Source organism: Spermophilus citellus (genome assembly GCF_964194105.1).
Source record: "Spermophilus citellus genome assembly, chromosome: X".
Lineage (NCBI taxonomy): Eukaryota > Metazoa > Chordata > Mammalia > Rodentia > Sciuridae > Spermophilus > Spermophilus citellus.
The window spans coordinates 75,805,356-76,053,636 of NC_138190.1; the positions used below are offsets into that span (position 1 = coordinate 75,805,356).

General features: G+C 36.3%; 3 protein-coding genes and 1 pseudogene across 5 annotated transcripts; 1 reads left to right on the plus strand and 3 right to left on the minus strand.

The window, feature by feature from the left end:
- Positions 1 to 10,736: 10,736 nt before the first annotated feature.
- LOC308639590 (protein shisa-1-like) lies at positions 10,737 to 16,481 on the minus strand. The gene is made up of 2 exons (XM_081277812.1): positions 16,045 to 16,481; positions 10,737 to 13,187 (listed from the first exon to the last, which is right to left on the minus strand). The coding sequence occupies exons 1-2, from the start codon at positions 16,343 to 16,345 to the stop codon at positions 12,748 to 12,750; spliced, it is 741 nt and encodes a 246-aa protein (XP_081133938.1). The 5' UTR covers positions 16,346 to 16,481; the 3' UTR covers positions 10,737 to 12,747.
- A 12,376-nt stretch (positions 16,482 to 28,857) lies between these two features.
- On the minus strand, positions 28,858 to 31,812 carry LOC308638760 (protein-L-isoaspartate O-methyltransferase domain-containing protein 1-like; annotated as a pseudogene). Its single transcript has 2 exons — positions 31,468 to 31,812; positions 28,858 to 30,953 (listed from the first exon to the last, which is right to left on the minus strand). The product of its transcript is annotated as a protein-L-isoaspartate O-methyltransferase domain-containing protein 1-like (transcript).
- Positions 31,813 to 113,198: 81,386 nt separating this feature from the next.
- On the minus strand, positions 113,199 to 113,660 carry LOC308639450 (profilin-2-like; the record flags this gene model as incomplete). Its single annotated transcript, XM_081277695.1, has 1 exon — positions 113,199 to 113,660. One exon carries the CDS (start codon positions 113,658 to 113,660, stop codon positions 113,199 to 113,201), a length of 462 nt encoding a protein of 153 aa, XP_081133821.1.
- Positions 113,661 to 119,192: 5,532 nt separating this feature from the next.
- On the plus strand, positions 119,193 to 220,315 carry MTMR8 (myotubularin related protein 8). 2 transcript variants are annotated; one of them, XM_081277811.1, is made up of 15 exons: positions 119,200 to 119,328; positions 149,123 to 149,201; positions 150,936 to 151,058; positions 154,341 to 154,503; positions 162,890 to 163,047; positions 166,021 to 166,149; positions 167,284 to 167,418; positions 170,679 to 170,811; positions 172,087 to 172,196; positions 178,586 to 178,711; positions 180,381 to 180,430; positions 183,928 to 184,128; positions 186,707 to 186,835; positions 211,247 to 211,373; positions 213,806 to 220,315. In XM_081277811.1, exons 4-15 carry the CDS (start codon positions 154,389 to 154,391, stop codon positions 214,346 to 214,348), a joined length of 1,956 nt encoding a protein of 651 aa, XP_081133937.1. In that variant the 5' UTR covers positions 119,200 to 119,328; positions 149,123 to 149,201; positions 150,936 to 151,058; positions 154,341 to 154,388; the 3' UTR covers positions 214,349 to 220,315. The 2 variants fall into 2 exon arrangements, with proteins under 2 accessions (XP_081133936.1, XP_081133937.1); XM_081277810.1 differs by lacking the exon at positions 149,123 to 149,201 and having other exon boundaries at positions 119,193 to 119,328.
- Positions 220,316 to 248,281: the final 27,966 nt, after the last annotated feature.

Consider the following 248,281-nt stretch of genomic DNA (forward strand, 5'->3'; position numbering starts at 1 on the left):
CCCAGGAGGCAGTAGTCTCCCCACTTTTTGTGACAAGTGAAATCTCTGAGACCATATCCCAGCAGCCTGAACTGTGTGGTCATTATGATCCCAACCTCTGGTGTCTCCCATAACCTTGACTAAGGGACTTGAGAGATGATATTGTGGAAGATATATTTAGAGATTATTAATAGACCACATCCGGAGCTAGCTTCCTTGTTAATACTCAAAGCTACTAGTGTGTTCTATTACTCATCCTGCAACAACACAAAGCATCTTGCCTTGAACTCTAAGTACCCTATTGGCCTTTGCAGTTGTATAAATAATTCAGATGCAAAATCACTTAACACCACATTATGTGTTATTCCTGTGGTAACAGTTCCTGGATATCTTTCTAATTGATTTTGAACAGCACATATTCTCAAAGTAGTGCCATCATAATGGAATCCACAGTTTAGATTTTGGAATCTGCAAGGAAATTTTTTTCTGTGTAACTTTCTACAATCTCATCCATGCTTATTGGATCTGAAATCCTCTACACATTTTCTGGGGCATCCAATATTCTGTATTTTTCTATTTTGTTGATATTATTTGTAAAAGCCCAAGATTTACAAACAGCCTTTAAATTGGAAACTGTTTCTTTGGTTTCTAAGATGTGAGGTATTAAAGCAGAATTTTGAACCATTTTAAATGTTAGAGTCAATGCAGTCAAGCAGCATTATTGTAGGACTTGTTTGGAATTCCATATACCAGATGATGCCACAACTCCATCTAAGAAATTCCCTGAATTTTTTTGACAAGGGAGAAGGCTGGGTGGAAAACTTAATGCCCTCAGCAAAGATTGTTGATAATTGATGACTCTGGCAAAAAATGCCCATTAAAGATCATCAAATCCCCAATCGTGGGGCAGGGCAAACTTTTGTTAACAGTTTCAGACTGAATGAATATTTTCTATATATGTATATATATGTAATGTTTACTTTACTAGAAAGTTTGACTAATTTGGAATTTAAGTAAGCATTTTGACCAGTTAACTGAGAGTAAACATTTTTTTTCAATTACAAGATACAAGTAGTTTATTTACTTTAAAATTTTTATTAACACATATTAATTACACATATTAATGGGATTCACTGTGATATTTCCATACACGCATATAGTGTGCACCTTTTATCCACTCCCACAACACACACACAACCTTCTCAACCTCTGGTAATGACTATTCTGCATTCAAGTCAACTTTTTAATCTTCTACATATGAGAAAATTTGGTACTTGTCTTTCTATATATAACTTATTTCACTTAACATAATGTCTTCTGGTTCTACCCATTTAACAGCAAGTGACAAGATTTCATAATTTTAATGTCTGAATAGTATTACATTACACTGTGTGTGTCCATGTGTATATACATATGTGTATATACATACACAAACATATATATGTATGTACACACTTATATATATTTCTCTCTCTCTCTCTCTCTCTCTCTCTCTCTCTCTCTCTCTCTCTCTCTCTTAATGGACACTTAGGTTGTTTCCACTTCTTGGCTATTGTGAATAGTGCTACAAGGAATACTGGAGTGCACATGTCTCTTCAACATAATAAATTCACTTTCTTTGAATATATACCTAGAAGAGGAATTGTTGGATCATATAGTAGATTTATATGCCATTTTTAAAGGAATCTTCATACTATCAAGCAATACTAACAACAAACATTGTATAAGAGTTCCATTTTCTTCACATCCTTATCAGCATTTGCTATTGTTTTCTTTTTGATAATAGTCATTCTAATCGGGGTGAGTTGATGTCTCCTTGTGTTTTTGTTTGCATTTCCCTGATGGACATTGATGTTGACCATTTTTTCACAAATTTGTTGCCCATTTGAATTTCTTCTTTTGAGGAAAAGCTATTCAGAATATTAGCCCATTTTTAATTAGATTATTTTATTGTTTTTTTTAGTTCCTTATAAACTTTGGGTATCAATCCTTTGGCAGATTAATAATTTTCAATCTTGTTCTCATTCTATATGTTACTCATTCACAGCACTGATTATTTCCTTTGTTGTGCAGAAACTTTTTAGTTTGATATAATAATCCCTTTTGTCTAGTTTTGTTTTTGTTACATGTGTTTTTGAGTTCTAATCCAAAAAACTATTGCCCATACTGGTGTCTTGAAGTGCTTTCCTGATATTTTTTCCTAATAGTTTCATGATTGAGGTCTTAAATTTAGGTCTTTGGTCCACTTTGAGTTATTTGTTGTAAAGGGTAAAAAATATTTTCATTTTTTTAAAAATTTTGCTAATGATAATAATAATGATGGTGGTGATGTAGCAATAATGGGAAGAACATATAATACTAGAGAACAAAGTAACTAACAGCAATTCTCAAATATGCTATCCCACCCCTGAAATCTATTAAAAAGCACCCTTTTATGTATACCAATTCTTAAAATTTATATAATGTATTTTACGGATTCACAATGCTATTTGTTAATTTATGCCTCTTAATATTGAGTATTGGGGGCTGGGGTTGTGGCTCAGTGGTACAGTATTTGCCTAGCATGCACGAGGCACTGGGTTCTATCCTCAGCACCACATAAATGTAAAATAAAAATATTGTGTCCACCTAAAACTAAAAATAAATATTAAAAAAATACTGATTTAAAAAAATATTGAGTATTGGTTTCTTCTTTTTAAAATTTTATGCTGAGGTAAAACAGCATAAAATTTACTGTCTGTTGTGGTTTAGATGTGGTTTCCCCCAAAAGCTCACATGTGAGACAATGCAAGAAAGTTCTGAGGAGAAATGGTTGGGTTGTGAGAGTTTTAACCCAATCAGTGAATTAAACCTCTGATAGAGATTAACAGAGTGGTATCTGAAGTAGTAGGGTGTGGCTAGAGGAGGTGGGAATTGGGGGGTGTGACTTTGGGGTATATATTTGTATCTGGTGAGTGAAGCCTCTTTCTCTGCTTTCTTATCACCATGTCAATTGTTTCCCTCTGCCACACTCCTCTGCCATGGTGTTCTGCCTCACCTCGAGCCCTGATGAATGCAACCAGCCTTCCATGGAATAAGACCTCTGAAACTCTGAGCCCTCAAATAAATTTTCCTCCTCTACAATTGTTCTGGTCGGGTCCTTTAGTCACAGTGGCAAAATAGCTGACTAAATCACTATCTTACCAATTTTTAAATGTATAGTTCAATAGCTTTAAGTACATTCACATTGTTGTTCAACTAATTTTCAGAATTGTTTTCATCATTGCAAAAGTGTAACTCTAAACACATTAACAAATTTCTTCCTTTCCCCAGTCCATGACAATCACTATTCTATTTTCTATGTCTATGATTTTGACAGCACTAGGTATAACATATAAGAGGAATTTGTCCTTTGTTATTATCTTATGTCAATTAGCATATTGTCTTCAAGGTTCATCCAGGTTGTAGCATATGTCAGAGGTCTTTCCTTTTTAAGACTGAATAATATTCCCTTGTGTAGATATACCATATTTTGTTTATATATTCATTACTTTATAGGCACTTGGGTTGTTTCAAACTTTTGGCTATTATGAATAGTTCTGCTCATCAGGTATATGATTTACAAATATTTTCTTACATTCCATAGGTTGCTTTTTCATTCTGTTGGTAGTTCCCTTCAATGCAAAAAAAAAAAAAATTTGATTTTGACATTGTCCAAGAAAAGCAATTATTTTAAATCAGAATCTGTCCAGGCTGGATTTAATTATTCAAAAAGAAGAAAATGAGTTTATCCAGATTATTCTTGAGTAGAATTCTGTCTTCATATCTGGAAAAGTATGGCATTTAGGGAATCTAAGAAGCAGAAAAAGAGGGAGATTTTAATAATGGTTCTTTATTACCTATGAAATCTTCTAAGGTAGCTGTACATTTATTTATGTATCCTATACCACAGACATTAAACACTCAAGAAATTAACAAATGTTAGAAATGAACCACAGCACCTCCTTGGTAACAACCTAAGGTGAATTAGTGACCAATGTACAAACCTGTAACCAAATGTTTTCATCCAGTGCATAAGTTCTCATTCAGGTAACCAGGATTAGCTAGCCAAGATCATCTGTTGGGCCATTGTAGGATTCAGGAGAATGTAAAGCACCATAAAACGGTCTGTATGCTTTTATATATATATATTTCTCTAAGTAGAAAGACCTTTTATCAGATTTTCAGAGATGCCTGTCTATGATCCAAAATGTGTCAACAAGTTATTGTTGTATGGTTTTGTGAAAGAATTATGTGGAAGTATATCCATCATTACCTCTGGCAAACATTGGCATAAGTAGACATAATTAAATTGGAACTCATTGTTTCATCCACTATCAAACTTTCAAAATACAAAAGAGTATTTAGAAGCTTAATCCAAAATTAGGATATTCCAGTAGAGTGCCTTATTTTTAGTATTTAAACAACCTCTAATTTTTCCATTGGCTATTTCTTACTCATAGAATTGTACCATTTTAATATTTTATAAGAGTGACAATGCTAATTAATATAGCAAGTGTTAAAGACTAGAGATTGCTTTTTTTATTTTTAAATTTAAGACAGGGTCTTGTTAAAATGCTGAGGCTGGTTTTGAACTTCCAATCCTCCTGCCTCAGCCTCTTGAGCCACTGGGATTACAAACATGTATCAGCACACCAAGCATAACAATTGATATTGAAATGAAACATCTTTACTCAAAATGCATAGAAACCACTATTTTTGATAATAGTGTTCCTCCAATTTTTCCTTGCTCCTATATGTGACTTATGTAACCCATGGCCTTTTTTATTCAGCCCTTATTCTCTTTTTCTCACAGTAGCAATCTTTTAGAGCCCCACATGCTGAGGCTTCTCTCAGCTGCCCCATTTACAGAACTCATATAAACTAATCTAACTTGTTTAAATGGGGTTGACCTAATTATGAACCAATTCTCTTGGACCTTCTCACTTTGTTCCACCCTTTCCCTTCCCCATCTTGCTACAGCTCAACATTTTTGGCTTGATATTCCTATTCTAAACCATAAGTTGTCTCTTAAATTTGGACACAGAAACTGATTTTGGCTTTCCTGGTTTTGACTTTTAGAATTCCCTAAGACATTTACCTTTGGCTCTTCCTGTTCTTGGTCCTATCAAATAACTACTCCACACAGATCACTGAGAGCCATTCCCTAGTATTAGCCCTCTAACTGGTATTCCTGCCAGATTTCCCTTGGCTCCTTTTCAGAAAAACAATCAAACATGACTGAGTTTCTCCCCAGGGCTTCCATTCCTTACCACTGACCAGATGCATTGCCTAGTATTCCTCTCTTTCCTAAAACTGGTGCTTAAGTTGAACCTCTGTCTTGATACCTTGCCAGTTACTGGCAGCATCCATTCTCCAAGGTCTCAGTCCTGCCTCAATTCTCTGATCCCTAGATAGAACATTGCTAAAGATAGATTGATCTATTTATGACTAGCCTAAAATTTGCTGGATTGACTCCTTACTGATGTGTTCTACCTCTCTAATTGTATATGGAGAGAACTACTGCTTCCAAAACAAGTATTGAGATAACGGAGACCCATTTATACCATATATTAAGTGACTCTTCCTTACAGGATGGTTTTTAGTAAATAGGCCACTGTCTTCAGGTTTTGGTCTCATTCTACCCTACTGATTCTTCACATCAGTGAGTGGGTGTCCACAATCACCATCCAAATTTCTCATGTCCCAGCATGCATGTCTTTCCTATGTGAATTTTTTATAGATGTATGAAAGACTCAGTCTTCCCTATGTGTTAAACTTTATTCTTAGAGCTTTCCAGTTAGATGAATTATTTCCTTTCTCTAGCCTTATAGATTTCATCATAATGCTTATTTGCAAACTCACTTTGTTCAGACTTAAAACTCCTGACTCTTTGCCAAGCTTGACCAGTCAAGTTTTGGGGAAAGATCCGAAAGGAGAGACTGGCTACACCCAACATTATAAAAGCTTCATACTTGGGGCACAAGCAACTCCGTTTTCCTTCTGCCAGACATCATCTAGTAAAAGGATAATGATGGGAATATTCAACTAAGTAGATCTTAAGGCCTGACTTACAATTAGCAGGCTATCTCTAAAAAAATATTCATGAATAAGGTCATCAGATTTTTTTCTTTTCATCTTCTAAAACTTTTAGTCTAGCATAGTATAGTCACATTATTGCCTTGGGACCCATAAGCTGTGGATTTGAATTCCAGCTTTGACCATGGGATATTTGTTTAAAATCATTTTTCCATTTCTAGATTGTAATTTTTATTTGGAAAATTGGAGGAAAAAAGTTTATATTAGATCTGTGTTGATACATTCATCCCTGTTTGTCCAGGACTTTCATGGCTTTAAAGTAAAAGTCTCACTTCCTGGGAACTTCCTCAGTCCCAGTCGAACTGGATGGTTGGACAGCCTAACTAGATCAGTCTTTTCCAAATACTACTATATACCAATAGATGATCATAGAAAAAGAGTTCCAGAATGAAACAAACTTTGAAAAATTCTGCCTAAACAGAAGAACTGAAGAACTTTAAGCATTGTGAATCTCAGTGAGTCTAGTATACAGCACTTACCAATATGATTCAACCATAGAACTTCTTTCCCCAAGAGTATCTTAGAAGACTGTGATTCAATGGAATATACATTGAAAAACGTTGACTTAGGTCATAAGATTGGTTACAGTTGATAAACCAATGTTTAATGATAGCAATGTTTAAGGTTAGGAATGTTTAATGAAACCAATGTTTAAGGGTAGCAATATATAAGGACTTCCACACAAACTTGTAGCATATATGGGCAGCTTGAATACTGACCAGCCCTTTTAAATATTTTGGAGAAGATACTTGTGGTTCAAAGAATCTATATTTGAACACAGAGTTCATTTGAATCAGAATTTGTGTCATCCAAAAATTGATTTTATCAGAAGAGTGGGAAAAAAACACTGAGATATTAAGTCTGGGTGGTAGGATTCTGTTGACTAGTATTTATTTTTGTATACTTTTTTATATTTTCCAAACTCTCAAAAATAAAAATGTTTTATATTTATATTGACCCAAAGAAGTTAGTACAGAAGCTTTATTCTGCAAATCTAGACATTTTCTTCAGAATCCTTTAGAATTACCTCTGACTTGATTTGCGCCATCTCTGCTGAAAAGGAATATGGTATAGTGGTTAAAAAACACAGATTCTTGGCTGGGCATGGTGGCACATGCCTGCAATCCCAGTGACTCAGGAGACTGAGGCAGTAGGATCTTGTGTTCAAAGCCAGCCTCAGTAACTTAATGAGGCCCTAAGCAACTCAGCAAGACCCTGTCCCTAAATAAAATACAAAAAGGGCTGAGGATGTGGCTCAGTGGTTGAGTGCCTCTGGGTTCAATCCCTGGTAACAAAACAAACAAACAAAACAAACAAAAAAAGCAGATTTTGGATTCAGTGGTTGAGTGCCTCTGGGTTTGATCCCTGGTAACAAAACAAACAAACGAACAAAAAAGATTTTGGATTCAGATCTGTATATGCTTCAGTCAAACTAGCCTTTTAGAATCTTGATATCTTCATTTACAAAATGTTGAAAAATTAAAAGAGATAATATATGTAAAGTACTTAGCCAAATGCCTGGCATGTAGTAAGCACTCTGTAAATAATATCTAGGTTATTGTTGTTGTTATTTGTTTTGTGGCACTAGGGATCAAAACCAGAGCCTCAAACATGCTAGGCAATCACTCTGTCACTGAGCTAGTCCCCTGCCCAATTGCACAATTAGCATTTCTACTCTTATGATTGCTGTTATTATTCTTCCAGAGACTAGAAAGATCATGGCCTATAAAGCAGAAAACTTTGCATTTACTCCTCTCTTTAGCACTGCTGAACTGTGTGACTCTGGGCCTGATACTTTCCTTCTCTGGGAATTTGTGAAGTGATGTGATACTGTAGGTAAAATGTTAATTTAGTATTCAAAAGCTTATAGTCCTAGCTCTGGCACTAGCTGGCAATTATGATTAGGGGTATGTCATTGTTCTTTTTATACCTGTTTCCCATCTTATAAAATGGGTACTGGAAAGATGATTGGATATTTTCTAAATATATTTCTAACTATAATGGTCTACAAACAAAGGGGGTTAATTATCCCCATCTCTTTTTGTATCAGTCTATTTTGAGGACTCACTGAACACTTATTTTTTTCATTTTGCAGTCATATATTAGCCAGTTAATAAATACTGCCATCCTTTATAGATAAAGATGATATCCCATAATCTGTAATACTTGTCATAAACATTCTTAAGTGTTCCTAGGAACTGAAGTGTGTGTTTACTGTTGTTATTTTTTTAGTTTTTGGTTGTTATTTGTTTGTTGCTATTAAAAATAGTGCTGGAGGGGCTGGGATTGTGTCTCAGTGGTAGAGCGCTCTCCTAGCATGTGTGAGGCCCTGGGTTCAGTCCTCAGCACCACACATCATTAGCAGAGATTCCAGTAAAAGCCCCTGGGATAGAGAGGTATGAGACCAAAATCAAGAAACTTCATTCTTAAGTACCTTAGTATCATAGTGTCCAGTGATCCAGTCCACTTGGCTAAATTCTGCTCCTTACATTAGGACAGATATATGTAAAGGAGGAAGGTATCTCAGTATAAAAATACCCCAGGCAATGATTGACTAATACTACCAACTCAATCTCCAGTTTTATTCTCAGATGGGTTGGGTGGGGTGGGAGTTAGTGATATGGAAGTCAGATGGGAAAGGAGGGAGGGGATCACTGAACTGTTTTCAGTTTGAACTCATGAGAAGGCACAGTTCAGAATGTACCTAGGTCCTGAATCTCTGATCAACTAAATTCTAGGCTCTGACTAAACAGTAGCCTTTCACATTCTATAAATAAGACTAAGATAATGAGAACAAAGTATCTTTAGATTGTCAAGACTAATATTCAAGCAAGGGATTATTAAACAAAATAAAAAAAGTTTCTCATTATGTACAGTAGAAAATAAAATTAACTGGAGGTTAGGAAACTCTGAGATCCTGCTCCAACTCTGTTCCTAATACATTATGACTGTTTTCCTTACTTGGACTCAGTTTCTTTATCTATAAAAGAAGGGATATATTAACTCTGTTCTCTAGCCTGCCTAGTCCATGTGGCAAATATCATTATAGCCTATACAGAGGATATTGTGCAGAAGCAATAGCAATGCTGGGGACCATTCTCAGGGATTTGGTTCTGTCTTCCAACTTCTCTTCCTTTGATTCTTTTTTTTTTTTTAAGAATCTGTCTATGACAAGGAAGCACAGCTTTCTTTCTTTTTTTTTAAAGAGAGAGTGAGAGAGAATTTTTAATATTTATTTTTTAGTTTTCGGCGGACACAACATCTTTGTTTGTATGTGGTGCTGAGGAACCAACCCGGGCCGCACGCATACCAGGCGAGCACGCTACTGCTTGAGCCACATCCCCAGCCCCTCTTCCTTTGATTCTTAAGAATTTACTTCACTCAACTCCTCAAATTCTCTTTTGGAACAAGACAGGCTGCGTAGATGAATGAATGAATTCAGTCACTTCTCAGGCACATCACTTCCCTGTCTCCATGACTGAGAGGTAAAGCAATTTGATTCTAGGATCAACAAGGGCTGGATTATCACACTGAGATCTAAAGCTTATAGGAAGAGGTTACATGATAAGAACAACCTAGGCTTGGGAATCCAAGTGTTAGGGTCAGAAAGGACTTATCTTGCAGACATGGCAGCAACATCAATTGAGGTCAGAATGAAGTGTTCAAGGGATGAATTCAAGAAGCTGGAAAAATCAGAAAAACCTGAGGACTTGTAGATAAGTGTGGAATGCCATAGGGGGACAAATCTAGGAGAATGTAGAAAAAGCAAAAGATCGAGAGTTCAGGTAACTATGGGCAAGTCAGTGATCTTCCTTGTGTTTGATGACTGTTTATGAAATGGGAATTCATAATACCTACTCTGTCTCTGGTGGGAGAGGATACTTATTTTGAGAATCAAAGTAAATAGTATGTTTAACAGCTTCATGAATTGTAACTGCAACTGTGAAACTAAACAAGATAATTTTAAAAGTGTCACTGAAAATGATAGTAGTAGCAGAAGTATGGGATTGTGGAATAAGAGACAACTGGAGTTATAATGGAGTGAGCACACAAAGGTGAACCTGCCAAATAAAATATGGAATATACAGCTTTAATTTCTAATAAACATTGGATGCTTTTGGAGTATGTTACAAATACTACATGGAATATACCTGTATAGGTTTAGCTTATCTGAAATTCAGATTTAATGTAGCCTCTGCACTTAATTTGTTACATCTGGCAACCCTACACCAAATCTTACCCTTGTCATTTTGGACAGTTTTTTTTTTTTTAAATTCAACCCAACCTCAGGTAATGCCACCAATCTCCCATGCTGACCCAAAGGATCAAAGAAAGTAATGAATATGAAAGTGAGGCATTACATAATAACAAGGTATTTTTTCATTGCACTCTATTTTCTGTTCCTCTTATACCAAGAAAATGCTCACTACAATCATACTTTTATTTTTAATCTGGTACTTAAATCACTCTATATACAGTTGAAACATGAAAAATGAAAGATTACTATGATAGGCCAGATAATGACCTCATTTCCTTATCTTCAGTATTAGTGACTCTATTACCTTATGTGTCAAAGAGAGTTTTCAGATCTGATTAAATTAAAGCTCTTGAAATTGGGATCTATGGGTAGGCCTGATGCAATCCCAGACCTTATAAGTGGGAGATAGGCAAAGTCAGAATAAGAAAAGAAACTGAAGTGATGACAGAAGTGGAGACTGAAATGATGCACTTAAAGATGGAGGAAGGGCTTACAAGCTAATGGATACAGGTAACCAACCACTAGAAGCTACAAAACGCAAATAAATGGAATCCTCCACACCAGATGGTCCAGGACAGATCAGCCATGATGACACCTTCAGTACAGTCCAGTAAATCTAATTTTGAACTCTGACCTCCAAAACTATCAGATAATAAGTTTGCTTCATTTTTAAGTAACTGATTTTATAGTAATTTCTTATAGAAGCTATAGGAAATGAATACATTTGCCTCAAAACTGTATCTAAGACAGATCAGATCTAGCCTAAGACTCTCAGCCCAAACTGCACATTACATCATATAAAGAATTTTAAAGAAAATCCAAATATAGTCTTAACCACTCTGATTTACTCAGTCTGCATTAGTCTCCCTCTGTATTTTTTCAAGTTTGCCAGTAAGCCAGGCATAAGATGCTAACAGCTAACATCTGTGATCCCAGCATCTCAGGAGGCTGAGACAGGAGGATTGCAAGTTCAAAGCCAGCCTTAGCAAAAGTGAGACCCTGCCTCTAAATAAAATACAAAATAGGGCTGGGGATTTGGCTCAGTGGTCGAGTGCCCCTGAGTTCAAACCCCAGTACTCCCCACACACACACACAAAAAATGTTTGTCAGTGATTCTAGCATGCATTTGGGATTAAACACTTTCATAGATAAAGCTAGAAAGGATCATCACTATTTATGTCATCCATCTTCCTCTTTTGACTAGAGGAGAAACTAAGGCCCAGAGGGAGGAAGTGACTTGCAGAAATCACAAAGAAAGCTGATAGTTAAGTCAATCACAAGCAAGGGATAATGAGAATTTATGAACATTGACAGCAGCTCCACACTGGTGGTATGCAAATAAGCATGAAATGCGAATGAGAAGAACATTAGTTTTATTTCCTATAAATTCAACCTCTTTAGCAACCTTTCTAATTATTCTAAAAATTTGATCCATATTAAACCAGTAATCACTCTGGGGTCCCTGAGATCACCAATCCTGGCTTCAGTGGTTTCAGGGTGAGAAGAATATATTCCTGAGTTAATTATAAATAACTCTCTCCATCTGATTGGTGCTTGAGGGAGTTGTTTATTAGCAATTGTAAAAACACTTGAATATTAAACCATTTAGATTACTCTGGGGAAGATCTTTGTATTTACCTCTGGCAAAGTATTTTGTATTAATTATATTTCAGAGGTCAGACCATCTATTAGTACCAGAAGGCTTTATCTCTTAAGGAAAGGACAATGGATCCTTTCCCACCGCTTTTAAAATTCACAGCCTACAGTCCTGTTCTAGAAATCTTGCTTTGTCTTGTGAAATGCAGGTACAGTCACCATTGACCTCTAGCTGTCTTTAGAGTTCTCCCTTCAATATTGGTCTGAAAAATAAGATATATATGCATATATGCATGTATTTAATGCTGACAGTTAAAGTTCCATTGCTCCCAGAGTGAGCTGAATCCTTAAACTCCCTCATCTGTCTTGTTGGAGGCAGGGCTCCAGATGAAAGTTTAAATGGCTAACACTGCAGTGAACACTATTCAGAACAAATGAAATCCTCTTCTTACCCATTTCCCTTAGCATATAAACACTTTTAATGCATTTAGAAACCTTAAGATCACATGGAAACTTATGAGAACATTCCCACTGTAGAAATAATTTGCCCAAATTATCAGCTAAATTATACTGTTTCTAAGTGAAGTCCCGTGTCTTTATGAAAAAGCAATGGCAGCAGCCATAGAGTGATTCTATTAAAAAAAAAACAAGACAGAAGACACTTGTCCATCTGAAAGGCAAGCCAAGTTTTTAGAAAACAGAAAATCAACTTCAAGGTCCAGGACTGATTTGAGATTTGTTTTGGATTTGCTTGATTATTCTATAAACAATGAGCCTCTGAATACAGCAAGGGGTTCTCAAGTAGTGCCTGTGGGATGTGGACCAGAGGCTGGTCCATAAGAAATTGTGCCACTCAGTAGGGGAGTAGGTGGTAGAACAATAGCTGTACTTGTAGTTAGAGATGGTATCTGGGAAGACTCAAGCAGGGGCCAGTGAAAAGGCCTTGTGACTGCCTTGGGGATGGTACGGATGGTACTCTCTGGGTATTCTTGGGTGGTGAAAGGCAGGGCTGGACCAGCATCAGGTTTGGGGCGGAGCAGTGGGCTTCCTGAGATGTTTCTCCTGTGAGTGGGAGTAGAGCTCAGCACAGTAACTTCAGGGTTTTGAGGTGCAGTGCAAAGTTCATCTCTTCTCTGAGACCGAAGGCAACGGAAGCAAGCAACACCAGCGAGGATTCCCAATAGGATGAAAGTGACAAAGGTGCCACTCACAATGACTAAGGGCAGGTAGATGGATCCTAGGATGAAGAGAAGAAAGAAAAAATTGGTAGTTACAGGTTTCTGGGACTATTGCCACCTGTACAGGAGAGGGAAGACATAACTTTGCCAATACCCAGAGCATGTTCTAATGCAAACACCTTTCTTCCAGAGCTTGTGCCAAATTTCTCCAGGAAAGAAGACAAGTCCACAGAAGGCCTTGTGAGTCAAGAGAAATGAATTTTGGCATAGATAGGCATGAGGTAATAAGTATGTTTAGGAAAAAGTATTCCAAATGATTTTTATGGACCAGTAAATTATGACTTACCAGTTATCATCCAGGCAAAGATGCAAAAAGAGGTGTCATCTACTGAAGGAATTTGTATTGCTTTCCTAAAGAGAAAACACTGTACACAGCCTTTCTTAGGAAGGATATCACATAACAAAAGGCAGTAGTACCTCCTTTGAAAGACAATATGTTAAGTGGAAAGAATGTTTGAAATTAGCAGCTACAAGACCTGGGGCTTACTTATTGGCTAAACTACTAATAAATGATGTGGACCTATAGACAAACCAATTAAAATCTCTAGGTTACAGATGCTTTGTTAATAAAATTTGGATAACATCTACTTCATAGCTTTGTCTAAATGGAAGGAGCTAAGGCATGTGAAACATTTGTAAACTTTAAAGTGCTATGAAAAGGTAGGGGATTTCCCCCTCCATCTTTGGAATACTTGAGATGAGGTTTTCTTTTCTAAGAATAGTGACAAAGAGAGAAAAAGGAGAGCAAGTTTTCCATGAAGGACAGAGCAAAATTTCAGGTCATCTAAATATAATAACCCAATTTTTCATTACATTATTTTTCCCAATCTATCTAGATTTTGATCTTTTCCTTTAAATAAAATGAAAATAAAAGGTTATCTTATTGCATAAAAATTGTGCTGACTGAACCTTCAAATAACATGTTCAAGAGATATGTAATTGGACAGTTGGAGGTCTTGAGAAAAGCAATGAAAATCAAGAAGTGGCTAGAATGGACTGCCAAGACAAAGAACATACCTAGCAAATGAGGACTCTGGTCTAGAAAAATGGGGGTTGTAATAAATAGAGTGAGATCAAAATTCTGAAACTTACTGAGTATCTGGAAGGGACAAGGGCTTATTTCGTTTTAGAGTATGGAACTTCTGACACTCAGAGATATTTATTTAAAACCACTATGTGGAGGTATGTGTGGCAGTCTTATATATTAACTTATAACTCACTTTGTTCTAAGAAATTGTGTAGCAACTAAGATTTGGGGGTATCATTTCCTGTAACAGGTAATGAGTTCTCCAGGGATGAGGCTCAAAGTTGAGGTTTGAACTTGGGAAGGATCTCTAGGTCTCTGTAGCCCATATGCCTGAGCTTTACAGAGCTCAGCTTAGCAGGAAGTTTGTGGTAGACCCTCAGGGACACAAGTAGACAAAAGAGGCATTATCACATATATTTAAAATATGAATGCACTAGGCATAATGCCTATTGTCTCCTTCAATCCTCACCCATCCAGCAAGGCAGGGTTTTTAGACTTGTTTTATTTATTTATTTTTTTAAAGAGAGAGTGAGAGAGAGAGAGAGAGAGGGAGAATTTTAATATTTATTTTTTAGTTCTCGGCGGACACAACATCTTTGTGGTGCTGAGGATCGAACCGGGGTGAGGCTCATGCCAGGCGAGCGCGCTACCTCTTGAGCCACATCCCCAGCCCTAGACTTGTTTTATACAAGGACACAGTTGGTTGTGGTCCAGTTACTCCTGGGCCTTCTGAACTTTAATATTCTTGGTTGCTATAAGCCCTAAGATCTGGGGACTTGTACGGTGAAACCAGTAAACAGAGGACATTATGGGTTGGAAGAAATCTAACACTGAGCCCCGTGGTGCTTCCCTGTGTAGTTAATTTACCTGATTAAGGCCATTCTAGGCCCCCCAAAATGCTGAGCTTCCAAGTCAGCCGTGGGGTTCAGGACTGGAAAAAATGCTTTGCATTCATCTTAAGATTTCCAAGCTATTTTGGAGCTGGCAGGACAAACAGGAGTGTGCACAGCAGGGAGGGGACCCCAGGGTAGGTTCACAAGAAATGTTATCCTAAAAATTGTTTTAAAGGCAGAAGTGCCAGGCAACCCTTTTCTCCCATGTCTTGTTCCTGTTATAATTCTCACAACCCTCCCTTCCCTGACAGATTCTTGAGAGGAAAAGAGACAAGGGCAAAATTTTTCAACATTAGGTCTCTGCTTGCTGGCATAGTGTAGATACTAAATAAGTATTCATTGAATAAACAAATGAGTCACATTATCTGTCCCACCTATCTGAGACCAATCAGTAAGGTGCCATAGTGACTGAGGGGAATTTCATAAATAACTGTTTCCCCTAACCAGGGAGTCTAAGCCTTCCCAAATAGGGCAGGTGAGTATGAACTGTGGAAGTTTTCTAAAGCTTTTCCTGACAAGCACTGAAATTTGAAAGCAAATTATGAAGCAAACGATTCTAGAGTCTGATTTCCCCATGTAGGCCAAGGTTGTATTGCTGGATTCATGACCACCCTGAAGCCCACTTCACTCAGGTATAAAAGGTTTCTTGTATTTCATAGGAATTATCTGATCCCTTGTATTTCCTCCCAAACTGATGAAAACATCAAGTTCATGAGGAAGCAGGTTCTAGAAGCAAAGACTTGACCTAAAGTCATGCAATTAGGATGTGGTAAACTCCAGTTTTCTCAAGATTCCAATACAGATCACTTGATTCTCAATCCACCATGTTATATACCTTGAATTCCTCTGATACAGATATGTGAACCCAGCAGAAAGGGAACATCTCATTCCCCACCAGTTTCAATTCCCCCTACCACCCCTTGGCCCTGAGATTACCTTCTGGAGGTGGGAGCATAGCCTCTTTGGGGTCCCAGGTAATGTCCTCTGGACACTGTCCCTGATCCAGTCGAGCTGTAAGGGTAGCACAGCAATAGCGTAGAGAACAGGTTCCACAGCAGAAGGTAGCAGTGGGTTTATCATATCCCTCCGGGCATAGGAAGCCTCCATGCAATAGCCCTGTGCTGTCCATCCAGTGGTGACAGAACTCTCCTTGAGACTTAGCACTTCTGAGCATAGCCAGCAATAGGACACTGGCTCCAAGTAGCAGCCCCATGCCTGACCACTGAGGCCTCCCCATGGTGTATTATCCTTCCCAGACAGGTGCGTTTGGTCTCCCAACACTGCCCTGCCACACTAGCTACAGCTTGTGTTTTTCTTGTTAAAGCTCAGGGCAAGTCTCAGGTGGCTCCTTCCTGAGAGGCCTAAGATATTCATTTTGCTCTTTGCTGTGATTCACCCCCACCCCTGCAGCCACCTGCTGCCTCTAGCCGGAAACTCAGAGGCTGGGTTTCTGCCCACTGCCTTCCCTCCCTCCTCCCTCCCTTTCCTGACTGTTTTGCTATTATTTTCCTATCAGTGCAGGCTAGTGGGTTGTGTATGGGTTTATGTGAGAATTTCTAGGGATACAACTGTTGATACCAGAGACGCAAATATTTTAACATGAGATCTATATTGCTTATTGAAATTTACTGTCAAAAATCTACAAAATGAGGAATTTCAGTAGATGGAATTTCAAATGTTATATGATTTGGGTGTTCATTAGCACTAAAATACACAGTAACAAAAATCCCTGCCCTCTGCGGCAGGCGGCGGGGTGGCCAGATAGCTGTATCGTGGTTCCCTACGCCGCCGCGGTGCCACAACCTGCGCAGCGCCACCGCCGTGGGCCAGGGAGTTGCCCGCCCGAAGCTGAGCGCCCATAAGGAGATGCAGGACCTTGGGAAGGAAGGTGACTGAACCCACTCATGGTGTGATCACTGGCCAGGACAACCAGCCAGTTTCTGCAGCCCCTTTGAGATCCAGAGAGGCCAAGAAGGACGTGGCCTGGCTTGGCCTGTGTGCCTGTGGAGTGCCATCGCCCATCTCCCCTTGCCTGGGGACTTGCTGGGACAAGTTACTTCTGCTCACAGAGAGAGGTTCAAGTGTTAACACCAAGAACATAAGGACTTATGGCTGAAGTTTCAGAATTTCACCTGGAACAATAACTGAAGTTTTAAGCCAAAAGTGTTAAAGTGCATTAAAAGATTTGCTTCATGTGCAAAAAAAAAAAAAAAAAAAAAAAAAAAAAATCCCTGCCTATTCCTTCAGGGTCCCCCAATTCTGCTCCTCTCTTCTTTGTCTTAACATCTGAGGCTCTCTCCCTTCAGACTCCCTCATCTGTCTCTTCAGATTCCTTCCTGACTCCACTAAAATTACTTCTGGGCTCTTGCCTTTATACAAACTTCACCCCAAGTGCAAGTGTGCTGTGCACACACACCCCTTAATCCTTATCAGCTCATTTTAAATATTAATGCTTGTTGAGTATCTTAACACTGTACTACCTTAATGATACAATTGACCTCAGTTTTTCTTAATTTTGTCAGCACCCAAGTGGATCTTTCTTTAAGGGCCAGAAGTGCTTATTTTGATCTTTGCTGGGAAATTAAAACTGTCTGTTCTTCCACCTATTGCCCGAAGCAGAACTACATCAATTTTTCCTTCAGATATTCAACATCTATAATAATACATTCAAATGACTAGTGTTTGAAGTTTATACTACAACTTCATTTAAACTATATTTTGCAATCTATAGAACCCTTTTGAGGTACATGAACAGATGAGAAAATTAAATTAAGAGAAATTATAGCCTGCTCAGACTTATACAGGCAGAAGTAACAGAGACTGGACTCATGCAGACCTGATAGATAAAAAAAAAAAAAAGAAAGAAAGAAAGAAAGAAAAGAAAGTTCATAAGTTCATAAGTCAATCCAAATACATATGGGAATTTAGTATATAATAAAAGTGGTATTTCAAGTTATTGGGGGAAAATGGAATAATCAAGAAATGATATTGGGATAACTGAGTAAGTATCCATAAAAATAAAACTTGGGCTGGGGATGTGGCTCAAGTGGTAGCACACTTGCCTGGCATGCGCGGGGTGCTGGGTTCAATCCTCAGCGCCACATAAAAATAAAATAAAGATGTTGTGTCCTCTGAGAACTAAAAAATAAATATTGAAAATTTCAAAAAAATGATAAAACTATATCTTCTGCATATCTTACATCAAAATAATTTCCATATGGATCAATGATTTAAGTGCAAAATTAGGTATTATAAAAGAAAATATTAGATACATTATTAAAAATCTTTCTAACAATGACACATCACTAAAAATACACAGGAAAAAAGAATGTTAAATTTGACTACATTAAAGTCAGATTTTCTGCTTGGCAACAGAAGGTAAAAATGAATGAAGATAAGTTTTCTTAAATCTCTGTATTACTTTTTTCTGTCCCTTCATGAATTGTGGTTTATTTTGTTGAAAACATGTATTATTGTAGAACTATTCTAATAAATGAAATTTGTGTTGGGAATAAAAATTTTTGCTCACATGAAATACAGCAAAGTTACAAAAAAAAATGGAACAATAAACATTTGTAATTCTAATCCCAAAATACTGATTTCTTTATTATTTAAGAAGCTCCTATGAGTCAATATAAATAAGATGAAAACCTCAGTGATAAAATTGGCAAAATATATGATAGAGAAGTTAATAAAAAAGAAATACAAGTGGCTTTTAAATATGGGAAGGCTGCTTATAACTTCACTCATGGTAAGAGGAAAGCAAAATCAAACTGAGCTATAACATTTTTCACCTGTCACATTGACATAAATAAAAAGCACTGCATAGCAGGATGTAAAGAAACAGGCATTCTGACACATTATGAATGTTGACAACATCCTCTATGATGAGCACTGAGTATTTATGAAAATTTTAAATGTGCATAACTCAGCAATTCCACTTGGAATTTATCTTAGAAATAAACTTGCATGTGTATAAAATGTGGATATTAATTGCAATGTTGTTTGTAAACAATCTACATGTCTATTGGGGACTTGTTAAATAAATTGTTAAATCTAAATGATACAACACTATATGCAGCCATTGACAGTATTAGATGTGCTGATCCAGAATAATTTAAATTTAAAAACTAAGATGCAGAACAGCATGTACAAGCATGCCACCATCTGTGTGTAGATTCAAGAAGCTCATAAAAATAATTGCCTCCAGGAACATGAATTTGGTGGCTCAAAAATAGCAAAAGGGAGGGGAAATTTCTCTTCACTGTGTAGGTTTTTGTAACTTAAAATTTGTTATTGGTATTTATTACCTATTAAAAATATGAACATAATATAGAGATGTCTTACCAGAAAACTGAAAGTTTTCTTCCCTCTACTCTGTAATGATTCTCTCAACTTCCACTTCACTCATTCCTACCAACTGGCTGAATTTGTACTTTAAATTGAAATTCTCTCTCTCTCTCTCTCTCTCTCTCTCTCTCTCTCACTCACACACACACACACACACACACACACACACACACACACACACACACAAAGACACATACTTCCCTAGCATGTGTGAGGCACTGGTTCAATCCTTAGCACCACATAAAAAAATAAACAAGTAAAGCCATGCTATTCATCTACAAACATATTTTTAAAAAGATATTTATGTTATGAATCCCACTAACCCAGAATTATACTCTATATCCTGTCTGTATTTTCCTTTCAACTCTCATCAGGGGGACCTGTATTTTCTTAATATATGGTGTTGCCAGTCAGTATTTACATCATTTTCTTTCTGTGTGTTCCTTTCAGCAAGTAAAGAGAGCAGTAGGCAGAAACAGTGCCTCTTTAATGTATCTACCTCTCTCAAGATAGCAGAAAGAGTCCAGACTTAGGGATTACAAGCTATGGCAAGCCCTTTCACCTCCCTGGCCATCAAGGGCCTGATGAACTGAGGTTTCTGTATAAACAGATACATTGAAAAAGCCCAATCTGCAGGGGGACCCAGGATGTGAGAGGAAGGGAGACAAAAAGGAAGAACTGGGGAATAAAGTTGAGCAAATTATGGTATGTGCATGTGTAAATATATCACAATGCATTCCAATTTTATATATAATTATAATGCACCAATTAAAATAAATAGATGAAAGCCAAGTAGAATAGAGAAAGGGGATCAGAGAGAGGAAGAAAGGGAGGGGAGGGAATAGCAAGGGGATTCAAATGGAAAAAACTATGCTATATGCATTTATGAATATGTCAAAATGAACTCCACTACAATGTACAACTACAATGCACTAAAACTTTGTTAAAAATCTCACCCTGCTGATTTGTTGAACACCTACTCCGCCAAGTACTCCACATACATTATCTTTTTCACCTCTAAAGAATTATATAAAATTAGTGCCATTGCCTCCACTTTTGACATGAGGCAAAGAGGTTCAGAGAGACAGTTTGTGACCACATGACTGAGATCACATTGTTAGGTCATAGCACCCATATAGTATTAGTCAGATCTGCCTGACTCACAGTCAAAAGTATTTTTCTCTATACTTCAACCTTTAAAACTTCACTCCACAGGCACCCTGAGAGGGTAGGGTCATTCTTGAACCCTGCTAATTCTAGGTCCCATACAGTATTCTGCCATTTTTCTACAGAGACCCAGCTGACAAGTTCGTTCCAATTTCTTCATATAGCTACCCTGTCTTCTCCTGCTGATTTGGGGCAACCTCAGAAGCCTATAAGAAAAATGACCCAGCCTCTTTACTTCCTAAGCTTCATTCTTCATGAGTTAAATAAAATTAGTCATACAAATATTCTGCCTACCACATGCGATCTTGTGAAATCCCTTAACAAAATTTTGGGGAAACTGATTTGGAAATTGTTAAGCAATCGTCTTTTACTAGGGCTTCTTATGCCTTTTCCTATCACCTCCCTCTGGGAAAATGTGCATTATACTTGTCCTCCCTCTGCTGGCCTGGAAGCAGCATAGCTTACAACCCTTTCAGGATGCGGAGGGACTTATTAGAACTCTTTTACTTATATTGACAAAGAAGTATACAGGCCTTTGGCAGTGAATATTCTCCTTAGCAGTTGCCAAGTACTGGCTGAGGCAATGGCACTGTGCTAGCCATTGTCATAAGGGAAAAAAGGATACTATTTCTGTAAATATTCCTTTGCAAAGGCCATTCTAACTTGCTCAAATACTGATTTCTTATGCAAATCTAACAAAAAATGGAACCATCTCCCAAAACTGCTGACAAGATCATTCTTTTTGTTTTTTCGTGTAGCCAGCAAAATATGCCTTTGGGACAAAATGTTCAAACATCACTTTCAAGAAATATGCAGCATCTTCTCATTTCAATGGCTTTGCATTTATATGGGACACCCTTCTCGGAGTAATTTCTGGGTTAATTGTGCCTTACAAAGAGCTTAAGACGCACATAATGAGAAACCAGCCTCTACCTCAGAGCAAAGCCTGTCCAAGGAAGGGGGCATGACCCTTGTCCTTGGAAAGACCCACAGAGCACTCCTAGGCACATACCCACCCTGCTGAGTTGTTTATCTACAAATAACAGGAGAGATCTGCAGCACCAGGTGTCCCTGACTCAGTCAGGCTAGGTGAGGACCCATAGCAACCACCAATCGGCATGAGACAGGGAAAATATCTGGGATGCCAGATGACCCCCTAGTAGTTTATGGTGGTTGATAGCATGTTGGCAAACCATGTAGTGCAGCACATACTCCCCTCGTGGCTTAAACCCATCAGTTCAAACGAATCCCCCTCTGGTACTAACCAATCACCCCTACCCAACTTGTTCCAGCCAGTGAACGTGCTACTCATGTTTTAGACTTGTTTTATGATTTTCCTGTGGTGTGTGGTGATTGGCTAAGAGATGCTAAGATGTATGTGGGGGTCCCTGCCTTCTCCAAAGAGTGTATAAAACTGCTGCAAACACTGGGCTCAGGGCCTCTCAGCGTCACCAGTTGCTTTGTGCACGTGGAGGTTGGAGCTAGCTCGCAATAAACACCTCTTTGCTGCTTACATTGATCTTGGTCTCTGGTGGTCTTTTGGGGGTCCCTCTTTCAAGCATAATAATAACAACTAAAATGCGTTCAGAGACTACAGAATGTTCAATGTCCCCAACCATAATTTTCTGTTATATATTTGTCCCATCTCATCCCAGCTTTGTCTACTGATCTCTAAAAGAGTTGCCCAAATGTACATCTACACGAGATGGGGTCCCATTGCCATAATAGAGATTGAGTTTCTGTGACCGTCTTCCAAACTGTAATGAACAATGCATGTGAGATCAGGAATAAGAGAAAAACATGTAATAGTGTGAACCATATGAAATTGTAATTTTAACCCATAAAAATTACAATTTTTAAAATGTTTTCTTAGTTGTAGATGGACACAATACCTTTATTTTATTTATTTATTTTTACATGGTGCTGAGAATTGAACCCAGTGCCTCACACATGCTAGGCAAGCACTCTACCACTGAGCTACAACCCCAGCCCCTCAAAAATGACAATTTCTTATGATTCAAACAATTGCAAAGTAACACACATCTTGAAACAAAGATTAGCTTTTCACACTTGTTGTTGCTATTAGCATACCCTTCATTTATGTAAGATGTTATGTGGAAGCCATACATGAACAAGGAACAAACCGTACATGAAAAGAGGAACTGCTTTTTATCATCACAAGTAATCAGGTGAGGGAACCTAGAACCCCATCTTCCTGGCCTCCCTTCAATCCTGACAGTCCATGAGGCATCCCTGTAGAAAACTAGATGTTTCTGGAATATACTTCACAAAATACTACTTTGGATGATAATTTGAAAACTTATTATGCTGTTCACACACCACATGCAGGGTGTTCAGAGGAGTCAGAAACAACTGAGAATTCTAATTTCAGGGAAAACTTTCTAAAGGAAGTAAAACTTGAGCATAACATGAAGGATAAGGACAATTTAGATAACTTGAGCGGATAGGACCATCCAGGTAGTAGCTTAAGCATATGCATGGAGACTAGAATTAAATATGGGCAAGTATGCCATGGGGAGGAGATGGCCTTTATGGGAAGACTGCAGTCCAGCTAGGGGCAGTGGCACATGCCTGTAATCCCAGCAGCTTGGGAGGCTGAGACAGGAGTATTACAAATCCAAAGCCAGTCTCAGCAATGGTGAGGTGCTAAGCAACTCAGTGAGACCCTGTCTGTAAATAAAATACAAAATAGGGCTGGGGATATGGCTAAGTGGTTGAGTGCCCTTGAGTTCAATCCCCAGCACGCTCCCCCCCGCCAAAAAAGGGTGTAGTCTATTATAGCAATTGTGCTTAGGAGAGCCCTACAGGTTTCTTGCAGGTACATTTATTTGAAGGTAACATGGTTAATGTTACAGGTTATGGACCAGGCTGCCTGGGGTTGAATCCCAGCTTCAAATGCTTGCTAGTTTATGACTTAAAGCAAGCAACTTAACTTTTTGAGCCCTAGTTTTCTCCTTTGAAAATAATGGGGATAGGCTGAGGTTGTAGCTCAGTGGCAGAGGGCTTGCCTAGCACATGTGAGGCACTGGGTTCCATCCTCGACACCACATAAAAATAAATAAAATAAAGATATTATGTCCATCTACAACAAAATATTTTTAAAATGGGGATAATAACTGTTCAACCTCATAGGGTTGTTGTGAGGATTATTTAATTACTGAATACATGTTAACTGTTAGCTCAATTTCAGCCACAGATTATTGTCAGCTGTTATTAAAAAAAAGATCTAGTATGGGCTGGGGTTGTGTGGTTCAGTGATAGAGCACTTGCCTGACATGTGTGAGGCACTGGGTTTGATTCTTAGCACCACATATAAACAAGCAAATAAATAGAGGTCCATCAATAATTAATACAAATATTTTTAAAAGGATCTCATATGCAGATTCTAGGTCCTTCACCTCTGCTTCAACCAAGGGAGTTCTGTTTTTTGTTCATTTTTATGTTTATTGGTCTTTCACATGAAATCTTTGTATGAAAATTTGTTATGCTTTTATGAAATTATTCAAAAATAATTGGTATAATAGAAAGAGAACAGATTTGTAGTTCAGAAGATCTAGGTTGTACTACCAACTTCACTATTTATTAGTTCTGTAACTTTAGGCAGGCAATTAACTTCACCTCTCTGAGCTTTAGTAACCAAACTTTGAAAATGGGGATATTAACAGCTTACTTTATAGGGTAATTGCAAGTAATTTAAGTAAAGTGCCTGTCACATACTAAGAGTGCAATAAATGAAAGCTATAGTTTTTTTAAAGAGAGAGAGAATTTTAATATTTATTTATTTATTAGTTTTCAGTGGACACAACATCTTTGTTTGTATATGGTGCTGAGGATCAAACCTGGGTCACATGCATGCCAGGCGTGAGCACGCTACTGCTTGAGCCACATCACCAGCTCCTGGAAGTTATAGTTTTGATGATGGAGTTGAATGACTGAGCACTGATCTAGACAGAAGTCAGAAAACCTGGCTTCTAGTCACTGTTTGAAGTATTGATTCTTTTTTCTTTATTGTCTTCCACTAGAGCAAGGCTTCTTCTCATCACCTTCTTGATATGGTCTCTGCCTACCTTTTCTCCTTTATCTTCTAATCTCTCTGTCACTTCCCTTCATCCTCACTGGTCTTCTGGCTGTTCTCCAAGCACCCAAACTTATTTATGGTTCCCAAATCATTTCCCTAAACATTTTCTAAAAGACCTACCACTCCTGTCCCTTTTATCACTTTATCTTCTTACCTTGTTTCTTCATGATAATTACCACCAGCTGACATATATTTCCTTGATATACAGTCAAGGACCTAGTTTAATTGTTCACTAATGTAAACTCCAATGCCTAGTACATTGCTTGGCAATAATAGATACCCCAGTTCCTGAAATTTATCTCTGCCCCTCAAATGTAGATCTATTTGGGCAGTGGTTTTCACAGGGTTCTTGGCTCTACTTATTTTCTTGATTTAAGCTCTCTCCATTGTTTCAGTGAGAAATTCTGTCCTCTAGCACCAAGTTATGCATAGACTGATCTTCCTGAAGACTAATATCAGAATAAGTCTTTCCGGTGACAGATGAGAGATATAATTACCTTGATTCTAAAGAGGTAGAGTCAGGCTGAATGAGAAAATAATAAAAAAAAAGTGCATTTTAGGTGGTATCTGCTTTTTGCTGAATCATGGAAAATATTCCTTCTTTCCCCCCCACATTAGCCATAACAATATTCACTCATTCCAATTGTGTATCCATTTTCCAATATGTTACTGAACACTTTATATTATTAATATTTTTACCAAACTGCTGGTAAAAATATTCTCTTTTTAAATTTGCATTTCCTTGATTATACTAATGATATTTAATAATAATCTGCAATTTTATAATTTATTTTATATGCCACTATAAGTACTTGTCTGTGAATAATCTTGTCATATTCTTTGCCATTTTTTCTATTGAATAGTCTCTTTTTATTGATTTGTATGGTTTATTGATGCATTTTAGGTGTGAATGTTTTGTCTATTATGTTTTGCATATTTTCTCCTAGAATTTGACTTACCTTTTAACATTATTTATTAATATTTTCCCATGCAATAATATCTTGCTTCAAAGTGGTCATATTTACCAACATTTTCTTTAAGATTTTAGTTTTTCTATGTCTCTTTAAAACAGTTCATTCTCCATATCCATAAGCACATGGACCTGTACTTTTTTCTAATCATTTTAATAATTTTGTTTGTGGTGGTTATATCTTTAATATAAATATAACATATTTTTGGAAAGTGTGGCATAGAAAATAAGGATTATTTTTCCTAAATCAGTGGCCAATTGTCCAAAAATATTGGTTGACTGATTTATTCTGTTATGCTCGAATTCAGGACCCCCAAAAGACCACCAGAGACCAAAATTGATGTAAGCAGCAAAGAGGTGTTTATTGCAAGCTAGCTGGGTCCTCCACGCGCACACAGCAACTAGTGATGCTGAGAGGCCCCTAGCCCAGGGTTTGCAGCAGTTGTATACACTCTTTGGGGAAGGCACGGACCCCACATACATCATAGCATCTCTTAGGGAAAATCATCACACACCTCGGGAAAATCATAAAACAACTCTAAAACAAGATTAGCACGTTCACTGGTGTGAACAAGTTGGGTAAGTGTGATTGGCTAGTGCAAGCAGGGGATTCCTTTGAACTGATTGGTTTAAGCCACGAGGGGTTTATGTGCTGAACTATATGGTTTCCCAAAATGTTATCAACCACCATAAACTACTGGGAGGGTCATCTTGCATCCCAGTATTTTCGCTGTCTCATGTTGATTGGTGGCTGCTAGGGGGTTGCTATGGGTCCCCACCTAGCCTGACTGAGTCAGGGACACCTGGTGCTGCAGATCTTTCCTGTTATTTGTAGATAAACAACTCAGCATGGTGAGTATATGCCTAGGAGTGCTCTGTGGGTCTTTCCAAGGACAAGGGTCATGACCCCTTACTTAGACAGGCTTTGTTCTGAGGTAGAGGATGGTTTTTCAATTCATTTTTCACTCATTTGAAATGCCACTTTATCTTGTACTAAATACCTACATATATATGGGTCAGTTTCTGGATTCTAGGTTCTATTCTGTTTCATTTATGTGTTTTTCTTTTTCTTTTCATTTTTACAAATACTATACTCTTTTTATCACTATAGACTTATTACATGCTTTGATATCTGATAAGTTTCTTTATTCTTTTTAAAAATTATCTTGGCTATTCTTTCATATTTAATATGTGACAAAATTTAGATTAATCTTGTAGAGTCTCTTTAAAAAGCCCTATTTTATTGGAATATGTACTTGGATTTGGATTGTACTGAGTGTATAAACTAGGTTGGGAGGAATTAACATTTTTATGATTTTGAATCTGCTAATAAGAGTAATATAACTGGCCATGATTTGGTCTTCTTAAAAGTCTTTGAATAAAGTTATACTTTTCACCATAAAGGTCACGTAAATCTTTGGTACCTGGTTAATTTCCATTATCATTGTAGTGATAACTTTTCAAAAAAATTATACTTTCAAACTGTTTATTTCTGATATATAGAAATGCAATGGACTTGTACATATTGATAATGCGAGCAGCCACATTGATAAATTTTTAATTACTATAATTTTTTTCTTTAGATTATTTTGAGTTTTTATCATAGACAAACATTGTTTATGAATAATTTTTATTGTATTCCAATTCTTAGTTTCCTCTCTGTGTCTGTGTGTCTCTCCATCTCTATCTGTTTGTCTGTCCCTCTCTCTGTCTCTCTCTACCTTATTGTACTGGCTAAAACCTTTTGAAGAGCACTAAATAATAGTGGTGATGACAGAAAGTGTTGAAGAATAATGAACCTTTGTATTTCCTTCCTGACTTTGAAAGAAATGAGTCTTATGTTTTACTCTTAAGTATGATATCTATTATACAATTGGTAGAAACATTTTATCAGTTTAAAGTGGCTCTCATCTGTGGTGGAGATTGCTAATTTTGTTTGCCCAACATCCAGTGTCCCCTTCTTCCTTATTAACAGAACTCCAATTTGTTGAGGGTAGAAATGTACTCAAATTAAAAAAAAAAATTCTATATCTTCCCTTGCAGTTAATTATGGTCATGTAACAGAGTACTAATCAAGGAAATGTAAACAAAATTATGTACTAGAGCTTTGTGGAAAGCTCTTAAAGTTTTTGTGTTTTTAAAAATTTTCATATTTTATTTCTACCTCTTTATTTAAAGTCAACGATAAAAGTCATACCTGTAAAATAAATGCATTTAAGAACACAAAAGATACAGTTCAATGACAAAAAAATAAGCAGTGATCATGAAAATCTACTATATATTTTGCTAAGGTCAACAGAATGAAAGACAATATGAAATGTCCATCTTCAAATATATCCTTAACAAAAATTTTACCAAATGGGTAAGAGCATCAACCAAAAAAATGTGTAGTTTTACGCATCTGGCATCAGGTCAAATAACAACAATTTTTTAAAAAATGGGAGTGGGGAATTAGACAAGATGAAAACTCTTCCTAGGTTTTCTAGATAAAAATATGTGGGTACCAGGAATTCATGATTAAACTTCTGAAACAACTCAAGAATTAAATGAATATTTGTAACAGATAACAAAAGCATAAAACTGATTTTTTTCTTAGAAATGAGATGGGGAATTTCTTAATAAAAGTTTAATAATTATCTAAGAAAAAAATTAGAGTCCCCCATTCCATTTCCCAGCCATGAGTATAAAACAAATACCTTCCAAGAAATTTTCTTTCACATTACTAAAATGATTGGGGGCCATTTCGTGTCTAGATCATTTCAAACAATTGCTTGTTATTGTTTTTGTGGTTCTGAGCACAGAACCCAGGGCTTCACACATTCTAGTCAAGGGGTCCACCACTGAGTTAGGTACCCACCCCAAACAAGTGTTTTAGATATGTGGAATTACTAGAGCTGAGATTTTTGAAACAATATTTGAATCTTAGTAAAGAGATAACAGTCTTTCACTATACAATGATTTGAGTTTCCATAAGAAAATCTGAGCAACTGTTTTAATATGATGCTGGTGGTAATAAATGGTAATTTCAAATTTTTCCCTTTAAAAAATACATGATCCATGTTAACACTAAGTAGTAAATATGTTACATTGTACATTTTAAAAAGGAATGAGTGTTTCCAAGCCTTAAGAGGAAAAAAAAATCCTAATAACGGCATTAATTACCTGTTTTGTCACTGATACACTATGTAGCTTAAGTATGCAACATTAAGCAAAAATGAATATATATTTTTACCAAAGAAACAGAAAAATATGGGAAGAAGTTGAATGCACATGGTGTAGGTCCCAAAGATTACACTATGATTCTGAACCAGATTATTAACGCAAATGTGTCTACATACAAGTTCTGTGAATATTTCTTACACTAGAAAGATCCAAAGCAAATGTAGGCAAGTTTATCCCTATCTTGTAAAGTTAAATATACAGATAGGCTAGAAGTCCCATTTGCTAAAGTGCATCAGCTGACCACATCTGCTCTGGCCCTGCTATTCGGAGCTATCTGAGAAAGTGGTGATCATTCGTGCTTATTTATTCACTCTTTTCTCTATGCTATTATAGTCAGAGAGGATGATAGATTTAAAAAAAAAAAGACAAATACTTTGTACAGTGAACTACAGAAAAACAATCCTAAATATACTACCTTTGAAAATTCTGAGTTAAGATAACCTCATTATTTTTAAATACTGAAAATGTAAAGGGTCCATACAAATTGAGTTGTATTAAGTATATACTTTCTACTTTAATATTCACTTGCTGTGCTCTTAAAATCTCTATAAGAGAAGCAGGTATTTCCCCATGTCTTTTGGCAATAAATTTAAAAGTAAAAGCTGCAGGGCTGTAAAATTTCATGAAATTTGTGGGTTTTTTAAAGCTGAATTACTCAATATCTTGTATTATTATTGCACTCATATATTGCCCAGAACATATCTACAGCAACTCAGCAACAGTGATTGCAACAAAAGTAAGGTAAATAGGTCTACAAAGCATTTGATTTCCTTATTAGATAAGAAAGTTTTCATAAAGGAAATGCAAACAACAGCAATTCAAATCAGATTATATATGCTTAACAATTACTTATATAAAATTAAATCTAACCCTCACCTCTACAAATCTGTAGGGAATCAGAAAAGGACTTATATTACACAAAGTCTTGACTATTGCTGCATTCCTCTTTGAAATCACTGAGTTAAAACAGCATTTTCCCAAGATTTAAAGAAAAATAGATTTTATTAAAGAGTTTCTTTTTCATCACTGAATACATCATCTTTGTTACTAAGAGAAACAAGTTATATTTTTTCCACTATGATTCACTCTGATGAAACAAATAATTCTCTTTCTTTTAACTCCTAATAAACACTACATTTTCAAGACTAAAGGAATCATCAGTAGGCATTCTTTTTGATATAAGTTATTTGTCTCTAAAATATGTCAAGTAAGCTTTCAAAGACTCAGGGAGGGGCAGCTTCATGATTTTTTCCCTCAGTAAATTCTGTGGTGGCTCCTCTGGCTTCATGGCTTCATTATGATCTTTCTCATCTTTTCTTTGTTATCTTCTTCCATTTTTTCATCCTCCTCGCTGTCTAAAGGCTGAGGAATGAGCTGATTACCCACAAACACATAAGTGTTGATTCTCTGTTTAACTCGCTTTCTTTTCCTCTTAGGTGGAGCCCTTTGAGGAATCCCCTTGGCCTGCATCTCATCATTTATGAAATTTCTAAGTGTGCGCCGAATGTAAATACAAGCCAAGTCCTGTAGATTCCTGACAGCACAAGGAGGGAGTCCCACAGAATCTGGTTTGCCATTATCATTCTTACTTGGTTGTACAAGTGGAGCAAATGAAACAGCAAGAATATTTTTACTTTCCCAAGTATTTTGTCCAGTTCACATAATCTGTGTTAACTGATCCTCTATAGGCATAACTTGTATGCCTCCAATTTTTAGTAATATTTTCATGTAATTTTCATGGTCTTTCTGAACTCCAGCTCCACAATAAATTCGATCATACTGATTACTGTCAGATGCTATCTGGAGGCAATTACCAACCACAAATGCAGGTTCACAGAACTCAAATTTATCAAAGCTATCACTAGTTTTGATGAAGCTCTCCAGTTTTTCCTTGGCATATTCCACCACATCTGAATGAAGCTCAATCCCATGATTTATTCCAAAAGGACCTAAAATTAAGCCCACCATTGTACTTAAATATCCGGTTCCACTTCCCAGGTTAAGAAAAGATAATCCTGGTTGAAGTTTCAATGCTTCCATTGAAAGACCCCAGCCCCATAACCTAAGGCCCGATTATGAAAAGTAGAAAGTATGCAGTAAACAGGTGAGCTCACCACATGACCTGTTAGAAAGGGCACCCTGCCCACATCACAGGACATGCTTGAGCAAACTGGGATCATAAGCGGGAAAAGGGAGGAAACAAAATGTAAACCTATGAGATTAATGAGTTTTTCGGGAACCTATAGTGAAAAACAAGTTTATCATAGTGAAAAACAAGTTTATCATAGTGAAAAACAAGTTTACCCTTTAAGTGACATGTATGCTGGATTCAAAAACACCTGTTATTGTGCTAGGTGGAAAACAACTCCTTTTTCCCTATAAAAGATCTGTACCCCAAAGCCCGGTGTGCCAGTTCACCAAAGCTTCGGCTGAGGTTTTGCTGTGCACCGGCAGGCGCCTGTGTATTAATAAACTTGCCTCTTGCTTTTGCAGCCAGTGTGACACTAGTTCTCTTTTGGATGGGGGATTTGAGGGTCTGGGGGTCTTTCACCATAACTTCAGAATAAATGCAAGGTGCTGACAAGTGTATGTTTCCATGCTTCCAGGCTAAGTCTTTGTAAGCATTGTCTCTGTAGCCTTCCAAATAGTAATCTCCACGATCAATTGCTCTGAAGGCTTGCTCCACTCTTTCAGTAAGGATATACTGAGCTTCTTTAAGGTTATCAATTAAGTCATCATTATCTTCCCCAGCACTCACAGCTCCTCCCATGATAATATTCAAATCAAATCATAAATTTAAAAATGTAATAAGATCAGTAGAAATGGTTTACAATAATGTAGTGTGGTTTGTTTTCTTTTTAATACTGCACTTGATTTCCAAAAATAAACTGATCCTGTGGCGGTGGTCAATCTGGCCAGCCACAGCGGCGCGGGAGCCAGGGAGTAGGACTCTGCAAGCTCCCAGGCCCCAGGCGGCCGCCACCGCCACCACCACCACAACAACACCGCCGCCACCGCCACCGCCGCCGGCAGGGCGGGAGATGGGGGGGGCGGACCTGCGCCAGGGGTAGCAGGACTGTCCTGGCCTCCAGTACCGCCAGAGAGTTGGGCATGCGCGGAAAGCCCTAGGAGAGAGTTTTTGTGGTTTTTGTATGTATGTATGCATTTGTGTGCTAGCTGTGTTTGGAGGAGGAAAATAAACTCAGAAGACACATTTAATTTTGCCTTTGTATTTTGTTTCTTTTGTCTCCCCCAAATGTGGAAGGAATTACTAGAGCATCTGCAGCCATCTCATATCCCCACCATAAAAGAAAAACAGAAACAAAAAACCAAAAACAGAGATCTAAGTTAGCTGGCATCCTAAGTAAGCTGCCTATCTTGGAGCTCCTTGTTATGATGAAAGAAGAAAAGTGTTACCAGGTGGCACTGTTGCTAAACAAAAGAAGCTAGACTATATCGTTTGCTGTTTCATAGATACTCAGATTCAATTTGATAGAAAAACAGGTCTAATCAAAGCCAGCTTTGAGGGAAGATAGAAGAAACTTTTTTTTCAAACATTCCATCTTGGAATCTCTAAGCCTGAGAAGTCTTTTAAAAGAGAAGAGGTAGCAAAGTGAGACAAAAGGCAGGAAATATATATATGCAGATTTAGTTTGCCTAGGAAGGATAGGCCCACCCAGCAGAAAATCTCCATTATCAGCTTGCTTGGCATCTCCCAGGTTGGGGGGGCAGCCCTTCAGCCTTCAGGTTCAGCATGAGGTAGTTCAGAGAGACCCCAACTGCAGTCTGTTCAACAAGGCTCTCTCTTATTTAAAGCCATTGTTATTTGAATTTTCTCTTATACAGAACTAAATACAATTCCAAAATGATATTCCCTTTTATCCTAATATCCCAAGGTTATTTTTAATGGTCACTCTCTTAAAATAGGTAATGTTAGTTGGGAGTGAAGCTCAGTGGAAGAATGCATTCCTGCAAAAAGAAAAACTAAAGCTTTCACATTGTTCAAAATTTGAAAGTTAGAAAAGGTTTCATGAGAAAGGAATAAGATTATGGGGCTAGGGATATAGCTCAGTTGGTAGAGTGCTTGCCTTGTATGCACAAAGCCCTGGGTTCAATCCCCAGCACCAAAAAAAAAAAAAAAAAAAAAAAAAAAAAAGATTATGTAATGGAAGTTCTCTTCATGCAACACTGTGAGTGAGAAAAGCCAGAGGGCAACAAAGGAGAAGCTGTATTCACAGGAGAGAAAAAGAGGAGGAACTCTGGAATTAATAAAAATTAATAAAATGATGGGAAATCTAAAAGAGCACAGAGAAGGAGAAAGGTAACCTAGAGAAAACTATAAAGCAATTTTCAACATTAGCTGGTAGCTGGTCCCACTCTCTGTGAAAAATAGCAAGACAAGCATGAGTGTTTGTTTGTTTTGATTTGTTTTATTTTGTTGTGGTGGCAGTTAGGTCTGAAAACACCAAGACCTAGGCTGGTAAATTGCTGGGTTGCTGTAATACCACCTCTAGCGCAAAATTCAGTGATTTGATAGCTTCCCCCACTTTCAGAGACATTGTTAGGATACTCCATGATTTGGACATTTGCCCCATCCTGGGTATACAGGATATACAGACTGAGGGCCTCTGGAGGAGTGTGTACCCTCCTGGTCTCTATAAACTACTGAACTTTAAACAACAAGAAGGGCTTGTAAACCAAGTTTGATGGCATTTGGTGGCGCATGCCTCTAATCCCAGTTAGAAGACATTTGTGACTTTTTTTTTTTTATTTTGTTATTTTTTTTCTTATTTTGAGCCTGCTTTACTTTTTTTTATTCTTTAAAATATTTTTCTCTTTTCCTCTTTCTCATTATTCAATTTTTAAAAAATATTTTTCTTCTTTCTTTTTTCCCTTTTTGCTTTCCTCCTCTTATACTTTTTATAAATTTTACTTTTATAACTTTTTACATATTATTTTGCCATTTTCTACTGTCATTGGTGATATTGTGATAATTTTAATTGGTTATTTTTTTATGTTGTTGTTGTTGTTATTTCTGTTTGATTTCTTTATTCTGAGAAGGGTAGGGATTGAGTCCAATACCTTTAACACGTTGGGTGGGTGCTTTGCCACCGAATTATACCCTTTAGCCCAGTTGAGAGGAACTGCTGTTTATTCCATCCATAACCTAGTCTTTAGTACACACTTCAATTTAAAGAATAGGGGAAACAAAAGCCCCCAGTTTATGATCAGGGACTAGGGCTACAGAAGGCCTGAAGTCCCACTCCTGGACAACACCCCACCTTAGCGATAACAGTGAAAAATAGTTCAACTCTTGTGGACACTAAAGCCAGAATTAGACAGGCAGACAGTATAGGTAGGTAAATCTAGTCAGGGCAGATCTAGGAGGCCAATTTTGAGTTAGTCCAGGAAGTTGGGGACTGTCCCTGAGAGAGTGACAGGTTAATTCCTTCAGAGCCCTTCCTTCACCATTATTAAGAACAGGTCCCAGCTGTAATCTGTTGCTAAGGTAATTTATCCCAGGAATTGCCCCTCTCTTCCGGGGAGCTATAAGGTTGTTAATTAATGTGTCCTTGGCTGCTCCATCCTGCCCTTCCCCCTTCAGCCCACCTGTTCCCCATCTTTTGGCCATCCCGCTGAGCATTTCCTAGGCCTAGCCAAATGCCTAGTCTTGTAAGCAGGAAGGAGTATGATAATGGGAAGAGGGCAGGAGAACAAAGGAAGCCTAGGACGTGTGAAAAAGGGCAGAACACCTGCTTCTTGGATACCAACTATCCCTATTCTCCCTCTGCAGAGAAGTCTTTTAAAATAAACCCTGCTTTAAATGCTTGCCTCTGCGTGTTTCTCTAATGTTCAAAATTCAATATGTGAGGGAGCAGAACTCATAACCAGTAGTATCAACACCACATCAACTAGTAACTTCAATACAGGTTACTTCCATACCTTTTCAGATTGCACATTGCTGCCAAGACTGGAGAAGTAACCACAGAGAGTATACCACACATGCTCCACTATCTACAACACACTTGCCTGAACTGACAAAGGTACTCCACGCCTGTAACACCAACAGAAAAAGTGGGTCCCTTAGGCCAAGACTCACTAATCTCAGCTAAAGAAGTCACAAGGAAACTACACTATGAATTCCACTTGGAATCAATCACAACCCTACACAACAAACTGATATCCCAAGGGTACGTTAGGAAAGATGCTCTCTAGACCCTAACATAAAAATGGAAGAGATATTCATCTCAACTAATGCAGAAATCTCAGCATAGAAACACAAGAAATATGAAAAAAGGCATGTAACTTCTCCAAAGGTTTATAGCTCTCTAGTAACCCAATCCGAAGATATTAGAGTAGATGACATGCTGTACAAAGAATTCAAAAGATTTATTTTTTAAAAAAATGATGAATTATGTCAGTGAGGATACAAATAAACAATGGAATGAATTAGGAGAGATGATGGAGAATATAAAAGAGCAATTTGATAAAAAGATAAGAGATTCTGAAAAAGGATCAAGCAGATATAAAAAGAAATTGTGTAAATAAAAAGCTCAACAAGTTAAAAAGAAAACTCTGTTGAAAGCCAATTGTTAATAGACTAGATCATAGAGAAGAAAGAATATCAGGTATTGAAGAAAAGATTGATCAGTTATCACATTCAGAGAGTAGTAAGAAAAAAATAAGAAGTATATAAGATCTATTGGAAACCATTAAACAGCAAGCATACAGATAATCAGAATAGACAAGTGAGCTGAGCTACAGGATAAAGGTGTACAAAATCTATTCCATGAAATAAAACCTCAAATTTTCCCAAATCTTGGGAATGAAATGTATAACTGGGTATAAGAGAAACTATATCTATAGAAACATAAAGGCCTAGATGTCGTGAAATGATGCATTTCCAACTCTAAAGAGAATATAACTCCCAACCTGGATTACTATATCTAGCAAAGTATTCCTTCGGAAATGAAGCAGAAATAAAGACCTTACAAGATTAGCATAAACTAAGGGAATTCATGACCACTAAACCTGCATTACATGAGATACTTAAAGAAACCATACACACAAAATGTTAAGCAATATAAACACAATCATGAAAGTAGATAAAGTTCAGAAAGAATCAAACTTTAATAAGTCAATATGATATCAAATCACTAACATGGATAAGGAAAAAGAAGCAAACATATTCAAAACTTCCAGAAGAAAACAAACAAACAAAAATGGCACCAACTAGAATGTACATTTAAATAATAATTATTAGCATAAATGGACTTAATTTTTTAACTAAAAAAATGCAGAATGGTTGATTGGATTAAAAATAAGGCCTTACAATTTGCTGCCTGAAAGAAACTCACTTCACAATGATATACACAATCTGAAAGTGAAAGAATGAAAAATGATATTCCAAGGAAATGGAATCAGGAATCAATCCAGAGTAGTTGTACACAAGTCTTACAAAGGAGACTTCAAATCAAAATTAGTCAGAAGAGACAAAGACTGATTTTTAAGAAGTAGAGTTTTATGAATGTTAATATAGCTACTCTGCTTTTGGATAGAAAGAACAATTAATCAAAGAAAATGTGTTTATAAATATATGTGTACTGAACATCAGAGAATCCAGTTTTATAAAACAAAAACTACAGGACATTAAGAGAGAGATAAACTTCCAAATAATAATGGTGAGTGACTTCAATATCCCCATATGACAGATAGATCATCCAAACAAAAAGCAAAGAAATATCAAAGCCAAATTATTCAATACATCAAGTGGATTCCATAGGCATCTTCAGAATATTTCACTGAATAGTTGCAGAATACAAATTCTTTTTATCAGCAGATGGAATTTTTTTTCCAAAATACATTACAGTTTAGGACCAAAAGCAAGTCTTGACAAATAAAAATTTTGAAATAATTCCTTACACATTGTCAGATCACAATGAAATGAAACTAGAAATAAACAGCAAGAGAAACAACAAAAACTATACTAGTATATGGATACTAAACAATACTTCTTTGAAAGAATGGTGGGTCGTTTAAAAAATCTGTGGGAGGATTAAAAAAAAATTCTAGAGTCAAAAAGAACATGGAAAAAAACATACCAGGACTGATAGGATACAGCAAGTACACAGCAAAAGCATTATTGTAGGATGTTTACAGCTATGAGTTCCTATGTTAGAGAGAGAGAGAGACGATCCCAAATAAATAAGTGAATGATTCATCTAAAAGTCTTAGAAAATAAGAGCAAACCAAAACCAAAATCAGAAGAAGAAAATAAGTAAAAATATCATCAGAAGAGAAACGAATGAAATAGGCACTTAAAAATAGAAAGGATTGATGAAATAAAGAGTTGATTCTTTGAAAAGAAAAACGAAATTCACAAACTTTTAGCTAAACTAATTAAAAGAAAGACAGAGAAGACCCAAGAAAATAGAAGCAGATGTGGAAAAGAGATTTTTAAAATAGATGCCAGTGAAAAACCATAGGATTCTTAGAGAATATTTTGAAAAATTATATGCTAATAAATTGAAAAATCTAGCAGAAGTGGACAAATTCTTAGATATATATGACTTAGATACACATGAGTTAGATACATATTTAACAAAAAGTTGAAGAAAGAGGATATAAATACATAGATAGGTAAATAACAAGTAACAAATTGAAGAAGTATTAAATAGTCTTCCAACAAAGAAAAGTCCAGGAGTGGACAGATTCACTGCTGAGATTTATCAGACATTTAAAGAAAAACTGATACCAATACCACTCAAACTATTACATAACAAAGGCAGTTAGAGCTCTTCAAACTTATACAAAGAAGCTACAACAAATACTGAAAAAAGAAAACTACAGGCCAATATCCTTGTTGTATGTTGTATCCTACATACAACAACCCTCAAAAAATACTTGAAAATAAATTTCAACAACAGATTAAAAAAATATAACCAACCTGGCTTCATTCCAGGGATGCAAGGATGCTTCAACATACATAAATCAATAAATGTAAAACAGCATGTATATAGAATTGAGGATAAAATTCTCATGATTATCTAAATAGATGCACAAGAAACTTAGATAAAAATCCAGCATTGTTAAGTGAAATAAGCCACTCCCCCAAAACCAAAGGCCAGATGTTCTCTCTGATATGTGGATTCGAACACACAATGGAGGCAGGGATAATAGAAGTTGAATTAGATAAAGGGGAATAAAGGGAAGAGAGAGGATGGGAATAGGATGGACAGAATAAATCAGACATAACTTTCCTATGTTCATATATGAATACACGAACAGTTTAACTCCACATCATGTACAACCACAAGAATAGGAAGTTATACTCAATGTATGTATAATATTTCAAAATACATTCTATTGTTATGTATAGCCAAAAAGAACAAAAAAAGCAGCATTGCTTCATGAAAAAAGCCCTGAACAAATTAATTACAAAAGGTTCATAACTCAACATAATAATGGCTATGTATGACAAAATCATAGCCAATATAGCAGAGGGGTGGGAGGGGAAGGAAGGGGGCATGAGGTTAGAAATGATGGTGGAATGTGATGGACATCATTATCCAAAGAAAATGTGTGAAGACATGAATTGTTGTGAATATAATTTGTATACAACCAGAGATATGAAAATTTGTGCTTTATATTTGCAATATGAATTGTAATGCATTCTGCTATCATATATAAAGAAAAAAAGGAATGCATTTTCTCTAAGATCAGGAATAATAATAAGTTTCCACTCTTGCCACTCTTATTCAATATATTACTAGAAATTTTAGCACAAACAATTTGGCCAGAGAAAAATATAGTTATACAAATTGAAAAGACAAGTCAAATTACCCTGGTTTGTAGATGATATGGTTCCATACTTAGAAAATCCAAAAGACTCCACAAAAAGACTTAGATCTGATAAATTCAGCAAAGTAGCTTTTCTATACACCAATAATGAATTTACTGAGAAACAAATCATGGAAATAATCCCATTGACAAAATAAAATAAAATACCTTCAAAATAAATAAAATACCTAGGAATATTCCTAATTAAGGAAGTGTAAGAATTCTACATTTAAAATTATGGGGCACTGAAGAAAGAAATTTGAGTAGACACTAGAAGATGGAAAGAATTCCCATGTTCATGGATTTGGAGAATCAATATTGTTAAAATAGCAATACTACCAGAGGTAATCTACAGACTCAATGCAATACCCATAAAATAACAATGACATTTTGCATAGAAGTAGAAAAAAATCTATAAAGCATTAATTTAAAAAAACTACCAAAAAATAGGAGGAAGACAGTAGATTAGACAAAAGGGAATAGAGGGAGGGAGGAAGAGAGGGAAAGGGAAGTATTGGGAACTGAAATGGAGCAAATTATATTCCATGAATGTCAAAATGAACTCCAATATTAAGTATAAATACAATGTGCTAATAAAAAGAATTATATTTAAAACATTAAAAATACTTATCAATGAGTTTTCCCCTAATCAATGGTGTCTGGTATTAACATTGCCACATCAACTTTGTTTTTGTTATTATTTGCCTAGTATATTATTTTCCATTCTTTGCTTTCATTTTTTGGCATATTTATGTCTTAAACATTTCTTGTAAACCGCAAGGACCTAGCTTTTGTTTTTGTCACTTTTATTCCAATAAGCCATTTAGTTATAGCAACTGTCATTTAACCCATTATGTTATAGTAACTTCATTGCGTATATATTCAAACTAATTTTTTCCTTATATTTTGAGATTTTTAGATATCAATCTTTTTCTGTTTTTTCCTTCTTTCCTATTTTTCTTAAGATGGATTTCTTAAATTCTATTTTTCTTTATTTTGATTTGAGAGTTAAACATGCTACTTTTCACCTTTAATATTTACTCTTGTAATTATATAACAAATTTAAATGTAAATTATATCTTGAAACTCCTCCCCCAATATGAAATGCTTTAAATATTATCTTCACATTTTGTTTTATGTTTTTATTACATATTACTTCATTTTTTTGTTTAGCACATACCATTGTAATGGCTGTATTAAGATATAATATATTCAATAAATTGCACATGTGTAAAATGTGACATTGCATAACTTTTGAAACATGTGTACAGCCACAAAACCATCATCTTAATCAAGATAATAAACATATTCATCACTCCCAAATGTTTCTTTGTGTCCTTCATAATTTCTCCCACCCATCCTGGGGCAACCACTAGGTGCTTTTTGTTAGTATAGATAAGTTTAAATCTCAAGAAGTTCATACAATTCAATTATACAGTCCACATTGTTTATATTTTTCATTCAGCAAAATTATTTTAAATATTCATCCTTTTTTGATTGTGCTGGTGATTCATTCCTATATATTGTTGAGTAGTATTCCATTGCTTATTCATTCATCTGTTAATAGAAATTCATGCTATTTCCAGATTGGGCTTATGATAAATGAACATTCATATAAAGGCTTATACTGGTGTTTCATTTTCTTTCTCTTCAGTATATATCAATGAGTGGAAAGAGAAGGTCATATTGTAAATACATGTTTAACTTTTTAAGAAAATGCCAAATTGTTTTTCAAAGTAGTTGCATTGTTTTACATTCCACCCATCATTTCTTCCATATCTCCACTAATAATGGTATCACATGTGGTTTTAATTTGCATTTCACTAATTACTAATAATGTTAAATATATTTTCTTGTGCTTATTTGCAATCTATATTGCTTTAATTTTATTTATCCATTCATATATTGATAGACACGTAGGCTGAATACATATATTGGCTATTGTGAATTGTGCTTCGGTAAACATGGGTATGCATGTATCTCTAAAGTATACTGACTTAACTTCTTTTGGATAAATACCAAGGAATGGTATGGTTGAAACATATGGTATTTCAATGTTTAATTTTTTGAGGAACATCCATAATGATTTCCATAGTGGCTGTGTTAATTTACATTTTTATCGACAGTGTATAGGAGTTCCTTTTCCCCCACATATTCACCAGCATTTATTGTTGTTTCCAACACTCTTTTGAAAACAGGTTTTAATTTTGATGAAGTCCAAATTATGTTTTTAATTTATTTGATTTAGCTTTTTATTTTTCTTTTGATTAACATGTTAATGGCACATTCAGTGATATTTCTACATAAGCATACAACATGCACTAATCAAATCCAACCTTGCTTTATCCACCATCCCCAACAACGTATCCTGCCCAACTCTAGTTATCATTACTCATACATGAGAGACAACATACTGTACTTGTATTCTTCTTGTTTATTTCATATAATATCAAGCACTATGTTTTCTCTCCATTTTGCTGCAAATAAAAAGATTTCATCTTTTCATGCCTGAATATTATTACATTGTGTTTATCTCTAATGATATCACATTTTCTTCATATGTTGATGGGCATCTGGGATGATTCCATATCTTGTCTTCTGTTTATAGTGCCACAGATAGACATGGACATATATGTATATCTTTGGTATGTTTATTTCATTTCCTTTGGATACATACAAAGAGGGGGGATAGGTGGATAATATGGTGCATGTTTTTATGGGTCAAACTTTGGTGGCATATCTAAGAATTGCCTACTCAATGTCAGCTTAGACTACCATAACACTATACCACAAACTGTGAAAATTATATATCTATTTTCTTAACCTGGAGGCTAAAAGTCCAAGATCAAGGTATGAGCATGGTTGATTCCTGGTGAGATCTCCCTTACTGGCTTGAAAATAGATGCTTCTTTTTTTCACTGTGTCTTCTTAAGGACTTTACTCTGTGAAAAAAGAAGCCATCTATTATTAAGATATGTAAGAGAGACATATCTGGTGCCTCATTCTTATAAGGACAGTCATTGGAATAGAACCACACCATTATGGCCTCATTTAGCCTTGAGTAACTCCTTAATATAGTCCCACTCAGGTTGGACTTCAATATATAAATTGGAGGTTGCATTGGGGGCCACAATTCAATTTATAATATCAAGGAACAAGGATTTTCTCCTAAAAGTTTATAGTTGGTGGTTTTACATTTAAGTGCATGAACCATTTTTTAATTTGGTGTAAGATATGGACCAAACTCCTTTCTTTGCATATTAATAACCAATTGTTTTAACATCACATATTGAAAAAACAGTCATTTCACCACTCAATTGCCCCAAAACTCAGTTTTCTATTTATCGTGTGTGTTTATTTTTGAATTTTTAATCCATTTAATTTTTTTATATATCTATCATTATGCCAGGGCCACATGTCTTTACTGATTACTGTTTTTTTTTGGGGGGGGGGCGGTGAATACCAGGCACCCAGGGGCACTCAACCACTGAGCCACATCCCTAGCCCAATTTTGTATTTTATTTAGAGACAGGGTTGCTTAGCACCTTGCTTTTGCTGGCGCTAGCTTTGAACTCACCACCCTTTTGCCTCAGCCTCCTGAGGAGCTGGGATTACAAACGTGCCAAGACACCCAGCCTGATTACTTGTATAGTAATTTCAGAAATCAGGAAGCAACCATTTGTCTTTTTGTCAAAATTACTTTGGCTATCCTGATGCCAAGTGGGATTTATATCATTTTATCCATTTCTGAAAAAAAAAGCCTGCTGAGTTTTTAATTGAAATTGCAATGAATCTATATATCAATTTAGGGATAATTATAACATCAGAATCATAACAGTTTTCCAATCCATGAATAATATATACCTCTCAGTTTCTTTAGGTCTTCTTTAAGTACTGTAAGATACATTTTATAGTTATCATTTATTGATGTTTGAATCTTGAACATCTTTTGTCAGACTTATTCCTAAGTATTTCCATATTTTTGGTGCTATTTAAAGTGGCACTTTTTGAATTTTACATTTTTGATATCATATTTGGGTATCATATAAGATCATTTTATACTGAATTTGTCTTCTGCAGTATTATTAAGATCACTTATTATTTCCAGGATATATTTTGCAGATTTCATCAGATTTTTCCACATTAAATAATCATGTTGCTTATGAATAAATAAACTTCACTACTTCCTTTCTAAACTGTATGCCTTTTGTTAATATTTCTTGTCTTGTTGAACTCACTTGAACTTCTAGTACAATGTTAAATAGAAATATTGAGAGCAGTCATCATTTTCTTATTCCTGATCTTATAGGGAAATCAGTCTTTTTATTCAATATAATTTATTTTGTATGTTTTGAGTTCATCCTCAAAACACAGTTAGCAGATTTTTTTCTAATTGTACAATGCTATATTATGGAGGAGGGAAGGGCGTGTTTGATAAAAGTAACACACTTTTATTCCCTCTGCTGTATTACTCTCTTAGTATTGTGCTTATTGTGGATATTGTGCTCGCTTAGATGGTTTGGGCAGTTCTCACAAAGTATTTTTGTCTGTACATTTTTATTTACATATTTCTGAAATAATGATGACCTTGGATTTACTAATCTGCTACCCTGCTGATGTCATGGCATTGTTATAATTTTATGTTATGTTTGCAAAATATATTACTCCAGCCTAGAAAAAGATAAATTTTCTTTCTGTTAAATTTTTTATCATAATAAAAGTATATTGAATGTTATATTAATTTGCATTTAGTAGAGTAAGCATATACTATATTCCCCTGATTTAATATGTTGTGAAATATACTACTAGATTTCCCAGTGTAAAACTATTCTTCATTCCTGGGATAAACCTAATTTGATCATTTAATTTTCCATATATTTCTGTATTTTGTTCACTAATGTTTTGTTTATGATTTTGCATTCATATTCAAAAGTGAGAATGACCTGCAATTTTCCTTTGTCATCTAGCTCTTGTTTGGTTTCTGTATGAACCTGATGCTAAACTCATTACAATACTTGGGAATTATTCCCTTTCTTCCTGTATTCTAGAAGAGTATCTATAAGATTGAAATCATAATTTACTCAGATAACCTTTAAATCATCTCTGATGTCTTTTTAAGAAAAAAATTTCATTGTGAGATCAATTTTTTAATTATGAAAGAATTATTCAAAGTTTTAATTTTATTGAATCATTTTGGGGAAGTTATATTATTCTAGACAAATATTCATTTTGTTTTGTAGTACCCTCTTTGGTATTCTTATAATCACTGAAAAGTTTATAGGTGTGAGACTTTTCTTAATCCTAATATTGCTGTTTTATATTTCCTTCACTCAGTCTTAACAAGAATTCATTAATATTTTTAACACATGAAATTTTATGTCTGTTGATACTCTCTATTGTATATTTGCTTTCCTTTTCATTTGTGACTATTGTTGTCCTTATCATTTTTCTTATTCCATTGATCTTTTCCTGGTTTTATTACTTATATGCATAGCATCTTGATTTTCACCCTTCTTTCTTTTCTTTCTTTTTTTTAAATATTTTAAAAATTTGTTTATAATATTTATTTTTTAGTTTTCGGCAGACACACTTGTTTGTATGTGGTGCTGAGGATCGAACCCGGGCCGCACGCATGCCAGGCGAGTGCGCTACTGCTTGAGCCACATCCCCAGCCCCCCTTCTTTCTTTTCTAATATGAATATTTTAAGCTGCACTATTAAGTACATATATATTGAGAATTTTTATAACTTCAAAATAAATTAAATGTTTTATAATTATGTAGTGGCATTTTTTTAGTAATGTTTTGCCTGATATGTTTGGTTTGCTGCTAACATAACTCTGCAGCTCTTTTTTTTTTTTAAGTTACTATTTACCCACTACATTTATTTCCACTTTTATTAATACTGCTGGTCACAGTATTGTTCTATTTTAAATATATCCTTTGTAGTTAAATATAGATGGACTTCCTATTTTATCCATTCTGAACAGTCTTTTAACTGGATAATTTAGTAGATTTACCTTTGCTATTATTACTAATACACTTGGATTTATTTCTACCATCTTATTTTGGAATTTCTCCAGTATCTTCTTTTTCTATTCTTTTTTTTTCTTTTTTACCTTTTTCCCCTTCCCACTTTGGAAGTTAGGAGTTCTGTTTTTGTACTTTTAGCAATTACTCTAGAAAATTTAAGATGTATGGTTAACAAAGAAAATTAATCCATATTCTATATAATCCTCTAGGGACCTCAGAAAATTTTATGTCCATTTACCGCCTCCTGGCATGATTCTATCCTAGTATTTTAGTTCTTTTTTTAACTCTATAATTTGGCAATATGGTGAAGATTTCACCTCCCAAATATTTAAAGCTCTGCATGCATATTAACCTTTTAATTTTACCCATCCTTTCTTTTTTCATCTCAAGCTTTCCAACTGGGATCACTTTATGCCTTTAATACATTCTATAGAATTTCCTTTAGCAAAGAACTCTTGATGGAAAACCATCTCCACTTTTGTATTGTTTTGATTTGATTGAAAATATCTCTGTTCTCTTTTTCTGGAAGTCCAGTTAGATGCATATTAGAGCTTCTCATTCTATCATTTGAAAAAAATTGCAGTAAAATGAGAATTGAACCCAGGACCTCATGCATGATAAGCAAGTGCTCTACCACTGAGCTACATCCTGTTGTTGTTGTTATTATTATTATTATTATTATTATTATTATTATTATAATACCAGGGATTGAACCCAAGGACATTTAACCACTGAGCCACATCCTCAGTCCTTTTTATTTTTATTTTTTAAATTTTGAAATAGGGTCTTGCTAGGTAGCTTACAACCTTGCTAAATTGCTGCGGCTGGCTTTGAATTTGTGATCCTCCTGCCTCTGCCTCCCAAACTGCTGGGATTATGGGTGTGCACCACCATGTCTGACTCCTTAGTCTTCATTCTTAATAGATAGTTTTATAGGGTATATTAGTCAGCTTTCCATCACAGTGACAAAACACCTTAGAGAATTAACACATAAGGAGGAATAATTTATTTTGGCTTGTAGTTTCAAAAGTTTCAGTCCATTTTTGCTTGGATCAGTTGGTTTTGGTCCTTTGGTGAGGCAGAGCATCATGATGAAGAGTATGTGATAGAAAAAAGTTGCTCACCTCATGGTGGTGGGGAAGTAAAGAGAGAGAAAAATGTTGGGGTCCCAGTATCCCCTTCAAGGGCATGTTCCCAGTGACTTAATTTCCTTTCACTAAACCCAGCCTCCAAAAGGCTCCACCACCTCTCAACAGCACCATCAGCTGGTGATCAATCCTTCAGTACATGAGCCATTAGGGAAACATTTAAGATCCAAACCATAACACAGAGTATAGAATTTGAAATTGACAATTGATCTTTCCTAGCACATTGGCAATACAAATTCATTTATTTTTCTCAATTTCATTGTAATGAGAAGTCAACTATCAGTCTAACTACTATTGCTGTATAGGTAATCTCTTTGAGCCCTTTTTCAGAATTTTCTCTTTTTCTCTGGGGTTGTACTGTTTCACTATGATAGTTCAAGAGTAAATAACTTTGCTTAGGATCCACTAGGGATTTGGAATCCAAAGGTATGTGCCTTTCATCAATTAATTTAAAAATATCTCTATTCTCTTTTTCTGGAAGTCCAGTTAGATGCATATTAGAGCTTCTCGTTCTATTTTCTTTCTCTCTCAATTTTCCATCTCTATGCTGTCTGTGCTATATCCTAGGTGATTTCTTCATTTATGTCTTCCAGTTCATTACTTTTGTCTATGTCCATTGAATTTTCTTTTAACTTAAATTATGGCATTCTTATTTCTAAAGGCATATATGTGTGTGTGTGTGTGTGTGTGTGTGTGTGTGTGTGTGTGTATATATATATATATATATATATATATATATATAAAGAGAGAAAGAGAAAGAGAGGGAGAGAAAGAATATGCATGAATATATTTGTATATGAGCAAAGAGGGGAAGGAGAAGACCATACAATGCATAATTGGCTCCAAACTTGAGCCACTTAAATGGAAATTTCCCATAAGTTAACCCTGAATTATGGCTGAGTTTAAAGACTCCTTCACAAGTTTTAAATACCTATCCCCTTTCAACTCTCTTTGCTACAGTTCATGTTTTGAGAATTGGGTCACAATCTGCATTTGTCTAAGATGGTCCTATATCTTCTGGTTAGGATTTTTTCATCCAAAACCTAATTAAGTTTTCTCATGTCCTGATGCATCTTTCCATAGTTCTATACAAATATGATTTCCAGAGCCAAGACAAAACAGATGCAGGCAGTTAAAACTAATTCTTTGGCCATTAGATTTGTAATCACTTTCATTCCCATTCCACTTCAGCCTGTGGTGATGACTCATCCCTTATAGAGCTCAGGGACTGCTCTCTCTCTCTCTCTCTCTCTCTCTCTCTCTCTCTCTCTCTCTCTCTCTCTGTGTGTGTGTGTGTGTGTGTGTGTGTGTGTGTGTGTGTGTTGGCCACATGTTTTAGCCAGGGGAGAATCCCATCTATCCATCATCCATCACAGCTCCTGATACACATGATCAACCAGAGGATCAAGCTAAAGAGACAGAGAGAATATAGAGCAGTGGCCATGGGGGATAACAGACCCTTAGAAGTCCGTTAAGTGGAATAAGATCAATGTTAATGTTATCTAGTCCTGGCCTAAGTAATAGATCCTTGGTAGTACCAGGAGCAGATTTCTACCTACTCCTGGCAGCCTTGAAGTTTCTATTCTGTCCTTGCCCAAATCTCATTTTATTTTCCTCTGGAGTGGGACACTGGAGAACAGAGTCCTGATCCCCTTTGTTTGAGGATGCAGTAATAATAGTGACCATATGATGAATCATTCACACTTTAACTCAAATGTTACTACCTCTAGGAAGTAATCTTCCTCTAGGAAGCTCAATTGCTCATCTGGATGTGAGCCTGAGTTTGTTCTTTCTTCCACAGTATATATACTTATTACACATGCTCCATCTCCTCTGAATTAAAATGATTCATATACCTGTTAATTTTCACATTATTCTACATTTTTGGAAGCAAAAGTCTTATCGTTCTCATGTACTTCCTTGCCACAGTGTCTAGCACAGTGTAATAACGAATAATAAAATAACAGAATAATGAAAAATCTACATGTGTCTTTTTGGATTGAATAGGAGGTGGCTCCTCAAAGCTCCTGTGTTAATTTAGGAATGTTTATGGCAAAATGACTAGATTGTGAGAGCTGTAATCTAATCAGCCCATCCTAGTTTGAATAGACTGAGATACGGCAGTGAGAAAAACAGATCAAAATCCTTCTTCTAAAATAGTTTTTGGGAGGCACTTACAGAATGGCAGTATGAAGAGCTTCTAGGAACCTCTCCCCAACAAAGTGAGCATAACTGGTAAAATATACATAAATCAACCATTTAAGTCTCTAGAAGTGTTCTAAGGCCATACATCAAATAGAAATCATTTGTTCAAGCCAGGTATGGTAGTGCATACCAGAGCCTCAGGAGGCTGAGGCAAGAGAATCACAAGATCAAAGCCACCCTCAGCGACTTAGCAAGGCTCTAAGCAACTTAGCAAGACCCTGTCTCAAGATTTTAATTTTTTTAAAAGGGGTGGCTCAGTGGTGAAGAGACTCTTGTTTTAATCCATGGTACTCCCCACATGATTTTTCAAGCCAATCTATATCTTGGTAAGAAAAGTGGGATTCTGTGGCATTTAAAACACAGCCCATCACCTACAGATACTTACAGAACTCTCCACTTAACAATAGCCAAATATGTAGTCTTCTGAGGTACACATGAAAAATAATCCAGGGCAGTCCATATTGGCTACAGGATAAGCCTCAACAGATTTAAAAGTGTTGAAATAATGTAAAATCTGCCTTCTAAACTTAATGCAATAAAACTTGAAGTAAAAATATGGAGAGAATTTGGAAAATTCACAAATATGCAAAATTAAACAACATAGTCAACAAATAGGTCAAAAAAGAAATCACAAGAAAAAATAGAAAAATACTCTCAGAAGAATAAAAATTATGACACAACCTGCCATCACTTATTGGATGTAGTGCTTGCAGAGGAATTTATAGCTGTAAGCACTTGTACTTTTAGAAAGATTGCAAAATAACCTAAACTGCAACCTTAAAACCTGGGGAAAGAGGAGAAAAGGGCAGAAACTAATGAATAGAGAATAGAAAAACAACAGGGAGAATCAGTAAAACCAAAAGATGAATGGTTCTTTGAGCAAAATTGACAGACCTTTATGTAGGCTGATGAAAGAGCACTAGAAGTATTCAAATTATTATTATTATTATTATTATTATTATTATTATTATTATTATTATTTTGCAGTGCTAGAAATCAAGCATAGGTTCACACATTCTAGGCAATTTCTCTACCACTGATATAAACCCCTGTCCACAAATTATTAAAATTAGAAATGAAAGAAATATCAGTACTCCCTTCCTTTTCATGGCCAAATAAAATTCCATTGTATGGATACATGAACATATTATCACATTTTATTTATCTATTCATCACTTAGTAGTCATTGAGTTGTTTACAGCCTTTGGTTTCTATTAATAGCACTGTTATAAACATTCATGTACAACTTTTGCATAGATGTATATTTTAATTTCTTTTGAGTATATACCTGTGTGTAGAATTGATGGTCAAATGGTAATTTTATTTTTTAACTTTTTGAAGAATTGTCAGACTGTTTTTCAAAGAAGCTAAACCAGCAAAAGCAGTTTACCTGCAATGTGTGAGTATTCCAAATTTTCCATTTTTCTTCAACAATTATTATTGCCTGGCTTTTTTTTTTTACTACAGACATCCTAATATGTGTAAACTGGTATGTCATTATAGTTTTGATTTGCATTTTCCTAATGATAAATTATATTAAGTATTTTTTCTTATTTATTGACCACTTGCATTTCTTCTATGGAAAAATGTTCATTTGGATCATCTACCCATTTTAAAATTGATTGGTTTGTTGCTATGATTTGAATGCTTGTGTACCCCCAAAGATTCATGTGTTGAAATCCTAACCTCCAAAGTGATGATATTAAGAGATGGGGCCTTTGAGAGGTAATGAGGTCAAGGGTAGAGCCCTCATGAATGTTATTAGCCCTTATAAAGAGACTCTAGAGAGCTAGCTAGCTATCTCTACCATAAGAGGACACAGCTTAGAAGGTGTAATCTATGAACCAGAAAGCAGATCTTCAAACAGACACCAGGTCTGGCAAGTCTAAAATTTGTTCTTGTTCTTTCCAGTCAATAAATTTCTAATATTTAGAGCTGCTTAGTTTCTGGTATTTTGTTATTGCCCCACAAATGGATGAAGACATTTGTCTTTTTATTGCTGGATTGTAAATATTTTCTATAAATTCTGGAAGCAATTTCATTAGATATATTACTTGCAATAGTATATCCCACATTGTTGTTTGTCTTTTTCTTTCTATTGTCTTATCATGCACAAAATATATAATTTTGACAAAGCCATATCCATCTGTTTTTCTTTTGTTGCTTCTACTTATGGTATCATATCTAAGATCTCAAGAATTCACTTTTAGGTTCTCTTATAAGAGATTTATGGTTTTACCTCTTAAATTTAGGTGTGACTCCTTTTGAATTATTTTTCTTGCATTGTGTGAGGTTCAACTTCATTCCTTTACATATGAGTATATTATTGTTTCAATACCATTTGTTAAAAATAATTTTTTGTTTTATTATGCTATCTAAAATCAATTGAGCATGATTGTTCAGGTTTAATTGAGGAGGGTATTGGGATTAAACCCAGGGGTGCTTAACCACTGAACAACATCTCCAGCCCATTTTTAACTTTTATTTTTGAGACACAGTCTTGCTAAATTGCTCAGGGCCTTGCTAATTTGCTGAGGCTGGCTTTGAACTTGGTGCTCTTCCTGCCTGAGTGTCCTGAACCACTGGGATTACAAAGGTGTGTGCCACTGCACCTGGCTTAGGTTTAATTCTGAACTCTCTATTATTTCCATTGATCTATACTTCTGTATTAGTGCCACTACTACACTGTCTTTGTTACTATGTATCTTTAATAAATTTTAAAATTGGAATACAGCTTTGTTGTTTTTAAAGATTGTTCTGGTTATTGTGACTCTCTTACATTTCCACACGAACTCCAGAATTATTTGTCAATTCAAAAAGAAGCCTTAATTAGGTGTTACTTTTAGCCCTCTTCTGTTTTTCACTTTATACTTCTGTATTAATCAGGATGTTCTAGAGAAACACAACTGATAAGTTATAGAGATGATAGATGATAGGTAGATAGATAGATGATAGATAGAAAGATAGATAGGTAGATAGATAGATAGATAGATAGATAGATAGATAGATAGATAGATAGATATTAGGAATTGGCTCATATGATTATGGAGCCTGGCAAGTGTAAAATTTGCAGTGTGGGTTTTCAGGCTTGAGACCCAGGAGAGATGATACAGTTCCAAACGATGGAAAGTCTAGTGGAAACGCTGTCAAGCTGAAAATCCAGGGGAGCCAATGACACAGGTAAAACTTGAAGGCAGGCAACTGGGGATTTAACTTTCACTTTGGGAGGCTGGTCTTTTTATCTATTCAGGCCTTCAACTGATTGGATGAGGTTTAACCACATATTTTATTCAAGGTTCACTGATTTAAATGTCAATCATATACATAAAGACCTTCTGAGTTGACACATAAAACTAACCACCATATCCTTCTCTGTAGTAGTTAAAAATTTCATCTAAACTATGATTAACAAATTTCTATGTTTAGTCATATAGTTCATATAGTCATAAATATGCCTGTTAGGCATATTTATATACCACCTTCCTAGTTCTCATATTTATCTGAATATTTATCGAATTCCTCAAACTAGGTTTTTTCAAAACTAGATTTATCCTTTCTGTCTCCCCTGTCAAGCAAGCAAAGATACTTGCTACTCATTGCCTTCACTTACTTCACAAAGCCAAAAATTTGACAGTCATCCTAGGTGGCTTCCTTTCTTTCATCCCTACCGCTCATTATCTAACACAGTTAGATTCTATCCATTCCTGCCCTGTAACTCTCCTATTATCTCATTCTCCTAAGTGCACCATCTCATCACCATCCCCACTTCCACTGCCCTGCTCTGCTCTAAACCTTTATTCTCTCTTACTTGGGCAAGAGCTCATAACTAGTCTCCCTTATTGTAGCTTCATTTCCTATGTACCCATTTTATAGGTTGCTTCAAATGTTATCTTTTAAAATCATATCTGAAAAGTGGAATGGATCTGACCAAATTTTCGTATTTGCATGCATGGATGTGGCACATAGTCTTGCCATTGGGTGTATCCTCAGGACACTAATTATAAAAATAAACTCTAAATGAATTGAAGAGAAATCCTTAGAATGGGGGGAGGGGAGGAGGGGGCAAGGAGGAAGTGCTAGGGATTGTATCAGAGTGCGTTGTGTTCCATGTTTTTTTTTGTGATTATGTCAAAGTGTGTTCTGGCATTGTATCATAACTAAAAAGAATTTAAAAATAAAAATTAAAAATATGATAAGACCATGAAGATGAGTAGGTGGAAAGACTGGTTACTTTATGATATACTTTGATATAACCTAATGAGAGTGTTTGAGTTAAAATTAGCATTTAGACAGTAGGTAAAAAATTTACCTCTGGTAATATATCTGCCTGCTTAAAACACTCTAAATGGCTTATATGAGTGCAGTGGCACACATTTGTAATTCTAGCAACTTGGGAGGATGAGGCAAGAGGATCACAAGTTCAAGGTCATCCTTGGTAACTTAGCAAGAATCTCACTACTTACCAACACACTGTCTCAAATTAAAAAATAAAAAGGACTGGGGATGTAGTTCAATGGTAAAGCACCCCTAGGTTCAATCTCTAGTACCAAAAGTAAATAAAAGTAAAACCCTCCAATAACTATTTAATATACAAAATATATTAAGGTTTGAATAAGTCCCCTGATATGATCAAGTTACTTCAAGATATGGGTCCTGACTTCTTCTCCAACTTCATCTCTACCTAGACTTTCTTGCCACTACCTACATTTTATGATTTAGCAATGTCAAAGTGAATACTACTTACAGAATACATCATGTCATTTTATACCTTTGCACATGTTATTATTTCCACCTAAACTTTTTTCTCCCACCCCCTTACTCCTCTGGCAAACTTCAATGCATCATTCAGTATCATTGCCTTTCTATAATTATATTTCTACAGAGCCCCAGAGTTGTACCTAATCATCCCCTTCTCTGGGTATTTCTATACCTTGTACTTTCCTACATTTTTGTTCTTTTCCTAATGTCTTATAATTAGATTTATTGTATATCTGTCCTATTAGGAAAAAAGGGGGAGTATGTGTCATTGTGCACTCATTTCAGTGTCCCACTCAGAGCCTGGGTCATATAGAACTCAATAAATATTCGAAAATAAGTTATTGCTGAATGAATGTATGAAAAATTGATTCAAATGAAAATGGGTTTCACCTGCTATTTAAATGCTGCTGGAACCCAAATATTTTTGTAAGGCCTTTCCTGAACTCCAGACCTATATCCAGCTGTTACATTAACATTTATATTTAGATGCAATAAATCTAAGTAAATCTGTCCTGACACCTCTCAAATCTGTTTCTTTAACTTATGTAGGTGAATGAAACCATTCATTCACTCAGGAATGCAGTTCCCAAATCTGGAACATACTCGACCTCCTCAATCCCTGTCCTTCAGCTTCTGTTACCTTCCCTCCAGTCAGCCACAGAGTATTACTGATCCTAATTCCATAACTTCTCTTATATTGGTTCTTTTATTTTCTATCTGGCCAAAGGAGGGCATTAAATGTGGTGATCCACACAGGGAGGAGGACGTAAAAAAAAAAACTGTGCTGAACCTGAAGAGTTGTGAAGCTCAAATAAAAGTAGGTAAGAAAGACCCAAGAGGACTCTTAACATGTTTCTAATTCCTATGCTAATATAACTGCCAATACCTTTCCCTCACTTCATCACTTCAAAGAAAGGAAGTGCCAAGACCAGGCAAGAATGCTAGTCTTGTAATCTGATACTAGGGTATGATCTTTAGCATTGAAGTTAGAATAGACAGCATTACTCATAGAACAAAATTAAATTGAATAGCTACTATACTCCCATTTAGATAGATAGGATAAAGAAGTGATTAAGTATAGATTTCTGGGGCTGGGGTTGTGACTCAGCTGTAGAGCACTCACCTAGCATGTGGGAGTCACTGGGTTCGATCCTCAGCACCACGTAAAATTAAATAAATAAAATAAAGGTTAAGAAAAAAGTACATAGCCTGGGTTTGATTTATAGTACCTACATATGTTACCTTGGGAAAGAAATTTAATATTTTTTCTTCATACATAAAAGGATAATTATAGTACCTATGGGTCATGAGGTTGTTATAAAGATTAAAAGAAGGAATCACCCATCTTCACTAATTATCCATGCTCTTTAGCAGAGGTGGTATCACATACTGAGTCTATCAGAAAGGGGTGTTAGTTTGCCAGACAAGGAACTAGGATTGCAATGGTGCTGTCAGAAAAGGACTGACTAGAAATGGGAAGCCTGAGAGAAAGGTTCTTCATGAACAAGTGCAGAGGGCTATATAAAGAGAATAATCTCCTAGACATGTAAAACACTCAAAAAACTCAACACCAAAAAACCTAGAAAAAGAAATAACAAACAAACAAACAATCCAAATGGGCTAAGGAGCTGAACAGACATTTCTCAGAAGATATATAATCAATCAACAAATATATGAAAAAAATGCTCAACATCTCTAGTAATTAGAGAAATGCAAATAAAAACTACTCTAAGATTTCATCTCACTCCAATCAGAATGGCAGTTATCAAGAATACAAGCAACAATAATAAGTGTTGGCAAGGATGTGGGGGGAAAAGGCACACTCATACATTGCTGGTGGGACTGCAAATTGGTGCAGCTGATATGAAAGCAATATGGAGATTCCTTTGAAAACTTGTAATGGAACACCATTTGACCCGCTATCCCTCTCCTCAGTCTATACCCTGAAGACTTAACAACAGCATAATGCAGTGAGGCAGCTAAGTTTATAGCAGCATAATTCACAATTGCTAAACTATGGAAGCAACCTAGATGCCCTTCAATAGATGAATGGATAAAGAACTCTGGTACATATATACAATGGGATATTACTCAGCATTAAAAGAGAATTAAATTATGGCATTTGTGGTAAATAGATGAGTTGGAGAATATCATGCTAAGTGAAATAAGCCAATCTCAAAAAACCAGGGGCAGAATGTTTTCTCTGATAAGTGGATGCTAATCCATATGGGGGGTGAGCATGGGATGAGTGGAGGAACTTTGGATGGGGCAAAGGGCAGGAGAGGGCAAAGGGGTAGAAAAGTTGGTGGAATGAGATGGGCATCATTACCCTATGTACATGTATGATTGCACAAATAGTGTGACTCTACTTCATGCACAACCAGAGAAGTGAAAAATTCAGCTCCATTTGTGTACAATGAATTGAAGAGCTTTCTACTGTCATGTATAACTTATTAGAACAAATAAATAAATAAAAAGAGAATCAGTGTGCTAAAGAACAAAAGAATACTTGGTCTAGTATTTGACATTGCTGGGTTGGAACCTACACTGACATTCCTGGTTCTGACATTCCTGATCTCAGGTAAGTTGTTTAGCTTTTTTGCACCTGTTTCCATTCTTGTCATACAGAGAACAAGAGTCATGCATTCCCATAGGGCTCTTCTGAAAATGAAATGATGAAATCCCTATGGAACACTTAGCATTATCACCTGGAATAAATGAGTACCAGGTATTCTTATCATCAGTATTATTACTACAACCTGAAACTGGGGGCTTTGGGACTCTCTTTCCTAATGTCTTACTCCAAGGAAAATAAAATTAGACTTGGGCAAGGACAAAATAGAAGCTTCAGAGCTGCCAGGAGCAGGCAGTAATCTGCTCCTGCCATGACAAAGGATTTATTTCATAGGCCAGGACTGGATCACATTAAAGTTGGCCACATTCCTCTGTGTGAACTTCTAAAAGAATCTGTCACCCCAATGGCCACTGCTCTGCATTTTCTCTGCCTCTTTACCCTAACCTTCTGGGGAAAAAAGAAAGATACTTGGCTTTGATCACATATGTGAGGAGCCTGGGAGGGACAGGTGGGGTTCTCCCCTGGCCAACACATGCACACACACACACACACACACACACACACACACACACGAGAGGGAGCAGGCTCTGAGCTCTATAGAGGATGAGTCATCTCCATGGGCTGAAGTGGAGTGGAAATTAAACTGATTACAAATCCAATGGCCAAGGAATTATTTTTAACCTCCTGCACCTGTTTTGTCTTGGCTCTGGGAATCACATTTGCACAGAACCAGGGAAGGATCTTGAGCTTTTAAGATGGATCAGCGGATGATAAATCTTGATCAGGCTTTGGAGAAAAAAATCTTATCCAGAAGTATAGGACCACTTTAGAAAAATGCAGATTGTGATCTCAGCCTCAAAATATGAACTATGACAAAGAGAGGTTCAAGGGGATAGTTATTTAGAGCTAGTGAGGGAAACTTAAATTCAGTCATAATTCAGGAATAGTCTATGGAGAATCTCCACTTGAGGGGCTGAAGTTTGGAGGTAAACATGCATTGGATGGTCTTTATCCTGCTTCTTTCTTCAGGATTAAGAATGCTGTGCATTTTCCTACCCATTAATCCAGTCTAACTTACAGTTGATTGCACTCTCTCTTCTGACTCACAATCCTTTACCTTCACCTTTCCCCAATTTCAGGGTTTCTTTGACTATGCTATGCATACAAATATTCCAGATGTTATTTATTAGTCTAGGTGGTAGGGTAAGGGTATCTATTATGTTTTGTTATATTAATGTATATGCACTTTTGCATGGAAAAAATATTTTTTGCTGGTTCTAGGTATTGAACTCAGGGCCTTGTGCCTGTTAGGCTAACGCATTACCACTAAGCTATATCCCCAGCCATAAATAAATAAATAAATAAATAAATAAGTTAATAAACAAGGAAAGATGGAGCTTGTTAAACAAGTAGATTTTCCAAATCCATTTCCTCAAAGTTTCTGATTCAGTAAAATATTTCTGGTGATGGTGGTCCGAAATCCACATTTGAAGAAACAATACTCTTGTGGATTTCCTTGACAGAACCATCAGGAAATTCCATATATTGCATGGGCATGGGCAGTCACTGATTATGCCACAGCAAGGCAAATGTCCCCAAGATGAAGATGATTATTGGTTGAGATAGATGTGTCAAACATCTCTAGATTTTTTTAATCAAAGTTCCATTAGCACATGCCTTTTTCTGTTTCATTCTTCACAATTAATGTTATTTGTCATGGACTGTACACTATTATGGTGCTAAACTAGGAGGGGATTATGTGCAATGAGAGATTTTCTTAATTTTTACTTCATCAATATATACTCATTGAACTATGTTTCAGATGTAAAATTTCATGCTGTCATTATGCATGTAAGGCCAATGCTGTTTCTTTATAGTCTGTTATCCAGACTTACCTTGTTTCTTGGTCTTCAGGGAGGCTCCACGTATTAAGCATATTTTGGGAAGAGAATGGTGTGGATGAAGGGAATAAGGTAGGAGGTCACAAAGGCTATAGAATAAGATAACAACAAACATTGGTAACATCTTATGAGGCAAACTGATGTCTGAGAATTCAACTTGACTTGGATGAAAAGGGTTTTGGAAGTACTAAGAGAAATAAAAGCTGTGGCTGTGGCTGTGGCTCAGCAGTAGCACAGTTGTCTGGCATGTGTGAAGCATTAGGTTCGATTCTTAGCACTGTGTATGAATAAATAAAGGCCCATCAACAACTAAAAAATTTAAAAATAAATAAATAAAAGCAGAACAATGACAGTGATAATAGAAGCCCCCAAAACAGATCCTACTATGGGCATAGAGATGATCATCAAGAAACTGAAAGGAAAGACAGGGATTTAGAGAGGACAATTTACTGCTCACATAATGCAATATTGAGATACATGTATGTGACAGTGATTACCATCTGTACACTACAAACTGATCTCACCATATTCCATAATAATAGATACGTAGGCAGATCTGTGGGCTCAGCCTCACTAGATTTCCAGCTTTAGATATGGCCTTGTAACTAAATTTTCTCCGGTGGAAATTAGGAGTGGAAATTTTTGTGCCACTTCTAAGCCTAGTCTATGAAACCTCCCACACAATCATCCATGTTCTTTCGCTTTTACTGAGGGTGGAAATGAAAATGACTAAAGCAACTGTGAAATCCATGGGTTGAAGATAACAGAGTCCATCTGTGTGGAGCCTTGAATGACTATGTAGAACCAAGACATTGCTACACACACTGAGAGAGAGAGAGAGAGAGAGAGAGAGAGAGAGAGAGAGAGAGGAGAAGAGAGAGAGAGAGAGAGAGAGAGAGAGAGAGAGAGATGACTTCCCTGAACTTTTATGCAATAGAGAAATAAAATTTGATTTAGAGTTTGTTTGAATAACTGTTTAGCCTTCTGTTTCAATTAATTTGACCTATAGCAGAAACTTTAATTCAGAAGTCTATAAAAGACATTTTGGGCTCCATCCTGCCACTGGCAGACACCCATTGGACTCAGACTCTGGCTCAGGACCACTTCTTCAGACCAGCAGACCACCATGGGATCTCATGCCTCACCTAGATCTGCCCACACTGACCTGTGCGGGAACCAGGCTCACAGTAGACCTGGATCCATCCTGACATCAGCAGACACCCACCTTAGCTCTGGCACAGGATGGCCTCTTCCAACCAGCAGACCATCGAGGGAGCTCAGGCCCAACCCAGATCCTCCCACACTGACATATGCAGGACCCAGGCCCAGGGTTGGTCTGAGTTTGCCACCACTCCCCCTCCTGGGAGCCCAAGCCTAACCCACTTCCATCTTGGGACACTACAGACATCACCATAGCCTTCCCTACACAGTAGCCCCTACCTTTTTGATAATAGACAAGGCCTAGAAGCAGCTGCATTTCAGAGCAGGAATCCCAAAGACAGCATAAGGCCCACCCTTTCAGCCTCATCTCTGTAAGACATTGCATCCATCTTGGGGAACCTCCATTATTATCTGAAGTTACCTCGGCTATGGCAGCCACCACCTTTAGTTGTAGTAGCATACATTGAGGGACACTAGCAGGGTCTGGAACCCCAAAATCAACATGAGGTACATACAATCTACACAGGTACTACAAGAATATAGGGTAGAAACTGTAATATCTCAGATCCATGCTTCAAAAAAGGAAGACACATAGACAACATGAAAAAAAAAAAAAACAAAGGAGGAAAGTGACCCAAACAAACCAAGATACATAGTAACAGAACCCTTGGATAGTGAAGTTGATGAAATGTCAGAGAAGGAATTCATAAAGTTCATAATTAAAATGATCTGTGAATTAAAGAATGACCTAAATGAGAAAATACAGGCAAAAATTGATCACTCCAATCAAGAGATAAGAGAGCAAATACAGAAAGAAAGATTACTTCAAGAAAGAGATAGAGACTCTGGAAAAAAAAAAGAGTCAGAAATCCTTGAAATGAAGGAAAGAATAAACCAAATAAAAAAACTCAATAGAAAGCATAACCAATGGACTAGGTCACTTGGAAGAAAGAATGTCAGATAATGAAGACAAAGTATCCAATCTGGAAAATAAAGTTGACCACACAGTGAAGATAGTAAGAAACCATGAATAGAACATCTGAGAATTATGGGATAGCATCAAAAGACCAAATCTAAGAGTTATTGGGAAAGAGGAAGGCACAGGGTTTCAAACCAAAGGAATGCACAATCTCTTCAACCAGATAATATCAGAAAATTTCCCAAGCATGAACAGTGAATTGGAAAACCAAATACAAGAGGCTTACAGGACACCAAATATACAAAGTTACTACAGATCGACACCAAGTCACATTATAATGAAAATGCCTAGCATAGAAAATAAGGATAGAATCTTAAAAGCCACAATAGAGAGGAATCAGATCACATATGGGGGAGACCAATTTGTATCTCAGCAGATTTTTCAACCCAGACCCTCAAAGCCAGGACATCATGGAACAACATATACTGAGCTCTGAAAGAAAATGGATGCCAACCAAGAATCTTATATCCAGCAAAACTAAGCTTTAGGAACTGGGGTTGTGGCTCAGTGGTAGAGCGCTTGCCTAGCATGTGTGAGGCACTGGGTTTGATTCACAGCACCACATATTAATAAATGAGCAAAATAAAGGCTCATAAACATCCAACATCTAAAAAATATTTTTAAAACCCTAAGCTTTAGATTTGATGATGAAATGACAAACAAAAGTTAAAGGAATTTACAACTAGAAAGGCTGTGCTACAGAACATCCTTGGCAAAATATTCCACAAAGAAGAAATAAAAACAATGATGAAAATCATCAAAGGGAGGTATTACACTAAAGGAAAAACTCCTAACAGGAGAAACCAAGTCAAGTTAATATCAAAAATAAACAAAATGGCTGGGAATACAAATCATGTCTCAATAATAATCCTGAATGTTAGTGGCCTAATCTCACCAATCAAAAGATATAGACTAGCAAATTGGATCAAAAAAAAAAAAAAGACCCAACAATATGCTGCCTCCAAGAGATTCATCTCATAGGAAAAGATATGCATAGACTGAAGGTGAAAAGTTGGGAAAAATCATTCCAATCACATGGAATAAGGGAGCAAGCAGGGGTTTCCATCCTCATATCTAATAAAGTAGACTTCAAGCTAAAGTTAATCAAAAGGAATAAATAAGAACACTACATACTGCTCAAGGGAACCATACACCAACAAGACATAATAATTATAAATATATATGCCCCAAACAATGGAGCATCTATGTTCATCAAACAAACTCTTCTCAAATTCAAGAGCCAAATAGACTACAACACAATAATTTTGGGTGACTTTAACACACCTCTTTCACCACTGGATAGATCTTCCAAACAAAAGCTGAACAAAGAAACCATAGAACTCAATAATACAATCAATAACTTAGACTAAACTGACATATATAGAACATTTCATCCTTCAACAAGCAAATGCAGTTTCTTCTCAGCAGCACATGGATCCTTCTCTAAAATAGACTATATACTATGCCACAAAGCAACACTTAGGAAATACAAAAAAGTAGAGATACTACCCTGCATTCTATCAGATCATAATGGAATGAAATTAGAAATCAGTGATAAAATAAGAAATAAAACTAATCCAACACCTGGAGACTAAATAATATGCTACTGAATGAACAATGGGTTGCAGAAGACATCAAGGAGGAGATTAAAAAATTAGAGGTGAATGAGAACACAGATACAACATATCAAAATCTCTGGGACACTCTGAAGGCAGTTCTAAGAGAAAAGTTCATTACATGGAGTTCATTCCTTAAAAAAGAAAAAGTCAACAAATAAGTCACTTAACATTACATATCAAACCTTAGAAAAAGAAGAACAAATCAACACCAAAAGCAGTATAACACGGGAAATAATTAAAATCAGAGCTGAAATCAAATGAAACTGAAACAAAAGAAACAACTGAAAAAAATTGACAAAACAAAAAGTTGGTTCTTTGAAAAAACAAATAAAATTTACAGACCCTTGGCCATGCTAACAAAGAGGAGAAAGAAAAAACCACTAACATGTGATGAAAAAGGAAATGTCACAACAGACACTATGGAAATACAGAAGCTAATTAGAAACTATTTTGAAAACTTGTATTACAACAAAATAGAAAATATTGCAGGCATCAACAAATTTCTAGTCATACGATTCACCCAAATTGAATTGATATGATATACATAATTTAAACAGATCAATTTCAAGTGATGAAATAGAATATGTCATCAGAAGCCTACCAACCAAGAAAAACCCAGGACTGGATGGATACACAGCCAAGTTCTACAAGACCTTTAAAGAAGAACTAATAGCAATACTCTTCAACTTATTTCAGGAAATAGAAAAAGAGGGAGCACTTCCAAACTCATTCTATGAGACCAATATTACACTAATTTCAAAAACCAGGCAAAGACACATCAAAAAAAGAAAACTTCAGACTAATAAGAATATTGATGCAAAAATTCTCAATAATATTCTGGCAAATCGAATACAAAAACATATAAAAAAGATAGTACATCACGGGGCTGAGGTTGTGGCTCAGATTAGAGTGCTCACCTAGCATGCGTGAGGCACTGGGTTCGATCCTCAGCACCACATGAAAACAAAATAAAGATTGTGTCCACCTATAACTAAAAGATAAATATTTTAAAAAGATAGTACACCACAATCAAGTGGGGTTCATCCCAGGGATGCAAAGTTAGTTCAACATATGGAAATCAATAAAGATAAGAACCATATGATCATCTCAATAGATGCAGAAAAGGCATTCTACAAAATATAGTACCCCTTCATATTCAAAACACTAGAAAAACTAGGCATAACAGAAAAATATCTCAACATCCGAAAAGCTATCTATGCTAAGCCCCAGGCCAACATCATTCTAAATTGAGACAAATTGAAAGCATTCCCTCTAAAAACTAGAACAAGACAGGGATGCCCTCTTTCACCACTTTTATTTAACATAGTTTTTGAAACACTGCCCAGAACAATTGGACAGACAAAAGAAATTAAAGGGATACAGATAGGTTAAGAAGAACTGAAATTAGCACTATTTGCCAAAGATATGATTCCATACCTAGAAAACTTCTATACCAGAAAACTTCTAGAACTAGTAAATTATTTCAGCAAAGTAGCAGGATACAAAATCAACACCCATAAATCAAAGGCATTTCTGTATGTCAGTGACAAATCCTCTGAAAGGGAAATGAGGAAAACTACCCCATTTACAATAGCATAAAAAAGAAATAAAGTACTTGGGAATCAACTCAATGAAGTAGGTGAAAGACCTCTACAATGAAAACAACAGAATGCTAAAGAAAGAAATTAAAGAAGACCTTAGAAGATGAAAAGATCTACCTTGTTCTTGAATATGCAGAATTAATATTGTCAAAATGACCATACTACCAAAAGCACTATACAGATTTAATGCAATTCTGATCAAAACCCAATGACATTCCTTATAGAAATAGAAAGGTCAGTCATGAAACTCATCTGGAAAAAATAGGAGACCAAGATTAATAAAGCAATCCTTAGCCAGAAGAGTGAAGCAGGTGGCATCACTATACCAGACCTTAACCTATACTACAGAGCAATAGTAACAAAAACAGCATGGTATTGGCACCAAAACAGACTGGTAGACCAATGGTACAGGATAGAGGACACAGAGACTAACCCATATAATTACAGTTATCTTATATTCGACAAAGGTGCCAAAAACATACATTATAGAAAAGATAGCATCTTCAACAATGGTGCTGGGAAAACTGGAAATCCATATGCAACAAAATGAAATTAAACCCCTATCTCTCTCTATACACAACCTCAACTCAAACTGGATCAAGAACCTAGGAATTAAACCAGAGACACTGCATCTATTAGAAGAAAAAGTAGGCCCAAATCTTCACCATGTCAGATTAGGCCCCACTTCCTTAATAAGACTCCTATAGCACAAGAATTGATATCAAGAATTAATAAGTGAGATGGATTCAAACTAAAAAGTTCCTTCTCAGCAAAAGAAACAATCACTGACGTGAATAGAGAGCCTACTAATTGGGAACAAATTCTTACCACATTCATATCAGATAGAGCACTAATGTCTAGGATGTATAAAGAACTCAAAAATATTAACACCAAAAAACCAAATAATCCAATCAATAAATCAGCCAAGGAACTGAACAGGCACTTCTCAGAAGAAGATATACAACCACTCAACAAATATATGACAAAGTGTTCAATATCTCTAGCAATTAGAGAAATTAAAAAAAAAATACTGGGGCTGGGGATGTGGCTCAAGCGGTAGCGCGCTCGCCTGGCATGCGTGCGGCCCGGGTTCGATCCTCAGCACCACATACCAACAAAGATGTTGTGTCCGCCGAGAACTAAAAAAAAAATAATAAATATTAAAAAAAAATTCTCTCTCTCTCTCTCTCTCTCTCCTCTCACTCTCTCTTTAAAAAAAAAAAATACTCTAAGATTTCATCTCACTCCAGTCAGAATAGTAGCTGTTAAGAATACAAACAACCATAAGTGTTGACGAGGATGTGGGGGAAAAGGCACACTATAGATTGCTGGTGGGACTGCAAATTTGTACAGCCAACATGGAAAGCAGTATGGAGAATCCTTGGAAAACTGGGAATGGAACCACCATTTGACCCAGCTATCCTACTCCTCGGTCTACACCCAAAGGACTTAAAAACAGCATACTACAGTGACACAACCATATCAATGTTTATAGCAGCACAATGCACAATAGCTAAACTGTGGAGCCAACTTAGATGTCCTTCAGTAAATGAATGGATAAAACTAATGTGGCATATATACACAATGGAATATTATTCAGCATTAAAAGAGAATAAAATCATAGAATTTTCAGGTAAATTAATGGAGCTGGAGAATATAATGCTAAGTGAAATTAGCCAATCCCAAAAAACCAAATGCCAAATGATTTATCTGATTTAAGGATGTTGATTCATAATATGCTGCAGGGGGATGGTGGTGATGGGAGGATTAAATGAAGTCTAGATAGGGCAAAGGATAAAAGGGGAGGGAGGGGAAGGGAGAGGGCATAGGAGTTGGAAAGATGGTGGAATGTGATGAATATCATTACCCTAAGTACATGTATGAAGACTCGAAAGATATGACTCTACTTTGTGTATAATCAGAGATAGGAAAATTTGTGCTCTATATGTGTAATATGAATTATAATGCATTCTGTTGTCATATATAACAAATTAAAATTAAAAATAAAAAAAGACATTCTCTAACTGGAACAGATTGGAAGACAAAGGGTAGAAGTCACTTAGGAGGCAGGAATTATAAATTCAAAGAATTCAGAGCAAAAACAGAGGCAGCAATAGCTTCAATGTGTCTCCAATCCTGTGGGAGTTAGGGAAATAGAGAAGAGCAGAGGACTGAGATTTCAAAAACTTCCAGTCACATTTTTTCCTTAGATAGTTTCCTTAGAAATATGAGGACTCCTGTTCACACACACAAAAAAATGTGGAGGTCATGTCCCTCCACAATCCATATTCAATTCAAGCTGAAGAAACATGACACCAGAGGGGGAGAAAATGAGTGGAGAGTATTTAGAAATATTAGAAAGTATGAAAATAAGAGATTCTAAATGTATTCTGAATGAAATAGTGGCATTTTGGTTATGGCTTCTGTGACACTAGTAGAGCAAATTTTTAAATTTTATTAAAGACAGTGGTTTTTCAGATACTATCCTTTTAAGATAAGAAGAAATATGCATGAATGGAGGGTCTGAACTCTTTGAGGATATGGAAAACTTAGTGTCCCACCAAACTTTTGTTGGGAGAATTCTTTCAATTGAGTGTGAAGCTCACAAGTTCAGCTTGTGGACAGTGCCCTTGCATGGATTGATATTTAGAAAAGCAGAAACCATGAAGCTTTGATATTTTTCTTCATTATTTTCTGTTTCCCTCTTTGTCTCATCTGACATGGTCCAAAGTTGATAATAAAAATGTATTTTAAGAGGGTATGATAAGATTATAAATAGGGGCTAGGGCTGGGGCTGTAGCTCAGATTCAGAGTGCTTGCCTACCCTTGTGTGAGGCACTGGAATTGATCCTTAGCACCATATAAAAATAAACAAACAAAATAAAGGCATGCTGTCTATCTACAACTACAAAATATTTTAAATAAAAAATATTATAAACAGTTAGAGCTAACAGATTTGGTTCTGGATATTTCTTGTTATGTTTTGATACTTTATTTGCTCTAGTAGGTTCCTGAGCCCTTGAATACAGCATATATCAAATGCTTCATTATAGTATATTCAAGGAGTTGTCTGTCAGGGTGTTAGTTTAACTGCTCTAAAATTAAAGCCAAATATTATAGTGGCTTAAGGGAGAAAGCTTATCTTTCCTATATAATGCCTGAGAAAATACAGTCAAGGGCTGACAAGGTGGCTTCATTCCATGATGCTAGGGTCCATATTGTTATAATATCCTCAATATAATTTTCCATGTCAGTATGCAAAATGGATGCTTGAGTTTCTGTTTAAACATTTTATTCAAGCTATAATGAAAAGGAAAAGTGTAAGTGTGGGCATATTTCTTCCCTCTACCTTTTTTTTTTTTTGTAGTGGACACTTTATCAGGGGTGCATTGCCATGGAGCTACATCCCCAGTTCATTTTATTTGAGTCAGGGTCTCTGTAAATTTCCACTGGCCTCAGAAGTTGATGAGGCTAACCTTGAAATTGCTATCATTAGCCTCCTGTGTCCCTGGAATTACAGGTGTGTGCCATAGTTCCCAGCACCATATTTCTCAAGGACCCATCATAGGAATTGTAGCCATTGCTTTCACTCACATTTCATTGGCTAGAATTTAGTTGGGTAGTGCTATGGTTTAGATATAAAGTATCCTCCAAAGGCTCAGGTGCCTGTCAGTGCAAGAATTTCTAGAGGTGAAACGATTAGATTATGATATCTTTAAACTAATTAGTGGACTAATCCACAATATGAATTAACTGGAAGGTAAGGTTTGGCAGAAAGGACATATCTTTGGTGTTTATATTTTGTGCCTGGGGACAAATCTCTCTGCTTCCAGAGTGCCACACCCTCCAATCATGATGTTCTACTCATGTTGGGCCCAGAGCCATGGAGTGATCCTATGAAATTGTGAGCCAAAAAAAAAAAAACTTTTCCTCCTTTATTTTGTTTTTGTAAGGTTTTTTGTTCACAACAACACAAAGTTGACTGAAATAGTTAGCCACTTTTAGCTAAAGAGAGGCTGGAAGAGGCTTGGTAGCTATAAAACAAGTAAAGCTAAGGAGTTCTATTAATAAATACAAAATTAGTAATAAATTAGGGTATACACATAGGAATCTCTTCCATAGGTTGCAAATTTAAGTGACCATAGGGGTCAGGCAGGTAACATAAATGAATGAAATAGATGAAGTGTAATACTAGAAAGAGAGGTAAAGATTGTGGAAAATTAGAAAGTACATGCCGTGAGAAAAGCAGCATGTACTTTTATTTTCCTCAACAATTTAAAATATGTAAAAATCATTCTCAGGTTGAGAACCATACACAAGAGCCATAGTTTGCCAACACCAGAAAAGTATTTGTCCTGTATCAAAGGACTTGAGGGAGTTATCAGAGAAAACAGACATATCTAAATATAAAACACTTTCAGAGGAAAAGGAAAGGCTGTGGATAATTAAATCTTATATATTTTTGTCCATGTTATATTATTTCTCTGGTACACTCTATTCGTTTCCACAGATCAACCTCTACAATAATTTTTTTTTCTACCTCATTTCTTTCTGGCAGCATACAGTACCATCCTAACTCTGGAAACCAGTCAGAGTTTAAAGGTATTTTAAGCCAACTGGGAAGACTGGCAGACTGAATAATACCATTACCAAACTTTGGCCAGCAGGTACCATACATCAGGGGGAGCCACCCAAGTGGGGAACCTTGGCTGCTTTGCTACCACCCTATCCATCCCACCTGATCCTGTAGTAAATGTGATGAACTATTTCCAGAATAGGTCTTAGAATTCTGAATCTTAAAAACTATAATCAAGGTTGCCTTCAGAGGAAGAATGAGATATTTGCCTGGATCCCAAATTCCTGAAACTAACCACAAGTTCCTGCATGTCCTTGAAGGCCAAATGCAAAGGGTCACTCTAGGTTCTCTCATGTCTCTTGAGAGATACATACAGAGGGTGACTCCAAGCAAAAGTATATTATTGTCAGTTTTTGCCCAACCAGGTCCTTTTGTGCTAACAGTATCAAATTCTGTATTTCCTACAGTTTCAAAAGTGACATCAATGTTGCTATTTTGCAGATAACATTTTGACTCAGAATTTCTGGTTCAGAACATAGGATTAAACATAATGAGAAGAAACTAGAGAAGTTACTGTTGTATATCTGGAGAGTCAACTTTTTCTTTTTTGGTAGCAAAGAATTAAAATGCTAATGGAAGTTATTTGCAGTAAAAAATTAAAGAAATTGTGAAGGTGAATAAATTGGTGCATTTTATATTGTTGGAATTGAGTTCATTGGATTATGCTGATGCTAGTATCTAGTACAATATATTTCAGCATAAATTGAGTTGTGAAATAGAACAGGAATGATTTCTTGGCATTATTTTTAAGGTATCTTTGGAATTAACTTAATGGAAATAATGTCCTGACACATTTAAGTGGTCTCTATGGACAATTTCAGATAGGGATTCATTAATGGCCTTGAGGGACTGATCTAACCAGCCAACCATCTCATTGGTCCCAGGCACAATGCCAAAAGCTGGAAAAAGCAGCTTTAATGGTAATGATACTGCCAGTTATCAGTGCCAATTTCTGCTTCCTCAAATGTTAAAGTTTGAAAATTAGAGAAGCACCCAATTCAAGCACAGAAAGCAGGTTTTATTTAAAAAATACTAACACAGACTTCTCCCTGGAGGGAGAAGGGGGCCATGGGGCTGGTGTCCTAGTATCCCAAGAAACAAGAGCGTCCTGCCTCTTATATACATTTTAGACTTTCTTTGTTCTCCTACTCCCTTCCCGCTTGTTTCACTCCTTCCTGTGTACATGACGAAGCCCAGAAGATGCCAGTGGGATGGTCAAAAGGTGAAAAGCAGGTGGACTGGAAGGGCCAAGGTGGAGGGGACAAGAAGGGAATGGCAGCCCAGGGGGCATTAATTAGCAGCTCCCTGTCTGTTCAGGGGGTGCTTTATTAACAACTTCTGGAAGGAGCAGTATAGGCAGGTAATCAAAGGTCTTTGGAGGCATTAACATTCTAATCGCCCAGGTGAGGTCTCCAACTTCCCAGACCCAAATCAGCTTCCATTTTCTCAATCTACTTTGTTACCTATCTACACTGAGTGCCTGTCTTTAATTCTTGATTCAATAGTACAAGAAGAATTTTTCTGGTACTCTGCGGATTGCCTCCAATGACTAGGACAAAAAAATCAATTAAAAAAGCATAAACAAAACAAAACAAAACAAAAAACACTGATTAACTATAGGGCCTGCTATTAGAACCAGTTTGTTTACCCAGAGAATGAATAAAATATAAAGAACTGTCTGTGTGATATATAAATATGCAAGGAGTGGTCAAGATTTCCACCATTACCACCACCACCACTGTGGAGGACCTGCCAGTGGTAAGTGGTGGGGATATAAATAATATTCAGTTTTTATGGGTTGGACATGTCAGTTGGGCTTCAATTTGTTATTGTATATTCCTGATTTGTTCTTGCTTAGATCTCTCTCTCTCTCTCTCTCTCTCTCTCTCTCTCTCTCTCTCTCTCTCCTCTCCTCTCCTCTCCTCTCCCCCTTCTCTTCCTCCCTCCTTCTTCACTGCAGTATATTAAAGTGGTGAATCCAGTGAGAGGAATATTTTGCTACATTTGGGGCTACTACAAGTTTTGATAGTGTAAAGTGCTGCCTTACTTCTATTTTCCTAGCACTGAGGAGCTATGAAACTCACTTATACAGAATACTAAGACACCATGAATCTGGCACTGACTGAATTTGTAGATACTCTAGGACTTGGTAATCAGATTATATACTCATTTCAGAATTGATCTGGTCTGACTTTAGTAATTTGAAGTCTATTTCACCTCTTGCCTATCCACATGATTCATCCAACTTAAACCCTCTTTAAATGCCAACTGCCTTCCAAAAGCAAGAGAGAGAAGTGGTCCATTTACTAAGAATGTGGGGGAAAAAAGAGAGAAATGGTGTGAATTTGCAGGGATCTTGGAATTCTTCAACTCAGGATAAACGGACCGTGACAAACTGAGTGTTAATGGCTCTGCAGCTCAGCTTGAGCCCTCACATTTCCTATCCTAGCAAAATTCAGGCAAGTGGGGGTGAGTCTCCATGCATCATGAAAATATGTCACCAGGACTCAGACCCTTAAAATGCATTAATTTGACCCTAAATCTTTTCACCAGGGCAAAGTTAGCCTTTCCCTACCAAAAAATAAAGACATCAAAGATTTTTTCATAGTTTCTGCTCCTTACATATTAAATTTTCACAAGACTCACCATTTTAAGACCTAAGAAGAGGCCTAATTATTATTGATTCAGAGTTGCTTCACCTATTTTTTTTTATATTGGGAGACACATTTGATATATGAGACCATCCTTTTAATTGGGTCTTATTGCCAAATACAATAACATTGGAGCAAAAGATACTTTCTGCATATTAATATGAACTTTTGCCTCTATTTTTCAATGGTAGGAAAATATCTACAAAGGAAAATTCCTGATTTAAATGTGTGTGTGTGTGTGTGTGTGTATCCATTTTACATTTCAACCCCAAGAGAAAAAATTAAATAATCAAAAGTTGACCTCTAAAAGAACAATTTATACAACAGTCATAAGAGGTGGCATTTCAACAGATGGTGGCTCAACACCTTTTTGATAAGTAGCCCTTTTGTGTAAATCAGTAGCTGATTTTGTTTTATGAGAGCTTATATGAGATCTTTGTAAATGGTATTAATCACTCATCTCAAAAGTTTGCATGTAATAGTTCAGCCCACATTCCTTTTGATTATGGAGGAATAAACTAGTTTGAGTCTACGCTAACATGTAGGCACAGATGAAGAGAACTTTAATACTCATGTTAACCTTGATTATTTTATCCATTAAAATTATTTTGGCTGCAAGGAAAAGAAAAGCAAATTGTTAGTTTAAACTATTAGGAAAATAATTGGTTCACACAAGGAAATTCAGACATAGGGAGAACATTTAGTGTCTCTAGCTTAACCCCTCTGTGATTTTGTAAAAATTCCCTCCTCCATGTTTTCCCTTTTTCTTTAGGCAAAATTACAATAGCAGTTCTGGACCTCACATCTGCATACCACAGTATTCAGTGCAAAAAGTGACAAAGAATTGCTTCTAAAGTTTATCCAGAAAAGTTAATAAAAACTTGCCTTAAAAGCCACCAAATACCCACCTCTTCAATCTCATTTGCCCAAATTGTCAATCTTAAAGTGAATATTGGCAAGGGGAATGAGATTGGACCACTTTGATAGTTGAAGGTAAGGTAGGTTTCACCTTGGGTGCATGAGATACATGGGGGGAAAGTGGGTACATGAATAAAGGGGTGAATAGATTCTACAAAGGAATATAGAATTTCTCCAAAGTGTTTCCCTTCTATAGATTATTCTCTTCATCCATAAAAGGAAAATATTTATCTGAGCATATTCTTATTCAACTGAATGGCATATTTACCAAATTCTCATTCATTTGTGTCTTTGTGACCAAATTTTTGCCAGTGCTATATGTGTAGAAGCATTCTGAAAGCCTCCCAGTCATACTCTTGAAAGGAAAGGATGAGGGCTAGGCATGTAGCTCAGTGGTGGATTGCCTGCCTAGCAAGCAGGAGACTTGAGTTTGAACCCTAGTAACAGAAAAAAAAAAAAAAAAAGAAAGGATTGATACCTGTACTTTCCTTTCCATTTGCTAAAATTCAAACATCATGGTCAAAAACAAAGCAGCTATTTTAATTTGGAAGATGAGATGCCTACAGCAAAGATAACAGAATAACAAGTTGAACAGAGACTCAGCCCCTTAACGACTCAAGAGTCTTACATGAGTAAAAAGAAATTCATATCTCCTTTAAGCCATTGGTTATTTATTGTTTTGATGTCTGTGACAACAAAGCCTAATTAAGTAGTCTCCTCTTATCCACAGTTTCACTTGCACAGTTATACTTATTCATAGTCAACCTAAGTCCAAAATTATTAAATGGAAAACTTCAGAAATAAAAAATGCATAAGTTTTAAATAGATTTTATTATAGTATAGTGTTATTATTGTTCTATTTTATTGCTATTTTTAGTCTCTTAACTGTGCCTAGTTTATAAATTGAATCTCGGTCATAGGCATGATCTTACAGGAAAAAAAAAAAAATATATATATATATATATATATATATATATATATATATATATATATATATATAACTTGTTTTCAGCCATCCACTAGGAATCTTGAAATATATCCCCCACAGACATAGGTGGATTACTGTATCCCTTTGTCTATTTGTAAGAGTATCAACAGGATGCCAAAGAAGTTAAGAAATTGATAATAAACTGGATACTATTCAAATCTGTGGAACTTTAAAAGAGTCTTACTCTCTAGGGTTTGCCACTCTAGGACCACAGCCACCTTGGACTCTCTGTCATATCAATTGGATTCTCTTCATGGAGTAGGTAGTATCTAGCAATTTTAACTTTAGCATTTTAATATTATATTTTCCCAGTAGTGCAGAGGTAAATATAAGTTACTTTTAAAAAGACCATCCAGATCAAAGAATCATGGGAAATCAAGCCCAAAGCACAAGTTACAGGGCTTTCAAAATGACAACAATCTTCCAGGTTGAGAGAGTAATAGAAGATGACATTTAGAGCACTGGAACTCTAAAGTAATATTTCACAGGGCAAAGAAGGACTTCACCTAATATTTGAAGTGTTGGAGTCTACATTAAAATTCTGTCTTTCAGTGGGTTTTCTCTCAGACATTACTCCTATATGATTTCTGAGATTGAATGTTCTAATTGCTGGTCTAGCAGGTATGAGGTTGAAAGCAATTCTGAACCATCACTCAAATGAGGCTTCACTCAGCCTAACATTGTCCTCAATTTATATATATATAAAAGAGAATTTTTAATATCATTTTTTTTTAGTTTACAGTGGACACACATCTTTATTTTTTTTATGTGGTGCTGAGGATCAAACCCAGCGCCCCGCACATGCCAGGTGAAAGTGCTACCGCTTGAGCCACATCCCCAGCCCATCAATTTATATTTTTTTATGACCAGTGCTGGATTTCCAGCAAGGGATATTGAAGATCAGGTGAATCCTGAATAGAGCTTCTTGACAATGTACTTCTAAATGTTTCAAGACTGATTTGGGAAGAGTATATTCACATTTCACCAGAATTTAGGTCCCTAGTTGTGAAGTTAGTGGCTCACTTGTAGTCTTTATTGCACACCTTAGCAGGCCAGTAACTTCTCTGGAATTTAAATACCCATGAAGCAATCTCCCTGTTTCTCTTTAAAAGTGTTAGTAACCAGAGGACAAGATGAAGACCATGACCTGCTGTTCAGTCTATTGTTAAAAAGAAGACCTCAATTAAAACAAGGTTCAGCATTGGTAGCATAGGAGAAAGTAATAGGACCGGAAGCTCCATGGGATTAACTAGCTTGACCTCTAAGGGAAGGGGCTTGTAGGTGATGAAAAGCCCTTCCAGCTGTGAACACATACTAACAGTACCTACCCATATCAGCCTGAGTAGTAGTAGTTTGAGATATAGTATAGAGGAAAGGGGTATAGTTTGGAGTCAGGCATCCTGGATTAAAATCCTGGTTCTTTCATTTTTATTCATATGAACTTGGGCCTCAGTTTCATCATTTCTGAAATGGAGATAATAAAGGCATATTTTTAATTATTATGATGATTAAATGAGATAATGTATGCTAAGAATTAGCATAGTTTCTGGCAATGTTCAACAAATGGTGGCAGTAGTAGTGAGAGTAATAGTAATAATAGTAGCAATAGTAAGAGCCAGGAATATTTGGATAAAATCCAGATGAAATTATTCCTTAATGCTTTGGAGTATGCACCACTACCTGTATCTCCCTGCATGTTCCTCTCTGCAGTCTAATAGGTGGCTTGAGAACCCCCAGGATTGAAGCAAGGGAGGGTGGAGGGATAAATGTGAGCCAGGTTAGTTATTCTATTCTTAATAGCCTGATGTTTTGTGCCTCAGCAAGTGAATATCAACACAGATACGCTTTCTGTCATGATCAAGGGCATGACAGGTAACCTGCCCCCCTATCCACATGATCTCATCCTAAATCTTGTTGTGGAGGATTCTTTTTATCCACAGTAGACTAGCCAGTACACATAGTTAGGAAAACAGCTGGCTGACTAGCCACATAATAGTCACTAGTTTTGCCAGATGGCTGCCAACTTCAGCTGTTGGGCTTATTCATTGAGCACAAGTTTGGCCAGCCAATTATGTGCATCACTTGGTATCTTTCGAAGACAGTGCTAGGCTTAGTAGTCAGAACTCTGACTATTAAGGCCTTGTCCTCACATGGGAACCTCATCTTCAGTACAGTGTTGAGGTTGGCCTAGCAAATTCCAGAGGACCCTGAGAGATTCCAGAAGTGAAACAATACCTTTACCCCTTGAAGATCAGGACTAGAGTGATATCATGGTAGCAGTACACCAGGGGGCACTACTAGCTTCTTTTATTTCTCCTCTAGTAGAGAAGGTAGTATCTAAAATTGTCACCTAGTGAGGAAACTCACCAAGATTTCCACCCACCAAAGCCCAGCAAACAGATTGCTTCTTATGCACCCAAGACTACTAAACTCCCTGTGTCCTCTACCAGGTAGGAGAACAGAAATATACCTGCTCTTTTGCCTGAAAAATAGGCACACACAGGACCTTAGTGTCTAAGAAGTTTCCCACTTGCACAGAGGAAGCCATAAAACTTGTTGCTTTGCAACAGAAAAATACTCCCACACAAACCTCAAATGCAGACACAGCTGCAGAGCCGGTACCCATAGTTGTGTGGGAAGAAACCTGTACAAGAGACCTGTAATGCTTCCCCAACCTCTAGTAGCTTGTTGATGAGGCCTTGTTCTCACATGAGAACCTCATCTTCAGTACAGTGTTGAGGTTGGCCTAGCAAATTCCAGAGGACCCTGAGAGATCCCAGAAGTGAACGAATACCTTTGCCCCTTGAAGATCAGGACTAGAGTGATATCATGGTAGCAGTACACCAGGGGGCACTATTAAGTAAGGTCTACTCAAGGTGGCCTAAGGCAGATTAGCCAAGGTGGAAAATTAGAATGCTTTTCAAGAGGAGCCAAGGTCACTGCCAAAACAAAGTTGCCAAGTGTCAAGTCTAAACAGTGAGACATGTTCTAAAATAGGAGAATGAGGAGCAGCTATCAGAAGCCAGCTTGGTCAGAGTAAACTAGAATGAAGTCAGAGTTAATGAAAAGACCTTACGAAAAACGTTAAAATACTAACAAGTCATCTCTAGATACTATTTTTATTTTCTCTTTCTGATGTTTCTCTAATGAACATTTTTTGGGTGTGATAAAAATAATAAACACTAATAAAAGCTTTGATTTTTAAAGAAATATAAGAAAAACAACAATAATAAGAAACACTCATAGGCCCCTTCTATGTAAGTGCAAAGCATATTTGAAGTGCTTTTCAGAGTTGATTTATTTAATCTTCTCATCAACTTTATGAGATAGCTAAACTGTTATTATCCCTTATTTGAAGATGATGAAATAGAGAGGTTAAATGACTTGGCCAGAGAAAGGGCTTGAATCCAGGCAATCTTGTTCCAGAGTTTGTACTTTAATTACCAAGAGACTATCCACCAAAGATGGCCAAAACTATATATATTTCTCTTTTTTCTCTACTTAATATTCATAAAATGATAATAAAGGAATAAGAAAAGTATAAAACTCCAATTTTAAAAAGAATGAGTGAGCAGTTATCAGTGGATAAAATATTTTAATAAATTTCTGGAAGCTGCCATGTATTTGGTTGCATAACTTCAGGGCAGGGGAAGCTACAGCCTATAATATACAGAAGAAAAGATCTGAGATGGAATCAATGTGTCCTAATGCAGACAAACAAAATGTCTCCAAGAGATGATTGGGACTTAAACCAAAACCAACAGTGGATAGGTGTATGTTGGGATAAATAACTAGAAATCAGTACATACACATTTGAATGAACCCCCCTCCCCTTGATATGTAGACTCCAAAGCAATTGAGATTGACCATCAAGACTTGTACTGAAGAAAATTGAAGACGTTTAGAGAAAATACTTGTTCTAACATTTAAGAGTCCCCTAGCACCTCAATTACTAAAAAATTAAGCACATGTTTAGGTCATCTTTGTCAACTTATGTAGTATCCCCAATCACATTTCTGGTGTCTCTAAAATACAAATGGACAAGAAAAGATCATCAGATGTCCAATAGTAAGAAAAGTGATCAAAATAAACAAATAGAAAAACAAAACACTTGGGAAGAAAGAGATGAAAAGAACAGAAGAGAACTTTAAATTTTTTAATGAGAATCCTCAGAGAGATTTGAGAAGACAACCTCTTATTGATAAAATAAGATCAGATCACTATAGGAAAACCCCCCAAAATATAAATATTCAAATAAATTTAAAACTAATTGCTGGAATAAACAATAGCAAGATAAGGGTTGGGAGGCAAAGAAGAGAAAACTTACAAAGTAGAACAAAAACACAAGAAGAATGAAAGTGAAATAAAAAGTATTTGCAAGCTAGAGAGTGAATTTTAAAAAATCCAATATCCAACGAGTCAAATTCTAGGAAGAGACAACAAAGAAAATGAAAGGTAGCACTTTAATAAACAGTCTAAGAAACTTTTCCTAAATTAAAAGATATAAGTTTCCAGATTAAAAGTACCAGCACAATGATAAAAGACTCATATTGAGCACATTATTTTGAACTTTAAAAATATTAGAGACTTATACAAACAAAAAGCTCTGTGAAAGAAAATGTAGTTCATCAACAACAACAAAAAATCAGAAACCAAAATGACATCAGATTTATCAATATAAGAAATATTGATAAATCCCTTCAAATGCTAAAAAAATACCTTCAATATAGAATCTATATCAAGCCTTCTTATCAATAAAACATGAAAGTAGAAAAGAAAGATTTTAACAGATATTTAAAAAATTTACCTACCACATACTCATTCTTTGAAGCCTTGCTGTACAAAATAAGAAAACAGAAGACAGGAAGTACAGGAAAGAGTGATTTCAACCCAGAGAAATAATGAAGATAAACCCAAATAATCAATTATGCAGTAAATTTAAAGGTGACCAGTCAAAATTGGAGCAAGAGCATGAAACACCCCCAATAGGCAGAACTTGAGAAAATGGGAGAAGTTAATAGAAAATTGTATTGAGTAAAGTGATTGAAAAAAACCTTCTACACTGTGATTAAAACTAATAGAGGAAGAAAAGAAAAAAAATAGAAATGTCAGGAAAATAAATGTTTTACAAAAAAGAAAAGGTTATAAAAAAATCACTGGATTTGCAGTGAAAATTAGAGTTGCCAAAGCAATGTAAATACTGTTTATTGTTACTCAACTTTCAGAATCACTGAATAAAACAAACAAATTAAATCATAGTTACAAAAAAAGAATGTGATTGCCATCAACCATGACAGGGCAGAAGTCAAAAACCAGATACAGACAATGGGAGCAGGAAGGAAGAAGGAGGACCAAAAGGAAGGAGATGAATACTAATATCCTCATATTCAAAAGTGATGAATCAAAAGATACTGTTCATGACAGGAGGAAAAAGAAATAGAGCTGTTACAGTATTTCTTAATGTTAAAGATGCCAGCATAATAGTTCAAACTAATGTTATAAATATAAGGAAGATAGGGAAAGAGGAGGATTTTAAGAACTAAACCCTTCAAGGTAGGAAGTAATATATCATATTTGAAAAGCATAAATCAATAAAAGTTATAGAAGCACATTGTGGAATGGGGATTGAAACTTAAATATTTGAAGGCCAGGCATATAACATAATTGAGTGAAGTTGTAGAGTTTGTGACCAATTGAATAACTCCTGTCCTAGCCAAAGAAGTCAGCCCACTTCAATGCTGCGGTGCGAATAGGTGTTTACACTATGTTTACAACTATTAATTTTGATCAATTGATTCTGAGGAATTTAAAATTGGCACAGTAATAGGGTACTTTCCAGAATCAAGTTGGAAGACTTAATCATAAAAACAGTCTAAAACTAACCTCAAATGGTAAGCCTGTGCTGGAGTTCCCCTTGTAGTTGAGACTAAGCAGTGAGCTATGAGAATGCTGGTGATGGAAGTTCATTGAACCACTGATCCAGCTTCTCAGTGTGAGGTTGAATTTCCCATTTGAAACAAGAGCTGCCTATTGTGCAAATGGATATGATAGCAGAAAGGATCCACAAAAATGGGTTGCACAAAAATACATCATAAAACACACATATTGTCCATTTATCTGTGAACCTCCAGACATACTGAGCTTTAGGTCCTATTGGTGAAATATACAGAGGAAAGGAAATTCAACCATGCACTAACAGGTTGAGATTTACTAAAAACAAAATATAAGCTTACCCAGAATCACTAACATCTTCCATTGAGTAGACATCCTGTGATCATGGATTGAAAGTATCAATATAGTTACATATCCATACTACTTAATGATACACAGATTCAAAGTATTTCCATAAAAAATGAAGAACATGCTTCATAAAAATAGTAAAAACAATTATAAAATTCATAGGGAATCACAAAAAAACCTGAATAGATGAAGCAATCAGTACAGAATAAAGCTGAAGGCATCACACTACCTGATTTCAAAATGTACTACAAATGTGTAGTAATCAAAATAGCATGGTATTGGCACAAAACAGGCACATAGACCAACTGAACAAAGTAGTGTTCCTACAAATAAATTCATGCATCTATAACCAAGTGAATATCCACAAAGTTGCTAAAAACATGAAGTTCAATAAATGGTGCTTGAAAAAATTATACATACATATGCAAATAATAATACTAACCCTATATCTCTCACAACTTACAAAATCAACTCAAAATGGATTAAACATTTAAATTTATGAGATAAAACTACCAGAAGAAAACAGGGAAAATGTTTAAGGACTTCAGTATCAGCAAGGATTTTTTTGGAAAAGCTCCCAAAACACAGGCAACAAAAACACAGATAGAAAAATGGGTTTATAGCAAACTGCCTTGCTTCATTATTCTCTCCCTCTCCCTCTTCCTGTTCTATCCCCTTAGTATTTTCTAACAGTAAACATCTATGTAAACAAACTCCTGCATGACTAAAATTCAAAACAGTATAAAAGGGAATATAATGAAAAGACTGAATCTGACCCTTGCATATTCTGCTCATTTTGTTCCCCATGCCACTTGCAAAATTAACTACACTTGCTCATTTTTGTAGCATTCCAGAGTGATTTTATTTATGAAAACATGAGCAAATACAAAAATTATCTTATCTTTTTTAAACAAATATCATGTATTTTCCAAATTGCTTGTCTTGCTTTTCCTTAATAAGTAGGTGATCTTTCATGTACTTACAGAATATGTCCTCATTTTTCTGGTTTTATAATATTCCCTTGTGTACATAGATATTTATTTATAAATAACATACTTAATTACTTATAAATAATGTACTTAACCAAGTTCCTATTGATGGAAAAGTCTTTAGCTATTACAAGCAAATTCTACATACAATACAATGGATAACTTTGTACAAACATCATTTCATACTTGTGCGAATGTATCTGTAAGGTACACTTATACACTGCTGGTGGGTGGGACTGCAAATTGGTGCAGCCAATTTGGAAAGCAGTATGAAGATTCCTTGGAGAGCTGAGAATGGAACCACCATTTGACCCAGCTATTACTCTTCTCGGACTATACCCAAAGGACCTAAAAACAGCATACTACAGGGACACAGCCACATCAATGTTTATAGCAGCACAATTCACAATAGCTAAACTGTGGAGCCAACCTAGATGTCCTTCAGTGGATAAATGGATAAAAAATGTGGCATTTATACACAATGGAATATTAGTCAGCAATAAAAAAGAATAAGATCATGGCATTTGCAGAGAAATGAATGGCTTTAGAGAAAATTATGCTAAGTGAAGTTAGCTAATCCCCCCCAAAAAACAAATTCCGAATGTCTTCTCTGATATAAGGGGGGTGACTCAAAATGGAGTTGAGAGGGAAAGCAAGGGAGGAAGATTACCTCTAGATAGGGAATGGAGGTGGGAGGGAAAGGGAGGGAGAAGGGGAATAGCATGGATGATGTAAGGAGACACTCATCAATATACAAAATTCATGTATGAAGATGTGAATTTGGTGTCAACATACCTTATATACAATCAGAGATATGATAAATTGTGGTATAAAGGTGTATTAAGAATTATAATGCAAAATAATAATAATAATAATAGTAATAATAATAATAATAATAATAATAATAATAATAAAGAAAATCCTTGAAAGTAGGATTGCTGGATCAAAGAGTCAATGCATATATAATACCTTACTTCTGCATCATTCCTTTTGAATCCTCAGGCATAATACTTCAAATTACCTATCTGTCTAGAATTTTGCTTTGATCAGTCATGCACTCAGGCTTAGCTATATTCACATCTTCAAACAAGTTTTCTACTTTTCCAGTTACTCCTTGAACTAAATCCCGACTTTGTCCCATTCTGGAAGCTTTCCTGATTCCGATTTTCTGCTCAGTTTACACCTGTAAAATCATTATCTAAGGAAAATACATCAGGAGAGATATAGGGATATTGCAGTCTAATAATAAATCAGTACATAAATAAACTTATTCTGTCTCAGTTCGTCTGATATCTCAGTTCAACTAGTGCACCTAAAACAAGTACGGTAAGTACGGCAGCCATCAGTTTAATAACCAAAACATTATCACTCATTTTGAGAATAATTACTGTTTGATCTTTGAGGAACACTAGATGAATATGAAAGAGACATATTTTGTATAGAAGTAAATAGCACAATCTTATCCAACAGTTCTCAGTTTGAGCTCCACCACACTAGGTAGGTTCACCTTCAACAAGTCTAAACTTTTATAGACCTTAGACTTTAGACCATCTGAAAAGTAATGATAACAGTATCTGCCTTCCAAGGGTGGGAAATAAATTGTGTTCTTTTTATATGTAAAGTGCTTAGTAAATTATTTTGCATATATTTGTTGCTCAGTAAATGCATGTGAGGTTTTGAAGGTATTAGAACTTATTTTGATCTCTAGGTGTATAGCTATTGGACCCAGAAGCTAGAAGAAAAAGTCTTGTGCCTTCTACTTCCATTAAGTATCTTCACTTTCACATGGCACTCCACTTTCAGCAAGGAACTTTGGGATCTGGAAAAACTAGCAAATGGAGCAAACTTAGTGATGTTGACAGTGTCCTCAGCTTCTTCTTGGGTCAAGTAGACTAATACATTTTCTCCTGCATTTTCACTTCCTGAAAAACTACCAGATACAGCTATGCCCCAAAAGAGCTATCAACTAATTACATTAATTGAATTAATATTTTTATTGTTTCTTTCAAGTTATACATAACATTAGTACTCACTTTTAAAATTTCTTCTAATTAGTTAGACATGACAATAGAATGCATTTTGATATACCACATAAATAGAGTCTAACTTCTCATTCTTCTGTTTGTACATGATGTAGAATCACACTGGTCATGTAATCATATATATGTGCATAGGGTAATAATGTACAATTCATTATATTATCCTTCCTACCCTGATACACCCTTTCCTCCCTTTCCTCCCCTCTACCTAATCCAAAGTACTTCTATTTTTTCCCTAGCCCCCCTCCATTGTGAATTAGCATCTAAATAACAGAGAAAACATTCAGCCTTTGGTTTGGGGGATTAGCTTATTTCACGTAGTGAGATATTCTCCAGCTTCATCCATGTACGAGAAAATGCCATAATTTAATTCTTCTTTAAGGCTAAGTAATATTCCATGTGTATATATACTATATTTTCTTTATCCATTCATCTGTTGAAGGTCATCTAGTTTGGTTCTATAGTTTGGCTATTGTGAACTGAGCTAATATAAATGTTGAGGTGGCTGTGTCTCTGCAGTATGCTGATTTTAAGCCCTTCCAGTAAGGGCTTAAGGAGTGGGATAACTGGGTCAAATGGTGGTTCAATTCCAAATTTTCTGAGGAATCTCCATACTGCTTCCCATAATGGTTGCACCAATTTGTAGTCCCACAGCAATGTTTGAGTGTACATTTTTCTCCACATCTTCATCAACATTTATTGTTGCTTGTATTTTTGATAATTGCCATTCTGACTGGAGTGAAATGAAATCTGAGAATAGTTTTGATTTGCATTTCTCTAATTGCTAGAGATGTTGAATTTTTTTTCATATATTTGTTGATCAATTGTATGTCTTCACCTGTGAAGTGTCTATTTAGTTATTTAGCCCATTTATGATGGAGTTATTTGTTGTTTTTTTTTTTGCTGTTGAGTTTTTAAAGAATTTTTATTACTGTTGATGAATTTTATTTTATTTATTTGTATGTGGTGCTGAGATTCGAACCCAATGCCTTACTTATGCCAGGCATGTGCTCTACCACTGAGCCACAATTCCAGCCCCTTGTTGTTGAGTTTTTTGAGTTTTTATATATCCTGAAGATTAATACACTATCTGAGGTGCATGTGGTAAAGATTTTCTCCCATTCTGTAGGCTCTCTGTTCACATTCTTGATTGTTTCCTTTGTTGAGAAGAAGCTTTTGAGTTTGAATCCATTGCATTTATTGATTCTTGATTTTACTTCTTGTGCTTTAGGAGTCTTATTAAGAAAGTCCGTTCCTAAACCAGCATGGTGAATATTTGGGCCTATTTTTTCTTCTATTAGGTGCAAGGTTTCTATTCTAGTGCCTAAGTCTTTGATCTACTTTTGAGTTGAGTTTCATGGAGGGTGAGAGATGGGGGTTTAATTTCATTTTTTTAACATATAGATTTCCAGTTTTCCCAGCACCAGTTGGTGAAGAGGCTATCTTTTCTCCTGAATGTTTTTTTGGAACTATTGTCTAGTATGAAATAACTGTATTTATATGGGGTTGTCTCTGTGTCTTCTATTCTGTACCATTGGTCTGCATGTAAGTTTTGATGCCAATACCATTCCATTTTTGTTAAATTTTTGTCCCATTTTAGTTTAAGGTCTAGTATTGTGATTTCTCTTGCTTTACTTTTCTTGTTAAGGATTGCTTTGGCTATTCTGGGTTTCTTTATTATAAAAGCATGGAATAGAATAGGCTCTAATTTAGTTCCTTGAAACTCTTCTTTCTCTATCCTCCTCTCTCTCCCATTCCCTTCCCTCTAATATACTTTTCTGCTATTTACTTATAGTTTTTTTTTTTTTTTAAATTAGAGTCTTGTGTATATACACAGTGGTGGGATTCACTGTGGTGTATTCATACATATACATAGGAAATTTAGGTCAAATGCATCCCACTGTTCTTCCCTTATCCTGCTCCACCTCCTTCCCTCTCAAGCTCCTTCATCTACTCCAGTGTTATTTTTTCTATTTTGACAGAATAACTGTAAAGAAATCCAAAGGAGACAGAAGCAAGGTGCAGAGGCAGAATGGCAGAATGGTAGAATCACTCCTTGTCCAAGCTGCCAGCTTTATTTATATCAATAGGTTACATTAGCTCAGTGGCATCAGTAGTACATTATTATTCATTGTGTCATTGGGCAGGTTACAGAGTTAGGAACATTATGCAGCTTTTTCCTCAGTTACATACTATAGTTGCAATGTGCAATGTTAGGAGCTTTGTGTAGCTGTCAAGAAAGTCCATTGTTTAAAGTTACTGTATGTGAATAGGTTCAGGCACAGCAGAGCTTGGTGAAACATTGTGGTTGTCTAACAAGAGAGTTTCTTTATTCCTAGGAGCTGTGTGCCTGAGATCAAGGTTAAGGCTTATAAGACTCTAGCACATAGCCTCCTCATGCAGAGCATTGCTATTAGCAGCTAGGCATCCTGTGTTCCTAGCTGCCAGGCATTCTTTGCCTTTGAACAGAAACTTTTCCAGCCACTAAGCATGCCACAGTCATTAAGTCATTAGAGACATCAAGACCAAACTCAGAACCCTTACAGAATACACCCCATTTTATTTTTCCTTATTTTGTACTAACTTCTGCATATCAGAAAAAGCTTTCAATCTTTGACTTTTTGAGTCTGGCTTATTTCCCTTAAAATGATAATCTCCAGTTCTAGGTGTTTACTGGAAAGTTCCATAATTTCATTCTTCTTTATGACTGAGTAATAAATAATATATATATATATATATATATATATATATATATATATATATATATTACATTTATTTTATCCATTCATCTATTGAAGGGAACCTAGGTTCATTCCATTGCCTGGCTATTGTGAATTTAGCTGCTATAAATATTAATGTGGTTGCATCATGTAGTATGCTAATTTTAAATCTTTTGCATATATACTGAGGAGTAGGATAGCTGGGTCATATGATGGCTCCATTCCTAGTTTTTGTGGAATCACCATATTGCTTTCCAGAGTGGTTGCATTAATTTACAGTCCACCAATAATGCATGAGTGTGCCTTTTTCTGCAAATCCACACCAGAATTTAGCATTATCTCTAGGCTTAATAATTGCTATTCTGACTGGAGTGAGATGAAATCTCAATGTATTATTGATTTGCATTTCCCTGATTGCTAGAGATATTGAATATTTTTTCATATCTGTTGGCTGTATGTATTTCTTCTTCTGAAAAGTATCTGCTTAGTTCTTTTGCCAATTTATTAATTGGGTTATATTTTGGTGTCAAGTTTTTTGAGTTCTTAATAAGTTTTGGATATTAAACTCCTGAGTAGCAGGTGGCACAGATCTCCCATTCTATAGGCCCTGTCTTCATGTTCATGCTTCTATTGCTGTTCAGAAGCTTTTATTTGATGCCATCCTATTTATTGATTTTTTTTCCTTGCACTTTAAGAGTTTCGTTAAGGAAGTTAATGCCTGTGCCAATATATTGAAGAGTTGAGCCTACATTTTCTTCTAGCAGTTGCAGAGTTTCTGGTCCAATTCCTAGGTCTATGATCCACTTTGAGTTCACTTTTGTGAAGTATGAAAAAAAGGGTCAAGTTTCATTCTTCTGCATATGGATATTCAACTTTCCCAGTATGGTTTGTTGAAGACGCTGTATTTTCTCCAATGTAGGTTTTTGGCACCTTTGTTTAGTATCAGATAACTGTATTCACATGGGCTTGTCTCTTTATTTATCCTCTATTCTATTCTATCCTATTGGTCTCCATGTCTGTTTTATTGCCAGTACCATGGTGTTTTTGTTACTAAAGCTCTGTAGTATAATTTGAGGTTCAGTATTGTGATGCCTCCAGCATTACTCTTTTTGTTCAGGAATGCTTTGGCTATTCTGGGTCTCTTATTTTTCCAAATGAATATTACAATTAATTTTTCTATCTCTGTGACAAAATGTCATTGGTATTTTGACGGGAATTTCATTGAATCTGTACAACACTTTCGGTAGTGTGGCCATTTTTATAATATTAATTCTACCTATCCAAGAACATGGGAGGTCTTCCCATCTTCTACAGTCTTCTTCAATTTCCTTCTTCAGCATTCTGTAGTTTTTGTTGTAGAGGTTCTTCACCACCTTCATTAGATTAATTCCCAAGTATTTCAATTTTTGAGGTTATTGTGAATGGGATATTTTTTTCTAATTTCTTTTCAGCAGATTCATTATTGGAGTATAGGAAAGCAATTGATTGATGTATGTTGATCTTGCATGCTGCTACTTTAATAGATATGTTTTGTGTCTTCTCTTTCCTTTGGTTAATTTAGATAAGGGTTTATCACTATTGATCATTTCAAAAAACCAACTCTGTTTCATTTATCCTTTGAATTAAAAAAAAATTCAATTTCATGGATTTTGGCTCTGATGTTAATAATTTCCTGCTTTTATTGATTTTGATGTTAATTTGTTCTTCTTTTTCTAGGATTTTGAGGTAAATTGTTTATTTGCTATCTTTCTATTTGTTTAATACGTGAATTCAGGAGTGTAAACTTTCCTCATAGATTTGCCTTCATACTCTAGAAGTCTTCTATGTAGTCTTCATAGCTCTAGAAGTCTTCTAGTGTAGGTTTTGGGGTCTTCTGAATATAGGATAATGTCATCAGCAAATAGAGATAATTTGAATCCTTCTTTTCCTGTTTATATCCTCTTAATTCCCTTCTCTTGCATGATTGTTATGGCTACATTTTCAAGGACTATGTTGAATAGAAGTGGTGAGTGGGCATTCTTGACTTGTTCTTGTTCATAGAGGAAATGCTTTCAACTTTTCTCTGTTTAGTATGATTTTAGCTTTGGCTTTGTCATATATCACCTTTACAATGTTGAGGTAGGTAAGTTCCTTCTATCACTGGTTCCTTGGTGTTGCATCTTTGAAGATAATCATGTGATTATTGTTCTTAATTCTATTTATGTGTTGAATTGCATTTATCAATTTCTATATGTTGAGCCAACCTTTCATTTCTGGGATGAAACCCACTTGATCATGGTGCACTACCTTTTTTATGTGTTTTGTATGTGGTTTGCCCATATTTTATTAAGAATTTTTTTGCATCTATGTTCATCAAGAATATTGGATTGGCCTGCAGTTTTGTTTCCAATACCTTTGGTATTGGTATCAGGGTGACATTAACTTCATATAATGAATTTGGAAGTGTTCCCTTCTGTTCTATTTCATGCAATATTTTAAGGAGGGTTGGTATTACTTATTTAAAGGTCTGATAGAACTCAGCTAAGAATTTGCCCAGTCCTGGACTTTTGTTTTTGGAAGGCTTTTGATAACTGTATCAATTTAATTACTTGATATTGATATGCTTAAGTTTTCTATAGTCTTATGACTCAATTTGTCAATATCTTCAAGAATTATTAGTGTATTGAAGTACAAATTTTTAAAATAGTTTATAATGATTCTCTGGATTTCACAAGTGTCAGTGGTGATATTTCCTTTTTTAATCTCTAATTTTATTTATTTGTGTCTTCTCTTTCTTTTGGTTAATTTGAATAAGGGTTTATCACTCTTGATTCTTTCAAAAAACCAACTCTGTTTCATTTATCCTTTGTATTTTTTTTTAAATTTTCAATTTCATGGGTTTTGGCTCTGATTTTAATATTTTCCTGCCTTGATTGATTTTGGTGTTAGTTTGTCTTCCTTTTCTAGGGCTTTGAGGTAGATTATTTATTTGATATGTTTCTATTTGTTTAATATATGAACTCAGTGGTATAAGCTTTCCTCATAGAATTGCCTTAACACTGTACCAGAGATTTTGATATATTGTATCACTATTCTCATTTGTTTCTAAGAGTTTTAAAAATTTCTCCCCTAATTTCTTCTGCTATCTATTCATCATTTAAAACTGTATCATTTGATTTCCTGGTGTTAGAGTGATTTCTGTGTTTTATCTTGTCATTGTTCCCAATTTATTTCATTATTATCTGAAAGGATGCAAGGATTATTCTATTTTGTTATATTTGCTAATATTTGCTTTGTGACCTAAAATAAAACTTAGAGAATTTACTATGTGCTGCTGAGAAAAAAGTGATTTCAGTTGTTGGTGAATAATGTATTCTATATATGTCTATAGGGTTCATGTGATTATTTGTATCTTTTAATTCTGAAAAACTTTGTATGAACCCTGCTACAGAAGTACACAATTTTACAGTACTCCCAAGTGTATCGCTTCTATATTGAGAGATAGGAAGCTGGGAGTACTACTTTGGCTCCTAGCCACAATGGCTGGCAGTTAGGTAAGGATTACAAAGACATTGGATTTAACAATCCCAGCCAAGGATTACAGAACTCAAAAATAAATATAAAGAACGAAAATTCATCCTTACCAACAGTTTTGACTATCTCAGTAAGAATAAACTATTTCACATAAGATTTCATTTACCTTTTATTCCCAGCATTTCCCCCATTTTATTTCTTTTTATTTTTAAAGTTCCATATTATTTGATTTTATTGTGTTTTACTTTTTTCCATTTTGTGGGATTTTGTGTATGAATGTGTGTGTTCTCCCCACACAGATAGGTGTGTGGGGATAAATATATATATATATATATATATATATATATATATATATATATATATATATACAGGATAAAATTATATATGAGTTTAGTGGTTTTTATGGTTTTTTTGTACCTTGATTTTTGTTCAACTTATTGCCCCTTCTCACTCTCTTCCCTTGTTAAGAGCCAAATTGTCTTGTTCTCTTTTCCTCTCTTTTATTATTTGTATCATTTTAGTTATTTTCTCTCACCCTCATAGTAGTCATCTTCAACCTATTTCATGCCTCTCCTCTGTTCACTTTTAAAATATTTCAAACTTTTTATTGACTTCCTACCATATTTTCTCTTCAATTAAGAAACTGTAATCCCATTAGCTTATAGAATTATATATTTTATGTAATTCCTAGTTTACTCATGCTGTTATGATTATTAAGAAACTGAAATATATAGTAGTCATCTGCAATTTAATGCCTTATCTATTTCAGAGTTGTTTATTATTGATGGTGATGTTAAATGCTGACCTCACCATTCTTATAAAGGCAGTAATTAATGTTATATTTGTCAATGTAGATGCTGGACATTTCTCTTAAGGCTGTACATCTGTTGCTAACATTAGTGCTATTTATGACTCTCCCCCTTCCTGTATGTGGAGCTGGAAAGTAATTGGGATAATTCAAGTTTACAAAGTACAGATCCTGTTGCCATGCAATATTCACAACTCAGCCCAGTAACAGAAAATATCACCCCATACAGGATGTGGCCCAACCAATCCTCAATAATACTTCAACACAGAACAGGGGAGACAAAACAGCAAACCAATAATCAGATTCCATGGAGAAACAGTCAGTGTGGAACCTCAATTACCACTCCTGGACATCTACTCATATATATAAAAAAAAAAAAGAAGTCCAACAACAACAACAAAACTACACACAAAAAGACACACATAAAATAGAAATGAGAATGCATCACACCTGATGTGCAAGTCCAAGATCTCTGAATACATGAGGAAACAGGCAAACAAGTCTCTCTACAAAATGTATAGTCCCTGAATGAAAGATCCCACAGATGAGGAAGTGGTCCAGAAAGGACTATAAAAACATCATTAAAATATTCATTGAATAAAAACAAGATCTAAAGAATAAAATAAGAAAACAAATACAGGAGATAAAAGACCATTTTAATTAAAAAACAGAGATATTGAAAAGAAAGCAATCAGATCACATAGAAGTGAAGATACAATAAATCAAATTAAAAATTCATTTGAAAGCATCACCAAAAGATAAGATTGCATAGAAAATAAAACTTCGGGTCTTGAAGACAGAACTTCAGGCCTTGTAGACAGGGTATATAATAACTCTAGGACAGCATCAAAAAAAAAAAAAAAAAAAACCTAAGAGTCACTGGGATAGAAAAAAACATGAAGGTACACCTTAAAATTATTAAGAACATCTTCAGTGAGATACTAAGAGAAAATTTTCTCCATATTAGATATGAAATAGGCATCAATATACAGGATTTACATAAGACCAAAAATAGACAAAAATCAAGACAGAACTTCTCAAATACACATCAAAATGCCTAACAGAAAATAAAGAAAAAAATATTAAAAGCAAGAGAAAAATGTTCAATCACATTTAGATATAAACCAGTAAGGCTCACTTTTGACTTTGCAATGCAGACCCTAAAATCAAGAAGGGCCTGAAATGAGATATTTCAAGCTCTAAAAGATAAAATGGCCAGCTAAAATTGCTATATCCAGAAAAACTATCTTTCAGAATGAGTAAGAAACAAAAACATTTCATGACAAGAATAAACTAAGAGAATTCATGGGTACCAAGCCAGCAGTACAAAGAACATTCCAAGATATATTTCACATAGAGGTACTTAAAAACAATCCCAAAGCTTCCAAAAAGATGAAGATTACTAGAATACCAAGAAATTAATTGAAAATCAAAACAGAATTAAACATAGGAAACAAATCAAAAGGACAGTAAATAACAAACACCTGTCCTTAATAATTCTGAATGGAAATGGTCTCAATTCCCCAAGTAAAAGACATAGAGTAGCAGAAAATATTAAAAAACAGGATCCATAAAAGGACTATAGCCAGCCAACATGGCGACGGGCGCGGAGAGATCAAGTCTCTGACCTCTTCAGCTGCGCGGGCATAGGGAGTCGTAAACCGTCTAAATGCTGTTTGCTCAGGATCACTAGGTAATGCTGAGCTGACATGGATCTGGGGCCAATACTTTGGGCCTCTCAGAACACACACCGAGCCCGGATCGGCTGCATTCAAGCTCCCGTTCGCCTGCTTCTCGTGACTCAGCACTAACGATCCCACTGAAATAACTGGTCAGCTCTTCTAAACTTACAGAGGTAAAAGCCAACCGAGCCTTCATAGGCAGTGGCCACAGGATTGAAACGGGGCTTGGGAGAGACAGTCAGGACCCACCCGTTGCATTGGTCGCCTGGCAAAGGGAATGAACGGTCACCATTTGCATGGGATACCACCATGGCAGAGAACTGTGACAGGTGTATAATCCCCTAGCCATCCCTCTCCACACAGCGGGGAAAACTTAAGGGCCCCTCCCAGCTCTCCCATGAGCATGATAGCCAGACCGAGGGAATCAGGAGTGGCGCGGAACTCCCAGCTACCGCTCCCACCAGTGCTGACAACTGAGGTCTCTTGCACCAGCTACCGGGGGCGTGGCTCCCAGAGGGCAAGCAAATTCGCTGGGGGTTCTCAGCACCAAGCTCTACAAACTTAGGGTCTGAGGGAGGCAAACAGGGAGAGTGTGCCCAGGCGTTCATGAAAACAGGGCTCCCAGGAGCAGCAGACCTGGCGTGTAGCCAGTATTGTGGTGAGCGTCACCGGTGAGCGGGGCCTGGCTCGAGGAAACACAAGAGAAGGCCCTAGACACTCAGGATTGGAGACCCGCCCAGTCTGGGAGAAGGAGCTGCTGCACATTGATTGGTTCCCACCTATTGAGAGGAGAAGCTTGGCCCAGTGGGCACAGCTCCACCTACTGGAAGAGAAGTTAATCAAACTCTATGACTGCATTTCTTCTTCTTCTTCTTCTTCTTATTATTATTATTATTTTTAATTTGGGGTTTTTTTTTCTTTCATTTTCATTTTTTGTTGTTGTTCTTTAACTTTTTTTAATGTTTTAAATTTTTTAAATTTTTAAAATTTTATTATCATTATTATTTTTTTAAATTTTTTTCTTTCTTTCTTTATTTTCTATTTTTTCTTTTGTCTTTTCATTTCTTTTCAATTTTCTTATTCCCCATCCCTTGAATTCTACCTGCCTACTCTCATTCTCTTTAGCGACTTTTTCCCTTCCTTTCTAATATCTTTCCTCCCAAGCATCAAATAAATTTATAAGAGTAAACAGTAACTCAGCAGTCAAACAGAACAAGAAGTAACATGAGCAGCATAAAAAAGCAAGGAAAAAAAGGGGTACAAACAATGAAGGACAGCCTAAATATTCAGGAAGACCTAGAGTCATCAGAAAAAATGGTCATATAAAGAACTCAAGGAACAACTTAGACAGATGGAATGGAACCTTAAAGAGAATACGAGACAGCAAATCCAAACAGTGAAAGAACACATTGAAAATGAATTACATAAACAGATAAAAGAAGAAGTTAAGCATCTTTATCAGGAGATAGAGATGATAAAAAATCAAACAATAATTCTAGAAATGAAGGAAACAATAAACCAAATTAAAAACTCAATTGAGAGTATCACTAACAGAGTGGAGCAAGTAGAAGCCAGAACGTCAGATAATGAAGACAAAATATATCATCTTGAAAAGAGTCTAGCCAACTCAGAAAGGCTGGTAAAAAATCACGAGAAAAACATCCAAGAGTTATGGGATAACATAAAAAAACCAAACTTATGAGTCATCGGGGTAGAAGAAGGTACAGAGATTCAAACCAAGGGAATGAGTAACCTGCTGAATGAAATAATTACAGAAAACTTTCCAGAAATAAAAAAGGAAACAGATATACAAATTGAAGATGCATACAGGACACCGAGCACACAAAATCACAGTAGACCAATGCCAAGACACATTGTTATGAAGATATCCAATATACAGAACAAAGAGAAAATATTAAAAGCTACAAGAGAAAGGAGGCAGATTACATTCAGGGATAAACCGATAAGGTTAATAACGGATTTTTCAATACAGAAGCTAAAAGCGAGAAGATCCTGGAACAACGTATTTCAAACACTGAAAGACAATGGATGCCAACCAAGAATTCTGTATCCAGCAAAATTAAGCTTCAGGTATGACAACGAAATAAAAATCTTTCATGATAAACAAAAGCTAAAAGAATTTGCAGCCAGAAAACCAGCATTGCAAAGCGTCTTGAGCAAAACACTACACAAGGAAGAAATGAAAAACAATAACCAAAACCATCAGTGGGAAGTGCCTCGGTAATGACAGAGGAGGGGGGAGCTAATCATGGAGAAACAAACTAAATTTAAAAAAAAAAAAGATAAATAATCAAACATGGCTGGCAGTACAAACCATATATCAATAGTAACTCTAAACGTTAATGACTTAAACTCTCCAATAAAGCGACATAGGAGGGTAACATGGATTAAAAAAACAAATCCAACAATATGTTGCCTCCAAGAGACACATCTGATTGGAAAAGACATACATAGGCTGAAGGTGAAAGGTTGGGAAAAAATATACCACGCACATGGTCCTCGTAAGCAAGCAGGTGTGGCCATCCTCATATCGAATAAAATCGACTTCAAGACTAAGTTAATCAAAAGGGATAAGGAAGGACATTATATCCTGTTAAAAGGAACCATTCACCAACAAGACATAACAATTATCAATATTTATGCACCAAATAATGGTGCTGCGACGTTCATAAAACAAATTCTCCTCAAGTTCAAGAATCAAATAGACCACAACACAATAAATATGGGTGACTTCAACACACCTCTCTCACCATTGGACAGATCCTCCAAACAAAAGTTGAATAAAGAAACTATAGAACTCAATATGACAATCAATAACCTAGACTTAACTGACATATATATAGAATATATCAACCATCATCAAGTGGATATACTTTTTTCTCAGCAGCACATGGATCCTTCTCAAAAATAGACGATATATTATGCCATAGGGCAACCATCAGTAAATATAAAGGGGTGGAGATAATACCATGCATTTTATCTGATCATAATGGAATGAAACTGGAAATCAATGATAAAAGAAGGAAGGAAAAATCCTACATCACATGGAAAATGAACAATATGTTACTGAATGATCAATGGGTTACAGAAGACATAAAGGAGGAAATCAAAAAATTCTTAGAGATAAATGAAAATACAGACACAACATATAGGAATCTATGGGACACAATGAAAGCAGTTTCAAGAGGGAAATTCATCGCCTGGAGGTCATTCCTCAAAAAAAGGAAAAACCAATAAATAAATGAGCTCACACTTCATCTCAAAGCCCTAGAAAAGGAAGAGCAAAACAACAGCAAATGTAGCAGAAGGCAAGAAATAATTAAAATCAGAGCAGAAATCAACGAAATTGAAACAAAAGAAACTATTGAAAAAATTAACAAAACTAAAAGTTGGTTCTTCGAAAAAATAAATAAGATCGACAGACCCTTAGCCATGCTAACAAAGAGAAGAAGAAAGATAACTCAAATTACTAACATACGGGATGAAAAAGACAATATCATAACAGATGCTACAGAAATACAGAAGACAATTAGAAATTATTTTGAAAACCTCAATTCCAATAAAATAGAAGATAGTGAAGACATCGATAAATTTCTTAAGTAATATGATTTGCCCAGACTGAGTCAGGAGGATACACACAATCTAAACAGACCAATATCAATGGATGAAATAGAAGAAGCAATCAAAAGACTACCAACCAAGAAAAGCCCAGGACTGGATGGGTATACAGCAGAGTTTTACAAAACCTTTAAAGAAGAATTAATACCAATACTTTTCAAGTTATTTCAGGAAATAGAAAAAGAGGGAGCTCTGCCAAATTCATTCTATGAGGCCAGCATCACCCTGATTCCGAAACCAGACGAAGACACCTCAAAGAAAGAAAACTACAGACCAATATCTCTGATGAACCTAGATGCAAAAATCCTCAATAAAATTCTGGCGAATCAGATACAAAGGCACATCAAAAAAATTGTGCACCATGATCAAGTAGGATTCATCCCTGGGATGCAAGGATGGGTCAATATACGGAAATCAATAAATGTTATTCACCACATCAATAGACTTAAAGATAAGAACCATAGGATCAGCTCAATAGACGCAGAAAAAGCATTCGACAAAGTACAGCATCCCTTTATGTTCAAAACATTAGAAAAACTAGGGATAACAGGAACTTTCCTCGACATTGTAAAAGCTATCTATGCTAAGCCTCAGGCTAGCATCATTCTGAATGGAGAAAAATTGAAGGCATTCCCTCTAAAATCTGGAACAAGACAGGGATGCCCTCTATCACCATTTCTATTCAATATAGTTCTCGAAACACCGGCCAGAGCAATTAGACAGACGAAAGAAATTAAAGGCATAAAAATAGGAAAAGAAGAACTCAAATTATCACTATTTGCGGTTGACATGATTCTATACCTAGAAGACCCAAAAGGGTCTAGAAAAAAACTACTAGAACTAATAAATGAATTCAGCAAAGTTGCAGATATAAAATCAACATGCATAAATCAAAGGCATTTCTGTATATCAGTGACAAATCTTCTGAAACGGAAATGAGGGAAAACACTCCATTCACAATATCCTCAAAAAAAAAAATAAAATAAAATACTTGGGAATCAACCTAACAAAAGAGGTGAAAGATTTATACAATGAAAACTACAGAACCCTAAAGAGAGATATAGAAGAAGATCTTAGAACATGGAAAAATATACCCTGTTCATGGATAGGCAGAACTAACATCATCAAAATGGCAATATTACCAAAAGCTCTCTATAGGTTTAATGCAATGCCAATCAAAATCCCAATGGCATTTCTTGTAGAAATAGAGAAAGCAATCATGAAATTCATACGGAAAAATAAAAGACCCAGAATAGCAAAAGCAATTCTAAGCAGGAAGTGTGAATCAGGCGGTATCGCGATACCAGATTTCAAACTATATTACAGAGCAATAGTAACAAAAACAGCATGGTACTGGTACCAAAACAGGCGGGTGGACCAATGGTACAGAATAGAGGACACAGAGACTAATCCACAAAACTACAACTATGTTATATTTGATAAAGGAGCTAAAAGCACGCAATGGAGGAAGGATACCATCTTCAACAAATGGTGTTGGGAAAACTGGAAATCCATATGCAACAAAATGAAACTGAATCCCCTCATCTTGCCATGCACAAAAGTTAACTCAAAGTGGATCAAGGAGCTAGATATCAAATCAGAGACTCTGTGTCTGATAGAAGAAAAAGTTGGCTCTGATCTACATATTGTGGGGTCGGGTTCCAAATTCCTTTTTTTTTTTTATTGGTTGTTCACAACATTACAAAGCTCTTGACATATCATATTTCATACATTAGATTGAAGTGGGTTATGAACTCCCAATTTTACCCCAAATGCAGATTGCAGAATCATGTCGGTTACACATCCACAATTTTACATAATGCCCTATTAGTAACTGTTGTATTCTGCTACCTTTCCTATCCCCTACTATCCCTCCTCCCCTTCCCTCCCATCTTCTCTCTCTACCCCATCTACTGCAATTCATTTCTCTCCTTGTTTATTTTCCCATTCCCCTCACAACCTCTTATATGTAATTTTGTATAGCAATGAGGGTCTCCCTTCATTTCCATGCAATTTCCCTTTTCTCTCCCTTTCCCTCCCATCTCATGTCTCTGTTTAATGTTAATCTTTTCTTCCTGCTCTTCCTCCCAGCTATTGCCCTTCTCAGACTATTCCCTGAAGACCTTAAAAGAGCATACTACAGGGATACTGCCACATCAATGTTCATAGCAGCACAATTCACAATTGCTAGACTGTGGAACCAACCCAGATGCCCTTCAATAGATGAATGGATAAAAAAATGTGGCATTTATACACCATGGAGTATTATGCAGCACTAAAAAATGACAGGGAAATGGATGGCACTAGAGCAGATTATGCTTAGTGAAGCTAGCCAATCCCTAAAAAACAAATACCAAATGTCTTTTTTGATATAATGAGAGCAACTAAGAATAGAGCAGGGAGGAAGAGCAGGAGGAAAAGATTAACATTAAACAGAGACATGAGGTGGGAGGGAAAGGGAGAGAAAAGTGAAATTGCATGGAAATGGAGGGAGACCCTCATTGTTATACAAAATTACAAAAAAGAGGTTGAGAGGGAAATGGGAAAATAAACAAGGAGAGAAATGAATTACACTAGATGGGGTAGAGAGAGAAGATGGGAGGGGAGGGGAGGGAGGATAGTAGAGGATAGGAAAGGTAGCAGAATACAACAGTCACTAATATGGCATTATGTAAAAATGTGGATGTGTAACCGATGTGATTCTGCAATCTGTATTTGGGGTAAAAATGGGAGTTCATAACCCACTTGAATCTAATGTATGAAATATGATATGTCAAGAGCTTTGTAATGTTTTGAACAAGCAATAAAAAAATAAAAAAATAAAAAACAGGATCCAATTATATGTTGTTGGCAGGAGACTCACCTCATAGGTAAAAATACCCAAAGGTGTATATAAAAGGGTGCAAAAAATTATTCCATGTATATGGAGTCTGAAAATGAGCAGGAGTAACTATTCTCAGTCAGACAAAGCAAATTTAAAGCAAAAGACATAAGTAGAAGAGATAAAGAAGGTCACTATCTACAGGTAAAAGTAATAATCCAATAAGAAGATATAACAAGAACAAATATATATTCCTCAAATGTTAGTGTACCTAAAAATAAGAAAAAAAAATACTTCTTGAACTGAAATTCCAGATAGCCTCCAATGCAATAATACAGGGTAATTTCATCAAACCTTATTACCAATGGGTAGGTCATTTAATAATTAAAATTGATAAATATATTTCCATACTAAATAAGACCATAAATCAAATGCACCTAATAGACATCTACAGAATACTTTACCTCCAAACAGCTGAATTTACTTTCTTCTCAGCAGCTCATGAGCCTTTTACCAAAATAACTCATATTCTCAGTCACAGTGCAAATCATGGTCAATCTGAAAAAAAAAACCAACAATATAATTCTATGCATTCTATCAGATCATAATGAATGAAACTAGAAATCAACAGCAAGAAAATATTAAAAAAATATAAATACATGAAGATTGACTAATAATCTTTTAAATTAAGATTTGACTATAGAAGAAATGAGAAGAAATAGAGAAATGGTTAAACAAAAAAGAGAGCAGAGAGGCAAAATATCAATATTTCTTCGACAGTATGAAAATAGTTCTAACAGGAAATTTTATAGCATTTAGTGCCTACATTCAAAAAATACAGAGATCCCAAATAAATAAGCTTATGCTCTACCTCAAGACCTTAGAAAAGAGACAAGAATCTAATGTCAAATCAGTAGAAGTCAGAACATGAGTTATCATAGCCAAAATATTTAAACTGGAAAAAAAAAAACACCACACACAAGATTAATGCAACAAAGAGCTGATTCTTTGAAAAGATAAGTAAGATTAATTAGCTCTTATCTATTCAAAAGAAAGAGAAGACCAAATAAAATTAGAGAAAGAAAATATCACCAGACACTTCTGAAATTCAGAGAACAATTAGAATATATTTTGACAATTTATTCTCCAAAGAACTGAAAATTATATAAGATATTAATAAATTTCTAGACACACTGACATGCTCAAACTTAACCAGAAAAGTATAGAAAATTTACACAGAAAATATTAAGTAATGAAACTGAAAAAGCAATAGAAATCCTTCCAACAAATAAAAGCTCAGGAACAGATGGATATCCAGCTGAGTTCTATCAGACCTTTAAATAAGAACTAATTCTAGTTTTTCTCAAATTATTCCATGAAAGTGAAAAGAAGGGAACACTCCTAAATGCATTTTATGAACACACTATAACCCTGATACCAAAACCAAAGACAGACACATCAAGGAAAGAAAACAACAAAGAACGGACCAACAATATCCTCAATAAACATAAAATGCAAACATCCTTAACAAAATATTATCAAACCACACCTAAAAACACATCAAGAAGATAATAAGTACACCATGATCAAGGGAGTTTCATCCCAGGGATGAAAGATTGTTTCAACATACACAAATCAATAAATGTAATCTACCACATAAATAGAATTAAGTACAAGAAACACATGACCATTCCCAAAAATACAGAAAATGATTTTGATAAAATCCAGCATCCTTTCATATTAAAAATTTTGGAGAAACTATGGATAGAAGGAACTTACCTGAATATTACAAAGGTTATATATGACAAACACAAAGCCAGCATTATACTGAAATGAGCATTTCCTTTAAAATCAGGTTATTCCAAGGATGGTTAAATCAGGTTAAATCAAGGATGTCCATGCTCACCACTTATATTCAATATAATTCTTGAAACTCTTCCAGAGAAATCAGGCAAAAAAATAAAATTAAAGTGCTACAAATACTAGGTAAGGCAGAATATCATGGAAAGAGTGTGGTGAAGGAAAGCAATTGAAGACTTTGTGCACCAGGAAGCAGAGAGAACTCTGTTCACAAGGGACAAAATATATTTCCCCAAAGGCATACACACCCCCTGTTATCTACTTCCTCCAGGACACATTACCTGTCTACAGTTACCACCCAGTTAATCTGTAAGTGGATTAGTCTACTAATTAAGTTATAATTTTCATAATCTATTCATGTTACCTCAGAATGTTCTTGCATTCTCTCACAAAAGACACACCACATATCCAAATCATGACATTATCTAATTATAATTAGTTTAAATTTGAATTGCTACATTGGCTAGTAACTATTTTATTGGATAGTACAACTCTAGATCTTAAAAAATAATCATTCTTTCACCCAAGAATATTGTCCTGACATCCTTTCCATCCACTATTCCTACACATCTGTCTTACCTAACTCATGTTATCTTTCTATATTTCAATGCTACACAACATAACTCAGTTATCAGTTGGCAAAGGATAATCATCACCAAAAAACCATTAATTACATTATTTGGGATTCTTCCAGTTGTATTTGAAAGAAATCTTTCTAAAACTGACTTTAAAAATAAAATTATTTCACAAAACTAAGAAGTTTGGTGATAGAGTTAGTTTCTGGTGAGGCTTTATCTAGCACCTCAATATTGTCAAGAAGGACCTGATTTATTTCCCTTTCTCCACCCTATTTCCTATTGTATTTGTTTCAAAGTAAATCTGGCTATGCAATACCTCCAAGTTTCAATTTTCACACCCAAAAAGAAAAAAAGCATCTCTGTCCCAGTGTCTGCATTGTATTCTCAAGATTTATTCAATTTGACCAGCTTGAATCACATAACCACCCTTGAATTAATCTCTGCTGATAGGAGATAGAATGTGTTGCCTGATCAATCCCTAAACTTAAGGAATCAACTTCCCAGAAAATACATCACATAGAACTTTTATTGATTATGGTTCTCCAAAGGAATAGAACCAATTATAAGAGGGATTACACAGAGACAAGGTGCAGAGGCAGGAAGAAAAAATGGCTGCTTTTCCAAGTGGCCACGTTTATTTATATCAACAGGTTATATCAGGTCATTAGTACCATAACTACATTATTGTTTAGAGTACCAGTAAGGTTGCTTATTCTGCAGTTATATTCTGCAGTACAATATGAATGTCAGGAGCTTTGTGCAGCTCTTAAGAAAGTCCATTGTCTAAAGTTACTGTTAAGGGGGCAGATCCCAGATTTCCAGAGCTTGGTGAAACATTGTAGTTATCTAGCAAGCAAGTTCCTTTATTCCCAGGAGTTATGTGCCTAAAATCAAGGTCGAGGCTGATAAGACTCACAGAGCTTCCTCTTGAAGGACATTGACACAGGGGTCAGGCATCCCGTGTCTTTACATGGATGTTTCCCAGCAGCCAGTCATTCTACGTCTTTGCACAGAAACTTCCTAGCATCCAGGCATTCTGTGCCTTTGCACAGAAACTTCCTAGACACCAAGCATGCCAGAATCATGAAGTTTATCAGTGACCCCATCCCATACACAGAACCCCTACAAATTTAGGAGAATGATAAATGCTCATCAAATGCTTGGTGTAACCATCTTCATCCTTATATCTAGTAATTCCAGTGGGGGAAAAACATACTGTTATAAGGAGTTGCAGAAAAAGTCCCAAGTTTGGCTTAGTTTGGGTCACTTTTCCATCTCTGAATACTTGCTGTGGGTAGAAGAATAAAATCCCATTGGCCAGAACTGTATTAAATGCCAGAATATTTGATTCAGGGGGCGGAGGCTCATCAGCCTACCTGACCCACGTGGACTGAAGGTGGAAAGGCAGTATCCTGAAAGGAAAATTGGGAGGTTGATGCCAAAAGGAAGGAAAAAGATGCTGCAAAGGTAAAAACACAAGTACTCATAACAAAGATGCCCAGACTAAGATCATTCTTGGACCAAAGAGGGCAGATCTATAAGAATAAAGACCTTTTCAAGTAACTCCTTATCTCCTCTCCCCATTACAAAGCAATAATATGGAGATGGTGGTGGTGATTATGATGATAACAATGACAAGAATGACAATGATGACACAGAATATATTAGATGAAATTTCAATTGTGCTGAGAAGCAACAACGGGTGGTTGGGAGATTTCAAACTAGCAATGTGCAAATGTCCTGATAAATAGCATGTGATTTTTTTCAGATTCCCTGGATAATAGCTCATTTGACAAAAAACAACTTGGTGGCAATAATCTTTCTCAGGCATGAGTGATTGAGAATTTTTTTAGAGCATCTAAAAATTAAGAATGTAAGCAGATTCAGAAAAATACAAGAACCTGAAAAATATCCTGTATATTTTTTACTATCCACATGTGACATGTAGGAACTCTTCTGTTGGCACAAAACATTAGTTTCACCCTGAAGGTAAGATTTTATTTTTAAATAGTCTAGTATTCTTGCTACTGTTTTTCATAAGTATACAATATTCATTTCTGTCAAGTGCTTCTTTATTTTCACAATTGGTCTAAAGAACCAGAGAACTCTAATCCTGACACTAGCCTTCCTCTCAGACTCATTCTGCCCTTCATCAATGCAGCTTACATTGAATCCTAGAAAACCTGCTGCCTGTTGAAATGTTTCTGCCACTTTTCCTTTTCTATGCCTTTGCTCAAGCTGCCCCCTATACCTGAAATTCCCTCTCCTTTGATTTTTCTTACTATTTATTCTGTACATCCTTGTAATCACAGTCATATCCCATATCCTCCCAAATTTTCACAAATTACCCCATTCCAGATGAAGTTCTTTTACCTTTGTCTTCCCATTGAACTTCTTTATCTATTATTATAGCAGATTCCATATTCTATCTCAGGAGACTTATTCTTTGATAGTTTTGTATCTTTGACTAATTTATAAGGGCCTTGCTCTAATGAAAGGACAGAGTCTCACTCTTTATCCATCCCTTCTTCACACATAGACTGAAAGATCTGCATCATGGTAGTTACTTGTAAATATTTTTTGATTGCTCCACTCATTCAACAAGTATTTATTGAGTAGCTATTATAAGCCAGGCACTATGCTTCGGGAGATGCAGAAGGTATTATAATTGTTAAATAGCCACATACTCATGTTCCTTACAGGATTATTGAAAAGAGAAAACAACAACCAAAACAAAATGTAAGGTAGTGATCAGTGCTATTAAGAAGTTACAATGGAAATTACACAGCCATAAAGAATAATGAAATGATAGCATTTGCCAGTAAATGGAGGGAACTGGAAACTATCATTCTAAGTGAAATAAGCCAGTCCCCAAAAACCAAATGTCAATGTTCTCTCTGATATGTGGATTAGAAGGGGGGATTAGAAGTTCATTGGATTATTCAAAGGGGAATGACGGAAAAAAAGGGAGATTAGAATACAAAGACAGAACAATGAATCTAACATAACTTTCCTATGTACACATATGAATACACAACCAGTGAAACTTCACATCATGTACAAACATAAGAATGGGATACTAATTAAATTACATAAAAAGTAAGGCAAGATAAGAAAGATAAAATGAAAAGGTAGTATTGGGTTAGAGAATTAGAGAAAGTCTCCCAGAAAATGGGACATTTCAGTAGAAATCTACTTTAAGTAAGACAATTAGACACAAGGAAATCTGGAGAGTGTTCAAACTGTGGAGAGAGAAGGTGCAAAGATCCTGAGATAGGGGAATGCGAGGAGATCAGTGAAGTTGAAGCAGAGTGAGTGAGGAAAATAATGTCATGATAAAAAGTCAAAGAAGTATGGGGGAGCCACATCACTTACAGTCAGTTGAATTTAGTTAAGAAAAAAATTCAAGAAAGATGAGGATGGGAAATTGATGGAATAGAAGCAGCACTTGCTTTTGAGGATTTCAGATCACTTGACAACAATTTAAAAGAGAAGAGTAAGTTTCTTTGTCACAGTTTCTAAGAATCAAATTATTTATATGTAAAAATATCTTAAAATTTAAAAATTTTAAAACCCTTAGAAAAAAAGCAGGGTTTGTGGAAAAAAAACAAACAAACCTGGGTCTCTGGCTAAATTAGACTTCTTTGCTCACCTCAGGCACAGGGGCTTCACCTTTACCTTCTAGGCTTAGTTCTTTTATTTGTTCACAGATCTTCATGAACCCACCCAATTTCATAGATTCTTCCTTTCTCTTCCTCTCTCTCTCCTTCTCCCTCTCTCTTGCTCTCGCTCTGCTCTCTCTTTCTGATTGAACCAAGGGTTTGATTCTACTGGGCACACCCACAATTCAACCCTGAAAAGGAATCTTGAAACTTGAGGCAGAAAGCCGCAGAGTCCTCTGTTTTCTTAACTGATTCAGAGACTTAGGGAAGAATTCTGAAGTTCAGATATTATTTGGCCTTCTCTTTATTGAAACAGTTAAAGTGTGGGACATTTTCTTTGTCTTTTTAAAGAACAGCTGTTCCCTCCTCAAACTGGTTTCAATACCTGAAGACAAATGCTTAAAAACTTTCTTTCTTCTTGGGCAAGCCCAGAAATGAAATGTAACTGTGTTTTGTGGAGTGTATTTGGGTAAAATAGATGAAATGGGGTTGATTCTTGCATAGTGCTGCAGAGTTGCTTGGGAGGAAGTAGTGAAGAAGCAAGGGAGGAAAGACCCAGACCGCAAGCTGCAATGTGGGTATTTTTTTTTGTTGTTGTTATAAGCACTTAGTACTAGAAATTGTTTAGTCACAGGAAATTGAACAATAGATCTTCATGATGGGTGGAACCCTATTAACCATTAGATTTCCGTTTTACAAATTCAGTTCCAGGAACTCATCTTGGGCAGAAAGAAAGAAAATTCTTAAGTTCTACAACCATCCTAGACCTTAGAAGTGGCAATTGGGACTAAATTATTGCTTCTTGGCCCTTTGATTGGCTAAAACCCAGATGCAAGGTAGGAGCCTAGATAGATGTAGATGACAAATTCATGAAAGATAGACCTAGACTCAAGATTTTTCCTGGTGTGGGATATAGTTCTTTGAGAGAAATGTAAGACAGCTTATGGTAAAAATGCAAAGGTTGCAAACTGGTGATAACTATCCTTATAGTCTGAAGCAATGTATTGTTTAGCTAACAATTTTGTTTTAAGAAATTAACATGATGATTTTCACATAGGGTATTAACTCTTGAGTTCAGACCACATCCTCTTATGTTATCCTGCTGCCCAAGGAGTTATATGTGGAGTGTTTAAGGATACTGTGACTCTGATGTCAGAACTTTTGCTTGCTTGCTAGCTTGGATCTACCACTTACTAGCTCTCTTTTAGTTTCCTCAGTGGTATATGGGGAAGATGATAGTGCCAGGTCTTAAGGAGTTTGAAAATATAGAGGGCTAATGTAATAATCTCTTTATGGCTGCTATTATATTTCCCTGATGTTGGAAACCATTTACATTTTTAACCTCTGATGTTAAAGGGAGAAACTCTGAAATAGGTGACAAAAACATTTCATGATGAGAATACAATTTGACTTGGACCTTAAAAGAGGGGCAGAGAGACTGACCCAAGCAAAGTCACAGGTGCATGAACCCACAAGTTGTTTGCAGGGCACAGAGTAATTCTGAGGATTCAGACAGGAGTGCTTTCTGGGAAGATGGTAGTAATGGGTCTGAGAAATAAGCCAAAGATGGATTGAGAAGAACCTGCTATGATTAGTCCAGCTGTTTTAAAGAGTCATTTGAAATCCATTGCCACTTGTACTATAAAAATAATAGAGGCAAGTCATCTTTCATTTCATCATCCAATGCTAATCTAAGGTTACTTTTTCCTTTCTTATAATTAAACAAATGTAGTTGATCAGATCTCACTTTTTGTCTTGGCTATCAGGGAACTTAGGACCAAAAGCAAAGCTCAAGTAGCTCAGTGATCTTTATTATATTTTCTTTTTTCCTTGGTCTTCATTTTGTCTATATTTTATCATTATTTGGTGTGTTATGACTTTATTATATATTATAATATTGAATGAGATATTGTTATAAGTTGTTATCATTCATTTGTGGGGAAAAGTAGAATACAAATACACTGATGTAATATAAAGTATTTGGGATTTAGTTTTTATACACTTGAGAATTTTGGAAGGTCTAAACGCGGAGTGACAGAATTTGGTCTATACTTCAGAGAAACAAATTTGACTGCATTGTGTAAGATGAATTAGAGAAGAGGTGATATTGGAAGAGGAACAATCAACCAGGAAATAGTTCCAGTTGTGAATGTGGAAGATGAGGGCCTAACTCTAGATAATGCAATTGAAAGTACAGAATAGAGAAAGAAGAAACTGAAGACAAGATAAAATTTACATAATGTTGTGACTAGATGTTAGAAGAAAAGGAGAAGGATTCTAATTAAGCAAATGGTGGTCAAAGTAAGCAGAATTCTGAGATGGCTCCCTGTGAATTTTGCCCTCTGGATTACTCCCTTGGGAATGTTAAATTACACGTCAAGGAGATTTTGCAAATGTAAGCAAGGTTAGTAATCATTTGACCTTAAAGAAAGGAAATTAAGATTTGGGGCTAACCTAAGCACACAAGTCCTCTGAAGGCAGAGAGTTATCTCTATGAAATACAAAAGAGGAAATCAGACATATCCCAGTATATAGAATTCAAAATAAGAACATCTCCATTTCTGAGATGGAGGAGACCATGTAGAGGTACCTGAGTGTAAAGTTTAGGTTCTAATAGAGACCCTTGCCTGATAGACAGCAATGAAACAGGGACCTCAATATTATAACAATAAGGAATTAAATTCTGCTAGCAATCTGAATAAACATGGAAGTAGATTCTTCATTAGAGTTTCTGAATAAGAGTCTAGGCTAACTAACAACTTGATTATAGCCTTATGAGACCCTGAGCATAGAACCTAGCAAAAATCATCCATCCTTCTGAAATACAGAACTGTGAGCTAATAGATGAGTTTTGTTTTAAGCTGCTCATTTTATGGTAATTTGTTACATAGAATAGGGACTAGTACAGTGGTTGAACAGAAAGTTCAAACTCACATCACATTCTCTTGGGCCACTTCTTATTTTAGCTGCAGCTGTAGTGGAAAGTTATGACTGAACTCTTAGTTCTTAGTGTCCTACCTCAAGAGCACAATGAACATATTTATATATTCTTTCCCAGCACTTTTTCTAATGTTATGGGGCTTGCTCAAAAGCAGACCAAAAGTACATGGAATGTTAATGACTCCAGGGCACAACCCTCAATCAGTTGAGAAAAGGAACTGATAGGAATATATATATATATATATATATATATATCTTTCAGCCTCAGAAAGATATTCAGGTAGATAATTTGGGAAATATGGTACATGCTTTTTAGATATCTTGGTGGGACTGTGTCTTTGTTGACTACATTAGTAATCTTAAAAATGCATCTTTATGTTAGTTTTCCTCCTTCAGTGTCTCTCCCTCTCTGCTCCATCACTGATTCTTCCTTGAATTACCTACTAAACAAATCATCTGATCATAAGTCTTTGGTTTCAGGAGAAGCATGAAAAGTCAATGGTGCTACAATTGATGTATGAAACACTATAAGGAAGAATAGGTAAGATGATAGAGGTAGATATAATAAATTCGGTTTTAGATACATTAAATTTAGAGAGTTATATATAAAATGTTATCATTGACTTATTCAACAAATATTTCCTGACTCTATTATAGAGTATAGGAGTGGAGAAACAGTTGATAAGGCAAACGTATCTCAACTTTTAACGCTAACAGCCTGTGCTAGCTTTTTATTGTTGTGTCCAAAATATCTGATAGGGACAACTTAATGAATGAAAGATTTAATTTTGCTCATGGATTCAGAAGTATCAGTCTATGGTTGACTGGCTCCATGGCTTTGTGCCTGAGGTGAGGCAGAACACCATGGCAGAAGGGTGTGGCAGAGGAAAGCTGCTCAGTTCATTTCAGCCAGGAAGCAGAGACAGAAACAGAGAGACGAAGGGGCCAAGGAAAAGATATAGTTTCCAAGGGCATGCTCTTATTTACCTACTACCTCCAGCCACATACCACGGTTTCTACCATTGCCTATTAGTCCCTAACTTCAATGGAGTAATCCATAAATGAGGTCAGAGCCCTCAAGATTTAATCACTTCCCCAAATCCCCACCTCTGACCATTGCAGCACTAGGGACCAAGTTTTCAACACATGAATTTTTGGGGGACACTTCATATCCAAACCATAACACACCCTGATAAGGAAGGCAGACAATAAGCGAGTTCTCTGAATTCCTGAAAGACAAGTGTAGGGTATTTAAGAGTATATACTGGATGGACCTAACCTAATATGAACAATCATGGAGGGCTTTCTAGAGAAAGCAACTTTTCAGATGAAATCTAAGAATTAGAAGGCATTATCAAGAGAAAATGGGGGAAAGGAGTGAAGGAGGGAGAGAAGGAGTACTCCAGGTAGAGTTAAACATGTGTATAAAGATCCCTAAAGTGAAAAAGAACTTGATTCATTTGAGTATGATTGTAATTTAGAAGGGAGGGTATAATACAAAGTGAAGTTGAATAGGTAGATAGGAACTGAGCGTGCCAGGTTTTGTAGGCTATGATGGGGTTTTATGGTTTTTCATCACAGGAGCAACTGGAATCCACTGAAGTGTTTTAAGTAGAAGAGTGCCATCAGATTTGCCTTCTAAATACATGATTCCAGCTGTTGGGGGGAGTATAGATTGGGGATGAGGTGGGCAGACTTAATAGAGGGACAGTACCTAGCATGCTAAATTATAAGAGATGAGGGTGGCATGTATTAGTGTGATACCAGTGGCAATGGAGAGAAAGGAGGAGGATGTAGGAGGTACTTAGGAAGTAAAATCAGCTGGACATAATGATTGATTATGTGTGGGGATGGTTTTAGAGAAGAAACTTAATGTGATTGTCAAGGGTCTGTCTTCAGTGACTGGGGAAATGTGATGTCATTTCTGGAAAGAATGAATACTGAAATCATGTAGATGTGGATGTGATCTCTTCTATCACTCACTCCTTTCCTATTACCACGACATGCAGTAAAATTTACTATTTCTGAATCTCATTCCCTCAGGATCCTGGGCTCATCAGAATTACTAACTAGAACTAATGTGATAAAGTAAGTCATGAACTAGCCCTAATGGGTAAAATTCTATCCCATATATGCCCCCTGGGGTTAGTACTTTACAAAGGGTCTTTAGAAGAGGATGCTCTTATTAAAAGAGGAGCTGTGTAAAATCAGTGGAAAATCAAAGACATTTAAAAAAAACTGTAGACAGTAAGGTTTGCTTTATTTTCTTTTTGCCAATGAAGGCGGCAGGGCACTCTGTATCTGTCTGGTAAGTACCAGTAGTGCCAATCCCCAAAAGACTCAAGACTCAGAAACTGCTCCTAAACTTTTCTCTAGCATATCTTTAATTTGACCCAAATGCCAAGAAGACTGAAATTCAGGGGAAGAGCCTCATATCTTGGTTTCATATTTTATCCCAGGGAATGGTATGCTGGAACTGAATTGTATCAGCTAGTGAGAGCTAATTGTGAAATTTTGAGACTACTTGACATCATCTTTGAAATTGGTCACAGTGGGAGAATTTACACAGTGAAAATTGGCAAATGCTACTTATCAACTGTGCATAGTGGTGCATGTCTATAATCCCAGTGGCTGGGGAAGCTGAGGCAGGAAGATCCTGAGCTCAAAGCCAGCCTCAGCAACTTAATGAGGCTCTAAGCAACTCAGCAAGATCCTGACTTTAAAAAAATATAAAAAAGGGCTGGTTCAGTGGTTAAGCACTCCTGGGTTCAATCCCTGGTACCCAAACAAACAAACAAACAAATACCCCAAATGCTACAAATCAATGCTTATTTCCTTCAGAGAATTTGCCATTTAATATTTACCACCCACAACTTAATCTCAGTCCTGCCACAGACTACTCATGTGACCTGTATCTGCACTTACACATAGGATGATCTTATCCATTCTGGTGGCTTTGAACACCAGTTCCTGTATTTTCTGAAAACTCCCAAATTGATATCTCCAATCTAGACCCTCCTACTAGATGGCACACTCATATATCAGATTAATATTGCCAACTTCCTATTTAACATTTCTACTTAGATATCTAACAGACATTTCAAATTTAATATGGCAAAAACTGATCTCCCTATATTCAGGCTCTTCATAGTCCCAACCACTTTCAGTTTCCTCTTCCATCTTAGCAAGTGGCAACTATTTTGTGTTGCACAAACCCAAATTGTAGTTGTTACCCTTGAGTATTGTATTTCTCTAACATTCCTTATCCATTCCGTTCAAACATCCTTTCTGCTTTACTTTTAAAACATTTAGAATCTGACTGTTTATTACCATCTCTCCTGTTACCACCCTAGTTTGTGCCACCACCATCTCTCACTTAAGACTGTTTCTGTAGTAACTCTGGACTGGTCTCCCTGCTTCCTACCCCACCCCACAGTCTATTCTCAACATTGGTGTCATTAATACAGAAGTCAGATCATTTCACCACTCTTCTCAAAATTCTCCAAGGGCTACATAACTAATTTGGAATAAAAGCTAAAGTTTTATAAGACCTTATAAGAACTAGCCCACACTTCACTTTTCTCTGATCTCACTTCCCTACCATTCCCCCCTCCTCCTACCCATTCCACTCTAGTCTCAAATATATCAGTCCTGCTTTCAACTCATAGTTTTTGTCCTTGCCTATAATACCATTCACCTAGATACACACATAACTTGCTTCCTGGCTTACTTCAGGTCTTTCTTTTAATGTTACGTATAGGCATGGCACTCCTTAACTCTTTTATTTAATATTATAAAGCTCCCTCAATTCTGCTCCAGCACTCCTTGCCTCATTTTTATGCTTTCTTTGCCTTTTCTTCTTTCTTGGCATTTATCATCTTCTGTGGCTTTTATTTATTTGGGGTATTGTCTGTTTCTCAAATAGAATGTAAGTTCCAGGGGACAGGGGTTTTTCCCTATTTTGTTCTCTATTTTGCTGTCACTATTGTACACTGTCTTACTGTAACTGCCTAGAGCAGTGCTTGAAATATAGTGGAAACTCAATAAATGTTTTAATGAATGAATACACTATCTAGTACCACTTACTACATTGCACTATAATTAAGTGCTATGGGAGAGATGTAAAGAACAAGCTGGGAGGTTCCAAGGCAGGAGGGAACTTCTCCCAATTGGGGAACAGTAAATATCCTTAGAAGAATGAGGGGCTGGGCCTAGAAAATGGGTACGGTATAGGCTTGAGATTGTTAGGAAATGGAGAGCGAATAGCAGGTTGTTTCTGAGAATACCATGGGATAAATAGTGAAGCATGTCTTTAAATGCTGAGGAGTTCAATGTGGCTAGACAACAGGGTGCACGAGAAGAAATGTGTGTGCCAAGGCATCAGAGGAAGGCTAAGATTAGCTTCTGATGAGACCTTAATACTGCTGTGAGCACACTGAAACATCATGGGCTCACAGGGTGGATAGAAAAAGGAGAAGGGTTTTTCCAGCAAGACCCAAACTTCCCATTCTGGCCCGGAGCCTTCCCACGATGGCCTTCCCTAATGCCTTCTGGAAATAGGACAGCCTCATGGGTTTCTCTTCACATTCAGTTCAAGCTTATTTACACAAGGCTCATTCAATTCCCAGGGAAAAACTTCACCATAGCAACGGGCTGGGGCTGTGGCCTCGTCCAGCAGTGAAATGTTTCTCTCTGGAAAGGGCAGGATTTCTGCTGAGCAGCACCACCTGGGCTTCCTTCCCCTTTCCAGGCTTCCAGACCTGGGCCTCATTCAGCCAGGCCTAATTAAGTTTCTTGTTCAAGTGGACATCTGGGTGCTTTAGTTTGTCCTCTAATGATTTTCCCGAGCCCTTCTAATTAACTGAAAAGGCCATTTTTCATCACTTGCCCTATTTTATCTCTTTATTTGGGAGATCCAGGATTCACAAAATAATGTCTAAAGCTCAATTATTTTAATTATTTGCTTTCTTTGCCTTCCATCTCTTCTGCCTCTCTTTCCCTTCAGGGATGTGTATTATTCCACATTGAGGCTCTGTCCAAGATGAAGGCTATGGTAAAGTCAATTCTACACTTAATTTTTTCCCTGCCTCATTGCCCCAACTCTATTTCAAGCTCCTTTTTTTTTTTTTTTCTAAACAGCTGCCAGTGTGAAAAAGCCTTAGGGGGCTTAGTTAACTACAAGCTCAATATGAGTCAGCAGTGTGATATGGCTGCCAAAAAAATAATGCAATTTAATCAGAAAGTGAGGGGATCCAGAAGGAGAACGGCAAGAGCTTTTGCTCTGCTTTGCTGCTTCGCCGTGGGAAGTAGCACCTGCTGCTTTACCACGGAGCTTGAGGATACTGCAGGTGGAGAGGGAAAGAGGCTGTATTGAGAGATTGCAGATACACTGGCCTCCTGACAGTTCCTCATCAGACCTGGCATGCTCTAGCATCAAGGCCTTTGAACAGTCTGCTCTCTGCTTGAAATACTTCCTTTGGTTCTTGACATGGCTCACTCCCTTACTTCCTTGACTGCTGAATAGATATCCTCTCTCTAGTGAGGCTGCCTCTAACCTAACTATTTAAAATTCTCCTTCCAATCAGTCTCTATTTACTCATGCAGTGCTTTGTTTGACTTCATAGCACTTATTTCCTCATAGATTATCTGTTTCTTTTAGTAGAATGTAAGTTCATTGTATGTGTTTTTGAGTATTTTGCCCACTGTTGTGTACAGAACAGTCCTTGACACACAGTGAAAGTTCAATACATATTTGAATGAACAAAAAAACTCATTAATAGCACTTATTTCATTCTACTATAGGTTACCTTTTCATTTGTCTAATCCTCACTAGAACTTCTGTTTATGGGAAACCTCTTTTTCCTCTTTCTTGATGTTTTTATTAATTACCTAGTCATCACATGCCATGGTATATATTCGGTGGATAGATGTACTGACAGGGATGTTACAAAAAGGTATTATATATTGGATGAGGGTTGGCCCAGGCCTATGCAGCCCAATATAGTAGTCACTAGATACATGTGATGCTTGAAATGAGGCTTTTTTGAATTGAGATGTGTTATAAATGTAAAATACACACTGGATTTTGTTGAAGGCATGTTGAAGTAATAATGTTGTATGTACAGGCTAAATAAAATCATTCATAAATTATGTTCACCTATTTCTTTTTAAAATATGTCTATTAGAGAATTTAAAATTTCATATGCAACTAGCAGTGTATTGGTCAGCACTACTCTGGAGATTTTAACCATTTCCATATTTAAACTTTGACCTTGGGGCTGGGGTTGTGGCTCAGCGGTAGAGCGCTCACCTAGCCCATATGAGTCCCTGGGTTCGATCCTCAGCACCACATAAAAATAAATAAATAAAATAAAGGCATTGTGTCCAAATACACCTAAAAAATAAATATTAAAAAAACACCTTGGGCTGGGGATGTGGCTCAAGCGGTAACGCGCACCTGGCATGTGTGGGGTGCTGGGTTCGATCCTCAGCACCACATAAAATAAAATAAAGATGTTGTGTCCACTGAAAACTGAAAAATAAATATTAAAAAATTCTCTCTCTCTCTCTCTCTCTCTCTCTCTCTCTCTCTCTCTCTCTCTGTCTCTCTCTCTCTCTTTCTCTTTTCTCTTTCTCTCTCTTTAAAAAAAAAAAAAAAAAAAACGCCTTGACCTTTACAAGCTTCTAAGGCATGTGTGTGTGGGGAGAAGAGGTGGTTTCTTTAATTAACATAGGAGAGTGTTTCACTGCTTCTGGAGATGGGTAACAGAAGTATTGAATAAGCACAATGGTCTGTTATTAAACCTCATCTTTCTCATTTCTGTCTTTTATCACTCCAGCTAGTCCCAGAGCTGCTAGCCACAAGCCACTTTGAATAGTGAGATTTTCTCACCTCTCAGCTTGTGCTCACCCATGCTTCCCATGACCAATGGTAGAGTGATGAACTAAAAACTGAAAGGAAATCTAGCCACAAGTACCCTGGGTCATTCACACTCTGCAGAGGCCCCTTGGAAAATCCATTTCTGCCTGATAAGTGATTCTTTGCCTATAACCAATTCCTCTGGCAGAACCCCATGCTGGGATTCCAGGAAGTCAGTAGAGAAGGAAAGGACATTGTCTTCTAGGAGATTATATTTGAACTAAAAATAAAACTAATGTTTGTGAGAAAAGTTATAAAAGAATGTTGTTATGAGAAATATATGTTGGACAGAGAAATGGCCCAGATTGTTGGTGTGCTAAGAGTTCAAATAAGAGTCAGCACCAAGGTTTGTTGCAGTCAGAGAAAGAGGTAGTATTTCACAGAAGAGGTACTACTTGAGTTGGTCATTGAAGGATGTGTGTAATGTTACTAAATCCTAGATTTCCATATTTGAAGGACCCTGAGAGACATACCACATTCTTCATTATATATATAAAGAAACTGAGGCCCAGAGATAGAGAGGAAGATCAGAGGTAAAGTTGGAATTAAAGCCAAGATTTTGTAGTTCCCAGCCAACTACCCTTTCCACCAGGAACTAGGGAGGGATGGTGTTCAATGAGTAAAACATGTAAAACTCACAAAATAAAAGGTCTAGCAGCCCAAATGCCTGGAAGAACTATTTGTTCTCCAACTCACACTACTTCCCAAACACACACACACACACACACACACACACACACACACACACCATTCAAAACAAAGGGATTTCCCTTTTTTCTTCAAGGACATGTTAACTTAGCAGGCAAAATAAATATCACTGAATTTGAATTGCAGGTCAAAAATCAACTAGTTTTTATTTAATTAGAAATGGGCCATGTTTTGAAAAATGGTCTCTCTGATGTAACCTGCCATCTCAAAAGCTTTGAGATTGAGAGGACCTCCTTCTGTTCCTTTTTGTCCCATCACCACAAGGTATACAGACTCAATCTGAACTACCGTCACTGCCTGGCTACCTCGACTCTGGCCTTTGGTGCGCAGGTCCATGGTATTGTTTCCTTCGGTGTACAGATTATCTCGGATCAGTAAGCATTTGGTCCCCGCAAGGATGATTCCCTGAAGAAACAACTTCTCTCTATCCTCCTTTGTGAGTAAGGTCTCAATTTCTTCACGGGTCATTTGGGAAAAGTTCCCTTCAGGATAAGAAGCCAATAACCAGGGTGGAGAATTGGTGATAATTGCTGCATCACAGCACATCTCAGTCTGTAGGAAGAGACTGATGCAGTCCTGCCAGACCTCATCACTGATATCCCCTATGCACTGCATGATTCGAGAAAGCTGTCTTGGTAAGATGAATAAAGGCTTCCTAGAAAGTTGATCTTCAAAGAAGTTTGTTGGCAGTTGGCTCAAGTAGTCTGATCAGCTGAGATTGAAAGTAAAAAATCCAATCTGTTTCTTATGGCCTCTTCCCCGAAGGAAAGTGGAGGAGATCTTAATGACTTGTATAAAGTCGTGCTCCAGTTAACCTCTGCTGTGATGTACTAAGCAACCTCTGAAGCAGGAATGAGGTCACAAAACCTCTGTGACTTTTAAATCATCATCAACTACATCAACTCTAGAAGTAGCTTTTTTGGTCTATATCTATAGCTATTAAGGTAATAAGGCAAAGTACAACTGCTTGCTTCCCTTGTTACCACGGGAGTAGCAACCCCCAACAGGAAAGTTCTAGAAGTAGAACATAAGCGAGTAATAATTGATTTGGAATCTTGGATGTAAAGCAGGGCAGGTTAGATTTGCTGCAACAAATAGTGTTTCATATGTTGGCTAATCTTGCTGTTATCTGAGGTCTAGGTACAAAGTCAAAAATTCCACTAACTCACCAGTTCACAACTTCTTTTAGCATAACCACAACAGCTTCTTACATGTTTATTTGAGTCCAGATTATTTCCTTCTAGTTTATCTTCTGGATCACACTAACTTTGAATTTAGAGTCATTAATTATTTTCAGTCATTCAGTACATTTCAAGGATTTTCTATGTGCCAAATATTTTTCTAGGCACTGGGGTACAGTAGTGAACAAAATAAGAATAAATCACTGTTCTCATGGAGAAATAAATGATGATACTGTTACCTTTTTCACTGAAAATATTTATGAACATGATACTTTTTTTCTTTCAGGTTTCTGCACACATTACTAGGTTTCCTACTCCTGTGGGTGTCTATTCTAACTCATGGGTTTCCTGCAACCTTTGGAAATTCTCTGTCTATTCTTCAATTTCCTTTGAAATGATATTAACTTGCCTTCAAGAGGGAATATTATAGGAATGACTAATGTTGACACTGGTAAACATCTGGGATACCTCTTAAAATTCATTTACTGAACAAATATTTATTGAGTACTTACTCTGTGTGCCAGGCCTGTTCTAGACTTTGGAGATCTAGGACTGAACAAGAAGTCCCTGCCTTCAGGGAACAGACATAGTAGAGGATATATAGATAGATGACCCATATATTTATAATATATCAGATGATATTGATAAATATGAAGAAAAAGGATTAGGAAAGTAGAAAATGTTGGAGAAGTGCTGCTGGTTTTATTTTATATAAGATGAGGATATTGATCAGAGACCTGACAGAGATGAGGGAGTGAACAAGTAGATATCTTGAGGAAGAGTATTCTAGGTGGAGGAAATAACAAATGTAAAGGGCCTGGGTCAGGAACAGGTCTGGTATATTTAAGAAACAATGGGGTAAGTATGACTTGAGCAGAGAGAGAAAAGAAGGGTGATAGAAGATGTGTCTAGAGAAGTATAAAGTTGGGCATCATAGACCATGATTAAAGGTTTGGTTTTGACTTTGAGTTGGGGAGCCATCAGAAGGTTTTGAACAAGAGTGGCATCATTCTATACTATAGAGTACAAGATGCCATGTATAGAATAGATTGTAGGGGGACAAGACCAAAACATGGAGAACAGTTAAGGAGACTGTGGCAATAAGCCAGACAAAAGATATAAAAGGTTGGGGCCAGGATACAGGAGTGAGAAATGGTTATATCTGGAAAATATTTCAAAGGAGGAGATGATAGAATTTGATGATTGAGGCAGATGATATGAGAGAAAGAGAAAGCCAGCAAGGCATTTGGCCTGAACAACTGTTACATGGCTTGAATATTTGTGTTCCCTCCAAAATTCATGTTGAACCATAATCTAATTCTCAATTCAACAGTATTGAGATGGTGACTTTAGGAGGTGATTAGGTCACGAGGGCTCCACCCTTATGGATGGGATTAGTGACTTATAAAATGGCTGAAGGCAATTACTTAGTTCCTTTTTGTCCTTCCATTTCTTCCACTACATAAGGACATAGCATTCAAGACACCATTTTGGAAGCACATACAATGGTCTTCACCAGACATGGAATCAGCTGGCACCCTAATCTTGGACTTCCAGCTTCCAGAACTATGATACAAATTTATGTTCTGTTCTTTATAAATTACCCAGTCTAGGATGTTGTGTTAGAGTTGTACAGACAAACTGGAAGGATGTGGTTTCTGTTTCCTAGATGAGAAATACTATCCAAATAGAATTGACAAAGCAGGTAGAAACCAAAAGTTCTATTTTGGACATGGTTAATTTGAGTGAGATATCTCTTAAGACATGTAAGTAGACATGTCAGTCAGTACTCTGTTAGATAATATTAAATTTAGACTTCAGGGAACAGATTAGGCCTAAAGATAAATTTTTGGAAGTTTTTCATAAATACATGCTATTTAAAGTCATAGGACTAGATGACAATATCCAGAGAATAAATGTCAATAGAGAAGACGACCAATGTCTGAGTCCTGGCAGCATTTCAACATGTAGAGACAAATAAGATGAGAAGAAAGAGTAAAGCAGATTGGAAAAGAGAGGTCTGAAAAGTAGGAGAGAGACAGTGGTGTCCCTGAAACTAAAAGAAGAAAATGTATCAAAGAAAAAAGAACAATTGAATACTGCTGAGAAAAAGAGCATTAAGGATTGACCAATTCATTTGGGGGGATGGTGTACCAGGGATTGAACTCAGGGGCTCTTAACCACTAAGCCATATTCTCAGCTTTTATTATTTTATTTTTTATTTTTATTATGAGACAGGGTCTTACTAAGTTGCTTAGGGCTTTGCTAAGTTGTTGAGACTGGCTTTGAAATTGTGATCCTCCTGCCTCAACCTCTGATGTTGCTGAGATTATAAGTGTGCACCACCTCAACAGCTGCCCAATGGATTTTTCAATGAGGAGATTATTAACACCTTGACAAGAGCCATTTGGTAGAATGGTGGCAAAGCCTAATTAGAGTGGTTTCAAAAGAGAACAGGAAGAGAAGAAGGAAAAAACGGGTCATAGAATGAATATAGATAGATCTTTTGAGGAGTTTGGGTATAAATTACAACAGAAAAATGGAAGAATGGTAAGTGGGGCACAGGAATTTGGGTCAAGAAAGAGCCTTTTTAAGACTGGAGATATTATGACATGTTTTATGCTAATGGAAACTATCTAGTAAGTTGAAAACATTCTGTATAAAGGAAAAGGACACCTGAGAAGGTGAGGGAAGATGAAACTCCAGCAGACAAAAGGATGGGTTATCTTAGGTAGGTTCAGGAAAAATTGATTCCTTGAAGACAAGTGATAGCCAGGTGTGGTGTACACTCCTGTAATCACAGGAGCTTGAGAGGCTGAGGCAGGAGAATCAAAAGTCCAAAGCTAAGCTCAGCAAATTTGTCTCACTAAGCAACTTAGTGAGACCCTGTCTCAAAATAAAAAAGGTTGGGGATGTGGCTCAGGGGTTCAAGTGCCCCTGGGTTCAATCCCCAGTATCAAAAAAAAAAAAAAAGAAAAGAAAAAGAAAGAAAGAAAGAAAGAAAGAAAGAAAGAAAGAAAGAAAGAAAGAAAGAAAGAAAGAAAGAGGTTATATGAGTTCACATGCAGGGAAGCAAGCAAATTGATTGTGAGGGGATATGGAAGTTGACTTTTGATAGTTTTTATTCTATCAGTGAACTAGGAAGCAAGAAAAAAATTCTGAGAGGAGAAAATATGTTCAGTGATGAAGTCGAAGGAAGGGAACATAACCACCAATCTTCATTATGCCCTTTGTTATGTTACTGCCGTCTCATATATGTGACCTCTTTGAAGCCTCCAAAGAACTTAATGAGAAAGGGTTATAGATTAGAAAACCAAGGCTGAGAGAGGTTGTGTAATTTGTCCAGAGTCATGTGTCGTTAGGAAATAGCACACCCAACATTTGAACATTGTCTGACTTACAGTCCACACACTCTTCTCACTATCCCAAACAGCACAGAAATAGGTTTAGAGTCTGAACAACTGGGTATATGGCAGTAGAAATGGGGAAAACTTGAGAAAGAACATGTGGAGGAGTAGGAGAAGGCAGGGGGCAGGAGGAGGGTATGAAAGACAAAAAGTTTATTTTGGGCCACAATGCCTTTAATGTGGTAGCAGTAACACAAGTGTAACTCTCAGGTAATAGTTGGAAGTTCTAAATTTGAACTCAGAATAAAGGTAACAAGACTTGAAACGTTAAGTTGAGAGTCCTCTTTCAGTTATAAGAAGTGAACTTGTGGAAGACATCAAAATTACAAAGAAAAGACATCAAAATTACAAAGCCAGAGAAGTAGTTTAAAAGGGACTAAGAGGATTTGGGAGGGAGGCAAAGAAGAAAGAAGAGTTAGAGATGCAGGCAGTGAGTCTGCTTTATAATAAAGGCCAAGGGAAGAAAAAATGTCAAAGTAGTATATGAACCAACAGTTCAAAATGCTGCAAAACAAATGCAGAATAAGCACTGAGAAGAGTTGTTGGATTTAGCAACAGGTATTAAGGATGGTATAAACAAGTCAACTGAAGGGGATTGTTAGAAAGCCACGAGTTTGTTATAAAGAAATAGAGGTGATAATAAATAGTTGATTCTTTTGAGGTGTTTGGCATTAAAATGACTAAAAGTAATGGAATAACCATTCAAGGGAAAATATGGCTGTGAATTGAGGTAAAGGTTTTTAGGTTAGGGATGAAGATGAAATGTGATAAATGAGAAGTTTAGCTAGCAAGAGTACTCAAAGAAAAAAGAAGTCACCAGGTAAGGAATGTGAGATTGCAAACAATAATACTGCAATAGTAGAGCTAGAAATAACCCTGGAGACAGGGCCAGTTTTTTCATTGTAACTTTGAATGAATTAAGGCTCAGTGAGGTGACATGAGTTGCCCAAGGTTGCACAGCAAGTTGGTGGCAGCCCTGAAAGGAGTAAAACACAGGTTTTTCAACTCCAAGACTGTTCTTTATTCTATCACAAATTGGATTCAGAGCATACCATTGAGGGCCTATACTTGTCAGCCTTTCATATGAGAACTGGTCCAGTGGACCCTTGGTCCTCTTCCCACGTCTGTGATGGTATAATTTATAAGACTACTGCAGTAGTCTAGGTCTTAACTAGGTTGGTGACAGTAGATATGAAGGAGGATATGTAGCGCAGCATATGCCTCTCCATCTTTCAAAATATATTCTACAGTGCTAGAAAGCTCTTCAGAAATACAGACAGAATCATGGGACAGCCTGTGCTAGCTCTGTAAGGTGCCATCACTAAAACATTAGTGGAGTGAAATCGGTGTTCAGAGTCCTGATAGCATCAAGGAGTGTGAGTTGGGTCTTAAGAATTGGAGCAAACCTTGAACCTGAACTAGCATAATCAACTCCGGGAAGAAAAGGGCGTTTGCCAGAAAGCAAGATGGCTGTAGTGGCGACGGGCGAAATATCGCGATAGGAGAATCCGTGAGAGTTTGAGCCAAAACTGTTAGGGCGCGGGGCGGGCGCGGGGAGGAGGAGGTAGAAGCTGTTGGGCTAGTAGGTGGCAGAAGCAGAGGCTGTTGTGGTGGCGGCGGCGGCGGCTGTAGCAGCAGCACTGAGGGATTCAGCTGGCGGGAACTATTGTCATGGACCATATCACAGTGCCCAAGGTAAGGTGAAGAGTTAATCAAGGCTGGCAGCCACCGGGTCTTTCTCGGTGTTCAGCTGGAAGCTCGGGCACACCCCCTCAGCCTTCTCTGGGTGCTCTTTGACGCCCCCATCCCGCTCCAGGACCTGTGTTCTCTTTTGCAGTCCACACCCCCTTTCAACCAAACTGAGCCTTCTCCTCAAGATCCACCATGGGGTGGCAGCGGAGCTGGAAGCGGTGGTCTGCGCCACTGTACCCTACACACCACCAACCCGCTCTCTCCGACCCCAGCTCCTCTCCGAACCCCAGCCGGTACATCTTCCTCACCTTTCCTCCAGCTGCTTATATTCACAGCGCTTGTAATCACCTTTCAGGAGTACCCCACTTAGCATCGCCTCCTGAAGAGTTACTTCCTTTATCCAGCGTTTCCCCACTTTCCCCTTGGCTCCCCCTGCCCCTAACCTTCGATGGGTACCCGGACTCCTATCCCGGCTCCAGCTCTGTCAAGCGTGTGTTGGTTTGGGGGGCGGGGGGGGGGGCGATAGCATCTCTCTAGCCCTAGCCGGTCAATGGGAAAGGAAGCGGGGTGGAGCAGAGTGGACCTGGCCCTACTCAGCGGAAAGAGAAACCCAAGAGGTGGTATTACTAGGCCAGTTGGCACCTGTTTATAGCCAGCCCACAATTAGAGCTGCTTTGGCTGCTTTTTCTTTCATCTTTTCAGAATCTACTTTCTCCCTTCCCAACGCCAGTCCCTTTCTATTTCAAGTCTACCTCCTGACACTTTTCTTCTCCTAGATGAGGAACAGTGAAGAATTCACAACTAATCTGTGGTGTGTGTGGTTTTTTTTTTTTTTTTTTTTTTTCCTGTCGGATTGTAACAAACATGGCCTAGGCTAACTGAAGTTCACATACAAGTCTAGCATATCTTAATGGGAAGACTATGAATTTTGAAGCCAGGATACTGAAGTTACAGTGCTGATTCCTCCAAATACAAGCTGATAACTTTGTGCAAATTATTAATCTCTCTCTCATGGAAATTCTTGACTTTCTTTATCTACCAAACAAAGATAACCCAGCTTGCCCTGCTCTCTTCACTAGTGGGAGAATTAAATAAATGGATGCTTGTGAAAGATTTTTTTGTAACTAATAGTATTCTGCCCACTTGTTGGCTTCAGACCTTGATGAGCAAAGTAATAAATACTCCTTCAAACCTACCCCTCCTGATGCCCTCTTCTTCAGGGCCTTTGTCTGTGGAAAATAACCACATACTCTTGTAGCAGCCAGACTTACCTTTTTCTGGGTCCCTTTCTTTCCAGGTCGTTTCATTTATACAGTTTCCCTGGCATGGTACAGACCTGCTATCCTGACTTTTCTTCCTGGAGGACCTAAGCCTGGGTCACTCTACTTGCCCAGTTCAAAATCAGCTTACCTGAACACATTTTTTCCCCTATTGATCAGGGGAAGAAGGGAAGGCAGAACTGCCCTTTTCCTTAAGTGTTAAAATATTAAAATCTGCCTGCTGGTAATTAAAGCTATAAACTAGGCTGGCTGTGTGATATTTGGAAGAGAGAATAAACCATTAACTGACCCATGGGGGAATAATGACAACAGATGACATATATTGAGTATTTAACCATGTGAGAAGCACTGTGGTAAATGTTTCACATGAAGTAGGTCTTCCATTTTTACAGAAATCTACAATAAATATTATTATTATTATTTCTATATTATAGATAAGGAAACTGAGACCTAGTATAGGTAGGAGTGGTCAGTTTCAGACTAGTGTGAGGATGGAATAAATGCTCCAGAAAACTTGAATTGATATCATGCCAGACTCCATTTGTACTGTATGAATGGTGTTGTGTGTTTTGAAATATTTAGAAAACTCCAAAATGAAGACTTAATTCTTTTAAAAAAATTGACAGGGGCTGGGGATGTGGCTCAAGCTGTAGCTCACTCGCTCGCATGGCATGCGCGGGGTCCTGGGTTCGATCCTCAGCAACACATAAAAATAAAATAAAGATGTTGTGTCCACCGGAATCTAAAAAAAAAATCTCTCTCTCTCTCTCTCTCTCTCTCAAAAAAAAAAATTGAGATTCTTTTGGTGCTATAGAAGTGTGAGTCTACAGGTTGAAGCATATTGCCATCATCCTGGTTTTTCTTTTCCTAAGGTTCTGGAAAGGATTAGGGTTGGACTAATGGCTAGGGTTTAAAGTGTCCTTCTTCTTGTTAAATTACTGTTTCACAAAAGGGAGAAATGTCTGTCTTGTCTTTTTCAGGACACAGAGATAATTATAAAAGTTTATCAGTCATTAGTTCTGCATATCAGGTGTAAAAATGACTTATTTTTGGCTCTTGAGCTGTTTTTCCTCTAAAGCAGATTTAAAAATGTGTTGAAGTGCAGCATGTGTGTGTGTGTGTATACACACACACACTAATGTATTCATAGATAAGTTCATAGAAGTTTATAGTTACGTAAATGCTTACAAATTGGACATACCCAGATAACTAGCTCCAAGATCAAGAAACACATTCCAGTCTCTAGTTATTACCCTACCCAAGTGTGAACTATTATCCTGCTTTGTGATAGGATATGCTAGGTTTTCCCTTCTTTGTACTTAATTTAAATAGATTCATAGGATACATGTACTTTTTGTGTCTTTTACTGAACATTGTTTGAAAGATTTGTCCATATTATTCCTTGTAGTTATCTCATTGCTGTATAGAATTGTTTTGTTAATATGCTATATGTGATTTATCCATTTGTTGATAAGGAATTTTTATATCTTTAGTACATTATTTTGCTGGCTATAATTATGCAGTTTTCTTGGGTTATGTGTATGAGTCAGATTTCTAGGTCATAGAATATTCATATGATCAGCTAGATACTACCAATTTATACTTCTACCACCTATGGATGAAAAAGGAACTGTCTTTTAAAGTTGCATTTTAGGGTTCCTGACCATTATGAAAACAACTCAGGCCTACCCTAAAGTTCAGTGTCTTCCCTGTATGAATCAGAGTTTGTTCTTTGTAGTTTTCCCTATCCTCATTACATCTGTGTCACTTAGCACCTGGAATTCTCAGTTATCTCTCCTTTCTGGAATGAAAAGTTATTAGGATTTTTCAGTTAATATTTATTGAGATTCTAAGGAAATATACTGTGATTGTGTTTTGGAGCTAGATCATCTGAATTCATATCTCAATCTGCTACCTAACTAGCTTTGTGATTTGGCAAGTAGGTAATCTCTCTATGCCTCAATTTCTTCATTTGTAAATTTTGGGTGATGATAGTACTATCTTACCAGGCTGTTATAAAAATTGATGAGTTAATGTTTGTGAAAGTGCTTAGAACAGTGCATGGCACATTGTAGATACTTAATTTAGCCACTAATTACTATATTATCATTATTAGTTGTTATTCAGAACCTACATTGGGAGTTGTTAAGAATACATACCTGGCTTAGATATAGCATCTGCCCTCTCAACTTTCTTAGTGAAATGAGGTGATGAGATGCCAAACATAAGATCCAGGAATGAAAGTGAGAACTTTCATGAGAGGGACAAATGAAATAGGTTTGGAATTTAAAGGAAAATAAGGTCCAGCTCCATATGAGTGTGAAATGAGGAAAAGTTTATGGAAGGTATGGCATTTAAGCTGAGTCTGAATAAGAGATTTGGGAGGTGAGGACTCCCTGCCAGGGGAATTGTAAGGTTACAAACTCAGAAGCAGCTAACGTTTTAAGGCAAGGGGGTAAGAGGCACTTAAAGAAGGAATTGAGATAGAGGGATAGGTTTTGTAGATTGTAAAAGACCTGGAATGTTACAATGAGAAATTTGAACTTGGCTTTGATTTTTGTATAACTTAATTTTAGATCTGTCTTTCATTACAAAGCACCTCAGATTCATTTAAGAAAGAGGCAGCATCAAAATAAATAAAGTTGAAGCTGGCTAAAGAAGTGTTTTTCATTAATAAGGAAATGAGATTCCTAGAGGTGAGAATTTTGCTTCCCTTCTAGTTCTTAAAAGTCCAAATCCAGTTGGTTTCATTTGATCTACTATTCTGTAGACTTTGGAATACCTTTCCTTACCACCAAAACTTTGACCTTATTTAGTACTTGGGAAACCTCCAACTAAGTAATTACTCCTAGAAACCAATGGGATTTGTTTAAGGGGTATATCTTTTTACATAGCATGTGTAGTTTTGTGGTATAATGCTTAAGTGTATTAAAAAGATTTTTTAAATGCATTCAAAAGACATTTTCATTATTTGAGAAACTGATATTGGACAGTCAGAATACTTGCGTTCTGCCCCAGGTTGTGTGACCTCAGATTGCTTTTTTTTTTCTTTAACCTCTTTTGGCTTTATTTTCCTTATGGGTGAAATAAAAATAGCTAACATTTACAGAGCTACCAAATGCCAGATAATATTCTCATTTCTTTAAATATTATTATATCCCCATTTTATCCTCACAGCAGTACTGTTATTGTCTTCATTTTAAGAATCTTTTTTTTTCTTTTTTTATGCTGGGGATCAAACCCAGACCCATGTACTCTAGGTAAGTGCTGTTCCACTGAGCTACATCCCTAGCCTTAACCTCATTTTAAAGGTTAAGTAAATCACCCAGAAAGCTTAAACAACTTTCCAAAAGCCATAAAAAAAGCCACACAATCTATAATTAAGAAGTATGTGCTCTTAACTGTTGTGTTATGCTACTTCAAAATGAGAAGATCATATTATACCAACATTTCCTAAACTGCTTCTCATGACACTAGTCCTACAATATAATTTGTTTAAAAATAAAAAGGATCCTAAAGTAAAATATGTTAAACCCCCACAAAATGTAGAGATTATTCATATTCACCTATTAAAGGATCTGAGAAGCCCTGCAATACATACACTTCCTTATATTTATTTCATCCAATGTTTCTTTACCCCATCTGCAAATTTCTTTGTGTCTTGTATACATTTTTGTGTGTATACCTATTAACATTCTGTTGAACCTAGGGTTCATAGAACATGTTTTAAAAATGCTGGGATCCATCTGGAAGGTTCATTCCAACTCTTGGCACTTAATGATAGATATGGAGACTATGAGAATTCCTTTCCAATTTTCAAATTTGCTTTATTTGGAGGGGGACTGAAAATTTATATTGGGAGCCATAAGTTCAAGGTTAGCCTGGGTTGCATTTTTTTTAACATTTGTACATATCGACTCTCAAGACTTTATTTGCTTTCTACCATTCTTTTTCTTCTCCCTTGCTGGGTTGAATATTTTCTCATTTATTATTTTAAAAAAGAGACTTTCATTATAGATGTTTGCCATGAAATCAAGATAAAACGTTTTTAATATATGCATGGTGCAGGGCTTGTTTTCCTAGAAATTTTTCTCTGCTATTGGAGGCAGTGTCACTCAGGGCAGGGCTTGCTTTGGACATGTGTATGGCTGATGAAATCATTATATTATTGGTACTCCAGAGGCAGATGTCTCATCTTTTATTTATTTTTGCAGTGTATCTGAGTTATTACCAATAATTGTGGCAACTAAGGAAAAGAAATGAATTCACAGACCTCTGAATACACCTTATTACCTCTCTTCCTTCCTCCCTGGAAGGGAAATGAAAAAAAAAATATGGTTTATGGTTCATAGCTTTTCCAACAGTAAAGAGCTTATAAATGTCAGCAAGCTCTGTGTCCAGCTCAGGAGTGCAAAACTAACAAAGCAATTGGGTGGTCTGTTTGGGAAATAAAGTCTGTACAGGATGTAGTGGTGCTATACTACTTCAAAAAATGAGAAGATTATCTTTTATAATCTTCATGTTTTTCCCTGTTTTTTTTTACCTTCTCTCTCTCTCCCCTTTCCTTTGCCCTTCTTCCTCCCTCTCTCTTCCCTTCTCCTTTCCCTCTCTTCCACTCTTATCTCTTCCTTTTCTTTCTCTCCCCAAATCCACCTTGCCTTCTCTGTCTGCACACACATATGCATACGATGGAAAATGGGTTTCTATTAGCTAAAAGCATACCAGGTAGAAGACCATTCTTACTATATATATATATATATATATATATATATATATATATATATACATACATACATATATAATTTTTTTAATTAACTCTACTCTTTCTCTAGTCCCTCCTCCTTCCATATGTAATTGGACAATTTTTGCTGTATTCCTCTTACTCTCTTTTAACTTAAGCTACCCTTTACCCCGCTTTAATATTGTCTAAAGACTAAATTGCAACAAATTCAGTTAAAGATCTAGCTGCCTTCTTTTACACAATTCATGACTGGGTTAGCTTCCATTCTATAAAATAGAAGGAAAGCCAGGCCTGGTGGTGCATACCTATAATCCCAGCTACTCGGGATGCTGAGGCAAGAGGATCACAGCCCAAGCCTGTCTCAAAAATGGCTGGGGACAAAGCTCACTGATAGAGAACCCCTGTATTTCATCCCCAGTTAAAAAACAAAGTGAGGACTCTCAATGGGCAATATCAGTACAGTAGGTTTTGTATGGTAGGAACAAACAAACAACAAAAGAAAACAAAATTGATTGTTTCGCTTTGCATGGTGGTGCATGCCTGTAATTTCAGCAGCTTTGGAGGCTGAAGCAGGAGGATCACAAGTTTAAAGTAAGCCTCCGCATCTTAGTGAAACCCTAAACAACTTAGTGAGACTCTGGCTCAAAATGAAAATAAAAAGGGCTGGTGATGTGGCTCAGTGGTTAAGTGCCCCTGGGTTCAATCCCTGGTACAAAAACACAAAACAAAACAAACACAACACAAAGAAAGTAGAACTCATTGGTTAACATCAGGTTATTACATTTTCGTTTCTTGGGAGGTTTGAAGTAGAAAGGTCTTATTTTGTTGACTCAAGTCAACTGGAATCTCTTGTTTTCTGGGGGAAAAAACTAGTTTGGAGATCTATATGCAGTATGATATTTAGTATAAGTGGCTTCATTTTAGTTTGTCAGGTTTGTTGTAACCTAGGGTAGGAGCTTAGTCAAAAATAATGGCCTCTCATAATTTTGGTTAACAGTATATACTCCTCTAGCAAATTTGGCTCTGTTCTGGAAATAAATGTCTTCCCAGACTGTACAATAAAACAAGAAGAGTATTTCTTGGGATTGGAAAACAGTCTTAAGAATGACTTTGAAGGGCTGAGGATGTTACTCAGTGTTAGAGCACTTGTCTAGCATGCATGAGGCTCTGGGTTCAGTTCCCAGCACTGCTGAAGAAGAATAATGACTTTATAGGACAGAATTCAAGGGGAAAATGATCAAGAGAGATTTTTTTTCTCTCTCAAGCTACATAACTGCACTGAGTTATAATAAAAATTAAAATGAAATGTACAGCTCAATACTAAGTGCATAATGGCATCTCTATTTTGTTATTATAGCTTTTGTTCTTATATATTTAGCCATGAACCTTGGAGACTATCCCTGGAAAAATAAGAGGATAAATTTGTGATTCTCTAAATCTCTGATTCTCAATCTTGGCCACATACTAGAATCACCTGAGGAAATTCTAAAGATACTCAAGATCAAGATCATTTACATCAGAATAGTCTAGGAGTGGGACCCAGGCATTAGTATCTTTCTTTTTATTTTTAATTGACATAAAATACTTTTACATATTTATGGGGTATGGTGTGATAATTTGATCTATGTATACACTATGTGATGATCAAAACAGAGTGATTAGCATTTTACCACCAAGTTTCCCATTTGATTCCAATACTCAAATAAGCATGAGAACCATTGCCCTAAAGTTATTTTTTAATGATTCCAGATTCCATGGATTTCTTCATGTTTTTAGTTTTTTTAACTGCACATTTTATTTAAATATGATGTTAATTAATTTGGATTAATTCCGATGGGTACACATTAGATTCACCTTCAATAAATTCCAGTGTGCCACCTCAGAACAATTAAATTGATCTTTGGGTATAAGGCCACATGTTTCCAGTTTTTTTTGTTGTTGTTGTTTTGTTTTGTTTTAAAGCTCCCTTTGCATATGTCAGGTAGGACCACTAGTTTACCTGAAAGGAAATTTGTGTTTATGAGGCTAAGCCACTGCTTAATTTATTTGCAATAGCTGAAATACAATTAAAGAATTATCCTGTAGGGCTGGGATTGTGGCTCAGTGGTAGAGCGCTCACCTAACACGTGTGAGGCCCTGGGTTTGATCCTCAGCACCACATAAAATAAATAAAATAAAGGTATTGTGTCCAACTACACCTAAAAAATAAGTATTAAAAAAAGAATTATCCAGTAATAATCGATGCTTCTGATTTACAATGTAGAGACAGATACATATGCATTTGTTTGCAATAACCTCACGTGTCAGGCATAATTTCTCCTATTTTACTGATGAAGAAACTGTGACTATTGAGAGCCACAGCCAAAGGGGCCCCAGCAAACTTCCAGCTGCCAGCAAACTTCCAGCTGCCGGCTGATGATTGGCTCACAGCGGCCCCAGCAACATCTAGCTGATTGGCTCCTCTGCGGTGATGTTCATTGGGCTGTTTCCCTGCCCTTCAGACTGCCAGCTGATGATTGGCTCACAGCGGCCCCAGCAACATCTAGCTGATTGGCTCCTCTGCGGTGATGTTCATTGGGCTGTTTCCCTGCCCTTCAGACTGCCAGCTGATGATTGGCTCACAGCGGCCCCAGCAACATCTAGCTGATTGGCTCCTCTGCGGTGATGTTCATTGGGCTGTTTCCCTGCCCTTCAGACTGCCAGCTGATGATTGGCTCACAGCGGCCCCAGCAACATCTAGCTGATTGGCTCCTCCACGGAGCTGCTCATTGGGGGACTTCTTTGGCTCCGCCCACATGACCCAGCCAATCAGCCTCAAGAGCAGGAGGATTGTGGGAGGTGGTGAGGTTTGTGTGGGGGTGAGAGGCTTGTGGGAAGCCGGTGGTGGCAGTTGGGCTCAGAGGGTTTTTTCCTGAGGAGCTGTTTTGTTTGGCATTTGTAGTTCTAAAAATAAAGTTAGTTTCTTTTGACAAGTGGCTCCTGAATTGTGCCCAGCCAGACTGCGGCAGTGACACCAAGAGGTGACCTAAGTTTCGTAATGTAGCTATCCCATTGGTACAGCTGGAATTTACACCCAACATTCCTATGGTAGTGTTGCCATGCACAAAAACTTGTGGATGGATTTAATTAATTAATTAATTTATTTATTTATGTTTATATTTTCTTTCAGTATTTTAGCCAGAGTAAGTAATCACACAATTTGTGTAGAATATTTTTTGATCCCACCTCTCTTTATACATTCATTCATTTCTCAGCTTTCATTGAGTCTGTCTGCCATAAGGCTTAGAATATGATGAACGTGGAAAAAACAGATTTCAAAATCAGCCCTGTTGTTAACTATTTGTATGACTTTAGATAATTCACCATCTGACCACAGTAGTCATCAGTGCAGCCTGAGATAAAAGAATGATGGGGTGTCTCAGAAGTCCAATTTAGAAAATATTTCAAAGAGGAAGTATTAATAACTATGTCAAGTGCTGTCTTTAGGTCAAGTAAGTTAAGGACTTACAATTAGCCCCTCCTTCCATTCTTTTAAAATTAATAGATACTGTTTCTTTTTCTTTTTCTTCAGGAATAAATAGTATTTTAATGCCTTAATATTGAAATCAGTTATACACATATCCACCAACTCTTACATTTCATTGTTTATATTGGGATTTATTCATAGTAGATTAATTTGATGAAGCATTCTCAGCAAATTTAGAACACTGTGCTTAATATTTGAATTTAAGTCAGGTAGTCTAGTAAGTTATTTCTTATTCATCATTTTTTAAATATTTATAAAATGAGTTATTGTAACATATCCTTGAGGAATCATTTAAGAGGCAAATACTTTTATACCTTTGGATTTTTTGTCTCAATTCTTTGACACTATAAATAATGAGTGTCTTTGGAGGTATCTTCATCTTCTGATTTTTTCACAGTAAATTTAAATTTTGCTAGTTGTTTTGCAAAATGTATAGCCACTTGTGTATGGAATGTAAGTGGACCTGTTCTTTTTCTGTAAATTTGAATGGCTAATGTCATGAAAAAGAATGGTCTTGCAGCTATTCATCCATAGTACCATCACATTTGAGATTTTTTAGTAGCATTTCCAGAGTTTCAATGCAATCTGGTCTCCATTTATGCTTTATCAAGTATGACCTAGCCAGCAGATGTCTCAGAAGTGTTGATTATTCCATTGCCATTGCCAAATGCTTGATGTTTAGGATTCCAAACAGACTAGATATTAATATAGATCCCTGATCTCCTTTCTTGTGTATTTTACTGCTGCCACATCATATCTTTTCTACTTTAAAATGACAAAACACAACAAAAATGATTACATACATCTTAGTTACAGAGTCATGATCATTTAAATTTATTGGGTTCAACTCTTTAATTGGTAACATTCACATAATCATTCAACACCCTCTTTTGGGTAATTATACCCCCTTTAATGTTGCAATTAAATTTGAAACCAAATTCTTCAACAGTTGGCTTGAAAACTGTCACTGTTTAATTGGTCTGTGGTGCCATTTTAGCCTTAGTTCCACCTTTCAAACAGAGCTCTAATGAGACACAGCAAACAACACAAGGCATTGAAACCTGCATCAAGAGGTACATGCTCCCTACTATCTTGACATTTTCTGTGTGGACCACCTTTGATCTTTTCTGGTGTATTATTTCTCTTGAGTTCATTTCTCCCTGGTTAGTTGCCCATCACACAAATCTGGAATCATTTCACATCCAGATAAATGTTGAGGCCTTCAGGTCACTAATATTCAGGCTTGGTGTACTGTAGCCACCTCAGATCTTCTGTATCCACAAGGGGAGTTCTAGGAGATAGCCTACGACTACAGACTATGAGGATCTAGCTACTGCCTCCCACTATACCATTGTCAGCAATTTTAGATCATATAAAAATAGAGTGGAAAGCACAGAGAGTTCCCACATACACCTTCACCACTCCTTTCAGGTTCTCCTCTTATTAACATCTTAATGAGTCAATATTGGTAACATTATTATTAATTGTAACCCATACTTAACATTACCTTCCATACTTTGTATTATATATTCTGTTTTTTTTTTGACAAAGATATAATGACATGTATCCCCTTATATGAAATCATACAGATTAATTTCATTGCCTTCAAAATCCCTTATGTTCCATCTATTTGTCCCACACTCCTTTCTCCTGAACTCCTGGCAATCACTAATATTTGTACTCTCACTGTAGCTTTCTTTGAAATGAATGTTATGTTGTTGAAATAGCATAGTACATAACTTTTTCAGATTAGCTTCTTTCCTTTAGCAATATGCAATTAAGGTGCCTTCATATCTTTTCATGGCTTGATAGCTCATTTCATTTAATCACTGTATAATATTCCATTATATGGATGCAGCACATTTAGCTTATGCATTCTTGTATTGAAGGAAGGAAATTGGTTGCTTCCAAGTTTTGACAATTCTGAATTAAATTGCAATCAACATTTGTGTGCAGTTTTTTGGGTGGACATTACTTTTAATTGTTTTGTATAAATACTAAGGAGCACAACTGCTGAAACAGATGTTAAAAGTATGTTTAGTTTTGTAAGAAATTTCTAAACTGTCTTCCATCTTGGCTGTACTATTTTTCATTCCCTCTAGCAACAAATGTGAGTTCTAATAGCTCCACATTCTCGTCAGCATTTCAGCAATTGGTGTTGCCAATATTTTATATTTTAGTCATTCGAATAAGTTTTTAGTGGTATCTTGTAATTTGTAATTCTCTAATGGCATATGATATTGAGAATCTTCTAATATGCATATTTACCATCTTTATATCTTTTTTGATGAAGTGCAAGTTCATACCTTTTGCCCATTTTAATTGTATTGTTTTCTTATTGTTGAGTTTTTAAAGTTCTTTTTCTATTTAAATTCCAGTCCTGTATCAGAGATGTGTTTTGCAAATATTTTGTGGTGTAAGTATAAGAAAGTGAAATTTGAGGCTGGGGTTGTGGCTCAGCAGTAGAGTGCTCGCCTTGCACATGGGTTTGATCCTCAGCAACACATAAAAATAAATAATTAAAATAAAGGTATTGTGTCCAACTAAAAAATAAATATTTTTTTTAAAAAGAAAGTGATATTTGGAGACATATATACATGGATGGAAAATGATGTAAAAAGACATAATGAAAAGATGTCTACACCCAAGCAAATGAGAGAGGAGTAGAACACATCCTTCCCTCACCTTGAAGAAAATTTCTGTTATTTAAGCCACACAGTTTCTGGTACTTTTTTATGGCAGCTATGGAGAACTAATGCACCAATATTTTGTGAAAGATTTTTGCATCTGTGCCGCAGTCTGGCTGGGCACAATTCAGGAGCCACTTGTCAAAAGAAACTAACTTTATTTTTAGAACTATAAACACCAAACAAAACAGCTCCTCAGGGAAAAACCCTCAGAGCCCAACTGCCACCACCGGCTTCCCACAAGCCTCTCACCCCCACACAAACCTCACCACCTCCCACAATCCTCCTGCTCTTGAGGCTGATTGGCTGGGTTGTGTGGGCGGAGCCAAAGAAGTCCCCCAATGAGCAGCTCCGTGGAGGAGCCAATCAGCTAGATGTTGCTGGGGCCGCTGTGAGCCAATCATCAGCTGGCAGTCTGAAGGGCAGGGAAACAGCCCAATGAACATCACCGCAGAGGAGCCAATCAGCTAGATGTTGCTGGGGCCGCTGTGAGCCAATCATCAGCTGGCAGTCTGAAGGGCAGGGAAACAGCCCAATGAACATCACCGCAGAGGAGCCAATCAGCTAGATGTTGCTGGGGATGCTGTGAGCCAATCATCAGCCGGCAGCTGGAAGTTTGCTGGCAGCTGGAAGTTTGCTGGGGCCCCTTTGGCTGTGGCCTCAACATCTCCCCCTCTCTGTTTAAACAACAAGCATGTGGCTTTGGGACCGTGCCTGCCTTAGGTTGTCCAATACTACATATGGTCCTTACCCATCTTCGGATGAGCTGAGCTCAGGGCGTCAGCCTCCTGTCTTAGGTTGGTACCATTGTAATTGGATCTTACCCGTCATTGACTACCGGTCCAGTACAGCCACACCTGTGGAGAGGTCTTTGTCATGACAAGCAGAAGGGAGGAAGATACACCAAGCCAATTGATGGCTCTTGTTGGAAAAATTGTACCACCGATGACATCATCAGCAAAAATACCCCAACACTACCACAAGTCGCTGCACCAACAGATAGTTCACAATGCATACAAGTGAGTTCACAATGCATACAAGTGACACATAGTTTAGGCAAGTTCTGCAAGCAGTTCAGTGATGGCTATTGCAGAAACTGTAGATTAGTTTTATCTTTGTCTTCACCGGCACTAGGATGAAGATAGGAATTCTAGCAATAATGGCTAAAGAAAAAATTATGTAACATTCCAGAAGGCACTAAAAGAAAACAATTTTCTTAACAATTTACATTATCTTGAAGAGAAAAGAAAACAATTTTCTTAACAATTTACATTATCTTGAAGAGAATTATTAAATATAATGAAAAGGAAAGGTGAAAGTAAACAAACAGATCTGTTAACCTTCTTTTTTGTTTACATATTAAAACAATTCTTAATAGTTATTTACCCAAATTAAATTAAACCATTTAAATCACGTGAATAAAAAAAAAAAATATTTGGATCCATTTTTTCATGAGCGCTCCTCATATATGATATATGGACATACGTACATTCAAACATATAACACAAAACACAAGTGTGCACACATAATATAATACATATAACACATAACATAATAGTAAAGGCCTTATAACTTTTTACAGGTGAAATCTCCATTGCAATGTTTAAAAACTCTATAGTCAAAAAAAAAAATAGAACTGATCAGCAAAACATTAACCTAGGTCTGTATGAGCTCAAAAAACAAAATAGAACTTCATGATATGGGAAAGGGCAATAATAAAATAGATATTGAAAAAAGCATCCTGGTTCTGTCACAGATGTAAGGATAGCCAAATTGGAGTTTTGGATATCAGCTGTTATGGATTTGAGCCAAATCATCTTCTTTTTGGTCTGTAGAAATTGCTTTAGTTAATCTCTCTGGAATCCAAATCGGCTGCTGTTCTCCCTGTGGAAATACACAAACAGGCCCCCGACTCCAATCACTGGGTCAGGATTTTAGTTAATCTTTCCGGAATCCAAATCGGCTGCTGTTCTTCCTGTGGAAACACACAAACAGACCCCCAACTCTAGACAATTACTGGGTCAGGACCTTTCCATTGTCCTGTTAGAATATCTTTCCAAAGTACCTTGGGCTTTTGTACATTTTTTGGACACATATGCCTTTCTGCAGCACTAACTCCTGATGAATCCAAATTTAAAAAGTTTAGAGTAAAAAGGGTTATTTTAAGTTTATCTTTGGGGAATATATACCCCTTCCCAATTCCGTCTTTTTGCTTTAATAAGTACATTTTAATAGTTTGATGAGCTCTTTCAACTATGCCTTGTCCCTGTGGATTGTATGGGATTCCTGTTATATGAGTAATGCCAAATGATGAGCAAAATTGTTTAAAAGAGGTAGAAGTATAACCAGGGGCATTATCTGTTTTTAACTGTTTTGGAATGCCCACAGTGGCAAAATTTTGTAAGCAATGAGCTATAACATCTTTAGTTTTTTCTCCGGCATGAAGGGAGCCCATCAAAAATCCAGAAGAAGTATCAACTGTAACATGCAAATATTTTAATTTTCCAAATTCTGGCAAGTGTGTGACGTCCATCTGCCAAATATGGTTAGGTATCAATCCTCTAGGATTGACTCCAAGATTAACTTGTGGTAAAAAGGTCACACAATTTTGACATTGTTTTATTATTTGTCTAGCTTGTTCCTTAGTTATTTTAAAACGCTTTTGTAAAGTATTAGCATTGACATGGAACCTTTTATGAAAATTTATAGCTTCTTCTAGTGTAGAGAAAATATGTATGTCATGTGTAGTTTTATCTGCTAAATCATTGCCCAAACTAAGGGCTCCAGGCAATCCTGTATGTGCCCTGATATGTCCTATAAAGAATGGATCTTTTCTGTCCCAGATTAAACTTTGTGTAGTGGAAAACAAAGAGAAAACAGTAGAAGAAGGGGAAATCCTACCAGCATCTTCAAGGGATACTATAGCATTAACTATATACTGACTATCAGAAAATAAATTAAATACAGAAACGTTAAACATCACAAAAGCTTGTAATACTGCATTAAGCTCTACCTTTTGAGCTGATTGGGTACTAAAAATGTAAAAGTTTGATCAGGTGTAACTATTGCTGCTGTACCATTATTTGACCCATCAGTGAATATATTTGGAGCATTCATGATAGGTGTTTTTCTTGTCATTTTTGGAAAAATTACAGGATGCAATGACCAAAAAGACAATAAAGGATTAGATGGTAAGTGGTTATCAAATGAAACATTAGATTTGCACATGATTATTGCCCAAGTATTTAACTCATTAGCTAATTCATCAATTTGATTCATAGTATATGGAGTAATAATGTTATTGGGAGAAATTCCAAATACTCCCTTTGCTGTTTTTATTCCTTTGAGTATTAATTGTCCTACAGCCTCAGGATACCTAGTAAGAATAGTGTTAGGAGAATAAGATAAATGTATCCATAATAATGGACCTTCTTGCCAAAATACTCCTGTAGGAATATTTTTTGTTGGTATTGCAATAAATAATAAAGGCAAACTTATATCAATTCTATCCAAATGCATATTTTCCATATATGTTTCAATGATTTTTAATGCCTTTCTTGCTTCAGGTGTTAACATTCGGGGTGAATTTGGATCTGATGGACCTTTTAGGATATCAAATAAAGGTCCCAATTCTCCTGTTGGAATACCTAGATAAGGCCTTATCCAGTTTATGTCTCCTAATAACTTTTGAAAGTCATTAAGTGATTTGAGTTGATCTACTCGTATTTGAATTTTTGGTGGACGGACCATGGTTGAGGATAATAGAACTCCTAAATAATTAATTGGAAAATTTAATTGTACTTTATCTATTGCTATCTCTAGATTATAATTTTTTAATAAATTTGTAAGTGTGGCATAACATTCTAGCAATGTGTTTTTAGCTTTGTGTGCTAATAATACATCATCCATATAGTGAAATATTTGTAGTTCAGGATTTTGATTTCTAAGTGGCTGGATTACTTTGTTAACATAAATTTGACACATAGTTGGGCTGTTAGCCATCCCTTGAGGGAGTACTTTCCATTCATATCTCTGATCAGGACCTTCATGATTTAGTGCAGGGATAGTAAATGCAAAACGTGGACTATCCTCAGGATGAATTGGAATTGAAAAAAAACAATCTTTAATATCTATAACTAAAACATACCAAGTTTTTGGCAAAGCAGACAATTGAGGAATCCCCGATTGAGCAGGTCCCATAATGACCATTTCATTATTAATGGCTCTTAAGTCTTGCAATAATCTCCATTTACCCGATTTCTTTTTGATGACAGAAATGGGAGTATTATGGGGAGATACAGAAGGTTGTATATGTCCTTCCGCTAATTGTTGTTTGACCAGATCATGGGCTACTTGTATCTTTTCTTTAGTCAAGGGCCACTGAGGAACCCATACTGGTCTTTCTGATTTCCATGTAATTTTTATTGTCTCAGTGGCCCTTTGTGAAAATCCAACCCATGTCTGTCTGTTCCTTGATCTATTTGTATTGGTGCTGCTATACCTTGTTCTTGTTTTTCTAATCTTTTCCCTTTCCTAAAACCTTGTCTAGCCATAATAGTGGGTGCATTTGGATTGATGTTATTTGTTAATGTCAAACCTAATTGATCTAAGACATCTCGTCCCCATAAATTTACGGGAAGATGATCCAATACATATGGCTGTATAGTTCCTTCACATCCTTCAGGATCCTTCCAATCTAATAGCATTGCGCTTCTATCGGGATTAGTCGCCACTCCTAGGCCTCGAAGCATTTGAGTGGCTTGTTGTAATGGCCAATGTTTTGGCCATCCTTGACGAGAGATGATGCTAAGGTCTGCACCTGTATCCAGTAGCCCATTAAATTCATGTCCTTGAATATTTAGTTTTAGCATGGGGCGAGAATCTAAATTTAAAGAAAGCATAGCCCAATCTACACCTGTGGAGCCTAATCCCTTGGAACCTTTTTCTACAGCATGCCTGGAAAATTTATCATGTAGGCTTGGTATTATTAGTAACTGTGCTATTCTATCTCCTGGTGAAATTATTGATAAACCCTTTGGAGAACTGGCTATAATTTTTATTTCACCTTCATAATCGGGATCAATTACCCCAGGAGTTATCAAAAGTCCTTTTAGAGTAGAAGAGCTGCGTCCCAATACTAAGCCTACTGTTCCTTTGGGAAGAGGTCCTTTTACCCCTGTGGGAATGATTTGAACTCCCATCTCTGGAGTTAGTACTGATCTGGCGGAGGCGCAGATGTCCAACCCTGCGCTCCCTCTGGTTTGTCTGAAGAGGGATCTGATGGACAATGTGTCCTGGTCACTACCCTGATGGGGTTGCTGGGTTCCTCCAGTGCTCCGTATATTTGTGGTTTGGGGCCCCGGAGAATTGGGGCCCCCTGTCCATTTTTTGGCAACGGAGCCCGATGCCTTTGTCCATGATATTGTGGATAAACACCTTGTCCTTGTTCGTTTTTTGATAATGGAGTACCCTCTATGGTGGTTTGAGAACGGCATTCATTAGCCCAATGTAATGGAGTACCCTCTATGGTGGTTTGAGAATGGCATTCATTAGCCCAATGTCTCCCTCTACGGCATCGTGGGCAAATACCCGGTATTCTACTCCTTTGATACCTAGTTTTGTTAAACCCTCCTCCTATGGGGCAATTCCTTTTAAAATGTCCTGTTTGTTGACAATTGTAGCATGTTCTTGGCCTGGTATATAAAGCCTGTTTTACTGCAGCTGCCACAATTTGCCCTTGTTCATTAATGTCTCTGGCATCTAAAGCCTGTTTTACTGCAGCTGCCATGACTTGCTCTTGTTCATTAATGTCTCTACATAATTTAATATATGTGTTTAAATCTTCCTGTTTCCATGGTCTAATGATATCTCTGCACCAACGATTCGCTTGGTCATAAGCCAGTTGTTTTATTAATGGCATTGCTTGTTCTGTATTCCCTAAAACTCTGGTAGCTGTTTGAATAAGCCTACCTACAAATTCAGTGTAAGGTTCATTAGCTCCTTGTATTATCTTAGATAATTGACCTTGTAAACCTCCATGTCCTTGTAAAGTCTTCCATGCCTTAACTGCATCTACAGCAATTTGTGAGTATACGCCAGGATCATATGCAATTTGTTGCTGCCGATCCTCATAAGGTCCCTTTCCTAACAACATATCTAGATTTCTCTGAGAATAACCAGCTGCTGCATTTTGCCTAGCCGTCTCCTTGCAAAATTCCTCATTGGCAACCTTCCATAACAGGTATTGTCCTCCATTTAGCACAGCTTTACAAATATTAGCCCCATCTGCTGGCGTCATGTTTAAGTTGGTAATGGATTCGACCAAGCTTACAGTGAAGGGTGCTTGGGGACCATAGGTTGTTACAGCCTCTTTTAGCTCCTTCACTGTTTTGAAATTTAAACCCTGGTAAATTCGCTGCCCTCCTACCTCAAATACAGGGCATACTTGAGATCCTGTCTCAGGATCCCAACTATCAACTGCGGGGGTTGGGAGTCTCCTAGCATATGGAGGTGGTGCTGTTGATTGGACACTTATGTCCTCTGGTGATAGAATGCTGTTAGTAGCAGTCTCCTGTAGAGGTGGTGCTGATGGTTGGACACTTACGCTCTCTGATAGAAAGGTGTTATTAGCAGTCTCCTGTTGTAACTTTTCCCCTGATGGCTTTTTCTGCTCTAAACTTCCTTCCTCTGTCTCACTAGCTCGAAAGACCTTCTCTTTTACTTGAATCTTTTCCTCTTTCTGACTAATTTGAGAGACCTTCTCTTTTACTTGAATCAATATGTCTTCTCCTTCCTCTACCTTTGTCTGAATTGAAGGCTTTGGACTAAGCAAACCAGATACCAACGCCCACAATGTCAATGTGCCAACTGGCAGAGTCCCTGGGTTGTTCTTTTCTATTCTTTTTAAATCTTCACCATGATGGTTCCATTGTGATATATCTAACAACTCCTCCTTAAAAAGCCATGGGCTACATTGTTGTAATGTATCAACGTATGCCCTGACTGCTCTTGATTTTACTGGGATGCCTCCTTCCTCTTACAATTTACTTAACAGTCTTTCGGTTTGTTTTTTACTAATTTCTGATCCCGTATTTCTACTATAATACAACCCAACAAGATAACACCAAACAAAACCGAGACAGAATGAAATAAAAATGGAACCATACAAAATCATTATATCAACCTTTCTATCCTCCTGAAATGTCCATCCGTCCTTTCTCCCTATCTGTTCCTCAGACCCAAATAGTTTTTCCTCAGATGTGAACGGTTTTTCTTCCGTCTCACTCATCTCCAGGGACAGGCAAGTTAAAACAAAAATGAAGCAAAACAAAAGAGGAATCTTAGAATGGCTACCCATCCTCTCGCCCTGCCCTCAGGGGCGAGCAGTTTACTTACCCTCAGTCGCTCCCCGTGCGAGCCACCAAATGCCGCAGTCTGGCTGGGCACAATTCAGGAGCCACTTGTCAATGGAAACTAACTTTATTTTTAGAACTACAAATGCCAAACAAAACAGCTCCTCAGGGAAAAACCCTCAGAGCCCAACTGCCACCACTGGCTTCCCACAAGCCTCTCACCCCCACACAAACCTCACCACCTCCCACAATCCTCCTGCTCTTGAGGCTGATTGGCTGGGTCGTGTGGGCGGAGCCAAAGAAGTCCCCCAATGAGCAGCTCCGTGGAGGAGCCAATCAGCTAGATGTTGCTGGGGCCGCTGTGAGCCAATCATCAGCTGGCAGTCTGAAGGGCAGGGAAACAGCCCAATGAACATCACCGCAGAGGAGCCAATCAGCTAGATGTTGCTGGGGCCGCTGTGAGCCAATCATCAGCTGGCAGTCTGAAGGGCAGGGAAACAGCCCAATGAACATCACCGCAGAGGAGCCAATCAGCTAGATGTTGCTGGTGCTGCTGTGAGCCAATCATCAGCTGGCAGTCTGAAGTTTGCTGGCAGCTGGAAGTTGCCTGGGGCCCCTTTGGCTGTGGCTCTCAACACATCTGTGTTCATGAGAAATACTGGTGCTTTTCCTTTATTTTATGTCTTTTCTGGTTTTAGAAGTGGGATAATGTTGGCTTTATAAAGTGAACTGTTTTCTCTCTTCTGTTTTCTGAAAGAGTGTGCAAAGAATTACCATAATATCTTCCATAAATGTTTGGTAGAATTCATTAGGGAACCCATCTGGACCTGATGCTTTCTGTTTTGGAAGACTATGGATTTGGTTTCTTTAGTAGATGTAGTCTACTCAGATTGTCTGTTTCTCTTCATATGATTCTTGTATCTTCTATCTAGGTTATCAAATTTGTGAGCATAGAGGTGTTTATAATGTTCTTTTATTCTGTCACATACACGGGATCAGTAGGGTTTGCCCTCCTTTAATTCTGATGTTACTTGTGTCTTCACTGTCTTTCCTTCTTAACCCGGATAAACTCATCAATTTTTGATCTTTTCAAAGAAACAGCTTTTGACTTTTTTATTTTCTGTGTTGATTGCTTATTATCAATCTCATTGATTTCAGTTCTAATTTTTTAATATTTTCAACTTCTTATTTTAGTTTACTAAAGTGGAAGCTTATTCATTTTACTTTTTAAATTTAAAATAACTTTTTCTCATGTTTATGGAGTACTGTGTAACCTATTGTTTCATGTTTACATTGTTTAATATTTAAATTGAGTTAAACATATCTACTTCTTCAAACATTTATCACTTTCTATGGTGAAATTATTGGTTTTAGATTATTTTTTTCTAACATATTTTTTCAGCTCCATAAATTTCCATGTAAGTAGTGCTTTTGCTACATCCCACAAAGTTTAGGTTATATTTTTATTTAGTTTGAAATAATTTAAAATTTCTTTTGAAATTCTTGGACCCATGTCTAAGTTAGAAGTGTGTTGTTTAATATTGAAATATTTTGTATTTTTTCTAGCTATCTTCTGTTACTTATTTCTAGTTTAATGCCATTGTAATCTGAGAACACACCCAGATCCCTGTGCATGCTAGGCAGACACTCTACCACTGAGTTATAACCTTAGCTATGAACTTCTGATTTTATACCTTTAAATTTGTGAAAGTGTGTGTGTGTGTGTGGGTGTGTGTGTGTGTGTTCCAGCCTGTAGTTTGCCTTGTCCATGTGAGCTTGAGAAGAATGTGTGTTCAGCTATCTTTGTTGAAGTATTCAATAGATTTCATTTATAGCCACTTGATTGATGGTGCTGGTTTAATTCAACTCTGTCCTTACTGGGTTTCTCCCTGCTGGATCTGTGTGTGCATAGAGGAATTTTGAAGTTTTCAACTATAATAAGGGATTCATCTGTTTCACCTTGTATTAATATCAGTTGTGCCTCACATATTTTGATGCTCTGTTGTCAAAACACATGTACATTAAGGATTTTATAATGTGTTCTTAGAAATTTGACCCTTTTATCTTTTTGTCATGCCTTTTGGCTTAGTCCTTTTGGGCTGTAATAACAGAAATACCACATACAGGATACCTTATAAACAACATAAATTCATTACTCAAGAGTCTGGAGACTAGGAAGTCCAAAATCAAGGTGCAGGTAGGTTTGGTGTCTGATGAGGGCCCACTTCCTGGTTCATAGGCAATGTTATTGCTCATACTCATGTTGCATAAGGGGCAAACAGGTAGTTAAACCTTTCATAAGGATATTACTCCCATTCATGAGGACAGAGACCTTGTGAGCTAATCTCCTCCTAAAAACTCCACCTGCTAATACTATTACATGAGGGTTAGGTTTTAACATATGAACTTTAGGCATACCAACTTTTAGACCATAGCACCCTTATTCTGAATTCTGCTTTGTCTTACTTTTTGATTACTGTAAGCATTCATTCACCATCTTTTTTTTTAAAGAGCGAGTGATAGAGGGAGGGAGGGAGAGAGAGAGAGAGAGAGAGAGAGAGAGAGAGAGAATTTTTTAATATTTATTTTTTAGTTCTCGGTGGACACAACATCTTTGTTGGTATGTGGTGCTGAGGATCGAACCCGGGCCACATGCATGCCAGACGAGCGCGCTACCGCTTGAGCCACATCCCCAGCCCCATTCACCATCTTTTTACTTTCAACTTATAAATGTCTTTATAGTAGGTTTCTTAAAGATAACATATAGTTTGGTCTTTTTTTCCCCTGGTCTACTCTTGACAGTCTCTCTCTCTCTCTCCCTCTCCCTCCCTCCCTCTCTCTCTCTCTCTCTCTCTCTCTCTTTCTCTCTCTCGGATACCAGGGATTGACAGTCTCTTTTAATTGGTAAATACTTAAACAATTGACAAAGTGAAGGTTGATATATTTGAATTAAGATCGATGTTTTTTAACTGATTTCTGTTTATTGTCCTTGTTTTATTTTTTTTTTAATTTTTTTCTAGTTGTAGGTGGACATAATTCCTTTGTTCCATTTATTTATTTTACTGTGGTACTGATGATTGAACCCAGTGCCTCACATATGCTAGGCAAGTGCTCTGCTACTGAGCCATAATCCTAGCCCCTGTTTTATGTTTGTTTCTTTTTATTTTTAGCCTTTTGGTTTTAACAAATTATTTTACAGGATTGATTGATTCATTGATTGATTTTACATGATTTTACTGCTCTTTTCTCTGTCTCAGCATAACAATTATACTTCCTTTTTCACATATTTTCATTATTGCCTTTGAGTTTGTAGTAGACAATTTACAAGTGATCCAAATCCTCTTTCAAATAACACCATACCAACATTATAGGGAATGCAAATACTTTATAATAGAATATTCCAAGTGACCTTCTCCTGTCCCTTATAGCTTTTTGTAATTCATTTCAATATCCATAAACTATACTCATTGAATACATTGTCACTATTATTATTTTGGACAAACTTTAAATTATTAATTTAATTAAGAATAAGAAAAGTAGGGACAAGAGTTGTAGCTCAGTGGTAGAATGCTTGCCTTACATGTGTGAGACTTTGGTTTGATTCTCAGCACCACATAAAAAATAAAATAAATGAGTAAATTAAAGGTATAAAAGTACATATTCATGTGTGCAATTCCCAGGTGAAATGTTTTAAAAAAGTATAAGAAAAGTAAAATATATTACTTTCATTTGTTCCTTTTCTAATATTCTTCTTAGTTTCTGACATATCATTTTTCTTCTCTCTGATGGACTTTTTGTTTTGTTTTGTTTTTACCCTTTCTTACCAGGCACTTCTACTAGTGACAAATTCCTTCATTTTTTTGTCTGAAAGAATCTTTATTTCTTCTTCATGTTGGAAGGATAATTTCAATGTATACAGATTTCTAAGTTGCTGACTTTCATTTTTCAACACTTTCTTTTTGCTTGCATTATTTCTAAAGAAAATCCAACATAATTTATATATTCTTTACTCTCTATGTATGATGTTTTCTCCCTCTAGTTTCTTCAAAAAATAATTTGGGGGCTGGGGTTGTAGCTCAGTGGTACAGGGCTCACCTAGCATGTGTGGAGCACAGGGTTTGATCCTCAGTACCACATATAAATAAATAAAAATTCTGGGGCATGGTGGAGCATGCCTGTAATCCCAGTGGCTCAGGGGGCTGAGGCAGGAGGATGGTGAGTTCAAAGCCAGCCTCAGCAACTTAGTGAGGTCCTAAGCAACTCAGTGAGACTTGGTCTCTAAATAAAATATAAAAAAAGGGCTGGTGATGTGGTTCAGTGGTTAAGCGCCCTGGGTTCAATCCCCAGTACCAAATAAGTAAATAAGTAAGAAATAAATAAAAATAAAGGTATTGTGTCCATCTACAACTAAAAAAATAAACAATAATAATTTTGGTGTTTATCATCCTGCTTAGTGTTCTCTGATCTTTCTGGAGCTGTGGTTTATTTCTATTATTAACTTTGTGGAAATTCTTAGTCACTATTGGTTCAAATATTTTATCTTTTCCTTTCTGTCTTCTCTTTGATATTTCTATCATGCAAACATTACATCTTTTGCAATTGTCTCATTGAATATGAATTTTTCATTCTTTTTCCTCTTTACATTTCCATTATGGAAGGTTCTTTTGCAATTCCTTCAAGATTATTGATTGTTTCCTCAGCTATTTCTAGTATACTGATGATCCTGCCAAAGGCATCCTATTACAGTGGTGTTGGTTTTTAGTATTACCTTTTGAATCTTTCTTTGAGTTTCCACCTCTCTGCCTATAATGCCTATCCATTCTGTTATATTATCTACTTTTTTAAAAAAAAAATTTCTTAGTTAAAGATGGACACAATATCTTTATTTTGTTTATTTTTATGTGGTGCTGAGGATCAAACCCAGTGCCTCACATGTGTGAGGCAAGCACTTTGTCACTGAGCCACAACCCCCACTCCATATTATCTACTTTTTCATGAGGGTGTTTAACATATTAATCACATATATTTTAAAGTCTTGGTTTGACAATTTAACATCTCCGCCACATCTGAGTCCTATTCTGATTGATGTGCATTCTGTCCTTTGAAGCTATTCTCTTCTTTTGTTGTTGTTGTTGTTTGATACCAGGGATTGAACTCACAGAGGCTTAACCACTGAGTCACATCCCCAGCCCCTTTTTAAATATTTTATTTAGAGATCAGGTGTTGCTGAATTGCTTAGGGCCTCACTAAGTTGCTGAGGTTGGCTTTGTACTCAAGCCTCCCGAGCTGCTGGGATTATAGGCATGTGCCACCATGCCCAGCCCGAAGCTATTCTTATTTCTTATAGTGTGTGCATTTTGTTGAAAGACAGACGCGATTTAGTGGTTAAAACTCATTTATGGTTCCCATGAAAGTTTCTGCTTCTGAGATTCTGCTCTCATAAGTTACAGTTTATTTGTTTATACCTCTCTGTCTAAACATGTGGTCAGTGGTTTACTCTATGGTCTTAATTCTGGTAAATCTAAGAAGGAGTTGATGACTTTCAGTTTATTTACCTTTTTTATGTGTGGGTAAGAGTCATGAATTTTAAGCTCTTTTGCATTCCAGTCTAGAAATTGGAATTTATAGTCCCCTTATCCTTTCAGCTATCTCCAAGTGGTATTTTACCCAGTAAACTCCACCAGAATTGTTAATCAGGGTCTCAAGTGGCCTCTTGGATCAAGTGGTCATCAGTGTTCTCTCCTATGTCTTATGTCCTTGTCTTCTGGATTCTTTCCTCTGGCCTGGAAATATTTTTTTAAGTCTCAAGTACTTGTCAAAGGAATTCCTCCTTAAGTAACCCTTTCTCAGTACAGACAGTCTCTGATTTACAGTTGGCTTAATTTCAGATTTTTCAACTTTATGGTGATGCAAAAGTGATATGAAATATAGTATAAATCTTTTCTAATTTTTGAATTTTAATCCTAGATAGTAGGATTTTAATCCTAGATAGTAGAATTTTAATCCTAGATAGATAGTATTACTATCTTTCATGATGCTAGACATTAGTAGAAAACTAAAACTCCCAGTCACCCATGCAATCACAAGGATAAACAATTGATACATTACAGTGTACTGTGTTGCTAAGCTATGATGTTCAATAAGTTATGCTATGCTGCCACAGGACCAAAGCAACAGAGCCAAGAGACCATGGACTAAAACCTCTGAAACTTGTGAGCCAACACTAACATTTTCCATTATTAAGTTGATTATCTCAGGTATTTGTCACAATAATAGAAAGCTAACTAACACAATACATCCAATGACTTAACTCCTTCCAGTAGGTCCCACCTCGTAATGGTCTTACCACCCTAATAGTGCCACAAGCTAGGGACAAAATCCTCTACACATGGGCTTTGGAAGATATTTAACGTCCAAACTATAGCATTCTGTGCCTGACCCTCAAAGGCTCACTCCCATCTCATAATGCAAAATGCATTAAGTTAATCTCCAAGAATCCTCAAAGTTAAATGTCCCAGCATTGCTCAATAGTCCAAGTATTCTCTGAATCTTAAGACAAATACAGCTGTGAGACCCTGTAGAAATCAAAAAAGAAAGTCATACACTTCCACGATAAAGTGGCATAGGATAAAATTTTCTATTTCACAAGGGAAGAATAAGGGCTTAAAAAGGAAAGATTAGCGAAAAGGAGGACAGAAATCAAGTAGGGAAAATACTAAATGATATAGTTCCATGTCACGCATCTGAAGCACATGGTAGTGTGATGTGAGTTCCAGAGGTGTTGGGCAGCCCTACCTCCTCACCCTTGCTGATTGCAGCCCACATGGCCACTCTCTTGGGCTGGCTCTGCCTTCTTTCTCTAGCTTCCATCAGTAGGTGTTCCTTTTTGCTGGCATCTCTAACTTTCTGAGGTCTCCATTACAGCCTTGGTTTCCCTCTCATAGCTTCACATATCACTCTGTCACATCACCAGTGGCTGATTACTAGACTCTAATCCTGCTACACACAATCTGGCCTCACAGTCTTTCCTTTGAAGTATCAGTGGAAACCTCCACGACCCCAGTACTTTTGCATCTTGTATGAATACAAAACCATTATTATATGGTTAATAACAAGATCTGATGCTAATGTGAGCTTTACCAGGGCTCACATGATCATGGGCCTTTGGGAGACATTTCATATTCAAATTATAGCAGTGGTCTTGATAATATTTCCATAAACACACACACACACACACACACACACACACACACACACACATGTGTGTATATGTGGTGTATATTAGAATACACAATAAAACATATTTATGATGTTTTTTATTGGGACACATGAAGAGAATTAAGAAAAAGCCTCAGTAAATATATGGGTTTACTTTTCTTAAATGTCTCCAGGAAAAGAGGTGATAAATCATTATTGTCATCCTTTTCAGCCATATGCAATTTGCCTGCATAATAATTTGTTATACTGATATACTTCGAGCTAATGATGCCTGAATGTGAATATGCAAAATGAAAAAAAAAAGCATTTGACTGAGGGTTTCGCATTCAGTGTGATCTCACTCATTTCTTCTTTCCTCCCTTTGTAAATGAGAGTCATGATGCCCAAGGGCATGTTAGAATCCTGTTTTACCCTGGGTACAGATGAGATAAAGAGGCCAACATTATAAATCACCTTTTTAAGTATCTAAGATTATTTCCCATGTTTTTTTTTTTTTTTTTTTTTTTTGTTTAAGGAAAAGGGGCTTGTATGTTTGCTTCTGTTTTTATAATCTTTGTTGTATAGTATTGAGTTCATCACCTGTTCCTCAGTTCCTGGCACATAATTATTATTGATCTATGCAAGGATATCTCACATTTTTATTTATTTACTTAGCCTCTTTCCAACATTTTCTTCCCCATCATACACAAACATTCTAATGTAATTGATGTGATTGTTTATATTTGAATGTGTCCTTTAAAACAATGTTTGTATTGATATCTTCATTATATATTGTTTCTTACTTTTCCCCTAAATTGTACATATTTTCTTTTACCCATCCATGTATCTATGTTATATGTATCTATAGCCAATTGCTCCTCTCTCTCTCTCTCTCTCTCTCTCTCTCTTTGGTACCGGGGATTGAATTCAGGGGTACTCGATCACTGAGCCACATACCCAGCCCTATTTTTAGAGACAGGGTCTCATTGAGGTTGCTTAGTGCCTCAAAGTTGCTAAGAAGTTGCTGAGGCTGGCTTTGAGTTTGTGATTCTCCTGTCTCAGCCTCCCAAGCCGCTGGGATTACAGGCGTGTGCCACTGTGCCCACCATAGCCCATTGCTTCTTATTAGCACTATTGTTGCATACTATTCTTCCACATCTAACCTGCCTATTCTCAAAATTTGAACATTTTCATCCTGTACATTTCCTCTTATGGACCTATATGAATATTTTTTCAGGATCATTTTCAGGAATAGAATTGATAAGTAATTTTTATGTTAAGTAATGGCAGATTGCCTTCCTGAGTGGACACACCTCAGCTTAGTGGATGAAGTTTCTGTGTCCCTGAAACACTACCAACATGTAACATTTTCTAGATTTCTAATTTTTTCTGTTATAGAACTAAACTAATATCTCATTTTAATTTTCATTTCTTTTATTAAAAAAAAACATCTCTTCATAGTTGCATATATCTGGGCTTTTCTTTCATGTAACTTGCCTACTCTTATGCTTTATATATATTTCTGTTAGTGCCTTCTTTTCTTCTTGAGTTGTAGGAGTCAATTTTATATTCTAAATAGTAGTTCCTTATTCATTTTAAACGTTGCACATACTTTCTCCCATACTGTTATTAACCTTTAAAAAGTCTTTCACTGCCCATAGATCCAAGGTATTCTGTAGTATTTTCATAGAAACTTTATAGTTTTACCTCATATATAATCACATCTAGGGTCCACTTTTGTATACTGTGTTACATAAGGTTATGATTCTGTCTTTATGTAATGATACTGTTTCCTCCAGCATATTTAGTACATATCTTATATTTTGTCCATCAATTTACAGTGCTATATTTATGCTGTATTAGACTCCCATCTATATATGAGTTTGCCTTTCAGCTCTGTTTTCCCCCATTTGTCTCTTTTTCTGTTCTTGTGGTAGTACTATGAGTTTTTATTTATTCCTACAGCTTTGAGTATATTTTGCTACCTAGTAGAACAAATCTTCCTCTATCTAGTCTTCTCTTTTAAAAAAAATTATTTAGTTATTTGTGGGACTTATTTTTCTGTTTGGATTTAGTATAAGTTTGTTGGAAAATCCACTTTGAATTTGATTGAGACTGGTTTGAATTTATAGGTTAGTTTGAGGAATAATTGCCATCTTTGTAATATGAAGTTGTCCCATATAACAACAAAGATGTCTTCATTTCTGTCTTAGTTCATTTTCTTTGTTGCTATAACAGAATACTTGATACTGGGTAATTTATAAAGAAAATTAATTTCTCAAAGTTCTGGATGCTAGGAAATCCAAAAACATGTTACTAATATCTGTTTATCATCTACCAAGGGCCTTCCTACTTGGCCTGATTAGAAAGTATCACGTTAGAAATGTAGCAAGCTGGCCACAGAAAGCTTGCACTGATAACAAAAACTGTTCCCTTGATAACTCTAGTGACTGGAATCAATTGGATAAATCCATTAATCTGAATACATACATTAATTAATTCATGAGAACAGAGCCCTCATGACCTAATTCCTTCTCAAATGTTGTACCTCTTAAACCCCATTAGCATATGACTTTGGGGATTAACATTCCGATGCATGAAATTTGGGGAACATATTTAAACCATGGCAATCTCTTTAGATTATCTTCTACATCTTTTATTAGGGAGTTAACTCTAGAGTTAAAGACTTTTTCTGTAAAGATCTTGTATGTGCTTGGTAAAATTTCAAGTTTCTGTATAGGTTTTGTTGCTAGTGTGAACAGTATTTTTCATTATATTTTCTAAGTGGTCATTGCTGGTAAAGAAAAATGTAGATTTTTGTGGGTTGATCGTCTATCTTATATTTTTACTGAACTCTGTTCATATTAGTTCCTATAGTTTGATTTTTTGTTTTGAATTTTTTAAGTAGATGATTATCTTCCCTAAAAATGGTGCTAATTGTTTTTGCATCTGCATTTCATAAGTGAAATGGGCCTAAAGTTTCTTTTCTTATAATTGTCTTTATTTGATTTTAGAATCAAGATTACACTACCCTCATGAAATGGACTGAGTAAACTTCATTCTTTTTCTAGTGACTGGAATCAATTGGATAAGGTAGTAATTAACTATTTCTTGGAAGTTTGGTAGAATTCACCTATAATATCATCTGGGGCTGAGTAGTTTTTTTTTTATTTTTTGGTAGGAGAAATCTTTCACTATCATTGTCATTTTATTTTGGGGGGGATTTTTTTTTTACTTCATGTTATCTTTCCAATTTATTAGCCTATTGTATATAATACTCACTTAAAACTTTATATATTATTTTCCTTTTTTCATCCTGTATTTTATTTATTTAAATCTTTTCTCATCTTTATAAAATATCTATTTACTTTTTCAAAGAGTCAAATTCTGATGCATTTCTCTGTCTGTGAAAAAGGATTTTCTGCTTATTAATTACTATCCATCTTCTTCCTTGTTATTTTGCCATTTCCATTACATTGAATTCTTAACTAGTTTTTTTAGCCTCTCTCATTTAATGATATATAAAGCTATACACTGATATATAAAACTATAAATGTATATAAAGCTACACACTGCCTTCTTAGCTCTCTTTAATTGTCCCACAAATTTTAATTTGTGTTTTTATTTTCATTCACTTTAAAATATTTATTTTATGATTTATCTTAACACAAGTTTAATTTAGTAATGGACCATTTTGTTTCAAACATATGCTAATTTTGACTACTATTTTGTTATTTCTAATATTATTGCATTGTGATTGGAAAACATAGAATTATATATTGAACCTTTGAAATTTATTGAGTCTTCCTTTACAACCATAATTATGGTCTTTTTTTTGGAAAATTCTATTTGTTTTTTGAATGATTCTATATGCTTTATTTTTTGTACTTCTACTCTCTATATAATACCTGGAATTTTTTATTGATAATGCAAAAGTGTTCCTTATCTCTACTTGATTTTTATGATTGCTTGATCTATTAGTTCCTAATAGAAGAATATTAGAATATTCAAGTGTACTTGTTCCTTTTCTCTCTCTGGTTCTACTAGATGCTTTGATATATTTGAAACTATTGGAAAATGTATACATGTGTATAATGGATATATCTTCTTGTCCTATTGTTCTTTGTCACATAAATTTTATTTTGTCATATATTGAGAGCTCTACCTCAACATTATTTTGGTTCATATTTGTCTGGTGTATCTTTTGAAAAAGTATTTTCAATTTGTTTGTGTCTTCTTATATTACAGTGTGTCTCTCTAGCCTGAATATTGTTGAATCTTACTTTATTCCAATCTGTAAGTCTGTCTTTTAATTAGTTAGTTTAATTCAGGTACATTTAATAGTTATTCTTATGTTGGACCTTTTTTGGTATTTCATCTTATACTGTCAATTATAGTACTTTCTTTTCATTTTTTCTCCTTTCTGTTTTATGTTGTTCTTGCTTAGTAACTTAAGATGTATCCTCAAGTTATGTACCCTTCTTGATTTTTCTACACATTAAATAACTTAACCTTTCCTCCAACAAGATAAATATTTCAGCAGGCTCTCAGATTCTGTTTATTTTCCATCCATATCCTTCCCATCATGTAAACATTGTCTAGATTTTTAATATTATTTAGATTTCATGTTTCCCTCTTTTATAGATTTCCCTGGGCTGATTTAGGAAAAAGAAATACAGATCATACTAGTTCATCTTCTTGGGCAGGAAGTGGAAAATCTCAAAGTATTTTTTGTAGCAAATTGACAGCATTTATCTTGTTCTGAATTCTCCCACTTTAGTCACAGATAGTGAGTTGATAATGGTATTTTTTTCCCTCAAATAACAGGTAGAAAATGTGAAGTTATTGGATCGTTATGTGGGTAAGAAACCAGCTAATGGGATTCTGTATCTTACTGCAACACACCTGATCTATGTGGAGGCTTCTGCTACAGCCAGGAAAGAAACATGGGTATGTTTGAGAAGAAATATAAAAATATCTCAAAGAGTTATGTATACATGTATGGTAGTTCCTTGAAATTTCAGCAGCATTGTTGAATTGCTGTGAAAACTATTCTTCAAAAATAGGTTCTAAGAGTCTTTTTGTAGCCTGAATTGTAGGATTTCTCTTCCCTCAAGTTATTGGGTGTAGTCATGAGAGTGTTCCTGAGATTTATTTCAGTTATTTTAGGTTTAGTAGTTTCTGCTTGTTTTCTGAACTTTTTAAATTGCTAAGTATCCTGAAATAATGGAAAGCCTTGCTGCATAAAAGTCAGGGTCCAAGAACCAGCAGCATCCATGTCATCTGGGGGCTTGTGGAAAATAAAAAATCTCAACCCCTTAGAGAGCCCTTGAACATTTGGATTCATAAAAAGCTCTTAGAGGATGCTAATGGTTAGGCCCCATGGCATATACCCTGGGCTGCACTGAAGTAAACTCTCTCTGTACTAAGACAGGATTTCATCTGCATGTGTGTGAGAGTGTACATGTGTGTTTCTTGTTTTTCCTTTGAATAGTGTTTTGTAACTACTTTAGTACCCTTAACATTATTTTCCTGTCCTAAAGCAGCATCATAATTTAATCTTAGTCACTAGCTAGATTTATGCTTATACCTCTTCATTTATAACAAATACAACATGTTTCATATATATGGCATAGTATTAAGATCCCAGACGTTAGAGCCACTCTGCTCAGGCTGAAATCCCAGCTTAATTATTTATTACCTTTATAACCTTGGGCAAGTTACTTTTTTGTGATTAACTTGTTCACATGCAAAATAGGAATAATAATAATACATTGATAATTCAAGGTATAAGAATTACAAAGTTAATGTTTTTAAGTGCTTAAAACAGTGCATAGGATATAATAAGTACTGGCATATGAGTGGAAAATAAATTAAATTGGATATACATATGAAATAATTATCCTAAAATTCTTTTTAAAAATACTGTGACTTTCTCCATATGAGGTTGTATCTTCCTCATTTTGCTGCAATAAAAGAAATGCCACAAGTGGAATCTGGAGAGCTTATTCTAGCTGGATCTGAAGCTAATTGGTGATGTGACCATACATAAGTGATTCTCCCTCTTTGAGTTTTTTCCCCATCTGTAAAATTAGGTGGTTAGATTATGTAATTAGTAAATACTCTCCCAGTTCTAATACTTTGGGAAACAGCTCTTTAGTACTGTGCCATGAGCTTATCTCTTGTCCACCTACATTCATAGACAGTTTAAATGTCTCAAAATTTGTTCCTGCTGGCATGTATTTCAAACCCAGTGGGTAGGATCTAGAAGGGAGAACTTAAGTTACTTATTTCTGCATGTCAGAGGGGGCTTATTTACCCAATCAGTATCATTAATAAAGTTCTTACCAATCGTAGTCTGCCCAATTAGTCTTCGTCCCCACTCCTCTCCCATTACAGCAAAATGAGGAAGATACAACCTCATATGTAAAAAGTCACAGTATTTTAAAAAAGAATTTTAAGATAATTATTTATTATGTATATCCATTATCACAGTTGTTTGCCTTGGTGATCATTGTTTTACCATCCAAATACATGTCTCCCACATTGACTGTCAGGGCTTTGATTTTCTTGAAATTTAATACATTAAATTCTATTACATTATCAAGAGATTTTCAGGTATCCTCAAAACTGTCATGGGAGATTTTCAGGTATCCTCAAAACTGTCATGGGAGGAACTGAGTTTGACAAAATATTAAAATTCCTCTTAGGCATATGTGAATGATCTCCATACCTGCCCCATTTTTTAAATATTTGTTTTTTTAGTTGTAGGTGGACACAATATCTTTATTTCATTTTATGTGGTGCTGAGGATTGAACTCAGTGCCTCAAGTGTACTAGGCGAGCCACAACCCCAGCCCACCTGCCCCATTCTTAGACAGTGGATATAACTGGAAGATTTCATGAATGAGATGACTTACCAATAAAATTGGGGTGAAGAGAAGAATGGAAAGAGCACATCTGGGGTCTGTAGTTGCAGGAAACATCAGAGACATATATGGAGAAAAACATCAAATGATAAAAATGTTTCTGTGGCTTTTTGATTTATAAGGAGAGGATTACATTATTTAGACAGTTTCTTTTACCATTTCCCTCTCTATGCCTTTTTTTTTTTTTTTTTTTTTTTTTTGCTGGCATTATTGTGAACCAAAGCAATCATCTGACATTTTTTGCGGGGGGGGGGGGGGGGCGGGGTTACCAGGGTTTGAACTCAGGGATACTTGGCCACTGAGCCACATCCCCAGTCCTATTTTATATATTATTTAGAGAAGGGTCTCACTGAGTTGCTTAGTGTCTTGTTTTTACTTGAGGTTAGCTTTGAACTCGAGATCCTTCTGCCTTAGCCTCCTGAGCTGCCAGGATTACAGGTGTGCACATGCTACTGAACCTGGCTTCATCTGACATTTTTGCTTTGCTGTCATTAGAGTCTAAAATGTGGGACAACATTTTTTTCCTAATGTTTTTATTATGTCCTAATTCCAGATCTAGCGTTTTCAGAATGACTATAGAGTTAGATTTCCATGTTTCAAATCCTATTTGTGCTACTTCTTGGCTGTGTGAACTCTCATGAGGATTCACTTCTTAGAGCCTTTATCTCTTTATTCCTAAAATAGGGTGGTTATACCCCAAAGGACTCTTATAGGGATTAAGTAGCTAATAGTCATGGGCAACCTAGTGAGTAATCACAATACTGATTATTAACCACTATTTTAATTAGTAATTTGTTAGAACAAAAGGAAGTTCAAATACATTCTAATATCATGTATGACTAAAAAAATTTTAAAAAATAAACACAAATTTAAAATATAATAAAATAGAATTTCAAATTAAATAGCAATAAATGCAGAAAAAATAAAATGAATAATAATTCAAATTTTGAACACTTAAAAAGAGGAAGTTCTGTTTTCTTCTGATAATTATTCTATGATTTTTAAACTCCATTGTAACATGGAGAAGTTATCTCTGCTGAGCTAATCCACTAAACCTGTTTATCTTTTATCAGTGAGTTTAGAGAATTTGTCTAACACTGCTATTTGCTTCTCATTGTTTTGCCATTATTATGTTTTATTTCTGTTTGAGATTCTTCCATTGTGTCTTGCAAAGGATGTTGTAGGTTGTCCATCTGATTACATGTCTGGCCATGCTGTTATCACTACAGAGAGTCAGGAACACTGATAATGATAGAGCTAGCACACATCTGTATGTTTATCTTGCTTCTTTTCTGTTTTGCAGATTGCACTCCATCACATTGCCACTGTGGAGAAGTTGCCCATCACTAGCATGGGCTGTCCTCTGATCCTCCGCTGTAAGAATTTCCGGGTGGCCCACTTTGTTTTAGACTCTGACCTTGTGTGTGAGGAGGTTTATATTTCACTACTCAAGCTTTCTCAGCCAGGTATATGATAGCATTTTTATTTAAAATAATTTTTCCAGAGAATCATGATAGAAAGATCATGGGCTGTATAGTTAGTCAGAGTTTAGATCCAGGCTCTATTACCAGATCTGTGGTATGTGGACAAGTTATATAACCTCTGAACTTAGCTTACTACCTATAAAAGTAGGGGGAGTAAAACTCCTAAGGTGGTTGCTTTGAAGCTTAGATACATTCATTCATTTTACTGTGCACTAAGTATATAGTAGATGTTTAATAGATATTGTCTTATTTCCTTTTGTCCTTTGGGCTTTATGTTTGGCCCACTATTCCTACTCCTACCTTCAATTCCAACTGGAAGATTAGAGCTGTTTATCATAGTTCTTTTTTTTTATTGTTGGTCGTTCAAAACATTACATAGTTCTTAATATATCATATTTCACAGTTTGATTCAAGTGGGTTATGAACTCCCATTTTTACCCCGTATACAGATTGCTGTATCACATCAGTTACACTTCCATTGATTTACATATTGCCATTCTAGTGACTGATGTATTCTGCTGTTTATCCTATTCTCTACTATCCCCCTTCCCCTCCCCTCCCCTCCCCTCCCCTTTTCTCTCTCTACCCCCTCTACTGTAAATCATTTCTTCCACTTGTATTATTCTTCTCTTACCCCTCCTTTCCTCTTATATGTAATTTTGTATAACCCTGAGGATCACCTTCCATTTCCATGCGATTTCCCTTCTCACTCCCTTTCCCTCCCTTCTCTCATCCCTGTTTAATGTTACTCTTCTTCTCAAGCTCTTCGTCTCTACCCTGTCCTTGGTTACTCCCCTTATATCAAAGCAGTCATTTGGCATTTGTTTTTTAAGGATTGGCTAGCTTCACTTAGCATAATCTGCTCTAATGCCATCCATTTCCCTCCAAATTCTATGATTTTGTCATTTTTTAATGCAGAGTAATACTCCATTGTGTATAAATGCCACTTTTTTTTATCCATTCATCTATTGAAGGGCATCTAGGTTGGTTCCATAATCTTGCTATTGTGAATTGTGCTGCTATGAACATCGATGTAGCAGTGTCCCTGTAGCATGCTCTTATTAGGTCTTTAGGGAATAGACTGAGAAGGGGAATAGCTGGGTCAAATGGTGGTTCCATTCCCAGCTTTCCAAGAAATCTCCATACTGCTTTCCAAATTGGCTGCACCAATTTGCAGTCCCACCAACAATGAACAAGTGTACCCTTTTCCCTGCATCCTCTCCAGCACTTGTTGTTGTTGGACTTCATAATGGCTGCCAATCTTACTGGAGTGAGATGGTATCTTAGGGTGGTTTTGATTTGCATTTCTCTGACTGCTAGAGATGGTGAGCATTTTTTCATGTACTTATTAATTGATTGTATGTCCTCTTCTGAGAAGTGTCTGTTCAGGTCCTTGGCCCATTTGTTGATTGGGTTATTTGTTATCTTGTTGTCTAATTTTTTGAGTTCTTTGTATACTCTGGATATTAGGGCTCTATCTGAAGTGTGTGGAGTAAAGATTAGTTCCCAGGATGTAGGCTCCCTGTTTATCTCTCTCATTGTTTCTTTTGCTGAGAAAAAACTTTTTAGTTTGAGTAAGTCCCATTTGTTGATTCTAGTTGTTAACTCTTGCGCTATGGGTGTCCTATTGAGGAATTTGGAGCCCGATCCCACAGTATGTAGATCATAGCCAACTTTTTCTTCTATCAGACGCCGTGTCTCTGATTTAATATCAAGCTCCTTGATCCATTTTGAGTTAACTTTTGTGCATGGTGAGAGAAAGGGATTCAGTTTCATTTTGATGCAAATGGATTTTGAGTTTTCCCAGCACCATTTGTTGAAGATGCTATCCTTCCTCCATTGCATGCTTTTAGCCCCTTTATCAAATATAAGATAGTTGTAGTTTTGTGGATTGGTTACTGTGTCCTCTATTCTGTACCATTGGTCCACCCGCCTGTTTTGGTACCAGTACCATGCTGTTTTTGTCACTATTGCTCTGTAATATAGTTTGAAGTCTGGTATCCTTATACCGCCTGATTCACACTTCCTGCTTAGCATTGTTTTTGCTATTCTGGGTGTTGAGAGCCACAGCCAAAGGGGCCCCAGCAAACTTCCAGCTGCCAGCAAACTTCCAGCTGGCAGTCTGAAGGGCAGGGAAACAGCCCAATGAACATCACCGCAGAGGAGCCAATCAGCTAGATGTTGCTGGGGCTGCTGTGAGCCAATCATCATCATTATTCCATATGATTTCATGATTGTTTTATCTATTTCTACAAGAAATACTGTTGGGATTTTGATTGGCATTGCATTGAACTTATAGAGAACTTTTGGTAATATCGCCATTTTGATGATGTTAGTTCTGCCTATCCATGAACAGGGTATATTTTTCCATCTTCTGAGGTCTTCTTCAATATCTCTCTTTAGGGTTCTGTAGTTTTCATTGTATAAGTCTTTCACCTCTTTTGTTAGGTTGATTCCCAAGTATTTTATTTTTGGGGGGGGGATATTGTGAATGGAGTAGTTGTCCTCATTTCCGTTTCAGAGGGTTTGTCACTGATATACAGGAATGCCTTTGATTTATGCGTGTTGATTTTATATCCTGCCACTTTGCTGAATTCATGTATTAGCTCTAATAGTTTCTTTGTAGACCCTTTTGGGTCTGCTAGGTATAGAATCATGTCATCTGCATATAGTGATAATTTAAGTTCTTCTTTTCCTATTTTTATGCCTTTAATTTCTTTTGTCTGTCTAATTGCTCTGGCCAGTGTTTCAAGGACTATGTTGAACAGAAGTGGTGAGAGAGGGCATCCCTGTCTTGTACCAGATCTTAGAGGGAATGCCTTCAATTTTTCTCCATTCAGAATGATGCTGGCCTGTGGCTTATCATAGATTGCTTTTACAATGTTGAGGTATGATCCTGTTATCCCTAATTTTCTAGAGTTTTGAACATAAAGGGATGCTGTACTTTGTCGAATGCTTTTTCTGCATCTATTGAGATGATCATATGGTTCTTATTTTTAAGTCTATTAATATGGTGAATAACATTTATTGATTTCCGTATATTGCATCCCAGGGATGAATCCTACTTGATCATGGTGTATAATTTTTTTGATATGTTTTTGAATCCAATTCGCCAGAATTTTATTGAGGATTTTTGCATCTAGGTTCATTAGAGCTATTGGTCTGTAGTTTTCTTTCTTTGAAGTGTCTCTGTCTGGTTTAGGCATCAGGGTGATGTTGGCCTCGTAGAATGTATTTGGAAGTTCTCCCTCTTTTTCTGTTTCCTGAAATAGCTTGAAAAGTGTTGGTGTTAGTTCCTCTTTAAAGGTTTTGTAAAACTCTGCTGTATACCCATCCGGTCCTGGGCTTTTCTTAGTTGGTAGTCTTTTGATGGTTTCTTCTATTTCCTCAATTGATATTGGTCTGTTTAGGTTGCCTATATCCTCCTGACTCAATCTGTGCAGATCATATGACTTAAGAAATTTATCTATGCCTTCACTATCTTCTATTTTATTGGAGTATAAGGATTCAAAATAATTTCTGATTATCTTCTGTATTTGTGAAGTGTCTGTTGTGATATTGCCTTTTTCATCCCGTATGCTAGTAATTTGGGTTCTCTCTCTTCTTCTCTTCGTTAGCATGGCTAAGGGTCTGTTGATTTTATTTATTTTTTCAAAGAACCAACTTTTAGTTTTGTCAGTTTTTTCAATTGTTTCTTTTGTTTCGATTTCATTAATTTCAGCTCTGATTTTAATTATTTCTTGCCTTCTACTTCTTTTGCTGTTATTTTGCTCTTCTTTTTCTAGGATTTTGAGATGAAGTATGAGATCATTTATTTGTTGGTTTTTTCTTTTTTTAAGGAATGAACTCCAAGCAATGAATTTTCCTCTTAGAACTGCTTTCAATGTGTCCCATAGATTCTGATATGTTGTGTCTGTGTTTTCATTTAACTCTAAGAAGTTTTTAATTTCCTCCTTGATGTCTTCTAAAACCCATTGATCATTCAGTAACCTATTTTTCATTCTCCAAGTGATGCATGATTTTTCCTTCCTTCTTTTATCGTTGATTTTCAGTTTCATTCCATTATGATCAGATAAGATGCATGGTATTATCTCTACTCCTTTATATTGTCTAAGAGTTGCCCTGTGACATAATATATGATCTATTTTTGAGAAGGATCCATGTGCTGCTGAGAAAAAAGTGTAACTACTTGATGTTGGGTGGTATATTCTATATATGTCAATTAAGTCTAGGTTGTTAATTGTGTTATTGAGTTTTATAGTTTCCTTATTTAACTTTTGTTTGGAAGATCTATCCAGTGGTGAGAGAGGTGTGTTAAAGTCTCCCATGATTATTGTATGGTGGTCTATTAGACTCTTGAACTTGAGAAGAGTTTGCTTGATGAACATAGCTGCACCATTGTTTGGGGCATATATATTTATGATTGTTATGTCTTGTTGGTGTATGGTTCCCTTGAGCAGTATGTAGTGTCCCTCTTTATCCCTTTTGATTAACTTTGGCTTGAAATCTATTTTATTAGATATGAGTATGGACACTCCTGCTTGTTTCCGCAGTCCCTATGAGTGGTATGATTTTCCCCAACCTTTAACCTTCAGTCTATGTATATCTTTTCCTATCAAATGCGTCTCCTGTAGGCAGCATATTGTTGGGTCTTGTTTTGTGATCCATTCAACTAGCCTGTGTCTCTTAATTGGTGAGTTTAAGCCATTAACATTTAGGGTTATTATTGAGATATGGTTTGTTCCTCCAGCCATATTTGTTTATTAATGTTACTAAACCTGATTTGTTTTCCTCTTTGATTATTTCCCCCCCTTTACTGTCCTACCTCCCACTGAAGGTTTTCAATGTTATTTTCCATTTCCTCTTCCTGTAATGTTTTGCCAAGGATTTTTTGAAGAGATGGTTTTCTAGCTGTGAATTCTTTTAACTTTTGTTTATCGTGGAAGGTTTTAATTTCATCTTCCATCCTGAAGCTTAATTTCGCCGGATACACGATTCTTGGCTGGAACCCATTTTCTTTCAGTGTTTGAAATATGTTATTCCAGGATCTTCTAGCTTTCAGAGTCTGTGTTGAGAGATCAGCTGTTATCCTGATTGGTTTACCCCTAAATGTAATCTGCTTCCTTTCTCTTGTAGCTTTTAAAATTCTCTCCTTATTCTGTATGTTGGACATCTTCATTATAATGTGTCTAGGTGTGGATCTCTTATGATTTTGCACATTCGGCATCCTGTAGGCTTCTAGGATTTGGGATTCTGTTTCATTCTTCAAGTCTGGGAAGTTTTCTCGTATTATTTCATTGAATAGATTGTTTATTCCTTTGGTTTGGAGCTCTGTGCCTTCCTGTATCCCAATGACTCTTAAGTTTGGTCTTTTAATGTTATCCCATATTTCTTGGATGTTCTGCTCATGGTTTCTTAGCAGACTTGCTGAGCTGTCTATGTTCTTTTCAAGTTGAAATACTTTGTCTTCATTGTCTGATGTTCTATCTTCTAAGTGATCTACTCTGCTGGTAGTATTCTCAATTGAGTTTTTAAGTTGGTTTATTGCTTCCTGCATTTCTAGGATTTCTATTTGTTTGTTTTTTATTACCTCTATCTCCCTGTGAAATTGATCTTTTACTTCCTGGATTTGTTTATGTAGTTCCTTGTCGAAGTGATCTTTCATTGTCTGATTTTGCTGTCTCATGTCTTCCTTGAGACTCCAGATCATCTGAAGCATGTATATCCTGAACTCTTTATCTGACATTCCATCTGTTGCAGCTATTACCTCTTCTAAAGTTGAGTTGACCTGCATTGCTTGTGGTCCTTTCTTTCCTTGTCTTTTCATACTGCTCGCGTTTCTTTCTGCTTGGTGAAACTGTTGTGTTTTTGAAATTTTCCCCCTATTTATTTATATTGCTCTTGTATAGTTGGGAAATCTCCCTTGCAGGGCGGGTAGTGGCTGTGCTCCTCCTCTAATTAGGGTGATCTGTCTACCACGCTGGTCGGTCGCAGGTCTGCCCACCCTGCGGGCGCGGGTGACAGCTCTGCTCTGCCCCCACTCCAATTGTGGTGACGTAACTACCACGCCCTCGGGTCGTTGGTCCTGATCCGGATGTGGGCGGTGGCTCTGCTCGGCCCCTACTCCAATTGGTGTGACGTGTCTACCACGCTGGCAGGCCTCTAGGTCTGTTCCGCCGGTGGGTCGCAGGTCTGCCTACCTTGCGGGCTCGGGCGGCAATTCTGCTCAGCCCCCACTCCCAGTGGGGGTACCTGACTGCCTCTCCAACGGGACGCTGGGTCTTTTCCGGACACGGGCGGCGGCTCTGCTCCACCCCCACTCCAACCAGTGTGACGTGACTGCCTTGGTGCTACTTGTCCACCACGCTGGCAGGCTACTGGGCCTGTCCTGCCAGTGGGTCGCAGGTCTGCCTACCTTGCAGGCTCAGACGGCGGCTCTGCACAGCCCCTACTCCAAATGGGGTGACTTGGCTACCGCGCCGTCAGGTCGCTGGTCCTGTTCTAGGCGTGGGCAGCTACTCTCTTCAGCCCCAGCTGCAGTTGGGGTGTCATGATACCACACCGGCGGGTCACTTGGCCTGCTCTGAGCGCAGGCGGCAGCTCCACTCTGCCCCCCGGCCCCCACAGCACCCAGCAGGACCCGGACCGAGAAGCAGTCACCGCAGGTTCCCCAGCTCTGGGCCAAAGCAGCTTCGGGAGCCAGAACCTGGCCTCTCCGATCCCGGACACGCTCCCCTAGGAGCAGGCTCCAAGGAGCGATCCCCGCGGGTTCCCCAGACCCAGGCCAAAGCTGCCCCGGGAGCCAGAGCCCGGCCGCTCCAAGCTCTCCGAGCTGGGTGCACGCTCCGCTGGGAACAGGCTCAAAGACGCAGTCCCCGCAGGCTCCCCAGCCCCAGGCCAAAACTGTTCCGGGAGTCAGAGCCCAGCCGCCCCGAGCTCAGCGCACGCTCCAGTCAACACACAGTCTCCGCAGGTTCCCCAGCCCTGGGCCAAAGCAGCCCGGGGAACCAGAATCCGGCCGCTCAGAACCCGGCGCACGCCTTGCCAGGAGCGAGCCCCAAGGAGTATTCTCCACAGGTTCTTTAGCCCCGAGCCTGAGCGATCTGTCTGCGAGACGCAGGCAAATACCAGCCTGAAATCACCTGTTCCGTAGCTGAATGAGCTGAGATCAATAGAAAACAGGGAAGATTACATCAGCTCTCCAAGATGGCAGCTGCTGTCCTCCTCCATGGTCCGACCGGTGTCGAGAATCGAACTGGACCGCTTCTCTCCTCTGTCTCAAAGCTGGAACTCAGCACTAAGCACGGCCATTGCACCACTGGCAGGAGCCCCCAGAATCCTCATCGCTGCACTCCCGCTCCGGCACCTCGCCGCTTCCCAGCGCGCGCCGCAGACTCCAGCTGCGGGGCAGTCCGCAGATCAGGCAATGCGACTCTCCATGCGGAGAAATCGCCCGCAACCGAGCCCCCGCAGCCGAACCTCGCGCAATGGAAATCCGTCCACTAGATTCTGGAGCACCTCAATTTCACTGGAAATTCCCAACAGGATAGCCTTCAGCTGTTTCACCTCGTCTTTCTCCCGCACAGTGACGCTATCATAGTTCTTAAAATATCATTTTCATTACTTTTTCCAGCTTCACTTTCATTCTCAGCCCTCACTCTTAGGCAATTAATTTATTGGCCTCCTCTGATTTTTAGTCTTTGGATTCCCATGCTCTTAAGTTTTACCTCCCATTTTCTTCTCTTTTTCCTCAGAATAATTCCTCAGTATTTGCTGATATTTTATTGATAGAAAAACCTTCCAGTCAACCCAGAAATTAATAAAGTTCTGATAGGCTCTGATATTTCTGGGAAAGATGTTGTCACCTGAATTGCTCAAATGAGTATTGACTGCATGTCCCATCTTGTGAAGGGAGGAAGCAAAACTGACAGGGAGAAGTGGCCCTTATCAGCCAGAAGTTGGTGTTGGCCTGACAAGTAGAATGCAGTGTAATTGTTAATGTTGTGTGGCATGTGTCAAACAAACCATGAAATTACAAATAGTTAAAACTTTTGGTAAGGACTACCTTCCTAACATGTGAAAACTCAAAGCCTCATTCAGTCTATTATTTGACATTCTTTTTTATAGTAAGCCAAAGAAAGTTCTCACTTTCTACTGGTGACAAAAAATATAAAACATTTTAAAAGAAGAACCGAAAGCAATATGTCAGTTCTTATCCCTTGCATAAAGACAAACATGTACACAAAGTCCTGTTCTTTTCTGGGACTGACAAACATTCCTTTTGGGAAAAGGTAATCTTTATTCGCCTTGTTTGGTGGTCTTTCAGTTTTATTTATAGTAACTTTGTTTCCATGGCTTTCTTCTCCAGTATTACCTGAAGATCTTTATGCTTTCTCTTATAATCCCAAATCATCAAAAGAGATGAGGGAAAATGGATGGAAACTGATTGACCCAATATCAGACTTTGAGAGAATGGGAATACCCAATCGGTATTGGACCATAACAGATGCCAACAGAAACTATGAGGTGATTTGATTTTTGCTTTCCTTTAGGTACATTTAATTAAAATGGCAGAATATCAGCAAATGAAGTTTTGAAAAAGAAAGAGGGAATCCCTTATAAAATCTCTCCTTTTCATTTAACATTCAATTAGCATTTATTAGATACATACTGTGCTCAAGGCACCAAGTCAGAGATCTCCTGGTCTAAAGCACAGGGGTGCTATGGGAATGTAGATGAGGGAAAAGAAAAGCAACCTGGGAAGCCAGAAGTTGCTTGATGTTTTGGGATATTTCCTTGTGAAGGAACTTTATCCTAATTTATGTAAGGGGAGAAGGAAGGAGGTTAAAAAGGAAACCAGATCATGAGGGGCTTCATGGCTAAATTAAGAAATTTGAACATTATATTGAAGAAGAAAATTATCATGAAGTTTCTATATTTTAATATAGAAAGGAGCATGAAAATATATTTGTGTTTTAGAAAGGAATTATTGTTATTAGTTTGGAGAATTGGCTTGCTGGCTAAGAATGCAAAAATGTAATACATGAAATGATAAGAACATGAAATAAGGCAATTAGACAAATTGAGAAGAATCTAAAAGATGAATATTTAAGTGGTAGAATTGAAAGAATCTGGTGCGAGTAAAAATGTGGTTGAAAAAAGGAATGGGAGTTTAGTATGCATCCAAGATTCCTTATTTTTGGCTTTAGTAACCAAGCAGGTAGTGATTATGTTAGCCAAAATGAGGACAACAAGAAGAGGGACACACACATCTTCAGATTTTTACTTGAGTTCAAGGTTGATTCAAAAGATATCTAGTTTTTGATATTAAGCTTTGTGTCTGTATCTGAAGAAAGAGCTCTGGGCTGAATATAGAGGTCTAGGAGTATACTTGGGATTCCCATGACCATTTCTCAGATTCTGTGATCCATTAGAAGGACTCACAGGATTGAACATATATTTGAACTTTATGATTTATTATAGTGACAGATACAAAGTAAAATCAGTAAAGGAAAAAGGAACATAAGGTGAAGTATGGAGAAAACAGTACAATCATTCAATGTCCTTTCCCAGTGGAGTCACATAAGATATACTTAATGTACTCCAGCAATACATTATAACACATGTGTATCAGGGAAGCTCATTAGAGCTTCATTGCCCAAGATTTCTATTGGTTGGCTGCTTGCATTTGCCTTCATGTAGACCAAAATTTCAGATGCCCAATAGGAAAGTGTTTTAGTTAGGTTTTTTGCTGCTGTGACTAAAGGATCTGACCAGAACAATTGTAGAGGAGGAGGAGTTTATTTGAAGGCTCACAGTTTTAAATGTCTTAGTCCATAAAAGGCTGGCTCCATTCCTCAGGGCTCAAGGTGAGGCTGAACATCATGACAGTAGAATGTGGTGGAGGAAAAGAGTTCAGGAAGCAGAGAGGAATAGTCTCTACACTCCAGATACAAAATATATACCCCATAACCCCACAGCAATTCCCACCTCATCCAGCCATACCCTACCACTTCAGTTACCACTCAATCCCTATCAGGGGATTAATTCACTGATTGGGTTTAAACTCTCACAACCCAATCATTACTCCTCTGAACCTTCTTACATTGTCTAATATCTGAGTTTTGGGGGGACTCCTCACATCCAAACCATAACAGAAAGCATGTTTTCTACATAAATCACATTGTTCATACAAACAGTTTAGGCACAATGACATTCTTACCAGTTAAGGAATGGTGGACAACCTTCCAAAATCCAGGTTTCCGGGCACCAACCAAAAGCTAATATCACAAGGAAGACTTTCTAAGGATGGCAGTCAGGCCTTCTATGAATAATTGGTATATAAGTGATATCCCTAAATTGTTGGATCTTTAAATTATTTCCAGATTTTATTATCAGAATAAAGTACTAATTGCAATGGTTTTCTGATAACACAACACTGAAATATTCACTAGGTATGATAATGATGAGCTGTCACTTAGCAGACGCATTTACAAAGTGGCTTATTTGGGCCATGCTTTACAGGAATGAGTACAGATGGGTGAATTCTGTGCAGTTCAAATATGTTTGTAAGTCTCCTGAATAAGTCTGAAATATCCATTTTGGCCCTTTGGATGTGCATGGCCTTCTGAGCCAAAAGGGCAGCTTCATTTATTTCTCCTTGTGTGACCTGCTTCTGAAAAGTCTGACAGGTAAAAGGGACAGGTAGAGAACGACTTCTTTTTCAAATATTCTGTATTTGGGGTCACTGACATAAGTAGAGCATTCTTGATCTAATCTACCTTAAATTACTTTTGTCTTTTTATTTTTTTAGATTTATTATTAAATATTTCGGAGTGTTCTTAGGGGAGTGATCAGAGTTAATTTTGCATTAAGTCTGTGCTATTATAATATCTGATTGGAAAAAAATTAAGCACTAAAAGCTAATAAATTTCAGAAAACATGTTAATCTCTTTATAGAATAAGTCACACCTAAAATGTCAACACATCCACCCCCACATTAGTATATTAAAGGCCCTTTAGATATGCATACCAGGAACTCAGTATGCAGTTTATGAAAGAATAAATAATATTTCCTCCTCCTCCACCTGTCTGCCCCACATTTGAGCTTATTTGTTTTAATTTACTTATTTATTATCTATATCATTTATTCTGATAGGCAAATGTAGGAATTTCAGAGTAGGGTTGAATGTGTGTTTTTGCCTATAATTTTTCTGGTTTTTCTAAAGGTAGATTTTGTTTTTATGTGTTTATACTTTCCTTTCTGGAAAATAATAGCATACTTGGAAAAACTTTTATAACTAGGATATTTTTGTTCCTATTTCTGAGGAATGGATGAATCTGGATGGTAAATCCCAGCCAGCTAATGCTTCAGTGAATGCTAATTACAGCCTGTTAATAGCAAGTGAAAATTCTAAAATATGTACGTGTAGGTGTGTGTGTGTGTGTGTGTGTGTGTGTGTGTGTGTGTGTGTGTGTATTGAGTTTATTTTCTTTTAGATATGCAGTACCTACCCTGCTGAAATAGTGGTTCCTAAATCTGTTACCTTGGGAACCGTGGTTGGAAGTTCAAAGTTCAGAAGTAAAGAACGTGTCCCTGTGCTCTCCTACCTCTACAAAGAGAACAATGTGAGTTAAGCAAACTTCTATAATGGGAACTAAACTTTGCTCTAGAAGACCTGGTTTCAGTCCCACCCTGCCACTTAATAGCTGTGTGTCCTGAAACCCAACTTCTTTGAACTTTAGTATTTCTGAGAGTTTTGAAGGTGCCACATTTGGGGGGATATATATGCACTTTGTAAATTGTAAAATGTCATGGCTATGTTGAGTGGTATTTTGTTGTTCTTTTGTTTGTTTTCTGTGGGTTCCATCTTAGTGAGATGTTGCAGAAAAAAAAGGTAACTAGTTATATGAGATATATTTGGGAACTGTGGCTTCTCACTAGAATATAGATATCCTTGACCCTTTATTATTCTTTTTCATGTAATTTAAGGTTGTAAGAAGAAACCACTTGACTCCTCTGTGTTTGAGTCACCTCAAGTAGGAAGTGGTAATAATTCTTACCTTTTATGGTTACTTTGAGATCTAGGGTTAGACAAATAGTTAAGTCCTCAAATAGGCAACTACTGAAATGCAAAAGAGTACATTAATGCAATTGGTATCTTTTTATGGAACTACCAAAATACACAGACAGACTCCTTCAAAACTACACCAAAGTATAATGAAGTCGATTAACTAATCATTGCCAGATATTCCTATTAAATATCTATGTTGGTTTTTGTTGTTGTTATTGTTGTTGAAATGACTTGAAATATACCAGCCCTCTGATTTTGGCATTAACTTCTACAAATAGTGAACCCTGTTCTCTAAATCTGTAGATCTTTGTTGTATCTTGAATTCCCTTGCTTCAAGCCTCTAGTTTATATGGATTATTTTACTGGAACTGTAAAAAATGGGCATTTTGAGAAAAATTACCAATCCATTATGTACCAAGAATAGGATTTTATTAAAGAAACACTCGAGATGTGATTTTTTTGTAGTCTGATTTGCCAAGACTGGTTTGAGAAATAGCCACATGCCAAGAGGAGGCAGGAGGCTTAGCTCAATATCAGTGGAAGCTAGGCTTTAGAACCACATCTCTTTGCTGTGGATACTAACCCAAGTTGGCTTATTCTCTTATTCTACTCCCTAAACTTAGATTCAAGGAAGAATTTTTATCACCTGTAGATGTGATGACTTGGCTAACACATTTTTTCCTTATAGGCTGCCATTTGCCGCTGTAGCCAGCCTCTGTCTGGATTTTATACTCGCTGTGTAGATGATGAGCTCTTGCTAGAGGCCATTAGCCAAACAAACCCTGGGAGCCAGTTTATGTATGTTGTAGATACAAGACCAAAGGTATCTGTCAATGATTTCTTTTGATATTCCTGCTACTTGCAATCCCCTTCTCGTATATTGACACTTGCAATGTTACTGGGAAAGTTAAATTAGTGTGTGTGGGTTTGTTGTGTCAGATATTATATAAAATCATTGCACAAGCCATTGATGCTCCATTTATAAGCCTGTCACTGTCAAATGAGGCTATGAGAAGTTACTTAGAACAACTTAGCATTGTCACCTCAATTTGACATTCTGAGTTGAAGACTCATTGACATCTATCTCCTCATCATTTTCACTAAATCTATTCCTTAACCAGAATTTTCAGTAGTCCCCTGCTGTGGTCTAAATTTACTATCAGAGAAAGAACTTCAACTTAAACACCAGAGGCTTAGTAATATCAACATATCTTTCTCTAAATAATGTATTAAATTATATTACATTGTAGACGCAAGATCAAAGGTATCTGTCATGACTTCTTTGATATTCCTGCTGCTTGCAATCCCCTCCCCATATGTTGACACTTTCATTGTTATTGGGAAATAATAGTATTTAATAATAGTATTTAATAATAGTATTAATGATACTTTGGTGTCCCCCAGAGAAGCAGTATTCACAGACTGCTATAGGAGTAACAAAAATATTTAGCTCATGTGGTAGTAATTTTTTAGCACACAGCACTATTAGCTAAATTTTTTTTTCCCAAATCAATGAAGTACAGTTTAGATCTTGGTCCCATAGAGTAAGAAAATACCAGAGACATAGATTCACCATGGATTTCAGCAGTGGACATGGGCCTAGCAAAATCCTTTGATCTTCCTGAGAGCCCAGTGCTGTGGACTTATTGCATTGTGTTTTCTCAGGCTTCTTCCCTAATGTGAATTTCACTGAACAGGGGGTCCTCAGATCAACCTAAGTATCAGCCTAAACTCCTCTCTGCATTAAATCCCTGACTTTCAACAGTTTGTCTAGTTCTGTAAAAGTTTATACAGGAATTCATTGTGCCCCATAAAAGAAGTAAAGGACAGATTCCCTTTTCTTAAAAGTTGTGCTTTTCACAAAAAGACCCCCAAAGAAATGATTTTGCTTAGAATTGTAGGTGTGGAATGTACATGATTAGGATATTTAATTGCAACCTAGTGATTGCAAAATCAGTGATTTAGAGCTAAGCCTAAGCCAGGTGGTTGTGGCTTCAGAGTTGAGCAACTGGACATGCACGAAACCAGATAGTGACCTTAGACAACTGTTTGTCCCATTTTTGTGATCTCTCACTGGCTGTTCTCCAGAGCTACCTAGGACTGACTGGACCCAAGAAAGAAAATAATTTCCCTGTCTGCTCAGGCACCACCCTTCAGTTTCTCAAAAGCTTGCTGTCTTGTTTCAGTCATAAATGTTTGACATTATGATATTGGAAAGATCTAAATAAAATATATATATATATATATTTTATCAAGAGGGAGACACACAAGAAACACACTAAGCTTTTTAAAACTGGAAGGATTTGTTAAAATTTAGCACCAGAAAGTCCCTTTTAGCAGGTCCCATTTTCCTCTCAAATTCAAGCAAATTAAGATATGTATTGAGAATTGAACCCAGGGCATGCATTGTGCATGTTAGTCAAGTGCTTTATCATCAAGCTTCATCCCCAGAAAATTGAAGCAATAACAGATCTAGAGATATCTGGAAATCTCTCTCTTCTAGATGCCTAAATATATAATTTCAGTAGATGTAGTGAAAAAAATTATTCTTAGGAATCAGACAAACCTGGGGTCAAATCCTTCCTGCCTTTTGACTCTTATCCATATGATCCTAGGAAAATTGGTTTACTTGTTTGAACCTGTTTTCTTATGGTGATGATAATAGTACCTACCATGAGAGGCTATACTGAGAATCAAATGAGATAATGCACTTAAAGATCTAGCACAGCAGCATCTTGCACATACCAGGAACTCAGAGCCAGCCTTAGCAAATTAGTGAGGCCCTGAGCAATTTATACAGACCCTGTCTAAAAATTAAAAAAAGTAAAAAGGACTGGAGATGTGGCTCAATGATTAAGTGTCCCTGGGTTCAATCCATAGTACCAATATATATATATATATATATATATATATATATATATATATATATATATATATATATACACACACACACACACACACACACACACACACACACATTATATGTGTGTGTATAAATAAATATATATGTGTGTGTACACGTGTGTGCATATATGTGCATGTGTATGTGTGATATATATATATATATATATATAAACATCTCTTCATCAATATGTTAATACCTCGCTCTTTTCAAATCTGCCAGGTATATTTCCATAGAGTATATACTGGCACAGTGTTGCTAGCTATTTGCATTAGATATCCTACCCATACCTGGATAGGAACCGCTGTAATCATTGTTTTGTTTGTTGAAGAATCACTTCTAACTAAATTCATTGCAACTAGGCAGCTGTTGTTTGTGCTTCCACAGGTATTCCTGTGACATCTGTCATTTAATGAAAGCTCAGTGACACTGCCAGAGTGATAAAAGATCAAAGTTACTGTCACATTTCTGCCTTTTGCACATTTTTCCTTTATATTTGCTAATGTGTATAGTTTTTGCTGTGAGATTTTTGCATTTCATCCATAAATACAAAAATCATACCTTGTCCATGTATATGCTCCTCCTGCCTCTTGAAATGCTCAATACACAGTAGATAAGAAAACTGGCAAACAACAGAAAATCACTAAGATGGTCATCATCATAGAAGGTATTTTGGCTGACTTCAAGTGACTGCATGAATATTTCCTTTCTGTAAATCTCATTTACTGCCAAACATTCTTATACAGCCACGTTATTGATATCTTTTCTAGAATAGCTATCAAAAATTGATTAGCCCAGAGATTCATAGAGTTATTTCTATAGCTTCTCACTTGTAAAGTTGTGAATTTTTACATTTTTCTCATTTTAAAGTCCTTTCAGCTGTGAAGATACTTGTTTGTAATAGGTAGCTCAAAATTATTATTTTAGTTATTCAGATCAAATATCTTTATAACTGCCACATCCTTCATCTCTTAAGTAGGATATTAGTAATACAAGAAAACCTCAATTTCCCTCTTTCTGTGAGTCGGTTACCTAAGTACTTGGTCTAAAAAATGGTGAAATTCGCTCCATACCAGAATATGTAAGATTTAAAACTGTTTTGAATGAGGTATTGAGATTGATGAACCCCACTCTTTCATCATTTGGCATTATCTGCTATGTTATGCCCTCTACTGTTACAGCTAAATGCCATGGCCAACCGAGCAGCTGGTAAGGGGTATGAAAATGAAGACAACTATGCCAACATTCGCTTCAGGTTCATGGGCATTGAGAACATTCATGTGATGCGGAGCAGCCTGCAAAAACTCTTGGAAGGTACAGGGATTTCACCTTGGCTAGGCCAGAGGCCATACTTTGGCACTATTATGTCAAAAAAAAAGCATTCCTGATTTGGGGTGGAACATAAAAGCCAGCAGGTGAGCAGAGTAAATAAGTGATGAGATGTTTAACTAGAGTATGGACATAACTTAAAAGAATACTGAATTATAGCAGTGTTAGTCTGGCAAGGGGAATGAGATATTTCTAAACTCATTTCTCAATAGAATTACAGAGGCTGGTATTCAGGGGTGGTTAGACCAACATAAGCATGAATGAATTTGGAATTCATTTCATTGTCCTCAAGGCAAAAAAGTAACCTCATATGATCTGTATGGAATCATTTTGATATCATCATTGCTGAAGAAGAAGTTGAATTTAGATCTCCAAGGGAAAAAATGCTGATATCAGACATTTTGGCCATCTGTCATCACTGCAAAATAATTGGTGTCAAAAGGGGAATTGAGGTGGTTCGCTGGACCTTGTAAGATTCTTGAGTTTAGAACATTTCTTCTTAAACCACTACTGAGAATTCCATGATGTGATATGCCAACTCAGGAAAAGATCATGAAAACTTACCTTCTTTACTGAACTACCTGTTCTTCCTTTATATTCTTCAGTTTTTTACTGATACAGTATGTCAGGGCCTCTCCACTATACAACCCTTATCACATCCTGTCTCCTCAGTCTATGTCCCTTTTAGAATATTGAATATCCGTTTTCCTTGTTTCTCTCCTGTTTTCATTCTGTTGAAGGGAACTTTGTTTTACAGATTTTGAGGCAAAAGGTTGCCCTCTGCTGGATAACTAGTGAAAGGTGCACAAAAATTAATGTGTTCCCTTCCGTGTAACCTGTTGAGACAGCACAGAGCTGAAAGAAGTAGGTGGAGGTATAGGAGTAGAGACAGATGTTAAGAGCCTATAGGATTAGGATGAGTAGGTGGGATTAGGATGGGGATCAAATGTGTTTTTAATGAAAGGAGATGTGAGTATTTTCCTGTAGGTATTGCCTCATACTTTGGGCTTTCTTGAGAGATTTCTGAGTGTTTTAGGGTAGGTTCCAAACCTAGGGAAAGCAGAGACCCATGGTAGGAAATCTGGTAGACTTTATCCCTAGTCCTATTCCTGATTCAACTGTATGGTTCCCAGATAATCATTTAACCTCTCTGTTCCTCAGCTTCCTCATTTACAAAATGGGGATCCACTTTCTTCCCTTTCTTGATGAATAAACTGAGGTGATTGTCAATTTCAATCTCTGCTTCCTTTTCTACCTTAGTTTGTGAATTGAAAACTCCAACAATGAGTGAATTTCTTAGTGGCCTGGAGAGCTCAGGGTGGTTGAGACACATTAAAGCTATTATGGATGCTGGAATTTTCATTACAAAGGTAATAATCAAGACTTTTAAGAATTTGCACTGACTTTAATTATGGGATCTCTTGAAGTAGTAGTGTGCCATGGTGGAAAGAATATTAAAAGAAATCTAGTTTCTGGATTCAGCTCTGAAACTGTTTGCCCTTGGGCATGTTTCTTCCCTCTCTGGGCCTCACTTCTCCATCTATAAAACAAAATGGTTCTATAGTATCTAGTGTAACTTTCGGGGGGCCCACAGAACACTTTGGGAATGAGATTGATCATCTCCCCCTCTGGAAAATGCAGATATAATTATACATATAAAAGTGGACCTCAATTTCAGGGAGTTCATAGACCTAGACCTCAGTTTAAAATTCTTAGGTAATCTTTAATAGTCCCTCCAGCTCAGTTACTCTCTGATGTGTTTTTGTGTTAAGGGTGAGTGTGAAATAAATGCAGAGCTTACATATCTGTGAGTATTCAGAGCTCTGAATACATACGTTTTTATGGCTTCTTTTTGTATAGGTCTGCCTCTGAATGCAGTCTAGGCAGGCTTTGTTACCCTACATTTAGGCTGACCCACTTATTTTCTGACCTCCAGAACCCCAGCCTTTTTAAGATGATTTTTTTAAAAAAAAGGAAATTCAAAGCATATATTTTCTCATTTTGAATTATCTTTTATATATTCCTACCTGAAAACTTTCCCTCTTCACCCCACCCCTCTTTATTTGGTAAAAGTAAAGGAAAGGAGAAAATGACTCTTCACTCCTCTGCTGTCATTTTCTCAGTTGAAAGCAATGAAAAAGGGAGAGAATGAATGAATGAATGAATGAATGAATATGAATATGAATATCTGTGTGTGTGTAATTAACTGCCTTAAATACTTTTTGTTTTCCTAGTTCTGTTGCCTGCACTTTTCATTGTAATGTGTTAGTATTTACTATGTGACCCTTTTGGCTATTTCAATCCCTCTATTCAAAACATTCTTCATGTTGTTCCTTTTTCATATATCCTACAACCATACATCTATAGTCCCTGTCTGAAACCAAATTTATTAGACAAAAGAAAATTATGATGGAGGAGAGGGCAATTTGATAGATTGTCCAGCCTTAAATTATTGGTTGAATTAAAATGAGTTGACCAATAATAGATTTGGGATTACATAATTATTCTGTGCTCCTTATAACCTTGCCACCTATAGAGTATCCCAAGCTTTAAAACTTCAATCAGTCTTCAGTTCTCCCTCTTTCCTCCATCTGTCAATTGCCAACTCCTATCAGTTCTATTTCAAAAGTGTTTCAAATCTATCCTTTCTTTACAATTAACATTATAGATTAAAGATGCTTCTAACAGGGCTAGGGATGTGGCTCAAGCGGTAGCGCGCTCGCCTGGTATGCGTGCGGCCCGGGTTCGATCCTCAGCACCACATACCAACAAAGATGTTGTGTCCGCCGAGAACTAAAAAATAAAATATTAAAAATTCTCTTCTCCCTCTCCCTCTCTCTCTCTCTCTCTCTCTCTCTCTCTCTCTCTCTCTCTCTCTCCCCCCTCTCTCACTCTCTCTTTAAAAAAAAAAAGATGCTTCTAACATATGTTCCTTACCTAACACATTCACTAACCTTTCCAAAGTAATATAATAACTTCCTAACTGCTTTACTTCTTTAGTAGTTACTCCTCAGATTATCTAGAAAGTCATTTGCAACACTTCTGATTATGTTACTTTATGGTGAAAATCCCCCAATGGTTCTCTATTCTATTGCCTATTAAAGCCTCTAGTTTGCTATCCAATCTTTCACAATCTTTCCCAACTTGGCTATGCTAGATTTCTTGTTGTTCTCTAATACACTATGCCACTTTTCTCTCTCTCTTTTCTTTATTTTTATTTACTTTTTCTCATTAAAAAAGCAATATGTGCACACTAATAAAGTAGTTGATATTTCAGAAATACATAGCAAAAGGTAAACATTTCCCATTTGTTTTCCCACATCACACATTTCACTATTAATAGTTTAATATGTATGTCTCTTGATTGGTACTATCCATTTGAAATTTCTGTGATGATAGGAATGCTCTGTATGTTCTAATAGAGTAGCAACTATCCACAGAAGATAACTAGGCACTTGAAATTTGACTAGTGAAATTGAAGAACTGAATTTTTTTATTTAAATGAATTTTAGCAAATTCAAATGAAATACTCACAGATGACTAGGGACTTTTATTTTGGATAGTACAGCTATAGAGTTTTTCAATATACATACATATACTATTACTATGTAAAAATAGGACTATGCTGTATATACTGTTCTGTAATTGCCTTTTCATCTTTAAAAATAGTGAACATTTTTCAGATCAGGTCAGTCAATACAACCTCATTTTTTTCCAAAAACTATATATATTCCATTGTGGGAATTTACAGTGGTCTTCCATTAATTAAAAATTCTGTTGTTTTCAGTTTGTCACTAATATAAACATTGCTGCACCAAATAACCTTAAACATGTATCCTTACATATGTGAATATTCTTAGAAGTAGATTTTCTTAGTCAAAGAATATGAATATTTCAAATTCTAATGGGTGTGGTCAAGTGCCTCTGAAAATGTAGTACCATACCCATTTTTCAATGTTGCCAGCAATGGTAATCATTAATCTTTTTAAATCTCTGTATATGTGATAGGTGATCAGTTTTATATCATGTTTTAATTTGTGTTTCTATCATTAGTAATGCAATAGAGCATCTTGTCCTGTCTACTGTTCAGTCTGTTTGGATCCCTAAAAAGAGCATAATTTGCTACTGTTGGGCCTCTGATACCTATAATGGAGGTCTCTGCTGAACTAAAAATTTTAAAAAGGCTGAGATGCCTGTTTCCAGATTTCTTTAACTCCTTTCTTACAACCTAACTACCCTTCCAGGAATACAACTTTTCTTGCACTGTTACTACAAAAGTTGCTCATTCTCCTACATGCCACAAACTAAATGGCCTAGGGAAAGTTTAGTATTCTCCTTGCTCTTTACAAAACTGTTTCTTCCTTTCTTATCTATTTCATTTAGCTATATTACCTTGTACATTTCTTTCTCTCCCTCCTCCATAAAAGACTTTGAGAAAGGCCTTAACACCTGTCTCTCCCTCTTTATTCAGGAGATTTGAAGGTTCATGTACAGACTGTTGAACTCTCTGCACTTATATTTCTTTAAGTTTTTATACGCCAGTTCTCAAACATTTATTCTAGATAGCATGGTTCTTCAAGCTCATTGAGATCTCTATACTTTTAACTTCACTTTTTTAACTTTCTTCCCTATTTACCAAGACCTGTTGGTATAGAAACTTCTCCATTCCACCTTGTCCCTTATTCTTCTATTCTACCTGCTTTGCTACCTCAGTAATTTCCTATACTCTGACTACTGAGCATTGCTGCAAGTAAATAAATTTTATACATGTTAATTTGTACTATTACAGGTTTAATTTGTACTATTTCAAGTTTATAGTTGCCTACTTAGCATTTGTTGTATGTGTTCCTGGTTGGGTCCTAGTCCTGCTGCACCAAGCAGGTGTTGCCAATCTGTACCTTGCTTTCAAGCTGGTTATACTTTTTATAGGCACATATTAAAACATGTCTCCTGATTCACAGAAAAGTCAAAGTGATACCTCATCTTCCCATTATTATTATTAACATTTTTGAATGTCTTTCTCCTGACTATCACAGAGGACTTGATATCCAATCTGTGTATATGCTACCTATATTATAAATCCCATCCTCTCCTACTTTTTAAAGAAACCAACTCTATCAATTAATCCCTCTTTCTGCTATATTTTCAACCTGTTCTTTTTGACTAGTTTCTTCCTTCAGAAGTATGTTCAAATATTTTTTCTTTATCTTTAAAGAAAAATAATCATACTTGCTTCTTGCAATTGCCCTCTGTGTTAGCTTTCCTTCACTGTGATAAAATACCTGAGATAATCAACTTTTAAGGAGGAGAGGTTTATTTTAGCTTAGTTTCAGAGGTATCAGTCCATTATCACTTGGCCACCTTGTTTTTGGGCCTGTGATGAGGCACTACATCATGGAAAGAGTACATAATAGAGCAACATGTTTACTTCATAGTGGCTGGGAAGCAGAGATGCAAGAAGGGACTGGGGTACCAATACCTCGTTAAAGGCATGTCTCCAATGACCTAATTTCCATCCATTAGGCCCAACCTCCCAATAGCATCTCAGGATTGGGACCAAATCTTCAATACATGGGCCTTTGGGGGACACTTTAGATCCAGAGTGTACCCTCTTTCCTTTTAGAGCCATTTGGAAAACAGTTAGCCTTCCCTATGAATACTTCTTCACCTTTTTTCATCTTTCAGCTCCTAAGATCCAATTTCTATGCCATTACTATTATTCTTGCTAGGGATACTAATGACTCTTCACTTATCAAATTTAAATCTTCATTCTATTTTGACCTCTGTCACATTTATACTTTTGACCACCCCCCAACTCTTTGTTTTGGCTTTAATCCAGCCATTCCTTCCTGCTTTTAATACCTTTCAGGCTGTTTCTGTACAGGCTAACTCCTATCATAGCCCTTCTTCCTCTTCTTGCCCTTTAAACATTGCTGCTTTTTTTTCTTTTCTTACTTTTGGTCCTTACCTGGACAGTAGCAGCTATGTACACAATTCCTATTACCATATCAATTGAGACAGTGGTCAATTCTACACTCTGGCTTAGATCCTTCCCTCTCCTCAACTCCAGACCTAAATATCCAGTTGTCCCCTGTACTCTCCATTGGCACTTTCTTGTTCTCTCTCTCTCTCTCTCTCTCTCTCCTACCTCAGACTCACCATAGCCAAAACTGAAATCTCACTTAGCCCCACTACTCTCTAAAACTAACTTCTAACATATATGTATTTTATAGAATGATGGTACTGCTATATATCTAGTTACTAAGCTGTACATTTTAGTGTTATCCTTGACTTTTCCTTCTTCATCTCATATTCATTTTCTCAGTATATCCTGTTAAATTTTTATACTTTCCATCCTTCTCCTTTTAAGCCCCATTGCTACTTTTTTTTTAACTTCAGGAACTTGTGGTCCTTTCATGATTTTAGTAGCTCCTCGACTGTTTTTCCTATATCCAAATTTGTGTTCTACCAAGCCATTTTCCTTGCTGCCACCACAATGATCTTTTTAAAGTGCACATCTGATTATGATACTTCTTTGCTTTCATAACCTTATAGTTTCCCTCTTGCCACCAGATAAAATGCATACTTGTTCATCTTATCCTTGTCCTCTTGGCCAGCTCTGTTTCTCATCTTTCCCTCACTCCCAGCCCAAACTTAATGGTAACCAGCTATTTAAGAGTTCCTAACCTATGTCATGCCTCCTTGCATACATATTTGCTGTCATTTGTTTGCCCTGATGGAATGTCCTTTCCTTGTAGTCAGTCTGGCAAATGCCTATTTAACTGAAAACATCCATTTTAGTTATCTGTTCCTCTTTGTTTATCTTTTGTGCTTTTGTTGTACCTGTCGTGGAATTTTATTGTTTTATTTATCACCTGTTGGCAGTAATTTGTTCAAGAGTTTGTCTCCTTTGCATTCCTAGTGCACACTGTAGTGTCTCTTGTACACTGAGCAGCGACTGACATATATATGCAAATGAACGAATACGTGAATTAATTAAGGAATACGTGAATTAATCACCTAAGGATGTCCTACTCTTTCTTTGAGGCTCAAGTTCCCCCAGCTCCTGCAAAAGGACATATTTACCACACATTACACTCTAGCAGTTGTTTTTCCAGTGTCTTATATAATTATTTACCTTTGGGTACTGTGACTAGTTTGTGGGCTCCTCAAAGGTAGAAATTGATTATCATATTTGTATCTCTAATACATAGTACTTACCTGGCACATGCAGTTACATAATTAAGCCTTAGAATTAGTAAATGAATAATCAAAATCTGCCATTGCCAAAATTGCTCAGGTCTTTACATTATTCTGATTGGAAAGAAACCAAGCTAAGGCAGGCAAGCTCTTCTATCTTAAGTTGGGAGGGTTTGTTAGTAAGACTAGATAGCTATAGAAAATCTTTATTAGATCTGGGACTGGGATGTGGATTTGTCCTGTGTTTTTGAGCATGACTTTCTCCTTCTACCCACTCTTCCTCTGAGAAATGATACTTATTTTTATGGACTTAGGTTTTCCCTTTATCCCATATTAGGTATTGTTTTCTTATTTTATTTTCCTATTATATAAGCTTTCCTTCTTCTCATATACTCTTTCTTTCATTCCCCCTAAAGGATTCTGATATTATGTAAATAAATTAATGTAACCCAGTTAGATAAATGTCTCTGTGCTATAAGGACAGTATTGACAGCCCTATTATTAGTCCAGCATGCTAAGCAAAGGTGGTTTATTATATTTTTTTGCCCTGTATTCACAGGCAGTAAAAGTAGAAAAGGCCAATGTCTTAGTCCATTGTTCTGATGGGTGGGACCGCACAGCACAAGTCTGCTCTGTGGCCAGCATTCTTCTAGATCCATTTTATAGGACATTCAAAGGACTCATGGTAAGAGAGCAGTGATTTCATTTTACTTTGTGTCAGTAGCAGTTTGTGAATAAATTAATAAAAGAACTCTCAACTAACTTGTCCCATGTTTTTAGAAGAATGAGCTTTAAATCTATAAAAAATAGCTATATTTTAGTTTTGCTACTCTAAACAATGCATATATAGTCTGTATACTTTCTGTTGTGCATTTAATGTACTTCATTACCCATTAGAAGTTAAGTTGTAAAAATGTGGCATTTATACACCATGGAATATTACGCAGCACTAAAAAATGACAAAATCATGGAATTTGCAGGGAAATGGATGGCACTAGAGCAGATTATGCTTAGTGAAGCTAGAAAATCCCTAAAAAAACAAATACCAAATGTCTTCTTTGATATAATGAGAGCAACTATGAACAGAGTAGGGAGGAAGAGCAGGAAGAAAAGATTAACTTTAAACAGAGACATGAGATGGGAGGGAAAGAGAGAGAAAAGGGAAATTGCATGGAAATGAAGGGAGACCCTCATTGCTATACAAAATTACATATAAGAGGTTGTGAGGGGAATGGGAAAATAAACAAGGAGAGAAATGAATTACAGTAGATGGGGTAGAGAGAGAAGATATGAGGGAAGGGGAGGGGGGATAGTAGGGGATAGGAAAGGTAGCAGAATACAACAATTACTAATAGGGCATTATGTAAAATTGTGGATGTGTAACCGATGTGATTCTGCAATCTGCATTTGGGGTAAAATTGGGAGTTCATAACCCACTTCAATCTAATGTATGAAATATGATATGTCAAGAGCTTTGTAATGTTGTGAACAACCAATAAAATAAATAAAATAAAAAAATAAAAAAAAATTTTAAAAAAGAAGTTAAGTTGTATACAACAGGCTGTTATAAAGTATAGGAAAGGCTCAGAAAGTTTGTAAAGCTAAATGGTTAACAGTAAAATGGACTGCCTAATAAGGTCATCCTCTGTAACATATCTATGTGAACATCAGACTCGTGGTTGTTTTCTTGTGTTGAAGCCAATGCTACTTTGTTGATCTTCCTAAAAAAGAGAACGGATAATCATGGTTTATCCTCATTTCTTTAGTTTTTTTTTTTTTTGCATGTGTGTATATGTAGTACTAGGGATTGAATCTAGGGGTGCTTTACCACTGTGCTATATCCCCCGCCCCTTTTTATTTTCTATTTTGAGACAGGATTTCATTAAGTTGCTAAGGTTGGTCTCCAAATTATGATCCTCCTTCCTCAGTCTTCTGCATAACTGGGATTACAGACATGTACCACCACTCCTAGCCTAGAATTTTCTTTTAACTTTGAAAATTATTTCATTCTTAGTACAAACTCAAATTCTGCCTTTGGATTCTTATTTTTTATGGGTTGAGTTTAACATTGTGCATAAGCACATGATTACATTTAATTATGGTGTCATGTAAAGGCCAAAAAAAGTGACACTAGATACAAATCCAATGTAATTTCTCCTGAGTGCATATAAAGTTTGAAGGCAACCTATATATATGCCTATAATTGTAATCAAAGTTACATACTTATCATTTTGGATTTTAACTTTATTTTCTTATCAACTCATTCATTTCAGCAAAATGTTTTGATATTCTTGTGTGTATTGTTATTTTATGATTTTCCTAATGCAAAAATCTTCTTTTTGTATAAAATGAAGATTCTAATAGAGAAGGAATGGATATCTATGGGCCACAAGTTCTCCCAAAGGTAAAAATATCTTTATTTTGAAGGAGGGGTGTGTGAAGAGTTCCTTTGGGTAAGATTTAATAAAATCCAGATTTACCAATTTGGTATTGTGTAGGAAGAAACAGAAATTTGAACATGACCCTAAATGTTTTTCATCAAGAAAAAGTATTTCACGGTATTAAGTCTACAAAGGTGATCAGAATATCATCTCTGTTTTGAAGGAATACAAGTAATTATATTCAATTGTTAAATATTTTAGGAAAGAAAAGCTTTCATGGGCCACAGAGAAAAGTGCCTAACTCTACGTAAAGAGGTCAGAGAAAAACATAAAGGAAGGTTATCTATTCTGGTGCAAAGGTGGCTTCCTGGAATAGTGCATATAAACTGAGCTTTAAAGTAGTAGATGTTAGATAGAAAGAGGAAAACATTCCAGAATTGATGTGTGTGAAACCATAAAGGCGTTAAACAGAATGGTTTATTTGAGGAACTGCAAGTGATCCAGTGTCACTAGGTCATAAAGTACAGAGGGGGAGAATAGAGGCAATGAATCTAGGAAAGGGAGGCTAGGAAGGAGGTGATCTTCCTTCCTCCTTCCCTCCTCCCTCCCTCCATTCCTTCCTTCCTCCTTTCTTCCCTAAAAGTTTTGAATATTTTTCTCTACTTAGTAAAGCTATACTGGAGAACTTTGAACAGGGAAATGGTATAGAAAATTGAGATTGGAGGTAAGGGGATGAATTAGAGATTTATCACAATTTATGAAGGCCCAAAATAAAAAGACAGAGGCCACTGAGACAGATAAAAGGATATTTGGGAAGTAGAACTTATAGAAAGAATCAGGAAATGAAAGAAAAAGGTTAGCAGAACTTTCAAGTTTTTAAGCCTTAGTTTGCTGGGTTTACTGAGAGAATGTAGAACAATACAGGGCAAGTGTTGGGGGAAAGGTGTTTTGAATTTAGGACCTATTTGGCATGGGGCATCTAAGACATGTCCACTAAGCAGACTCCTCAGTACTAATTCAGAATTTCCTAGTTCTGGATTTGACAGAGAGGATTAGAGATTTGAGAGTTAATCTGCTTGTGAATGGCATTTTGAGCTATGGCTTCAGATAAGATCGCTCAAAAAGTTGTCTGTAGAAGAACCAAGTGATAGGACAAAGCCTTGGATGATAAACTTGAAGATTTATTGAAGAAAAGAATCCCATGAAGGTGACTGAAGAGTTGTCGGAGAGGTAAGAATAAATCTAAGGAAACAAAAGAAAAAATGAGAGGAGAACTCACATGAGTAGTCAGCAGTGTCGTATAACCCAGTAGGGCAATATGGCAATTTTGCAATATGTGGGTTTGAATGATCCTTAGTGATAACCAGTTGAGTAAAGTGGTGGAAGTAGAAGCCAAAAAACAGTGAATAGAGGCATGAGTAAGCAATAGAGAAGAAGAATGTGAATGTATAATTCTCTTCCTAAGAATCAAGTTCCCAAAGGGGGTGGATGAGAAGGGATTGTGCCTAGATAGGTTATGAGGTTGAGTATTTGGGTATTTAAAGGCAGGAGAAATTTGAGCAATTTTCTTTGTAGAGAAGAAAGAAACATTAAAGAAGATAAGGTTGAAGATTGTAAAGAGATGATGCATTTTTGGTAGTTAAGACTTCTGAGGAGTTGGGAAGAGGTGAAAGCTCCGGTCCAAATGAAAAGATTAACTGGAAATATAACTAAGGACCTACCTCTTCCATGGAGACTGGATGGAAATACAGGAGGAGAGTGAAAGTGTCAGAGACACTTGTTAGACATTTTGAACTTAATGAACTTGATCTTTTGTAGTAAACCATAGATCTAGGGTAAAGGAAGATGTGAAATGGGTTAGAGGTTTGAGAAAGTAGCTTAAAATTTTCAAGAGCTTTAAGGATGATGAGAAAATTGTTTTCAGGACAATGATTATTTGGGAACTTTTGAGTCTCGACTTAATGTGGAGATTTAATTTTGAATGGGATGAATTTATATGATTTTATAGCTTCTTTAAGTATTAGGATGTGAGAGAAGAGAAGTTAGGTTTTTAGGCTGATATGTGGTTGAGTTTTGATGAATAATGACAAGAAATACCAAAAAAAAAAAAAATGAAGAAAATGGAGAGACAATAGTTGTTGGGACATACAATGAAGTCTAGGTTGGATAAGGAACAAAGGGAAGCCAATAAGGATCTGGCTGGTGGAGAGGCCTTTTTTGATAAGGGCTAGAGGAGGTTAAAAAAAAGTATGTTTTGGAATGTATACGGAGTAATTTATTTAGATTAAAATTTCAGAGGTGGGGTAAGAACTTCTGGGTGGTTTCAAGAACCAGACTACAGCCATGGACTCAGGATGCTGATGCAGAACAGAGGTGAAGATCGGTGAAGATAATTATATTTCCGTTAGTTAAGGATACTTTCAGTTTAGCTAGTGTTGTCATCTTCAACAGCACCAAAGAGAAATATGTAAAACTGGAGTGAAAATCTTCAGATAATATTGGTAAAAGACAATATTGATGAAAGGGAAGGTAATAATCTAAACAGTATGACCCATATTGGAAGTATTTTTTTAACTCCCAGTAAGTATTTATTGATAAACATGTGGAAGACACTACAAAGAATTTAAAAAAAAAAAGTGAAACAGATCAGTATTCCACTGTGAATGCCTTTATGACCAACCAAGTTGTTTATATCCAGGATCCACTGAGATTAGTGGTGTGTGAATTTTTTTTTAATAATGTGAAATGAGTAATAGTTTGAAAGCAGCAATATGAGCAAGGAGAAGATTGATTGCACTTCTACCCTGTTTTAGGATTAGGGTATGTGGAAAATTGGAACGACTAGTACTCATCATTGATTTGGGGCCCAAGAAGAGGTGGTGTCCTTGGTGAGTCAGGTTGCAGTTATATCAGAAAGCAGAGAACATTCAGCATACAGGCTGAGGATGACATGTTGATTTCCAGTGGGATAGGATTTCCTGTAGGTTGTAGAGTTGGTAAAGAGGATATTATGAGGGAGAAAACATTACTCAGTTCTGAGATGAAATTTCATTCGCAAATTTAATAATTTTCATTATCTATTTTGTGCCAGGCACTGTGCAGTGAACAACTTGGTGTGGTCCTTGCTCACATTAAGCTAAACATAGCTGTTTAAATTTAAATTTAATACAATTAAAAATTCATTTTCTCAGTTAAACTAATGACATCACAGTGACTCTAGTATTGACCTTACTACTGTAGAAAATTCCCATCATTGCAGAAAGTCCTGTTGGAGAGAGAGTATAAGAGAAAGGGGACAAATGACCAAAAGTTCTTAAAGTCTAGAGAATAATGAAGGACACCAGTGGCTAACGGGCTTACTATGATTAACTGGTTTTGAGATTCTGGATGGCACTTTGACTTGAGGTATTTTCTTGCCAATGCAGCAGAGACACAAAGTGAACTTTTTATAGTCTTCTACAGACAGTTTAATCCCTGATGCTAACCAGTATCTTTCTTTACCATGATTTGCATTTCTCAGGTGTGGCCACCTGGATGGGGACTCTAAAGAAGTGTCCCCTATCTTCACCCAGTTCCTAGACTGTATTTGGCAATTAATGGAACAGTTTCCCTGTGCCTTTGAATTTAATGAAAACTTTCTGCTGGAGATCCATGACCATGTTTTCTCCTGCCAATTTGGAAACTTCCTTGGAAACTGCCAAAAGGATCGGGAAGATCTAAGGTGAATTCATTTTGTGAGAAAACTCTGAATAGAGAGAAGAATGCACTCACCACTCTGAATTTTAGACAGCAATCAGGGAAATGGGAGGAGATAACAATAATGAAAAGAACTTTTGAATCATAAAGCACTCAATGTTTGCACAGGGATCTCTTGGAACCTCAGATTCCTCATCTGTAAAATAGAGATCATAATGCCTACTTTCCAGGGCAATCATGAGGAGCCAATAAAATAGGGAATATACAAGGTCTGCTATAGGATCAGGGATGGTGAAGGGAAGGTACTGGGAAATGAGATTTATCAAATTGTGTGCATATATGAATATGACATAATGAATCCTGCTATTATGTATAATTATAATGCACCAATACAAAATTAAAAACAAAGAATCAATCATTGTGGTATGAATGGTTATTACCCACAATCCTTTTCACTTGTATCAGAGATCACAAACTGGCAGCTCATAGACCCATCCCAGCCCAACAGTCGAGGTTTGTTTAGTCTGTGAGTATTTAAAATGTGAATTCGGTTGCCAACGTTTAAGTGTTAGAGAATTTAACATCAAATCCAGTTAATTTAGGATTTTTTTAAAAGTAGATAAGCTGTTTTACCAAAATATTTTGAAAAACCAGGAACTCTGTCAACACTGGTCCTATATTCTCTTATATCAATAATTAACTAGAGCTAAATAGCAGCTCCTGCATTTGAAATGGGACAAATTTTCATTGGCTGCAGTTCTTGCCACTCCCTATTGTTCAATCCTAGCCTACTTGCAATGTTATCTGTCCAGTTCTTGTAGTCAGTTTAACTTTGTCACCCTGGCTTGAACCAACATCCCCATGATGTAGAAAACATAAATAGTTTATGAGATTCACAAGGTGTGGAGCACCTCTGAGCATCACTCTTCTTATTTTAGAGGCAGAGAAAACATTTCACACTATTGGCTGCCTTAACAGCTCAGGTTCATGACATAGCCTAGATGGCATCTGCTCTCCATGATTCCATTATTTTTCTTGACAACATAGAGAACAGCAATGAAGCTTTCTGCTTTAACGTGTATTTACTTAGATGCTTCCTTGCATACATACATACCTATCTATCTCCCTCCCCACTCTTTTTTTTGCAACAAGACCTTTATCACTCTCTCCCCAAATGATTTTACACCTGTTCTTTCTATCAACCGGCTGTCCATTTTTCCATAATTTTTTTCCCTTCTTAAAATGAGATTAATATATCTGGACTCATTTCCCACACAATTCTGAATCTCGATGTTAAAGTAGAAAAGTTGAACATTTTAATATATGTTAAAATACTGATTACTTAAAATAAGCAGAACTGTCATTCACTCATGAAAGGAAAAGCATAAGCCTTAGTTAGAATAAGGTAGTCCAAGATACAAACTTTGAATTTGTCACCTATTAGCTATGTGAGCTTAGGCTAATTAATTTTTTTATCTTATATTAGTAATTTAGAACTAAACACCTCACAGGATTTTATTATAAAGATTTAAGGAAGTATTTTGGATAAATAGTCTGTAATAGTAATTTGACACATAGGTAACAATAAATATTAGTTACCTTAACTCTGGAAGATTTGTTGTTGTTTTTAACCAGTGACAGATGAGGAAGATGGATATAAAGGGCCTTTAGCCTGACTGAAATGGTCTGTGGGTTGTAAAAGTTACAGGACCACAATTTTAGGTACTACCACCTATAGTATTCTCCTTCATTCTCCTCCTCCAGCTTTCTTCGACACAGTGTGTACAAATGACCTTTCCATGTGTGGTTACATACAGATCTCATTGGGACCAGTGGATCCCATGTATTTTGAAGTGTTAAATAAGGAACTTCCTTATTGGTTGATCAGGTTACTTGCAGGCCTAATTAAAGTAGAAGAATCAGTCTTGCCATATAAATACCACAATCTTTGGTTACCTACCTGGAATAACTCAAAAATATTTGCTAGTATAAACTGCCAATTGTCTTTCACTGTCTTTAACCTTCTGAAGGGAGAAGAAGCTGGAAACATGGGCGAACCATAAATATTCCATCTAGGATTTCCATTTCTTAAACTACCAGACATTTTTTAAAAATCCAATATTTTTTGTGGTGCTGGGGATTGAACACAGGGACTTGTGCATGCTAGGCAAGCACTCTACCAACTGAGTTATATCCAAACCCAAATACAATATTTTTAAAACTGGAAAGGTCATCATTTCATAGAATCCTAGATTTGGAAGACATGCTAGAGGCCACATTGTACAGACAAGGAAACAGGCCCAGAAACAGCTAGGAAATTTTCTAAGATCTTGTAGCCACATCCACAGCAAACACTGGACTTAGAACTCTTGCTATTTAATTTGGAACTCTTACTAACATTTTATTCATTTTAAAGATAGATAAATTGGAGCCCAGAAATCTGTTCCTCTACCAACATTCATTAGCCACTTATTTCAATTTTCCTTCTTTCTTGAGTTGGGATACTTATTAGTAATATTTGACTAAATATAAAGTTCAGCAGTACTGCTGAGATTACTTGATTACTGTTTGTAATTTTTTGGTTTGTTTTTCTTTTCTAACAGAGTCTATGAGAAAACACATTCTGTGTGGCCTTTCTTGGTTCAGAGGAAACCAGACTTCAGGAACCCCCTCTATAAAGGTTTCACTGTATATGGAGTGCTCAATCCTAGTACTGTGCCCTACAACATTCAGTAAGTTTTTAAGTTCCCTCTATTATTTTAGCAGGCCCTGGGGTCTTAGCTGCCTTGCCTGTCCTTAGATAGCTGCCATCATTTTCACAAGCCTGGCTATGGAGTAGGACAATCTGTCCCAATATGACTTATTCTTTGCCACCTCTTATAAGAGCTCAATCCTGTTTGGTTTTTTTGGTCTGTGCTATTAGTTGCTGTATTAATTAGCTTCTTATTTCTATAATGACATACCTGAAGCAATTAACTCATAAAGAGAAAAGGTTTATATTGATTCATGGTTCTGGATGTTTTAGTCCAAAATCAAGTGCCACATTGCTTTGGTTCTCTGGAGAGGGCAGTACATCAAGGCAGAACAAACTGCTCACCACATAAACCAGGAAGCAGAGCAATGAAAGAACAAGAAGAAACCAGGGTCCCACAATCCCCTTCTAGACTATACATCCAATGACCTATAGATATCTCACTAGGCCCCACATCCTAAAAGTTACACAGCCTCATAATACCACCCTGGGCATCAAGCTTCCAAGACATGGACGTTTGAGGGAGCACTTATTCAAACCATAGCATGTGCTTGGGGAAAATAAAAGAGAAATAATAATTGATGTATAGGAATGTAACCAGTCAGGGATGCAGATTGTTTTATTTCTTTAGTCTTTCCATGTATCTTCTTCTACAACAAAGAAAAAAATGAAAGAAATAGTGCTGGTAGTATGTGCTACATTTTTCCAAAGCCTCAACAGGCTGAAGTGCTCACAAACTGAGAGGAGGAGAATACATTTATTAGCTATAATAACTTATTTTGGAGGTTATTTAGTATTTTATAGTATATAAGATTTTTATCATTTCTGAATAGAGATGGATTTACTTTCTTTGAAATTTGGATGTATTTCCTTTTCTTAACTAATTATTCTGGCTAGAACTTCCAATGTAGTGTTGCATAAAAGTAGTATAAGCAGGCATCCTTGTCCTATTCCTGACCTTTAGTGTTTCTCCATTGAGTGAAGTTAACTCTAGGTTTTTCACAAACACCCTCTCCATATTTAGCACATCCCCTTCTGTACTTAGTTTGTTGAGTGCTTTCATGAAGAAAGGATGCTAGAGTATGTCAGATATTTGTCCTGTACCAATTGAGATGATTATGTGTTTTCCTCTTATTGCTATTAATGTGGTATGTTATATTGTTTGATTTTCATTGTGCTGAACTAACTGCCTTTGCTTTCCTGGGGTAAATATCACTTACTCATGGCGTATAATCCTCTTAATATGGTGCTTCATTTGGTTGCCTAGTATACTGTTGAGAATTTTTGCATGTATATTCATAACGGACATTGATCTGAAGTTTTGTTTTCTTGTGATTTCTTTAGCTTTAGTGTCAGAATAATGCTAGCCTTGTAGAATGAGTTAGGGAGTCTTAAAATTAAAGCCTTAAAATTTATTCTTTAAATATTTCTGAGAATTCACCAGTGAATTTGTTTCTTGGGACGTTTTTGTTTCCTAATTAATGCCTCTACTTCTTTTTTTTTATCGTTTATTTTTTTTTACATTTTTTTTATTGGTTGTTCACAACATTACAAAGCTCTTGATATATTATATTTCATACATTAGATTGAAGTGGGTTATGAACTCCCAATTTTACCCCAAATGCAGATTGCAGAATCACGTCAGTTACACATCCACAATTTTACATAATGCACTAATAGTAATTGTTGTATTCTGCTACCTTTCCTATCCCCTACTATCCCCCCTCCCCTCCCCTCCCATCTTCTCTCTCTACCCCATCTACTGTAATTCATTTCTCTCTTTGTTTATTTTCCCATTCCCCTCACAACCTCTTATATGTAATTTTGTTTAGCAATGAGTGTCTCCCTTCATTTCCATGCAATTTCCCTTTTCTCTCCCTTTCCCTCCCATCTCAAGTCTCTGTTTAATGTTACTCTTTTCTTCCTACTCTTCCTCCCTGCTCTGTTCATACTTGCTCTTATTATATCAAAGAAGACATTTGGTATCTGTTTTTTAGGGTTTGGCTAGCTTCACTAAGCATAATCTGCTCTAATGCCATCCATTTCCCTGAAAATTCTGATTTTGTCATTTTTTATTGCTGCATAGTACTCCATTGTGTATAGATGCCACATTTTTTTTATCCATTCATCTATTGAAGGGCATCTGGGTTGGTTCCACAGTCTAGCTATTGTGAATTGTGCTGCTATGAACATCGATGTGGCAGTGTCCCTGTAGCATGCTCTTTTAAGGTCTTCAGGGAATAGTCCGAGAAGGGCAATAGCCGGGTCAAATGGTGGTACCATTCCCAGCTTTCCCAGGAATCTCCAAACTGCTTTCCAAATTGGCCGCACCAATTTGCAGTCCCACCAGCAATGTACAAGTGTACCCTTTTCTCCACATCCTCGCCAGCACTTGTTGTTGTTTGAATTCATAGTGTAATGCCTCTACTTCTAGACCTGTTCAGATTTCTTATTTCTCCTTAGATCACTTTTCGGCAGTTATGTTTTTCTAGAAATTTATTTATTTCATCTTTTTAATTTTGGCATAAAATTATTCATAGTATCCTCTTCTCATCTTTATTTCTGTATGATGAGGAATAATATCCCCAGTTTAATTTTTGGTTGACTTCTCTTTCTCCTTTTAAAAATCATTTTAGCTTAAAGATTTGTATCTTATGTCGATCTTTTCAAAGACCCAACTTTGGTTTTATTGATCTACAGTTTTTCTAATCATTATTTCATGTATCTTTGTTCTAATATTTATTATTTCTTTCATTTTCTAGTTTTGGGTTTTATTTGCTCATCTATTTCTCTATTGTTAATGTGTAATGTTATTGATTTGAAGTGCAAGTAAAAATTAAATTTGAAAACTATTAATTTCATGTATAGCAATAAATATCCCTTTTAGCACTGCTTTCTCTGAATCCCATGTTTTGGTATGTTGTATTTTTATTTTCATTCATCTAAAAGTATTTTTGGATTCCCTCACAACATATTCTTTGATCCAACAATGTATTGTTTAATTTTCACAAATTTGAATTTTCCAGTTTTGTTACTGATTTCTAATTTATTCCATTGTAGTCAGAGAATGTATTTTTATTATTTCAAAGTTTTTGAATTTATTCAGTCATGTTCTGTGGCCTAATATATGTTCTGAACTGGAGAATGATGTGTCTTCTGACAATAATGTGTATAATTTGAGGAAAATGACTATTCTCTAATTATTGGATGGAGTGTTCTACATATATCTTTAGGTATGCTTGATTTATAATGTTGTTCAAGTCTCTGTTTCTTATTGATCTGTCTAGTTTTTTCTATTCTTTATAGAAAATGGAAGGCGGGTGTTGTGGCACACACCTGTAATCCCAGTGGCTAGGGAGGCTGAAGCAGGAGGATCACAAATTTGAGGCCAGTATCACCAACTTAGCAAAGCCCTAAGGAACTTAGACTCTGCTAAAAAAATAAATAATAATAAAGGGATTGGGGTGTAGCTCGTAGTAAAGTGCTTCTGGGTTCAAGCTCTAGTACCAAAAAACAAAAGGAAATAGAAAATGGGATATTGAAGTTTCCATTTTGTAACAATATTTGACTTAAAAGACTCATTTGTCCTTAGTACATACACACCAACTATTTTGGTTATTATTTTCATGGCATATATGTTTCTATCCATTTAATTTTCTCACTTTGATGCGAAAGGGAGTCTAGTGAAAACAACATTAATTTGGATCATGTATTTTTAAAGTCTATTTTACCAATCAAATTAGTAGAAACTGTTTAAGACCATTATTATGAAGAGTTTCTACTAATTTGTTTTTTTCCCTATGAATGGGCAATACTTTTGTTTCTTTCTAGCAACTCTTAAACCTTTATCAAACACCAGATCAATTGAATATTATAATGTAGTAATCCTGGTAATCAGATTCTCACTTGGAATCTAAAGGGATTCTAGTGAAGTTTTTGTTGCTGTTTGTTGGGTTGAGGGTATGATTGTTGGTTTAGTAGCTTTTTAAAAATATATTTTTAGTTGTAGGTGGACACAATGCCTTTTTTTAAAATTTTTTTAGTTGTCAGTGGACTTTTATTTTATTTATTTATATGTGGTGCTGAGGATCAAACCCAGTGCTTCACACATGCTAGGCAAGTGCTCTACCACTGAGTCACAACCCCAGCCCAATGCCTTTATTTTTATTTATTTATTTTTATGTGGTGCTGAAGATCGAACCCAGTGCCTCACACACACTAGGTGAGCACTCTACCACTGAGCTACAACCCCAGCCCCGGTTCAGTAGCTTTTATAAATGATTTTGTAAAGAATGTATCCTTTGTCCTGTGTATTTACTGAATTCTCTTTTGCACTAGCTTACTGGTCAGCTAGTAAAATAACAGATATTTCCATTTGTGTCTCCCAAAAATATTTCCCAGTTTTTGTGGATTGGCTTTATGTTGGTGTACACCTTCAATGCTTAGCCACACCATTCATAACTCTGCCTTGGTCTTCATTTTCTGCTTGTATAGAACCTAAAAATCAGCCACAAATGAAAGATTAGTGTCTTAAATATTTTTGAGTATGTGTTCAGCCCTGAGCAAGTGCCTAGACTTCTATATTCTCTGATATATGCAGGAGCTTTTCAAAGCCCTTATTCTCCTATATATCTCCTTCCCCAGTCACTTACTTTTCAGGCTTTTCATTCTCTGCTGATTGTCCCATCTATCATCAGGTGGCTGTCACTGGTATACTGTCAACAAATGTCATACAGGCTACTATGCTAACTCTGTAAGACAGTTCCAAGGTGGACAAAACAAAAAACAAGGCCCTGAGCCCATCCCTGAGGGCCAGGAGACAATTGAAAATATATAATCACAATTTTTGAAATTAAGGTCTATATTGCCCATCTGGCAGCAGAAATTTATCTAAGCAAAGTGGCCCACCATCCCCTAGGTCACCACTAAGTTGGGTTATGGAATAGTAGGGAGATAAATCAAAATGTTGTAGCAATCTCTTACCAAAATTTTGTTGCTTCTCCTTTCATTATGCATTCCCCTGATTATTTTAAATTTTATTAGATTCTAGAGTTTTGGAAAATGTAATTCTTATAGTTTTTGCTTGCTTAGTCATTCTTTTAGTGGAAGGATAGAGTTTTGAAGTTCTCTACTCCATGATGTTATCAATGTTATCTACTTCAACAATGTTATCAATGATAGATATTTTCTGTCACCATTATTATTACTGGGTTTGGATGTTCTAGGTGGGGGTTCCAGGTGGGGAATTGATATAGTTTACATGTGATTATTGATAAATGTAATATCAGAAATTCTTCTGCATTTCTTTAGAAATCAAAATTAAATTGAGTGAAAACTGGAATAGAAATATTTCCCCTACTCCTCCCACTAAGTAAACTACCCCTGTATATCATAAAACCAATATTAAACCACAATAAAAGACACACAGAAGGAGGCAAATTGAGTAGACTTTACAAGTCAGAAGAAACAATATGATGGCAAGTTCTATAGTTTTCTTTTTGCCTCGTATATCCCAGACTTGGACCTAAAGAAGGTGGTAGCACAGAAATGCCAAGGGCATGAAAACCCAAAGAATCCTGTTCTGTCTAGCTAAAGAACCAGGAAAGAGACAGCCTACTAAGACAGAAATCCTTAGACAATAATAGCTCTCTTCTTATCATACCCTACAGAAAGAAAAAAAAAAAAACTGGCACTCTAACCAATCCACAGAGGCCAAATTAGGAGTCAATATTTCTGCCCTCATCAAGCTGGAATAAACACCTAAATATCCCTGTACCTCCCCACTGGTGGTGTTAGAGAAGGCCAAATGGGGATTGGGATTTTCATCCCCAGTGTATACTTCCCTTCCTCTAATGCTAGTGAGACCATGTGGAGAGCCTGGACTTCTACTTTCACTCAATAGGAATATGGTATTTGTCCCTCTCTCTACTTGGATAGTATCAGAAGAAGCCTTTTGAGAGTCAAGAATTTCACCACCACCCAGCATTAATGAGGCCATGCCTTGTGGTATCATTGGAAGTATCATGGGGAAAGGTAATGGGGCATATCTGTCCATCTTATGATGTTATCAGCATATGTCTAGTGGGAAGCCTGCCACTTTGCTTCCATTTAGTAGTACTTTGGAGGCCCTCCCCAAGTCAAGTGTCAATATAGGCTAAGTGAAGAGCTTCAACTTATACTCCCTCCTGACCTATAATGAGGAGGAACTTCCTACTTTGTTGTCCCAAGCCAGAAGAGGGCCATTGGAAACAAGCCTGGTTAAACAGAAAATCTAATTAAAATTCAGAGACTCTTAACAACATTCCCCAAATGTCTATTTAATGTGAAAATCAGTCATCAGAACAAAAGTGTGGAAAATATCAACTTGAATGAAAAAAGGTAGTACATTCCAATACAAGATGACAGTGATGTTAGAATTATCTGACAAATATTTTAAACAGCAATCATCAAGATTCCTCAAGAAGCAATTCAAAACTTACTTGAAATAAATTTTTATAAGTCTCAGCAAAGAAATTGAAGATACCCTGGCATGGTAGCACGTGACTATAATCCCAGCTATTCAGGGGACTAAGGCAGGAATATTTTAAGTTGAGGCCAGCCTGGGCAAATTGGTGTGAAACTATCGCCAAAATTTTTTTTAAAGGGCTAGGGATATAGATCAGTGGTAGAGTACTGATCTGCATGTGTGAGGCCAAGGGTTTAATCCCCAATACTACCAAAAAATAAAGAAAAACTGAAGATATGAAAGAACCAAATGGAAACCGTATAATGGAGTAATAAAGTAACAGCAATGAAAACACAATAGGCTCAATAGCAGAATGGAAGGGAGAAATGAAAGAATTTGAACTTAAGTAAAAATAGGAGTAAGAGGGGGAAAAGTGTAAGAGAAAACTGACTGAAAAAAAAACAAACAAAACCTCAGTGGGACAATAAGAAACAAACTAACCCTGGTATCACTGGACACTTGGAAGTAGTGGGCAAAGACAGGTGCTGAGGGAATACTCAAAGAAATACAGTTGTCTCTTAGAATCCAATGGGAATTGATTCCAGAAACACTACCCGCTGTGGAAACCAAAATCCATGAGTGCTCAAGTCCCTTACATAAAATGGCATAGAATTTGCCTATAACTGGTGCACAGTCTCCCGAATACTTTAAATCATCTTATAATACCTAATACAGTGTAAATGCTATATAAATAATGGTTATACAGTACTATTTTATACTAACAAAAAATCTGTACATGTTCAGTAAAGATCAACCATCATAGGCCTAATTACATTTGGTTTTGATAGTAGAGATTGAATCCAGGGATACTCAAACCACTGAGCCACACATCCCCAGCCCTTTTTATTTTGAGACAGGGTCTCACTGAGTTGCTTAGGGCCTCCCAAAGTTGCTAAGTCTATCTTTGGACTTGTCATCCTCCTGCTTCAGCCTCTTGAGCCACTGGAATTGCAGGTATGTGCTACTACTCTTGGTCTAACTACACTTTTGTTCAGCGAATGGTTGAATTTACAGATGCAGAACCTATAGATATGGAGGATAAGTGTAATCTGAAAATATCCCAAATATGGTAAAAGATATAAACCTATAGATTCAACAAGATGTGTTACTATCAAATAGAATAAACCCAAAATTCACACCAAGAAATATCATAGTCAAACTTATTAAAACAACAAAAACATTCTTGAAAACAACAACAGAGAAATGACACCTTAAAAGGGAAAACCATTCAAATGACAACAGATTTCTCACCAGCAATCAGGGAAGCCAGAAAGAAGGTCTCATTTTAAGCACTGAACAAAAAGAACTATCAATGGAGAATTTTTAACTGAAGAAAATATCCTTCAGGATTGAAAGAAAGATGAATGAGAATGTATTGGTAGCAAACATACCCTAAAAGAAAGGCCTAAAAAATTTCTCTAATGAGAAAGGAAATGATAAAACAAGGGATCTTGAAACATCAGAAAGGAAGAAGGAACAATGGAAAGAATAAAAATGTGTAAGTATGATAGACTTTCTCCTTTTGAATTGTCTAAATTATTTAACATTAGAATCAAAAAGTAAAACATTGACGATATAGCTCTACATATATAGAGATAAAATATTTAAGACAATTTTAAATGGAGGAGAAGAAAGGGATGTAAAGAGAAGAAGGTTTTGTACACTTCACTCAAACTTATAAAATATCAATACTAGTAGACTGTGATAATCCACTCATATACTCACACAGTATGTGTGGGTGTGTATAAATATATATATATATATATATATATATATGTGTGTGTGTGTGTGTGTGTATGTATATATAAATAAATTATACTGCCTAGAGAAACCACTAAAAAGTCCAAGTAAAATTCAAAAACATTTTAATGAAAACAAAATTTAAAAATATATATTCCAGTGCTGGGATTGTGGCTTAGTGGTAGAGCACTTGCCTCACACATAGGAGGCACTGGGCTTGATCTTTAGCACCACATAAAAATAAATAAATAAAATAAAGGTATTGTGTCCATTTATAAATATATATATATGTATTATATATATAATATATATGTGCATATGTATATATATGCATATATATGTATATTTCAGTAACCTACAGGAAGTCAGGGAAAGAAAACAGAAAAGAGAATGAATAGAGAAAATAATAATATGGAATTATTAAGTTCTAATATCATAGTTATATATAATTTAAATGATCCACATATACAAATTAAAAGATAAAGATTAGAAGAGTGGATAAAATTTAAACACTTTATGCTGCTGTAAGTAACTTGCTTTAAATATAATGACATAGGTAGATTGAAAGTAAGAGGATGGAAAGATATATATCATGAAAGTGTAAATCAAATCAGGAATGGCCATACTAATATCAGATACAGTAGACATCATAAAAAAGAAAATTACTGTAGACAAAGAAACAATATATAATGATAAAAAGGTCAAGAATAATAAATATTAACCTTAAATATATATGATCCAAGCAGCAGAGATATAAAATATGTGAAGCAAACAATAACAATACTGAAAGAAGTTATAAAGAGAGCTACAGAGTTGGAGATACCAATACTCCTCTCTCAACGGTCAATAGAATATTCACACAGAAAACCAGCAAGGAGAGAGAAGAAATTAACAACACAGTCATTCAGCAGGATCTAATTCACATGTGTATACCAGTCTACTCAAAAACAGAAGAATACACATTATTTTCAAGTACTCATGGAACAAAATACCAAGATAGATCATGTCCTTAAATAATGCTCAATATACTTTTTAGAAAACTTGAAATTATATGAAATGTTTCTCTAATCAAACTAGAAGTCAATAACAGGAAAATCTATGAACACATAGAAACTAAATAGCATACTTCTAAATTATCCATGTATATAATAAAGTTTCAAGGGAAAATTCATTGAAATAAATGAAAATACAACATACCAAAGTTTGTAGGACACAGCTAAATTAGAGCTGAAAGGGAAATGTATTGTTCTAAATGTCTACATTTGAAAAGAAATATCAAAAAAGAAATATCAACTATTCTTAAGACAGCACGTCAATACCCCCAGAAAAAGAAAATTATAAACAGGGAGGATATAAAGATCAAAAGAGTGACAAAAAAGAGAAAACACAGGTTACTACCTATGTCTGGAATAAACCAGGGATTATAACTATGCACCCTGCAGACATCAAAATAATAAAGGAATACTACAACAACTACAGTCAGTAAGGAGGATTTCATCAGTATAATGTCAATGCTGAATTTCTGGTGGGAATGTGTGACAAGCATCTAAATCATATCTGCAAGGAATATATGGAAGTATACTCATTAGTTTCTGTGTGCTTTTATTTTCCTGTTATATTTCTGCTATTGACTTCTAGTTTGATTCTCTTATGTTCAGAGAAAGCATTTTAAAATTATTTGAATTTTTAAATAGATGCCTATTGAAGTATCCTATAGACATCTGTAAACATGTGTACTGTTGAACCTCAAAGGGAAAGGCAAATCGTGGTTGATTCTCCCATAAAATATTTACTGTGTAGAACATGTAAGACAAATCTACAGCTCCAACCATGTACCTGTGTTGTTTTAAATGTCATCCATTAATGTATGATATCTGGCAGAGGTGCTCTAATAAAGGGCACAGCATTCTTTAGCTCTCTGTGATCTAATAGTTAATCTTCATTTAGTGTCTTTAAGCACCAGTCCATACCAGGGGATTGAAAGATGAGGTGGAAAGAATAAGTGCCCAGTGTATCACAAGGTCAATTAGAACATTTCATAATCCTTCAGTGCCTTGCCTTATATCGTATCATATTTACCACCTACACCAGCAAGGGAAAGTTAACTGGTTCCCAGCAGGCAACAACCACCAACAATATAGAAACCTTAAGTTTGTTCCAAGAAGAAGTCCATTCAAATAATGGGAAAACAGATAGCTTTAAGGAGGACATCCAAGATCAAAGCTCCTTTTTGTAGAACTCAGGCAATGTTAACATTTAACTAACTAATTGTTTCTTTATCCTGCAAAGCTGATCATCTCTTGTACAAGGTAAAAGATGAAGTGAGATGGACACTTTAGAACAGCAGTGATTTCTGGGATTGAGGAAATTTGGGTACTCATGGCCAACAGAGACAGCAAGTATTCAGGTTTTGGAATCAAACCACAGTTAAGGGTGATTGCTACAAGTGGCCAGTTTCTGCAACTGCCAGATCACTGTGTGGGAGCAGATCCCTGCCACTAGAAGATATCAGAATCAGACTTCAAAGGCAGGACTGTCTAATCTGTTTTATATTGTAATCTAGCCCTAGTAAGTATTGTTATTCCTTCAACAATTTACCAGATATCATCCAATTTGGGCACCCCTTGTCTCTAAGGATATAATAGTTTGCTTGACCTACAGGGGGCAGCATCGCCATTGATAGTACATTCAAATTTAGGCCAAACAGAGTGATAGTTAACAGGCAATGCTTGAGTTTGTCTTTCATGAGTTCCTTTCAGATCCAGGGAAGCTCTGACCTTTAAATTATTTTAGCACTACCCATTATTGCTCAGGAAGAGGATTTATACTTATCAAGAGCCTGCCTGAGAAACAACCAGGTAGACTCAGGACTCCCTGGCCTGAGTTTAGTATCCTCTAGACTTGCCAAGTTATCATGCTTCATGCCATCTGTTGCCTGATAAACTCTCTTTCAACATCACCAGCTGATGAAGGAGATCTTTGGCTTCAGCTAACTTTTTCCATTGACTGTCTGCCCAGGCCTCAGAAGAGGCCTAATATAGGATGGGCAGTACTCCATGCCATAAAAATCCACATCAACAAGGTATTTGTGGGTGGAGGTCCAAAGCCTCCTGTGAGGGTCATTTCTACTTCCCACACTTACTATGTAGAATCCTTTAGCAGTGACACCACTTTTTCTATCTCTGTACTATGACAATCAGTTGTGTAATTCCACTGTGAAGTGTTTACTCCCTACTAGATTTATTCTATGTAGTTGGGCACCCCCTTTTAATTTAGTTCCTGGGCTAGCTACTATCTTAGTCCATTTTGCACTGCTATAGTAGTATACCACAGACTAATTTATAAATAAACAAATTTATTTCTCTCAGTTCTAGAGACCAGGAAATCCAAGAGCATGATGCTAGCATCTGATGATGGCCTTTATGCTATGTCCATCTCATTTAGAAGAGTAAGAAAAGGCAAAAGTGACAGCAAGATGGGACTGAATTCACTTTTATAATAAACTCACTTGCTAACTAACCTACTCTTGAGATGATATTAATCCAGTTATGAGGACTCTGTACTTCTTATTAGACCCACCTCCCAAACAGTTACATTGGGAATTAAGTTTTCTACACATGGATGTTGGAGCATGAATTCAAACTGGACCTCAGCACAAGAAAAAAGACATGTTTTCTCCTCCAAATGATAACTGACCCTTCCTTTCAAGTACCACCCCTCCCCCATAGTTACTGGCAAAATAGAGGGTGAATTATCTCAGTCTTTATCATGGTAACACCATGCTGCTTTTGTATTTATTCTACTTTTTTTTTGTAGTGGAGATTGAACCCAGGGGCACTTTTTCACTGGGCTTTATGTCAACTCTTTTTATTTTGAGACAGGGTCTCTCTAAGTTGCCAGGGTTAGCCTTGAACTTGTGATCCTCCTGCCTCAGCCTACCTAGTAACTAAAATTACAGACATGAGCTACCACACCTAGAACCATGCTGCTTATTTCTTTAGAGGACACCAGTTCTCTTCACCAGGGTCTTACCCTTTGACTCATCTCCCACAGAAATTTGAGTTTCTACCTCTTCTCTGAGCATGTCCTGGTGGAAAGTACCCACAAGGCCCAACATGTTCCTCATGGTTTGGAGTACCTCTTAAGTAGCTACTTCCTTTGGAATCCTAGGAAGGGTAGGGATATAAACTTATCTTTAATCACTTCAAGTAATTCTTTAGCCAACCAACTTAGCCAAAGAGTGAGGATCTCAACATGATTTAATTGAAGGACTAGAATGACAGTATCTGCAATAACATAATTTGGTGTCATGCTAGCTGCTTGCAAAACCATCTCTCCCAGTTGCGCTTGGGATTAGCCTTAGCCTGACATTTCTACATTATTGACTTGTTTGCCAAGGACCCCAAATTACCAACCTGACCACAGGGAGCTCTCCTACTATAACCTATAATGGGGCCTGGGGTAACACACTCATGATTCACAGGTATGCACAGTTCCACTTTCTCTATTCAGGCTCCCAGATTTTAAAATATCCAGTACTGACTAGTGGGGGACCCAGGTGGGTTTGCTCATGTTCCCTAAGCAACTGGGTGTCTCAAATCTTGAAAATCAGCTCCAGTAGCATGAGTTCACTCAAATACTGACATTACCATTTATCTAGGCTGATGAGGAATAGTGGGGAAGCCACAAAGTGTTATAGAGTACAGTGTAGCACAGAATGATGTTATGCCAAATTTAATGTAGGGGTGTTCCAAATTTAAGTAACAAATACTCAAGGCTCTCTGGAGTTTTTTGTTGTTGTTGTTGTTGTTGTTGATTGATTATTCCACTGATTTGATGGACCCTATTTGATTTCTTGCGCATCACCAAAACTCCCACCTTAATGCTAATTACAATGAGTTCAAATGATCTCAGGTCTCATCAGAGAAAAGATATGACCTCAAGATTTGCAGTAACACATTCAATTAGCTTTTTATGTGTGTGTTTAGGGCAGAGACAACACTGTGACAGGTTTATATGGATGCAGAGACCAGCACTCAGGAAAAGAGGACAAGGAAACTCCACCAAAGAACAAGGGGCTTGTTTGTCTAGCTTCCTAGACAGCATAGTAAAGTATTTGTGGGTCAGAGAATTCTAAAGGTCAGTCACAACATGGCTTCTTTATTACCACAGAGTTTATTTCATCTCTGACTAGCTAATATTTGCAAGGTATGCAAGGCATTCAGGCTCAAAATGGCTAAAGAAATGCTTATTTAGGCTATTTAATGCAAGCAGAAAATTTGAGTTTGGTCTTTTGAGCTAATGGGTTCCCCGTCTATTATGAAGAAGAGAACAACATAGGCCATCTTTGGCTCATTTTTATAAGTGGACCATATAATGTATAGCCACTCTAGAAAAAAATAAATGTACAAATACAATATTTGCCAACAATTGTACTAATTGCATTCCTGGGCATATATCCCAGAAAAATGAAAGATTTTTGTTCACATAAAAACTTATATGTGAATATTCATAGTGGTTTCTTTAATTAAAGTCCAAAATTAAAAACAAACCTGTTGTCTTTCAACAGGTGAATGGATAGTTATACAAGCTGAAGTATATCTTTACCTTGAAGTACTGCTCAAAAATAAAGAAAAGCAAACTAGATAAGTGCAACATTGATTCTTAGTTATTGATAGAACTTTATTTTATTTATTTTTATGTGGTGCTGAGGATCAAACCCAGTGCCTCACACATGCTAGGCAAGCGGTGTACCAATGAGCCATAACCCCAGCCCAGATAAGTGCTATTTTTTGCAAAGAATATATTAAATGAAGAAAAGCCAATCTCAAAATGTTTTGTACTGGTATAGTTTCGTGTGTATGTGTGTGTGTGTGTGTGTGTGTGTGTGTGTGTTTTGAAAAGACAAATAAATGGAACATAGGTTAATGTTAATCAAGGGATAAAAACAGTAGGTTATAAAGAATAGGGAAGCAGGTGTGGCAATTGAAGGACAACAGGAATGGGCTTTATGGTGATAAATTTGTTGGTATTGTAACTATCATTGTCGATATCCTGGTTGTGGTATTGTACTATAGTTACCCATTGGGGACACTGAGTATAGGATACATGGACACACATTTTTTTTTAAAGAGAGAGAGAGAGAGAATTTTTTAATAATTATTTTTTAGTTTTCAGTGGACACAGCATCTTTATTTTATTTTTATGTGGTGCTGAGGACTGAGCCCAGTGCCCCGTGCATGCCAGGTGAGCATGCTACTGCTTGAGCCACATCCCGAGCCCTAGTTTGTATTTTTCATTTAGAATCAGGGTCTCACTGAGTTGCTTAGCACCTCACTTTTGCTGAGGCTGGCTTTGAACTCCCAATCCTCCTGCCTCAGACTCCCAAGCCCCTGGGATTACAGATGTGGGCCACCAGGCCTAGAAAATTACTTTTAATTGTAGTAAAATATGCATAATATATCATCATAACCATTTTTCTAGCTCAGTGGCACTAAGTACTTTCATTTTGTTATATAACCAATGTGTACAGCTTTTCATCTCACAAAACAAAAGCTTTATTCCCATGAAAAAAACAACTCCTTGTTTCCCTTCCCCCAGGGCCAATCATTCTATTTTTTATCTCTATGAACTTGACAAATATAGGTCTCCCATATAAATGGAATCATACAATTTTTGTTGTTTTGTGCCTGGTTTATTTCACTTAGCATAATGTCCTCAGGAATTCATATTATAGCATCTGTCAGAATTTCCTTCCTTTTTAAAGCTGAATAACATATAATTGATTTTAAATAGCACACTTTGATTATTTATCTGTTATTGTGTATTTGAGTTGTGTCACCCTTGCCTTTTTTTAAATTAATGCTATTATGAACATTGATATAAAGTAATTTTTTAAATCTCATCTTTTAGTTCTTTTGATGTATCACCAAGAGTGAAATTGTTGGATCATGTATTGAATCTATTTTTAATTTTTGGAGGAACAACCACAGTATTTTTCATAGTGGCCTCACCATTTTACAGAACAGTGCACAATGGTTCTAATTTTTCCACATCCTCACCAACATTCTTTCCCTTCTTTTTGTTTCTTCATTATAGCCATTCTAATGGGTATGAGGTGATTTTGTGGTTTTGATTTGCAACATCTTTTCATCTCTTTATTGACTATTGGAATTTATTTGGAGAAATATCTGTTCAAATCCTTTGAACATTTTAAAAAATATTTTTTAGTTGTAGTTGGACACAATACCTTTATTTTATTTTATTTTATTTATGTGGTGCTGAGGATCAAACACAGTGTCTCGCATGTGCTAGGTGAGCGCTCTACCACTGAGCCACATCCCCAGCCCCTCCTTTGAACATTTTTGATTGGGTTATTTTTGATTGTTGGATTTTATATATTCTAGATAGATTCCTTATTAGGTAAACAGGTTGCAAATATTTTCTTCCATTCTTTAGGTTGCCTTTTTACTCTCCTGATAGTGTCCCTTGATGCAGCTGTGATTTGAATATCCCCTCCAAAACTCAGTGAAATTTAATTGCCATCATAACAGTATTCAAATGTGATTAGCATGAGGATTTTTTATGCTATTATTGATAGAAAGAGTTAATTATCTCAGGAGTGGGATCCTACTCAAAATAATGCATTCTGAGTGCTTTTCTTCTCTCTGCCATGTGTGCTCACTTGTTCTTCTGCAGCACATAGGCCCCTGCCAGATACTAGCATTAGACTCTGGGACTTCCCAGCCTCCAAAACTGTGAGCCAAACAAGCTTCTATTGTTTATAATGTACTCAGATTGTGTGATATTCTTTTATAGCAACAAAAAATAGAATAAGGCAGATACACAATTTTTTTAACTTTGATACTGAACTGTTTATTTATTGTTGTTGTTGCCTGTGCTTTTGATGTCATATCTATGAAATCCTTGCCATATCCAATTTTCTGAAGGATTTACATTGTTATTATTAAGGGTCATATAGTTTTAGCTCTTATATTTAGGTACATTTGAAGCTAATTTTTATTTAGGGTGAAATTTACTATTTATGATAAGGGTTCCAACTTCATATTTTGTATGAGGATATAAAATTTTCCCAGCACAGTTTTTCAGAACTCTGTCCCTTTCTCCACTGAATTGTTTGTCATTCTTATCAAATCATTTCACCATATATACAGTGATTTATTTCTGGGCTCTCGTTTCTGTTCCACTATTCCAATTTTATGCCAGTACCACATTGTTTTGTTTGCTATAGCTTAGTAATAAGTTTTGAAATCAAGACATATGAAGCCTTCTACTTTGTTTTCTTTTTCAAGATTGTTTTCATTGTTTGGGGTCCCTTAGAATTTTCAGGATATAATTTTTCCATTTCCATAAAAAGCACCATTGGAGGGGCTGGAGTTGTAGCTCAGTGATAGAGTACTTGTCTAACACAAATGAGGCACTGGTTTGATACTCAGCATCACATAAAATTAAATGAATAAAATAAAGGTATTTTATCCATCTACAACTAAAATAAATATTTTTTAAGAGAGAGAGAATTTTTTAATATTTATTTTTCAGTTTTTGGTGGATACAACATCTTTATTTTATTTTATGTGGTGCTGAGGATCAAACCCAGTGCCCTGCACATGCCAAGCGAGCGTGCTACCACTTGAGCCACATCCCCAGCGCAATAAATATTTTTTTAAAAAAAGACACCATTGTAATTTTAATGGAGGTTACATTAATTTGTAAATCACTTTGGGTAGTATTGACAGTCTTAACAATATTGTCTTCCCATTTATTTGTGTCATCTTCAGTATCTTTCAGTAATATCTTCTCTGTATAAGTCTTTATCCCCATGCTTAAGTTTATTTCTAAGTATTTTATTATTCTTGATGCTGTTTTAAGTGGGATTGTTTACTTAATTCACTGTATTTAGAAATAGCGAAAGTGGGTTTCATTGCTTACTCCTGATATTAAAGGAAAAGCTTTCAGTCTTTTACCACTAGGTGTGATATTTACATAGCTTTTTCATATAATTGAGATAACTTGCTTCTGTACCAGTTTATGGGCTTTGATCATGAAAGATTGTTGCATTTTCTCAAATGCTTTTTCTACATCTGTTTGAGATGACTGTGATTTTTTTTACCCTTTCTGTTGATGCAGTATATGACATTAATTTGTTTGCATATGTTGAACCATTCTTTAATTATAGTGATAAAGTCCACTAAATTGTAGTATATGATCCTCTTAACATGCTGTTGAATTCAGTTTGCTAGTATTTTCTTGATTATCTTTGCATCTATGTTCATCAGCAATACTGGCCTATAATTTTATTTTCTTGTGGTATCCCTATATGACTTCATAAGAAGGTAATGCTAGCTTTGGCAAATGAGACTTTACCTCCTTTTCATTTTTTCGGAAGAATCTGCATAGTATTGACATTAATTCAAATATTGAAGATAATTCTCCAGTGAAGCTTCTGGTTCTGGCTCGTCTTTCTTGGGAAGTTTTTGATTCTTGATTCAATCTCCTTACTCAATATTAATCTGTTAAGTATTTTTTTCCATTATTCATTCTTAATAAGCTGTGTGATTCTAGGAATTTAGCCATTTCTTCTAGATTATCCAATTTTTTGGCATATAATTGTTCATACACATTGGGTATCCTTTATGTGACATGTTTAGGACCAATAGTGTTTCATATTTCTTTTTTTATATTTTTATTGTACACTTTACTGGTTAAGCATCCCTAATCTAAAAATCCAAAAGCCAAAATGCTTGAATTATAATATTTATTATCCTTTTTTTGTAAGTGGTATCAGTTGTAATGTCTCCTTTTAAATTTATGATTTCATTTATTTGACTCTCCTATTGTTTTTTTTTCTTGGTCTAGCTAAAGGTTTGTCATTTTAAAAAATATTCTCAACATATTTTTGTATTCTGTTTTATTTATTTATTCTTTAATCATTAATTTTTTATTTCCCCACTAACTTTTAGCTGGTTTGTTCTTTACTTAATTCCTTAAGATATAAAATTGGGTTGTTGATCTGAGATCTTTCTCCTATTTTAATGTATGTATTTATTACCATAAATTTTCATTTTTATTACTATATTTGACCAATGTATATATTTATGGGGTACCATGTGATGTTTTGATATATGAATACAACTTACAATGAGTAAATCAAGCTAATTAACATATCTCTCACCCATCATTTTTTATAACAAGACATTTTAAATTCTCTGCAATTTAAAAATACACCTTATTATTAACTGTGGTCACTGTGCTGTGCAATAGATGTTAATCTGACTGAAACTTTTTACCCTTTGACTACCATCTCCCCTTCTCCCCTCTGCCAGCCTCTGGTTATCACCATTCTACTTTCTGATTCTATGTTTGATTGCTTTTGATTCTACATATCAACTAGATCATGCAATAACTTTCTTTTCTGTGCTTGGCTTATTTTACTTAGTATAAGTCCTTCAGTTCTATCCATGGTGTTACAAATGACAGAATTTCCTTCTTAATGCTGAATTGTGTTCCATCTTATGTATATACCATTCATCAACTGGTGAACACATGTAATGATTCCATTTCTTAGCTATTGTGAATAATCCTGCAATGAACATAGGAATGCAGGTATTTCATTGACATATCAATTTCAGTCCCTTGGCTATATATCTAAAAGTGGTATCCTGGATCATACTGTAGTTCTAAGTTCTATTTTTATTTTTATTTTTTTGTGAAACTTTTATATTGTTTATCTTTTTTAAAAATATATTTCATTGGGCTGGGGATGTGGCTCAAGTGGTAGCGTGCTTGCCTGGCATCCGCGGGGTGCTGGGTTCGATCCTCAGCACCAAATTAAAAAAAATAAAGATGTTGTGTCCACAAAAAACTAAAAAATAAATATTAAAAAATTCTCTCTACCTTTAAAAATATATTTCATTTATTCTAATTAATTACATGTGATAGCAGAATGAAATTCAATTCATATTACACAAATAGAGCACAATTTTTCATGTTATATTGATAATGGCTACACTAATAAATTTACTTTTGTGACTCATTTTGCTACATCCTATACATTATGGTATGTTTTATTTTTATTTGCTTCAAGATATTTTCTAATTTCCCTTTTGATTTTTTTGACTCATTGTTTGCTTAAGAATATATTTTTAAATTTCCACATATTTCTGAATTTTCCAGTTTTCCTTTTACTGTTGATTTCTAGTTTTATTCCTTAGAGAAGATGTTTGGGATGCTCTCTGTCTTAAATTTGTTGAGATTTGTTTTGCTACCTAACATGATATATTTTTGGAGAATGGTCCATGTGCTTTTGAAAAGACTATTGTTGGGTTGAATGTTTTGTATATGGCTGTTAGATCCATTTGGTCTGTAATGTTCAAGTATGTTGTTTTCTGAAATAAAAAAAAAATGAGATCTAGGTCTCCTTCCTCAGTTATTATATCCATTATTGAAAATGGGGTATTTAAGTCTCCTTCTCTTATTATTTAATAGTATTCTTCTCCCTTCATGTCAGTCAGTGCTTGATTCATTTAGTTTGGTGCTCATATCTCTAAAGTTGTGTACATATATTTGTAATTGTTATGCCTTCCTAGTGGATCAACTTTTTTTCACATTATAACATCCTTTTTTGTTGCTTGTGTCAGGTTTTGTTGTTTTGCTATTCTTGCTGTTTGGGGTTCCTGGTCTCAAAACCAGGACCTCACACATGCTAGGAAAAAGGCTCTACCATTAATCTACATTCTTAACCTTGTTGTGACAGTTTTTGATGTTTATTTTGTCTCAAAAAAATTAAATATAAAAAGGGCTGGGGACATGGTTCAATGGGTAAGCAACAGTGTATTCAATTCCTGGTACAAAAAAAAAGTTAATTTTGTCTGAAAGAAATATACACACTCCTGGTGGTTTTTTGTTGGTTTGTTTGTTTTGGGGTTTCTTTTGGTTGTCATTTGGATGAAATATCTTTATATCTCCTTAATATCAGTATACATAGGGAAAGATTTACTTTAATTATTTTGCTAGTTGTTTTTTTTTTTACTTTGTACTTCTTTTGTTGATCCTTTCATATCTTGCTGTCATTTTCTGTTTCATTGTTTTGCTTTTGTTACTTTATTAGTATGCTTTCATTCCTTTTATGTTTTTCTTCTTTTGCAAACTTTCAGGGTTTTGTTGTTGTTATTTTATATTGTTTTGGTTCTTTTTATGTATGCAGGACAGTATAATTCATTTTGACATAATTATAAAGCATGGAATACATCTTGTTCTAATTCAGTCCCCAGTACCTTTCTTTCCCCTTCCCTCCACACTCGAGCCCACTCTGTTCCCTTTAGTGTTCTTTCTGCCACTTACCCATAGTTATTTTTTAAATTAGCTTCTTGTGGATATACATGATGGTGAGATTCACTGTGATATATTCATATATGTACATAGGAAATTATGTCAGATTCATTTCACTGTATTTCCTTTTCCCATTCCCCCTCCCTTTACTTCATTTCCTTTTGTCTACTCCACTGAACTTCTATTCTTTTCCCATTTATTGAGGATTAGCTTCTATATATCAGAGGAAACATTTGACCTTTGGTTTTAGGGGGATTAGCTTATTTCACTTAGCATGATAGGCTCTGTACATCCATCCATTTACCAACAAATGCCATAAAGTCATTCTTCTTTATGGCAGAGTAATACTCCATTGTGTATATATTACACATTTTCTTTATCTATTCTTCTGTTAAAGGACACCTAGGTTGGCTCCAGAGCTTAGCTATTGTGAATTGGGCTTCTGTAAACAATGATATGGCTTCGTCACTGTAGTATGCTGATTTTAAGTCCTTTGGATGTATACCTAGAACTGGGATAACTGGTTCAAATGATCATCCCATTTCTAATTTTGGAGGAATCTCCATACTGAGTGGTTGCAAATTTGCAATCCCAGGAACAATTTATGAGTATACCCCTTTCCCACATCTTCATCAACATTTTTTGTTACTTATATTCTTTAAAATTGACATTCTGACTGTAATGAGATTAAAATCCCACTGTTTGGGTGTTAAGTTTTTTGAGTTCTTTGTATATCCTGGATATTTATGCCTTATCTGAAGTACAGGTGGTAAAGATTTTTCTCCCATTTTATAGGCTCTCTCTTCACATTTTTGATTGTTTCCTTTGCTGTGAATATATTTAATTTGGTACCATCCCATTTATTGATTCTTGATTTTACTTTTTGTACTTTGGGAGTCTTCTTAAGGAAGTCAGACCCTGAGCTGATATATTGGAGCATTGGGCCTACATTTTCTTCTAGCAGATGCAGGGTTTCTGGTCTAATTTCTAGTCTTTGATCCATTTTGAGTTGAGTTTTTTTGGAGGGTTAGAGATAGGAGTTAAATTTTATTCTACTACATATGGATTTCCAGTTTTCCCAGCACCATTTGATGAAGAGACTATCTTTTCTCCAATGTGTGTTTTTGTCACCCTTGTCAAGTATACTACCAAAATGCTTCATAGATTCAGTGCAAGTCCCAATGACATTCTTCATAGAAATAGAAAAGGCAATCATGAAATTCATTTGGAAAAATAAGAAGCCCAGAATAGCCAAGACAATCCTTAGCAGGGGAAGCAAAGTAGGAGGCATTACAATATCAGACCTTAAATTATACTACAGAGGTATAGTGACAAAAACAGCATGGTATTGGCACCAAAACAGGCATGAATACCAATAGAATAGAACAGAAAACACAGGGACAAACTCACATATATACAATTATCTCATAGGTATTTTCTTTGTGGTAACCATTGAGTTTACATAAAATATGTGTCTATTTTAAGCAAATAACAACTTCAACATTCTATAGTTTTCTTCCACTCTTATATTATTGGTATCCAAATTTATATGTAAATTGTGTCTATTAATTGTTTATACTTATTTTAATATTTATTCTTTTAATTTATACTAGAATTAAATACAATTTACTTACCAACAGGAAGATAATATAGTATTCTATATTTGTCTAAATATTTACCTTTGCTAAGTTTTATGCCTTCTTATTCTCTTTCACTTCAGCTTAAAGAAGGAAGGTCTATGGTAATAACTCCCTCAGCTTGTTTTTGTTTATTTTTTTTAGTTGTAGTTGGACATAATACCTTTATTTTATTTATTTTTATGTGGTGCTGAGGACCGAACCCAACACCTCTCATATGCTAGGTGAGTGCTCTACTGCTGAGCCACAGCCACAGCCACAGCCCTCCCTCAGCTTTTATTTGTCTGTGAAAGGTACTTCCTTTCTCTCTTTTTTCCCATTTTTTAATTATTTTGTTTTGTTTTGTTTCTGGCTCTGGGGATTGAACCCAGGGGCATTCTACCACTAAGCTACATCCCTCTCCCTTTTTATTTTTATTTTTCAAGAGGGTCTTGCTAAGTTGAACAGGCTGGTGTCAACCTTGCAATTCTCTTGCTTCAGCCTCCTGAGTCACTGAGATTACAGGCATGTGCCACCTCACCTGTCCATTTTTCTTTCTTTCAGTTTTGGATGGATGTTTCTCTTTCATGAGATATGTCATTTTTTTCTCTTGCTACTTTCAAAATCCCTCTTTGCTTCTGACTTTTGACAATTTGATTACCATATGTCTAGTGTGGACTTTTTTTTCATTTTTAATGTTTTTATTAGTGCACTATAGTTATACATAATTTTAGAGTTCATTTTGTCATATTGACAAATGCATATAACCTAATTTGATGGATTTCTTTGGGTTCATCTTATTTGGGTTCTTTGGGCTTCTAAAATCTTTAATTTGGGAAGTTTAAGCCATTATTTCTTTGAATATATGGTCTGTCTTCTCCTAAAACTTCCATAATGCATATATTGGTTCACTTCATGATATTCCATAGGTTCCTTAACCTGTCTTCCCTCTTTATTAAAAATATTTTTAGTTGCCAATGGATTTTTTACTTTATTTGTTTATTTATGTATAATGCTGAGGATTGAACCCAGGGCCTAACACATGCCAGGCAAGTGCTCTACAACTGAGCCACAACCCCAGTCCCTGTCTTCCCTTTTTTCATTTTTTTCTTTTTTTTTTTCTCCTGACTGGATAATCTCAAATAGTCTGTCTTTGAGTTTGATGATTCTTTCTTTTGCTTCTTCCATTCTGTTGTTGAACTTCTATATTGAATTGTTCATTTCAACTATTCTTCAGCTTTAAGACTTCTGCTTTTTAGAATTATTCTCTTTGTTGAAAAGTGAGCTTTGTTCTTGGATTGTTCCCTAGATCCTATGACCCTTTCTATAATTATTATTTTAAATTTTCTTTTGTATAATTAATATATTTTCACTTCATTAGAGTCAGTCTCTGGGGTTTTAGCTATTTCCTTTGTTTGGATTTTTGCCTTTTTCTTTATTTTCCTTGAATATCTTCATATCCTCACATTAGGGGAAAAATCCCTACTTCTTCAATTTGTGTATAGACCTTCATCAGTCAATGAGGCCAGAACTTCTGTGTACCTCTTAAATCTTTGTGGTGGTCTAAACGATTGTTTTTGTTTTAGTGGCCGGCCCCCAGATATCTATATTATAGTCAGTTTCATCAGTGCCCCTAGACACATTTTCATACAGATGCCATTCCTTTAGTAGCTCCTGGAGAAGTTGGAATGCTGGTTGTATAATCTATCTCTTTTCCTCCCCTCAGAGAAGCTAGGAGCCAGGATTTTAAACAATTCCCATTTTCTTGAGCTTTTAATCCCAGGGCAGGATCCTTGGTGCATACCTGCATGGTAGTTCAAGCTGCCACTTTGTTCTCTATCATTTGTGGGATATCATATGCCAGACCCAGTGAGCTCTTTGAAACAGTTGAGAAAAAAATCCAGTCTTTCAGGTTGCTCCTAAAAAAGTTGGAGTATTAGCTATGTACTCCAGTTCCTTCTTTCCTCAGATAGAAGCTGACACTTGGAGTTCTGTCTGTATCCTATAGTACTGTGCTAGGAGTGTGGATTAGTATGTCTTGTCTTTAAGGTCATCAAAATTATATTACTTTTGTATTTTCCCACCTAATATTTTCTTTACAAAATGAAAATGTTGGTAATCAGTTCCTCCAGCTAAACTAACCCACTAACCCACTTTTCTTTTTTATTGTTTTCTATTCAAGGTTCTGGTGTGGGATGTATAACCGCTTTGACAAAGGCCTGCAGCCCAAACAGAGTATGCTAGAGAGCCTCCTGGAAATTAAGACACAGAGAGCAATGCTTGAAGCAGATGTGTATGAACTAGAAAAGGTGAGGAGAATGGTCCCAAAAAAGAGATTCTCTTGCCCCTTATTAGTAGGTGTAGTCTGTTTGGAGTTGAATTGATACTTATAGAATGCTACCTGACTGGCTTATTATACTCTCTGGCTTCTAAGTGTCCCGTGTCTAAAAAGCTCAGGATATAATGCCTTTTGTTTCCATACCATGGTAATTATCTCAATGGGCTAGTTAAACAAGTAGATTGGTTTTCTATTTAGATCTGGACAGAATGATTAGGTGGAACAAGAAGGAATGACAAGAAATCAGTTTAGGGCACTTTATATACTGTATTTCCTTATATCCTTTAAAGAAACTTGTTAGGTATGGCTTCTGTTTATAGAAGAAATAGAAATTTAGAGAACTTAAGTAACTCAAATTCATATACTTATAAGTTGAAAACCAGGGTCTATCCTGCATCTTCTAACTGGCAAAGTCTTTCACCTGTCTACTACCTCATGCTCTGTCTAAAGGATATTTTCACTTTCAGGGATAGAACATTGATATATTAATACTTTACAACAGTGATTCTTTGAATCATATACCCCTTTAAAATATGAAGACAATGGCAGATATTTCCCTCAAAAATTTTGGTATATACATGCATTATACAAGTACATGCAATTTTAAGCATAATTTAACAGGTCAACAGACTCTGAAAGCCCACCTATGAGTTTATGAACTCCAGTAAGAGCTTTTGCCTTATTGTACAAGAATATCATTTTTATTTTACTGGAACTCATAAAATCACAGTGATTTGTAATAAAAATGGTGATAATCCTTGGAGAGAGGTATTGTATAGTTTCATTTCAACATTTAATTTTATATTTTATTGTATTCTATATTTTCTATCTTTACAGTTTTATTGCCTTTTAAAAACATAGCAACAGAGTTGTCTGAGTGATAATATTAAGCACCATTTTAGTTTTTCTTCCCTGTATTGAAAAAAGAAAGTAACCTAAACACACACACACACACACACACACACACACACACACTATATATATATATAGTGTGTGTGTGTGTGTGTGTGTGTGTGTGTGTGTGTGTGTAGTAACCTTTACAGAAAAACTTCAGAGAGTGATCTGAGCCTACTGGAATGAATCTGAGTCTCAGGAATCAGAGAAATCAGTCAAGGATAAGTGAGAGGGCTAGATTCAGAAAAGGATACCTGTTCAGGGTGGGTCCTTTTGGAAAAGTCTGTGAATAACTAAAAGGGGAGGAAGAAACCCTAAGAAATTTCCCTACTTCTCAATTCTGTTTAGGGCTGCTTGTTTCCTATGATTTTAAATCATGCTTGAGTTTCCCCTTTGTTTTTGATTATTTTTAATGCAACCACGTAGCTGGCTATTGGGTTCCAAGAATGCTTTCAAAAGTTTGGGATGTGATACAATCACAAATACAATTTGATACAATCACATGTGAAAAATGTATTTTCACAATAAAAGGATATTCACTTACTTATATGGAGCAAAAAAATATCTGACTTATCTGGCCTAAATGGGTTCACACCTGGTTCCTAAACAACACACCCTTTCCAAGAATTCTTTTCTAAATTGTATCCCTCCCCTCTGTCCTTCAAATAAACCCTTAGGGACCCTAGATTTCATAAGCAGCTCAGAATTTTGAATATTTTGAAAAGAGATCCTTGTTGATGTGTTTAATGTATAATTAAAAACAAGTGTCCATCTTTGGTTCTTCTGGTATTGTAAAGCCAAATCAACAAACATAATACAGCTATTCAGTGATCAGAATTTGCAGTCTGCATGGGAAGGAAATAAAAAAAATCTTCTTTGATAACAATTTTCCTAATTGGAAATATACCAATTTCATTGTTCTTATAAGTATACTCAAGGTATTATAGTTATTCTATTGGTGGATGACAACTGACAAGGTGATTTCCCTGTCACTTATTCCCTTTGTTCCACCTAATCATTTCCTCAAGATCCAGATGCAGGGTCAGACCCCAACTTTCCACTTTCTAAATGAGTGAATTTGAGTGACATGCTTTAACTTCTCTGAGCCTCAGTTTCCTCATTTGTAAAACACAGGTATTATTTAATAACCTCATGATTTTCTTATATAGAAAGGAAATATTTTATGTAAAGTGCCTATTTACATGGAGGCATGTAACATTAGTGATCTTCTCCTTTGCCTTCCTCAATCCTAGAAATAAATTGAATTTATAATATTTATCAGAAAAGAGAACTTTTATACATATGACTTTTGAGTTTCTTTTCTGATAGAACTTTTTAAAAGCACAATGACAAGTTATGAAGAAAAGATATTTGAGAGGGCGGGCGCAAACAATAATTTTCTACCATAAAAGTGATAGCAGCAAGATCTTTGCTGGTTGATGCGATATTTGCCCAGATTTTTGTTTCCTGTTTCTAATTCTTTTCAACCATTCCTTGTTCCTGAAACAGAAACTGAAAGCCCATGATGAGCCACCAGAAGAGGTCTGTACCTGCTCTCAATTAGGGAATTTACTGTGCCAGCATCTAAGAAGTCCTTTGGCCAATCCTCTGGGATTTATGGGTATTGATGGAGACCTAAATACATTGATGGAGAATGGCACTCTGTCCAGGGAAGGAGGCCTCCGAGCTCAGATGGATCAAGCAAAAAGCCAATGTACAGACCTCCGCCATGACTGTTGTGGGATCATAGGTAGCCTTAGGGCCATAAATATCTCTGAGGGTGTGCACATCTCTGGAGACATAGGCACCTCTGCAGCCACAGGTATCTCTGGTGACATGGGCATCTTTGGGACTATGGGCTTCTCTGAAGATGTGGGTATCTCTGAGGTTACTGACATCCCTGGAAAAATGAATATTTCTGAGGCCACGGGATTCTCTGGAGCCATGGGTTTCTCTGATGGCATAGGCACCATGGAGGACTTGGGCTTCTCTGAAGACACAGATATCTCAAAGGTCAGCACCAAGGAGTCAGGCTACTCTAAGCAACAGTGATCTAGCTACTCATATGCTTCTCTGCTAGGGGCACCTGTAGCAACCACAGTGATCTTTGTTCCATACAGGGCTATGCTGCTTTTCTGGTTGGTTTAAATGTGTGAGACCAGGGTACCCCTTTTCCTACTTAGAGTCTGGAAAAAAGACTTAGGGCCTTTACTGATTAAATGATCGCTATACACATGTTGTTAAGCAGTCCAGAATATGAGAAAATATGTTATTGTTATAAAATGGGATTTAACTTTAGAAATATTTCCCTTTAGCTGCTTATTCGGCTGGTTATATTATTTTCCTTAACAATCAGCCTCTCTTTCCACCCTTGCTTCTCTAACCTGAGAGCACAGTAGAAAATTACAATCCAGTTGAAGGGATAGAGAGATGTTATGCAACAGACAACTGAATTACAGAATTTTGTAAAAATGTACTCTCAGATATGCCTAGTCATGGGATGCTAATATTGCCAATAGAGACCCCAACATTTGTGTGATAATAAATCAAAATGATCCTTAATTGTTAGCATGAGTGCATGGGTGCTTGGAGGTTTAAAATATACAAAGAAAGTTTTCTTAAGCTATAACAGTTGCTCTCTCCAGCCCACACCCCAGCTTGGTCTCATTATAATACTCATCTAGCCACTCTGCTATATTGTAGATATCCTGTAGGTAAATTTGAGTCCATTACAGGCTAAAATGATCAATTACAAATTAACAGGGTCTGAGTTAATACTGCTTAATAGCATTCTCAGCATCAGTTCAGAAAGCAACTGATAATCTGAGTGCTCTGTCCCTGTCTGAGACATGGTCTGTGTGCTTATCTGGGATTTTTTTTTTTTTAAACAGGCCCCTTCTTAGGATTTTTTTTAAGAGAGCGAGAGTGAGAGCGAGAGAGAGAGAGAGAGAGAGAGAATTTTTTAATATTTATTTTTTAGTTTTCGGTGGACATAACATCTTTATTTTTTTTTTAATTTTTATGTGGTGCTGCAGATAGAACCTAGCACCCCGTGCATGCCAGGCGAGTGCACTACCACTTGAGCCACATCCCCAGCCCAGGATTTTTAAAATAAAGACCAGTTGTTTTGCTTATGGAGATGTTACATAAAACTTGTGGATTTTTGGATACAATCAGCACTGTTTTTAAAATCTCATAGGTTTCTCACCTTATATACTTTTTAAAAAGTCTATTCTTAGAGCTGGTCCACATACTCCCATGGGCAAGGGTATATTCTTGTTGTCTAAACACAAGATTTTCCCCTTGGTGTTGATACATTTGTTGGTTTTTCATCTTCCCTATTGGATATTCAGTCATAGTTTTGCCACCTCCACATGCTGGGGGTGGGTAGGGTAGGCCTTAGGCAATTAAAAAAAATAATTGTCAGTTGGCCATTATTTTATTTATTTTATTTATATGTGGTGCTGAGACTCAAGCCCAGTGCCTCACACATGCTAGGCAAGCATTCTACTACTTGGCCTCAGGCAATTTTAATCATGATCTACATATAGTCATTATTTCCAGAACTACCAAGGCCAATGGAATCCACATCTTTAACCATACTATCTATTCCAAGTACTCTGTATCTGGTTTCAGCTCAAAAATTCAATTTCTGTTGACTATCAAATTAATTTGTGAATACATAAAGTATCTAAAGGATCACATTATTAGGTGCTTTTCTCTGAAAGAAAGAGGTGCCTTTCAATTTAAGTATATAATTAAATAGCAGAAGACAGTCACCAGAGTAGCTCCTTGATTTCTTACATAGAGCTATTTGATGGACCCAAAACAACTTTCCTTTTCAGAGGAAAAATTCTAAATCATTTTGGTTGTCTTTTTTCATATTTTAATTGAGAATCATTTTTCTATTTACCTCCTCTTGGTAGCTGTTTTAATTCTGTGTATTTAAAGAACTCTAATTTGTGTCTTTCCCATTCATAAATAGGGACCATTTTTCTACTTACCTCTTCTTGATAGTTGCCTTGATCATAATTTTAAAGCAACAAGATGTATCTTCTCTGATCCCCTTCTTTCTATAATTTGGTCTTTGGCTCATACAACCTAAATTACCAGATGTTGCCTGCTGCCTTTTGGCTTCTTACTTCTGGGGGAATTATATTTCTGTACATCAGTTTGATGTGGAAGCTACATGTAACCCTGGTTTTGTGGAGGAATTTGTCAAAAAGGATGACAGTACCAGTCTGTCAACAAGTGAGGCTACTCCAGTCTTGCTTTACACCCAGGGCTTTCTCCCTTATCTCAACCTGTATTTTTAGTGCATTAACTACATGACACACCAGCTATAACTTGTTGAGGTTTTTGAGGGGGCAGAGGAAATGGGAAAATGGCAAGATGTAAATCCTTTGCAAATCCTTTCAAAAGGTATTTTGTGATCTCAAATTTATTTGCAAAGACCTGTAAAAGGTACTATTCCCATAATTTATTTGATCCAAAATAAAACTATCCAATAGTGAAAAGGTTTTTCAATACAACTCTAAACTCAGAATTGATAAATAGCAACTCTAATGTTTCCAAAAGCAAAATCAAAAATTTTACAAAAATTGTCTTATTCCATTGACTATCTAAGGCCATGGAATCAATTTCAGCCTCAAGATCTGTGAAGTCAATTTGTTTTATCTTTTTGTTGTTGTTTTTATTTCCCAACATGTCTCATTATTACTTGTATATAAACAAAACCTTGTGAAAATTTTGTATTTTTTCTCATCACCAACTACTTCCCTTGTTTTACAATTGGATTTGAAAATCTGAGAGAAAAATGTTCAGTGGAATCCAAACACTAATTTGCTGGTAAAATCCCAATGGCTATCTCTACTCAGGAGACCAGGAATAAAGTGGAAATCCCTGAAGTAAATTGCCAGGGCTACTAGAAAAGATGATATAATGGCTTTCATTTCATATTCTCATATAACACAAGCTGAAAAAGAAATGTGACCCCTTCCCCCACTCTCTTATGCTTCCAGTTCCCCAAGCAGAAATTCCATTCCCATATGACTGCCCTACTTAAATAGGAAGGCATTTAAACCACCTGCCACTGTCTCATCTACTAACCTGACCTCTGACTCTTTCCCATACAAGTTTTACAGGCCTAAGGTCACTGCTTATCTTTTCCAAGCATGAGTCAGGCTCAGTTCCTATGCTGCTGACCATGCTCAGGTTCTGCATGAACACCCTTTCAAAAACTACTTCATTAATTCTTTACTTAGTTAATGACATGATATATTTATCACAAAATAAATACAGTAATCCTAAATAACAAACTTAAGTAACAGCTAACAGCTGTTTTAAAGAAGAAATTCAGGAATAGGGTCCAGTGTATGAAAGAAAAACTGAAACTGTCTAGAACTGACACCAAGAATGTAAAATTTATGGTGCATGTATATGGCACATGTATCTTTGGAATATCACCTTAGAAATTATGTTTACTTATCACCAAGTCAGTTGCCATTGCCTGCCAATATGCATGGACTACCTTTTGTTTGCGATGCACCTCACACATCACATGAAGTGAGACCTTTTCTGAACATTTCCATCTAAAGGGATACAAGTCTTTTTAAAAGGTGCTTTTCATAAATATTTAAGCGTGGCCTGGATTTAGCTGAAAGAGATGTTAATAACCTAGGGTACTCATGTCATATCTTTGTTACATACTAGCTTTTTTTAAACACACCTCACTTTTCTTAATATTGTTAGGTTTTCATATGTCCTTTGAGAATCTTTCTATGAGAGTATTTTATAAAGTGTCCTTTCTTCAAACAGTTATGTAGGAAAATGTAAATTACCCTTAAGAAAATTATTTCCCTCAAAAGGGGTTGACCATGTTCTATATAGGTTTCTTACTTTCTCTCTTAGTTCCCAGTGATTTAGTATCCATACCAAAACTTTCCCCCATCCTCATACCTCTTCTTCTCAGAATTCTATGGAGAATATAAGCTGATATTGATTTCAACCAAATCTGGTTTTTTTCTTCTAATTGCCAAATCTAGAAGTGACTTTTGATATAAACATTTTAAAAGAAAATAGACATGGCTTAAGCCTTAAGTTTTTTTTTCCTATGGCATTATCTTTTTATATGATGTGAATAAATAGATGGCCTATCAGAAAACACCAACACATAAAGGACAAGGGGAAAGATTTGGGATCATAAAGGAGTCTTATCCTTTTAAAGGTAATTCTGTTTTTGAAGTACTTGATGGCAACACAGAGGTTTTTCCAAGGGGGAAATACTACTTTCCCAGCCATATAAAAGATATCTTCTCTGATTCTCCAGCTGTGGAACTGAAAGTATATGCCTTCCTCTTAAATAGGAAGTAGTGATACTGTCACCTATTCATGGTAGTCCACATCTCCTTTAGATGTCAGTGCAAGTAAAAGTGTGTTACATGATATGTGATTTGTGACTTGAATTCACAAAAGACAACTGTGCTTTGAAGGAAGCTAATTTAGCCCTGTGTGTCTTGCAGAGGCTGAACAAATCATGTTCAGAAGTTGGCCTATGAAAAACCAGTAGCTCCCATGTTAAGTCTAGCACCCTGTCCCTCAGTGTTTTCTAAAGCTTTGGGAATGAACTAGAAGCTTATTTTTTTCCAGTGTTTTTATGCCTTTCAACCATTTTTATGGTTTTATACTCTTTTTAGAGGACCCGACACCAGCCATCACAGAATCCCAGTTAGTGGAGAAGTTTGTTGGGAGAGAAGAGAGGGTCATACAGAAATGCAACTGGACAGTTAAGATTTCATGTGCTCCTTAAAATATTATTACTTGCAAAAAAGTCCAAAAATGATCTTTTCCAGGAAGTGCTGTGACTGATATATTTTCTTTTAAGGCTATCCTTTCTTTACGCTGATAGAAATTCAAGAATGCTATGAATAGTGATTTGCATCCATAGTTTTCTATGCTGCAGGGTTTTCTTTTCTTTTAGAGAGTCAAGGACGGTGGGTGGCATTTTCTTCCTTAAAATGTGCACAAAGCAGATTATTTTTGAGCATCTTCTTTGCTTCTGGAGCTGCAGTATCTTTGGGCCCCTTATCAGTCAGGTAAGAATATGTACACCAAAATCACTAGATGATTACTGTTCAAGGACACATATCTCTAGTCACAAGTCACAGATAATTGGCCATGTCAGTTCATACATAAAAGATCTGCAAGTGTCCACCTCACTCATATTTACAGACAAGGTGGTTTGCATTTTTTGTATGTACCAGTGGGAATGCAGAGAACATATCCTAATTCTGAAACGGAGAATGTTCTGTATTCTTGTTTAACAGTGCTTCCGGCTTACAAACAGCTACCAAGTTCAGTCCTTTTGGAATATAACTCATAGTATGACTATTTGTATATGTATGTGTTTACTTAACTTTAGTAGCATCTGCTCTCATGGTCATTTGGACATTCAGGTGAAGAAAATTTGTTCATGAATAAAAAAAATATTTAGTGCTAAACTTTCAATTTTTATATTGTCCACCAAAGTGTCATGAGGACTTTTAGACATGTCAAGCCAGAGATACAAACCAAAGTGAGGCAACTGGACTTCTCTCTGGAATGTATATATCAGGCAGCTTTAGGAGTAGGATTCATATTTATGACCAGTTTAATCTGTGGAGTGTTAATGTCAGCCACATACCTGTGTGGACATCAAGCAACTCAAGTGTAATTCAGAATTCTATGTAGGCTCTTTGAGGAGCTGACTTTTCATTAGCTTCAGATTTATAGAATGACAGTCACATCAGCTCAAATTTGAATTTTTCAAGATATAGTAGTGTAATGACTGATTTTAACCTTCCTGTTGTGTATTATCCTGAGCTGTTTGTTGTATATTGGGGTATGAATATGTGAACCAGTCAGGATGTTCACTGCCAATTATTTTGTCTAGTGCCACAGAGTTCACTGGCCCCTCTCTGCAGTTGTGTTCCACTTTGAAAATGTTTGGTTTGTTTACATTTTTGTCCAAAATTAAAAACCTTCAATCTATTGTGTGTGAGAAGTTGCTGTATATTTGCCATAAATAAAAGAAATAGTGGCAAAACCTCCCCCAATTGGTACCGTGGACTAGCTTCACCAGATGAACCACCTTACAAAGAGAATCTACAAGTAGGTTCAAATATGCCCTGTTGATGTTAAATTAAGATATGACAGGCATCAGAGAGGGAACCTGGTTCTGAACAGCACTGGGGAGGGCAGGTTCTGTCATGGACCCTCTGTGAAGACAAGACCAACACTGCCTTAATTCACAAAAGCATGCTAATGGAGCACGAGCCATTTTGTTCACATTGGGAACAGAAATGTTGAGGGACCAGGCGCTTCATCTCTCTCTAGAGCCTCCAGCAAGAATTCTCATACATGGGGCCTCACAACTCAGGAGTTCTTTCCTCTAGGCCTCAAAAGAGTCCCCCAACCCCCTGCTTCCCCAGCAGTGCTTTTCTCTCTAGGAATCTCATGTCTAGGGCCTCCTATATGGAACACAGAAACTTGAGTTCTAGTCTGGCTCTGCCATTTACTAGCTATATGGCCTATTCCAAGTCAATTCCTAGCTGTGAATCTCAAAGCCCTCATCTTTAAAATGGGAGAAATGTGTCTACCATATGGGACAATTGTGCAGATTACTGAGCTAACATATAAAGTGACCGTGTAAATTCCCTAGAACTTAAAAAAGTCAAAAAGCATTAGCCTCTTCCTACTTTTCAGCCCTGATGCTACTGAATAAACTGACAAATTCCTTTTCCTCAGCTCCACTTAGCTCCCTTCCTACTCTTGACATATTGTCTTTAAACAGATTATGATACAAGATGGTTATAACATAATGAATAAGGCTATGATTTGTTTTATAATTAACCAAAATATCTGTGTTCATTGTAGAAGTTTGTGAAATTGGTGAACTGGAAAAAAATAATAATTACTTTATGCAGAGATAAATCCATATGCATATACAGAGAAACAAAATAGGATCATACTGAACAATCATATAATAGTCTCACAATTTTGAACATCTTTTCATTTCAATAAATATGAGTCTCTTCTTTTTAATTGTCACAAAATATTTCACTATATGAGCTATAGTTTATTCAATCATCCCCTTATTACTGACAAGGTTGATTCTCTTCTATATCAAATTTCAATTTGCCTCCATGAATATATCCTATTTTTCTTCATGGAAATGTAGCAAAGTGTCATGAGGACTTTTAGACATGACAAGCCAGAGATACAAACTAAAGTGAAGCAACTGGACTTCTCTCTGGGATGTATATATCAGGCAGCTTTAGGAGTAGGATTCACATATATGGACTAGTTTAATCTGTGGAGTGTTAATGTCAGCCACATACCTTTGTTGACATCATAGGACTTACTAACTTGAGACATCCTCTTACCTGAAGTGACCTATACAGATGGTTAATTTCATCCGTTCTGAGAGGATTTTTTAACAAAAAAAAATCCATAATTTGAGCTCCAATTTTTCCTCATACTTTACACAGAATATGAGGCTGAACTTGGAATCTGTTCACTGTACAGTCCCCAGGTAACCCACTATTTTAACTGTGGCCAAAGGCATGGCAAGCTGAGAACCCTGAAATCAACTTAGTCCATAGTCTCCTGTAACTCCTTAAAGGCCTTGTTTATAGGGGAAAAGGATCAAGAGAATTCCCTAAATGAGGAATCACTTCTGGTTGAGTCTCAAACTCCCAACTTGCTGTGTTTCTTTATTTCTAAAGTAAGAATAATCTCTGTCCTGCTAGTTTCATCCTGTGATTTTCACAACCAAGGGAAATTATAACTGCAAAATTCCTTTGTAAATTTGGAGGTATTTTTCAAATATAAATTGGAGATGTTTGTTTCAGTCTAAAAATTCTGTCCAACTGAACTAGAACTACCATACAGAAGCAAGTGAAAAGATAAGAATTGACAGTGTCCTTTAGATTTCAGGGGAATATATCACTTGGGCATTTGTGAATCACACATCTAGGTACATGTCATAGTACATTTAAAAGGCTCCATCATTTCTCTAGGCTTCTGTTGCCTTATATGTAAAACAGGTGGTTTGAACTCGATGATTTCTAGGAAAATATATTAACTCCCTATTGAGTGGTTCATCTTCCAGGCTTTAAGGATGTGTGTCTGTGTGTGTATATGTGTGTGTGTGTGTGTGTATCTCCAAATATATAAGCAAGGATGTGTGTGCCTGTGTGTATATGTGAAAAAATATATATATATATAAAATACATAATACACACACACACACACACACACACACACACACACACATACATCCCCTCAAATGGGTACAATAGCTGAAGTCCTGTGTCAAGTCACTAAGCTAGTATATAGGCTATTGGAACCTAGGACTTAACAAACATAGTGTCTCTCTTCAGAATACCATACTATTAAATCATATTGATTGAACCTCCAGTACAAACAAGAAAGTATACATTCATTTCTCCTGTTCCTTTCCACTAAATACAGTTATGAAGTCCAGGAGTAATTCAAGAGGCAGCTAAAAGAAAACTCCAAAATGAAAGTGGTAAGAATGAGAACTGGTTTGGGACCCTAGGACTGGAGTAACAATATAGCAGCAGGGTAAAATCTAACCTAACCCTAAAGGAAATCTAACCCTAAATCTAATCTAACCCTAAAGGAAATACCCATCTGGATTGCTTTCTGTATCACCAGACAGAAAGTAATCCAGGTTGGGTTTTTCCTGATATCCAATATAACAATAGAAGGCAGCCCTCCCCCAGATCAAAGGCTCATTCCTCCACCAAATCAAGGACTCTTCCCTACATAGAGAAGCCAGCAGCATCAGCAAGGGGGATTGATCAATGCCTCCACCACCCACACTAAGAGCAGTGAAAAACTTTCCATCTCTACCCTTTCCCACCTAGAAACATGGGACAGCCAGAAGATATCAGCAACAGAGGCTCTGCCACAATAAGCACTCATTTAGGGAATCCTCTCCATTTCCAACTGTTAAACAGGACCAGACATGGGACTTCGTTGTCCCCACAGTACTGAGAAATCCCATCCCTGACCAAGAAACACCGAAACAAAGAAAGGCCTTCCTTCCCCTCAGGCTACACAGCAGAAAACAGGAAGAACCCCAGTGATAACCAGATAAACAAATTAGACCAAAATAGCACCCAAAAATTTCTAAAAACTAAACTTCCATTGGAACCACAGCTGACGAAAGTAGTTTTATAAATCATAATTGATTAAAAACTGAAATGCCATATAATAATTTTAAAAGTAGGGAGGAGAATGGGACCTAAATGGATCTAAGTTTTCTATACTTCAAAGAGTGGTAAAATGTTAGTACTCAGACTGTGATAAATCACATACATATATTTTCATCATTTTACAACATCACAAAATGATACAAAGACACCCACTAATAAAACACTATAAATCAAGATGGGATCCTAAAAATGTTCAAGTAATGTACAGGAAGGCAAGAACAAAAACAAATATTGACAATGATTTGTAGAATGGATTAAAAAGAAACCCCTAGGGCTGGGGATATAGCTCAGTTGGTAGAGTGCTTGCATCACATGCACAAGGCCCTGGGTTCAATCCGCAGCAACACACACACACACACACACAAAATACTATTGTAATTGTATATAATATATAAGAAACTCATTTAAAATTCTGTGTCATAGGTAGATTTAAAGTAAAAGGGTAAAATAAAGATTCCTGTGTTGATATCTAATAAAAATACACTAAAGGAAAGGAAATTACTAGAAAAAGGGACAACAATGATTATAGGATAAATCCACCAGACAGAGCTAATGATCTTAAAATGAGTACAAAACCAACAACAGAAACTCAAAATATGTAAAACAAAAATTTGTAACAGCCCTTTGAAATTAATGTTGCTTCCCAACTACCTAATAACTGCTTTTTTGCATCTGCAGCTTCCTCATGCTGAGCACAGAAACTGAGAAAGTTATCCCCTGGCCTGAATGAACATTAACGAAACAAACTACGACATACTTCTGACCAGGATAGCTTAGCTAAACCTATATATGTATTTCCTGCCTTTTGTTCCACTGTATACTTTACTCTTAAAAAAGCTGTTATCTGCCCTTGAGTCCCCACTTCCAAGATGAAGGTTTGAGACACAAAATATCTCAAACTTCCTCAAATTTGCTTGAATAAACCTGTTTTCTTTCACCAACTTCTGTCTCCCTAGCTTTAGTAAAGTGATAAGCAATAGAACCTTTAATTCCAGGTGACAAACTGAGAGAAGTAAAATGAGAAATAGAAAAACCCACAGTTATAGTTGGGAACATTGACATTCACTTCTCAGCAACCGATAAAACTACAAGAAAATCATCAAAGCTATAGAGTTGAAAAATACAATGGACTAACAGGATCTAATAAATATATATTGACCACTATGCCCAACAATAGCAGAATACATATTTTTTCAAGCTCTGATAGAACAATTAAAGGAATGATAATCATACAGACTATGCATTATGACCACAATATGCTAAAACTAGAAATTGATAACAGATAATAGTAAAAATCTCTATAGACATTTCTACATAATCCACCAGGTCTCAAAGGAAATTGAAAATCACATCAAAGGACTTCCTGTTTGTAGTTCAGCATGTAAAAAGTTTGGAACTTGCACTCTTGTTCAAATAAGAGCTAAACAAAGGAAATTAACTTAATTCTTAAGTCCATTAGAGAATTGAGTTCACAGGAAAAACTATTGCCCCTGAAATTGGAGAGATAGAGAAAGCACAGAAGAATTTACCAGATTAGAAACACATGAGCAGATCTCTCCAACAAGAACTAGTACCAAAGTAAAACAGCTTAACCTTTAATTAAAGAATTATTGGAGATTTGGCATGTGGACACACTTGAGTTAAGAAGAAAAAATAACATTTCAAGTCAAGAGCTCTATTGTACAGGATAGTCAGTATAATTAATAATGATATACTGTATTCTTGAAAAAAATAAAAAGAATTGTGTTCCCACCACAAAAATGAAAACTAAGGATTGGATGTATAGCTCAGTGGTAGAGTACATGCTTAGCATATGTAAGGTCCTCAGTTTGATCTTCAGCAGCAATAATAATAATAATAATAATAATAATAATAACAACAACAACTATGTGAGGTAATATATTTGTTAATTACCTATATTTCACCATTTTACAAAGTATATGTGTATGTGTATGTGTGTGTGTATGTATAGATATATGTATACACATACACTCTTTAAACCTCATGCTGTAAATGATAAATACATAAAATTGTGTCTGTTGATTTTTCAAAAAAATAACAACAAATAAAAAACCCTCTAAAGGACTCAGTCTTAGGGGAGAGTCCACAGTTTTGTGACTTTTTTTTACACTAGGAACCTACCAAATAATCATAACAGAGGATGAAGAAAAATCTCTTCATGTTTCCAGCAAGAGAAAGCCTGCCCTTAGAAGAAACTATTTCACCAGAACATAAGAGCCAAACTGAACTGGGTGAAGAGAAACACCCAACTCCAGTCCCTTCTAGTATTACAGATAGGGGAAAGGTAATACCCAATTTCAGCTCCCTCTGTTCCTTCCTATGTGGGGAAGAAAAATAGACAACTCTAAGCCCCTGTAGACTTCTATCTCTATAAGAAAGATGGGGGGAAATGTGAAACATTTCTGAAAGTCACAGCAGCCCAGGGGCATAAGCTCACTAAAATGCTGAGATCTAATTGTAGGACAGTAGAACATTTCTATTCCTTCCATATCTTACCACCATATCAATTATACCCCTGTATAATAACAGGGGAATATAACTGAAGAAAACTGCATACCACAGACCTTATTTAAAAATAAGTCCCTAGAAAACCCAAAAGACAACAGGGGAGAAAAAAAGGACATCAGAGGAAATTTTAGCCTCTGACACCTACAGTTACAGGAAACAGTAAACACAGTCTAACCCTTAGCTATATAAACACAAAACCTTGCAGTAAAAGCCTATCTCAGTTCCTTTTACCCAGCATATCATGTCCGGCTTTCTAGCAAAACATTACAATGTGTATTAAAAGACTAAATTTCACAATATAAAAATACAGTATAAATAGATAAAGCAAGTTTCAGAAACAACTTAGTATGGTGTTAGAGGTCTTAGAATTATCTGACAGAGAATATAAAATAATTATGATTAATATACAAAGGGCACTATTGAAAAAAATGGGCAACATGTAATAACAGATCAGTGAAAATGAAAGAATTAAAATGAAATGCTACATATAATACATAATTTCATAGAAATGAAGACCAACTTTTATAGGCTCATCAATTGATTCATCACCAGGAAAGAAGCAGCGAGCTTGAAGAGATTTCAATAGAACCCTTCAAAACTAAAATTCATTCTTGATAGAAAAAATGGAAAGGATATAACAGGATACCCAAGAACAGTGAGACAATTCCAAATTTATAACAAAACTTTATGTAACGAAGAATTACATTAGTTAAAGGTGTCATGGGAGTACCAGAAAGAGAAGAAAGAAACAAAAATTTAAAGCAAAAATGATTTACAATTTCTCAAAATTAATGACTGATACCAAGCCATAAATCCAGGAAGCTAAAAGAACACCAATAAGAATAAATATTAAATTATCGACCTAGGGCTTGACATGGTGGTATATGTCTATAATCCCAGTGGCTAGGGAGGATGAGGCAGGAGGATCACGAGTTCAAAGCAAGCCTCAGCAACTTAGTGAGGCTCTAAGTATCTTAGTGAATCCCTGTCTCTAAATCAAATATAAAAGGGCTGGGGAGAATTCTCAGTGGTTAACTATTCCTGGGTTCAATCCCCAGTACAAAAGAAAATCTAGCTAGCTATATCAAATATTCAAACTAAAGACAAAAAAATTGAGAGGAGCCAGAGGGGAAAATAACTTAGTAGGAAGAACAATAATACTTGCACACTTCTCTTAAAAGTCCCCATGCCATTAGAAAGAAACTAGATCAAAATGAAGCATTGAAAGAAAAAAAAAAAAAAAAACACCAACCTAGACTTCTGTATCCAATGAAATTATCCTTCAAAGATCAATAAGAGAAAAGCTTAAAGAAAGATGGTGGACTAAGAAGATCCAGGCACTCATTGCCTGACAGAAGCATTTTTTTAAAACAAAAGACAGGATAAAACAACTGTTAAAGAGTTCTGGAAATCAGTCAAAGATCTATAGCAATTAAGCAAATGCCCAATCAAGAAAAATTCATGGGCTGGGGATGTGGCTCAAGTGGTAGAACGCTCGCCTGGCATGCGTGTGGCCCGGGTTCGATCCTCAGCACCACATACAAACAAAGATGTTGTGTCCACCGAAAACTAAAAAATAAATATTAAAAAAATTCTATGTCTCTCTCTCTCTCTCTCTCTCTCTCTCTCTCTCTCTCTCTCTCTCTCTTTTAAAAAAAATTCACAGTAAAAAACAAAATCACTGGGAAAATGCATGAGATTTTTACACACTCTTAATCCACACATTCTCTGGTGTGATGTCATTTTGAGAAAGCAGCAGTCTATTAACTAGTCCTCCCTAAAACCATAGAGAACAGAGCAGAATTAATTTTCAATATTCTAACCTATCTAAGGGTAGTCAGAGGGATCAGTCTGTGTTGCCTAACATGGACCTCAGGTTGCCTAAAGTAAAAGAGTTCAGGTCTTAGGCTCAAAAAGGTATGGAAATCAGTGAATACAGTTCATGAAAACTGCAGGGGTCTACAGGTCCGCAGCTATAAGAGGCAATAAAAGTAATGGTAGTAAAATACAATATAAGACTTAAGACCCCAAAAAGCAGCACTATACAGATTTAATGCAATTCAAAATACAAAAGCACTATACAGATTTAATGCAAAAAAACACAAAAGCACTATACAGATTTAATGGAATTCCAATAAAAAATCCAATGACATTCTTCATAGAAATAGAAAAAGCAATCATGAAATTCTTCTGGAAAAATAAGAGACCCAGAAGAGCTAAAGCAGTCTTTAGCAGGAAGAGTAAAGCAGGTGGCATCACTATACCAGACCTTAAAGTATACTACAAAGCAATAGTAACAAAAACAGCATGGTATAGGCACCAAAACAGTCTGGTAGACCAATGGTACAGAATAGAGGACACAGAGACTAACCCACAAAATTACAATTATTTTATATTAGACAAAGGTGCCAAAAACATGCACTGGAGAAAAGATAGCCTCTTCAACAAATGGTGCTTGGAAAACTGGAAACCCATATGCAACAAAATGAAATAAAACCCCTATCTCTCACCATGCACAAAATTCAACTAAAAGTGGATCAAGGACCTAGGAATAAAACCAGAGACACTGAATCTATTAGAAGAAAAAGTAGGCCCAAATCTCCATCATGTGGGATTAGGCCCCAGCTTCCTTAATAAGACCCCTATAGCGCAATAATTGATATCAAGAATTAATAAATGAGATGGATTCAAACTAAAAAGTTTCTTCTCAGCAAAAGAAATAATCTCTGAGGTGAATTGAGAGCCTACATCTTGGGAGCAATTTTTTTTTTTTTTACCTCTCACACATCAGATAGAGCACTAATGTCTAGGGTATATAAAGAACTCAAAAAGCTAAGCACCAAAAACAAAACAAAACAACAACAACAACAACAACAAATAACCTAATCAATAAATGGGCGAAGGATCAGAACAGACACTTCTCAGAAGAGGATATACAATCAATCAACAAATACATGAAAAAATGTTCATCATCACTAGCAATTAGAGAAATGCAAATCAAAACTACTCTAAGATATCACCTCACTCCAGTCAGAATGGCAGCTATTATGAATACAAGCAACAATAAGTGTTGTCGAGGATGTGGGGAAAAAGGTACACTCTTACATTGCTGGCGGGACTGCAAATTGGTGCAGCCAATATGGAAAACAGTAAGGAGAATCCTTGTAAAACTGGGAATGGAACCACTATTTGATCTGGCTATCCATCTCTTCAGTCTATACCCAAAGGACTTAAAAACAGCATAATACAGGGACATAGCCACATCAATGTTTATAGCAGCACAATTCACAATAGCTAAACTGTAGAGCCAACCTAGATGTCCCTCAGTGGATGAATGGATAAAAAATGTGGTATTTATACACAATGGAATGTTATGCAGCACAATAAAAAATCAAAATCATGTCATTTGCAGGTAAATGGATGGCGTTGGAGAAGATAATGCTAAGTGAAGTTAGCCAATCCCCAAAAAAACAAATGCTGAAAGTTTTCTCTAATATAAGGAGGCTTATATTATCATAGTGGGGTAGGGAGGGGGAGCATGGAGGAATAGATGAACTCTAGATAGGGCAGAGGGGTGGGAGGGGAAGGGAAGGGACATAGGGTTAGCAAGGATGGTGGAATGTGATGGACATCATTTTCCAAAGTACATATGAAGACAAGAATTGGTGTCAACATACTTTATATACAAAGATATGAAAAATTGTGCTGTATATGTGTAATAATAATTGTAATGCATTCCACTGTCATTTTTTAAAAAATCAATTTAAAAATTTTAAAAATGTAAAAAAAGACACTACCTGAAAGTAGTCATATTATATGGGGGAAACTAGATAAAAGAACACATAAAGACCAAGGAAAGTGCATGCTGCATGCTCAGGAAAGGCCTGAGAAGACCATAAGTCTACATGGTGAGTCAATTCCAAGGCTAAGAAAACAACCTGCTACTTAATTAAGGTGTACTCCTGTAAGGAGGCATTCTGAGAAGTCTGAAAGGAGAGTTTTTTTTTTTTAAATGTACAGATATAGATGAATAAACAGATAATAGGTAGACAGATGGATATACAGGCAGACATTAAGACACAGAGAGAAAAAGGAATACAACCTATTGAAAGGGAAAAAATGAATGTCTAGAAATCATCTAAAAGAAAAAGGATCAAATGCACGAGACAGAATCTTTAGTACAACTGTTCAAAGAGCTAAAGAAATTCAGGAAAATAATATGTGACCAAAATTAAAAAATAATGAAGAGAAAGAATTCTGTAAAAAAAGAAATAAAGAAAACTTTTGGGCTAAAAAATGAAATAACTGTTTGAAACTCCTACACAGTAATCATATCAGAATCTGGCCAGGGGTGGTGGCACATGCTTGTAATCCCAGAGGCTTGGGAAACAAACAGGAGGTTCATGACTCAAAGCCAGCCTCAGCAACTTAGTGAGCCTCAGCAACTTAGTGAGACCCTAGCTCAAAATAAAATATAAAAAGGTCTGTGGATATAGCTCAGTAGTTAAGCATTCCTGGGTTCAATCCCCAATACCAAAAAAAAAAAAAAGTTATAACATCAGAATCTAATAGAAAGATAAAAGAATCAGTTAAGTTTAAGACAGGTCAGGTTCATTTGGAGATTCAAGATGGAGGAGTCCAGCCTGAACAGTGGCACACGCCTGTAATCCCAGCAGCTCAGGAGGCTGAGACAGGAGGATTGCATGTTCAAAGCCAGCCTTCACAAAAGTAAGGTGTTAAGCAACTAAGCGAGACCTTGTCTCTAAATAAAATACAAAATAGGGCTGGGAATGTGGCTCAATGGCCACCTGCCCCTGAGTCCAATCCCTGGTACCCTCTCCCACAAAAAAAGATGGAGGGCTTGAGGAAGGCTGCATTCCAAGTTGCTCCATGGCTTGGAATTCAGGCAGCAGAAGTACTGTGAGGTGGGTGAAAGGGACTTCATTAAATTCAATATTGGATAGTCAGTGTCTCAGAGACTCAGAAATAAGAAAGAGTACTTTGGAGCTGAGCTGGTTGCAGCAGCACCAGCAGCTGTAGCAGTGCTGGTTCACCACAGAGGGAGAGAGAACAGAGAGGGAAAGACAGATTTGGTATGGAAAACCCTGAGACCAGTAAAGAGGACTGAATTTAGCCAATCCAGAGGCTGCCCTGTGCACTAATGCTTGAAAAGTGCTCTGTGTGGCCCAACTAGCTGTGGAGAATTAAAGTGGGAGCCATCTTAAAGTGGTCATGCTGGAGATGCTGACGTGGAGCTAGGAAATCATAGCAAGCACTGCCACATTGTCCTAGTAAGTGCCTGCCTTATGGCCTAGGATGTAGAACAAGAGCACAGAAACTGAGAAGATTATACCCAGGGTATTCAAGTCAGAAAAGCAAAGGGGAGCCCATCTCACTTCTCCTTTGAGTCTGATAGCTGCTGTGAACAGGTGAAGCAGGTTGGGATTTGAACAGGTGGGTGTGCATACACTTAGGGACTAAGTCTGGAAAGGCTGTGTTCCTAGGCAGCAAAGTGTGTGGAGGATTGGCTTCCCTGCCCCACAAGTAGAATTCTTGGGAGGCTCCTGAGATCCAGAACCCTGATAGAGATCAGAAACTCCTAATCCTTAGGGATGTGTTGATATAATCACTCCAGAGCACATATTACTCAACCAAGCTCTGGAGGCCCGATAAGACCAAAGTCTTACCCACCAGAACTGCACTCAGAACTCTACTACAGCTCTGCCCTGGGAGTGCACTGACTTGCTCTTTTTTTGCTCTTTGCAGACAAAATTCCAACTGACATTCCATTCCATCCTCTCTCATACTGTTAAGAAGGGAAGCTGAAAATTATTTCAACCAGCTTCAGGCTTAGGCCACATCAACTGGCAGCAACAAAAACAAGTTCAGACAGCAACAAAAAGAAGGAGTTAACAACCCCCCAAAACCCCATCCCTTACTCTTTTTTTTTTTTTTTTTGGTTGTCAGTGGACCTGTATTTTATTTATTTTTATGTGGTGCTGAGGATTGAACCCAGTGCCTCACACATGCTAGGCAAGTGCTCTACCACTGAGCCATGACCCCAGCCCCAGCCCTTACTCTTGCTCTCAGTAGATAGCTCAAGAAATAATGGAAATACCGACAATCAGGTATAAACAATAACTATCCCCTCTCATCAAATATTTTGACCACTTTGGTGGAGATGATTCCATCATTTTTCATTAAGAAAATTTTTCTTTTTTTCCTCTTGTGTGAGTTTGTGTGTACACATTCACACACATGTGCATGTATGGCTACTTGATGTGCAGATTGGTTCAGGGACATAGATACAATATACACTTTGGTTTATTTTTCTAATTTTTAGCACTTTTTAAAATATTTAATTTTTAGATGTAGTAAGACACAATACCTTTATTTTATTTATTTTTATGTGGTGCTGAAGATCAAACCCAGGGCCTTGCATGTGCTAGTCGAGCACTCTACCGCTGAGCCACAACCCCAGCCCAGCATTTTTCAATGTAATTATTTTCCTTGCCTTGTCTTTTAAGAGTTAGGATTTTGGAATTTTTATATTTTGGGTTTGTTTTGTATTGTTTCATCCATTTTTTATTAATTAATTTATTTTAATTAGGTATATATGTCAGAAGAATGCATTTTGATTCATTGTACACATTTGCAGCACAACTTTTCATTTCTCTGGTTGTACATGATGTAGTGTCGTACCATATGTGCAGTCATGCATGTACCTAGGGTAATGATGTCCATCTCATTCCACCATCTTTCCTGCCCCATGCCCCCTCCCCATCCTTCCCTCACCTTTGTCCAATCAGTGTTCCTTCATTTTTCCATCCGCCCCCTGAATTATAGATCAGCATCCACTTATCCAAGAGAACATTCAGCTTTTCGTTGTTCAGATTGGTTTACTTCGCTGAGCATGATATTCTCCAACTCCATCCATTTAGCTGCAAATGCCGTAATTTTATTCTACTTTAATGCTGAGTAATATACCATTGTGTATATAGACCACGGTTTCTTTATCCATTAATCTAGTTTTTTTTATTTATATATGACAGCAGAATGCATTACAATTCTTTTTACACATATAGAGCACAATTTTTCATATCTCCGGTTGTATACAAAGTATATTCACACCAATTCATGTCTTCATCAAAAAAAAATCTACAATTAACTCAATACTTAATGATGAGAAAATAGAATATTCCCTGCTAAGATTATGAGAAAGGCAAGTATGTTTACTCTTACTATACCTATTCAACATTGTATTAGAAGGGTTAGCTAATGCAATAAAAAAGAAAGTAGAAGTTACATAAACTTACAAAGGAAATGTGAAATTGTCTTTAAACAAAGATGATATAGTTTTCTATGTAGAAAATTCTGAAAATATTTTAAAAAAACTGTTTTCTATGATAATCGTTATGTGGAGTTTGCAGAATAGAAGATTAATATTTAAAAATTTGCTTTCGATATACCAAATATAAACTGCTGAAATTAAAAATCATTTATATTAATACCTCTAAAAAGGAAAATGTTTAGGTATAGGTTTATTACCAAAATAAATAACTTAAATTTCTTCCTTAAGGAATTAGAAAAAAAAGAAAAATTAATACAAAAATAAATAATAAAGATTAAATAAGAGATGAATAAAATACAAGATAGAAAAACAATACAGAAAATCAATAAAACCAACTTTTGGTTCTTTGAAAAGATCAACAAAATTGACAAGCCTTTTAAAATAGACTTACAAATAAAAAGAAACTGGAAATAAAACAGAAATGAAAGTGGTGGCATTGCCACCAATATTATAGCATTGCAAAGGATTTTAAATAAACAGTATGAAAAAATTATGCCAAAAAATTTGAAAACCTAGAATAAAATGAACAAATTTCTAGGAATACACAAGTTATCTAAACTGACTCAAGAAAAGATAGAATCAATGGTCCTATATGCAAAGACATTGAGTCAATAATTAAAAATCTCCTAATGAAGAAAACCCAGGACCAGATGGCTTCACTGGTAGTTTTTATCAGACCAGAATTAAAACCAATCATTTTTAAGCTGTCCCCCAAAACAGAAGAGGAGCAAACACTTAGTTTCTAACTAATTCTACAAAGCCAGTGTTTATATTGAAATAAATCTTGAAATGACAGTATAAGTCCAGACCAATATACTTCATGAATATATATGAAAAAATTCTAAACAAAATACCAGAAAACTAAGCTTAAAGGTTTTCTACACCAATATCAAATAGAATTTATCCAAATAATTCAGTGTAAAATTGTTATATTACATAATACTAACAAAATGAAGGGGAAAAAAAACAAATCTCAACTAATACAGAAAGTCTTTTGACAAAATGCAACATCATTTCATGATTAAAAACTAGAAGTAGAAGGGAACTTTCAAAACATAATGACAGACATTTATGAAAATTTTCTGTGACCAAGAACAAAACAAGATGCTCCCTTTCACCACTGCTATTTAACATTGTATTGGAAGATGTAGACATAGAAATTAGACAATAAAATGAAATTAAAGAAATCCAAATTGGAAAGGAAGAACTAAAATTATCTCTGCTAACAGACAACATAATCTTATCTGCAGAATGCTCTACAGACACCCCATACACTCACACACACACACACACACACACACACACAGATACACACACACACACACACGACAAAAAAAAAACTGTTAGAACCAATAAATTCAGCAAAGGTAAAATCCTATAAGATAACAATGAACAATATGAAAAATGATAAAATACCTGGGAATAAATTTATGCAAGCAAGTGAAAGACTTGTACAATGAAAACTATAAAAGTGATGAAAAAAATTAAAGTTACAAATAAATGGGGAAAAACCTCTTTTTCATGGGTAGGAAGATTTAATATTTTTTTAAAGAGAGAGAGAGAGAGAGAGAGAGAGAGAGAGAGAGAGAGAGAGAGAATATTTATTTCTTAGTTTTTGGCGGACACAACATCTTTGTTTGTATGTGGTGCTGAGGATCGAACCCGGGCCGCACGCATGCCAGGCGAGCGCGCTACCACTTGAGCCACATCCCCAGCCCAAGGAAGATTTAATATTGTTAAGATACTATTACTACTGAAAGCAATTGCTTTAGTTAACTTTCCCTTGCTGTGACCAAAATACTTGACAATAACCATTTAGAGGAGGAATAGTTTATTTTGACTCATGGTTTCAGAGGTTCAGTGTATGGTTGGCTGGTTCCATAGCTCTAAGCCTGAGGTAACGCAGAATATCATGGCAGAAGAGCAGGGCAGAGAAGAGCAGTTCAAGACACTATAACAAGGAAGCAGAGAGAGAGAGAGAGAGCTCTGCTCACCAGGGACAAAACATAAACCCCAAAGTTATGCCCCCAGTTACCTACTTTCTCCAGCCGTACCCTAACTGACTAGAGTTACCACCCAATTGATTAATGTATCAGTAGATTAACCCAGTGATTAGGTTACAATTCTTATAATCTAATGATTTTTATCTCTGAAAATTCTTATTTTGTTTCACACATGGGCTTTTAGAGCAAACTTCATATCTAAAACAACAGAAATCTACAGATTCACTGAAATCCCAGCCAAAATCACCCTTTTTTTGGCAAAAATTGAAATCCTGTCTTCATATTTATATGAAATCTAAAAGTTTTCCAATAATCAAAACAATCTTAAAAAACGAAACATAAAGTTGTTGAACTTGTACTTCTATACTTCAAAGCTTACTACAAAATTATAGTAATCAAAACCATGATTTCTCACATAAAGATAAATAAATAAAATTGAGAGTCCAAAACAGAAATCTGTCATGTATAACTAAGAAGAACAAAATTAAAAAACCCACATGTGTGGCCAATTTGTGTTTTTGAAAATGTTAGGTTCTTTCTTACCTTAAACCGTATACAAAACAATTTGAAAAAAAACATTTTGAAGCACATCAACAACCTAAAATATAAGATACAAACCATAAAATACTTAGAAAGAAACATAGGTATAAATTGTCTTGTCCTTGGGCTTAACAATGCAGTTTTAGATGTGACACAAAAATCATAAGCACAAAAGACAAGAGAATAAATTGAAAAATTAAATGTAATTGAATTTAAACACCTTTATGTATCAAAGCTCATTATTAAGTGACAGCCCACAAAATGAAGGAACATATTAGCAAATATTTTATCTAATAAATATTTACTATCCCAAATATATGGAGAACTACTAAACTCAACAACAAAATGACAACCCAATTATAAAATGGGCAAAGTACACAACTTCATACTGGCAAAAGATGGAAAGCTTTTCATGTAAGGTCAGGAGCAATCAAGGATGTTCTTATTACTTCTATTCAAACTGGTGTGAAAAGTTCTAGACAGAGCTTTAGCTGTGGTAATCAAAATAGAATGATGCTTACATAAAGATAGATATATAGTGAAGACATCTATAAATTTCTTTTTTTAATTTTTTTTTAAAGAGAGAGAGAGAGAAGTTTTTAATATTTATTTTTTAGTATTCGGCGGACATAACATCTTTGTTTGTATGTGGTGCTGAGGATCGAACCCGGGCCGCACGCATGCCAGGCAAGCGCGCTACTGCTTGAGCCACATCTCCAGCCCCTATAAATTTCTTAAGACATATGATTTACCCAGACTGAGTCAGGAGGATACACACAATTTGAACAGACCAATATCAATGGATGAAATTGAAGAAGCCATCAAAAGACTACCAACCAAGAAAAGCCCAGGACCGGATGGCTATACCGCGGAGTTTTACAAAACCTTTAAAGAAGAATTAATACCAATACTTTTCAAGTTATTTCAGTAAATAGAAAAAGAGGGAGCTCTTCCAAATTCATTCTATGAGGCCAACATCACCCTGATTCCAAAACCAGACAAAGACACCTCAAAGAAAGAAAACTACAGACCAATATCTCTAATGAACCTAGATGCAAAAATCCTCAATAAAATTCTGGCAAATCAGATACAAAAACACATCAAAAAATTTGTGCACCATGATCAAGTAGGATTCATCCCTGGGATGCAAGGATGGTTCAATATACGGAAATCAATAAATGTTATTCACCACATCAATAGACTTTAAGATAAGAACCATATGATCATCTCGATAGACGCAGAAAAAGCATTCAACAAAGTACAGCATCCCTTTATGTTCAAAACATTAGAAAAACTAGGGATAACAGGAACTTACCTCAACATTGTAAAAGTTATCTATGCTAAGCCTCAGGCTAGCATCATTCTGAATGGAGAAAAATTGAAGGCATTCCCTCTAAAATCTGGAACAAGACAGGGATGCCCTCTATCACCACTTCTATTCAATATAGTTCTCGAAACACTGGCCATAGAAATTAGACAGACGAAAGAAATTAAGGGCATAAAAATAGGAAAAGAAGAACTTATATTATCACTATTTGCAGATGACATGATTCTATACCTAGAAGACCCAAAAGGGTCTACAAAGAAACTACTAGAACTAATAAATGAATTCAGCAAAGTGGCAGGATATAAAATCAACACGCATAAATCAAAGGCATTTCTGTATATCAGCGACAAAAGTTCTGAAGCAGAAATGAGGAAAAACAACCCATTCACAATATCCTCAAAAAAAAATAAAATACTTGGGAATCAACTTAACAAAAGAGGTGAAAGATTTATACAATGAAAACTACAGAACCCTAAAGACAGAAATAGAAGAAGATCTCAGAAGATGGAAAAATGTACCCTGTTCATGGATAGGCAGAACTAACATCATCAAAATGGCGATATTACCAAAAGTTCTCTATAGGTTTAATGCAATGCCAATCAAAATCCCAACGGCATTTCTTGTAGAAATAGATAAAGCAATCATGAAATTCATATGGAAAAATAAAAGACCCAGAATAGCAAAAGCAACTCTAAGCAGGAAGTGTGAATCAGGCGGTATAGCGATACCAGATTTCAAACTATATTACAGAGCAATAGTAACAAAAACAGCATGGTACTGGTACCAAAACAGGCGGGTGGACCAGTGGTACAGAATAGAGGACACAGAGACTAATCCACAAAGTTACAACTATCTTATATTTGATAAAGGGGCTAAAAGCATGCAATGGAGGAAGGATAGCATCTTCAACAAATGGTGCTGGGAAAACTGGAAATCCATGTGCAACAAAATGAAACTGAATCCCCTCCTCTTGCCATGCACAAAAGTTAACTCAAAATGGATCAAGGAGCTTGATATCAAATCAGAGACTCTGCGTCTGATAGAAGAAAAAGTTGGCTCCGATCTACATATTGTGGGGTCAGGTTCCAAATTCCTTAATAGGATGCCCATAGCCCAAGAGTTAATAACAAGAATCAACAAATGGGACTTACTTAAACTAAAACGTTTTTTCTCAGCAAGAGAAACAATAAGAGAGGTAAATAGGGAGCCTACATCCTGGGAACAAATTTTTACTCCTCACACTTCAGATAGAGCCCTAATATCCAGAGTATACAAAGAACTCAAAAAATTAGACAATAAGATAACAAATAACCCAATCAACAAATGGGCCAAGGACCTGAACACACACTTCTCAGAGGAGGACATACAATCAATCAACAAGTACATGAAAAAATGCTCACCATCTCTAGCAGTCAGAGAAATGCAAATCAAAACCACCCTAAGATACCATCTCACTCCAGTAAGATTGGCAGCCATTATGAAGTCAAACAACAACAAGTGCTGGCGAGGATGTGGGGAAAAGGGTACTCTTGTATATTGCTGGTGGGACTGCAAACTGGTGCGGCCAATTTGGAAAGCAGTATGGAGATTCCTGGGAAAGCTGGGAATGGAACCACCATTTGACCCAGCTATTGCCCTTCTCGGACTATTCCCTGAAGACCTTAAAAGAGCGTACTACAGAGATACTGCCACATCAATGTTCATAGCAGCACAATTCACAATAGCTAGACTGTGGAACCAACCCAGATGCCCTTCAATAGATGAATGCATAAAAAAAAATGTGGCATTTATACACAATGGAGTATTACGCAGCACTAAAAAATGACAAAATCATGGAATTTGCAGGTAAATGGATGGCATTAGAGCAGATAATGCTAAGTGAAGCTAGCCAATACCTAAAAAACAAATGCCAAATGTCTTCTTTGATATAAAGAGAGCAACTAAGAACAGAGCAGGGAGGAAGAGCAGGAAGAAAAGATTAACATTAAACAGAGACATGAGGTGGGAGGGAAATGGAGAGAAAAGGGAAATTGCATGGAAATGGAAGGAGACCCTCATTGTTATACAAAATTACATATAAAAGGTTGTGGGGGGAATGGGAAAAAAAACAAGGAGAGAAATGAATTACAGTAGATGGGGTAGAGAGAGAAGATGGGAGGGGAGGGGAGGGGGGATAGTAGAGGATAGGAAGGGCAGCAGAATACAACAGTTAATAATATGGCATTATGTAAAAATGTGGATGTGTAACCGATGTGATTCTGCAATCTGTATTTGGGGTAAAAATGGGAGTTCATAACCCACTTGAATCTAATGTATGAAATATGATATGTCAAGATCTTTGTAATGTTTTGAACAACCAATAAAAAAAGATAGATATATAAACAGAATAGAGAGCCCAGAAATGAACCCTTTTACAATATGATTAAATGACCTTCAATGAGGGTACCAAGACCACTCCATGGGGGATATGATAGTCTTTACAACATATGATGCTGGAAAACCTATTTATCAACATGCAAAAGAAACTTTGTCTTAAAACATATGTAAAAATTTACTCAAAATGGTTTAAAGATCTAAATATAAGACCCCAAACTATAAAAGTAGGAGAAAATGTTGAGGAAAAACCTTGACATGAATTTTGGCAATGATTTTCTTGGATGTGACACAAAACACATGGACAATAGAAGTTAAAGGAGACAAATGTGACTACATCAAACTTACAAACTTTTGTGTAGCAAAAAAAAAGGAAAAGAAAAGCAGGATGCATCACAATGCCTAATCTGAAATTATACTACAGAGCTTTAGTAACAAAAACAGCATGGTATTGGTATCAAAATAGACATGAAGACCAAGGAAACAGAATCAAAGACACAGAGGAAAATCCACATACCAACAACCATCTGATATTTGACAAAGGTACCAAAAATATATCTTGGAGAAAAGCCAGGCTTTTTTAACAAATGGTGCTGGGAAAATTGGATAGCTAAATGCAGAAAAATGAAACTAGATCCCTATCTCTCACCCTGCACAAAACTCAAATCAAAATAGATCAAAGCCTTAGGAAGTAGACCAGAAACTTTACACATTGCTAGAAGAAAACATAGGGTCAGCAGTCCTTCATATATGGCACCAAATTCCTTAACAAGACCCTCAAAGTGCAAGAAGTAAAACCAAGAATCGATAAGTGGAATGCCATCAATGTAAAAAACTTCTTCAGAATGAAGGAGACTATTAAGAGCAATGAAGAGAGAGCCTACAGAATGAGACAATGTCTTGACCAGCTATTTTTCTAATAGAAGATTAATAATCAGAATATACAAAAAAAATTCAAAAAACTTAATACCAAAAAGCAAACACCCCAATAAATAAATGGGCAAAAGAACCAAACAGAAAAAATGGCCAACAAATATGTGATAAAATCTTCAACATCTGTAGCAATCAGGGAAATGCAAATGAAAACTACACTAAGGACTGGGGATGTAGTTCAGTGGTAGAGTGCTTGTCTATAATGTGTGAGGCACTGGGTTCAATTATCAGCATCTCACATTAATAAATAAAAATAAAATAAATGTATTTATTTTACATCATAACCATATCATACATTTATATATGATATATATTTATATATAAATATATACTTATATATAAGTATATTTACATATACTAATATATTTATATATAAATATATAATTATAAATTCATGCATAAATATATTATATATTTACATATACCATGATTTTATACTTAATATAAATGTAAAATTGATACTTACATTTAAATGCAATATAAATATAATTTACATTTATATACATTTAATTTACATTTATTTATACATATGCATTTATAAATATATAATATACATTATGTATGTATAAATATAAAAATATTTTATATAATTATATTTATTAAAATACTTAAATACATAGACATATTTACATAAATATATATCTATGTATCATATATATTTATATATTATTATATAAAGTAAATAACATGATATATATACAATATTAAGTATATATAATTATATATATATATATATATATATATATATACACACACACAAACACACATAGCCAATAAGTACATGAAAAGATGCTCACCATCATTAGTAGTTAGAGAAATGAAAATAAAAACACATTGAAACACTACTTCAAACCTGCAGAGATGAGTATAACCAAAAATTTGGAAAATAGTATTGACTAGGATGTGAAGGGAATTGGGATTTTCTTTTATTTTTCCATGTATTATCTCTCTGACCTATCTCCTTTCACTTCATTAAAGATTTTCAATGAAATTGGTAAACACTATACATTTGTGGAAAGAGAACTAAATTGAGTATCCACAGGGGATTGACTCCAGGTCTTCTTTTCATACATCATTGGTGGAAACATAAAATCATGCATCTTCTATGGGAAAACAATGCAACCATTCCTCTCAGAAATTTTTAGGTAGAGCCAAGGTTATTCTAAAATTTATATTAAAAGGCACAGGCCCTCAGATAGCTAAAACAATATTCAAATGTGAGAGTAAAATTGGGTGAATTACTCTGATAGTAATGCCTGAAAGATACATAAGTACACTTAAAAAATATATATGCAGATATTTATAGCAGCTTTATTCATAATAGCCAAATATTAAATGCAATCCAGGTGTCCTTCAATGGATCAATAATGAAACAAATCATGCTACATAAATACCATGAATCCCACTCAGCAATAAAAAGTAAACCCAAATTTGATACACATAACAACTTGTATGAATCTCTAGGGTGTTGAGTGAAAAGCTACTTATAACTATCTATTTCTCAGTATTTATCCAAAAGAACTAAAACAGCATACTGTAGTGATATAGCCACTTCAATGTTTATTGCAGCAAAACTCAAAATAGCCAAATTATGGAATCAACCCAGATGCCTGTCAATAGATGAATGGATCAAGAAAATGTGGTATATACACATAATGGATATTTGCTCAGGCATAAAGAAGAATGAAATTATGTTATTTCCTCACAAGTGGATAGAAAAGGAGAAAATCATGCTAAGTGAAATAAGCCAAAGTCAAGACTCAACTAGTTTCTCTCATATATGGAAGCTAGAGCAAAATAAGGAAAAGAAGGTAGTGGGGGAAAGGATTCGATATCAAAAAGATACAGTGAAGTCTATTGGAATGGAAGAAGAAAAGCAAAGGGAAGAAGGATGAGAAAGCGGAAGAAACATGGAATGATTTAACAAAATTCTGTTATATGTGTATATAAATGTACCAAAGGAAATTTCAGGTTTATGGATATGTAGAAAGTACCAGTCAAATACAAAGAAGATAAAATAAGGTCAGTTGAGTAGAGGAGGGAGAAAAGGGGAGGAAAAGGTAGAATGAAATCCTTGTATGTATAATTGTGTCAAAAAGAACCCAAATACTGTGTATAATTATAATTCTCTAATTTAAAAAAAAACTAATGACAAAACATTTGAAATTTATTTATGATGGTTCCATTTATATATTTTAAAATAATAGAAATGGAGAATAAATTAGACATTTACAGAGATTAGGGACCAAGGTGGGAGTAGTAGGAAGTAAGTGGATGTGGCTATTAAATGTAGTATGATATATCCTTATTGGGATAGAACTAATCTGTATATTGTCTTATATACATATTTTACACATAAGAAACTACACATGATAAAATATGTAGGAATAAATAAGTATGTGCACACATTCATACCCACAAATAAGTACAAGTTAACCTAGGAAGATCTGAATAAAATGTGTGGATTATATCTAAGCCAATATCAAACTTATAATATCATACTGTAGCACTGCAAGAGTGGTAAAGTGTCATGGGATTCCTATTAGTTTTACAATCTCACTTGCATCTATAATTATCTCAAAAACACACTGCAATCTTGCAAATTATTTTTTCAAGAATAATATCTTATTCTGTCAACTGTAGTACTACAACAGCTTATTTATTGATGGCTAATCAACCTTGCATAAGGTCTCTGATAATGAACAGCTATAGGCCACTGGCTCAAACTGATATTCCTGTTTTTCAGAGTCTCTGATCAATCTGGGACACCAACACATTTGAAAGGAGCCATCAGGCCTCCTGTGAGCTCCTGGACACCATCAATATTCAAAAAGTCTGCATGACCAACCATCTCATGAGTGTGGTAGACTAGACAGATACAAGCTTGAAATACTTGAAGTAGCTGTTTTCCCTGAGAAACAATGACATGGAGGATAAGATAAGTTGATTCAGAGCCCTAAGAAGGCTATGACCATATTCTCTGAGGCCCAAAACATAAGCAGAAGATAAAATTAGACCTCTGGGATACATTGTAGATGAAGATCTGAGATTAGCAGAAAGAAGGACTAAATTAGTTGCCCAGCAAGGAATGATATGTGCTGCTTCTTGTATAGAGCGTCAAGTCAAAGCCATCAAATATCTCAGAAATGTAGGACTTTGCTTTCAATGTGCAGATTCTAAAACTGAATAAGCATGGGAAGCAGAGCAACTAGAGCTTTATCCCATCAAATCTCTGGTCCCCTTGCTATTATCTAGGTGTGCTAGGTTCATTGTCTCTGTTTAGAAAAGAATTGAAGAACAGGACACAGAGATAACAAGAAGAAGTAGGTTTATTGCAAAGGTGACAGAGATACAGAGAATAGACTTCTATGAAGAGAAGTGGCCCCAGAATTGGGAATCTGATAGGGAGTTTTGGCCTGTTGCTTTTTAAGATCTCTGGAATTTCCTACTTTCCTTATCTCCTCCTCTGTCAACTCTTTCCTCACTATTATTGATTGGTGCCCCCTCTATCCATGCATCTGTTTTAGTTTTTCTACTGGATTCCCCACTTAGGAGCACGAGTATGGAAGTGTCTGACTGGGTTCCCCACTTGTGTCTATGAGCACTTTCATCAAGCAGAAAGTTGACCTCATCAGAAGACTCTTTCCATTATCCTTTGTTCTGGCTCTGCCTGTAACCAACTCACTTGCCATCATGTCCTGATTGCTTAAGCCCCTCTACATCTCCTACACCCTCGGTAGATTTTATTTTTTCTTGACTGGAATTTTCCTTGGTGATTAATTATAAAGGGAACTAGAAGTACTTATTTATTGATGGCTAATCAACCTTGCATAAGGTCTCTTGATAATGAACAGGTATAGGCTACTGGCTCAAACTGATATTCCTGTTTCATGTCTTGGGGTCAGTGCTCTGTATAGAGTACAATCCATTTGCAGGAAAATTCATGTTATAATTGTTTTTGATGGGATGTAGAAACACAGAACCCTGAAATACCTCTGAACTCCTTTGGGAGATTGACATGAATACAAAATAACCATAGGCATCCAGGGTACCTTTTAGTTATGGCATTTTTTGCATATGTGAAATAAAATTTTTTCCATGCCTATTTTTCCTATATTGTTTTGTTTGTATTAGAAATTGAACTGTGGCATGCTTTACCACTGAGTACATCCCCAGTCCTTTTTAACTTTTTTTTATTTTGAGACAGTCTTGCTAAATTGCCTAGTCTGGCCTGGAACTTGCTATTATCCTGCCTCAACCTCCCAAATTACAGGGATTACATCTCAAGTAAAGGCCATCCTGTGAGGTTAAACATTCTAATCAATTCCTTTTCCATAGAGGGGTGAGAAAATGAAAGTGAGGATGGACCCAATGACAGCTATAGAAAAATTCAGATTCAAGAACCAAAAGCATACAGCTAATTCGAAAGTCATGGGCCAAGCCAATAGCCTTGGTGTCCTTCCAACACTTGTACAATATAGATTCCAACAATTAGCCCCAACACTTTTTAATGTCTATTCAGGATGTGATCAATGCCTTTATCCAGAAGCCATAAGTCCCCAAACTAGTATACCCAAGAGGAAAAGCCTTCCACCAGTTTCCCCACTTGCAACACAGGAATTCCATCTTCTCTAATTTAAACATACCTTTACTCCTTTTTAATGAGATACTTTACTCTTTACAGTACTTTAATAAAAACACAGATGAAACTTTTTGTACACATATAGAATTACACCTGATAGAATATTAACTCTTAGTAACTGTGCTTTTAGGTTAAGACCCACAAATAAGCAATCTTAAACCTCTTTTTTTAAAATTGCCAATTTATAAAAACACATTTAATAGACCCAAGTATATGTTACCTTATGGAATTCAAGAAGTCAAGAGTACTTGAATTTATATTTAATTGATGTTTTAGAATTTTAACTTTGCAAATTAATCAGATGTCTCCTCTAACACACACATTTAAGAAAATTAATCCCATTTATGTTAAAACTATTTTACCCATTTCTAATTTAGGCTACCCATGAAAACCAAAGTATCAAAAAAGTATAGTTAACGCTTTAAGTCAGTTATTCCTGCCAAAGAAAAACCACTTTAAACATTTTATAGAAACTGACACAGTAATTGGCTGGCTGTAACAGTGGCCTACCTCATGCTTTGAATATAGCTATTGCTTCTGTGCCACTGAGTTGGGGTTTTTTGTTTGTTGGTTGGTTTGGTTTTTTACTGGGGATTGAAGCCAGGGACACTTAACCAGTGAGCCACAACCCCAGCCCTTCTTTTATATTTTATTTAGAGACAGGGTCTCACTGAGTTGCTTAGGGGCCTCACTAAATTGCTGAAGCTGGCTTTGAACTTACAATCCTCTTCTTCAGTCTCCTGAGCTGCTGCAGCAAAGCTGAGACTTATTTTTAAATGGACATGGTTTTCTTTTCCTCTTCTCCATATACTCCTTCCTAACCTGGGGGCAGGGAACAGGAACACATTTTCCTCATGCTAGGCTGAATTATCTGTTTCTGAGTACACACTCACCAAGCAATTATAATTTAAGGGATAGTGCCAGATGACCTAAGAAATATCCATTTCCCAAATTAACAAGGGAATCACAGCCCCCTCACAGGGAACACCTGTAAGGAAGCCTTTTAATAGCTTCTTTAAAAATCCTTTGTTGTCCCTGATTGGCAGAATCACAGCCTCTGGGACAGGATCTCCTGTGCCCCTCACCCACCAGCAAAGCAAAAAACCCTTTTCCTCTATCTCAAATGCATGTCCCTGCCATTGAATTGGTATCGGGGCAAAATACAAACTTTCAGTAACCTGGTCACCTAGAAAAACATGGGGGTCAGTAATTTCAAATGCATCTTTATACTTACCAATTTAAATTGACCCCTTTTTTTAAAGTTTTTTTATTTTTTTCTTTTTTTTATGGAACATTTCATGAATTGTGGGTCATCCTTGTGCAGAGGCTATGCTAAACTTCTCTGAATCATTCTAATTTTAGTATATGTGCTGCCAAATCAAGCACTTTGTTGAAGTTTTATTTAAGTCACATGAACTGAAAGGCATTTAGATCCATTCATTAAATTTATGAGTACTCTTATCTATAAGCCAATTTTGATACCATGTACATGACATAGACACAAACACATATATAGACATGACATACAATACATAGATTAAAATAGAGCTTTGTCGGTTGCTGTGGTACACACCTGTTATCTTAGAGTCTCCGGAGGCTGAGGCAGGAGGACGTGAGTCCAAACCAGCCTCAGCAACTTAGCGAGTCCCTAAGCAACTTAGCAAGACCCTGTCTCAAAATGAAATATATTAAAAAGGGCTGGGGATGTGGATCAGTGGTTAAGCACCCCTGGCTTCAATCCCCAGTATATAAAAAATAAAAATAAAATAGAGCCTATCACATATTTTCACAGTATGACCCAGATATGAAAAGGGCTCAAAGGAAAAAAAAAAAAAAGATTTGTACATATGGGTACTGTTGGTTGTTCTTCCCTGTCCATAGGCCTAAAATTTTTATTCCCCATTTTTTTCTTGTATGTTCATATAATTAAAATGTATCGTTTGTACTCAACCTACCCACCCCCACTTTATTGCAAGTTTCTTGTATATTCTGGACCCCTACATGCTCAATCTCACTAGCTCTTTCTTACATACCCCCCACCGCATTTTCTTGGGTGTGATCTTGTCTTTCTGAATACAGTCTCAACTGCTTCTTTTTAGTGTTTTTTGCACTCAAGTCTTAGTCACACTCATATAATTTCTGGGATGTCCTGACAACCAAGGGAGTTCTTCTCTTCCAAGTTCGAGAATAGATTTTCCTACCTTGTTCCATGCCCAATGTTACCGAATATATGCAGTAATTGACTGGGTCCTCTCCCTGAATTGCCTATCCACATCTGATCCACTTCAGATTTTGGGTGCTTTGTGGGCCTCAGGGTGGTCTCTGTTCTGAGGCAACCACAACGAAACAGTGGGATCCTTTTCCTCTGAGGAGGAGAATTCCCCACAACCCCTAGGCAATATATGGAGCCTCATGGCAGCTGCCAAAATTGTTAAAAATACTGAGGTGCTGCAAAAAATAAAACCCTGTTCAAAAGTGTGTGGGCAAGGCAAACTTTTACTTCTGCCAGAAAGTCTTGCAACTGGAACCTGATTAGCAAGTGCATCTGACCAGGCAGTCCTCCCATTGATATCACTAAGGTAGCGCAGTCCTTCACCCCTGTTGGAGGAGTTTGGGGCTATAATATATGCAACTGGCTACTTTTTAAATTGAGGCTGGCAAAGGGATGGGCTATAATTAAAATGGCTAAATTGGGATCCAATTAAGTCTACCTAATATATTCTGAAAATGGACCACCGGACTTTGTAAAAAATTCTTACATCAGTATGGAAGCTTCCACTACATGCTGTCCTTCTCACTCCAGGGAACTGGGGAAGAATGGAGGGCAGTATGTTACTAGGCCTTAAAGAAGGGAAAAAGGATATGCAAAGAGATTAACTTTGGACGAAAAGTTAAAGAGGCTCAGCACAGAGGATGGTGTACTAGGTGAGGCTGGGCCTTCTCAGGCCTCTTGTTGAAAAGCTGGGAACTCCCATAGCTCATAGAACTCACCTTTGTGCCCATAT

Bases quoted from the DNA above. Each gene is read 5' to 3' on its own strand.
- LOC308639590 (XM_081277812.1), bottom strand. From the start codon at position 16,345: ATGGGGAGGCCTCAGTGGTCAGGCATGGGGCTGCTACTTGGAGCCAGT. The intron at 13,188-16,044 runs GTAATCTCAGGG...TCTTCATCCTAG, and splicing joins TATGCTCCCACCTCCAGAAG to GATCCATCTACCTGCCCTTA.
- MTMR8 (XM_081277810.1), top strand. From the start codon at position 119,305: ATGGACCATATCACAGTGCCCAAG. The intron at 170,812-172,086 runs GTACAGGGATTT...TTTCTACCTTAG, and splicing joins CCTGCAAAAACTCTTGGAAG to TTTGTGAATTGAAAACTCCA. The intron at 172,197-178,585 runs GTAATAATCAAG...CTGTATTCACAG, and splicing joins CTGGAATTTTCATTACAAAG to GCAGTAAAAGTAGAAAAGGC.